Here is a 244,210-nt window from a genome sequence, read left to right as displayed (position 1 = left end):
TAAGAAAGTCCATCCCCCTCAACCTGAGTGTGTAAGGAGACTTAAGGTAGTACAGAACTGATCATGGGCTAGAATAAGGGAAGAATAAGTAAGGCATATCTAGAAACCAGCAGTATCACTGAATTGCTTGCTTGAAGTTTCATTCTGAAATCTCTGATGTGTTTTGATAGGCTGCCTGCAATAGCTAAGTCTATGTCCTTGTTACTGTGGTCTTGCTGTCTACTCAATTCTTTCATAACAGAGCCTCAGGAAAAGAACAGGAACATTCAAATGAAAACAAAAAATAAAGATGGTACAATGTACGCTGCCATCTCATTGTTCCCTCTGCCCCTATTGCTTCCTTCCAGCTTTTTGTCCATTGAAGCTGCTAGGCAGAGACTTGCTTTCCTTTTAGAGACTGTATTGGTTCATTTGGGGCCTTCCCAGCTGATCCTGTATGCGGTTCTGTTATAAACATTATTAACAGATGGTGTTAAGAAGATATCATGGGAAATTGTGTCTTGAAAGGCAGTAAGTACAGAACAGCTGTATTAAAATCTGGCGAATCCAAAACTGATTCAAATGTGTTCATCCTCTGACTCAAGTTTCTCTTTTTAATGCAGCATTATGGTTTAGAAGGGTTCAAAGTGAAATCAGGCATTTATATGGTTTGCAGCAATTATCCAGAATTGCCATTTAAGTAAGAATTTATTCTGGAAGATATGTAAAACCTTATGGTTAATGAGGATGGCAGCATGCACAATCCTAAATTGTAGCCCAGTAGTTACAAATACTCTATCCTTATCTTTATTTTGTACAAAACATTGAATGGATAATCTGTAGGCTCAAACTATGCCATGAGAATCATATTCTTTTAAATAAGATAAACAGATATGAAACTTATAATTTTGGTAAGAGTATTGAGATTTTTTTCAGGTTAGCCTAACATATGGTTAGTAATTATGAAGTAAGTAAGGATATTGAATTTCTGGCAACTGACACTCTCACAGTTGAAAACAACCATTTACACAAATAGCTTGGAAATATTAGCTATTAGGACCCAAATGACATATTTACTCATTAATAATTAACAATTATGACAGACACAATATGAGTCATGTTCAAAGTTCCTACTAGCAACATTTAAATAATATTGTCCTGATGCAAATGACTAATACAAATTCATTATGATGTGCGTGCTTGAAAAAACATTGTAATTCCTCTTTCTGTTGGAGGTTAAATCCTAGAAAGTGCTGAGTAATACCACTTTTCACAGACCTTACAGGAATTGTGGCTATTTAGTATATCTCAAGAATTGACCCTTTAAGGTAAAATACAAAGTCTGCAGCTTTTAATTTACTTCCTGTCTCCAGAAAGATCTTTGGCAGCCTGGCAATTCATTCTCTACATTTAAAGAACTAAGACTTCTGAGAGAGATAAGCTTAAAAATGTTTCGTGAAAAATAGACTTCAAACCAAACTCCATCTCATAGTGATCTGTCATATAAAGCACATAAAAACTAACGTACATTTCAGTGCTTGTTAGGGCCAGACAGAGCTCTGAAATTTTTCTAAAGAGGTGGAAATTTGTGTATTATCTGCCCATTTCTGATTTATTTGTGTATCCATCTTGGAATACTGATTTCTGCCATCTTCTACTCCAGAGACTGGCAGCTTATTGAATGTTGTGCCCTTTGTACCGCTTTATTTATATCTATTATTGATTCACAATCCATTTACTGAAGGAAGCCATTTCTGAATAACGTGCTGGACTATACTGATAAAAAAATTGATTAAAATTACTTTTTCCAAGCCAAATGCTTATTCCCTTCAACCATGAATATATGCTTTAAACAGATGATCGGACTCTGCTTTAAATAGTTTCTGTAATATGACTAGACAAAAACTCAGATAATTATCCTGTTCTATACTTAGAGAATATCTATTAGAAGATGCTTAATATTCCCTACTTCCTTGAAATAACCTATAAAGTGAAGGGTTGTCCTTATGCTATTATGTCTCCAATTCAGCTGCCAAGCAGGAATTTGCAATATCAGGTTCTTGTGACCTTGTTTGCAGCACACACACCCAGTGTGTTGAAGCTGAGCATGTGTGGACTATGAACTGGGCTCATAAACACTCACTGATGAGTTCAGGAGCAATAGCCTGTTTTCTAGTCAGCAGTATTCCTGCTTCCTTCCCATGCCCTTCCTTCCCATGCCCTCTGCTGCAATATTGAGTATGCAACATATGAATTTACAACATACAAATATTAATCCAGAAGTGGAAGTTAATAAACAGCCCGGTAATACTTGCAGCTGTATTGCTGCTGCTAGTGACAGTCCACAGGCCTTGTCCCAAGTGTTCCAAGAGCTCAGGATGGAGACTTATCACAGGAACATGCCCCAGGCTTCTCAGAGCTTTGGTTTTATTTGATTTGGCTCTAACAAATTTTTTCCAAGGACAGGAGACTATGGTTAATTTGTTTTATGTGTAACCACAGTTGTTATATAGATATTAATGATTAGTATTTATTCTGTGTAGAATTATATGTTTAAGACTCTAACACTGTGTTACAGGGTACAAAAATACAGGCCCATTAAAACAGCAGGAACTTTGAGAAGTGAAGACACCAAATGCAGTGTGAAGTAGAGGCACAGGATAATAAGAGATGGGACACAGGCTGGCACTGGAGACTCCAAGGCTATAAACAACTTGCCAATGGTCAGTTGAAGAAATACAAACCTGGAGCTGGGCAAAACTATTCTTAGTGATGAAAAAGAGAAGAAAGAATGAGTATATGAGATAAACAAAAAGAAAAATACTTAAGATGAACAAAAAATATATATATAGTTGCAGGCCAGTGAAGAAAAAGCAAGGAGTAAAACTTTATTATAAAATGTATAAAAAGAATCCCAAGTGAGAGATATTTCCAAAACAAAAGCAGGGAAAGAACAAATCATAAACATCAACATTATACTCCTTCAGGCACAGGACTCCAGATGCTGATGATCCACTGTGCTCCCTCTACCAGGTGGAAGGCACAAGAGGGTGAGAGGGCAAGCATGACACCAGGAAGAGGGGTCAGGATAGGTACTAAATAGTGAATGCTTAACAGTTTTTACTGTACTGTTATTATTGAGACCTTCTATACAATTTCTTTATTTCCTTTGTTTTTCTGCAATAATTAGATTTGGACTAATAATAATTATTTGATTAAATTGCTAAGGTTGCAATTAAAATAAATTTGGTGTGACTCTAAACATACGGTGGATTTCTTTTTGCCCATAACAAGATTTTGCACATAACAGTTTCTGCAGACAGTTGTTTCCCCACATTGAAATGGCAGCCACTTGATGGGCTGCTGGATATCAGCCAGCCTTTGTGGTGCTTTTCACCAGGTCTTTTAATGCATCTGTGATGTCTGATCTCACTTACCACAAAAGCTCCACAAAAATTCTTCACTGTGACTCAATGCAACAAATGCTCTTTAGCTCCTCTTTAAGAACAAAGTTCCACATCTACTTGGATTTAAAAGTATGATCTGCTGAACCTCAGTCTCACCTCTGGTATAAAAACAGCTTCTTTGGACAAGGAGGGATGAATCTTTTAAGCTTCTGTTATTTTTTGCTTTTAGTTTTTATTAATGTCTTCTATATGGACTCCTTCACACACATTGTTTCTCTTTGGAAACTGGAGTAGCAGTATGCCACAGAGGGTTAGAGTGGTGTCCACAAATGCACAGGCATTCATTACCTGAGGTCTGCCACCAAACTCTGTTGTGACTAACTTAATTTCTTAAATTTTTGAGTCTCAATTCTCATCTAATAAATGGCTATCTATTCTTGTTTTCAGTGTCTCGATCCTTAAGACCATACATTGAACAAAACAATGACCATCACTGTTTAATGTATTGCACAGCACAGCGGGACAAGCCTGGATTGTCTGGGAGATCCACCAGCTGCTTTATTCTAGACACCCAGAGTCACAATTGCTGGACAAGACAGAAAGCAGACCTTCCTCCTTAATATTTTTCTTGGGGAAACAGCACCCTAAATCTAAGACACTCTCAAGAATTTGATGGATTTGGTACTTCCTATTTATTCCTTCTTCATTTCTTGAAGCTTCTTGAAAGCAACTCACAACTTGGGTATCCCTTTGAGCTTCCCAAAAGATTCTGTTACCAGAAGTGCCACACAATTACAGCTGACAAGTAAATGGTGTATGTGGACAAGAGAAAGAAACAGCAGTTAGAATAGCCCAAATACTATGAATGTATTACACGTTTTCTATTTAAACCAATGCTATCTTCTAGTTCAATTACTGCCAGTGCATGGCTTTGGGCAAGGCAATTTTCTGCTCCACTTTTTCCATCTGTGATCTAAAAGAAAGAGTGAAAATGAGGGAAAAAGAGGTTTAAAACCACTGGGGTTTTCCCCTTTCTCTAAAAGCAAAAAATCACCTCTGATCCTCTTTTTCCATTAGAAGGCAGTACGCTTTCACATCTCTTCACCTTTGTTGGAGCTACAGAAAGTTGCCTTTCCCTTCCTCCTACTTCAGCCTCTGCCTCACAAATATAACTTAAGCTGATGTTCACAGAGCACTTCGAGTACCTCAGTGCATAATGTGGTATCAGTACAAATAACTCCTTATAGTATTTCTAAAGTAGGAGTGAGCCAGACAGCACGGGAAAGTAAATAAATGGCATTCCTCTCTTACTGTTCTAGTTCATATGTATCTCATCAATCTGAATTTAAAATTGTTTTCTATTCACCTTAATTATATTTACTGGTGTAAGTGCCAAAATAGATGCCCTATTACATCAGTATGTATTAAAAATGTGCAAGAAAGGAGTTTAATGCTATTTAGATGTGCTCCATTAGAAAAGAGACTGGCAATGAAAGTTTTGGATTAACATTGAATGTATTGAATGAATTGGGAGGCCTTAGTATTTAGCTGGCAATCCATCTCTCGATCTAACTTTCTTATTTCTCCCTTCCATTTTGGTAGCTGTATCTAACATTATCTAGGTCTGCATAATACTTTTATTTGCATTTTAGTATTTAAAATAACAGTAGGACTGTGTAATTGCTTGGCAGAAATTCAGGCCTTGAATTTTGAGACAGTATAAAAAGAAACTGTGTTTGGAATAAAAAGAAGCCTAGCAGTATTGTAGCATAAAACTATACATTATTTTTGATATTCAATGTGTAAAAAAAGCAAGATTGGTACCTAAAATATTGCAAAAGCCAGGTCAGGCCAATAGGTATTGGGTTCTACATGCCTTCAGAAAGTAAAACTAAATGGTTAATCTTATAATTAATTTAAAGACATCCCTTCTTAATGATTTTAAAATATAATGAAATTTGGGTTTGTTTGCTATGTAATTATTTGGTGATGTAACATTTGATTCAAATCAGGCCCCTAGTCCTGTGATTCTTAGTCATGCATGGACAGTCCCACTGAATTCAAAGGCACACATTCTTTTTTCTTCCTCTAGAGTCACTGAGGATTATAAAGCTGAAAGAATGAAAATATTTAGCTCAGAGGCATATGTGACTGTATAGATATTCTACTATGTCTGGAATTTGTATGGCAGAACTGACTCATGCTCTAAATCAGTCAACCCACTTTACCAAAATAGACTAATGAGAAGACTGATCAGTAGGTTTCAGCATTTCAATTATTTGCCAGTTGCTTATTTTATTAAGTTAACAAATTATAATTTGTTATTGAAGCACAGTCAGGACTAATGGAGAAAGGGAAAATTGAATTAATACATGGTGAATGCATCTAATTGTCCTATTTTTTCTGTTTTAGAACAAATTGCTATAAATCTGCACAATATATTTTTTAAAATTTCAAATTGAAAAGGGGAAAATAAAAATGGCATGCATAACTGCTAAAGTAGATGCTAGTCAGTGCATGGTTAACAGTCTGTTGACCAATTTAGGGAAAAATAAAGTAAAAATCCAAGTTAGCTATAAATCATGAAGACAGATTATTACCCTTATGTAAGCACTGCTGGCACAAAAAACCCCTAAAGCTGATATACCCAGAGATGGAAGGAGCATCCTACATCAATATGCCTTGTTATTCCAATTGATTCATATCAGTTTAACATTAACAAAGCATTACTTAGATCTGATATCATGTGTCCTGGGGGGCTGGGAAAGATAATTCTTGGGAAAAACTGAGCCTTTACTTCTTAATGAATGATGTTTTGTCTTGCCCTGTGTTCATGTAACACTCAGCATTATGAGAGACTAATTTTGAGTGGGTCTCTGCCTCCTACTGTAACAGACTGAATAATAGGTAATGATAATAACAGCAATAATCTTCCAAAAATTATTCTAGATTTGAGGTTGTTTATTTGTTTCTTTGAGTTAAACAGGATCAATCCTTCACACATATTTACAGGAGTTTCTGGTACCCCAGAACTGTCAGAGAGCCATTGTTTTCTGGAATTCCTTATGGAAAAAGTCATAAGTCTTTGAATACAAATTGTTCAGCTAACCTTTCTCACAAGTGAATTGCAAATCACTGTATTAGTAGCAGCAATTCAGCTCCGGATCAAAATGAGGTTAACTTAGCAAATAATTCTTTCCTGGGAATGTATGTGATGTTTGAAAACAGGTTAACACCTTTACATCAGTACAAGTTTGTGGAGTTGATTTCTGTGAAATGTAACATGTAAATAATTTCCTTCTTCAGGTGTGAGGCATATTCTTCATACCACATCCATTGCCAGAATTTTTTTTAAAAGGTCATTGCATCAGTGCTCATGTTTTTTATCACAGTCAGTTCAGTAAAAATGAAACCAGTGTCCATATATGGTAACGCAGACTGATGCTCGTGGCATCTACAGTACAATGCAATCAGGCAGCCCTGCATGTGCTCTTTGAAATATTTCTCAGCAGTATCATCTGCATAACTGAGTACAGATGTTCACAGAGGATCCCCTGCTTGTAAACTTTATATATTGAACCTATGTGAAGTCGAATGTACAAGCTTATGCAAGGTTTAGACACAATTTCTGCTCCTATGGTTTTGTGTCCCGGGCATTATTCCCTCTCTACAACTGCCTGGAGGGAGGTCGGAGCCAGGTGGGGGTCGGCCTCTTCTCCTAGGCCACCACTGATAGCACAAGAGGACACAGCCTCAAGCTATGCTAGGGGAGGTTCAGGGTGGACACCAAGAAGAATTTCTTTACGGAAAGAGTCATTAAACATTGGAATGGACTGTGCAGGGAGGAAGTGGGTCACCATCACTGGAGGTGTTCAAGAAATGTCTGGACATGATACTTAGTGCTATGGTTTAGTCAACATTGTGGTGATCAGTCAAAGGTTGGACTCAATCTCACAGGTCTTTTCCAATCTTAATGATTCCGAGATTCTGTTTGCAGAAGTTAAAAGAAGATAGTACCAGAAAACACAGGCTTGTGGAGAGAATTCTGGGTGCTGGATTCCAAACATGGCTGGGCATCAGCTGGAAAACTACAATAAGATTATAGTTTGTTTATTTTAAAACTAAAAAATGATTGAGAGACATATACTGTCCTCTTATTACAATAGAACTTAAACTGAACACAGAATACATTAAAGAAAATTCCTCCAATGGGTATTTTCTCATGACCAGTGAGTTTGCTAATGAAAATTTGGAAGGATGGAAGTAATTCCCAGTGACAAAGCAAGGTCCACCAGCTGGACCACCCACGCAGTAAGAGAAACGAGGTGAAATTCCTGGAGGAGTTTCAGTTTATCTTGTCTGTAAGATACAGAATTATTCCTTGGCTTGGGATTCTATATGGATTTGGGATCACAGTTTACACTGATGAAACCAAGGAGTAACAACTTTTGCAAACGTTGGCTTTCACGAACGCTTAATATAAAGGGCGTGTTCCTGTTACTGCGTTGTGCAGTGCCCAGGGGCCTTCCCAGGGAAGTACGGACGTGGATGCCTCAGGGGTGGGTGGAAATCTGAAGCCATGGCAGACGCTGATCACAGCCAGGTACAAATCCCATCCGTGCCAGATGAGCTCCCTTCACAAAGCATCACCAAGAGGGATCTTTTGTTGCTGTTTTTGCTGGGGCAGCGCTGAGCGCGAGCCCCCGGCTGTGCCCCCTAACGCGGAGCCGCTCGTGGCTCCGGAGCCTGCGGAGCCTCGGAGCGCCCCGGGGCCGTGGCTCTGTCCCCTCCGGCACGGCCGCACTCGCCCCCGGCTGCGCGCTCCCCGGGCCGCTGCCGCCCTCCTCCCGGCCGCCGCGGGCGCTCGATGGCTCCGGGCCCGATTGCACAGTCCTGAGCACCGGAGTGGCCCTCGTACTCCTCCTCCTCCCCTTCCTCCCCCCTCCCCGCCGGCGGGCGGCGGCAGCTCGGGCGCAGGACCCGCCGCCCCCCCGCGCTGGAGGAGGGCGGGCGGACGGACGGGGCCGAGCCCGCGGAGCGGCGCGGGAGCGCTGCGGCCGGCAGGTACCGCGGGCTGAGAGGGGCCAGGGGCAGCAGGGCCGAGCAGAGCTGCGAGTCTTGCGGGGCTGTGCTTGCCCGAGGCCTGAGCCCGAAAAGTGCTGGATCACCCCCGGAGCCACCAGGTGGGTCGGTAGGTGACACACACACAGCCAGCTCTAAAGCCGGCGGCCGGGCGCCTCCCGGGCTCCCGCAGCCCAGCCCAGCCCAGCCCAGCCCAGCCCGTGCCATCGCGTCCCGTTCCCCGGGAATGCGCGGAGCTCTCAGCCCCGTGAGGAGAGGAAGGGAAGGGAAGGGGAGGGGGCGGCGAGGCGGGCGCCGCCCGGGTGTGACGGGGAGCGGCCGTGCCGCCGGGCTCGGGGCGGGCGAGCGTGGCTGTTTGCCTGGTGCCGGGCGATGCGGGTCCTGAGGCTGCGGGCAGCGCTTCGGCATTCACTCGCACCGAGGTTCCATGATTTTGGGGTTTGGTTTTGTATTTCCGTATAAACCTTGGTAGTTAAGAATATTTGGGGGGGGGGGGGGTAGCAATATTGGACATTCTGGTATCAGGAAATGTTATCGTAAGCTTTTGCAGTTTGAATTCCTGGTAGTCTGGATAGGACAGTGACTAAGTTTACACCATATAACTGGTAAAAACCTTGCAAAGGGGCGTAAAACCTGTAAAGTTGCATTAGTGTTGACATTTTCGAATGTGGGAAAGAGTGATAGGTATTATAAGTTTAGTTAAGAGTAAAGTTTATTGAGATATGGGTTGAAGGATAATAGAAGATGAGGAAGGCAGATAAAAGTTGAGTCCAGCTCTGTGTTTCTGTAAGTGAAATTTGATATCTTTTGAATTTTGGATTCAATAATTGTAGTGATTCTTGGAGTTTGGGGTCTGATTTAGTAGGATTAGGTGTTTGCAGTTGTAACCATGACCTGTACATTTATTTTAGTCTCACATGCCAGAAATGTTTTCCCTGTCTTCAGAAATAGTCAATCTATATTGTATGCTTTAGTGTTTTGCTACAGGATATGTAATAGTCTCAGTTAATGTATGAAATAACAGTTGAGACATAGATTACTTCTGGTTGGGTGATGAATGGACCTTGGATTTCTTTTTCTGATGGTTTGACACAATGAAAAGGAGGTGGGGTAGGAAGGCAGTTTACTATTACACTAAGTCTAGCCATGCATTGAAAACTTGTGCTTGATTATTGAACATAGGATTGTTTTTGTAGTCAGTAAAATATCCGACTTACTGACTAGTTCATGATGTTGTATGCCAACACATAAAAAACTATTAATCAGTGCAGGATGATCTTCTGTTTTAAGATTCAGAACACCCTAATGAGGCAGGACATTAGAAACACCTTCTCACAAAAACATTTTCAGATTACGGGATGTTTGTTCTGTTCAGCTTTTACCTGTCTGTTTTTTACTGGGTTCAGGTAGCAGAACCTTTAAAAAGACACACAAGTGTATCTATATTTAAATTGCAGACCAAAAAGGCTTGAAACCTCAGTTTCAAGGCAGTTACATTTTTTGAGCTGTTTTGGAGTTTTCTTTGGGGAACAGCCACATAAAATACCTAGAGAATGAACCATTGCAGTGAGATATGTCAGTGAGTTTTGCCCGGATAGTGATCTCTGATCTGCCAAACAAGTCTCCTGCAGAGTTTGCATCTGTGAGGGCTTCTGCTGTTGCTGCTAAATTTGTGTGTCGGTATTCCAGTGCAGTTGAAGTCTAATCATAGTAAAAGCTATAGTGATTTTCAAGAAGAATATATGTCCTTTTCTGGCATTTCAGTATATATGCAACAAAAATTCCCTGTGGCTTAATTTAATGCTAAGCTAGACTGAATTCAGCATTTACCGTAGCGGAAAATTGGTAGCTAAAATCAACCTGCTTTTTGGATAATCTATATACACATATATCACCTACTGCTCACATATATATTAGTGTAAGTCAATTTAACATTTTAACAAATAATTTCATTTCCTGAAACTTCTGTCATTGCAACAAAAAAAACCCAAACAAACAACAAACCCCACCCTGTCAGCATACTTAGTTTAGTATATTTTGTCTATGTTAGATAAATAATATTGTCTACAACATTCTCAGGACTAAAGCTGTGTTCAGACATGCACTGAAATTATTATATATTATTGTTAGTAGGTGGATGTTTATACTTCTGTGGTTTTCATGCACTTGCCTTGCTATCACATCAGGTTTCAAATCTGCAAAGAAATAAACTCAAAGTATTCTCTGCATTTTTATTCGGACTGAAGCTACTTATTGCTTTTTGAAGTTTGCTTAATCCAGTTTTGGGGAAAAAGAAAATGTTTTAAACTCACTTTGTCAGTATCAGATATGATACTGTTTTTCTGACTATTTGAAGCATTGGTTAATTATTTATATGCAATTTGCCCGGTTGACTGTAAACAAAATAATGTTCTGAGATCCCTATAATGGAATCAAGTTTTATCTTTTGACAAACTTTCAGGAATGAACCTAAATTATATTCAAGAGTTGTGAGGGGCAGAGGGGTATGCCAGTAGTGCCCACTATGGAGCTCAGGAAATGACTGTTTATACTTCTCAGTAACTGAATGTTGCTGTTTCTTGGTTTCCTGGCATAATTCTTCTCATGTGGAGATAAAAATTAAAGTGATAATAAGAAATGTGAAAGCAAAGTGTATGTACTTTTAATAGGAAGAATAAATCTCTTCCAGGTTGTTTTTTTTTTTTAATAAGTCTTTAAAATTTTGCATTTTCAGGCACTTTGTTCAGGGTATTTTTCTCTAATTGTGTCAAGCTTTGTCCTCCAAACTTCACAGAAATCATTCCGCATTCCTAGAAGTCATTGTCTTGCTGTTTCTTTCACACTTCAGCAAATATATATTGTGTGGTAGTTCTTGTCAATGTCACTGTTATATGTGAGGATTGTGGGTGGTCACATTCTTTGAATGAATATTTTTAAAACCAGGAAGCCCAGAGCAAGAATTCTAATAGATTTCACATAGATCTTTGTAGCCTTTAAGCTTTAGTGCACTTTCAGATACAGGGTAATTCCTCCAAAACTTGGAAATCAATAACATTTGATAAGCATTTTGGTAGGAAAACCAGTCATTTGGAACTGTTCCTGTGGGAGTAAACAAGTACTTTGTGTGAGCATCATTGTTCACAAAACATCAAAATACAACCCCTTTGTTTTGCAACACAAATGGAAGTAGCTGAGAAGTTAACAAGGGTTCTGTTTGGGCTGCATATTTGTTCTTTAGTACAGCCTGAAACACTGTGGGAACACTGCAAGACCTACATATGTGAAACGTGCAATATATGGAAATGCGCTTGAATTGCATCTTTAACAAGTCCCTGGATAAATGCTACCAAATTTTCAGTAAGAGAATAGACACCTAGCATTCCTGTGGCCACTTTCTTCATCCAGAGCACTAGTGAGAGGAAGGACTGAAAGAAAAATGTCTTGTTTCAACATCTATGATTTCAGAGTTGTGTTTCTAAGCAGAATAATTGCATACAAAAATATGGTGTAAGCGGAAGTTGTCCTAGTCTGAAATCTTCAGCAGTAACTAGAGGAAGTGGTTTTGCAATCATCTGTTATTTTGTATTGCTCGTAGTCAGACAGATTCTTCATTGCTTTTTGCTGTTTGGGATAAACGTGTAATGCAAATGTGTACATATTTTTATTTAAAAAGGAAGCATTGTGAGGGAAACTGAGTCTCACTATAGCATAAAATAAAACAATAAAACATGAGTACTCAACCATGAGATTTATTTGCTGTGTTTTTCACATGCTAATGCACTCCAAATTTGATATTAAGAGTTATAGTTCTGCTTGATTTAAAGGTCTTAAAATTTTGGACCTTCTCTGTGGCCTGATATTCTTATCCATGTGCTCTGACTTGTGGTCTTGTGATGACTTTCTCTTGTGGCTTGTTCTTGTGAACTGCTGTAAAACATCACTGTTGGTCCCATTTTCTCTGTGCTTGGCTTCAAATTTCTCTACTGCTGACCAATGTGACATAGCTGCAAAATACCTGGCATTTTTATGGCTGTATATTAATTTTGGATGAAAAGCACTTGTTAGTTTGATGACGAGGGTAATTTGGCTCAAATTGATGAAACCAATCAGTGACAAATTCAGGTATGTGTGTGTATGCATTGAAAGACTGGGCTCTGGTTTTGTAAGTTGTTCTTCAACTTCTTAATGAAGTATTTAGTCAGTCAAACATACCAATGTTTCTGCTAAAGTCTTCAGGAGAGTTAACTTTGTCTCTTCCTCTCCTCTCTTCTTGTTGTCTTGGTGCTGGAATTTCCTACATTTGCTTGTATGTTTCTTCGAAAGTACATACAAGAAAACAGTCATAAAATATGTACAGAGGGGTCACTGTTACGTTGGGACCTGCAGCTACCTGCTCTTGCTTTGTGTAGCTCTGTGGAGCACAAATTTAAAGTTTGTGCATATATTAAAAAGGTATAAGTTGGCTGAATGATGGGGATCCTGCCACACAAAGGATGTGGAAATACTGATTCACTTACACTGATGCTTATATTTAGCTTTGCCTTCTCTAACTGAAGACTTTGAGGCAGACTTTGCTTCTGTAAGTTAGTTGGTAATAGTTTGTAGAAGTCAGTAAGTAAACAAAGGCTGCTCTGTCTTTTCAGTAATTATAAACATATTTATCTGTTGAATATTCCCACTCCAATATATTTCCAGTGTCTAAACTCCAAACTCATTTAAGCTGAAATTTTAGTTCTTTTTTATTCTTTATTAAATTACTGAGATTCTGTAATTGTTGTTTATTTAAATCAGATTATTTCTGTCTATAAATTATGTCTGTGCTATAAATTTCCTGGGCAGTCATATCTCCCATTTGAAATTGCTGGAGTTTGAACCTGTGCTTTTTTGCCTTCTCCAGACCTGGGGGGACTCTCTATTTTTTCCTACTAGCATAAACAGTACACTATTGGATTTTGGCCTATGTTTCATTCATTAGTGGCTGCGTTTGGCTGGTGCTTTAAGGTTTTTCTGTCCAGCTGACGAAGACCGTCATACTCAGTTTCTCTGGTCAGAAGTAAGTCCAAGAGACCTAGGCAGGAGTTTTGTTTATGTTTGGAAGACACCACACAGGGATGTGCAAGGATGTAACAAAGGTTTGAGCATCGCTGTGTCTCTGTGCAGTCAGCTCAGATGCACTGTTAACGATCGTCCCATTAAACTTTTAAACAGTGCTGCAGGAGCAACATTGATCTCAACTGTTAATGGCTGGAATTAAACGTGTCAGGCTGGAAGGCTTTCTCTTAAACGTATTGGCTCACTTGTTAGGCAGATGATAATAAATCTTGCTTTCTGAAGAAAAGGTGGATTTGAAGTCGGTTAAAAAATAACTGTAGTGCAGTGAGGGTCGTCTTGAAGCTAGCAAATGTACTTCAGCTCTGTTTTCAGCAGTGGGATGGTTATGGCATTGATATGTAGTCAGCCCAATGGCATCTGTTATAAAAACACTGGTCATTATTACTGGTCATTTTTCATCTTAATCATTACTATTATTCATTATTCCTTTTTTACTGTTACTCATTACTGTCAATGAGTAACAGCAGTAGTTTCTTAGAGGAATAATATGCCCTTGTGTCTCTGCTAGATTAATCATTGGTACAAAATTGAATCCACAGGTTTATTATCTTGTATCAGATTTAGTGCAGAATTATGTTAATACTTATGAAATTAGAAAAATAGAAATAATTGTTATTAAGGTAAGTCAAATGCACTTTATTTTCTTCACTACACAGTAGGTATAAAAAACTTAGACCCTCATCTAGATTGTGTGCAGCTTGTCCCCAAGTTCTGTGCTTGTGTTCAGCTTTGCACTGTGAGCACTGTGCCTTTTGCTCTGTTCTCTGAAAAACCAGTATGCTGCAGGAGAACTTAATGCCCTACATTCTCACCCTGCTTCTCCCAAGTTTGTATGCATGTGCCCTGCTTTTATCATTATTTTTGAAACTTCGTAAGTATCCCTGGTGTGCAGGCTTACAGCTTATTGAAGGGAACCTCAGTAAGTGTTTGGAATAAGTTTTTTGCATAAGATAGGGAGGATGCTGCTTTCTGTACAGGTTTGTGGAATCAAGGTTCGTTTGTTGATCAGCAATGTTGATCAGGTCTGGGATTTATTTAATTTTTTTTTCCCTGCATGGACAGTTCTGTTTCTACAAAATTAATTCTTGCATAATACGCAGTCAGCCTTTTAAATTCAGTCCTAATAGTATTTTCTTTGAGAAATGCTAGTGTTTCTGGCCATGTTAGCAGGCGTTCATTATAAAGATAGCTTCACCAGAATATTTTTCTCTCTTTAATTTAGGCTAAAATTAAATAAATAAATTCATATTTGTTTTGCAAGTGTGTGGTTATATAATTGAAGTGTTTCATTTAGAAACAAGTGACAATAATAACTTGAGATGGTGTTTCTTAGGGCTTTGTCCAGTCAAGTACTAGAAACCTCTGAGGGTGCAGGTTCTGCAGTTTCTCAACACCAGTCCCAATGGCTGATAATCCTTATAGTAAAAACCTTTATTTTCTATCAAGAGGGAAGCTTTCTTGTTTTAATTACGAAGTCAAGAATCTGTCTTCATCCTCTTGGTGACCTTCCCTTTTGAAGGCTGTGAGGTCATCTTGAACCTTTTCTTCAGCAGGTTGAACACTGGTTCATCAAGCAAAAAGAAGTTTGGATTACTCTGATATCTACATGTACTTTTTAGTTTTTTTCAGCACCAGTCTTTTGAGGAGTGATTGAAAAGTCTATGCTTTTAAAATAACATGCAATCTGTATTTCTTGTCCTACCAGAATAAGTTCAAGTTGAATGAGTTTTGAAAGGAAATGTTTTTGCCTGTGAATTCTAATATTAAAACTGTATCTGGAGGCTAGGAGAATGGATTGATAATCTTCATTCTTGTATTGATAGTATTGTACAGGAATTTTTCAGAACAGTTGAATCACCTTTGCCAGTTCTGCTGGTTGTTGGTAATTTTTCTAGAAAATTATTATGGTTATGATGCTGCTTGAACTTACTTTTTATTGTTTTAGAATTAAACTGAATTAACAAAACAGAAATGAGAAAGGTGATTTCAGTAGTTAAATGAACCCAGTTGTATGGTGTATATGGTGAGTCTACCAAATTTAAATGGTAGCATATAAAGAACTAATAATATTAATGGAGGTCCAGTCTTTTTTGGTGAGCTATTACTTAATAAGCATTGTTGGTATTGCAAGACTTTGTAATTCTTGTTTTCTGTAGAAACACTTGTATCTTATGTGCTTTCATTCCTAACATTGATCTTTGTATTAATTTTATTTTCCTAGAAAATTGAGTTCTTAACATCCTTTATCCAAAAGCCTGGAGCAGTAGAGAGACTGTTTTTACAATGAGGAGAAATTATCTGCTAGGTAAGTGAAGTGCCAGTATCTGGCACTGCAATGTTTTCAGTTAGGGAAAACAGCTGTGAGTTGTAATCCTGAGATGGATATGTAAATTGAATAAGTTTCTGTGGTAGTAGGTGTTTTAGAGATGGTAGACATTAGAACAGACCTTGAGTGAGGAGAAAAAAGGAGCATTTGTGACCTATACATGCAATTTTCGTGCTGAACAATGATGAAATTCTACACTTAATCCTACTTTTTTTGGTTTGTTTCAAAAAATGTGAGGATAGAGCTAAATTCTGTGAGTGTTCTAGGAGTGATATAACTGATGAACTGTGAACTTCTACATACCTAGACAGACAAAATATGTAGTGGTATAATGTGCTATGTGTATTTAGATCTGCCTGCCATTTTATAGTGTGTTGCCTTGTCAAGCTGCTTGGTATTTCAGATTTGAAGTGACAGTTCACCATAATAAATTAAATGTGACTAATTTTTTTGGTGAGTAAATTTTACATAAACGTATAGATACTGGTAAAGGTAACCTTCTGCTCTGTGTTTGATGACAACCTGAGTACTGAATTATTTATCAATGCTTTATATTGCACATCTACATTTGAGGGATCAGTTTACAGTATAATATTGTTACTGGACAGGAAAAGCTGTGTTCAGCAGTCTTAGTCACCTCTGAAAAGGATAACTTAGTTGGGAGTTTAAAATATCGTTAACATTTTATCAGAAGCTCCCTGACAGTTTTTATTTGTGAAGGATGCAGAATATTGTATTTAGTATTTTGAGGCTATATGGCATTTGATATTTGGGGGTTAAGAGATCATTAGAAGTATTTTCCATCTTTGTTTGCTTATCAACAATGAGGAAATTCCCAAAACAGTCTGAGAGACATAAGTAAAACATAACTTCTTTTGAACTTTGAGTTTGAAACAATCTTTTCAGGTTTGGGTTTGGGGTTTTTTTCCCAAAAGAGATTATTAGAGAGTTGCTCAGCAATGAAGTTCTGGGGGTTTTTTATACCTTACTTGGCACTGAGAATTCCTAAAGTGTTTGAATAATATGTCAGTATTTATATTTGTGAATATAATTAACAGGAGTTTTTTAATTGTTGGTTGCAGCTTTTGCTGTACTCTGTTCTTGGTAACAAAATCATTATGTTTGAGATCAGTTGGTCATTACTTTCAGGAATATGATTAAGGACTAGAAAAACCTCACTTCATACAAAACAAGGTGAAGGAAAATCAATCCTGATTTATTCAGAAGTATATTTAACTTCAACTGGCGTATTACATTGATACCATTATATCATTTTCAAAAACATTTGGTATTGTTAAGGGCATCTAAATAAAATAGCTATAATTTCTTTTTTATATTAGGCTTTCCTTTCAAATTTTCATTTTAGTAAGTCAAGCATGAATATTATATATGATATGATTGTTGACTTTTTATTAACTTTTTTCTTTCTTCTGTTTAGGTGTTCAAACTTTTGATTTGCCAGATATTAATAAGGAAGAAAACTGATTAATGCAGTTTTGGTAGTTCATTGAATTTTTTTTACTCTGCACTGTTGGGAGATTTGAGGAAGATTTCAAGGAATGGAGTTAGCTCACAGCTTACTACTTAATGAAGAAGCATATAACCAGCTTGGTGAATTTCAAAAAGCAGAGTTCATTTTTGAATGGTTACAGTTTTTGGAAAAACTTTTACCAGCGACTAGCAGAGTAAGTGTAATGACACTTGAGAAGAAAAGCCTTTTTATTATTTTGTTTAAAATCAAAGAGCAGTATGCAATGTTATTTGCCTCATGTCTTGTATATACAAGGAGTAAAAGTATATTCAGTATTAGCAGTAGCTTTCTAAATGTTTTAAGTTCTCATTAATAGCCCTTCGAGTGACAGAGCCACTTGTCCAATTAAAGAAATTTTAATTATTTTTAAACTCCTATTAATACTGCAAGATTTTGCAGCCCCATTGTGAAGACTGTCAGTAATGCTCCCATCTAGTGTTGCACAATTATTTGATGTTTCTCTACCAAGCAGGAATGTAACATCCTTCTCTTTGTTGTTTTGTAAAAATTTTCCTAGTCAGATGATAAAAGATCTGGTTCCAGCCAAGTCTCCAGTTGTTTGATTCACTGTTTAGTGTATATTAAGTAGGTTATGTAGACATGTAAGAGTAAACTGACCAAAATAATGCTATTTAAGGGTTGTTATTTGTGATGAAAATACGTAAATGAAAAACAGTGCCAGGTTCTTTTTTATAAAGTATTAAAAATTATATAAGACTGGATAATTGTTTTAAGGGAAGTTCTTTCTTTTCTAATGCTCAAGTTTTTGAAACTGAGCTGCTTCTTTAAAGTTGTTCTTTGCTACTAAACTTACTATATATATATATGTGATTTTTTTTATTTTAAAGCAGGCATTAAAAAAAGAAAGAAAAAGCAGCTTTGTTTGATAAATATTTAAGTATAGACATGCCACAGAGAAAATAAACTTGAAATGCTACTAGCAATAATTGTGCTCTGAAAAGTGTTGGGTTTTTTAAGAAGAATAAAATAGTCACAAACTTGAAATGTCTTTAAGTATAAAAATGCAATAACATGCTCATTTGTATTTCAGGATGTCATTATCAGAATGGTAATAACGAAAAGTAAAGATAATTTATATTAATTATCTGTAACTGGCTTTTGAATTTAACTGAACTTTAACTGGCTACTGATTTTATTTCCAGACTGATATAAGGGAAAACCAGAAGAAACTGGTTGAACAACTGACTTCTTTATTAAACAATTCACCAGGACCTCCTACCAGACGGCTTCTTGCTAAGAATTTAGCTGTACTTTATAGCACTGGAGACACTTTCTCTGTTTACCAAACAATTGATAAATGCAATGAACTCATTCGGAGTAAAGATGACTCACCAAGTTATCTGCCTACAAAACTGTAAGTGTGTTTTTACCCTTAAGGTTCAAATCCAATAATAATGAGACAAGTTTAAGTGGTGAGATGCATCTGAGTCCACTGCCACAAAATACATAATAAAACAAGGATTGTGCTGGCAGTCTATGTTGTATATATACATCAGGAATCAAGAGAGCTAATGGTCTCCAGCCAGACAATTGAAAATCAGGCCAGGGAGAATACCAGCAACGGATGGCAGAGTTATGAAGAGGGCAGGTGCTTCGAGAACAAGAAAAAGGTAATAACAGTGCTGAGAAGAGCAGTAAAACAGACAAGTACTACTCCAGATATAAAAGACAGTTGCTGAGTACATTTCTTAATTCAGCTGGGAAACTGGATATAGTTAAAAACATCTGAAATGCTTGTAACTAAATACCAAAAGCCTAACCAACAGAGCAGAGAAACATGAACTGTTAATTCAGAAAGTGCAGCCAAATCTTTATGTGCAGAAATGTTATGAATGACCTTAATTCCTGAAATTATGCACATCTCTCACTATAGTGAAACAAATTAAAGATGAAGGTAGTAAGGATGAGATAGTAAAACATCCTTACTTTATCTTTATTTATCTTAATTTATTTTTAATTATCCCGTGCATTAATGATATGGTATTGAAAGCAGAGCAGGATCTCTCTTCCTCCCTTACTTCGCATGCTAAACCTGTTTCTGAAAACACAAGTAAAGGTTCTTGAAAATAGATTTTGCAAGGAATCAGTTGTATTTTCTACTACCATATTTTTATTCCCTTCTTTTTCCAGCTGACCTCTTGTGCAGTTTTTTGAGTTATGAATAAGTTTGCTATAAAGGGTCTTAGTCTTGCAAAATGAATTACTGCTATATTACATTCTTAATGATATGCTTTAACGTTAGAGTTGAGTTGTAGTGTGGGACAGAGCTCTGCAGGTCTTCCTGCTTCAGCTGCGATGTGCCACACTGGAGGAAGTGGGATGATGTCAGCACAGCAAGGAGAGATGGGGGAGGCTGTTAGCAGTAAAGCAGAAATGGGAGATAAGCAAAGCCAGAATGCAGAGTAGTAGCTGGTAGAGAGAGAGAGGTGGCAGTGTACAGAATGTATTTAAGCAGTGGTAAGGAGAGGAAGAAAGAGATGGAGTAAAAGGTAATTGTAAAATATTTTCTTCAATAAAGTTGTGGTTTAAGGGATTTCTGGTAGAACTGACACGGAGACAACAGGCTACAGAAAATAATTGGAACTACAGAACTGTGTATTAAGTAAATTCTGTCCTCCTAGGCTGCAAATACATGAAATATTTGGTGTTCAGTGTAGAAAAACTGCTTTTTTTTGTTTTGTTTTGACCTTGATTAAAGTGTTGTCTTTGCCATCTGTTCATATTTAGCATGCATGCCCATGTTGTCTCATAGCAACACTTCATCATCAGTGTTCACAATATGTTGATACACCTGGGAACTCTTTTAAATACCGATTCCAGTGAATTGGTCCCTTATCTCATAGATGATCACTTTTCTTCTTTCATGTAGGTGGAAGATGAAAATATTTTAGGCAAGCATTTTAAACACAACCTTAGTTAGGTGCTCACCTGCTACTAAAACTCAGCATGATGTGAATGCTCTACCAAATCAGATAAACAGGTCATGCAGCATGAATGCAGCTTATTACTTTATTAAAGAGAGTACCTGTGACCATCAGAAGTTCAATTTAGAAGGGAAGTTGGAAAATTGTAATTTTATGCCCAGGCACACCATAAACAAAATTTAAATCCAAACTGTTGGTGCGTATTGAGTTGGATAAAAGCAATAACAAAAATTGGGCTTTTAATAAAGTAATATTGTTGTATGATAAGAGATAAAGGATACTAGGTTTGCTTTTCTTACTGTGCATTTAGAGAATTACTGTAAATATTAAATGTATTTTTAAATTAAGAATATATTCAGTATGACAATGTAAAATAATATATGTGGAACTTGAATTCAGTTGCAGAATAAGCAAAATGTTGTTTTGTTGAAGGGGATGCTGAGCAATATCTGCATATTTAAGTAGTCTGGAAAAGAGCTGAAAGCTGATTAAACATAGTATTCTTTTTCTCCCTGTATTAAGAAATTAATTGGTTTAGTTATAGATCTGTCAACACAAAACCAAATTCATTAATTTCATTAGGCACCTCTTTCTAAAGGCCAATGAGCACACAGAGTCCACGTGTCAGGTATTTCCCCTGAAAGTTAAATTCAGAATCTGTCTACAGTGAAAAGGATATGGGTTTATAGTTTTTTTCCTTCAAGGTATTTATTATGTACTGTGATATGTACAATGACACAATTGTAATTACTGGTCCATTTACAGTCTACTGCTGTCAACCATCAAGTTGTAAATAAACCTGTCACAGATTGCTTCTGGCATCATCTGCTGCAGCATGACACAGAGCATGCTTAGTAAGAATTTAATGTTAAGGTTTAAAGGTGGATATGAAAACTGTGTTCCTCTTGTAAAATGTACTGGAAGATTTTATAACCCAGATTCCTGTATTATCCAAATTACTTTACCACCCCTTGTATCTGCATTTCTTGTAGAGGGTATGTGTCACATACAGACCATTTTTTTTCCCTTTTGACGATCCACTTACATTTTCGGTTGTTAGTTATTTTGCTCTTTGCACATTGATTACTTCAGTCGTCTTAATCCCTTTCATGTCTTAGTGCATCCATTTTCACGCGTCTTTGGATTTGCTTTTGTTTTAGTGCTGCGGTGGTATGCTTGGGCTATTTATACAAAAAATTGGGAAGAATTTTGGGAAACAGTTTTACTGACACCGTTGGGAATGTGCTTAAAGCAATGAAGAATGCAGAGGTATTGGAACAGCATGTTTAAAAAATGGTTGGAAAAATAAAAGGACTTTTTCTGTTGGTAGCTGGACCAATGAATAAGAGAAAATGCATGATACCAAAATACAAAAACACCCCGTGAAAAGTCAGATAAAGATCAGTGTCTAAATTCTAAAGAAATATTAATGGATTATGACTATATAAGGATGGATTACAGCTTCATCTGGTTTCATGAAAGTACTTGATAAATTAGAAAATTTAATTGCATTATTAATGAGAACATTTTTTCTATAGCTCATATTTTATGTTTTGGGTTTTGTACTTGTAATTATTGCTTTTCAATAGAACATAGAATTACTGTTTTCATTTGCTTGTAGAGTTTTGGGATGAGTTACCTGTCTTAACGTATTTCAGAATAAATAGATCTCTAAAAGACTCAGCTATTTTTTACCTATTTCAATAGTTGGCGTTTTATATTTCCAAAGAACTTAGGGTTACAAAACTTTAACATTTCTCTTTTCATTTTTCAGTCTCAAGGTCGTTATGAAATCATGCTTAGTTTGCAAAATATATTAAATGGTTTAGGAGCTGCTGCTGTCCCCTGTCATAGAGATATTTACAAAGCTGCTCGATCATGTTTGACAGATCGATCCATGGCTGTCCGCTGTGCTGCTGCAAAGGTAAACTGCTCCAAAAGCTGTTTTAAGTAGCTCCTTAAAACATAAAATTCTGTTTTGATGATTAATGAACACGGAAATAAAAACATTGTTTGCTTATCTGTGTTTCTCTGATATTAACTTCGCAGAAAAAAATGAAGTAATTTTAGTACGAAGCAAGGTGCTTCTTTTGTTAGGGAGAACTTAGTGTATTATGTAGCAAACTAAAATTTTTGCTGAGTGCTTTTCCATGTCAAAACATTTTTATTTCCCTTTTTTTGTGTAGTGTCTTCTTGAACTTCAGAATGAAGCAGTATTTATGTGGAGTACAGACCTGGATAGTGTTGTTACCTTATGTTTTAAATCCTTTGAAGGTTCCAATTATGATGTACGATTAGCAGTTTCAAAACTTTTAGGCACAATACTGGCTAGAGCTCTAACCTCTAAGCAGATAACAGGTAAAGTATGTTCTTTCTTTGCTGATTCCTCATCTGTAAAAACCTGTCAGATGATAAGAAACTCTCAAACTCTGTTGAAGCCAGAAGTAAAATTACATTGTAAGCTTCTTCTGACTGTTCATATCTCTGGTTTAATCTTTTTTCTTACTTTTTTCTTGCGAAGTGCTGTAGTTTTGGTTGTGTATATCTATCTGTCTGTCTGTCTATCTGTCTAACAATCTATCGTTATAAAATAATGAACAATGGAAAGTAGTCAAATTTTTACTCCACTATGAGATTGTTGTTGTATGGAGAGAAATTAGTAACTTCAGGAATTTAAAAGCAAGATTAATTTAAGCAGTTTAAAAATAGCTAAGGTTTGAGGTAGTTGCTCTGTCAAACTAAAAAGTTAAGGATACCTCCAAGCTGTTTTTCTGCAGTAATCAATACAACATCTGGATTGTCAGCAGGTAGCAGTATAAATATGATCAGAAGTAGAAATTAGCAGACAGTTTTGTTCACACAACAGCTATGTAACAGTTTTTTCTGACAGACAGTATTTGAATTAACTGAAGCATCCTGCCACAAAGTTATCATCTCAATACTGTGTGTGATTCAGACTGAGCGGTTTTAGTCTTAGAAGCCCCAAGCTAAATATCTAACTGTAATCTAAGCAAAATATAACAGGACGCAGGGTAAGTGTGATTCAGACTGATTGTTCTGCTTTTAATGGCAACAGAGAAGACCTTTACTGCAACAACCAGCAAATGACAAAATGACATGCCTTTAAGCCCACCTTACTGTCTTTCAAAATACTTGAGGCTGTGTATTTGCATTGTAGACTCTGAAGCCTTGGTTTACAAAGTATTTCCCCCAGAAATTTTTGAAGATAATTACTGTGTTACAGAAAAAAAATCACTTATCTTTTCTCAATAAAATAAAAATAATACTTTGACCTCTTTATAGACTCATTAATTTCCTTAATCTATGTAAGCAATGTACTTGTTATTTCTAAGGCTCTAAGATAAGGTTATATAAGAAGCTTATAAATTATTTAGTTGGCTATTTCAAGGAGTTTTGTCCTTATTTCAGTTATTTTTAGTTAAAAAGAAGTTAGAGCTAATTGGGACAGAAGCTAGCTAGAAGGGGATGGGGAGCAGTACATGAAGAAATTTGTAGTCCTGAAACTTGTGCATTGTGTCTGATAACCTGCAGATATTGAGGGGGTTTTGTTTAATTTTTTTTCTGGACATCTTTATCTCAAATCCTCTCACTCCTTTTCTTATTTGAATCCCTGAAAGAGATTGAAAAATGCAGTGAAAATTTTAGGTCAGTTTGCACAGTGTGCTATCATCATGCTAAGTTACACGTACATGTCCCAGTATGTATTTTAAATGAACTTTCTATCAAGAAATAAAACATTGGAATAGGAATTGGGGATGGATAATTTTCCTAAACAATTGCAGGCGTATTTTATTTTTGTCACTCTTTTAGAAAAGTCTCTTAATGCTAAGGTGATGTGATATTTTTTCTAAGAGAACCAGCCTTTACCTGGCTAAGTGTATCAGAGAGGGATCTGCCCTGTCTGAGGTTTGGAATGGAGGTTGTCTTTGTTGGTAAGGTGGAATATGTAAGAAGCAGGGCTTTCATTAAGCTGTGGGTGGTAGGAGTAGACCTTACAGACCTTTTTGCAGAGGGAGCATAGATGGTAAATACTGAGGGTGGGTAAATGTAAGTATGCATATTAAGTAATGGCTTATATTATTTAAAGGTAGTTAAAACAGAAAAACTCGAGAAATATTGTGCTTTGCTGGAGCAAGAGTTAAAATGTCCTACTTTCTTTTGTGAAGTTATGCTCAAACAGTATTTGGGTTTGATTGTGCTGCTGAGTTTGTCCAAACTATTTTTACTAAAATTAAGAGAGTTGAAACTCTACTGCTAATGTGTAGCAAAATTTTGGAACTATTCCACTAAAGATGTACCTCTATTCTTAGCGTCCACCAAGCAGAACTTCCGCAGGATCTCTTTGGAAGATGTGATGGAGCTATTGGGAACTGGATTTCTGCGTGGAAGTTGTGGATTTCTACGAGCCAGTGGTGATATGTTGAAAGGGACCAGTTCAGTCAGCAGAGATGTTAGAGTTGGAGTCACCCAGGTTTGGATTACATCAGCTATGATTTTTTGAGATTGCTAAATATTTGTGTAATTGCTTTACTCTGTATATATCTCTTTATTTCATCCATTTTTTTGTATTTGTAATGAAATATATATATTTGAAAATAAGGATTTAGGTCTTGAGTCATGCTGGAAAGAAGAAAAGAATTTCTGATGTTGCTTATTGTTTATCTGAGAGTTTGACATTTTAAAAATGTATGTGCTACTTGTGAAAGCTTCACATTATATTAATTTCAAATGAGTGATATAAATAAATCCTTCAATTTTTAAACTTCTTTCTTTACGTTTGAAAATTAAAGGGAGAAGTTACAAAAATGTTTGAACTTGAAATAGTTTTCTTCTATGTAGGGAATTCCAAGTCTAATTCTGAAAGGATGGTTCTGCTTTGAGTAAGTGCCTGAAAAGTAAGGAAAACAGAATTTAGTGGAAAAAGCATGGCATCTGTTTTACTGTGTTCCAGGGTGCTCAAAGCATAGAATCTTGTAAACTGAACAGGACTGAAGCCAGGCCATGTAGTGCCTGCTGGTAAGGACAGTATAAATTTTTTCAGATAATGTCAGGTTGGCTTCATCCTGTAAATATTATCTTAAATGTAAACATGCTGAATTGTAGGTACTCAAATGGGAAACCTGTGAATCATGACTAAAGGTCATGATGAACATTTATGTATCAGATAGCTGTGATTATTTTAGTATGTTACAATCCCAAAGCTATATGATAACCACCTTTGCCAGTAAGGCAGTTTGTCAGTACATTTCAACTTCTGTGCAAAAGATCTTTAAATTAGCTTGAATTACTGATACAAGCTGCCAGTATTGCAGTGAAACAGCTAGAAGGTGCTGCAGACTGTCTTCTGTGCTCAGGTTGTGCTGAGTGGAAGCATCAACTTTTGGCAGAGAGAGCAGAAAAGGTGGGGAACAATAATACCTTGACAGCTATTTGCCTAGAAAATGCGTGCCAGAGTTTTCTAGGGTGTTCTGTATACAAGATAGTTTTATTAGTTTTCCAGGAATATATCATATCTCAGTTCAATGTTTTGATTATTTGTACTGGTTTTAGGAAATTGTCTCCATTTTCATGTATATCTATGTTAACACAGTAGTACCTGTGCTAGATGGTACACTCTAACTGTACCAGAACAGTTTAAATGTTGCAATGTTTCTCCAAAAAAAGCTTGAAATACCGTGAATTTATCAGTGCTTGTGAATAGAAAACGCAGTTATAAAATGTATTAATTAGTGAGTTCCCACTTATTATGAATTTAAAAATAAGGAAGGCTCTGAAGATGACTTCTTACATATGGAAGATTTTATATTTGTTCAAGCCAGTTTCAAGACAGAGTTTAAAATGAAGCCATGGCAGAGAAAGACTTTACAAGTCTTTATCCTGTTAAATTCTTCAAGTTTCAAATCTGTAAAACAAGGATAATGTACTGATGCATTATAAAGCCTAAGTAGTATTTGTCAAGAACAATAAGCTGCTAACAGGATCTAATAGTATAATTGCTTTGTCTATAATAGTTCCCTGTCTTTTACATGAGTAATTTTGTTGTTAATGTTAGGCACAAGACAAAGTATGTATGAGGCAAATACAGAAATTGCTTAATATAAGCAGTAGTTGTGAACTTATGAGGAATTTTGTGTGTTTATTTGCATATTCTTATTTTTTGTGTTCCGTTTCTTGATCTATTCATTAAAAAATCCAAGATATACGCATAAAAGGCAATTGTAGGGGAGCTGATTATGTGGCAAAATAAATGGTCTTGTGGTGATTAGATTTGTAAAGTGATTCTGCATTCTTTCTCTTTGTGATGACAAACTTAGTCTTTTTATGGTACCCCCATTGCAAGGCGAACTATTAAAATTCATTGGGTTGAAGAACAGTACTCGGGGGCTGCAAATATTCCCTGATTCAGACCCTTTAATAACCAAATTTTCTCTGGGTTATGGGTTATAGTTTTGTAACATAATAGTTCTTAAAATGCATTCATACATTAAATTTGAGTTTCATGTGCAGAATGTTAAATAGCTAGAAGCTGTTGTTCAGTGAGACCAAACACAATGTTTTACATAACAAGTGCCTGTGCAGGGTAAACTGCCATTTCTCACACTCTGGAATGAGATTAAATGGGCAAGCAGCTTGAAAAAACTTATAGTCAAAGAAGACTGCAATATTACTAGTACAGAATCACAGAATATGCTGAGTTGCAAGGGACCCATAATAGTTTTGATAGTAATTTTAATTATTTTTAAAAATTAAAGTAATATTTAGATATTAAGAAGTTGCAGATACCTAAAAGTGAGAACATATGTGATTTATGGATGCATAAATGTATAAATAATTTCTGTAGTGTTCTAGTTGTCACAATATGAAGATTTAAAAAATAAGTATGTAGGATAGTTAGCAGTGAATTTTCAGATATTTTGCTCTAAAATACTTTTTTTTTAAAATCTCTTTCAGGCATATGTGGTATTTGTCTCTACATTAGGAGCACAATGGCTTGAAAGGAACTTCTCTGCCTTCCTATCACATATTCTAGATCTTGTGTCTCAGTCTCACCCCAAGGCTGTTCAGAGTGCCATGGATGCTGTCGGCTCTCGCCGCTGTGTTTCATTCATCCTTCGGGCTACAGTAGGAGGCCTGCTTGGGGAAAAGGCTCAGATTGCAGCTGCCAAGGAGATTTGTCAGGCCATCTGGAAACTGAAGAAAGTTGTAGGTATGGGTCTAACAAGATTATCGATTCAGGCCTTTGTTTTTCCTTTTTTAAGTGATTGTCCAAATACCTAATCCAGAGTCTGCAGAAATAGAATATAGAGTGCTGATTTATTACCATGATAATGCAGACGGCTTTTGATGGACTGCTTTGTTTTTAGCTTGAGCTGGTTATTTGCCTGTGTGTGTCAGTGTTTTTGTACATGTACCCATGCAATTATATACAGATTCTTTAACACTCCATTCCTGACAGATGTAATTTTAACCATTAACAAATGAAATAGTTGCAGTAATAGTATACAGACAGTATTGTAAAGTAAGTTAGGTTGGCAGATAATGCATGTCTAGTCAGATCCTGCCTGTCTGTTCAGAGCAGTTGACACTACTGAAGGTTCAAAAAAGAAGCATTTGTTCCTAGATGACAAATGAGCATTTCTCCTGGAGAAAGCAGATCTCTTGCATGATAAGGTCATGTAGACTGATTCTAGAAAAAGCCTCTGATCTTCCACCATCATCCTTCTGAAGGTTAAGAAGGAGAATCCTGGACATAACTCGTTGTCCTCTGGTGTACAGCTGCCTATTGTATCTGATTTAAATATCTAAATGTTTTATGTTTAAACAGACATAATGATTTGGGTCTGAAAAGATAAACTTTCAAAAATCATCATATTTTTCCCTCCCTCTTCATTCTGTGTCTCTGCCTTCTCGCTTGCTCTTGCAAAATTTCATTATTTTCTTCCCTTTCTTTTTTCCTATGATGCAGTAAAATCTGGCAAGCTAAATCGAAATGTGTTTTCTTCAAGTTACTTTTGGTGGGGAAGGTGATAGCACTTTTCTTGCTAGCTACTGTTGTAAAGATAAGCATTTATCCATTTATCCACACTCTTGTCCTCACAGATGTTACTACACCATCCTTTTGGTAAAAGAAATGTATTTGTCAGAGTGAAGGCAACCCTTTATGAAAACAATAATAAAAATGGTAATGGTAAAAGCTCATTTAGTAATATAAACAACTTATCTTGGCAAAAACCTTTCTCCCATCTGATTGTTTGATTTTGGGAATAATTTCATGGTGATTTTCTTGTATTGTGTTATCAGATGCTGCAATGAGTGATGGTAACTTGGAAACAAAAATTAATACAGCAGATGCAACAGCGAGTCAGCATGTGCTTGTGTGTGCACTTCAGGAACTTGGAAGTCTCATCCATGGCTTAGGAACTACAGCAGCACCATTACTGCAAGACTCCAGTTCAGGTACAAGCCCTGAAGTATTTTGTGAACCAGAGTACAAATCAAATTTATATTCGTTTGTTCACTGTGATCTTCTTTCATTTCTTATGGCTGTTCTTCTGATGCTCAGTCTCCTAACCAGGATCTTCCATATTTCTTGTATTAGTTTCTGTTTTCTTCCAATAAACTTAAAAATAAAAAGGGGGGAGGAGGGAAAGTTGACTGCCTTGCATGCTGTAGGAAAATTTCACACGTTGCTCGAAGTTCTCTGTCTTTCCTAACCTGTACAAATATGTTAATTTAAATAAAAACAAAACATCTTTATCAAATTTTACTCCTTTAAGGGTTGTATTTAAGGTCCAGCACTTCATAATGTTTATAATAAAACAGTTATATTGAGCTGGGTAACTTTATTGTTCTCATTTAGCAGCATCTATGGCATGGATTTCTGCTTCCTTAGAGAAGCTTAGAGATATTCTCTGGGCATGTTGGGGGATAACTGTTCAATATGTTAGGTTTTGTCCATAATGTTACTTTTCATCCAGGATAAGTTTTTCTAAAAAGAGCTTAATTATTTAAATTTGTTACAATTACTTAAAAATAAAAACCAGGAGAAGTATAGAAATTGGATTGTGTTATGTTTGCCAGTCCTGTGTATACATTTTTGCTTGTTTGACAATCTGCTTGCCTCTTTCTTGAGTGTGTTTATGTGTTTTACTTTTCAGGCGTCCTGGAAGCAGTAATTTCTGTCATTCTTCATCCCAGCATTTCAGTCAGACTGACAGCAGCTTGGTGTTTGCGTTGTGTTGCAGTAGCTCTGCCCTCTTATGTGTCCCTGCTGTTGGATCGCTGTGTTGAACGTCTCAGTGCACTGAAATCCTGCCCAGAAGCAGTAACTGGCTATAGTTTTGCTGTTGCCGCTTTGCTGGGTGCAGTAAAACATTGTCCTTTAGGAGTTCCACATGGAAAAGGGAAGGTATGGTCTGAATACCTCACATATAGGCTGTTCTTATATTTTTTTGCAATGGTATTTGCATGTTTTCTTTGTGACATGATCACAATACCCAGTGATACTGATGAGACACTTTGGTTCCTCAAGACTTTGAAGCATACTGTGACCCAAATAAGCATGTGTTTTTTCACATGTATCAGAAGTAGAAATTCCTGTTTCTTGGGAATGACTCTCAAGTGTACAGGTTAGTCAGTGCTCACAGCAATAACTGCAATTATGTATTATCTTGAAAATCTTTTGTCAAGTCCAGCAGATACACACTTTCATTTTGTTTTACAGAATATAACACAAATCAGCTTCTTGCATTAACTCAGTCTAATCTCACTAGTGCAGCTGGAAGATGCTGTGGTCTGAAGTTTTAAGGATATGCAGCTGTAGAAATAAAGACTGGGGGAAGGAGCTGTTTCCATCTTAATGGGAACTTCATCCACTGAGTTACTCATTTTCAGAAAACTGTGGTGGATCACAAATGTCAGCAGTACATGCTAATTTTTTGCATAATGTAGAAACTTACATTCCTTCTTCTGAAAATAACTGTTTCAGTGTTGGTGGACATTAAGAATATTCTGGACATTCAGAGTCCTGACTGATGAACTTTTCCTTGTGATTGTTGAAAGATCATGCAGAGAGAACAAAATGAATGTAGTTTGCCCACTTATATAGATAAGAAGTGCCATTCAAATACAATGCATCTAAGCAGAGCTGAAATTTCTGTTTAAACAGAGAAACCTAATTCTTAACAAAGAATTCTTTTAGAATTCCTTTTAGAGGAATATAATAGCATGAAATAAGGCTAGGGAGGAGGTATGGGAGGCCACAAAAAATATGGGAGGAACACTGTATTCTGTACTAAGCTGGCAGGGGGAAGAGCAGAACAGCTGACAAAAGCCCTTTTCTGCTCTCTCCTAGGAACACTGCCAGATTCCAGATTAGCTCCTCTTCTGAGGAGTGGAAAGAGACCAGTGTTAAATAGAGAAGTTTTGAGAAGGAAATATCAAACATAGGCAATAGTGATCTGTAGAGAAGCTGCTTTATATTAATGGATTATCTTTTCAGAGGGCAGTTAGAGTTGCAGGTGGAACCTAAAGAAAATTTTAAAATTAGTGAGTTTATATATATTTAACATTCAGTCCTATTGCTTATAATTCAGTTTTTAAAAATCCTTCAAATATAAGGCATTCCTCCTAGTACACTGAGAAAAATTGTCAGAAATGATTAAATTACATGCTTTCTAGCATGTATGCTTTACAGGTAGTTTAAATGTACTAAATTCTTAGTAATTTTTAATAGTATAACTTTAAAAGGGTACTGTTTTATTTTAGAATCAAATGTATTAACTCTATCAAGAATCTACACAAATACTTTTCTTCTTTTACAACCACCTGGTAGCATTATGGAATTAGGGAAACGAGTACTTTCAGATTGGAAGAACACTTCAAATGAAATTTATGAAGTGTAAAATTCTCAAACATTCATGAAACAAACTTTCATGTGCAACCTTTCATGACATTTTAAGTGTGAAAAAAATGATATAAGGATGTTTTCTATATGAAGCTTTTTAATGATACTTTTGATAATGACACTTCTTACTTGGAATACTGACTTTGAGCAGTTTGTTGGGAGACTGGACACAATGCAAGCTGTAAAATATTTTTTAGCGTGTGTGAAACATAATTGCAGCAAAGTGTATGCAGAGTACTTATACTATTTGTAGCCACACTGTGGTAATTGTGTGTGGACACAAGGGTGTTCCTCCATATTAGTTTTAGGTACCTTTTGGTAACAAGCAGAATCTCTCTGCATTTAGCACGTAGTGGGTACATGCAATTATTCTGGAGCAGCTAAAATAGGATTAATTCTAACTATTCTATTTTAATTTATTTATCAGTCATATCGTTTGTTGATTTGAAAAATTACCAGAGAGAATGATAGACTTTTTTCTGAAACAAGGATAAAAAGGTAATTACCACTCTCAGCCCTTCTTCCGAGCTGTAATTTATAGATGTCATGCATACCTTGTGACATAAATAGAATATCAGAACACTTCTATCCTTCTAATTCGTGCTCCTGCAGAAATTATCAGTTGTCATTTTACTGCTGATAAAAGAAAGGGTACAAAGCAGCAAAGTAACTTACCTAATACTCCAGAGAACTGCTGAAGCCATCCCAGACTAGTACTGAAGTCAGGAATTGCAACTTCATGAGCCTGAGTTTATTGCCATAGTGTAAGAGGAAGATGGCATTTTTCCTCTGGGAGCAAGAGAATAGGATAAAGCCTTACACCAAATAGTATTTAAAAAAAACAACTGGTAGTAACCAACATTTGATGGTCTGTTTTTCTCTTTTACTTTGAAGGTAATCATGACAGTAGCGGAGGATTTGTTGTGTTCTGCTTCTCAGAACAGTCGCATTTCACTGCAGAGAATGCAGGCTGGATGGCTCTTGATAGCTGCTCTCATGACATTAGGTAGTAGCTTTCTACATTTTTTCTTAACCTACATTAAGGTATATATAAGTTTGAAGTTTTGTCTAATTTTTTGCTGCAGAATAATTTTTAAAAATCCCAAAAAAAAAGAAAAACTTCGTGAGACAAAAAGTGCTATTTCTTTCAAATTTGCTCTTGATTCATTGGGAGCAATGTCTGAAAAATAGTGATTGGAGTGAGCACTTAATTAAATGTAAATAATGAATTTCAAAGTTAATCTAACCAAATGTCCTAGTGGTCATGAATAATTTTAAGATATTTGTCACAGAAAAAAAATGAGCTAATCATTTGTATTTCCCTCTTGTCACGCATTTGAAATCTTATAGAACTTCCTAAGATGTATTAATGGTCAGATTATTGACTGTGATCAGTAAATTACTAATGAAGAATATATTTTATTGGTTTTGATCATATTTTTGATGTTTTCAGGTATTACTTCTGCCCAACATCTCCAATTTTTTCTCACATTGTTATACTCAATTAACCTAAAACAAATGTTTGTTTTTCTGAACATCACTGTTTATCCTTACATCTTCTTTATGCTGGTGATCCAGCATAAAGACATATAGACAGGGTCTATACTTTGTAAAACAGAGATTGTAGTTGATTTGGTAACATACTAATAGATGTGTCAATGGGTATGTAGTTATATATGAAAATGAAGTACCAAAACAGTAAATATTTGAGAAATTACATATGAGAAGCCTGGGAAAGTGGCATATGATTTTGTTCACTCCTGTAAAGATTTCATGAACACAATAAGAAAAAAGAAGGAAAGAAAATTTAGTTTTATTAATCCTTGCATTGTCCTGACAACTGCCAACATTTACAGGTCCTGCAGTTGTCCAACATCATCTGCCACGAATGCTGTTACTGTGGAAGTGCATCTTTCCACCATCTCCTAAAGACCTAGAAATAGAGAAGACACGAGGAGATGCATTTACCTGGCAGGTAACACTGGAAGGTCGTGCTGGTGCCCTCTGTGGTAAGCAGGATTTACTGTCTTTCTCTGCATATTTGTAAATGGGCTCTTAGTTAATTTTCCTTCTGAAAGAACAAAGACATTTCATTTTGATTTTTTTCACTAGATGGTAAAGGCTATATTCACTCCCCAACATACATGCTTGTATATCAATATTTACATATAAATATATGTTTCATTTTTGTGGAAAAAACTCAACAAAATAACAACAAAAACAAACAAACAAAACTCCTCCAAAAAAACTATCCCAAGAGAGTTTTTCCTCTTCTTCTTCTAATCAGTTGATTTTCAAGCAATAAATGATAAGCAGGGAAGTTGCTTCTCTTGTTTAGCAAGCAAATTACAATAATGACTGAAGATCCAAAGCAGGGTATGTTCTGTTGTTTATACAGTCTATTGTATCTGGAAAAAACAGTGGTTCTGTTTCCTACCAGGTAACTTACTATAAGTAAAATAGAATTGGTGGGTGATTCAAACGTGTTTGTGAAAGTGGTAGGTTGCAGGTTTTTATCAAGAAATACTGTGAACTTGAGTTTCCAAGAGATTGCCACAGTGATCTTCAAATATTTAATGTATTGCAATGTTGTATTCTAGAGTACTAAAGGGTACTTTGCTTTCCAGAAATGGGTATCCTGGTATAGTAAGCACCCCTTAATAGTGAAAAGCTTTCATTATTAAGATACATCACAAAGTGTGGAATTCAATAGTAATTTCGTTTCAGAACTACCTAAACAATTAGCCTTTAAATATTTTTTCTTTAGAAAATAAGTATTTAATACAGTATATTCTCTAGGTTCTTTTGGAAATTAAACTCAAGTTTAGTTTTCTGTAAATTATATACATTTTCATTGGCTCTTAGAGTACAGTAATTGAACTAAAATTTAATGGAAAACTAGTAAAGTAAGCCATAGGTTACTTGATCATCTCCTATTTTCTTTTTATTATTATTATGGAATTATCATGAAGTTAAGTTACATACCATCACTTAGTTCATAAGAAAATGCAAAAATAAATTGCATTTATGTATGCAATTAGAAGTCAGGATATAAATGTCCAAGCTGAGACACTAAGTGCATCAGACTTTTTTTCATCTCTACTTTTATACATTATTAGTGAATTAGTGATTAGTAGTAATGTAATTACTTTGTTAATGTGATTTCTTTTTTCTTCAACGTATCTCACACTAAGTACTTTGAAATCCAATTCTTCTTGTAGCTATTAAAAGCTTTGTTTCCCACTGTGCTGGTCTTCTTACGGATGAAGTTGTTCAGAGACTTCTACCTCCTCTCCCAAGCGCTGTTGATTTATTGACACAGTAAGTCTGTGTGTAAAACTGTTATTTGAAAAAGCAAGAGTAATCTGTATTCGATTAGTGCACTTTATAAGTAACTTTCTTTTCAAGGAACAAAAATCAGAGTTCATGTGGTTGCAGATTCCAGTGTCGTGTGGAAAATCTAAGGAGGACTTTCTTGCAAGGGTTTTTTTTAAGTTAGTTTTTATATATTGCTTTTTTAATTAAACATACACATTTGGATTTATATGCCATTATTTTTTATTAAATAAGAAACGAAGTTCAAGGAAAAACATCTTTTAGACATGGATTTTCTTTTGTATTTAATTTCAGATCTAAGTTGGAAAGGGTTTTATTAAACATTTGCCTTTTGAATACAGAAGAACTTTTAATGGATTTAGTTTCTAAGCTCTAACTTAGAGAAATATATCCACAGAAGTTTGTTGTCATAAATATAGATACAATCAATGGAAATAGAAAGCTTGTTTATTTCTCTAGTATTAAATGAAAATAACGCTTGGAAATGGACAGCAGGTACTCTGTCAGAACATGTGAAATAAATTGGTTTGTTTTTACTATTACATGCTTCTAGTACTTCTTATGTACTTCTAGTATGAAGTATGATTTTAAAAGTATTCATTAGTGTGGTACAACTGGGGTATTACATAAAACTTGAAGTCCTTACTAACTCTGATGTGCTTTTTATATTTTAAGGCTTTCTTCAATATATAAATCATATGGAAATTCCTTAAAAACACCATCAACAGTTTACAGACAGAAACTTTATGAATTACTAGCAGTATTACCTCCAAAGGCCTACGAAGGTATGTATTTCCATACAAGGAGAAATCCATTAAAAATACTATGGGCTCATTTTTAAGTTTTTGTCCAACTCTTATTCAGCCAGCAATAATTAGTTCCACCTTTTCTAAAGACAAATTGCATTCCCTCTATATAAGTTTGATGAATTGTAGCAAAGTCACTGTGGTTTTGAAAAGCTAATGTTCATGGTATTTTTTCCCTTCTAATACCAGTACAGACCTCTGTTACAAATAGACACTTTTCCTCTATTTTTGGTTGAAACTTGAAGTTAGACAATGTTTCAATTTCCAACTAGCTGAAAAATTTATTTTCTTTAATGCCTGTTTTACTTTTCCACTAAATCCTAATTTCCAAAGGTGTATTTTCAGCTTAAACTAATTGCATATAGACCATTGAAAGAATTCAAATTAATTGATTTAACTAAGCGTATGTTACAGATATATTAATCTGATCCTGTGCAGATTGTGGATAAAAGGTTTGTATTTAAAGAACAATTTCAAAAAATCTGGGGATTGACTTACTTTTTACAGGAGAACATAGCAAAAACAATCTAGGCTTTTGATCCATTAGCTATGCACAGTTGTTGGATGGGTCTAACTTTCAGCTAAAATATTTAATATCTTCATTGTCTTTAAACCATTTGCTGTGTACAGTAGCTTATGGACTGCACTAAGAAACCATAGTGTTTTTGTCAGCTGTAAGGAGAAGTACAGAGTATCCTTCAGGACAGAGACAATATGGAGCAGCCATGCTCTGAATTAGCTGTGTCCTCTGTATCTTGGAGGGAATCCTTACTCAAAAATCTGCTCCATCTAGTGGTAACTGCTAAGAGAATCGGGACAAATCCCTGACCTGTGCCTTAAAGCTGTTGTCACATTAGAAGTATGTATATCATGAAGCATTGTGTATAATACTTATTTCTGACTGAAAATGACACCTCCACCCCTGAGAACAAGTCATTCCTTTTGTTCTTGTATTACAGGAGCGACATGTTACAGAATACAAATGTTTTGATATGGTTGGGTTTGGCTGTTTCTTGATGTTTTGGGGATTTTTGCATATGTTCTAACTTCATTGAAAATAGAGGGTTTTACAGTGTGACCTGCAAAATGTACCTCTTATGAGAGAGCAGCCTAGCTGAGGATGCTGCATTCTAGTACAAGAAATAAATAAAAGGCTTGAAAAATTTGTTATATATTAGTGGGCACCCTGCTGAAATCTTTGAAAATAGCCTTAGAATCGAAACAGTAATTTGATAGGTGTAGTCTCAGGATGTCCACTTATATGTAATACAGCAGTATGAGAGTAGGGAGGGAATGGCAATGCATACATTGCCAGAACTTATTTTTATATACCTTTACAAATAGGTATGCATCATTTAAAAATGCAATGAAAAGTTTCTAAGGTAAAACTTGAAACAAATACCATTCTTTCCCTATTATTTCCAGTATGATAGCTTCATGCAGAAACTGTATGTCTTTCCAGATACTGGGAATTTTAAAAATAAATCGTTTGGGGAAACAATATCACTATGAAACTCAGGATGTTTTTTTCAATTTCTAAATTTAGTCATTACGAATAGGAATGATATTAGGAGTACTCTTGTGTTGCACAGCAGGGCTCATTTTACATGGCTCAGAGTGACACACTGATGGAGAAGCTTTCACTACTTCATGGCTTTATTTCTTCTGTATTTGTTTTCTTCAGTCCAGGTAGTTAGCCACATGATAGAAATCAAGTAAGTTGTTTCTTTTTGAGAAAATTGATGATGGAAACATTTACCAGGAGTTGTAACTCAAGCTTTTAGTATTTGTAAATAATGTGCAAAACTTCCTTTCTTTAGGACAAGAGGAACAAAAGAAAATATCCAAGAAAATAAACAGTTGAAAACAGACTATTCATATACCCAAGCTTCTTTGTCAATGCATGCCTTTAGATTTCTGAGGCCTGGGATACTATGGCTTGTTTAGGTTCTGCTTGGTCCTTTACTGCTTACTTTCTGCCTCATTGATGGTTTTTTTGCTGCTTTCTGTCATCATTAAAAATCATATCTACTCAAACAGCAAAATTTTACAGTTTTACCATGAGTGTGCATGAATCATAATTGATTTTTTTCATTATTTCAGCAGTGACAGATATGAGAAGAACATATTAGGTAAACTTGAACATCGGTGAAATACATTTAACATGTTTTAGTTGCTGTCTTCCATTGGTATGAATGGATAAGACTTGTAATTTATCTAATCCAAAGTATGAACTTTTTAAGCTGAGGAAAGCTGGTTGTAAGATGAAAAATCATATTTATGATCATATTCATGTGTCATTAGTTTTGGATTATAATGTGCTCGTGTTTTCAAGGATCAACATTTATTTCTTGTGAGTTAATATAAAAGGTTTTGTATTGTCCAAATTGAAAACTTCACAAAAATAATTTCAGTAGCTTGAATTCTGTTAGATATCTTGATGTTTTCTGTTGTCTGAAATTAATATGTTTTGTCAGACAACTCATTAGGATTCTTTTCGTTCCTCAGCTTTTTGTGTTTGTTATGCTCCACTGTTTAAACCATAAAATTGAATACAGGCATTCACTTCTCTTTCTTAATAGGATGAGATGAATAGCTAGAATGCTGAAGCAGTATTCTGGCTTAAAATTTTGAGCTGCTTTACATTGAGGTAATATTGTTTGAAGTGTTGAGGATTGCCAGCTGTCTGGGACTAAAATGAACCTTTATTTGGTTAAAAAATGCTGGGCATTTCCATGAAATTTTATTTCAAAAGCTGGTATTTTTCATAGGAAGGGGATTTTGAAAAGAAATTTCGTCATGATGAGTAATAATGAAAGAACAGTTTCTAGTTGTTAACTATTGTAGGTTTTTTAAAGGCTCAATTTCTAATTCCTTTCACACGTTATCTATGCACCTTGCAATATATTTGATAGTGCAAACATTTTGTAATTAGATTTGAGTAAAGAATTTCGGAAAAATTACATACTTGCTTAATTAATTAGGGAGGGAGGCAAAGCAAAAGATGCTTGCAGGGGAGACAGGCTGGTAGGGTCAGGAGTTTGATGGGGAGGGGTAAGTCAGCTTCTCAGAATAGATTCTGTTTCCAGGAAGGGTTAAGTAGCTGGTTGCAGCTACCAGCTCTAACTATGCTAATAACTCTGCTTGTGGTCATGAGGTGCTGAAAACTGTGTTGTCCCACTTTTTGAAACTTCCACGTGTTGAAAAATTATAAGCAACTTCAGTGCAAACATGTAATTGTGTTATCAGCTAACAACAAAACTGAATGCAAGGAATTGGACGTGTGGTGTTGAGCGCCCATCTCTCCCCCTCTCCACTTCTTAGTGCTGATAATTTCCAATTCATGAGGACTTGACTTTTCAGTCTTAATGCTCTGGAGCTAGATTCTTACATAACATTTGTATAAGGACTGAGTACTTTGTTAAGATCCGTTCTGCAGTGTTTTTCAACACAATTACAAGCCAGTCGTTTCTCATTACATACTGGAAATGTTCTCTCACTACAAAAACTATTTTAATGACCTGAAAAATCTGACTCAAAATGCCTAGTGTTGTTTTTTTTTTAATTATGTACAACCTTGACAGAAATCTTATGTGCAAAAATATGTGGAAGTTTCAACTACCAGTGAAATTTATCATAATGTAGCTTACAATAAACTCCTCCTGCTTTGTTTTTTGCATGCAAACGCATAAAATGGGGACTGCATTCATCAGCTTTTGCTTGTTTATCGAAGCTATGGATGTTTTAAATTACTTCTGCTTGCCAAGTTCAAGTATCCCTTTGTGATTACATAATACATTCCACAGCATTAATTTTCAGGAAATAGAAGAAAATTTCGCTGTGTTCATAAGTACTATTTCCCCTCTACTTTATTTGGAAATGCAACTAATTTACTGGCTTACCAGTTGTATGGCATTATGCCTTCTGTAAAGAAAAAAGTCTCTGTTTTTCAGCTTCTAGATTGCTGTGGGTGCTTAGCTTGCTTATGTCAGGTACTGCTCTGTGCCCCTCTAACAGAGTCTTCTCCAATTAACTATTTGAAAACTAAAGAGAAATGTTATATGAATGTTACTTTTTCAGTATAAATATACTGCTCCCAAAGTTGCTTGTGGCAAGTAACTAACAATAGGTTTGAATATTTTTTTCTTTAATTTAAAGGAAACATCAGTGCTGTTCTGAAAGAGTTAGTGACTGACTTGACTGTCGCAGATAGCCAGATTGATGCTTCTGCATTCTTGCTTCCATCCCTCTGTCATGAGAATGATCTCCTTTTACTTGGTCCCTTACTGCAGGAGACTGACCACCGATTTATTGAAGAGCAGGTACTTTTTGTTCTCTTATAAAGGTATTACTGTATTCTCATACAGTTGTAGTTATTTAGGTCAGTGATCATTTAGATTTGGTAAAAAATATGCATATCACTCTTTTCCTTCTTACAGCTCCTTTTAGGTAACAGCATAGCTGGTGGCAGCCTGGAGTATGACCCTTACTCAATTTATGAGAAATTTGCAAAAGGGGATTCAGTACCTAAACCACTACCTCCTGCATTATCTGTTGTCAATGCAGCAACTCGACTTTTTGGAGTTATGTTTTCCCACATAGCAGAATCTCACAGGTAAAGTAGTAACTGTAACTGCTGGGGAATTTAGGAGATCTTGTAACATGGTGACAGTGTTTTAATTGAATGCTGAAGAAAACAGTTCTGAAAAACTAATGAATTGCGTAAGTGGAATCTTTATCTGAATAGCAGAATTCAGACCACCAAATTATTGGACTTTTCTCTTTAAAGTTACTGACAATAACAAGGCACATCCAGCAAGATGTTACTATTCTATCAAATCTGTGGACCAAGAAAAATAATGTTCTGTTTTGATAGCCAGATCAAAATGAAAGCTATTTTTAGAGGTATTACATAATTTTTGTGGTGCTTAATACATAATACATTCTTTATAAAAAGTGGATGGGGAGAAGCAAGAGTTCGTGTCTGAACACAGTTCTGTCAAGGTACAAGTATGCTTGAAAGAGATCAAGCACTTCTCTTGGGTTTTTTTTTCCTATGTATTTTCTCACTGCATACCTGGCATTTTGGTTTGTTTCACATTTATAAGCACATTGATTGCTAAAGCATAAAACTCCTGAAGATTTTTGCATGTGGTTGTAATATTTTTGAATGCAGCTTTAGAGCAGATGAATTATTTTAAAAGTAAATAGCTTTATATTTTCAAAGCCTGCTGTAGTTAGTCATCGATCATTAGATCATGATCAGTGTAGCTGGTGATGGTTTTATAGCTTCCTGTGTGGGATAAAATGTTTAGTCTTCATGAGTCCTGAGTCTTGATGTCTTCACAATGTTGAATGCTTGGGGTTTAGTCTAAGTTCTAGGCGGCTGTTTATATATGAGAATACCTGCCAATAAAACTGCCTCATGATTTATTTGTTCTTCTGACCTGCCTATACTTCTTTATTCTGTCTTCATTGACTGCTTTTATCGTGGATTTTTTTTGTCTTTGTTTTTTTTTACTCCATCTGTCACCAGCTTGCTGGTTGGTTTTCTTCACTTGTTTCTCAAGACTTGAATTAATTGCTGCAGACAAATGCATTTTCATTTCTTTTCCCTTTGCTTCCCCCTTTCTCAATTGGAAGTCAAAATGCATTATTCCCATACATAGTTCCTTTTAATAATATCTGTTCAATGTTACATAGCTGTAAGTGATTATCTCTGAATACATATAAGGAAACAAATGTTTAAAAGTTCATGTTCATATATGGAGGTTCATATTCTAATGTGGAATACACTTTTTTTTGTGGTAGTAGACAAGGATGCCAGTTGAAGGAAAATGTTCAAGTATTGGTTTGTTCCACTTCTGGTTTTATATGTAGATTTTGTTACAGATTTTAAAATTTAAAAAAAGCTTGATTAATTTCCTTAATTTTCAATCATGTGGTTTCTTTTCGGTTTTTGTTTAAGGCTCCAGGTGTTAGAACAGTTGTTGAATTCCATAAAGCAAACAAAAGGATCTCGACAACAAATAGTGCAACTACATGTTGTGTCAGCCTTTTCTACTTCCTTAAAGGTAAATCTGCTCTCTCTCTCCTTTGTTTCCTCTCCTTTGTTTCTCTTTCTCTCTCTGTTACTGAATCATGGCATCTCTTGGTTCAAATAGATAATTGCTGTGGTTTAAACCCATCCATACAGCCACTTACTTACTCCCCCCCACAGTGGTATGGGGGAAAGAATTGCAAGAGTAAAAGTGAAAAAACTCCTGGGTTAAGATAAAGACAGTTTAATAGGGAAAGCAAAAGCCATGCACACAAGCAAATCTAAACAAGGAATTCATTTCCTGCTTCCCATCAGCAGGCAGGTGCTCAGCTGTTTCCAGGAAAGCAGGGCTCTGCCGTGCCTGGCAGTCACTTGGGAAGACAAAAACTATCACTCCAAACATTCCCTTGCCTCCTCCCAGCTTTACATGCTGAGCATGATTCCATGTTAAAGGAAAAGCTGCTGCTGGAGCATTCTCACTCTGTTTGAGGAGTCACACACAGACCACCCAAGACTTTTAACCTCTGGGACAGGAGCCCTTTGCAGCTGGCAGCCCCAGTGAGCAGAGACGTGTCCCCTTTGTCTCTTCATTGTCACATACAGTCACTCTCTGGTGTGCTTTCTCCTTCTTACAGCTTGACTCTGGATTTCCTGTAGCAGAGTATCAGGCATCAAATTTATAAAACTCTGTTGTTTAGAAGAGTTATACAGCAGCAGGTCAGCTCAAACTGGGTCCTTCTGGAGGGGTACTCAGAGCAAAAATCCCTAGGCAATTATACCCTTATGATTTATGCATCTACCCTTCATATGCTCTTTACATGCCTTGCATATGTCTCTGGGTCCAGTGGTGATTTTTGGTAAGGGGTCTTCTAATACATTATTGAGTTCTTTCCCTCTGTCTGTGCATGTAGGCGGTTCTTGAGGAATTGCAGCTTCTGCTGTCCTGATCTTCTGGTTTCCATTTCTGATGCATCTGCTCTCTGGCAGAGCACAGAAAACTAAAAAAGCCCTACACTTCGGATAACCATTACATAGCAACAATTAAAATATCAGTGTGTTATCAATGTTCTTGTGCTAAAGACAAAACAAAGTATTGAACTACCTACTAGGAAAATTACTCAAAAAATTAACTCCATTCCAGATGAAAACATCTCTAGACCTGAGTTCAGATCTATGGGCCCAAGGCTTTATTTAAACCAGCTACTTATGCTGAACCAGTAAAGCTGGGCAAACAACATCCTAAGTCACTGAGTATTTTACCTCTATGTAACTCATTTTACTTAAAACTTATTTATGCTAGACAGCTATCTCTTGACAGCCATGTGGTATGGAATCTCCCTCTGGTCCATTGGGGTCATCTATCTCAGCTGTGTTTCCTCCGAGTTCCTTGTGTACCCCCACTCTGCTCACTGGTGGGGTGGCACAAGAAGCAGAAAAGGCCTTGGCTCTGTGTAAGCACTGCTCAGCAATAATGAAACATCTCAGTATTGTCAACCCTATGTTCAGCACAAACCCAAAACATGGCACCATGCAAGCTAATGTGAAGAAAATTAACTCTACCCCAGTCCAAACCAGTACAGTACACAGAAGTTTTTGTTTTGATTAATAATCAAGGTGATCAGTAATATTTTCTGTGGTAATATATTGTTTTGTGATGTTGTAGCTTTCTTGAGTGCAAATGAATCACTGTTTAATTTTTTCCCCTTTTCTAATATTAGTTTTAGGGAAACCTGTTCTAATACACTCTGGTGTACTAGCATCCGTACTAGTGTCATTCAAATATGAGAGATATGGAAAAATTCTCTTAGTATAATTTCTGTCTTTGTCACTGTCTTTTGTATTTCTTACTGTATAAATAGAAAAGTAACAATTGGTAAAATTAAGTGATCTCATCATTATCTGGTATTGTTCATTTTCCCTGATGCTTTATTTTTATTTTCCTCTGTTGATGTGCAGTTTTCATTCTTCTCATCTTAAGCAAATGTTTTGGAATGCAATTTTTTTTTGTGTTATTCTCTTCTCACTGGTTTTCTTCTTGATATTATTTCCTGAATTTTGTGCTAATATGTTGGTTTATCTGGTTCTACTGCAATTTATCCAGTATTTCCTAAAATCATAATGTTGATGCTATAATGTTGTGCTGTGAGGTACAGTTATGTAGTGTTAAACATCTAACTCTCATAACAGCAAATTGAAAGAGAGGAATTTCTCTGACAAAGAGGAAGAAAATCAAAATCCTTCTGCAGGTCTTGTATTTTTTGCATGACTGACAGAAAAGCACACTCTGATACTGTCTAACTGTTCAATATATGTAATGTCTATTTTTAGCACTTGGCTAACTGCAAGGGAAGTTTAGGTTCAGAAGAAGTTAGAAGATCTGGCCTGATGTTGATAATGGGTGCCTTGGAAAGCAATAATCCACTCCTAAGATGTGCTGCTGCAGAGTGTTTGGCCAGGCTGGCCCAGGTGGTTTCTGATGGTGCCTTCACTGCTGGATTAGCGCAAGTCAGTTTTGACAAGTAAGTTCACAATAAGCATGAAAAGATTCTGCTCGAGTTTATAAAATCTTTGAGAAATCTACGTGACACCTATTATGATAATTTTTGAAAGCTGGTTTCCTTCATGAATTTGATGTCACTTCAGAAATTAACAGAAAAAAGCACTGCCTGAATTCTGCATGTATTTCTTAGTGTAAGACTAATTAAACAAGAATGTAGACTTTCAAATGAATTAAATTGGCTGCTGTTCTAGCAACATCATTTAAGTGTATCTAAAATATTTTTGGTGCTTTCTTCAGATAAGAGACAATATATGAACTTAGAATTTTGGGAATAAAACAGTGTAATAAATTTGTTTGCTGATTATATACAAAAAATTTCATTTGTAGGTGTGCTTATTGCATAGTAAAAGTCTTGGTGATTAAACTAACAGCTTTCTTTCAATTAATAGGCTAAAATCTGCTAGGGATGTGGTATCAAGAACAGGTCATTCTTTGGCTCTGGGATGTCTGTATAGGTACCTAGGAGGAATAGGTTCTACTCAGCACCTGAATGCATGTGTTGGAATCCTTTATACTTTGTCTCAGGACAGTACTTCTCCTGATGTACAGGTACTTGTCACTTATATAAAATATTATGTTACAAATTAACTGCATTCTATTCTGGAGTCTAAGGTTCTTTTTCTTGCAAGAAGAGCTCGTAGGCTTACCTCACAGGTAATGGCTGTGGCAGCAAAGGCCGTGTAGAAGACTGCTGCTCAAAATCCACCTTCAGCAGCTTCCATAGCAAGAGCTATGATGAGATGTGGGAGGTTCTTATTCAGTGATCTGTAAGACTGATAAGACTCACTTGAAAAACAGTATCTGATGTTTTAGGGATTGATTTGTTTCATATTCACCTATATCTTGACTTTGACTAGATAGTACTTTGGGTTTTCTGTTTATGAGGGAATTTTTTTTGTTTGTGTCAGTTGTTGTCTCTTTTATGGTGTTTATCTCACAGCATATTTTGTTGAAAGGTCATACAGTAAATAGAAGGGATTTATGGCCTGAATGCTGTAGAACTTGGTGGATATACATCCTTGAGTAAGACAAAAAATTTTGAAGAATAATTAATGTTATTTCTGTTGCTAAAACTGTTATCTATCAGAATAGCTTTGAGACGTTTAGTGTATTTAATGTATTTGTTTAAATATCAGTTAAAGAATTTTTAAAGGTTTTTCCACAATATCTTTGCACAAAGAGGAACTGCTTATTGACATGAAACAAATGTGGCTATTGGTGCAAAGGATCTGTGACTACAAACAATAGGTTATTTCAGAAACTCTAGTATTTTTTCACAATTCTGTTCTTGCAAAAGCAACTGTAAGAAATGTTTGAAATAATAGAATATAATAAAGGAATAATAAACACTGTTAAACTAATTTACTATTACATTCACTTTTTTATTAACAATGACAAATTTTAAATAATTGTTTTATTGCATAACATGCAGTTCCTTGTAAAATATTCAAAATGGCTTGCTCAACATCTGATCCATAAAGTTTCTTTATATAACCTCTCTTTAGGTTCCTTTGGAACCTAAAAGTGCAACTTCTATTACACTTCATCACTGAATTTCACTTTTAACTATAAAATTTTTAAAAGGCCTTATGTATATCATATAGAGATTACATTCCTGCTTCTCTTATTTTACAGGCATGGGCACTACACTCTCTGTCCCTAGTAGTAGATCTGGCTGGGCCCTTGTATCACGTGCATGTGGAACCTACCTTATCTCTTGTTCTCATGTTGTTGTTGAGTGTGCCTCCGGCTTACTCTGAAGTTCATCAAAGCCTTGGTCGCTGTTTAAATGCACTTATTACCTCTCTGGGCCCTGAGCTGCAAGGTATAGAACATAGAAACGTGTCAGCTTGCTTTGCTGTAGCAACCAAATTGCTAAACACTGAATGTGTGTGATTGCAGTTGTAACAAGTAAGCAGATCTAAGTTTCTTTGCCTAGTTGTAAGACAATATTTCATAGGCCATGACTTTATGCATTCAAGATGACATGAGTGCTAGTTTTCCAGAAATAGTGCCTCTTGGCATAATTTCCTTTGTTTGAACTGGTTCTCTGACCCTTGACTTGGGCTGAAATTTAAATTAATTTTACATTTTACATTTCTTATACTCTTACACCTTATAATTCCAGCATGAGAATGGAAGGTGTTCATATTTTAAGGGTTAGAAGCCTGCCTATGTCTTAGTTATGATGCAGACATTTAAAATTTGCATCTAAATCACCAGAGGGCAATGTGATCACTAGTCATTGATATCAAAGTATAGCACAGATACAAGGATCAGCCTTTAGGAGGATGAACGTTCTGACCGTCTTGGGAAAAAGACAGGTTATCATGTTAATTAAAAATAAATATATGTTTTAAAAACAACAAAAAACCCACCTTCTTTATTCTCAATATAGGCAGCAGTACAGCAGTGTCAGCCTTAAGGACGTCCTGCCTTTTGGGCTGTGCAGTGATGCAGGATAATCCTGACTGCCTTGTTCAAGCTCAGGCCATCTCTTGCCTTCAGCAGCTTCACATGTTTGCTCCTCGACACGTCAACTTGTCTAACCTTGTTAGCTGCCTCTGTGTGAGTATATATTTACTAGTTTATATCCTATTATTTTAAAATCTGTTCATATTTTTCATAAACACTTAAAAAATGCAGATGTTTCTTTAAGCAGAGAAACTGATCATTTTGTAGGCGTGAGGTGTTTCATGTTCTCCTACAGGCAAGTATTCTGTATTTCTTTTTTCCCCCTCAGTTTCTGCTTCTCCTTTACAAGATGAGCACATTCTGTAGAAATCTTGGCCTTCTGAACTGCTTGCAAATGCATTCTGCTGTTCTTATTAAGGCCAGTTGTCTGGCAAGATACACCATTCATTTTTTGTTTTGCTGGATTTTTATCAGCTGCTTTATGTTGGCCAGTTTTTTTCCCTCTGCTACTTTTTATAGGAGGACTGATTTTTTAAAATTGTGTGTACTAATTACTAAAAAATGTTTTGTTTCATTTTGTTTTTTCATTATGCTGAAAAACCGTAGATTTCTCTGTTTTGTAATTTCTGTAGCCTTAATAGTTCAGTGTACTGACATCTTAGTAGTCACTATAAAAATTTCTAGCAAATAAGTTATAGTCAAATCAGGTCTTTGGAAGAAATAAACAACTTTTTCAGCCCTATTTGACAAGAGGTGGGGTAGTTTGTTTGTTGGGTGGGTTTGGTTTTGTTCTGTTTTGTTTTGTTTTTACCCAGTTTATGTCTCTGTCTTTGAATAGCTGCTGAAGTACTTAGTTCTATTTAAAAAAACCCTAAATAATTTTCTGGTAGCTTTTAGCCTTGTTGGATTTGGGGGGCTAGCTGGGGGGAGGGATTGGTTGGAGGTACTTGAGGGGTTTGTTTTGTTTTGTTTTTTTAATACTGTCTTGTCTTGCTGTCAGTCAGAGAGAAAAAAAAATCTACAGACAGTAAAGTGTGGCTGGATTTTGTTTTAATCTCATCTATTTCAACACAGTTCTTATTTACATCTTCCTTTGGGGTAGCACTTGTGTATCAATAGTAAACATATATTAATTTTGTTTAAGGTTTAGATTTCTTACATTTTCTTTATTTAGTTTGACTACAAACATGATTGTGGGAGCTAGGAAAAACTGAAGAAGGTATTTCTGCCCCACTCTGTGACACACATGGATATGCTGGTTGCAGAAGAGCTGGAACTAATCTGAAGTGTTGTTCTAGCATACACTAACAATTATTTTCTGTTTGTTGGGCAAAACATAGTTTTTCTTATATTGATAAAATCACAGCAAACCATGTCAGTCAGTCTCTTGCTTGGAGAGTGTGGCAGCATTTGGGAGCATTTGTAATTCCATGTACAGTCTGCTTCTATCTCTACTAATATCAATAAAGAGGATGTCATGACAAAGTTGTCTTGTCTATATAATATTACTGACTTTTTGTTTTTGCAAGTTTTCTCAAAGTACTTCATACAGTAGTTTATGAACTTCACAATACTAAATTAGTCAATTAAGAACCAGGGGTCATAGCTTGAGTGTGTGTGTTCTTGCACGTGAGTGTGTTTCCCCCTATCCCAGGAATGGCTGTAGGCTTCCTGAGAGAGGAGTCCACTGAAGTCAGTGGCCTCACATGGATGACCTTTTCTCTCTCTCAAGAAGTTGTACAACTAAGGCCAGTGTTGCTGGTACTGACAATTCAGTAATGTCAGTGTGTCTCTGAAAAGTGTCATAAACAAGGGGTTTTTGAGTGTGTGCTTTGCAGATCTGTGAGAAGATAATTGAACAAGCAGAATTCTCTATTTGTAAAACTCACCATCTGTCCCTGTAGTTTCCACCTACTAAATCACCATCTCATTAGGGAAGCAGAATAAGTTATTGGAACTGAAATCTGCACTTCACTGTGCTATTTACTTGCAAGGTGACCATCGCGAGTTATTCTTCACGAGTTTAAATGTCTGCAATTTGGACAACAAGGTGTGACAGTCCTCCTTTTGCATTGCATTTTGAAGTCTTAAAGGGAAGTAGCGTGCAGAAGCTAGGCCCTAGATAATGTGAATATTCACCATTGCATTCTTTATTTAGGGAAGAAAAAAAGGAGAGGCAAAGAATCTGTGTTCAGATGAGTGATTGTTTTCCCCTTCCAGCCATAGAAACATGAATTTTCATTCATAAAATCTTGAAAACAAATGTGCAAGCAATTTTTTTTTTACGTTTTTAGTAGCATTTGAGCCAACAACCCTCTCTACCCTCTTTGCCCAAGGATTCTGTTAAATGTCTGTGCCTTCAAACTTGCCTTTTTAAAATTCTCATTCTCCTGCCATTCTGCCCCACTTCCTCTTCACCTTCTCTTTTACCTCCTTCATAACCCTCCCTTTCCTCCCTCTCCTCCCTCTTAATTTCTTTTTCCCATCATTAGGCATGCTAGCACAATTTCTTGTGCAGGCAGCTGCAAGCTACCTCCTCCACCCATCTTCCCAGCCCCTACAGCGTGCGATGGTTCAGGTCTCCAGTGTATTTAAACAGTTCAGGTTGTAACTGTGCTAGCACTAGTAAAACATGACTTAGGCAATGGGCACACTGCTTCACTGGCTCATGGTTTGTGGGTTTGTTTGTTTGTTTATATTGTGTACATATGCTTGTCATTATCTAGCTTCCCTTCTTCAGCTTCTGAGAGTGTTCCTGTTTGTCAGTGGGATCTTTCACAGGGCTTCTAACAATAATGCATACTTGTCCTGCTATTTGAATTCTTGGCTCCAGCAGAATACAAATTGTATGCTTTTAATCATGTCTAAAATTAGCTCTAAAACTAACTTAGGTGAGCATAGACTTCGAGAGAGCTTATCTGTGTAAGCTTGTGGTGTAGTATTTGTGGACACAGTGAATTCAAGCTTTTAGCTCCAAGATACTAACAGTAAGATCAATTTTGAAACACAATAAGTTACAATGTTAATAACGATGCTGTGCTGTTGTCTTGGTACTGTTTGTGTATTAATTTTAGGGACAGTTGGATTAGAATTTAAGTGTGTTCAACATGAAAAATACGAGAAATGTTCTAAGCAAATTAGACTTTTGGTATGTTTGAGATAAGATTCTGAATTTTATTATATACTGAACATACACGTTACAGTCTCCATGTGTGGTTGATATCACTGTGATATCTATTTTGGTTTTGTCATGACTGGTTGTTGTTTGTTTTTGTGCAGGAAATCTTGTTGGATAATTCTATGTTGGTAGGTCCCTGTGCCTTGTTAATCCTAAACTTTTGCAGTTTGCAGTGGTGTTTTTATTTCATCTTTTATCTTTCTTTTTAACCATTTTAATTTCTTTTAGCATGTCAAGTGATATTTTATTGTCATCCTAATCAGAGCCTTCCTAACTTTCTGCAGATGGCAGGAATACATTTCATTTATGTGCTTAGTGAGGGATGATTTTGTTTTTAATGTGTTAAGTACAGAAAGGGAACTGTTTGTACATTTAAGTTTTAATGTGATGCTTGCGTTTTGTGTCTGTCATTTAGTCCTGTCCCCTGCTTAGAATGTGAGAGAATGAGAGAGATGGAAAATGTGCATCTTGCATTATTTTGGGAGCCTCAATTGGGCCCTCTGTTTTTTCCCTATTAAAAATGAGCACGGAATTTATGCATGTCCTACTTGAAGTAGAATGTGTAGCCTGCTTGCATAAATGTTGCATTAAGTCTCACATATTTCTGAAGTTGCAGTTAAAGTACCTTGCAGACACACCTATTGATTCAGGTTCCTTTCCTTGTAGAAGAATTATGCAGAGTGTATCTTTTTGTGTATAATTATGTAGTTCTGGATATTATAGATTCATGTGCTTGCATAGAAATTCTGAAGAGGAAGCTTAGTTTTGTTAATCTAACAAAGCTAAAATTCTTTATTGCTTATTCTTTTTGTCCTTATGTTGCTTTCTTTAAGCATATGTTAACTAATATATATTAGTCATTTTGACTAACATATATTGGCCTGTTGCTGACAAATGAGGAGCACAGCCTAACACAAGGTTTTCCTACAACAGACACACAGCTCTATTTATTTTAAAGATGGTAACAGCTAAGGGTACACAGCTGCTTAGCTGTAGAGAATAATTTTTTTATTATAACCTAAGTTAAATTTAGAAGATGCATAAATATTGGTGAAGCCTTCTTGCCTGACCACACAGCTAGTTTATCACATCTTTAGGATTCCCTTCAGGATTGTCTTAAAATTGAAAGAAGCAAATAAAAATCAGAAAGCTCCACTCTAACGAAAAACCCTTGAGGCTATGTCTTGGGTTTTTTTTAAGTGTTTTTCCTTGTTCCAGTAATAGTGAATCTATGATCGTGTATTTTCCAGTAAAACAACCCACACACTGGCCTGTTGGTGTTAAAATATGATGGTGCTATGAACTATTTTGCTGGAGACTGCTCAGGAGAGCTGACCTGTCTCAGAGCTGTACATTCACCAGTAACTCTCACCCTTTCTCTCATCTTCTCTGAAACATAATTTAATGTAAACTGAGTATATTTTTTTCCAATGAAACTGCAGCAGTGTTCTCTTTACCCTTTCTTATGAACTTCCTTTCATGCATGGAATTCTGTTTTACTAAATCCTGATTGATTCCCTCACCCTTGGTTTCACTGACATTACTCTGGTTACATCTGATGATGACTTGTACTGAGTTTTCAAGCCCATTGTATGCATATACCTAGTAATCAAAGAGTTAGTTTTCACTGAGACCACGATTCACCTGGCATTGAAGTTAATGGTGTTTTTTGTACAATATTGGTTGAGAGGTGGATTCAGCCCCAAACCAATATTGTAACTTGCCTCTGGAGAGAAAATGCTAAAAGTGCTGATAACGTTTTGTAAAATGATTACAGGACTTGGAAAACATTTCATTTGAGGGTTAAAAAAACCCAAAAGCTGAGCAAAAAGAGCATCAATTGTGGGTTTACTGACTTAACAGATTTGCCATAGCTGCAAGTGTTCAGAAAAGAGCAGCCTTACTGAGGTATTGCCCCAGAGGCTTGTTAGCCATCTTACTGTGTCTTCTTGCATGTTTCAGATGAATCTCTGTAGCTCATACTTGTTACTGAGACGTGCAGTGGTAGCTTGCTTACGTCAGCTTGTGCAACGAGAAGCTGCTGAAGTGTCAGAATATGCTGTTGCCCTAGTGAAAGAGAGCAAAGAAGATTTTACTCCAGGTAATGTATTGGAATTTTGGGTTCAAAGAGCTTGACGGATTGACAGTTATTTTAAACACACTTTGCTATGAGTGTGAAAACTGCTACACTCTTGAAATCTTCAACCCGAAACATTTTCTACCTCAGTTGTCTTTATAATACCAAATTATGATAAAATGAGGAAATACAAGGGGAGTTACAAGGAAATCTAAGCCTACCCGCCAGTAGCTGTTGTATTCACTTTTTGCTAAAAGGCCTGAGAGTGATCACTAGTTCATCCTCATGTACCTGTGTTAAAAATTTCTTTAACTTGAGCTTTCGATTCAAGCTCATACGGAAATTTTCAGAAAACGATAGCCATTTTTTAAAACTGCTGATATTTAAAATTTGTAATATTGATCAAATAAAAATTGGTCATATTAATTTAACAAATTATTTCCATATGTTTGGTTTTATGCTTTTTTGGAGAATAGTTTTAACTTCCATTTCAAGTTAAAACATTGTTTTAGAATTACCTTATGAAGTAAGGTAAGTGAAGTATTTTTTTTCAGGAGCTAGATGCTGTGATGATGGTAATGCTGTGAAATCCATAGCAGGATTCTTATTTTTTACTGGAGTAACTTTCTTCCTGTTGTTACTATGTTTCTGCAAAAGCTCAGCATTTGTTTTGTATTCATAAGTTAGCTGTAGTGTTAAAGTGAAAAATACAATTGTTTCAAAAATATTTCAGGGCTAGAGTACTTTTCCACAAGATACACTATGTGCAACCTTCAGTGGGGTTTCTGTTGTCATTAATGCAGTTTTGTGATGTACAGTACTCAGTTCACAGACTTTGTTCTTAGCAGATGTGAACATCAGAGAAATAGGCCTGGAGGGGGCATTGCTGGGCTTGCTGGACAAAGAATTGGATCCAAGATTGTGCCAAGATATCAAAGAGACTCTGACTCACATGCTTACTTCAATGGCAGTTGAGAAGCTCTCCTTTTGGCTGAAGCTTTGTAAAGATGTACTTGCTGCCTCTGCTGGTGAGTCTTAACACACTGTAGTTGAGAACACGATCAAAATAAGGCCTGCAGGAGTGCACTCTGTCACTGAGGGAAAGTGTTCCATGACTGTTTGCCGTTTCTGAAGTGTATAATCGTCATTCATGTTGAAAGATTGCATCCTTTAACTTAGTTCCTTCAGAGGAATATGCCTTTCTCTCTTCTGATTGCCCTTTCCCCACTGAACAAGTTCTTGTAAACATCTTAGGATGTGATGCCTGTTCATATTCTTGTTAGTTTATACTCCTAATGTTAATTCATTTCCATATCAGAAATGGAAATACAGAATAGGTTTGAGCATGTGAGTCCTGTGCAATTGCCTGCAAGTAAAGTATTCTGACTGGCTCTTCTATCAGTAATAGAACTGATGCAGGCCTATTACATCATAATGGAACTCTTGAGCACAAAATATAAATTACTGTGCTGAATATTGGCAGTGATGAAGGAAATTCTTTTACCTACAGTGCAGGAGGAAAACTTACTGCATTTAGATTTTTTTGATTTGGAACAGTACTAGCTTCTAATGAGTCACACTTATTTTAAAAAGGTTTTTTTCTTTTGGTTCTTTCACTGCAGTTCTTAATTTACTTTCGTGTTATCGATCTTGTCTACCAGCAACTAATATCAAACCAAATGTTGACTTCATATTTGAATTCAATTATATTTGAATTCTAGAATTTACTCTAAGATACCAAGATTGAAAGGAGTCACCATGAATTTGAGGCTAAAGATAGACTCCGAAGAGATTTCTTTCCATAGGTTTCACTTATGGTAAGAAATAATACTATGTTTGTTTTTTTTCCCCTCTGTGTCCTAAACATAGATTTCAATACAGTAGCATCAATAGATACCACTCAAGAAGAGGAAACTGCCAAAGGGGATGATGTATCTGTATTAACATCTGACAGTGATGACGGGTTCCATCCTTTCCGAAATCCACGATGGTCCACCAGAGTTTTTGCTGCAGAGTGTGTTTGTAAAATTATAAGCCAGTGTGAAAATGCAGGCAGTGCACATTTTGACATAACTTTGGCTCAGGAAAGAAAACAACGTGATTCAAGAGGTACGTGTTAAGCACTATAAGAATTTCATAGAATGCAAAGTATACTTAAAATAAGGGTTTTTTTTAAAAAGTATTTTAAAATAAGTATAAGCTCTTCGCATCTTAATGAAATTAATCATAAATTTGTCGTTTGTAATCAGTGAAGCCTCTAATTACTCTTATTGGAAGCCTATATTACTTAAAGTGTAGAGAAACTTTTATTTGCTGAAAGAATGGCATCTTACTGCAGCATTTACACTCAGTTCCTGGTTATAGTGCCATGGCGTATGCGTAGGAAGGCGTTGTTTCTGTATAAGCACTGGCAGTCACAAGTGATAGCTGCCACCAGCCTACAATATCACAGTTTGGTGTCTGGGAGTATGACTTAAAAAGTGCCACTTCTTTTCTTTCCATAATTTGCATAATCACCACTACAGTGCCATTTTTCAGTACCTCTCTGTGTTTATCTGGAGGTGTTTTCCTCAACACTCTTTTTTAGAAAATCTGTCTCATACATGAAGATATTTATATTTTCTTCTAAGTACTTCTTTTCTACATTTAAATGGAAAGCAGACTAGATAAACTAACATAAGGTAGCCAAGTAAAATTGATCTATGGGTAAGCTGTCCAAAGTGAATCCTTGATATGTATTAAAGTAAAATGTAAAATATGCATTTTGAAAATGGTTGGAACAGTCTTATAAAACACATCATGTCTGAATTTAAATTTATTAGAACTATTTTCTTTTTCAAATTTCTGTTTTCAGATGACTTTTTGGTATTGCATTTAGCTGACTTGGTCCGTATGGCTTTCATGGCTGCCACAGATCACAGTGATCAACTTCGTCTTTCTGGGCTTCAAATGTTGCAAATGATTGTTCGGAAGTTTGCAGCTGTTCCAGAGCCAGAGTTTCCAGGTCATGTAATCCTGGAGCAATATCAAGCCAATGTAAGCACCATTGATAATAACTTAGAATAGTTTAGAGATACAGTCAATTACTAAAAGAAATTTGCGTTTGCAGTGTGTAGGTACAGAGCTAGGTTTCAGTTACTTTGTTACTGAAGTATTGTTAATTTATTCAGACTTCCTTAAAAATCACCTTTTCAGTTGGCATATAATATTTTAGCTCCAAAGTTTTTCAAGTTTCAGCATTTTTCCCTCTTGAATACAACAAAACCAAAATAGATCATTGGTGAGGTTTTTTGGCAAAGCATTGGTTTCAGAGTCTGAAGGTATTGCAAAAAGTATTAGGAATAATTATAATTTTAAAATCTGCTTAAAAATAAGTAGCCTTTCCCCAGCAGCCATCACATTTTGAGATTTTGGCCAACAAACAAGCTAGAGGAGTGTGGACTGTTCCCATAAGGTCCATTTCAGTTAAGTCTTGGTTTAGATTTAGAGAAAATGTGCCATTTAGCATTTAGCATTCCAGAGCACAGTAATTTAGCATTCCAGACCACACTTGTGTTAAATATGACAGACAGCTGTGTTAAGCTCATATAGCTTCAATTTCTAGCAGGCACTGAATAGGTCAGATCACTTTCTCTCATAGAATTGGAGAGACACTGAAGACATCCTGACCTAATTTGATACTGCTTTTGCCATTATAATTCTATATTTTTGGCATACCTTTGTGGGAATGAAGTACCTTGGACTAGTCTGAAGCTATCAAGGGAAAAATCTAAACCATCTGTCCTTGCTGTCCAAAACCATCAAGTAAAGCTAATAATTTTTCTTTTAAGCTTCAGTACCTTTAAATTGTTTCTGTTAATACTGTGCACAGCATCAGCTGTTTCATATAAGTTTAAGAGATGTAAAACTGTTAAAAATCAAGTCTACATTGTCTGATTTTTTTCCTTAAAAATATCATAATAATTCAGAAAAAGATGGATATAAATTTTCTGAACTTAGGTAATGACTTCCTAAAATCTTGTTAAGAAGTTCCATAAATGAAGTCTCAGCTTTAGAGGGTCTTAAGAAATGGTCATTAATTGCCATTAAAAACAAATCCTTTTCACTTATTTCACAAACATTTATTATAGTACTTGCTCTTTGGGATGAAAATATAATACATCAAACTTAAATATGAGTTTTCAAATACATGCTAAAGCAGCTAGGGAATCTTTTATTAGCCTTTAGTGAAGTGGTTTTCAGCTGTGAGAGTAGGTGAAATCTCTGCAGCCTGGTAACTTTCTGTTTGTGTATTCTTTATTAGGTAAATGGGGTTTGTGCTCTCCCCTTTTTTCACTTTCCAGAGTTAACCAGCTTCAGTCGGTTGTTTTCTTAAATCTGTATTCTTTCTGAGTAAGGAAATGTCACTCACTAGGTGTCTTGCAAGTCTTTCATGGTTCAGAACATTGCTTTTTCTTTTGTGGGCTCTTCATCAAGTCAAGCATTCAAGCAGGAAGACATTACTATTTCTGTTTTAGACTGTGTGAAAAATAGAGTCAAGCCTGAAGACCCCTCTCAAAGAGAACGATATCTTCAGTGTAGGCAAAACAGTAAAAGTATGACTGAAACTCTTTCTCTGCTCTTTAATCTTACTGAATCAGTCTGTGAAAAGATGACAAAGGAACTATGCTTTATAAAGGAGTACTGTAACAAAGTCTGATTATGAAAAGTAAGTCTTTAGTCAATTGTTCACCATGTATTAAATGTATAATTTCTCTTTAGGTTGGAGCAGCACTTAGGCCTGCCTTTGCTCCTGAAACTCCTCCTGATGTCACAGCAAAAGCATGTCAGGCAAGTGTTGAAAGTCAGAAGTCTCTTAGGTAATAGACCCTCTGAAACTTTTTTTTTACTTAATGTGCAACACAAGAAAAAGGAAATAAATCCTCTAACTTTAAATTCTTCATTCACAAAACAATAATGTCACCTATTTACCTTTATATTGTGACAACTCAAAGATTTTTATCACTTTAAAGTCTTTTGAGAAACTTTGTTGAAGTTGATATATTTTGGCCATTATTTGTGACACCCCTCTAATGTTTTGGTTTTCACTACTTAAGTATATTAAACTGGGATGTCTGGTATTGTGTGAGAGTAACTGTAACTGTACCTTGGTAGAAATTAAATCTGGCTTTCATAATTTTACAGATAGAAAAAAGAGTGTCCAGTGATGTTTTTTTCTTGCTCCTCATTGTTTCTGTTTCACAACACTAGGTATGCAGTGCCTGGATATCAAGTGGTGTAGTAAGTGATCTTAATGACCTTCGAAGAGTTCACCAGTTGCTTGTGTCCTCTTTGCTCAAAGTGCAGGCTGGAAAAGAAGCACAAAATCATCAATATAATGAAAGCACCTCAACTATGGAAGTACTAGCTGTCCTTAAGGCTTGGGCAGAGGTTAGTATAACAGTTCTGCAGTGTTAGTCTTGATATTGGGTAGGTGAGTTAGAACCTTTCAGACAGAATTTTCAGGAATTTCTGACATGCTTGTTTAAACAGAAGGTGCTGACCCTTTGCTTTGCTACCTATAAAAGTGCATGAACTTTGTAAACTTGACAAAAGCACTGCTAACTAAACTGATTTTATTATAATAGACATTAAGAATAATATGTCATACTTAAAACTATGAATTCCTTAATACATTTGAATAGTTCAATATTGATTTGAAATTGTGTGCTATAAATGATTATGGTGATGGTTCACTCAATGTACTATTTTAAATAGATGTCATTTTTCTCATTGCCTATTGGCATTTCATATCTTGGAAATAGATCTTTGAAATTAATACTGTCAGTTCAGTACTGCTTTAGTTAAATTAAAGTCAGCTCATGTTTTAATATGTGTAAATGCAAGGTTAAATATTTAAAAGTCAAAAATGTGAACCATGTACACCACCTCCAAAAGATGTGTATTAGAATGGAGTGATAACGGCCTTGGATGCTGATGGTTGATAACCAGCTAAAGATGAACATGCTATGAAGGTGGATGATATTTCAGTGTATAACCAGGAAGGTACTTTGGAGGAGAAAGTAGGCAATAGATAGTTTTAATGTAGCATTTGTAGAAAAATACACCAATGTTTCATGTGCATATTTGAGGACAGATATTGACAAAATAACGAAGCTGTTGGAGACAAGCTAGCAAGTAGGAATAAAAATCTTGAAAACACGCTTACATTGAAAGACTTAAATAGATTGGTCTATTTAATCTATTCAGGAAAAGATAAAGTACTGTGATCAATTTAAAATCATTACACGAAGAAAAGGTTTTTAATAGCATATAACAACCTTTCACTGGTCAGAAGCCAGGACAAAATTCAGACTAGATGTGAGGCTGAACTCTCAGAAGTGAAGGTTTGTAGATTGTTCCAGCCTATAATTAAGATCATTAGAATTCTTCAGAGGAAACTCTGTAGAGCTTCCTATAAGGTTTTGTGACCTGTAATTTACAAATATTTCACTTAAGCCTTAGGCAGTTCCTTCTCATTAGAATCTTACCGATTTCTTGTTCACAGAAATTGAAGGAATTCCCCCATCCTGTTGCTGCAGGGAGACATGAGACAAGGGCTTTTGGTGTGTGCTCAGTTGTTGGTCTGGGACAACCCACTACAACTAGCAAGCATGAAAAAGATGCAGAAATCATAATTGTAGGAGACTAGTATTCAACAAAGCTGACTTGAGATTCATTGAATCCAAATGTGTCCTTTATAGTTGAGAAGAGTTTTCCTCCAGAGGCATTTTGGAGAGACTACAGAAAGCTGTTTGTCTGAAACATTCTCAGTTCTTTCTTTTTGATAACCAGAGAGGTGTCTAGGGAAATTAACACTGAAATTAACCTATAGATGGTAACACTCAATGTTTGCAAAGTATGCAAGATTGTACTTTTCATTCTTTAATGCTAACATGAAATAACATGTAATTTTTAGAAGTCAGTTTCACGTGCCATATAGCATTTCAGTTAAAAAAATATTTAGGAATGGGTTAAGTGTTGTTTCTGAATCATGATTATGGGTATATTATTTGATAGTTCTTCAGTCTTCATACCTAACAGGGTTTGATGGTTGGAAGGAGAAACTGGACAAATAATATATTAATTTTTAAGAGCAGGGTATTTAATTGCAGGTAGGAATTATAGTAGTTTTCCCCTTTTGGGGGATTCTTGCATCGTGATTAGCTGGGGAAAGGATTCAGAATGTTCAGAGAATAAGTGCTTGTTCACCCATGCTTACTGGACTTGAAGCAGAAATAAATTGTAGGAAATCTCATGCCTGTTCAACAGGCAGTCATGCTAGTGATCAGAGTAGCTTTCCAAGTGTTAATATTTGTAACTCTCTATCCAACTATATCAACAGGTTTACATAGTTGCAGTTGAAAAGCAGAAAAATCAAAGTGATACACACAAGCACTGTTTAAAAATTGCAAACTCCTCTGAAGAAAGCTACAGAGATGTAACGTTTTCGGCCAGTGGTCTTCTGGACTTGGTACAGGCAGATCTTGGAACACTAAGCAAGCTCTGGCTTGCTGCACTTCAGGATTTTGCTCTCTTAACTTTGCCTCCAGAGTATGCATCACAACTACCTGCTGAAGGTAAAAAGGCAAATGAGTTGTATTTTCCTAAGTCACTTGTAAGCAAACCGACTTGTGTTAAGATCATAGTAAGATTAAATTGTATAGAGAATAAGCCTACTTATGGACCTGTTTGAAGATCAGGACTGCTTTTGAGAACAGAGGTTTCATGGATGTGAAGAGTAGTTTGCTATTCTTATTTGTTGGCTATTTTTGTGGTTGAAAGAAGAAATAGGTCATCTATTGCATTCTGTCCAAATAAATCCAAATGAAGTGCCCTCATTGGCCTGAATTTTAACACTGAACATTAAAAAAAAAAAAGTCATACATAACGGGAATATAATCCCGTTTTAAGAATGAAAAAATACAGTAGTTGAAAATAAATTACACCCTTAAAACTAATTTCTTTTCTTGTAGGTGGTACATTTTATACAGCAGAGACAATTGAAAATGCCAGACCTCATTACTACAACTCCTGGGCACTGATACTTTATGCTACAGCTTTATGGCTCACTAGCACAGGTTTCATTGTTGTTGATCCAGATGAAGGAGTTACAAATCTCTCCAGACCTGTCACCCCAACTACCATGTGTCAAGATTCTTCTACTAGGCCCTTGGTGAAATCTCCTGAGGATGTGAATACTGAGAGATTTCATCTTATCTTGGGTTAGTGAGTGAGTTCATATTCTGCCTCGATGTAACTCAAAATGTAGATAAAACTGTTACCAAATAAATTTTCAATTATTCAAATTTTACTGTATAGAAGGTGAAGTTTCTTTTATTGTTTTGATGGAAATAGAGGTCTTGCCCCAAGATATTAGCAATAGGAGATAAATTCACTTTAAATGCTGTTTCTTTGGTTGCTCAGCCTTCTGTGAGGTTACTTAGTAGTGGAAAAAATTTCTTCTTAAATTTTCAAGTACACATGGGGTTTTTTTCTGATGCTTACAGGAATTAGTGTGGAGTTCCTGTGCTCTCCTCGATCAGATGCAGCAAAAGAGAACATTATTGCCTGCTTACATGCCCTACAGGCACTCTTCGATGTTCCATGGCCAAGGTCTAAAATAGGTGGTGATCAGGTAATGCATAATGACCAAATGTCCCCCAGAATTAAGGCATAGTTTTAATCTGAACATTGCCTCTGCAATCTCTTGTATTTCCGGGAATCTTCAACATACAAGTAGTAGGTAAATTGTATGCTTTACTCAAATCCAAAGCTGTAGGGGGAGGAGATAAAAAAGAATACAACATGGAACTTTTAAGATGAGGGGCAGAGAATTTGAGGACATTTCGTCAGGAAGGAGTAATTAGATGAGTAGGCTGACAGCCAGGTAAAGACAAAATTCTGGAAAAGAGAGTTCTCTTACTCTCTCTATCAAAGCATAGTTGAATTAATTCTGTTGTAAGAATCAAAGTTGATAAAAGAAGACTGGAAAAAAGCGGTGTTACTAAAAAAAAAAAAGTAAAACCAAAAAAAACCCCACACCACAGCAGTGATCCTAAAAAGAAGTTGTAATCTGAAATTTCTTCTTTTTTTTTTCCCTCTAAATTAAGGTTTATGCCATCCTATGTGCTATGAAATTTTCTAACTCAGTGAAAGTTATAAAGCCTATGAACGTGGCTAAGTTCTGCTGATTCTTTTGATGCTCTGTCCAAGGAAATGCATGTAGTGTAGGAGGGATACAATGTAGTGTACTCACCTTCAAGAGTCAAGGAGATAAAAATTACTTCTGCTTCTTTTGTTGTGTTAAATGGCCTATATCTTAAATAACTGTGATAACTATTCTGTTGGGAGAATTGATAGGGACAGTTGTTACTGGGACCTAGGAGCTGGATGGTGAAGAAAATGCCAACTCCTATGATGGTATCAATTACATCATGTTCCTTAGTGAGATCAGTCAGAGTAATAATGTTGGCTCTAACAAATATTAACAAGTTCCTAAATCTCCTGCATTAAAATTAAAATATATTAGATGTTTTTCTTACTGTAGGAATTGGGTGTAGAGCTGCTGAATGTTTTGCATCGACTGATACTGACCAGAGAGTCACCTGATATTCAGCTTGCTGCCCTTGAGGTGGTTCGCTTGATCCTTTTTGCAGCTCAGGAACATGTGAAGGAAAAGCGGAGAAGTGCAGAAGGTACAGTACTGTATGAGATTTTTTAATATTTATTACCAGGGTTAAAGCAATTCTTTCTTGGAAAAATGGATTCCGAGATGTGTCCTAAGTGAAGTGTTTCATAGTTGGATTCTAATTCTAGTTTACTTAAGACAGTCCGGGTTCCTGACATAAGAAATTCAGGTGGTATGATAGATAGCAGGTAGTTTAGGTGTTGAACAGAGGGTAGAAAGTGAGGAGAAGAATTGCAGAAACTGCAGCTGGGTGGCATCAGGGAGGGAGGAGTCCTAGTGAAAAGCTGGGGTCAGCTGCCATTGAGCAATGGACATACTCGGTACACACAGCTATTGCAAGCCAGCTTCCAATAGTTACTCTGATTGTAACTTCCTAACATTCGTTTTCTAAAAGGAAGAAACTGGGAGAAGAATCAAAATGCCTGATATCAGGTGACATCATATTGGCTTGGTGCCCCAGGATTTTGTATGTCAGTCTATGGCACACCCTTTTGCCTTTTGGCAACCACTGCAATAGTTTGGTTATTCAGAAGGATAGGTGTTTGCTAGGTAGAGTTTTGAATACGTACCCATGTACATATATATGTGTCAAGATTATAATTTGATGCTGAAAGAGTCTTAAGAAGTAAACTTTTTGGAAACAAGTCACAGCCTCCTTCTTGTTTTTCTTTCAGTTGATGATGGTGCTGCAGAAAAGGAAACATTACCAGAATTTGGAGAAGGCAAAGACACAGGGGGACTGGTGCCTGGGAAATCATTAGTCTTTGCAACACTGGAGCTGTGTGTTTGTATTCTTGTCAGACAGCTTCCCCAACTCAACCCTAAATTAACTTGTAGCCCTGCAGTTCCACCTGGAAAACATCTGTTACTGTCAGAAGATGGAAGTAGACTGGTAGCAGCAGCATTAGTTATTCTCTCTGATGTTCCTGCAGTCTGCTCTCCTGAAGGTATGCTATTTCATCACAAGAAAAGATAAATGAAAGAATATTAGGCCCTTCTCTCCCTTTGTTATTACCTAGTTTTCTTAGCTGGCTAGGTCTGGCAGCAAGTTTTGATTTGCTTATGACAATTTCCTTTTCTAATTATTTTTTTACTGTTAAATTGCAAAACAAGTTGCAAAACTGAAGCAATTAAATGAGTAGTTTCTCTTTTCCTCCCACCTTATAGCAGTGCAATTAATAGACTCCTTTTGTACTGGGAAGTGTAGAACAGCTACATGATTATATGCTACTTGAATTGTCTATTCTGGGCTTTATAATGCAGGCATAAATTAAATTTAAAAGGGAAATGTGTGATGTTACGTTTCCATCATTTGAACATTAACAAACGGCTGCAAGGAGTTAGGGTTGAATTGTCAGATTAGTTGATTTACCCGTGATTCATTTTGGATTCACTCTAAATTTCAGGATGGCTCCCCACCACCAAGCCTCAGTATCACATTCGTACATATAATCTGTCAGTACTGTTACAGCCACACATACAAGCCATTTCTGCCCTACTCCTCAGTTCCCACCTTAAGTATTGTTGGTACACCTTATGCAAATTTTTGGCAGTTACCACCCCTAAAAATGTCTTCTTTTAAAAAAAAAAATTGTTCTCTGTTAAATGATTCTTCTATAGGGAATATGTTACTCCAGATGGAATAGCTGGCAGCCCTTGCAGTCCTTGTTAGTCCTTGTATGCCTCCTCATTTTCATCTGCAGCCCGTTACCAATTCAAAGTGGAAGGAAATAAATATAACATTGCCTATATCTGGGTACAACTATCTTATATGAAAAATAATATGTTTTTTTCTCACTGTAGTTGTCTTTGTCTTTAGCTGTCCATGTTATTCCACAAATAAACAGCTTGCAGGATCAGAGAACAGGGAATGTTTTAAACTAGAGAAGTTAAAAATTTTGTTCAGGTGACTAAAAAGAGGAACTTAAGCTTGCTTATACAGTCTGTTGGATAAGGAAGCAGCTCCAGAAGTTGGCTCACATAATCAAAGAGATGAGAATTTGTCTGTGGAATTGCATAATTTTTTTTTCCCCTTTAGTAGGTAACTGAAGTTACAGTGACTGCCATGTCTCTTACTTCAGACACCTGTCATGATATGTTTGCATTAAAAAAATTGCAACTAATGATGTTCATGACCTACATTTCCTACTGAATTCCAACAGTAAATTTTCAAAGACTTGGCTGTCCAAAAAAAGATGTCCTCAGCTTCAGAAAATACTTAGGCATAAGTCAGAGACTCTCATTATTTAACAGATGTGTCATGAACATTGGTGCATTAAAATCTGCAAAACATAAGCATTTTGCTTTTAAAGGAATAAAGGAGATAAGGATATTAAGCCATATGCTTAACTCTGTGCTTTGCTGAGTCATAACTTAGGACAGGAGCAACATGTAAGTATGCAGAATTTCTAAATTGCCTCCAATATATGCAGAATTCTGCATTACTATTAGATTCCAAAATATGAAAATAAGTGAAACTTCTATGCCACGTTATTCCTCTGAATTTTAAAGCATTTTTAGTGGTCTCTTATTATGACTAGTCAGCTATCAGATTCTCAGACATAAAAATCTCTTTAGTAGTCTGTGGAACAATCTGTTTCTCTCCTTAGTCTTCTCTTTTCCAAGATATTTTTAGGGACTTCTATTTAAATTCTAGGGGGTTTTATACATATATTTATTCTGAAGTCCTTATTACTTTTACTAAATTCTTGACTTCAGTGATTTCCTGGAGCAATGGCATCCTTAGCTAACCACACATCATGTGGTAGAAATATTTCCTCTTGCAAGTATGGAAATTACCCCCTGTTAATTTCCTTCACTGTATTGTCTTCACGTGCAAAATGTACTTAAATGCTTTTACTTTGTTTTCTAGTCTTCTTTCTATATAGTAGTATATACAAAGAATATACTATGTACCAGTATATATATCAGTGTTTACTGTAAACACTACTATATTTTGTACACTTCCGTGGATTCTCTTCTATGAGAACCATCTTCTCAGTGGTTCTGATCTCTCTGTTCTTACTTTTCTCTGAATATTGCATAAATCTACACTTTATGTAGTGAAATCATCAAGGAAAAGATATACAATGCTTATTTTAAAGTGGAAGAAGTTTAAGTTTACTTAAGCAGTTTGACTCCCTGTTTGCTCTAGCAGGCCATATGATATTTCAAATCTTTTCTTCAAATTACCAGTGCCTCTATTCATTGAAATACTTAAAAATGGTAAATTAAAAATAGAAAAGAGAATCCAAGAAAACTGCCTCATGTTTTTTTTTATATAAAAGGTACCTTCATTTTGATTTCTGTGAAATTAATTTGTATTGTTTTACAGGAAGTGTTTCAGTTCTTCCTACTATTCTGTACCTAATTATTGGAGTACTTAAAGAAACTGCTGTGAAATTGAGAGATGGCCAGTTACCTCTGGCAGTTGCTGCATCTCTACAAGCTCTTAAAGTACTCTTGTCTTCTCCAATGGCTCGAGCAGAGAAGAGTCAGAATGCTTGGACTGATCTTCTACGTAGTGCTTTGGTCACAGTACTTGACTGTTGGGATCAAGGTAAGCACAAATACTGGGTTTATGAGTTAAAAATGAGAAGTGTTTGTGTGAAACGTTCTTTGGTTTTATTTGAATTGAATTCATACAGATCTCAAAAAACCCTTCTCTCTTAGTCACAAGAGAATTAGCTGGTTACCAAGTCCTGTTGAAACTACAGTGTGATCTTATCTCTACAGTCTGTATGAGAAGTCATCATCTATAAAAGTATAAAAGTGCGTGTTGTGATTTAAGCCCAGCTGGAAATCAAGCAACCATGCAGCCACTTACTCAACCTCCATTCCCTCTTCCCTCCACCCTAGTGGAGTGGGAAGAAGTATCAAAGTAAAACTTGTATGTTGAGATAAGAACAGTTTAATAATAGAGGCTAAAATAAAATAAAGTAATAATGGTAAATGATAATAATAACGATAACAAAAAGAGAAAAAACAGGTGATGCACTATTCAACTGTTCAGTTGCTTACCACCCTTTGACCAATGCCAGATCCCCCCTTCCTCAACCCAGATGATCTGCTTTTCCAAGTAATTCCCCCCAGTTTATTTACTGGGTATGATGTTCTATGGTGTGGAATTATCCCTTTGGTCTGTTCAGGTTACCCATCCCAGCCATGCTCCCTCCCAGCTTCGTTTGCTTATCTTCTCACTGGCACAGCACGACACTAGGGGGAAAGTCCTTGACTTAGGATAAACACACCTTAGCAAAGACCAAAACATCAGTGTGTTATCAACACCATTCTCATTCTGAATCCAAAACACAGCACTGCAACAGGTACTGAGAAGAAATTAGCTGTACCCCAGCTGAAACCAGGACAGTGGGTTTGCAGGCTTACTCCTGTGTTGTGTAGTGCCAATGTAGTTCCATGGTATGAAGGCATAAACAGGAGCTGTGGCTTCAGTGTACAGCTGTACAGTGAGTGCAGGTTCTCCACTAAGAGTTAGTGTCTCTAGTGAAGCAAAGGATATTAAAACAGTAGTGCAAGGAAAGAATTTTTGTCTTAACCAGTTTACTGTGTGCTGCTGCTTTTTCCTGAGTTTGTAGTATTTTCATTGTTCCTTACATTTAATCTCTTACATTGTAATTTATTGTTAGAACTTGTTTACAAAATTGTTCAAAACTTAATGCAAATTTAATATTATTCTCAAGTAGATTGTACTCTAATATGTCATACCAGATCTTCAAAGATATTTATTGTACTTTATACAAAGAAACAATGAAATAGGAGTATGCTATAATTTCTAAATAGGTTTATGATCACCCCTGAATTCCCGTTTTGGCCTTGGTTTTTATTGCAGTAAAAGTCCATCTCTTTGTATCAGAGGATGTCATGTATTTGAAAGCAGAGGTTCCTAAGGAAATGTAGACATTGGTATTTCTGTTCCACCTCTTTGTACCACTTAAACTCATAGAATTTTTAATGCAAATCTAACAATTTCCTTACTTTGTTGATAGTAGATGGCCTTCTACAAGAACTTGATGAAGTCAGCCTTCTCACTGCTATTACAGTATTTGTTATGTCTACCAGCCCAGAAGTTACTACTGTAGAGTGCCTTCAGAAGCGTTGTATTGAGAAGTTTAAAGCAATACTTGACTCTAAAGATCCTCTTGTAAGTACTGGTGAAGTTATTAGGCTGACACTACCATACAGAATGAATATTAGCTTGTGTGTTGATGGAAGTTCCTCTCCTGTTGTATTTTAAAATGCAGTTTGAACAAGTGAGCAAGACCATGTCCAGCAGTGTATTTAATCATTGTTCTATATGCAATTCTGCATTCCTTTTTTTTTTCTGCATCAGACTCAGTGCTTTATACACTGCTAAGTACACAATACAGCTGTATAGTGTTTCAAGCACCTGTCAAATTTTATTTGTTCATCTTACCTTCAACACACAGATACTTGTCTTTTGCACAGCTGTGAGTCTTTGGGAGCTGGAGCAAGCACCACTGCAAAACCATACTGTCCCATAAGCATCAGCTCCTGGCCACTGCTAGATGCAGCTTACTGAACTAAATTAATGCTTTGTTCTGACCTTGCATAAATATTTTCATGTAGTGGCATTAGATTATAGTGCCACAGTTCATATATTACTGTCCTTCACCTGAAAAATACCCTATCAGGAAAAAAAGTATTCATACAAATGTGGGTTTTAGGTGTTGGAACTACTTCACTTTCAATGTTCAGCTCTGAAAATAGCATGCATTAGATTTCATATTTGTTAGAGTTCACTGTAAGCTGCTTTTCTTACATCTCCCCTATATATATTTGTGTAATAATAAAGAATTAAAGCTTCATTTACTTGAGAAGTAACTGTAAGGCAGTACTCTTTTATATATCAGTACATTCTTCATATCGTAAACTTTGGTTTTCACTATTAGGGAGCTGAAAATGCTAAATATGACTGAAAGGAAATATTAGCATGCATTTGCAAATTTCATCCAAATATTTAGGCATCAGAGCTGTTCAGAAATTATGTAGGAACTTGGCAGTTTCAGTCCTATTGATTTCCAAAGAGATGCAAACTACTGCACCATTTAAGACATTTTAAAATTGTGCTTACAGTTTGACAGGGAAATGGGTTACTTTTTAAGTACCATTTTTTTGGTATTACTGCACTTTTGCTAAGAAGAGAGCATTTTCAAAATACTGCTAATCTTCAAACAAAAATAGGGTCTTTTTCCTTAACTAAAAAATGTCAGAAGACATAAGACTTGATGTCTTATATCTGACATCAGATATAAGATGGAAAGCATGATCTGGTTTCTATTAATAATTTATTACAAGTTATAATGGTCCTGTAAAGTATTATACATGAGCAGCCTACAACCTGAGGAATTTTCAAATTGTGAGGCACGTTTTTCCTCCTCCCAAAAACTTTATCTGACAAGATGATAGATTTAGAATACCCAGAGATGTATTTTGAACTGTAACACTTTGTAACTTTGCAATTTTCATTTTCCCTTTAGGTACAGTGTAAATGCTACCAGCTGCTGCACTCCATCTTTCAGCATCCAAACAAAACTGTGTCATACCCTTATATCCATTCTTTAGCACCATCCATTGTGGGGAAACTGCAGGAAACAGAAAAAGCAAAACCTGAAAATGCTGCTGAACTTCAAGTCATTCAGGAGGGAATAAAGGTGGTTACAGCTCTGACAGCTGCTGCTGAGGAACAGCACCGTAAGTTGCTTCCATTTCTTGTACCTGAAGCATTAAAGATGCTCAAAGTTGCCATAAATAACAAACTGAAACCAAAACTACCACTAGGAATTCAAACCTGAACACTAATTTTCAACAGAATTGCTAGCAGGAATGTTGGGTTTTTTACCCTGCAGTTCAGCTAACATTGGCAGCTTTACAGTTTGAATTAAATGTTAACTTAGACAAATACTTCCAGTTAGAATTTGACACTATTTTTAAAAATTGTGTATTTAAGTTCTGTTTTCAATATTTGTAGGTGCTCACTTGGTGGCCTGCTTTCTTCCCATCCTCATTTCCTTTCTTTTGGATGAAAATGCTCTGGTTTCTGCTACAATCTCGGCAAAAAATCTACATGAGTTTGCTTTGCAAACTCTGATGCAGATTGGTCCACAGTACTCATCAGTTTTTAAAAAACTAATGGCCTCCTCTCCAACTATGAAAGCCAGGCTTGAGTCAGCTGTTAAAGGCAATCAAGAAAGCATCAAAGTGAAGACTACTAAACATGCAAAAAATCCTGGGAAAAGTTCAAGCATTCAGCTAAAAACCAACTTTCTGTAAAGCCCCATATTGTCATTTTATGTACTTTGATATCAACAGCAAAAAAGTCCCTTTTAATTTCTAATCACGAAGGATTGTCATGAGTTGATCTCATGTATTTCAGTTTGTGGTGAAGTATTACAGAAAGTTTTTAAGAGAAAGCAAGTCTCTAGATAACTTTCTCGTAGTGTAAAACTTCTTAAATATCTCTGAACACTATGAGTAAATCAGAGGTCATCAAATCTGTATTTTTTTTTGTTACTTTGGACTAAAATATCAAAAATGCACATGCCTATATTTTAAAAAATACAGTGAATTTTACTATAGATGTATTTAGGAGCATCCCACACTTAGCCATGAAGTAAAGTTAACTTTTTCTTTTTTTTTAATCCACATTAGTCAAAAATAAGTTACTGTAATTGGTTTTTGGATTTAACAGGGACATAAATTTACTTACAGGTTGTAATCTATGCTAATTACTAATTTAACACACTGCATCATTCATTAAACAGATTAAATATCCTTGTAAGCCTTATAATAGTTTATTGTTGATCTCAGAAAATTCAACTCAATAAAGGTAATACGGATAGCTTTAATCCTAATAGCATCTTGAGCTGGCCAAGATGTAACAAATGCTGTGAAATACTGCTCTGCAATGCCTCTCTGGGGACTGTGGTTCTTTCCAGAGTGGGACTGGCGTGCATTTGTAAGCATTGACAGGCTTGGTGCCTTGCTGCTTGACACAGTCTCCCTTTCCAGGATGTGTACTTTGCTAAGTTTGTATTAGGGGAGCCAGGCAATAGATTACATATCCTATCCAGGACTAGACAGCAATTTTAACGCACTGTGCCTCAATTCAGACCTCTGCTCTATCTGGATGGATGTTCCCTGATCTTTGAATGATCGCTGATATGTACATGTAATTTAATTTCTGTATCTCTGCAGAGATGGAAATATTTGAAGTCACCTTGTCTTGTGTCTATAAATAGAGTGCAACAAACTCAAAGTAAGAAGTATGTAATTAACATTTTTAGCAAGGAACATATTTTAATATAGAAAAATAACTATCAAAACTGCAATGGCTATGAAGTATTTTCTAAGTACAATGTATTGACTTTTTTCTTAATAGCAGTATTACCTAAACCAAACACTGTCAAACTGAGGATACTATTTTCCTTCTTGAATCTAATTGCTTTAAAAGGAAGAAGAAAAAACTATTTACAGAACTGAGAAACACACTGTGACTCAGGAAGAGTGTGATGTACTGTATTTTATTAGAAGTTTTGTATATAAATATAATTGTAAATTGTACAGAATTAACAATTTGACCAAAGTTCTAACAATTCTTTTTTCTAATTTACATAAATAAAGCTAATTTTCTTCACTTACTATTGTCTTAGTTATTTTGTCCAATAGCAGAGGAACTCTTAGGACGTGTGTATCAGAAAAAAATTGTTGTATGCTGCCTCAGGGAAACAAATAATAAATGTTTGGGTTGGATGCATCAAGGTCTGTGACTTGTCATTGCAGATCTTCCTCTGTTGTGAGTAGCACAATGAGTAAATAAATAGGACCAGGGAGATTTTTTTTGGTGTAAATCCCTGTTTTGTGCCAAATGCTGCAATGTGTGAATTGTGGGAAGATGGTTGAGATGCCTTCCATCTTTCCCTGGAGAATCAGAAGTCCCGTGTTCTATCTCTTCATTGAAGTCAAATCTGTAGTTGCTGGCTGTGTTAAAAGGGACTTGTATTAGATTTGGCAGTTACTCATCTTTGTCATATTAGTAATTTTTTGTCATGTTGCTTTACCCTTCTAGGTTTACTGGTGGGGTTTTTTGTTTTGTTTTCTTTCCCAAGGCTGCTTCTGGACAATCATAGATTCTTATGAAACTTAAAACATTTAAATGAAACTCAGAACATTTAAGTGAAACTCAAGTCATGTTTGTTATCAAAATGGTCAAATATTTTTGCTGAGGAAGTTAGTTGTTACAAACGATATTTGTGGCTACTTTTCTGTTTTTTGTCATGTATAGCAATGTACCAACTTTTTTTTTTGATGTTGAGAAGACAATCTATTGAAAACCTACTTTGCTCAAAAACTATTAAGAAGCATATTCAAATTGCAAGGGCACCAAGGAAAGCTGTTAAAAGCCAAAAGTTACAGTTTAGTGCAGCTTAGTCCTAGATTTCTTAGAATGTTGTGTTGCAGTAGCTCAAAACTGAGCCACTGAGAAGTGCCATAATTATGTGATTTTAACAGTTCTTGATCAAGTCTTGTGGCCACGTGTGGAAAGCACCATTTTCAACATATCTGTGTATTGCAGAAGCAAAAAGGATTCCAGTAAAGAGAACTGCTGCTAATTCTTAATGTCAGTTTTAAATTAGGACAAATGTGTCAGCTTTATTTATCCAGGTAATTAATTTATTCACATAGTAAAAATACCTGTGCCCTGAGTTCTACTTTCTTACGTACACCTGAACAATGAGTTTGATCCCGTGAATGATACTACTCATTTAAAATTTTATAAAAGAATCTTACAGATATTACCTTGTCTCAGTTATAGAAAAATGTTGACCTTTAGATACCAAGTGTTTTTGATGCAGTCTTACAAGGAACTCGCATAATTCTCTTTTTTCCTGAAGAAATAAGCAAGACCACAGAGCAGTTTTGGTTTTTTAGGCATTGCCTGACATGCAAGTTACCATGTTTAGCCAAGCAAAAAGAGCCAAACATATGTTTAGACGTAAACCAGAGCCCCACTTTCAGCACTCTTGGTTCCTGTGTCCCTGTGTCCCTTGCCTTGTTTCTGAATGTTTTTTGTGCCGTTCCTCAACAAGAACCAATACATTTCTTCCAGTAAATTGTCTTCACAATGAAGCATGTGGCCTGCATGCATGTTTACTTTGTATGTTTCCACTGTTTATACAAGAACTTTAATGGGTTTGTGTGACAAAAGATCCTGTCTATGTCCAACCTCAAGTGCATATATACACATGTGAGTACATTATGGAATGTGCTATTTAAGTGCTATGTAAAAATTATTTGCAGACAACTTTTGTTGACTGCAACAAACCAGAATTGGTCAAAACTATACAAAAGAGTCACTCTATCTACTCTGTCTTGAAAGTAGCATTGCTTGGCCAGCCCTGATCCTGTGGGTGTTCCTAGATACTGCTTTTTGCACATGAGAACTTCTAATCCTAAAAACTGGCTAATAAACTGACTTTTCTGCAGCCAAGTGTTAAAAACAGTGCTCAGATTTGTCCATAGCACTTGAGCAGGAGCAACCTTAGAACCGTTGCTGTAGGTGGCATTTCACAAAGGACTCCCATTCAATTAGCTGAAGTATGTAGCAAGCAGTTCAAGCTGTTTAATGACAGTGGGCTATAGATTCAAAGACATAAAATGCATATTTGGCCACACATGACATGCTCTACCTGCCTATAACATATTTAAAGTAATGAACACTGGAAGTTGATTATGCAAAATGAAATAAGCCAGCTGCATTTGATACTTGGTGTTATCTGCACAAGGGAACTGCAAAGACGTCAGTGCTGCACCACCAGCTTAGCCAAAATGTGTGGTTCTTACTTTGATTTTGATGTGCAGTTGCGGATTTTTTAAGCTTTTCTTTTTCTTCTTCCTAAAATATTCTCTGGATTCTCTGGAGAATTAGTGATTTATTCCATATAACAATGAAAGGGGAAGTTACATCTAAATATAGCAAAAGCAGGGCTGAAGATATTGTCTGAGAAACAGGTCAGTGCAAAAGCAGGCTTTTAAAACCTCCTGCAGTAACTTGTGGTACATTAACCCAAATTCACTCACTCTGCAGCCAAATATCTGTTGTGGTCTATGGTCCTTATGTCACTTCCTTACTCCCATTTATCTGAAATGCAAAATCTGATTCTGAAAGGAAGAATGTGGCATCAAATCCCTTTCCTCTGTGCTTGCATTCCAGCTGCTTAGTGGTGGCACATGCAGGAGGAAACAAGTTGTGAGGATGAGGAGCAGCCAGAGCAGAGCTGGCTCTGTGTGTGCATATGAGTGCCTGTGCCAGTTTGCCTACTTAGTGCATAGAAAAACTTATGCATATAAAGAGGTTTGCAGATGAAGAAAATCTGTTTCTAATAGTTGCTGATGAGCTAAATTTATTAATGATGAAGATTGATAAAGTCCCATTCTAAGCTACAGCCTTATAATTTGCAATTGTGTAGCCTGAGAAAATGTTGGGTTTTTTTAAACCAGTGTTAATATTAATGTATTAAAATTTATGTGAACTATCTCATGGCCAATACAGAATTACTGAGAATCCCTGTTGCTATTTGTGGGAATTTTTTTCTTATTATAACCTTCTTTGGGGATGGTTTTGTTCATGGTATTTTTGTAAGCATTTTTTTCTTCCCACTGCATCAGTTCTCTGTGTCCTTTTCCACAAAAAACAAATAAGGTTTTGTAAGAGACACATTTTCTGTGTAATTATGAAGTACAGGCCTCAGGGATTCTGGAAACAATTTTGATTTATATCTAAGAATAGAAATATTATGCAATTTGAAAATACAACCTATCATTATGAAGGCAAATTCTCTTAACCTCATCTTCCCTCATGTAAAATTCATGTCAAGCACCAAGACAAAATTGTCACAGATGTATGCATGTTTTATGGGAAACACAAGGATAACTGGTTCAAGCTGCTGCCACCAAATTAACCTGAAATTCAGTTAAGGGAATAAAATAATTTGCTTATAAGAAAAAATCAGGTACTTCTTCAAGCGCATTTGTTAAATAATCGAGGATGGGATGAAGAGGGGAAATAGAAGAGGCAATACAAGTATTTACCCCTCCAATATGAGGCACAAGGCAAGCTGGTATTCAGCTGCCAGGCCACATAGTAATGTGGCCAGGGGGAGGGTGGGAGGGTAGATGGGTTTATTTTTAGTCCATTCCTCCCAGTTGCTTTTTGAAACCAACAAATCTGGGTATAATTTACTTTTGTGGGTTGAGAATTCTTAAGCTGGTTGGAGAGAGAGTCTCCAGAATGAGTGGTCTTGAGTTGGTCTTGAGCCACAACCAGTGGAGTCTAGGCACCCTCTAAACCAATAAGATACATGCAGACACTTGGGCTTAAAGACTTGCAGTCTTCTATCCTGATTTTCCCACAAAATTTCGGAGATGTGTCCCTGTGTTCCTAGGTACAGGAAGGAAAGAGAGTGGGCATGGTGTGAACCACCAAAGCAGTTTTCTCTGTGTGAGGGCAGCTGCACCTGGGGAAGCTATGAGTCAATCTTTCCTGAGCAGGCAGTTCCCTACCTCTCCAGCAGGTCTCTGTAGCTACCTGCTCACACAGGCACCTGTTCTGGGATGCCTTTGGTCTGTGCAGCTACCACTGCTCAGGAGCACTGAGATGTGTCTCTGTGTGTGTGTGTCTGTCTGTGTGTGTGTCTGTGTGTGTCTGTGTGTGTGTCTGTGTGTGTCTGTGTCTGTGTCTGTGTCTGTGTCTGTGTGTGTGTCTGTGTGTCTGTGTGTGTCTGTGTGTGTCTGTGTGTCTGTGTGTGTGTCTGTGTGTCTGTGTGTGTGTCTGTGTGTGTGTCTGTGTGTGCCTGTGTCTGTGTCTGTGTGTGTCTGTGTGTGTGTCTGTGTGTCTGTGTGTGTCTGTGTGTGTGTCTGTGTGTGTCTGTGTCTGTGTCTGTGTGTGTGTCTGTGTGTGTGTCTGTGTGTCTGTGTGTGTCTGTGTGTGTCTGTGTGTCTGTGTGTGTGTCTGTGTGTGTGTCTGTGTGTGTGTCTGTGTGTGCCTGTGTCTGTGTCTGTGTGTGTCTGTGTGTGTGTCTGTGTGTCTGTGTGTGTCTGTGTGTGTGTCTGTGTGTCTGTGTCTGTGTGTCTGTGTCTGTGTGTGTGTCTGTGTGTGTGTCTGTGTGTGCCTGTGTGTCTGTGTGTGTGTCTGTGTGTGCCTGTGTGTCTGTGTGTCTGTATCTGTGTGTGTTGCAGTCACTGACAGTGGCCCAGATCTGTGCTGAAACTGTTGCTGGTGAAGTGCTACCAGTCTTTGTGGATAAATTCAGATGATACATGGCAGTGGGCTGCTCTTCACTTTGGTCCAGGCCATAATGTAAGCATGTCTGTCCCTGGGATCCTTCAGAGCAGCAGCTGCTGAAGCCTGTCAACACACGGGTATTTATCCACACAATGTCCTGCTCATTCTCTGCACTTAAAACAACATTCAGAGCCACGAACTGCAATGATTTAGGATAAGCAGCAGTCGTTACTAAAGGCTTCTGGAGATTTTCCTGGCTAAAACAGAAAAATAGCTGTTGAATGTACTGGCTATAGAGCAGAGGGACTACACAAGCAGCTAGTGCCTATGGAAAACAGCTCTTCCAGGCTGTGGTACACCTTGGCTGGATCAGCTTTACATTTGGTGGTCAGGATTTGAAACTATATTCTTCACTCTCTTGTTCTGGACTTTACCTTAAAAAAAGGCTTCCAATGCCGTGATTTTCTCCTTCAGGTGGTAATGAATGTATTAACTGCCAGGGGTTCTCTCCCAGCCCTCTAGGTTTGTGAAGCTCTACCTAGACTACATGGAATTCCCCCAAAACAACTGATTTTTTTCCTATCTGTTTATTTCTAGTAAGTGGAAGGACTTAGGCAGACATGCAAGTATCTAAAATTCAGTTCCTCTTCTTGCCAAAATCCCAGAAGTAGAACTATGTGCAACTTGCTGTTAGAGATCTTTTCTGGTTGTGTTCCTTATGTTCAGGTAGGCAACACCCAGCCATGACTTGCTGAGTGACTTCTGCTGGGTACAAATGCTACAGGGTAATGTGCTCCAGTGAGCCAGGACAGATGGCTGTGGAGACGGGACAGCTCTGAGGAAAAAACAGCAGGAAAGGAGCAAATACAAAGGCTTCTGAGGAAGCAACAACATTCGAGAGATTTTTCAAATCAAACAAATGCTGAAGGATTAAGACAGGACAGAAAGGAAGGAACGGGGAAGCAGAACAAGAGACACACGTCTGGGTAGTAAAAGAAGGTAAAGAAAATAATAATTAAATCAGTCATCTTGTTGATTCATTGCTTCAAAAGAGCCTGTGTGAAATATCATAACTTAATAGTTCACTGGAATCCTAAAAAATATTTTAAAAATTAAACTGCTCTGATTTGTAAAGTTCACACAATTTTCTGTTACATGAGCTTTTCCTGTTCTATTTTGTATGCCTATTACTTAGGAAGAGACTGCTAACCAGCCATGTAAATCAAAGCAAAATGCTTAGTAGTAGCAGCACAGGATGAGACAAGTTAACAACATTACTATAAAAAGTAACACAGTTACTTGCGAACAATACTGGGAGTCTCTACCTGTTACTAAAATTTGCAAAGCTGCCGCAACAGGATCGCATTCTGTACAGTCTCCAAGTAAAGCATGAAAACAGCCACTGCCATGATGGAAATTTCATCAGAAAGCACTACTTGTTATACACACACACAAAAGGAAAATGTTATATATTATGCAAAGTAGGAGGACAAGTTAGCAATGATGTAACTCAGCAGCTGCAAGAGCAGCCACACGCCCTGGTTTCCATTGCCTTTTCAGTACTGGTTACACCACCCGTGCCCACGAGCTTTGGATATTTACAGCTACAGATTTTGAAATTGCTTATAAGGAGTGAATTGAATGGCAAAATTTTCACCACTCTTCTTAGATTAGCATTTTGACCTAAATGGGTGTGTAGCCTTTGGAAGTGAGGACCATTGCTTGGTGGGTGTTCAGAGGGCAGAGCAGAGGCAGAGTTGGGAAGTGCCTCTGTTCTCTGGCAGAGGAGTTTTTCTAGGGCAGGTAGACGGGACCAGAGTGCACTTACTGGTTCCTGGTTCCTGTGATCCCAGGGAACTGCCAGCTGCCTGTAATTGCTGGCAACAGGTCAGTCCCTTCAGGGCAGGGAAGAAAGAATAAATACCTTCAACCTTTAATTATAGCTTATTCTTACACCCCAGTTAAGAAGAAATGGAAGCTGCTGATAACACAGTCTGCACAAAGTAGGCCTGAGATGGAAACTGTTTTTTAAAAATACTAATAAATAGGCTTGGAGGTGCCAGAGTAAATACTGCTGTGTCCGTGTTTGTGCCTCCCCTTCCCAACCCCACAAAACAAAAGTCTGGTTACTTGCAAAGTGCCAGCCTTGTCGACCTTGGCAGACAAGCACTGAGGCCACATGGATCACTGTCATGCAAATAAGATTCTTGCTGTACAGGTTGTCTGGTTAAGAAGTACTAATAGTAGCTGGTAGCAAATGCTGTCTAGAAATCAGAGCTTCTGAATTTGTTCACAGCTACAGCAAGGCCAATGAACTAGTATTTATAACAGAGTTGTTCCATGGCAAAATAATGTTTGTGGAGTGGTCAAGGTTTTAAACTTTTCTCATCTCAAAATCCAAGATTATCCTGTGTCTTAGCTGAACTGTCAGTGTTGGCTCCTATTCTACTAACTAGACCACTAGAACTGGTGAATAAATTCTCAGTAACTAACATTGTACCAAGGTAAGCATTGCACCAAGTAAGACAGAATCCTGAAAATAAAATAAACCCAGGAAACGTCAAAAAATTTAATAAAAATTTGATATTATTTTAAACTTGAGAAAACTGACTATTTATCACTTCATGGTAAAATGTTTATATAAGGTAAGTGTAGGGAAGCTTTTTTTTCCTGGTTTGTTTCTGGTCTAAAATCACATTACTCCATTTCTTCAAAGTAGATTAGACTCAAAACCAGATGGGATACATCCATCAAAGGGTGGTCATGAGATGAACTTCATCTTTTTCACTTTGGTAGCTGATCAGTCACTGTAATTTTTTGGTTTTCAAGCTGGAGTTTGTGAAACTGTTTAAGTATTGAAACACAGAAAAATGTGTTAGCCTTTTTTTTTTCCCCTGTAGGTCCACCATTTACTGCTTTCTTCAGACATCTTCTGGTGTGATCTGAACTTTGATGTAAGGCTGAGCTTAAGGTTATCCTACAAAGAGCATTCTGATTTCATGGCTCTGAAAGCTGAAAGCAGCACTTAAGCACAATTTAAATAAAATCAAAATGTTTTTGGTAGCCAAACCTTGATTTTAAATACTGGAATTTCAAGTAATTTTGCATGTAAATCTTAGTCAGGAGTGAAAATGGGAGAAAGAGGAAAAAAGACACATTGTCAAGGAAAATTTTGAATTTACTGCAAATCTGATTTAGACATGACATAATTTCTGGGGAGAAAAAAATAGTACAGGAGACCATTTTTCATAAATACTGTATCAGTGTTATTGAACTGGTTTAGAGGTTTTTTTTTTGAGAAGTGTTTATACTGCCCTTTCACACAGACACAGCCTTGCTAACCCCATGACCAGACCTGAATGAAGCATTCCAAGGGGTTCCTACTGGGCCAGGAGGGAAAGCAGGAGCTTGTGGGTTGGGTGGCAGAGTGTATTTAGCAGTGGGGTCCTGTGGGTACCCAGCTCCCTCCTGTCCATTCTGCTTCATCTTAATAGAAGTTTATGGGTACAATATGTCTGCCATCTGAAGGATGAGATGGGAGAGGTCTGTTTGAAATATGGAAAACCCAATGAACCACTTTTTCCATGTAAGCTGTAACTTTGGAAATTTATTTAAGGCACTCTGGAGACCAAAATGTGTTTCCTTAAAAATCCTTTAACTTTCTGTGAAAACTGAACCAGAGAGCTGATATTAGTGGTATAGGAAAGGGGATGGTGAATGGGAAGCTCTTTCAAAGGAATGCTGGGGCAGATATTGCTTCAGTATCAGGAATGCTCTACATCTGACATGAAAGGCCTTGAGGAACTTAAATTGAGTGTGCCAGATAGTTTTACCAATAGAAGCTACTTGAAAGGAAACCCAACAGCATCACCATGAAGTGATACTGAAATAATAATTTCTATTTACATAATTTTTACTAATAAAATTAATTCTAATATTTGAATTGTCAATCTTATGTATAACTAAGGCCATCAGAAAGAGAATCCTTCTCTAATGTATTTGCATATTTCAGATCAGTAGTACAAGATAGATTAGTTTTGGATGATTTTTTCTTCTGCTATTCTATGTTTTTATAAACCACAGCTTGTACTGGCAGGACTGCCCTTTAATATGAATTATTAAGCTTGCTTTTAGTTCTCATCTGTGATTTGTGCTTACTCTTGACAGCATAAAGCATCACTGAGCTAAGCCAAGAAGTGTCAGCATACACTAGAACTGTTTGACTCCTGCCAGTGCAAAAAAACTGATTAATTTAGCTACAGAAGCACAGTGAGGAGGGAAACAAGCCTGGATTTAATGCAGAATCAGCACCACCAAATTAATGACATACTGACCAAAAGGGCCATTTTCTCTTTTTATAAGCTAAATATGTAATGTACCTCATGGTACAATTTGAATGAGCTACCTTTTCATTAAAAATAATGAATGCAGATGTGTGGTAATGGTGATGGTGTTGTCAAATCCTCTTATTTTGGGTTGTCCCTACTGTGTCTCTGGTCAACTGTGATTTACAGAATACAGTTGATAATGACACAAACTCTCTCTACCTTTCAAATTCTGCACAACTAAAGCAGCCATGTGGAGTGTCTAAAACTGCTGTGTCAGAGCACAATATCACCTTAGGTGCAGTTAAGTACAGGTTAATAGTGGAGGGCAGTAAGGAGTCAGATATTTAGCTTGTAGGAGACACAAAACTGTATCATTTTGCAGCTGTTTCTAAACGTTTTAGGACACACCAGGGTATCAGTATCTACCACAACTCTTTATCAAGAAGAAAAGCAGACAGGGCTACAATCTTGAAGTCTTCATTATCCTTGCTATCTTTATTATTTAAAACAGGATATTCTATTGCTACAGCATAGTTCTATTAAAGTATATGAGGCACCAGACACTGAAATCTTATCTTTCTTGGCTAACACCACAGGAGGAAGTCGCTCAAATGTGCTTTGGGTGTATTTCTGCCCACATTTACATGCACAAGCACCTACTGATTGAATTTCATACATTGGTGGGGTATGATATTGTTATGGAGGGCACAACTCACCTCCAAATGTCAGTGTTAAGCCTGTTTCCTAAGGTTACCTGCTTGAGATAACTTGCAAGTTTATTTGCATATAACTTCTGTGGCCAGTAATGAATTCTTTTTCTCAAAACATTGCTTACTGCTTTCCTACTGAATTACAAATACTGCTAAACACTGGGCAACCTTAGCAGCCCTGCCTGTGAGAGGGGCTGGATTCTGGCTTTGATTTGTTGTCTAAGTTTCCCGATAAGGAAAGAAGCCCTGAGTTGGTGTGACATTGGGAAAGCCAGCTCTCTTCCACCTATGCTCCCTTTCTTTCCAGTGCTGAGACAGAATCCCTTCCTCCAAGTCCATGTTCCTCATCCATGGGTCACTCTATGGCCAGGAAGTGCCGGCTGGCTTGCAGCCATGATCCATATGGAAGTGCAAATGCAGAGCAACTTCTGTTTTCCTCTTGGCTTCCTTTGCACAACCAGAAGAGTTAGCTCAATAGAGTTGGGAGACCACTAATATGTAGACTTTGGAGTTAAACTACCGATTATGTTACTCTGATCTGCTTTGTAGCCTTTGTCTCAATTTTCTGTATATGGTTAATTCTGAGGTGGAGATGTCTTTTATCTCATGTGTACAGTGATGCCTGAGTTTTCACTGGGGCCTTTCAATATTTAAAATATCTATCAATGACACCGGTCCTCCACTGTGAAATACTTGGGAATCATTAGCATAAGATTCAGCAGCCCCAGGCTATTCCTTCTCTCATCAGGGTCAGAGTAGGGACTGGAACATAGACTAATTTTTGTATGTGAAATGCTACTGCAAAAATGACATAGACAAATGTTTCTTCCCCAAAATAACTGCTGACACTGTCAGTGCAGAACATCACTTACTTTGAGAACATGTTGTAAGCAGATAACATTTGTCTATCAAAATAACTGTCCAACGCTCCCTATAAATTAGCTGGTAAGAGGCAATCTCAATGGTGCTTCTCACTGAAACACAAGCAAAAATTCTATCAGTTCTTTGTACTCTTTTGATCTGCAGCTTGCTGCTTCCTAAATGAACAGAATAGAACTGCCACTAGATCTGGGTCTGGGTCCCAACTTAAAATGTCAAGCCAGCTAAGAATCTTGTACAAAACTTTAAATTTCTGTAGACTCACTTTAGCTAAACTCCTATAATCAGGATGAGTATTTGAACCCAATTCCATGCTGGCACAAACTGGTGAGGCCTTACTGACATCTGTAGAATGGCAATTCTTTACAAAGATAATTTGGCCTGCTGGTCTAAAGGCTGGGAGAAAATGGGTAGAGTACATTCTTGCTTTGATGCAGACTGACATACAATACTTAATCACTTTAATAAGTTATCTCTGTCCACTGAGACCAGTGTTTACACAGAAGTTTTACAGACAGCAAAGCCCCAAAGAGTTAATGTTTTACAGTACAAAAATATAACCTTATAACACAGAACCAATAGGAAAAGCTCATGCAATATGCTTGGATAATAAAACAATGCTTGTGTGTTACTGTATATAACTAAGAGTCAATGCAATCAGAACACTGATATTAAAAGTTAGCTGCAGCAATTTGGGCTGGAATGGAACTGGAACTACTTTACAGCTGACTTCATTTTTTGAGGTATTGGTGCCAGGGGCACAGGAATTGAAATATAAAATCCTGTGCACTAGTGGCAGTAATCTGTAACCTGTTCATGGATATTCAATTTTACCAGCATAAGTCAGTGGGTCCAAAATGGGTAAAATGTAGGGTACAACAAGAAAAATGGATATGAATCATTTTTCCTCTTCTACTCGCTTACTCATCTGGTGGGTCTCTGAAGTCCTAAGGAGTTAAAACATAGCTGATGAAACTTTAAAAAAGTGTGCCAATAACCATGACTTAAAAAAAGAAACAGCCTGTAGTTTTCCTTATGTTTGTGTTAGTTAACTGAAAGCTCTTAGGCAAATGATCTGATAATTATACCAATTTTCTTCCATGACCACTTATTCTCCTACAAAAATGCAGCTCCACCACAAAGCTATCTACTATGAGATCAAAAAGATCTCTTTACTTGGCCTGGGTCACAGTTTGAAATGTAGTGAGCAAAGATAGTGTTTGAAGATCCTTTCTCCCACCAGAGTGCTGTTTAATCCAGCACAGCCTAGTGTAAGGACATTTGAGACATATGAATTTCTCATTCACAACCTGCTTCTTCTAAGGTCTTTCCTAAACAGAATGTTTCAATTTATTTTTAATGTCCTTGTCGTGTTTCTCATCCTTTTCTTTACATTCAACATAACAGAAAAAATTCTGGGGCTTTGATCTTTAGAGGTTATTTCTGGTCTTTAAAAAAATATTTCTCTTAAGGAAGTTAAAAAAATTTAAAAAAAGAGATAAAAGGAAAACAAAAGCTAAGAAAATAGGAGAAATCCCCACAGCATCATTTTCTGCATTCACTAGCAATGGCTAGAAAATGAAAATCAATCCTGTTGATACGAAAAGTCCTTCTTCTGTCTTTGCAGAATCAGTTCCCCATTTTCAGCCAGTTCTATTTAATACAGTTTGTAGCCTGGGAGTAAGTTCAAAGGTTACAGTAGAGGGCAAATCCCAATATATGCACAATGTGATCTTCATTTATTAATAAAAATTAATGAGGAGGAAACTTGGTACGTAGTTTATTGCCTATAATATTTTCCTCAAGGAATGTGTATTCTATCCTTGCAGAAGTATAGACTTGAGGATCCGCAGAAACCTGGTTTCACATCTGTAGAACAATTCTAAACAGAGTATAGATTTAACTTGTTTGAATGGCACCTTTCATAAAAACCTAAAAGTCCAAGCTCAACTGAGATTTCAGAGTGTTAACTTTCTGATCAAACAAACCATCAGTGAATGTATACCACTTCCCCATTTTTCCTAAATATCATCACTGGGGCAAGAAAGTTTTCCTATTTACAGTAGTATATGATAGAATTTTCTTCTTTTCTGACTCATGTGCCCTAGGACAGTGCAATTATTGAATTTTGCCATGCTCCACCACACTATTCTGATTATTTTTCCCGGTTTGAGTGAACAATGTAGCTCTTTTCAGTTAGCAACTAATCTAGAAATTCAGATTTTAGAAACTTGAGACTGTTTCTTTTTTGCATGTCAAGATATTCAACGGTGGTGAACAGGGCATAATTTCATGACAAGAATAGTAAAAGGCATTAGTACGCTTTTAATTATGTAAAATTTAGAATATTTTCAATAAAACTCTAGATGGATTTTTTAATCTCAGGATATAGAAGAATAATTTTGCGATAAATACACTTTCTTCTTATTTTAAGTCTTCACATCAACAAAGATAATTCAAATTAATTCATAATACTTCATCAGAGTTTTGGGAGACACATCAAATGCTTGATAGGATTACATGTGTTTTACTCCTGTAACAACAGAGCAGAACTATGAGGAACAAATACCAAATCTTAATTAACCTTCTGATTCAGAAAGTCATAACATAGTCTGTGCCATTAAAACAGTAAGAAGTCTTGTGATCTGAGTCACTCACTGATCTTTCCTTGCACTTGTCTTGGATCAAGATTTATTGCTGTTGCCTATGGTACCAGTGGACAGGGTAGAGCTAGCAGCCTGAAATAGAGAACTCTTGCCTATGGTCTGTCTCACTTTCTCCTTGGCAGTTGGAGGTAGAAGGGACATGAGTAAGAACAGCTTAATTTCTATTTTCTGTCCAAAGCAGTGATATAAGTGAAACTAAACTGAGGTAGAAAGTAGTTAACTGATATAAAGTTTACTTACTTCTCACTCTTCAGCCTGGAACAACAAAAAAGTACATTTTAAATAAAAAGCTTTCCACAAACAAAAAACCTACATAAGTGAGTTTACTTAGGAAAAACACTTCAATGCATATGATTGTGAGCAGTAATTTCAGAAAGAAGAAAAGATAATATCAGAGTATTTGCAGATTTCTGAAAAAAACTCGCCCTTCTGTAGCCAGCTCTGAGGGTAGCTGGCTGAGGAGGAGTCCTCCCAGCTGAGCAATGACTCAGCCCGTACCTCAGTAAACACCAGCGTGTCACTCGCATATTTATCGCGTCAGCGCCGCTCGTGTGCTCAGCACATGGACCTGTAATTGCAAGAGTTGGCCTCCCAAAGAGGAAACCTCTCACTCGGCTCCTGCTGCAGGGTTGCGTCAGAGCCGCATCGTAAACACACCTCGCAGTGCAGCAGCCCGGGATTGTTTGCTGATTGCCGGGGCTCCAAAGGCTGCCACGTACTTTTGGAAAGGCAAGACGCTGACACTATGTTTGTGCTCCCCAGGCTTGTGCAACACTGGAGTGGCTGAGAAGAAGCTGTGGTAACGTAGGAGGATTTAAATCCAAAAAGCTTTTCACAACTGTGTTTTATTTATGAAAGAAATATGTTTTCCATAAGAAAGTCTTAACAATATGGTTAAATAGCCACATTCTGTAAAACGAAATCTTACTCGATATAGCAAGAAACTTCTGTAATACGAACTCATTGCTTTGAAATGTGTAGTAAATAAACATTTAGTAACTTTTTCTTTAGAAGTATAATATTAATCCAAAAAATTAAATGTATGGAATTATTAATCTTTTGGATTTGGAGGAGTAGGTACTTTTAGTGTTTTCAGCTATGTTATTGGGTGGGTGGCAGAGAAAAGAGTGTTAAAGCAAAAGAATAAATAATCCATAAAGAACCTAACACTTTTATTTAACTGGGCACAGCCCTGGTCTTCAGCACAAACTACTCCCTTAAATTTATGGAGGTGTTCAGGGTCTGCTTATATCACCCTCTGATCTGTTTACTACAGAGGAGTAATATTTTTGAAAACATCAACTTGGCATGTACACCGAAGTAGGCAGATAGCTAACAAAAACATCAGTTATTCTTCAGGCTTCTAGTTGCTGTATCAATTTAAAAAATATGAAGGAATCTGAGTCTTCCTGTGTTGTTTGAATTGTAGGTGTATTTCAGCTTGCTTATTGGTCAGTTTTGTATTTTCTGTAACAAAAGCCCAATGATTCCAGTATGAAGCTTTCAAACCTTACTATCACACAGTGACGTTAAGAGTGACCATGACATTCCTCCTGCTATCAGCTAAAACCATACAGAAAACACCAGCCTGAATATAATATAAAAGCAGCAATAAATGTTATTCTTCTTGGAGCTATTAGTGAAAAAACACATAGGTTTTTCTTTCCCATTGTGAGAAGATTTTGCTGAATCCTAGTCAAAAGTGATTTCTTTTCAAAGAGAATTAAATGCTTTTGAGAACACCTGCAATGTCTTCTTGTTGAGAAGCTGTCTCAAATGGGGTGTCCTTTACAGCATGTCTCAGAATCTCTCTGTGTCTGCAACCCAATCCCTGATCCTTGCTACCCTCGTGGCATATTTTACTGTTGCTCATGTGTCCCTGACATTATTCTAGTAACTGTGCTGACATTTTCTCTTTTATAGCCAGGTTTTAATTTTCAGGTAAATACTCAGCAAAAAAGATGGTCATTGCTCAATATGACACTTCAAAAGATCAATCTATGTTGACCCTATATGGCCTAATTTCCAAATGCATTGTCAGTCACTTACACGTGTGGTTTCCTCAAGTGTAGTCATAAATATATGGCATTATTTAAGACTGAATATAGCAACATGCCTCGGCAACTCACAGTTCCATAAGTGCTAATACATTTCTGACTCCAGCATTACTATATCTTTATTTTGTAAAGGGGGAAACAGAAACACACAGTGATTATGGGATTAGGCCAAGGTCATACATGAAGTGTGTGCCAGATAGTGTTAGCATTTGGGTAATTTTCCTACTGAATGAAAAATATGTACCTTGCACAAGCACGGGGAACAGGAGTTGTTTTTGCAAGTTTCACACAATGCTCAGTGTGGTTTTCTTCAAAGTAGCTAAGACAGTCAAGCTCCATTACTACAAGTGCTATTCTGATGTTTTTCTTATCTGCTAAGTTGCACGCCTACTTGCTAATGATTTCCTTCTTAGTAAGTATTAAGGAACAGCCACTTTTGAAGAGGCAGTTCTAGTCTGGATCAGTGCTGTACACAGAGGGAGTCTGAACCAGTAACTTCCGGGCTATCACTTGCTGTGTTGTCTTTCAATGGAGTATTCTGACAAAGAGAGTGTTGAAAATAATTTGAATGCCCATTAGCACAGGAAGTGAAAAAAGTATTAATCAATTAGTCGATGAATATACAAATATTGTAAGAAGTATATAATCAATGAAGCAGAAATTATCTAGTCAGCATTATTTTTCAGATATGTTCTGGTGAGAAGAAATCGCATAACGAGGAACAAAAATCACTAACAAACTCTTAAATACTGTATCAGAATGAAAGAGGATCCTGACTCCTGATTGAAGCTGTAATGCATTACTCAATGTACTTCTTTCAGTAAAAAAAAAAATTGATATATGAAATTGGGCAATTCATGCAACAGGACATAGAAGTATTTATGTTTCTCCTTTTAGAAATAGCTATGTAATTGAAAGATATTTCCAGTATTTAAGTTCAGTACTCCTGTTTAATAGTACTTTAAATCCATGAATCATTATTTTAAACGACAATATTTTTTTGATTTTGTTCCTAAATTGATCTGTATTTTTATATCCTCATATTGTACACAAATAACCATCTATCTGTCTAGAGACCTGAACCAGAAACTGCATTCTATGAGAAAAGAATGAAATGTTTGATTTCAAAATTTTGGTCTTCAGAAGAAAATAAGAATATTTATCTATTTGAAATTTTTCTTCACAAAAAAAGCAAAGGCAACTTTTCTAGCATCATGCAACAGGAGCAAGGTCACTTGGCAGATGCAGGTCTCACAAGCCTGGCCTAATTCTGCTGCTTCTGCACTGGTGAAAAGTTAAAGAAGACGAAGTTTCTACATTAAAAATCAGTAGACTCAGCCCTCCTACTGCCTTGTGTCTTTAAGCACATCAGAAGTCTTCCTGACCTCTGAAGGACAAACACAGGCAAAGGATACATACGTAAATCTCGGCTAGGCTGGAACAAGTCACAGTTAACTGAGATGTAATATGGTAAGACAGAAAGGTTAAGCTGCCTTAGAAATCAGAAACAGAGACAAAAGAACTACTGTCCTTGTGTTCTGAATAAAACCTGCACCAATAAAGATAACACTTTCTAGAGGTGTTATTACAACACTGACCAATAAAAATGTTGGCATTTGGGAAGTTTTAACGAAGCATGACTGCTATTGCCTTTTTGTTCAGTGTGTAGTTTTAGCCTCCTAATTACAGGAAATGTCTATGATGTAGGTAGGAGTGACATTCAAATGTACAGTAATCTTATTTACTGTACTTATATTAATAAGCTTAAATTCCTTTGCAAAACATGTCATACTACAGAGAATGAAATTATTTTGAAAATCCTCCATTTTAAATTTCTAGCGGTTTGCTTCCTTCGTCTTTTAATCATTTGCAAGGTAATTGCATAGCATTTTGCAGCACGTATGCAGCAGACCATTCTACTGCAAAAGGTGTCTCAACCTACACGCTGTAGTTGCAGCGCTTCAAACTCACTGCTCGGTAAGAGCAACCTAAAACCTCGCCTCTGTAAGACCCAGCACTGCGACGCTTAAATCCGTTCACCAAATCCCTTTTAACGGAGGTGCTAGAGGGGGATCAAAGTGTTTTCAAGAGTGGCCCCTGAAAAGTATAAGCCCCACCGCAAAGGTAAAGAACACGATATTGAAGTCAATAACTACAATAGGGCAAGAAATAAAATGACCTGTAAATCATGAAAAAATAAACCCCCAGGAAGCCAGGGAAAAGCCACCCGGGCTCGGGAGGGCCCCTCGCCGAGCAGGCCGCAACCGGGACCGGGCCCGCAGCTCCGCAGCGGCGGCGCGGGGCGGAGCGGGCCCCCGGGAGCGGCCCCTTCTCCGCGGAGGCTCCGGCAGCGCCCCCAGCGGCCGCTCCGCCACCTCAGCTCCGCCCCGAGCGCGACTCCTGCCGCGCCCGCCCACCCCGCACCGGGCGGAGCGCCATGGATGCCGCTGGCCGCCGCCTGCCGCGGGGCTCGGGCTGCCGCCGCCGCCGCCGCGCCGCTGCCCCGGTCTTGGAGTGGCGCTGAGGAGGGCTCTGCTCCGGCGAGGAGACTGCGGGAGGCTGAGGTGAGCGGCGGAGGTGGTGCGGGGCCTCTCCGGCCCGCGCTGGGAGACGGCGCCTTTCCCGAGCAGCCAGGCCGGGTCACCATGCGCGGCCTGCGGCTGGCCGGGAACTCGAGCGTCGCTGCCCGGGCCTGTCGGGCCGGGAGGGAGCGGGCCGGAGCCGCGGGCGGTCGGGAGGCGGCGGGTGCCGGAAAGTCTGTGCGAGGGGCCGGGGGCAGAGCGGGGCGGCGCTGCCGGGGAGCCCCTCACGCCACCGGGTGCCCCGTGCGGGGGCGGCGAGGGGGGGGAGGCGGTGCCTCCCCTGCTCCGGGCGGCGCCGTGTGGGGAAGGGGCCCAAAGCGCCGCGCGGGCCCGGGGCCCGCCTGCTGTGTGCGAGCAGGCCCGGGCGGCGCGGGATGAGCTGCGCTGCGGCCTGGCCTCTGCTCTGGGGCGGCTCTCCCCGGAGTCCCGGCCGCTCGCCACGCTCCGTGTTCTGCGCGGTGGTTCCTGTACTGCCTGTCTGGACGTGAAAACAGCAGGTGCCTGGGGAACTTACCCCACTTTCGCTGTCTCTTGATTTTCTTGTTTCTCTCGCTATCACCCCTCTCCCCGCTCCCGGAAATAACGATTTAGTCGTGTTAAGTTAAGAGAGGTAGAATACATATAATACGATCCCACTTTTACTGTCTGAAAGTAGTTTTCTATAGGATTAGAGCAGGAAATGCAGTCTGTAACCATCTTGGAGAACCATAGGCATTGTTTAAAACACAGAAAATGGAATTACTAACATTAAATTACTTTTTAGAGTAAGATAATATCAAATATATAACTGCCAAGCAGTAGTTGAGTGATGTGTAACATTATGGTCTTAAATTATATAAAAATCCTATCTGTTGTACTTCTGTCACATCTTTGAGTTTGAAACTATTGTGAAAGAGCTGATTCAGTGTGTGTTTCTTCATATAGTACTAATTTCTGATTCCCTTTTGTAGACATGCCCTTGATGGAGTTATTTTTTAACTATTAACTCATTAGCGGCAAGTAAACAAGTAGGCAGACTTTGTCCAGATCGAGCTTCTTCCTTCCAAATCACCTCCCCCTTTTGTGGGTACACTGTCCAGCATTTCATATTTACTTATGAGTTTGATAAACTAATTCTTCTTCTCTAAGCTGTATTTTAAAATAGCATTATTTTTGTTGTGTGTCTAGTTTGGAGGGATTGGTTTGTAACCCATTAGTTTGTATATGAAAATAGTCATGTTTCCTGTGTTTTTAGGCAAAGCAGGTGATTTTGACTGTTTGTTAATCATGAAGTAAACAGCAAGCACATATGTCAAAAATATGTTAACGTTTTAAAGGGACTTTTTTTGTCTTCATCTTGCATGTACACCAAGTAATTACAACAAGTAATGTTGTTTTCCTTATATGTATGTGAATTATTTGAATTATTCACCCCTTTTTTTGGAAAGCTACAAATTACATGTTTTTTTTTTCCAGAAAGTCCCTAAATAACTCAACAAACTCCTAACTCTTGAAAATGGAAGTGATTTCTTAAGTTGTCTTTTTTTTATCCTTTGACATAAAAAGCCTATTTTCCTTACTTTTGAATGCTGTTTTAAAAGGTGAAGGATTCATAAAAGGTCTCCAAAGATTCAAAGATCTCCTTTTTTTATTTTATGGATTTCTATTTAAAATGTGAAATTCATTATCTTTCTTTATTTGAATATTTTCATGAGGAAGAAATCCATCTCTCATAAAACTGAACACTTTATAATAAAGTGGTATTAAAGGAGGGGGATGGGCAAGACATCACTTTCTCTTAGTTTAAAGAGTACATAAAAGGGTTAAGCACAATTTTTCTAGCTTTGATTTTGAGTTATCCTCAAAACAGAACAAAACCCATTACTCTTTACTTGCTTACAAACCTTGGAAAAAAACCCATTTGCTGATAAAATATGTGAAAATTTCCTTAATTTCAGCCCAAAGATATGGTATACATTTTAGAGAGGAGCAAATACAGAAAGTTCGATGACAAGATTGTGATGATGATTACTTTTTTACTTTTTCTTGCCAGGTGAAAACTGTAAAAGTGTGAGGCTGACTGAAGAGAGAAATTAATTGTGCTGTAGTCCGGCTTCAACAATTAAAGGATATTTTTGGTACTTTTTAATTGAAGTGGAGGCGACTTTTTTTTTTTATAAATAACCATGGCAGATGTGGATCCAGACACGTTGCTGGAATGGCTGCAGATGGGGCAGGGGGATGAAAGGGATATGCAGCTAATAGCACTGGAACAGCTCTGCATGCTGCTTCTGATGTCAGACAACGTGGATCGCTGTTTTGAAACGTAAGTAATTCTGGCTTTCATTTGTGGAATGTTATTTTCCCCTTTCTGCAGCCGAATGTAATATTTAACATTCCTAGAAACTTTTAGCCTCAAAAATGTTTTTACAAACTGAACTTCAGTTTAGATCACTGAAATCAAGTGTTTCTGTTAATGTCACGTGCAGGACCCTTGTCTGATGAAAAGTGTGGTGTTGTTTGGGTGATACACAGTGCCTGTTCTGACATAGGAGTTGATTGCAACTCTTAATACATTTATTTAAATTAAATGATGTGGATTTGTGTGTGTGAAGGGTTGTTGGTTTTGGGTTTTTTTTCAATTTGTTTCTTTTTTCTTTTGGGGGTGATTTTTTTTGGCTTTTTTTTTGTGGGTGTTTTGTTTTGTTTTGGTTTTTTTTGGGTAGAGAAAAACTTTTTTTGAACTAGGATTATAGTAATCACCTTGATATATTTAAGCATCCATATTCTCACAGTACTTTTGTCAAGGGATGTAGTAGCTTTTTTTGAGTTCTGTAAATCCAAGCAAAAATCACAAACAATAACCACTGTTCACACAAATATTTTGCCCCTTCTTTGGAGCATGTTGCTGTTCATGCCACTCTCCTTCTCAACTGCATTTGTACATGTCATATAGCACAGACCCTGCACTCAATCCTTTTTATATTTCTCACAGCACAAAATGCTGATGTAATCACTTCTGTTACTTGAGTGTTGCTGTGCTTGTGTTATACTACTTCCTGTGAGAGTCCACCACTAGTCTGGCAGAGGTAGTGAAAGTGTAAGCTATCACAACTTTTACTTTTGTAGTTGTTTTCTTCAGTCCTGATTTTCATGCTCTTGCCTCTCTTCCTTTCCATGATTTTTTTCATTGCACTCACTTTGCATAATAAAATATGGCTCGTGTTTTTCAGATACATTCTGCTTTTTAGGATTTTAGAGCCGTTTGAGAAAGTAGCTGTCTGTTACACTGTTTAGTTTTGTAGCTCTGAAGGAAACAGTTTTCGGACTTATGTCTTAGAAGCTGTTCTTGTGACTACATTTATTACAGGAAATGTAAAATTCATACATCTCAAAAATTTGGATTTGTAGTAATTGCAGAGCATTGAGCACAATTTTATACAGTGCTTTAGAAGTTGAAGCTTCCTGTTCTTTGCCTTGATGAGCTTACAGGTAAAATTTTGACTTGAAGACCCTTGCTGTAGTGAGATCCATTCAACTTCCCTGTCTATCCTCATAGAACTGATACTGGGGGAGCTGCAGAATTCACCATTGTAGAAAAAGACTTGGTATTTAAGAATTAAGTTTTCTGATAAATCTGGGTGAACTGCCTGCTTCTACACCAGGCATAAGCACTTTTAAGGTTATCTTCTGTGTATTTGAATCAGGAATGAAATGTCAACTTTAAAAAATACAAACCAGTTGTGAGTTTTATGCATCTTATTTATTTCAATATAAATGAAATTACTTATATTTCAATATAAATGAATTAAATAGCCCAAGTTCTTTTTTCTTCTGAAATTGTATATAAATGAATGTTCTGTTATTGCACTGTTGTGGTTTTAAAATTATTTATGTCTGAAAGAAGAAATATTTAAAATGCCATTTGGCATTTTAATTTTTCTTTTGATTGTTGTTGTAGTTTAGTTTTACTGGTCTTCCAGGTTCTCTGTTTCTTTTGCTCTTGTAAGTTGTCCTCAAAAAGAAGAGAATGAAATGTAAATAGGGGAAGAAGTTAACAAAGTTCTCTGCCTGTTGAAGTGATTTTGCAATAATGTTGAAACTGCTACTTAATATTGGCTCTGAATATACTGAAGTACATGGTCTGATACCATGGTACTGGGGGAGCTGACGTGGTAGCTCATTACCATCCTCCCATTTATCACCCACCCTTTTTATTCCTCCCAACCGTACTCTTGTTCCTGCCACTGTCAGGGCTTACTGGACTCCTCTAATTCTCTGCAAGTGCAAGCTGCTCTTTAAACCTGCTGAAGAAGGTTGTTACTTTCTGCTGTTACAGTAAGTTACAGCATGTAGAGAGGTGTTTGCTGAAATAGGAGATTTACCGTGTGACAGAAGGGCTGCTAAACCCCCATTTTTCAGGAACTAATTTTGAAAGTGTTTTCAGTGCATGCCTGATCTAGAATATGGATATATTTTTCTGTTGGTAAGAAATCTAGCCTCTACAGTTTACAAATTTTTTCTTCTACTAAGTAAGAACAGCATTTCCAGGTTTTTGTATTCTGTGCACATGTTTTTTGAAGATCTTGGAATTGTTTATTGCTATTAGTTATACGTTGATAAAACTTTAAAGAAAATTTTTCATCTATGAAACTCAACAACTTTGAGCTGGACTTGTAAAACAGTTTCTTGGAGAAGGAAATGGGGTGTTTTTCACAGCTTAGTTAGTTAGAGTAACTTTAAATATTAAGTATTAGTCCATTTCTACATAAGAAATTATTTGCTTTTGTGATGTAAGCTAAGAAAAAGGTCCATCATTTCAGTGAAGTACATCTGGTGATTAAAAGCTGCATATGGTGAGGACTGTCAAAGCTGTGAAACAAGACCACATTAAGAATATTGCCATGAATGGTATGCACCATCTCTAAAACCACAACACAGTTTCCATCGTGCTTTCTTAAGGAGTTAAGGGCAGTACACAATCTTACTTAGCAAAGAAAGCACACAGTTGAATGGAAAAAAGAAGTATTGAAATGTTGGATTCAGAATCTTGCTCTTCATTTTTGCACTAAAGTAACAGGGTTGCTTTGCAGACATGTTCTGAAGGAAATGGTACAGCTAATGATAAAGGTAATAATTTGCTTTTGTACAAGAGTAATGGATATAGAAATAGTGTTTCAGGTCACCTCCAAACCGGAAGCAGGAACACATGCAGGGTGGTGTATTTCATAATATTCTTGCAGAGTTCTGGCAGCATCACAGCAGATTTCGGGTTATGCAGCTGATGTGCTGCCAAATAATTCATGTTTCTTTACTTCTTCCCAGATTTACATACTACATCCAATTAAATTATTTTGAAGTTACTCATATGTCAACATTACAAAAATCAGTGGCATATTCATCTTCTGGTGATAATGAGTCACAGACACTGCTAGTCACTTGGCATCGAAGAATGCTAACGTTTTACCAGCAGCAAAAGCCACTAGTTTGAACAACAGAAACTTAATGAATGAGGAGAAATAGTTTTGTTAAGTAGTTAAGTTGGAGTAAAACAGCAAAACTATTGTGATTGTGTTTGTCCCAAATTGTAGTTAAACTGTGCTCTATTAAATCCACTTGAACAGGAGTTTAAAGAATGCATTTAATACAAACTTAACGGAAATTATGGGCTTTTTTTTTGTCTTCTAAATTCCCTGTAGCAGTTTAAATGTATGTTGAGGCCCCTAGTAGCAATCTCAAGTTATAAATGTAGCCCTTTTCAGCATAGGTGTTTCAATTTATTCTTTTTTCACCTAGTGTGATTGTTTCACTTTTTTGGAGAAATAAAATTAGAGCTCTTAAAAAGCTCTGCTGGTCGGGCTTTCTGTTGCTGTCTGTCAGAGTAAAAGTACTTTACAGCAACTAATTACAATGAAAATTTGTAGATTAAGGCACTAGTATAACAAAGTAAGACCTGCTTAAAACCTTTTTTACACAGTGGATGAAATAGGCTTTATTAATGCTCAGAAGGAGGAAACATCTTCCTCTTTGGCTGTTCTGTTAAGTTTGGCTGTTCTGTATATTTGGCATTAACAGATTTGATAAGCAAAAAATGATCAGGAGTTATCAGCTCATTTGACAAATAAAAACAAATTGCACAAAGGGTCATACGTTAACGTTCTAATGTGTAAAATAGAGATCCTTTGAGTTTGTTTTTTAGATCAAACATGTTTACTTTAATTTACACTAAACCTTTTTCTTTCCAAAGTATCTATTCACTAGGGGAAAAATATGTATCTTTATCTTGTATTTGCTAACAAATATAAGAAGAAATTCTAGTGAATCAAAGACTATTGATGTGAGCTAGTGAGACTGTTAAGAGTAATGTGGAACGGTTTAGTTTTACCTCCAGCTGCTTAAAACTATATTTCCCTGTCTTTATCAGATTGTGACACTCCAGTAAATCAAAATTAGATGTATAGAGAAAAACAATTTTTCTTTTAGAGATAGGAATAGGAATCCACAGTGCTGATTTCTCAGGAATATATTTATAATCTGGGCTGCCTTTACAAAGCATCTTTGTAATTCAGTCAGTAAAGTGCCCTTTAACAGGTCTGACGATTGTGGAAAAACTAACAGGCTGAGGGAGCAGCTCTGTTGGTATCAAGGTGGTTTCACGTTTTATGTCCTAGAGATTTGCTAGTTTTGTTACTTTAAGGAAAAAATAAAGTCAGATCATTGTTACACTTTTGTGCTGGAGTGCAGCAGTGAGTAAATTAGAGTAAGTGTTACTGTCAATAATAGACTACAGTTTTCATTATTTTAAGCCCTGAAAAGCACATATTCTTAGTAAATTACTGGTTTGCACTAATGCAGACATCTCTCCCAAATGAAATTTTGTAAGCTTTTAAGTGGCAAGTCCCGTGTGATTGATTCCTAATAAGCTTTTTTTCTTTCTTTTAATGAAGGCAGAGGGTATGGCAGTGGTGAAATACCTGCACTGGAGTAATTTACTCTGTGGCCTCCAATATAGTGGGATCTTCAGCATCCTATAGAGTGATTTGCTGAGATGAAAGTAGAGGTGGGCTCTGTAGTTTTCAGGGAGCAATCTTGTTACAACATACTGTTTAGAATTATCCCTGATTTTTAGTTTGTTTTTTTTTTTTTCCCAGCCATAAGAATTTTAAAATACTAATGTCTTTCTGGTTGCTCTTTATAAAATGGGAATTGTGGCCTCATTGTCACTGGTAGTATGGAGATTAATTAACCTTGTCTAGTTATTTTGAGAATCTTAATGGTTGCAAAGGTCAGAGGGAAAGATTAAGTCTAAATTGACATCCACTCTCCTGTCCTGGCCCTTATATTTTATATGGTTATTACTGGATTGAGCATCTTGTTTGATGCAAGCATAATGTGTAGCTAATGCTTCTGAGAGGGCATCCTACTTAATTTTACCCTCTCTTTTGCTATTAAATCTGCAGCCTAAGTTGTCTTTGTTGAAATTTGCTTGTTCTTTTCCATAGGAGTTTTCCAGTCTGATGAATTTTAGACAGCGGTCAGTTCACCTTTTCCTATTTAGATTAAAAGGCATTACTGTTCTTACTGTGAATGTAGCTTTGCACACAAAGATTTCATCAGCTCTTGGTCTTTCTCCCCTTCTCTAGTTCTGCAGTTTACGAGTTCTTCAGAAATATTTTCCAGTGTTGCCTTCATCCATGCTGTTTGTAGTAGTGCCTTTGACTTACTGTTAAACGTGCCAGGTTGAGTTAGATGTTTCCAAAACTTTTTACAGTAAGTGTAGTTTTAGTTATCTATCTTCAGAGTTGCTTTCAAGGATATGAGTGCTTGCTGCTTAGGTATGGCTTGATGTATTACCTAGGCTAAGATCTGTAACTTGGCATTTGTGTGTGTTAAAACACATTTTTTTAAAATGAGCCTGTGCCTCTGGGTATTCCAGACAACTCATCACACTGTCACTATTTACTAGTCTGGCATTTAATTTTTTTTTCTAGTGGTATTGTCAAGTATCCTTTATTTTGTTCAGAATATTAAGTGTGAGATAAAACTGAAGTGATTCTTGCAAGTACTGTGCAAAAGATGAGTGGAGAATGTTAAAGCATCAAGTTAATGAACTTTTGAAAGTGTTAACCTCCTAACACATTGGATGAGACCAATAAAAAATGTTACAGGAATTTCAAATTGCGAGCTTCCTTTGACTACTGGTCAAGTGATTTTTAATATTGGCCTCTTAAGAAGATGTATAGATAGCACAGATGTTAAGTAGATTGCTAATAGGGAAGTGGAAGTTTTCTTGTGCAAGTCAGTTCTTTTTTTGAGCACCTGGGAATGCAGTAGAAACTAGTGGGGAGAAGTGCATATTTAGTCATACATACAAAATCCTACGTTTTGTTTAAATGGCTTATTTCCTTTTGAAATGTTGACAAATGTAATATGTACTCAAAGCATTATCTGTTTGCACAACTGAGGTTGCTGCTAGTGGAAATCACAGGCAGAAAGACCTGTAGTTTCACATCCTTTAATTTATTGAGCTATTATGTGCTAAGTGTCTGTAAAATATTTACAAATTCTGGAGTTTAGAGAACAAACATATGGAATTATTACTCTGAGGTATGGCATAGCTTTTTATAAGATGTTGAAAAATGCAAAAGGCAGCCTAACACATCCCTTACAAATTCAGGAATAATGCCAATGATAATTTATTTAGAAATACAGGGATTACCTATTCTGTGGAAGCTGTTTCCTCATATGGATTTTCCTTATTTTTCATTTTGCACAGCTAATACTTATTGAATGTGTAATTGAACACTAAATGTCCAATACTAATTGTCTTCCTGCCTAATCATGAGCTCTCAGAAGAGGGTTGAGCTCTGTCATTTATTTAGCTCGAGGAAAGTTTGAAAGTATTTTTAAATGTCAAGTTCGAATTCTAAATTAATTTATTTTAATTTCTAATAAAGTGGAGTTTCTACGGGAATGAATACAGGGTGGAATGTTAATTCTCCAGCTTAATTTTATTGGCCCGGGCTGTGATTACAATTAAGAGTAGAGATTCAGAGTTATGCAAATTTTAATGTTTTGTAAGTCTGGTAAAAGTTCCTAAATTGCCAGTTAATTTTTAGTTGCTTTTCCCTTGTACCTTTAAAATACAGTATGGTGTGTCTAAAGTCTTACCCATGAGTGATGTTTTTTGGGCTTCATTTATATTGTAACAGTGTTATATGAAAACAGTGCAAAATGTGTTTTGGTGATGAATCCAGAAGAATACATACAGGCAGTGCAGGTGTCTGGGTTCTCTTGTAGATGGTCTTGATTACTGTGCTGTTGCTTTTGGTACGTATGTGGAAACAAAACAGTCTTCCAGCAAAAGAAACCATGAGGGAAAGTCTGAGATCTCTTCCCATAGAAAGAACTACAGAAAGGAAAAAAATAATCAGAAATTAGTTGAAACTACTTTTGCTTTAAGAAAAATCAGTTGTGCAGGGTGTTCTTAAAAGTTTCCAAGTTGTGTGATGTATTGTTGTATCTATTTATCTGGTATATTTTTCCTCAAAAACTGTTACTAATGAGAGTTAGCTTCAGTATTTTAGTTTTTATTTTAAATTATTATATATTAAGTAGTGTAACACATATAATTCCTTATTTTTCTCACTTTTAACTGGTCTCAGCAGATGGTATGCATTAAAGATCCAGCTATTGCTAGCAGGCAGCTGAGCTTGGTTTTCTGCCACAAGTCACATGTCTTGGACCAGGCAGCTTCACTGAAGGCTTTGTCACATGCCACGGGCTCCACATCAACTGAATCCAGCGGTTACTTTGGAATTGAGTAACACACCCTAATGCTAGCAGTAGTTCTTAACTGTTTTGGGAATTAACTGAACTGGTCTTTTTTCCTGCTTTAACTTTTTTTTTAAAGCAGGGCAGTAGTGTAGTCTTCACTATTACTGTTACTGTTTTAGGTAAGGATTTTAAGTGCATTAAAATATGAAATGTAATTACAGAAATGAGTTTACAGTGCCTATTTTTACTTCCTTCGTATCTTTTTACATTGGCAAGCTGTAAAATCAGCTGAGTCACTTCATTAGAGTTTAAGGGATTAGCACTGGCAGGAGATTACTGCTGTAGCTATTTAAAGAATTTTGTATCCTTATGGATATTTCTGTTCCTAAAGAGGTGGGTGTGTGTGTGTGTAAAGGTTCAGAAGTGTGTCAGCATATGGAGTTATGCTGATTATAGTGCTGTAAATTCTGTAGTAATATAACTATACTGACATATTTTCTTAGCTTTTTTTTTGACATCAAGATGATTATGATATTTAGAAAATGTTTTTAGATCAAGTATATTTTTTGCAGAGAAAGAATGCATATTAAATAATTTGTGTATTATGAGCTTTACTACCTAATAACTCATTTTAACACTGAAAGTATGAATATGTTTATTTAAATAGAAATCCTACAGAATCAGCACCTTTTTAATATAGTTGACTTCTTGATGTCAGTACAGGAAACAGACAATGCTCTAGTACCCTAATCTTCATCGATTATAATATATATGGGAAATATTGATACGGAATATTACCTCTTTTGGGCAAACCTATCTGTCAGCAAGATCTTTGAAACATGGTGGGTGGAAAACTTGGAAGATAGTAATAGCAGCAGCTCTTCTCCTGGAAGTACAGGAATGAAGTTGGGTGGCCAGTGAGAGCTACAAGACTTAAAGCAATTAGCAAGAGCTCTAGTGTGGGTTGTAGAGTAACCTTATTAACTTGAAATCGGTCTTTCACTAAGGAGTAACACAGAGTGACCTCATTAATTCACTAAGTAGTCCCTAATCTTCTAAAGTACACATTTGAAGTACTTTAGGAAGTGCCCGATATGATATTAATACAGCTGCCTAGAATAAAAATCTGAAAATATTTTCCTTTCATTTTCATGTTTATTAGAAGAAGGACCTAAATAGAAACCTGAACTTCTATTTGCCATTATTTTCTGATTTGAAAGAATAAACACTATTAAAGAAAACTCACCACTATCTTTTTGCTTGTTTCACTGCATATAGGTCATGGTAAACAGTGATTCCTCACCTACAACTTCAGGAATTTTTATGTCATATTTTCTTTTTTTTATGAGTTATATTATTTTTAGTTAATATATGATCTGGATTAAAGCAACATGTGGACCCGGTTTTAATACTGGGATGACTTAGATATTGTGCACTTAGCTTTTTTTTTTCCTTGGTAAGTGTTGATGCTAGCAGTAATGGCAGGATTACTGGTGTGTTTTTCTCTTGGAAATCAAAAGCATCATTTGTCAGTAGATGGAAGTGTGCTGAAAGCTGACCATTGGTTGCTATCCTGTCACATCGATTCATTCAGTGCTGTAGCTCTGACCTCAGTTTCTCTTCTATCCCAGGAAGTTTTGACAGCCTTGTTTTTCCCATGTTTTCTAAGGATGAGTCCAATGTTCAATTTTTGTCTGTTTTATGGACACTCCTGGAATGCTTTGATTTACTACCTGTCAAAATACATTTTAGTTCTGAGCATTGCTGGAACAGCAGGAAGGTCTATATTATTAAAGCACCCTAATCTTCCTCAGCCAATATTTGAAGCATTTTTAGGTCCTTTTGATCTGTTGGCCTGCCTAAGAAAGCCAGTAAGGATTTACCTTGGAATTATGTTGTAATAGTGATGCATACATAACATGATGTGTCTGATTCACTCTTTGGTTCCTGCTGGTGTTAACTGTGTTTGCTTATTTGGTGCTTCAATAAAAAGAGGGGCTGGTCCTGAGAAGGTGCTGTGCTTGGCCTGTTTGCTAGAATTGCTTCTAGGTAAACAGTGGGTTTCTCTTCCCTCTGCTGCCTTTGCTTATGCTTTAGTGCCTTTACTTGGGATTGGATTGAATGAAGACTCAAGGGCTACTCTGAAAACCCATTTTCACAATTTTGAGGCATAAAGACCATCCACTGAATAAGGACAACACTTTACCTCTCTTTTTATTGGTGAAATACCTGCCCAGAGAAATCCTCAGTGGAGCTACCTGAACAGAAGGGAGAGCTGTACTTTGGGCATTTGCTGTATGGCTCCGATGGTGTTGCACCCCATCCCGTTGTGGGGCTGGTGTTCCCACCTACCCCTGTTCTTTCTCTGGCATTACTCATACAGGCACATTCTTCTCCATGAGACAATGCAGAGCTGATGCTCATAGTTTCAAGCACAGGAGACTCATGTCATCGCTTAGTGCAAATTTGGGGATTAAAGGCGATCACTATAAAGCTGACCAGTGTCCTTTTGTTTGTATGCAGTTACTGATAGAAAAGTTAGCTACAGTATAAAGACTGAAGTCCTTCAAAATGACAGCTAGACAATTCTATTCTGTAATTGATTAGCCTGTTTGAGAAGATCATGGCTGGAGCATCAGAGATGTTCATATATCCTTCTTGCCTGCTATCGCAGGCTGAACTATTGATTTAGACTGTGTATGAATGACAGAACTGGTAGTTCTGATTGTTGTTTTCAGGGAACTTTACACGCTGATAAGGTCTGAGGGAACTTCAACAAGGCAAAAAAATCTGAATTTATCTATATGGTCTGTGTGTGCCTGTGGGTGTAATCTGTATATCTCCAGAGGAGACTCCACAGCCATTCTGCTTGTAATTGCCAAGTCACTCTCCATGACTCCATAAAAAGTCATTGCAATCCGAAGTTACTGGAAAAGGAAACATTGAACCCGTCTATAAAGGTAGAAAGGAGAACCCTGGAAACTACCGCCCAGTCGGCCTCACCTCTGTGCCTGGGAAGGTCCTGGAACACATCCTCCTAGAAGCTGTGCTAAGGCACACGGTGAACAGAGGGAGGCAGTTTGAGAGAGTCAGCATGGCTTCACCCAGGGCAAGCCCTGCCTGACTAACCCTGTGGCCTTCTTTGATGGGGTGACTCTGTCAGTGCACAAGGGGAAGGGCCACCGTTGTCATTTATCTGGACTTGTGTAAAGCCTTTGACAGGCTTCATCCTAATATCATTCTCTCTAAATTGGAGAGAGAAGGATTTGCTGGGTGAACTGTTAGATGGATTAGAAATCAGTTGAATGGTCACATGCAGAGGGTAGTGGTCAATAGCTCAGAGTCCTGATGGACATCAGTGACAAGTGGTATCCCTCAGCGATCTGTTTTGGGACCAGTGTTATTTAATATCTTTATTAATGTCATAGACAGAGATCGAGTGCGCCCTCAGTAAATTTGCAGATGACACCAAGCTGAGTAGTGTGGCTGACACAGTGGAAGGGTGGGGTACCTTCCAGGGGGATGAACAAGGTTAAGAAGTGGGCACATGGAATTCTCATGAATTTTAACAAGGTCAAGTGCTGGTGCTGCACTTGGGTTGGGTCAAGCCTTGGTATCAGCACAGGCTGGGGATGGACAGATGAGAGCAGCCCTGCCCAGAAGGACCTGGGGGTGCTGCTGGAGGAGAGGCTGGACATGACCCAGCCATGGGCACTCCCAGCCCAGAGAGCCAAGGGTGTCCTGGGCTGCATCCAAAGCAGCATGGGCAGCAGGGCCAGGGAGGGGATTCTGCCCCTCTGCTCTGCTCTGTCAGACCCCACCTGCAGGGCTGCACCAGCTCTGGGGTGCCAGCACAGCAAGGACAGGTACCTCCTGGTATGACTTCAGATTAGGGCCATGAAGATGAGAGGGATGGATCACCTCTCCTATGAGGAAAGGCTGAGAAAATTGAGATTGTTCAGCCTGAGGAAGAGAAGACTTTGGGCTGACCTAATGATGGGCTTCCAATAGCTGAAGGGAACCTAGAAGAAAGCTGGAGAGGGACTTTTTACAAGAGCATGTGGTCACAGGACAAGGTTACTGTAGTGGGTTGGCCTTGGCTGGATGCTAGGCACCCACCAAAGCCACTCTGTTGTTCCCCCTCTGCAATTGGACAGGAGAGCAAGAATATAATGAAGAGTTCATGACTGAGATAAGGTGTGTGAGAAAGATCACTCACTAAATACTGTCATAGGAGAACCAAATTGATTTGGGAATATTAACTATTTATTATTAACAGTGTCAAAGCAGAATAATGAGAAAGAAAATAAGTCTTAAAAACACCTTTTCCCCTACCCTTTTTTCCTTCCCAATCTCTACTTCCTCCCCCACCAGTAGTGCAGGGAGATGAGGAGTGGTGGTTACAGTCAGTTCATCACTCCTTGTTCCTGCTGCTGCTCAGGAAGAAGTCCTTCCCCTGCTCCCGTGTGGGGTTCCTCTCATGGGTGATGGTCCTCCAGAAACTTCTCCAATGTGCGTCCATCCCATGGGCAACAATTCTCCACAAACTGCTGCAGTGTGGGTCACTCTTCCATGGGGTGCTGTCCTTCAGGCACAGCCTGCTCCAGCATGGGTTTCCCCTGGGTTTGCAACCTTCTCTTGGGCATCCATCTGCTCCAGTTTGGGTCTCCTCCATGGACTGCAGGTGGATCTCTGCATCCCCGTGGTTCTCCGTGGGCTGCAGGGGAATCTCAACTCCAGCACTTCCTGCCCTTTTTCCTCCTTGGTGTCTCCAGAGCTGTTCCTCTCACATATTCTCACTCTGCTCTTCTCTGGCCATATCTATGCAATGACTTTTTTTCTTTTCCTTCTTAAATATGTTATCACGGAAGTGTTACCACCATTCCTGATTGACTCACCCTTGGTGAGCAGCAGGGCCATCCTGAAGCCACCTGGCATTGGCTCTGCAGGACATGGGGGAAGCTTCTGGCAACTTCTCACAGAAGCCACCCTTGTAGCTTCCCTCTGCTACTAAAACCTGGTCACACAAACCCAGTGTAGTTCCCCAGAGAAGCTTTGGATGCCCTGTCCTTGGAAGTGTTCAAGGGAAGGTTGGGTGGAGCTGTGAGCAACCTGATCTAGTAAAAGGTGTCCCTGCACAGGGTGGGAGAGGTGGAATTGAATGATCTTTAAAGTCCCTTTCAACTCAGGCATTCTGTGATTCTGTGATGAAGTCTGGTTTTCTTATGGGAAGACTGGAAATCATTGCTGTAAGTCAGAAAACAAATACACTGACATCAAGTGGAGATGGTTCTGTACCTGCTGATTGAAAAGGTGGTCTCTGATTAGTGTAGATCGAGGTTCTGGCAGAAGGGTTAAAAAACCCTCAACCCTGAAGTTTGTGCTAGAGAGCTGTGCTTTTGTAAGGACAGCATTGCTGATACAGTGCACTGGTATTTGTGTGCTGACAAAGAATTCAATATAAATTATATGCTCTTAGTAACTTAGTATTTTACTGTGTCTTCTGGGTGATTGGCTCTGGTGGATAGGTGTTTTAAGGACAGGAATTTAAATTTTTTTAATTTCCTTTTTAAATTTCCTTTAAAAAAAACCAAAACACGGCTGAGTTCCTTTTCTGCTATGTTTCTTTATAAGCTTTTAATTCATAGAAAATATGTACGTTTTAGATTTGCTGAGTATGGCTTTTAACTGCAGCTGTGTGGCCATCTAAGAAAAATGGTGTACTACTCTTGCTAGTATTAAAATAGACAGTGGAACTCCTTACCTTCCACTTGGTAATACGTGTGTTGGTCTGGTTGGTTTGGGGCTTTTTAAGATTTGTGTTTATTGGATTTTTTTTCTTGCAATATAATTTGAAGAACATTGTTCATAAGTGTTTTAGTGATCTGCCTGGTGTTGCATAAAATTCAATATAAAAGATCAAACACCAAAATCCTTGAATACATTGTCTGCTTTAAATTTTATGTACAGAAATGTTTCTTGTGTCAGTATATGGTGGTCATCTAATAATGAGTACAAATTTCAGATCTTTTTTTGTCCCCCAGAGGATAATGTCTAAAATGCAAAGTTACTGTATAAACCCTTCTTAAAGATGTAGAGTTAAATAACAAATTTCTTAAGAACAACAGACAGTAGAGGCTGGATAGGCTAGTATAAATTTTACATATGTGATTGAGCTTTATTGAAGCTTCACTTATTAATTTGTCATTAAGTATTGTTGGGTAATGTATTTATTTTTCATGCAGCGTTATTAGTTACTTCATAAAGCATGGTAAGATCTTGAAGGAAACTATTAGCATTTTGCTGTGCCAGGATTTGGTGTCTTTGTGTTAGTCATTGCATACCAGATGGGATACTGAATAACCTCTGAGTCTTCAGAATGATTCATCAGCAAGTACTTCACCTGTCTTCCAGACTAAAAAACATGTTGTTATTCTTTCTTTTTTAGATTTAGAAAAGTTTTAGGCTATCTTTTGAAAACCAAAGCCCTACTTGAAGGAAAAGTTGCAATATTTGCTTCCTGTAGATTTAGTCTGGTCTCCTACATCTTGGGTTGAGGTATCCAGTATTTTGACTACTGTCACAGCATATATCCCCTTCACTTAATTCCCCACCAACACCTTGGAAGTCTTTTACCACTGTGGTGAGCCATCATAATCCTAAATTATGCTAAATATGCTGTTGGAAGATAAATTGACTTAAAAATATAGCTCCATGTCTTAGAACTTTTGATCCAAATCAGTCTTATCCACAACTGTTCTAATAATGAGAAGTATTATTTCAGTTTATATTCTGTAATGTCAGAGGAGTAGAAGGTGGACCATTGCAGCTTGCTTTTTTTGTTTTGAAATTTTGGGGATGTTCTTCACCATTCTTGCATATGGAAATGAGGCTAACAATAAAGAGGAGAGCCAGAGGCTAACTGAGAAATGGATGTGGAGAGAAAATGCAATAGATGCAAGCAACGTTAATTAAATACATTCTCAGTGTGATTAAGAGGAAAAAATCAGGCAGGGGATAGGCGAGGAGACTGAAATAGGACAAAAACACAAGGGAAATAACATAGGGGAAAAGGACCACTCAAAATCAAATTGTGTATTAAACCCAGAATCTTTAGTCTTTGTATATAAAATTTCATGATTAAGTAGCTAGTAATCATCATGAACCTTGAAGCACTGTTAAGAAAACAAATGCATTTGTTTGGTGATATGAGGTTAATTCCTTGAAAAAACCCCAAAAGATAATTTTTTTGCCTGTATATTGGTAAAATTTAAAGGGTATCTTTTTCTGCTGGCTTCTTAATGCAACATCTTTTCAGATTACTTATTTGAATTTTCATGTGTGTATGAGATTGTTTTAAGTGAATGTTCTGAAACAACTATGAACAAGTTGAGCAAATGATGTGTGCATGGAAAGCGTTAACATGGAATTGCTTAACGTAGAGAAGTGTGCACAGCATAGTAGTAATGTGTTGTGATTTTTTTCCTGCAGATGCCCTCCTCGAACTTTTTTGCCAGCACTGTGCAAAATTTTTCTTGATGAAAGTGCTCCAGACAATGTACTGGAAGTAACAGCTCGTGCCATAACGTATTACCTGGATGTATCGGCTGAATGCACCCGTAGGATTGTGGGAGTGGATGGAGCTATCAAAGCACTTTGTAATCGTTTAGTAGTTGTTGAACTTAACAACAGAACGAGCAGAGATTTAGCTGAGCAATGTGTGAAGGTAAGTATACTTAAAAACCTCTTGTTTTTAAGAAGGAATTGGATAATTTGCTATTTCCAAAGAGCATACTCATATTCCAATCCTATTTTTTAAATTAAAATGTGGTTCAAAAACATAGCTGACACTACTGCTTATCCTTACTGTCAGTCTGGTGCTCTTCACAGCTCAGTCTTTAAGAAAATGTATAGAAATGGAAACAAAAATATTAGAAGAAATTTTATGTTTATTTTGTATGACTAGAATGCTAATAGAATGCTAAGGGCTTTTTTTATGCTACCAAAGAAATTAAGAATTCATCCAGATACAGATAAATTACCTGGTGCAAAAAAATTGTCTGCTGCCTCTTCAATAGCACTAGATATAGCTCCCCTGCACCCTTGTGGAGTTTTTAGAGAAATTTAGAAGACCCTTATGATCTCTTATTTAAGGCATAACTCATGGCCATGTGGTAACATATAGTTGGACTTCTTGATTTCCATGGCATCAGAATTTAAGCATGTATTTCCTATTTACTATTTCCAATTGACTCAGAAGTGCTTCACTGGGGTAATGGTGCTCTTAACAAGTTTCAAAACTCTGAGTTGTGTATTTCTCCCAGGAGGAGAGATTATTGCCTGTCTTCATGAACACCTATTATGACCATGCCTTTGGGAGATGTTCTTGTATTGGCTTCCATATTTTTGAAGAAAGCTGTAACTACTAACTAGTAGAGTACTGGAGGCTTTGGCCCCTTCTGGGTGTTAAGAAAGAGTGGGCTTTTCTTTTTTCCTGTTATTTCATTTTCTTGAGCAGTTCTGTACATGGATATAAGTATCAGACTGTAGATATCAATAACTGACTTTTTGTGTGTACTTCATTCAAATTAAATTTCTTTTTGGCATAGGTGTTAGAATTAATCTGTACCCGTGAGTCAGGAGCTGTGTTTGAAGCTGGAGGGTTGAACTGTGTTCTGACATTCATTCGTGACAGTGGACACCTTGTTCATAAAGATACTTTGCATTCAGCTATGGCTGTAGTATCCAGACTGTGTGGCAAAATGGAACCTCAGGATTCTTCATTAGAGATCTGTGTGGAATCACTGTCTAGTTTATTAAAACACGAAGACCATCAGGTAATGTAACAGTTGGCTCAATATGCTGTGAATTTAACTTTCAGTATGTTTAATAAAGGAATGACTAGGTAACTTTATATGGCCTCCCCAACTGTCCCTTTACATAGAAGTTGTTATATTTGGGTATTACGATGGTTTCCTTTATAGTTGAAATGCTAAGAGGATAAAAACCTTGCTTAGTGTTTGGCTCCAAGTGCTCGTGTTTGAATGTAGTCTTATTTGACCTCTGAAAACTGTTTTGAAAAATATCCTGTAACTTTTTTCAGTGTGTTTTGAGGCAGTTTCTGAAGTATTTATTGTTCTGTGACTGTGCCTCAATCACTATAAAATTGAGCATAAGTAAGAGGTAAAAATGAATTTGGCTTATGTTTTTTTTGCCAGTCTGAGAGAAGCAATGAAACCGTGCTTAGTCAATGGTAAAATATTGCACTGTTTAAATGATGCTGGTAGAAATGCTGCTCCACTTCTTTACTGCAGTTTTACTAATTTGAGATGAAGTAGTCCTTGTCAAATCTAGAAAATTAATCCCAGAGAATTGTCTTTCTACTAGTAGAATCTTGTTGTATATGTAATACTAATGCTCTGGAATAGCCATTTAGCCAAACAGTTGCTGTAGCTTGGTCAGACTTCTTGTCCATACTCAGAACTGAGTCCCCATTTCACTCTAACGTCTGTCCTCATTCCTTTCTCTACATGCACAGATCCAGCCTCCAGTGTGGTTTATTAAGCACAGTATATTTGGGAAACTAAATCTTTCTGCCTGTGAGATAATTTTTTTAAAATGTATTTTTAGAGCTTAAAATTTTTCAGGGGGCTGACATACATTAGCCATTTCAGAACAAGCTATCATGTTTTTTAGCCATTAAATAATTTTATTAGTACACTAATCATCTCAGGCAAGGTACTCTTGAAGTTCAAGCCATTAAGTCTTTAGTATTTTAACTATTTCCTAATTTATAAGGTGTTAGAGCAAAGCAGTTGCTGGGGCTGTTGGAGATGCGAATGAGAGTTCAAATTAAGAGTTCAAATCAAGTTAATTTTAATTGTTCAGAAGTTAAGCTTAAAGATAAGCATGCTTAAGATGGGACCCCGATGATAGAAAATAAATCTGTACTGGTATCCTTGAGAAATGGGTTATGCATGAAACAAGCCTCAGGATTACAGTGGATGTTAGACATGTATTATGGACGTGTATTATATTTGTCCAGTAATGTCCCTTTTCAAGTTTGTTGCTCCCTACCTTGTCCTTTTACACTATTGGGGTTAATCATTTGTTGTGTAGGCTGCCAGTTAGTAACACCACTTGATGGCAGACCAGATGAATGTGGTCCCAAGAGCAGCCTATCTATAATTTTGGGGCTTTAACCTTTGTATTACACTTGCAGTTTGGAAGAAGAAGTGTAAATACTTTCCAAGTACTCTTTTGCTTTGTAAACTCATGCCATTAATGCAGTGTGTTAAACAAGTGAACTTTCTTGTGTATTTCTGACAGCTGTTAAGGTAGAGATCTATGGAGCGTTTGTAAATTACATAAAGATTGGCAGAGCTGTTTATCTGTGTTGTCAGAGAACTGGAGCAAGATGCCACGAACAATGACCACTACACATTTAAGAAAAAAATCCAGTGCAAAAGAGCAGAATGTTTGTCATGTACAGACCATGTCAGAAGTCTACAAACTTAATGAAGATTTTTGTCTTCATGAAGTCTGACTAATACTGCAGTCTTGTTCTGTTGATGACTAACTGTCTTGAAGTACTTGGTCTGTGATAGCAGACAGTTGTTTTGAAAATGGACTGCTGAGTTGACATTTTAGGGAGTAAGAACTGTAGTGATTCAGAGTTTGGTTAGGGAATAGGTATTGTGGGGGTTTTTCTACTATTTCTTGACATCTGTCTGATTTGCTACTGCATGTCTTTAAAGGCAAATGTGCCTCAAGGAAGTTATCTCCATAGGCTGGTGCAAACCTCCTGATCTGAAAGATTTAGACACTTCTAATGTATAGGTACAGAAACGTTAAAGGCAGAACCTTCCTTTATATTCAGTATTGACATGAAAAGATGTTGGATCCTTTCCTGGACAGTTGGCCAGCAGTATTTTTTTGCTGGATTGTTAAGAGGATCACCAATAAACCTTGTTTCTACAGTGTCACTGGGGTTTTTTGTGTGCGATTCACTGGTTGGATTTTTTTCTTCCCTTTAGTGACAAACTTAAATTTAGAAGTTTGTATTTTATTGTCATAAAAATTTTTGCATGTCTCTGTGTCAGGTGGTCAGTGGATAATCTGAAGTTATTCAAGAGTAAAATTTAGTTTTCCCAGTTTGTCCTATTTTTAGGCTTGGTCCAATTAAAAACTTTCTTGTGCTTAAGAGAAATATGTAGACCTTTAAATATAACTTGAACCATCAAGCTTCATGGGAAAAAAGTTCTTGTATGTGTCCTGTATTCTTGTGGATATCCCCTTAGCATCTTCTCATCTTAAGTAAAATATAGTTAATTGGTTTTTCTTGTACATCTTTCTTAGGTTTCAGATGGAGCTTTGAGATGCTTTGCTTCATTAGCTGACAGATTCACACGGCGTGGAGTTGACCCAGCCCCATTAGCTAAACATGGATTAACTGAGGAGTTGTTATCTCGCATGGCAGCTGCTGGTGGGGCAGCCTCAGGACCATCTTCAGCTTGCAAACCTGGACGGAGTAGCACTGGAGCACCCTCTACCGCTGCAGACTCTAAATTAAGTAATCAGGTGTCAACTATTGTAAGCCTGTTGTCAACCCTGTGTAGAGGCTCTCCAGTAGTAACACATGTAAGAAATCCTTTTATATTACAGCTTTTTGTTTTTATGTGGCTCTTCCCTTTGTATGCTTCAATATATGCAAGATTTATTTTGCTATTTTATAGATGGATATACATATTTATAGATCTTATTTTTATATATATATGTATACACATATATGTGCACACACATGTACATGTAAGTCATTTTTAAAGAGGGGAAAAAGGAAACATTTCATATGGAAATGAAACCCAATTCTGATAGTATTTTCTAAAGCCCTGTATATTTTTTATTGTTCAGACTTTTAATTATTTCCAGGATCTCCTAAGATCTGAACTTCCAGATTCTATAGAAAGTGCGTTGCAGGGTGACGAGAGATGTGTACTGGATACCATGCGGTTAGTAGATCTTCTTTTGGTGCTACTGTTCGAAGGCAGAAAAGCCCTGCCAAAATCTAGTGCTGGATCCACAGGCAGAATCCCAGGATTGCGAAGACTGGATAGTTCTGGGGAACGTTCTCATCGGCAGCTGATAGATTGCATCCGCAGTAAGGACACTGATGCACTAATAGATGCAATCGACACAGGAGGTAAGCACTCCGAGAAAGAAAACGAGATGCTGGCTTTATCTTAGATTTTTATAATCTGAGGTGTCATAAGAAATGCTTAGATAGTTCATTGAAAACCATCATATACAAATTTGCTTCTTTCGTTAAATACTCAATAGGTCTTGTTAGTAATCATACCTATGCCACCTTTTTTTATTGCACTTCAGAGCATAAATGCTTCTCTAGAGTTATTGAGGACGCTTAATTTTTTTAAGACCTGCTTTTTATTTAAAGAATACTATTGAACTTTAGTTTATAGTTGTGGGAACTCTAACTATTTTATTTAATTTTATCTTTCAGCTTTTGAAGTAAATTTTATGGATGATGTAGGACAAACTCTTTTAAACTGGGCCTCAGCTTTTGGAACTCAGGAAATGGTAAATTGATTTATAGACCCTTAAGAAGTTGCATTATTTATGTAAAGGAAGATTAGAAAAACTATTTTCCTTTTTCTTGTCTAACAGGTAGAATTCCTCTGTGAAAGGGGTGCTGATGTTAACAGAGGTCAGAGGTCATCTTCATTACATTATGCAGCATGTTTTGGAAGACCTCAGGTAGCAAAGGTATGATTGAAAACTGACCCTTAAAAAGCATTAGCTGCTGACTTGTCGTCTTGTTCTGTTCAAAATTTCTTCAATGCAGTATGCTGGACACATGTGCTGTCAAATATTTACATATTCTTTACAGTATTTATCAAAACACAGATTTTTCATTATATGGCAGTAGGACAGTAATGAATAAAAGTAGTCTATATTAGCTCTACAGCTATAAAAAGCTCAGAGTACTTACAAGCATGAGAAAACTGTAGGAGTGATATATGAAAACCACATTTGCTACTTTGGAAGAAGAAATCCTAATTTTTTAATTCATAAAAATATTTGTTCTCAGACTCTCTTACGACATGGTGCAAATCCTGATTTGAGAGATGAAGATGGGAAAACTCCTCTAGACAAAGCTCGGGAAAGGGGGCACAGTGAAGTAGTAGCTATTCTTCAGTCTCCAGGTGAGTGCAATATTTAAGTCCGTAACACTTTGTATAGTAGAAATGCTGATATATGTTAAGTGTTTTTTAGAATTTTACTCTATTAAGGTTATGAAAAAAAAATGGTGACCTATCTACCTTAACCCATAAAGTATGCATAAAAACCTTAGTATTTTAAGATGTTGTTAAGTGAAGGGAATTGCCATACGAGTAACTGAGTGAACAGGCATGATCAAATCCATTTGTCCTGCTCTTCAGCTGTGGGATCAGGCTAGACTGGGATTTTGTTGTAGATTCAGAGTGTGTCAGCCTTGGTAGCTTCTCTGGCATCCTTTCTTTCTGAATGGGAACTGCACTTTCCCTGTTCCTGAGAATTCTGGTGTCACAGGTGATACTTGCTATTAAATACATTTATTCAAGAAGTCATGCATGTGTAAATTCTATATTTGTAGGAATACATGTTCAAGTTCAGATACTTGGATATTGATAAAGAAAACTTGGATGTTTTGAAGGGGTTTTTGTTTGGTTTGTTGATTTTTGCAATTGAATGTATTGAGGTAAAAAATTTTCTAGGGGATTGGATGTGTCCTGTCAACAAAGGGGATGAGAAGAAAAAGAAGGATGCAAACAAGGATGAGGAGGAATGTAATGAACCCAAAGGAGATCCAGAAATGGCACCTATATACTTGAAAAGACTATTACCCGTGTTTGCACAAACATTTCAACAAACTATGTTGCCTTCAATAAGGTAATATTATCATGAGAGAGGATTTCTTAATACATGCTTAAAAAAGCCAAAGTAAATCTAAAAGTTTTAAGTAATGCTAGTGACAATATATGTTTGAATGGAAATGGTTGTTTGGAAAGTGTTGCAAGAGTGATTTTTACTTAGCATTTTAAGCAGCACTTTTTTTCTTTTCTGGTGATATGTTGGAAAAAGCCTGGTTAGTCATGGGAGAGCAAAGCATACTCTTGACTGTAGGAGCATGATGAAAGAATGCTGTATGTTCAAATAGTATGTTTTGTACACTATTCATCAGGATTTGGTTACAGCTGTTTGTAGCCTCTGTAATGAAAGTTGTAATTTAATGAGGAAAACTAATAAAATGATATCAAAATACATTCATTGGAAAATCATCAAGACTAGAAAAAGTTATTTTAGAAGGTTTTAGAAGACGTACTTAACAGCATATTAACTGGAGAGGATGCTGCTTGTAATTCTGTTGAATTGCAAAAATGTAGTCTAATTTATTACTTCAAAGGGAATACTGTGCAGCTCATAATGGTTGTGATGAATTGCATCTGATCATAACCTCTTAGCCTTTTATACTACAAATATGACATTTATTCCTGTCTCTTATTTATGTTCCCAGGGTTTACGGGTACTTTGGGTGAAAATGCAAGATAAGAAAGGCCTCTAGTGAAGACAAGCTCCATATGAGCTAATGATAGAAAGCTTAAACTGGGTCATTTTAACTAAAAGAAATAAGGAGCTATGTTAACAGTCTATGCATGATTAATTGTTGTTACAGATTGTGCAAAGATGTAGTTGGCTCACTACTTGAAAGTTATCTTTATGAATCAGAAAAATTGTGTTTTTTGGAAGTTAGTAAAAAAATTTATCTATAACCCTACAGGAGTGATTTGCTTTCAGATTAATTATGGTTCTTAGTGTGGAAAGTGGCATGATCTAATAATATGTTTAGAGTTAAAAGTTATAGGGATCTCAAAACATGGGAAATACTTGACTAAAATGAAAGGCTGAATACCTCTGAGGGTGACAAAGTGTACAGAAGTGAATTGCCAGGGTTAAAAGTGGATAAAGAAAAGATATAGAATAGGTTTACCTAGGAAAGGGTTGAGGAGAAAGGTGTCTGTTAGACTGATAGTGCTGTAGAATCAAAAAAGAGGTGCATTATTCTTAAAGATAATCTAGGACTTAGTAACAAGAACTAATTTTGGTACCAGTAACAAGAATTGAAACAGATTGAATTTCTTGTGTTTTGAAAACATGCATAAATAGTGTACAAAAGAAGTCTTATCTTGAACCTTTTTTTTCCTTTGATTATCGCTTGCTTTATCACTGTAAGAACCTTTTTTTTTCTACAATCTTTTAAAGGAAAGCAAGTCTTGCGCTCATTAGAAAAATGATACATTTTTGTTCTGAGGCACTGCTGAAAGAGGTTTGTGACTCTGATGCTGGCCACAACTTGCCCACAATACTGGTTGAGATAACAGCTACCGTGCTTGATCAAGAGGTAGGAAGAATGAAAATGTTACCCTTTATGAAACCAGTACAAAAAAGGGAGTTATACTCATTGATTCCATGTATTTGTTAATAAATAACCCTAAAACATTTACAGTGTCCATCTGTGACCACGTGTGGCAGTTCAGTGTGTAAAGTAACATGATCTCCTTTGCTTTTTTCTTTTCATCCCAATGTATTACAGGATGATGATGATGGCCATTTGTTAGCCTTGCAAATCATAAGGGATTTAGTGGATAAAGGTGGTGATCTTTTTCTAGACCAACTGGCTAGACTTGGTGTAATTAGTAAAGTGTCAACTTTGGCGGGGCCATCATCTGATGATGAAAATGAAGAGGAGTCTAAACCTGAGAAGGTAAGTGTATGGAATTGATTTTTTAGCTTTATTTATTACTGTAAAACTGACACTTCTAGTAAAATGTTCATTGTTACAAAAATTGCCAGGGCAAGGCAGATAGGATATTAAATTAATTATTATTTTATACCACTTGTTTTAATAATTGTCTTCTCTACCTGCATTTTCTGTTAACATATTATTATCTGCTGAGTTTTCATACTTCCTTGTGGTCAAGTTGTTTGGTGCTGGATTTTGTCTAGTGTTTGGAAAATGACTGGTAAACAGAATGAATCCTTCCTAAAATATTTGTGTCAAAAATGTGTATCTTTTGTTGTTCATGCATTAAATAATTACAGATGTTTTAAATGTTGTTATTAAATATATAAAAAAGAAATAATTTTCTGCTTAATGAAAGCCGTAAGTGCATATTGAAGTTATTTATCAGTTTCTAACTCTTATTGCCAGTCAGATGAACTGAATGGATAACAGACTTCTTCTGTTACCAATTTAATTAAATTTATAGCTAATTCTTAAGCATGCAGTTAAACTATTTGACTGTGGAGTTTGGTTTTTCTGGGGTTTCTTGGGAGGGGCACTTGTTTTTGTTTTTTAGTGGTTAGATATTAAAAGTCATATGGACATGGTCCTAGATAACCAGTCATACGTGGCCCTGCCTGAGCAGGGGTTTGGACTAGATGGCCTCTAGGCGTTTCTTCCAACCTCAATAATTCTGTGATTCTTTTCTCACAATTCAGGTTTTGAACAGAGGTGGATGTTGCAACCAGTAGGCTGTTGTTATTGTTGAGTAGATAAAGCTGTATGTGAAAGGAAACTCCTAAGAAGTATGTTATTCTATTAAAGAATACTTTTAAGGATACATTTTACAGTCAGAAGTAGTATGGTTCCTACACTTCTGGTTTGAATAATTTTTCTCTCCTAAAGAGAGTGTCCTTTTAAGAATGTCTGGGTTTTTTTCTGTTGGGGATTTTTGGTTGTTTGGAGTTCCTTTTTTTTTTTTTTTAATGCATTGGAAATTTTTTGGGGGTTCTTGTTATTGCTTACTACAATGTTATTACAGGAGGATGAACCACAGGAGGATGCTAAAGAACTACAGCAGGGTAAACCGTACCATTGGAGAGACTGGTCAATCATTAGGGGAAGGGACTGCCTGTATATCTGGAGTGATGCTGCAGCCCTGGAGCTATCTAATGGTAGCAATGGATGGTTCAGATTTATCTTGGATGGAAAGCTGGCCACAATGTATTCCAGTGGGAGCCCTGAAGGAGGATCTGATAGCTCAGGTAGACTTTTTGCAATTCAAGTCCAGTTTAAGTTTTGAGACTGTTACATTTGTTTATATAATTTGATTTGGGCTATTTTGTTTTGCAGGAATTGGCTTACTAAATAGTAAAGGATGTAAACAGGTGGAAGGTGGTCAGTTAATTGTGATGCATTTTATCAGATAGCATGTGGCCATAACTTGACTTTCTTGGTGAATTGTGTTAAGTAAACATCTTGCCAGTAAAAGCATATTAACTTTTCGTTTTGATTCTTCTCCATGCATACTTAATTTTTTCACCCCAGTCATTAAAAGCACTTTGTAGTGGCCATCCCAGGAAAAGCAGGTTGAAATGGTGATTTGCTGTTTGCTTCTAGCTAGCAGAATGAATTTGCATGTGTTTGAAGACAAAGTAATGGAAAGTTTCTCATTGAGATTGGGAAACAAATTACAGTGTCTTAATTGTTTGTTGGAGAGAGGATAAGGGAACAGACCTTATGCACTGGCAACACACAGCTGGTTCTGGTTTTCTGTACAGAATACAGAACTTGTTCTGGATGCAGAAACAGCCCTCCTTTTATTGTTTCATCTTTTTTGCAGCAGTTCATGCATTTATGAACCTGCAGACATAAAATGCTTTGCAATATTATTATGTTTTCAATGAGCTATTGAGTGAAATAACAGAACATATTATGATTCAGGATGGAAATGAAGTGCTAATGACTTCATGCATCAAGTTTGGGGCAAGAAGACAAAATATATTGTTTCTGATTATAATGTAGCTGGAAACCACTTATAGATTTATTGCTTTTTTTGGGTCAGAAAACGTGTCTTTGCATTCTTTTTAATAAGGTTAATGCCTTAAAAGGTAAACAAGACCTGTGTTGAGATACTTTTTTATCATACAATTTTAAGAAGATTCATGAAATAATATTTTAGATTCTCATAGCCCCTGGATGCCAAATTTTTTACTTTTTACTTCTGAATGGTATGGGCAAGGAGATGAGACTATGTCTGTATGAGTGGAATGGTGACAGCTCAGATGAATTTGAAGTGAAGAGGACTTAAAAGAGAAGTCAGATTGAGCATTTAAGATGTTACTTCAAATCAGTCTTCTGGAAAAGATTGAGTAAATCCCAAGTTTTTTAACACGATACCTAGTCTGAATGTCATGAGGGAAAGGAGCTAAATGTAGGATTAAATGAGGCTTCTTGCAATATGTAGTCAAATAGACATCTACTAAGATTGCTGATGTTGCAGTGTAATTTGCCTGAACTTTAACCATGCGTTCTAAGCATGTGCAGCAGCCTTTTTTACTGAAAAAAATTAATATTTGTTAACTAAAATGACTACAGTTCAGTGTAGATTCAGAACAGTATCTTTAAATCCTGAACTGTACTATATGTTCTGCTGTCCTAAATCATTACTGATTAATCTCGTGGTATACTTTTTAGTAACTTCACAACTGGCAAGAATATAGAGGGTTGAGTAGTGAAATCTGTTAGTGTGTATTGCATGATGAAAGTTGGGGTGGATGGTCAAGTATATACACTGTGAACATTTTGGAAGGTCTGTACTCACCCCTCTCCACATTAACTCTATACTTGTTTTGTTTGAATTTTTAGAAAAAAAAAATTCAATGCAAAAATTGAAATTCAATGATAATTCTGAAGCTTTAAATAAGTCTCAAAATTCTGTCCAAGGGAACCTGAAATTATTTCCAAACATGTAGAAATGTAGTACTTTCAGCGCAACATGCTATATAAAAGATTTATTAAAATGTAATTTTGGAAATCTGAAAACCTTTAATTAACAGAATTTTCATCTTGCATATCAAATCTCAGTTATCTTTTAAGCCTTCTCTGTGTATGCTATGAAATTTAAGCAATAGAAAATGTTATGCCTCGAGTGCATATTTATTTTTGCATTATTTTGTATTATAAAAAAGGGCAGATTTAAAAAGCCTAGAGCTTGTCATTACAGCAAAAGGAAACAGCAGTCTTTAATCAAGTGTTTCCATGTTTGCTGTAAATGGAATTTTTGAAAAGTTATATACTCAGACTTTTAATGATTAAAATACAAATATATAATTCAATAAAAGCTGATATTTTTTTGAATAATTTGAAAAATTTCTTATTTCTGAAAACCCACTTTTGAGAATAGTTCATGCTGGCCGTTCTGAGACCTCTCTTTCAAAGACTAAAAATTTATACTGAATTTCTTTGATCTTCCTATTTTAGTTGTAATGATGAATTAATACATCTGAATTGCATCTTTCAGAAAGAGTTACATTGCTGCATTGCAGCTTTCATGCGACTATACAATAATCACTGTTGAAGTACAGAAATATTCTACACGGAAATTTAGGACACTTTAATAAAGACCCTTAATTTTGCATTGAATGTACTCAGTTGTTTTGCTCTTGAAAAAAAAAATAAGCTACGTAATGATGGAAGCAGTTGTTGGAAAAAAACAAATTTGTTTCTTTTTAAATAGAAAGTAGGAGTGAGTTCCTTGAGAAGTTGCAGAGGGCTCGAAGCCAAGTAAAACCATCTACCACAAGCCAGCCAATTTTATCAACACCAGGGCCAACTAAACTTACTGTAGGAAACTGGTCACTGACCTGTTTAAAAGAAGGAGAAATTGCTATTCACAATTCTGATGGTCAGCAAGCTACAATACTGAAAGAAGACCTGCCAGGCTTTGTGTTTGAATCCAACAGAGGAACAAAGCATTCATTTACAGCTGAAACTTCCTTGGGTAAGTATGTAGGTATGTGTTATGTGCAGGTAGGAACAAGTGTATGTGAGATAGTTTTATTTGTTGCTTTTCATGGCTATGAGAAAATGTGACTTTTCTAAAATGTACATTGCAGGGTCAGAGTTTGTGACTGGCTGGACAGGCAAAAGAGGAAGAAAACTGAAATCTAAACTGGAGAAGACAAAGCAAAAGGTTGGTGAGCATCTGTAAATTTTACATTTAGAATTTAATTGAGTTTGGTTAATATTAGAATATTCTTACGGAGGTGTAGTTTCTTGTTAGAGGATTAAAATCTCTGATTTCAACTAGATAGAATTTTATGTGAGGCTTGAAGGGGAAAACAACAATCAGAAGAAAGCACTTCTTTGGATGATTTTTTCCAACAGTCTTAGTAAACTCTCTGTGTTCCTTTAGAGGAAAACAAATTTAAAAAGTATGAAAATCCAGTCTTCCTGATTTGCATTTATGTAATTCTTTAGGTTTTGTGGTTTCTTTTTTGTCTTTATGCTACAAGAAAAGGTATTACAATCGATAGTACAGTTGTTTCAGAGGCATATAAGACTTCTGTTCATCTAGGTAGTAATTTCAGTCTAAATATTGTGATGGGGTGCTGGAAATGAAGAGTCTGCATTGTTAAAAGTTCTGGTAGTGACACAAAATGAGTAAACATCCTCATTTTAGATATATTTAAAATTCTTCTTTCTCCTCAAAATGAAGGGGAAGAAAGAGGAACTAGGAAGTCAAGTATCAAGCTCTTTACAAAAAAACTACAAAATAACAGTACATTTTGTGATCCACGTATGCCAATCTTTAGGCTAATCTTTAGTCTTGAACTGTCTTGCAGTTTCTAACAGTGGAGCCGATATATTCTGTACCTTATACATTCTTAAATGCTGTAAATATAACTTAGGAAATGTGACACTAAATTGAAAGTTGAAATACTGTGTGTGAGTAATAATAGGTAGGATGATAAAAGAAAGGCAGTGCTCTCTTACACCTAAGATTGCACTGTGTAGTTCTGAAGCTTCTGTAATGTATTATTGTAGCGCATAGAATGATAGTGGAAAGGAAAGATTTTTGGGGAAATTTCTAACAGAAGAAATATGTTGTTTAATAAGAACTTATTTAATCTGTATGTTGTGTGAACCATACTTTGTAGAAAGGGTAATTCCTACTATAAAAGGTTGTATAGGTGATGCCTGTGAGAGGTTACCTGGAACAGAGAGCCTAGACAATAAAAGTAGGTATTTATTAAAAGGCCTTCAAAGGATACACCTTGGACAGTACAAGAGTTTGTCTGTGGCTCTAGCCAAGAGGGACCCAAGATGGATGCCCAGTCACGAGTTTTCACACTTTTATAAGTTTTAGTCCATTTACATATTGGGGTTAATTGTCCAATTACAGTTTCAGGTTATGAAGTCCCATTCTCCTAGATTGATTCACCATTGTTTATGCTTTTTGGCCCAAAGCTGCAACACTGTCCTTGTTTGTCAGGCTGGAAAAGGATTGTTTTGTCCAGCTAAACTTTGAAGAGAACTTGCCTACACTCAATATGAAGTTCAGAGTTACACACTAAAGCAGTACAGAATCTGAAAAATATGACAGCTAAAACTTGAGGCATCATAGGGATTTTGTGTAAATTTGTTTAAGGAATGTTGATAGAGCATTCAGAAGCCGTATTAAACCTGCTTAAGTTTACATTTAAAAAGATTACCTGTTCCATGATACACTTCTAAATAAAGATTGGTGGATTGAGAATCACACCTGTTCCTACTGCTCTTTATGCTGTAACTTAATTAATGATGGTAAATTTCATTTCTGTGAGTAAGATCTTGTGTATTTCCGTTTATTTCTCCTGTACCTTTTTTTCCTTTCACAACCTTTGCCATTTCATGATGCACATGGGTTTTTATTCTTCCCTTTTTGTCTGCCTGTTGTGGGCTTACTTTAAAAAAAAACAAGATTGCGGTATCTGGGTGTATTGTAACAGCCTCATTACAGTAAGGTCTGACTTAGGATTTTCAAAATCCATTTGTAGGTACGCACTATGGCAAGAGATTTATATGATGATCATTTTAAAGCAGTTGAAAGTATGCCTCGAGGAGTAGTTGTTACACTGAGGAACATAGCAACACAGTTAGAGTCTGCATGGGAGCTTCATGCAAACAGGCAGGTAAGTGTATTTCCTTTATTTTTAATGTGTGACATGAGTGGAAATCAGATAATGTTCAGACTAGTCTGTCATGATGTGAAGAAGAGTATAGCATGCCTGCAATGTGGGGAGTTTTAGTACATGTATTACTTAGGTACTTTCCTAGGACATTGTTTTTCAACTGAAGCAAGTGGACAGATTGTTTCATGATAATCATATTTTTGTCTTTCAGTGCATTGAGGGAGAAAATACTTGGAGAGATTTAATGAAGACTGCTCTGGAAAACTTAATTGTACTGTTGAAGGATGAGAATACCATTTCTCCATACGAAATGTGCAGTAGTGGCTTAGTTCAATCGCTGCTGACAGTTTTAAACAATGTGAGTTTATTGACATAAGTGTTTAAATAAAAGCTTCCTAAAAACTGAAGTTAAGGCATGTGCCGTAATTTAAAAGATCCTTTATAAATCTTTTTCCTGTCTTCGTGAAAATTGGGCAGACTTGCTCCAGTTACTTGTCTACCTATTGAAGATAAGCTATCACAAGAGATGACTTTAGTGTGAATGAGCCTTGAAAAATCTCTAAATCAGCTCTGTTCAGTTCTAGTGGCTGATGATAAGCTTTTCGCATACAGACTTTAAATAGGGATTTCACTGAGACTACACAGATGTTTTTGCTTGTATAAAAATTAAATAAATTATATTAAGTATAGCTTGTTTTTTTTCCTCTTAGAATGTTGATTTGGATGTGAAACAAGACTGTAGTCAACTGGTAGAGAGGATAAACGTTTTCAAAACAGCATTCAGTGAAAATGAGGATGATGAAAGGTAAAAATAATACCAAACCAAGACAATCCCCTTTGAAACTGTGAAGCACTATGGTATGTTTAAAATAATTTAAAGATAAAGTACCTGTTCTTTCCGTTTCAATGGAATAGAAAATTAATCTTAAAAGACAGCATCTAATATTGAAGTAGCAATTGAAAATTTATATATCTTAAGAGTCAACCTATAGAACATGCATGGATAAAATAAAGGTAACTTGTTCATCACTGTGCAGATTTGTATCTTTCTTACTGTGCTGTCTATATGTGAGTAGAATAGATACCATCAGTATATATAGCGTGCTGAGATGGTTTCCTGTTTTCTGAGATACTTGTGGAAGTTTTTTGTTTTGTGGTAACTTAGTAACTGTTCTCTTTCACAGCCGTCCAGCAGTTGCATTAATTCGGAAGTTGATAGCAGTGTTAGAATCTATTGAACGTCTACCTCTCCACTTGTATGATACACCAGGATCTACGTACAATCTTCAGGTAAATGCACAGTGACAACAGTGTATCACGCTGAGTGGTGCACAGCTGAAGGTGATATACTGCACTCCTTGTCTGCAAGAGTCACATTCTTGTAGATGTGGAATTAAGTAAAGAACAAGCAAATTTTGGTATCTATTTCCTCTAGCACTTAAATGCATGGCTGTTCCTCTGCTGTCTCTTTAACACTGTGAGGTAGAAGTAAATTTTGATTGAAGAGATAATGTGTTTGTTCTTTTTGTCTTCATTTATTGTTGTCTTTGTATAGGAACATGCCCCCTAGTTAAAGGGCATGTTACTATGATTACAAGACAATTACTAGTAAGAACACAGGGGATAGACTTTAAAGGGTCCTGTCTATGGCTCTGTGTTCAATTGGTAATGCGAGATGCCTCCAGGCTCAGCAGCTTCTTATACAGGAAACTTGGCAGTTTGGCAGAAAATATTACTTGTTTTTTCCCGGTTTGTGTCAAGTCTCCTTTCTTGTATTTGAACGTACAATTCAGGATTTTGCAACATTGGTAGGGAAGTATAAATATTTCTGTTTTCATGTTAAGTGTCTAGGAAATAGTTGCAAAAAGTTGCAAAACCACTGTTGCTATTCAATATTTTTGAAAATAGTTTTCAGTTTCTATATTATTGTATTTGCTAGTCAAAAATAAAAGCTATGAAGACATAGGAAAAGTGAGAAAATGGTAGCTGAGCATGTAATTGATTTATACATTGTCATAGTAAAGAATTGTTTGGTTAATTGAAAAAAGGTAGTAGGAAATTACTTTTTAAAGCATTTCATTAGAATATAGTGCTTAAGTTAGAGCAAAAAGGATACTTGATAGGCCACTAAAAGTTGTAGTGAAACACACTGTTTTTATTAAAATTCCAAAACCTAAACAGGAAAGCCTATATTAATGTTTAGCTGTTCTTTCAGATACTGACAAGGCGCTTGAGGTTTCGTTTGGAACGTGCCTCAGGGGAGACGTCTTTAATAGATCGAACTGGTAGGATGCTAAAGATGGAGCCACTGGCAACTGTTGAATCTCTAGAACAGTATCTCCTGAAAATGGTGAGCTGCATACCACACACAGAGCTTACAGGAATAGTTATATTCTGTTTCTTTAATATTTGATTTCTTTTCTTTCATATGTAGGTAGCAAAGCAATGGTACGACTTTGATAGGGCTTCATTTGTTTTTGTACGGAAACTACGAGAAGGCCAGACATTTGTGTTCAGGCATCAACATGATTTTGATGAAAATGGAATTATTTACTGGATTGGAACAAACGCAAAGTGAGTTTTTCAAAGCTAGATATTTTAAAGTCGGACACAATAAACTATAATCCATGAGCTAGGATGGGGACAAAGAATTCATAATGAAATGAAATCTATTATTTTCTTAAAAGTGGGAGCTATCTTTTACTTAATAGAATTACCTTTCTTTTGGATCTTCTGAAATAATAGAAAAGTACGAATCACTTGTGTTGAGAATTTGTTTGTATGCTTCCCTAAGAAGATGGAGTGGGGAAGTTTGGGTCTTTGTTTTTACTTGCCATGGTTCTGTTTGATTTTGTTGGTTTGGGTTTGTTTTTTTTTTCCTTTGCTACAGTGTTTTAAAAAGCCCAAACAAACAAAGTAATGTTTGGAACATATCTAAAGTTATCTAGTTGTCTAAAATTGGTAATTTTGCTGTGTGATAAACTCAGCTGTTATACAATTTACAGTAAATGTCAAATGTTGCTGAAAGCAGTTTTTTAACGTAAGTAATAATTGAACAGTGTATTTCTCTTTTTAAATACAGAACTGCATATGAGTGGGTAAATCCAGCAGCCTATGGATTAGTAGTGGTTACATCCTCAGAAGGAAGAAATCTGCCTTATGGTCGTTTGGAAGACATCCTGAGCCGTGACAGTTCAGCTCTCAATTGTCACACTAATGATGATAAGAATGCTTGGTTTGCCATAGATCTTGGCCTTTGGGTTGTACCATCAGCCTACACATTACGCCATGCTCGAGGTTATGGGCGATCTGCTCTCAGAAATTGGGTTTTCCAGGTATCTAAGGATGGACAGAACTGGACTACTTTGTATACTCATGTTGATGACTGTAGTCTCAATGAACCAGGGTATGTCAGTGTATTTTATCACTTTTCATAAAACTGAGTGCAGTTAAAAATGTACTTGACTGTTGACTAATTTAATGTGTACTGGGGTTGTAATAATGTCTCTATCTAATGAAGTGGTAAGTGATAGAAATTGTCAAGGATGGGCTGGTGAATAAGGGATTCATAGGTTCTCTGTGTGGTTCACATAATGGTATTGGTGCTTTTCCATCACTGGAAACGTTGCATTTTGGTTTTTTGACAAAATCATAACACCAACACTCATCCAAAGTTTGCCCTGATGTTAATAGGTTTATCTATCTTGTAATATGCATACATGATCAGCATTACGGTTTTGTTTGCTTTGGTACTAAGGTTTTTTGGTTTTGCCTTTTTTTTCTCCTGTTATCTACCAACACACCTTTCTAATGAACGTAAAGGTCTACAGCAACATGGCCTTTAGATCCACCAAAAGATGAGAAACAAGGCTGGAGACATGTTAGAATAAAACAGATGGGAAAGAATGCCAGTGGGCAAACTCACTACCTCTCCCTGTCTGGATTTGAACTTTATGGCACTGTGAATGGAGTATGTGAAGATCAGCTAGGTAAGAAAAATAACATGTATATCCTATTTGCTCCTTTTAAATGCTAATGAGCATACAATATAAAAATCAGTGTGAAAAAGGGGGTTAACTTTTGTAGTTGAACTTGCTTAGAAATAAACTCAAAATTATTCCCCATTCAATACTTTTAAGTCTTTTCAATTTACGTTTCTTGTAGGAAAAGCTGCTAAAGAAGCTGAAGCAAATCTAAGAAGGCAGCGACGTCTCGTCCGTTCTCAGGTGTTAAAATACATGGTTCCAGGAGCTCGTGTAATCAGAGGAATTGATTGGAAATGGAGAGATCAAGATGGTAGCCCTCAGGGTGAAGGCACTGTTACAGGAGAACTGCATAATGGTGAGCATGAGCTGCCTGAATTTATGAATGTCTGTTGCATGATTACATCATGCAGAATGGGTAGCATTAAAGTACTTCCTTTGTAATAACTTGATAAAGTTGATAAAATTTTAGATACTTTGGAGGGAGGAAATTTGTTGGAGTCCATTTGTGAAATTCCATTTGAGCACATGAAAAAAATCCCTACTGTTAATGAAACTTTTATACAGCTTTGGTTAATTAAAATATTAAACTGTTATTCAGATATGAATCTGTTACTTAGACATCTGTTACAAACTGTAGGAAGGTGAGTGATGCAAACTGATAAATTAAGCTTTGGGCCTGTAAAATCTGTAAATATCTTCCTCATTTCTTCTAGCTGAGCATTTGCAATATATTTCTTGACTTTTGTTATATCTATACCTTTCCTACCTTGCAAGCTTCTTTGGGATCAAGTTTTTGTTTTTTATTTAAAGCATGAAAATTTGTTAACTTAAGGAGCAAAATAAAAACCTGCAACAGCCAGGGAAGTCAGTACTCAGGGAGTTAAGATATTGAAGAGACTCCAGGAGAGGTGATGATCTTGTCAGCTGAACATGCTTTCCACCATTTCCCTTCTCTTCCTCCTATTTTGAAGTATAAGGCTTGCCTTGTTTCTGAAGCACCTTCAGCCACTTTTAGGTTCATTTTTTAGCTTTAGACTTGAAAGTTTCTTCTAGTTTGTTGTCAGCTCTCAAACATGGAGAAATCTCCAAAGTACAATCCATTAAAATGATTTTAAACTGAACTTTATTTAAGCTGTTCAGTACAGCTTGTGGAGAAGTCTTCCATCATCCATATGGTTTTCTTATCAGATGCAACAGTATTTATAGTTACATTATAACTTGGAAAGCTTTAGGTATTCTTGGTGAGTAGTATTCTACCAAATCAGTGGTTTTGTTCCTATGTTCCAGTAAAACTTTCCCATTTAACCATAGGTGAAATTGAGGTTCGTTTATCAAATGGTGATGCCAAACCATTTCATTCCTGTCAGAGCTTTTTTTCATACAGAATTTTGAAAATAATACCTAATTTACTTTTTTGGTTGTTCATAAATGTAGACAAATGTTGACTTGATTTGGGCCTGTAATGATGGAGCAGTACAACTTTGAGTACATAATATGTACTTAAAACTTTTTCAGATTTATAACTGCTTGAAATTAATACTTTAGGGGAAGGAACTATACAAAATAAAACCAGTTATTTTGTTATGCTTTGAAAAAAATACCTTGTTGAGATATTCATAAAAGGGAAAAATTATACTGTTGAGCTACAATATGGAGCTTTCTTTTTTATATTTGATAAAAAAGGCAAATAAGTAATAGAAAAAAAATCAGATTTACTTCACAACTTTACCCTTCAAAGGTTTAGTGTCATGAAGATACTCAACTATAGCCTGTGAAGAAGGAATAAAATCATAGAAGAATAACATGATCTAAACTTGCTCATTTGGGGATGGGATGTCCGCTTAACATATCCAAAAACTTCATCCATTTTAACTACTTTTCCTCCAGAGTGGTATTTGTAAATAGCAAATTGCCTGTCATCATCTGTTTTGGTCTAGAAATGTTGACTTTGGGATAATTAGAAGCTGAAGGTGCGCATGACAGTCATAAAAAGAATATTTTACTTAATATTAGCTCTTTTCTGTTTTAATAAAGAAAAATATGTGTATCTGGACCTGATACTTGTTTTGACTTTGAGATTGCAGAAGCTGACTAAGATTTAGAGAGTTCATTTTTGGATTAAATGTATTTAAATTAAAGTAGTTACACCCATATTTGTGGCAGTTAAGATACAGGGAGAAATACTAGAAGGAATTTTTTAGGTGACTCTTAGATTGTGGTACATATTTAGACAAGTAAAAATAAACCATTTTGCCCCCATTTCTGTCCTAGTTAGCTAAATTTTGTATGTTACCCTCATTATTGCAAATTCATTATATTTAGCTGTTAAAAAATTTTGCTACTCTAAATAATCATTTAATAAAGGAACTGAAGAGTGGCATCTCCTTGGAATTTTGTTCTGCTCCCAGGATAGTTTTTTTCTATTAAACATATTCTCTTTGCAACCCTGAAATTTTACTTGATGTAGCCCTTACCTGATTACCATAATATTTTTATTTTTTAATGAATAAGGACTGTTCGAATATGTGTAACGTACTGAACTAAAAAATTGTCTATCACTAAATTAGTTCTTTCAATATAAGAATTAGAAATCTCAAACCAAGCCGTTTCATGACATGTCTTCTGTTGGGTAAATATGCTTATCCACACACATCCAACAAAGAAAAATGCTATTGAATGTCCTTTTAATTACAGCTTCTTGAGAGATGCTGGTGAAGTTATCATATGTTTTAATATATATTTTTGTTATTAGAAAATCCAGTTTTGATAGATGCAAATCAAATTTTAAGATATTCTAGTAGTCAGGTCCCTTCCTGAAGGAAACTTTTTTGCTGGATTCTGTGACCCTGAAGATTAAGGTGGCAAGAATGAGCAGCCTCTCAATTGACAACATTACTAAATACTAAATTGTTTAGATTTAAACACTTCCTTTTTAATTGGCCTTAAGGGTTATTTAGTGATTGATTCAGACGTATGGCCCTTATGAGAAGCTGATCCCACATTGTGGAGCTACTGTCTGACACGCCTCCTGTCTGCTTTCTGCTGGATCTCACAAACTCCTGTCCCTTTCCAGGCTGGATTGATGTCACCTGGGATGCTGGTGGCTCTAACTCTTACCGTATGGGCGCAGAAGGAAAGTTTGACCTCAAGCTTGCACCAGGGTACGACCCTGATTCAGCGGCATCACCCAAACCTGTTTCATCCACTGTTTCAGGCACAACGCAGTCATGGAGCAGCTTGGTGAAAAACAACTGTCCAGACAAGACGACTGCTGCTGCAGGCTCCTCAAGTAGAAAAGGAAGCAGCAGTTCTGTGTGTAGCGTGGCAAGTAGCAGCGACATCAGCTTGGGTTCGACCAAAATGGAGCGGAGATCAGAAAGTGTATTGGAACAAAATATAGTTTCAGGCACTGACGTCCATGAACCAATTGTTGTTCTGTCTTCTGCTGATAGTGTGCCTCAGGCTGACATAGGGTCATCTTCCAGTGCGAGCACCAGCACCTTAACAGCGGACATGGCAAACGAAAATGCAGAGAGGAAGTTAGGTCCTGATAACTCAATACGTACTCCTGGGGAGTCCAGTGCTATATCCATGGGGATTGTTAGCGTAAGCTCTCCTGATGTGAGTTCAGTCTCTGAACTGACTAATAAAGAAGCAGCTTCCCAACGACCCCTAAGCTCTTCAGCGAGTAACAGACTCTCAGTCAGTTCTTTGTTGGCTGCTGGGGCACCCATGAGCTCCAGTGCAAGTGTTCCGAACTTATCATCTCGAGAAACTTCTAGTCTGGAGTCCTTTGTACGAAGAGTGGCAAACATAGCACGTACCAATGCCACAAACAACATGAATTTAAGCCGGAGTAGCAGTGATAACAATACTAATACTTTGGGAAGAAATGTTGTGAGTACTGCAAGTAAGTAAGCTATTTTTATTTTTAGTTGAGAATTTTGTTATTTCTTTGGCTCTCCTTACACTTGAGTTTGGATTGTGTTGGCCTAATAATGTACTTAGAGCAGCCTTGACCTTGTGTGTACCTGTAAAACTCATGAAGGACTCAGAGTTCCTGTCAGCTGAAGTGTTACATTGCCCTTTGATCTCAGATCACAGGTACCCATCAAATAGAAAGAAATTCGAATTTGATGATTGAAATGGATGTTGATTATATGTTTAAGGAGAGAGTATGGTTTAAACCAAAAGGATGGAAGTCTAGCAACAGTAGCTAATGTCAGGCACTTAGGCTTTCTGATCGGTATAGACTTTGCGTATTTCTGTTAATTCTCCATTTGTCTCAGGAAGGGCAGTTTGTGCATATTGTGAAGTGTCTCAGCATAGGATCTAAGAACACAACACAAAGGAAAAAGAACTACAGTATAATTAAATGTTAGCAGATTCCTGATTCAGTCAACCTCCATAACATAATGTAGTCTAATACTGAGTGTGTTTTCTAGAGATAGTATGGTCATCAAGGCTTAGATTCAGTGAGCTGTTCAGACATATTAAATACAAGGAAGTTCGTAGTTAACAGTGTTTTAAATGATATTATGTACATGCTTTAATGTTTGCATGTCCTCAGATTATATGTAGGAGCAAGGTATTAGCAAGGTAAGTTGTAAATCTGCTTATTGTGAGTTCAGTCTCTTTTGAGCATGCTCTCATCAAAGTTGTTACTTGTTAGGTATTTTGTTCTCTGATGGTAATAGTATTTTAAACAGAGAACTGCATTTCATGGGGTAGGCAAGTTAGAAAAAGTGAAATTACCCAAGCTAGAAAAAAGCATGCATTTCTTGTTAAGCTTTCATGCTTGTCATGATTGTCCATGAAGCTGGTGAAGGGTCTGGAACAGCTGAGGATTGTTTAGCCTGAAGAAAAGGAGGCTCAGGAGAGATGATTTTGCTCTCTACACTACCTGAAAGGAAGTCGTAGTGAGGTGAGGGGCAGTCTCTCTTTGCAGGTAGGAAGTGGCAGGGGAGGTTTAGATTAGATTCTAGAAAAATTCCTTCATTGGAAGGGTGATCAAGCACTGCAGTGGGTGGCTCTGGGAAGTGGAATCACCATCCCTGAAAGTGTTCAGAAGTTGTATAGAGGTGGCACCTGGGAGCATGGTTTAGCAGTGAACATGGCAGTGCTGGGCTAACATCTGGACTCAGTGTTTGAGGTCTCTTCCAACCTTAACAATTCTATGACTCTCTGCTTCCTTACTTAGAAACGTGGTATTTGCTTTTAGCATTTTTAAATACTGAATGTTTTCTTTCTTTGATGGGGAGATTTTTTTTAATGTATCCTTACATTCATGTTTTGATACTGGGGATGGGGGCGAAGTATTTGCATCTTGCAATAAAAATATAAATAAGATTCTCATAGAAACCTTTCCAGGAATTGATCCTCTTTTAGATGGTGGCTCTGGTTCTGAAGTAGTGCTGTATTGAGGGGAGAGAAAAGAGACCACCTTTGAAAAAACATGGTAAAATATTTCAGCAGCATAGTTAAAATTTCCTGGATTTTTGATACTATGCACTGCAAAAGTTAGAAATAAGAATGGGGCAACTTAAAAATTTAATTCTGTGATAAAAATAGTCATACTTTATATTATTCTTCATGTAAGACTTATTTTGGTTTATACTTTTTATATGAAGAGAAACTGAAAATGTAACTCATGTTCCTAGACGAGATCAGAGGCTAAATTTGAGCAATCTCACCAGAGTTCAATTAGAGCATTGTAAAAACCTTGATTTTAAAAAAAAACCTCTTTTTTTTTTTTTTTTTTTGGTTTTTTAGCCTGTTGAGGTTAAAAAAACCCAACCAACCAAACTAAAGACCAACCAAACCAATCAAAAACACCCCACCATCAAATAAACCACCCAAAACAACTGAACACCCCAAAAATCAAGACTGAAATTATCGTTAGTGAGAAGTCTTTCTGGACTTTGTGTACTGGTTGCACTAAAACCATCAGGATATGCCAGAAGCTAATTGGTGCCTAGAGTAGCCAATTGCCATTTGCTCTTCAATTTAGAGCAAATGAAATGCTGATGCTTAATGGCTTTTTCTGTTTACTGTAACAGCAAAGAGTTTGCTGTTATTAATTAGCAGAGGGTGAAAGATGTGAATACTGAACATATTATTTTCAAGCTCTTGAACAACAAAATAAACTTTGGTTTTTCATTTCCATGCTTTCATAGAGAAAAACATAAGGTTATTAACAACCTGAAATTTAAAAATTGCATTTTTCTTTATTGTTATACTATTATTTCACACCCCCCTGCATTGTTATATTTTTATATGAAAAATGTTAACCATGTTTTTAAGGGGCAGAGATGTATGTAAGTAACTGTGTGTAACAGAGAAGGAAAACAGAGACAGTAATATTTGTTTTTCACAAAAAGCTACCAAATGCACTTAGGGGAAGAAGCTTTGTTATATCCTTCTTCCAGGGTGGTAACCTTTGCAAGCTTTAGTAATAATACAAAATTCAGAAATGTTTGGGGATTTTTTTTTTTGTTTTGTTTTGTTTTGTTTTGTTTTTTTTAAGAAAGCAATTTCTCAGTTTACATATATGGTGATAATGAAAATTTTTCTTTTAAAACTGAAGAATTTGCATTTCATAAAATTCAGAAAAAGTAGATTGAAAAACCTAAGGCTTAAGTTCTTAAGTTTTGCACACTGGGATATAAATGTTTAGTTGCACAGAACTTATACGCAGTTATGTACACTATCTGAAGTTGTTTCTGGTGAGTGTACAGTGAATTCAGTTTTGTTTCAGTTGTTCACTAAAATGCATTTACTGTTTTATTTGAATGTAGTGCAAGGTAACATTTTAGTTGTTGTTTGCTTATTCTGAAAATTATAAATCATCCAACATAAGTCATATGTTTCACAGTACTGTCAGTTCAGACTTGTTGACTGTGATGAACATATATTTTAGTAGTTGTGTGAAAAATAACAAGTCAGAGGTGGTTTAAAAACCTTAGAAAAATGCACAACAATTACAGATTTCGCATTTGTTTTAGTATGTTCTGTTCCCAATTCACTTATATATAATTAACTTGTTTGCACTATATAATATCGTAATTTAGATGTTAAACTTCATTTTAGGCTTAAAGACAGATCACAGTGTTGGAATAGCAGATTTCAGAAATTCTCTATATATGTTGAAAATGAAATTAAGTAATTTCAGATTTATAGTGGGATTTTGGGGATTTATTTGATAAAATTATTTTATTTTAAATGTTTGCAAGGGAATAAGCTCAAAAGTGGGCATCTATGTTGTAAGGTGCATTTTTGCATTGGGAAACCCTTCCCCTTTATAATCTGTTGTTCTTTATTATAAAATAACACACTGATAATTTTTCAACCCCAAATATATTTTTCAAAGCAGGAGTCATGCATGTAAGTTGTACTCTTCAAGTCATCAAATCATTTATTTTATCTTACCATATCTTTATAGCTTCTCCTCTTATGGGTGCCCAAAGTTTTCCTAATCTGACTACAACTGGTACCACATCAACAGTGACCATGTCTACATCCAGTGTTACTAGCAGCAGCAATGTAGCTACAGCAACTACAGTTTTATCTGTTGGTCAGTCGCTTAGTAATACTCTAACTACTAGCCTAACATCAACATCTAGTGAGAGCGATACAGGGCAGGAGGCAGAATATTCTTTATATGGTAAGTTTCATTTTTAAATGAACATAAGCCTTAGACTTCCCATTAATGACTTTCCCTTTTATCCCATTGTTATGACTTTCTCAAATAGTAGTTTATTTACTGAAAAGTATTTGAAAGTTGAGCTGTTCATATGTTACTAATTCTGTAAGGCAGTAAATAATGTTAACGTAGTAGTATTTCCTTATATTTTCAAATCTTTATTTTCAACAGTTTCTATCCCATATTACTATTATTTATGGTATATTTTAGCTAAGCACTTGAATGTTGTTCCTCATCAAGTTTAGTTCCTAATGTAGTTTGCATATGTACTTCTAATTACAATCAAAATGTTATTTTTTGTTGTGTTGTACAGGCATGCATAGGCTGATACCTTGTATTACTTTGATTGAAAAGCATCCACCATTAGGCACATTGTATCCTTAAAATAGTTTCCAGGTATCTCAATACCATAATAGTAATTGCAAAAAATTGGAAAAAATCCACAAAAATTGACAGAAAGAATGAAATTACATTTGACAAGCAGGTCCAGAGTTGTGTGGACGCTGTACCCTAGAAACAGACTTTAGGACAAAAGTTACTTGAGGCATATGAATACAGTGAGAAAAGATTTAGATAATTCAATCAGTAGTACATAGGAATTGAGCTGATAAAATGAAGTCAAGAAAAAACTGGGTTGGATATGGGAAAATAGTTCCTAATGTAAGGTTTATTGAATTGTGAGATATTCTTGAAAGACAGATAAGATTTATTTAAAATGTTGTCAGATTAAGATTGTGTTCTATTTTGTTGCCTATTGAAGTTCCTTGAAAAAAATCTGGTCATTTCAATGGGTATTGGAATTGAGCTGCTTGGAGGCAGTTGATTAATATATCTGCATATACCATTTCCCTTTACTTGTCTAATTAAGTCTAATTTGATACTTTGATTTGATACTTTGATTAAGTGACATGTCTTAAAATATATCCCAAACAACTGAGCAAATAGAGTGCATTCACCTATCAGTAGGGGTGGTAGCAACAATAGGGTGATATAGATGGTTTCTGTGTGCACAGAAAAATGTAAAAGTTCAAAGCTTCATCCCAGTCCTCTTGGATTGCTGTGAACTTCTTTTCTGGTTTTGGGAGGTTGTTTTTTAAATCTGAACTAAGTGAGTAAAACGAAACTTTGCCTTCGACTTCTTGTTACAGTAATTTATTAGCAATTGAATCTTGAAAATCGGACTCTTAAACGTTCATCTTATATGTCCTTTACGTTGTATGTTCAGGTCTAAACCACAGATTTTTAGTGGAAATTACATCACTCACCTGTTTTTAAATTACTGAGACAGAAGCAGACAATATGCATTTGTGCACAATTTTCTGGTGATCTTCTGTAATCTAAAATAAATGTAATTATAAAATGGTTAATCAAATGAGAAACTGATCACTATTAATTACACAAATAGTAAGTGCTTTTATAGTTATTCCATTGGCTAGATGCATGGACTTTTTAACAAGTTTATGCTTTCAGCACAGCTTTTATTCCTGTTATGCAATAAGCAATATTTTAGTTTTCTTTTTCTGGTTTAAGTGAGATTTGTTTTTTCACTCTTCCCAATGCTTCTGTTCCTTATTTTAAAAATTCTGCTTTAAAAGTTACTCTTGTCTTTTGTCCTGTATGTAAATATATGTATGTGTTATAGATTTTCTTGATAGCTGCCGAGCTAGTACTCTGTTGGCAGAGTTAGATGATGATGAGGATCTACCTGAACCAGATGAAGAAGATGATGAAAATGAAGATGACAACCAAGAAGATCAAGAATATGAAGAAGTCATGGTACGGTATAGTTAGCATTGATGGTACCTTAATTGACTAACTGTGCTTTAAAAAGCCACATATTTTTTTTGCAATAGGAAGTCCTAGCTACAGTATCTCCATTAGTTAAAACAAATGTATTTAGATTTATTTAGGTTGTTGCATATAGCCAAAAACAACAGAAAAGTGTCTTTAAACACCAGCATACTCAAGACCTTACAGGTCAGAATTAATGTCTTAAAACCAGGCTGGGAACAAGCTGACAGACAGTAGAAATGATGGATCACTAGTTTACAGGCTGATGAAATGGTATAACTGTGATATGCTGCTGCATTTTGTAGTGATTCAGTTCTGGGATGTGTTTAACTATAGGCCTGTATGAAGCAAGAGTTTGCCAGAGGAAATCTCTCTCTTCTCAAAAATACCCCCAAAACCCCAACACAAAAACCAGTGGGGTGGGGGCTAAACCCAGCGTGGTAGTTCACATGGTTCTTGCCTACACTGTCAGGGGTTCTGGCTTTTCATTTACTTGTTCTTTACTGATATAAATAGTGCTTGGTCTTCTACCATTACTGAAGTGGTCAGAATGAATATTGCAAGATCTAAGAGGAAAAATAGAAGGCTTCACTAATGCTCCTTTTACATTTTACAGAATAAATATAAATATTGTTTTATGGGATTAAAGAAGCTTCATCTCGTGATTAATATGCAAATATTTATTTCATTTGAACCAAAATATTTAGCATTTTAACTTAGTGTGTTTATGGTTTTAACAGAAACTCAGGTACATGACTAAACATCTTATTGTTTCACCTTCTACAGAAAGATACAAAGGGAAAAAAACAAGCCTCCAGTCTACAATGCAAATAGTAACTTTCGTTTGTAGAATGTTGACTAGTTTATATAAATTATTAAATGGAGTTGGTATTGTTGTTCATGGGAAGTGTCAGAAATAGCTAAAATAGACTTTGCTGTAGATTACACAGCAAGAAGCAGGTCTGGAAAAGAAAATTTTCCTTTCTTGGGTTCCAGTACTATTCCCTCTATAACATGCAGTTCTTCTCAATGAGAAGCTGAACAGATTAAAAGCTTTCTGTAGAAAATTCATAACCAATTAATACTTGTTAAAGCTTATTGAAAATTAGAGTTTTTTTCCCACCAAAATAGTTCTAGTATTTTGATACTTGATTTAGTCTCTAGATAAAATGTATATACATTATATATCAATATATCTATACACTTTGGAAAAAAGTGCTTCTTGTTTTCAAAGAAAAAATAAAGTTTATTTTGATGTCATTGGATATATTTGAACCTCTGGTATTGTAAAGTTAGTGGAATACACAAAACATCTACACCAAGTTTGCTGGTCTACAGTACATTTTCCTATGTTCTGGTGCTTCATGGAAAGTTTAATTCTTTCCAGAAACTGTAAATACACCTGTGCCAGCTTTGATTTATTTTATGTTGATTTTATAGAGAAAATTAACATAATGAAGACATTAATGAAAGGATGGAATGGGTAAGGTTGACAAGAACCACGGTGGGTCATCTGGTCCAACCTCCCTGCTCAGTCAGGGTCATCCTAGAGCACATGGCACAGAATTGTGTCCAGATGGTTCTTGAATATCTCCAGGCTGACACACAACCTGTCTCAGTGTGTGTTCACTCACACAGTAAAATTCTTCCTCTTGTTCAAGTGGAACTTCTTGTGCATCAGTTTCTGTTGCTTGGCACCACTGAGAAGAGCATGGATCCATCTTTTTGACACTGTCTCATCAGATACTGACAGACATTGATGAGGTCCTCTGTCATTTGCCTCTTCTTGAGGCTGAATAGGCCCAGCTTCCCCAGGCTTTCCCCATAAGAGAGGTGCTCCAGTTCTTTAATCATATTTGTAGCCTCTGTGTGGCCTCTCCAGGAGCTGACTCTCAGCCTGTCCTGACTGAGAAGGCCAGAACTGGATACAGCACTCCAGATGCAGCCTTGCCAGAGCTGAGTAGAGTTGTGGTTTAGTTTGTGACAGCTATATTCACGAACTCTCAATTTTTTAATCAAATTATTCTCTTTAGCAGAATCACAAAACAACTAGGGTTTTTTGTGTTTGTTTATTTGTTTGTTTTTTTAGGAAGAAGAGGAGTATGAAACCAAAGGAGGCCGTAGAAGAACATGGGATGACGATTATGTGCTGAAACGGCAGTTTTCTGCTTTGGTTCCTGCTTTTGACCCAAGACCTGGTCGTACTAATGTGCAACAGACAACTGACCTAGAAATCCCTCCACCAGGTATGCTGACAAAATATGTGATGCTTAATCTGGCTTTAGGATGGAGATTCAGTGTTAAGGGCCCACTGGATCTGGGATGCTACCACTATTAATCAGTACATGCTCTTGTGGCTGTGTGGCTTTTCTCTGTTTGAATGAGTTTCATCTGCCTCTGCAGATCGAAGCATTATTGAGGGAAAAGTAAATTAAGTACTGTGTAAAATAAGCAAATTTAGGAATTTAACTAGGATCATCTCTAACCATGATAAATAATAAAATATCTTAATAAGTTAAAGATGTGATAAAGATGCCTGGTTCAACCTGCAGGGACTTAACTCTGTTAAAGCTACCCAGAATAGATTTGATTGGAGAGGATTTGCTGAAACAGTGCAAAGCTGAGGCTGAGGCAGGGGCAGGGTAAGGCAGTGATGGAGCAGTGTGTATGGTCATCAGCACAGCACCTGATCTCAAGGTGCTCCTTGGCTCCTTAGTTCATTCTTGCTTAGCACTGTGGATGTACTCAATGTTCATTACAGAGAGGAATTAGTAGGATTTAGCATATGTGGAAATAAGCTGCTGCTTATTTTGAAGAACTGAAAGGAAGGTACGGTGTAGGAAAACAAGCATGCATGTGCTGTGATAATATCTAAGATGCTACCAAGATATAGAGATCAGTAGGGATTTCAGAAATTCATGTTAATTTTACTCCCATGAAGAAATGGTTCAGTCATAGTTTGGTTCATTGTTAGAACTCTGTCTCGTCTCTTTGGCATGTGTACAGTAAGTCATTACACTTCCTTATGGAACCATGTTATTGATGTTTAAGCCACCTTGTCATGCATTACCTATTTTGTGTTAAGGATTCTCAAATGATTTTTGCAGGTACACCTCATTCAGAACTCTTGGAAGAGGTTGAGTGCATGCCTTCACCACGTTTAGCACTTACCCTGAAAGTTTCGGGTCTTGGAACAACTCGAGAAGTAGAACTGCCCCTAACAAACTTTCGATCTACCATCTTCTACTATGTACAGAAATTGTTACAGCTTTCCTGTAATGGCAGTGTGAAATCTGACAAACTCAGACGTATTTGGGAGCCAACATACACGTAAGCTCACCAGTTCATTATTCTGTGTAGAGAACACTGTGACTGATCAGGAAATGAATGTTAAGTTTTTAACACCTCCTCTGTAATAAGCAATTCTAGAATTAGATTTTTTTTTGTGTTTATGTCAGGATGTTATTACTGGTTTTAAAACTACAGCTGTGCCTGCAAAACCGAGGAAAAAACCATAGCCTTTAGGGATCTGCTTGGAAAAATCACATGGGGTTATAGTCCTAGCAAAAAAAGAAGTCTATGAGAATTCATTGATTTTTTTCCCCAAGGATCACTTCCTCCAGACTCAAGAGTAGTCCATCCCAATACAGAGTCAGTAGGAGACTTGCATGGATGAACAAAAAAGTATTAAATGGAAGTATGCAAGGAATGAAAGGGTCAAGTGATCTAGGAGGAATCCTAGTTGTCCCAACTTGAAGGTAGAGCATTAGGCAAGCCAGAGCATACCTGGAGTTCAGCCTGGTGATATGTGAATGGCAAAAAGTTAGTGAACACTTACTCAACTTACAAGTCCATGGGACCCAATGGAATGTACCCACAGGAGCTGGCCATTCTCTGTTATCTTTGGAAGGTCATGAGGGTTGGGACCTGAGGATCGCAGAAAAGGAAGTGTCATTCCTGCCTCTCACAAAGTCAGCAAAGATCTAGGGGACTACAAACTGGTCGCTCTTTCATCCCTGGAAAGGATGGAGATAGTCCTGGAAACCATTTTCAAACAATGAAGGATAAGGTGGTTGGAAGTAGGTGGCATGGATAGGTGGCATGGACTTAAGAAGAGAAAATCCTGCTTGACCAGCCTTATAGCCTTCTATTAAATGCCTAGCTCAGTGGATGAGAAGAGAGCAGCAGATGTTATTTTCCTCAACTTTAGGAAGGCTTTCAGCACTTTCTTTCTTACTGACAAACTTCAAAAGCATGGACTAGATAGTGTCTGAAAAATGCCTGAACTGCTGGGCTCTGGTGGTTGTGACCCTTGGTGTAAAGGCCAGCTGGTGTGATATGAATCCAGATGTTTAAGCATCTACATTAGTGGACTGTATGATGGGACAGAGCAGGCCCTCAGCTTCCAGGCAAAACAAAACTGGGGAGGCATCACTGTTGTGCTGCCATTCTAAGAGACCTCATCATGCTGGAGAAATGGGGAGACAGGAGCTTTGTGACATTTCACAAAAGGAGATGTAAAGTCTATCAGCTGGGGAAAAGAAACTCTCCATGTGCTGGTTCAGGCTAGGGGCCAGCTGGCTGGAAAAGAGGTTGGTGAAAAAGGTCCTGAGGGTTCGGGTGGACATAAAGCATTAAACATGGCCCAGCTATGGACCCCAGTAGCAAAGAAGATCAGCAGCACGCTGGGCTGCATTAGGAAAGCTGAGTGAGGTGATCATCCCCATCCTCAGCACTGGCGAGACACACCTGCAGTGCTGTGTCCCAGTTCAGGGTTTCTCAGTACCAGAGAGACATGGACACTGGAGTGAGTCTAGCAAGGGGCTGCTAGGATGATTAAAATGCTGATCACTTTTGTCATACAAAGAAGAGTCTGAGAGATCTGGATCTGTCTAGCATGGAGGAAAAAAAAAACGTGTGGGCTCTTACCAATGTGTATGAATACCTGATGAAGGACACCAGGAAGCCAGACTGTGGACTTTTCTTTGTTGTGACATGTGAAAGGATAAGAAGAAAAAGGGCTCAAACTGAAGTACAGGAAATTCTATTTAAACGAGATATTTGAGGGCCCTTCCTACCTCAACTATTCTCTTGATCTTAATTTGACTTTATTAACTTTATAGTAATAGACAGAAATTGTAAGACTATGTGATGGGGAGTGTTTTCCGTTTACTACCCTGATCAATGTAACTTGTCATACTAGAAGAATAATGTATATGAAAGCAACAGCTGCAGTAAGGAGGGCTGCAGTATTTTTAACTGTAGTTCAGATTTCATCAGTGCTTGTGTGTTGCACCTATTTTTTGAGTTGCCTTCCGTCAAAAATTGTGTGCTGTTACAAACTGTTTTCCAGTTAGAAAACATAAGAAATAGTTGTAAATGTGCATGTCTTCTAAGTTAATGCACAGCAAGCTTCCCTAGGACTTGAAAATTTTAAGGAGTTGGTGCACGTGTACTGAAAAATCTCAAGTTGATTTGGGAAATTGGCACAATGAAGGTTGTTTGATGACTCAAGTCTCACTTAAGGAAACATAAATTAAATACTTTGCAAGATAAATACCAACATCATGAAAACAGAGCTTAAGAGGCTTGCTCCTCAGGGCATCTCAGATGTTCTGGGCAGCAAAGAGCATCAGTTTTACATCACGTTATCTAAATGTGCCTTATACCTAACAAGTCAATGTATAACCTCAGAATTTAGAGGATGTGCTATGAGTATGAAATATTAATTGATTGTTTTGATGTCTAGAATCATGTACAGAGAAATGAAGGATTCTGATAAGGAGAAAGAAAGTGGAAAAATGGTAAGACCTACTTCTATGCCTTTGTGTTTTATGGCTGCTTTAATAAAAGCAAAAGAAATATTATTGCAGTTTTTGAAATGCTACATTAAAAAAAACTAACAGTTTTCAATTACTTAAAGAATGTTAGTGAGTATATTTTTAAATGCATGCTCCTTTCAAAAAGACATTATATATTGCATGTGAAATCTTAAAGACTTTACAATCAGGAAAAACCAACATTTGGTGGTTCCTGTTGTAGGGTTGCTGGTCAGTAGAGCATGTGGAGCAGTACCTTGGCACTGATGAATTACCAAAGAATGACTTGATAACCTACCTGCAGAAGAATGCAGACTCAGCTTTCCTGCGCCACTGGAAATTAACCGGCACTAATAAAAGTATTAGGAAAAACAGAAATTGTTCCCAGCTCATAGCTGCATACAAGGTATATGTCTGCATCCAAACTTTTTTTTATTATGAATGGCTGTGTGCTTTGTTTTGCAGCTTTAAAGATCCTTGTGGAGAGAGAGCCATGGTATTTATAGGGAAGTTGAATGTTCAAAAGCCAGTTTCAAGTTTAGGTTTTGCTGCTCTTGCCTTTTAATGTCTTCTGTTAAACGTAGTTGTGTCAAAATGCATTTGAATCATTATTTGCTCCCTGCACAATTTGATTAAAAGTTTGAACACAGTAACCGTTTTGATTTTTTCAAGTCAACTTGGAATACAATCCTAAAGACAGCAACACACAGAGTTTTCATTCTTAACCATTCTGTTTTTACAGGATTTTTGTGAACATGGATCAAAATCTGGATTGAGTCAAGGGGCTATTTCTACTCTTCAAAATTCTGATATCCTTAGTTTGGCCAAGGAACAACCACAGGCCAAAGCTGGCAGTGGACAGAACTCCTGTGGAGTAGAAGATGTTCTGCAATTACTTAGAATTTTGTATATAGTTGCCAGTGACCCTTACACAGCACGGACTTCTCAAGAAGGTAACTTAGTTATTTTGCAGAGCTTTTGGAATACTTTAATGAAAAAAAAAATAAAAACTTTTCTCTTGGTTATTTTCAGAAGGAGATGAACATCCTCAGTTTAACTTTCCACCAGATGAATTCACAAGTAAAAAAATTACTACAAAGATTCTGCAACAGATTGAGGTATTACACTAATATATTATATGCAGTATATATATGTAGTATTGTTTTTAGAACTCTTACTCTCTTCTGTACCTTGACTTTTTGAAATTATTGTTTTTTTGCCATTTTTGATTTTTGAATGGTTTCATACATATTTTTTTCCTTATATTTTGAATGAGTAAATTCCGTAAGTGCAGACTAGTCTGAGTAAAACCATGCAGTTTGTTTTTGTACAAAGCATACAAAACTTTTTTTACTTGAATAATAATCTTTTTTCTGTACCAGACATCAATGTTACGATGTAGTGTGTATGGTTGATGATAATGTCTAAAAGATAATTGATTATGTTATGGTTCACAGATATTTTATTATTCGTACATTCTACATAAAGCTTTCAAAAATAGCATTTAGAAAGCATCTTATTGGTACCATGTTAGTTAGATACATTAAAAGGAAAACTTTGGGATGAAGTTCTTCAGTAGAAGTAGATTTTCTTCAACAAAGATTAAAGAAAATTCTCAGCTTAATTAGCTCTTGTGTGCTTTTTGAGGTTTGGGTATTTTTTTTTTACAGTTACATTGTCCTAATTATTTGTTTAAAATTGTTTTTCAATTTTTCATGTTCTTTCGAAGTCTGTTCTGGCATTGTGAACATCCTTTTAATAATAATTTCTGTAGTATAGTTTATTATAATTGTATTTCTGAAGGGACTGTAATAATATTTCAAGGGGATCATTTCCTACCATCAGGTTTCTTCCATGTCTGTTATAGACTGCAATGAGGTCTCCCCTCAGTCTCCTCCAGGCTGAACGGACCAAGTGAGCTCAGCTGCTCATCATACAGCTATGATAGCATTTAAAAGGGGGGAAAAATCTCAGTTACTGAGAAGAAAGGAACTTACTCAAGCACAGATAAAAACTCTGAACTTGGGTGTGTTTGTGTGTTTGTGGTTGTGTATGTACTTAGTTACAAACTTGTTGGGACCACCTAAGTCAAACGTTACTAACACTGGTGGTTTTTTTATTCCCTGCATCAAACTACAGGAACCCTTGGCACTAGCAAGTGGAGCTTTGCCAGACTGGTGTGAGCAACTAACAAGCAAGTGTCCTTTCTTAATTCCGTTTGAAACAAGACAGTTGTACTTCACATGTACAGCATTTGGAGCATCAAGGTAAAAAAAAAAAAAAAAAAAGTTGACTGCTTCCTTTTAATTTTTACAGATAATAGGTTCTGAATTGCTTATTTCCAGAAGGACCTTAATCCTAATGAGACAAATTTTTCCTACCAAATCCGAATAATTTTGGACAATATAAGGAAGAAGATGGAAAAACTCAGAATGACAAGGAATTTAATTTTAACTTCAGCTGAAGACTCGCTTGTGTAGTTATAGCTAGGTTATCCTATTGGCCAATTTGTCTGGGTTGCAGTTCATTGCATGAAGGACTACAAAATAGTACTCTAATGGTGACCACTTTCAAGTTTTCATGCTGGAAGACATACAAGTTTTATACAACTGGTGTTTTGGTTTTTTCCAGAGCAATTGTATGGCTGCAGAACAGACGTGAAGCCACTGTTGAACGGACAAGGACCACGAGCACCGTGCGACGTGATGATCCAGGAGAATTCAGAGTTGGACGCCTCAAACATGAAAGAGTGAAAGTTCCGCGAGGTGAATCCTTGATGGAATGGGCAGAAAATGTCATGCAGATTCATGCAGACAGAAAATCTGTTCTAGAGGTAAAGCATATCTGCCTAGCAGAGCGAGGTTAGATAGCTATTTCTAATGTACTGGACAGGATATTGAATATCCTGTTCCATAACCAATGGTGAACATTGCACTAGAATTTTCTTTTACTATTAACTTTCCTTATGCTTTTCTAGGTTGAGTTTTTAGGGGAGGAAGGAACAGGCCTGGGTCCTACCTTGGAATTTTATGCGTTGGTGGCAGCAGAATTTCAGAGGACAGATTTGGGAGCTTGGCTTTGTGATGATGATTTTCCAGATGATGAGTCCCGTCAGGTACATTTTAATTTGTATTTTAAACTGAGTGCTTGTGTAAAAAAAATGAAAAGCAAGCTAGACATTCAGGAAGGGAGAACACATATTCATACAGCAGCTAGTCATCATGGTCAAGAATGACTGCTCTGGTCCACAGCTTGTATTTCTAATTCTTCTCTTTTTGAGAGAGGAGTGGAATATAAGAATTTAGACAGTGCAGATACCTAATTAAATCCACCTTTAACCACATCTGGTTTTTTTTTTGTCTGTCTCTTAAATCAGGTTGATATTGGTGGTGGATTGAAACCGCCTGGCTACTATGTACAGAGATCATGTGGACTGTTTACAGCACCATTCCCACAAGATAGTGATGAACTTGAAAGAATAACCAAACTCTTTCATTTCCTTGGAATTTTCTTGGCTAAATGCATTCAGGACAATAGACTTGTGGATTTACCCATTTCTAAGCCTTTTTTTAAACTAATGTGTATGGGGGACATTAAAAGTAACATGAGTAAGTTAATATATGAATCACGGGGTGACAGAGACTTGCACTGTACTGAAAGTCAGTCAGAGGCTTCTACAGAAGAAGGACATGATTCCTTGTCAGTAGGAAGTCTGGAAGAAGACTCCAAATCTGAATTTATTCTTGATCCACCAAAACCTAAGCCTCCTGCCTGGTTTAATGGAATTCTGACGTGGGAAGACTTTGAATTAGTAAACCCACATAGAGCAAGGTTTCTAAAAGAAATTAAGGACCTTGCAATTAAAAGACGTCAAATTTTAAGCAACAAAAATCTGTCAGAAGATGAAAAGAACACAAAACTGCAGGAATTAATGCTGAAGAATCCATCAGGTTCAGGACCTCCTCTTAGCATAGAGGATCTGGGGTAAGTTTTCATATTTATTCATAGATAGGCAAAGACTGTTGTGTTAGTGACAGAAGCCAACACATAATTACAAATGAAAATTTCTTAGTTTTAAATAGCATCATTGCAAGGGGAAATCCATAGAGATGCAGCCATATTATTTTTCCTTGGTTTGAGGATTTTCTCTTCTCACTTGGTCAGTTTCCTAATTTAAATGTGGCTATGCTGCGGTAGTGGATGAGTCTGGAAACACATACACTTGTAAACACAAATACTTGTAAAATCACAGCTTCCAAAAAGGGTGATTCAGTAATTTGTTTGCTATGATAAGTTGAAATGTATCAAATTTTTTGGAGAGCTTTTAAAGAGGACAGATTGACATTTCAGATTGTGTTCCTAGTACAGTGTTTGAATCCAAGAGAATGTGTTGAATTTTAGTAACTGTAAAAGACAAAGTACTCATACCTATGTAAACCCATGAGAGGATGTCATCCTCCCTAGTTTTAAATATTTCCTTTGAAACAACAGTTTTTCTACCATTAATATTATGGGTTATTTGTTATAATCATAGTGTGCCACAAAAATTGTGTAGTGTCAGAGTTTGGTAATTACTTACAGCCTTGGAATCATAGACTGTCCTGAGCTGAAAGGAACCCCCAAGGAACAACCTGCACAGTGCCATCCCCAAGAGTCACACCCTGTGCCTGGGAGTATTTTCCAAACACCTCTTGAGCTCTGCCACGCTGGTGCTGTGACCACTGCCCTGGGGAGCCTTTTCCAGTGCCCAAGCACCCTCTGGGTGAAAAAGCTTTTCCTAATATCCAACCTAACCCTCCCCTGACAGAGCTTCAGGCCATTCCCTCATGTCCTGTCACTGTCACCACAGAGCAGAGATCAGTGCCTGCTCCTCCTCTTCCTCTCATGAGGAAGCTGTAACTGCAGTGAGGTCTCCCCTCAGTCGTCTCCACTCCAGACTGAACTTGTATGGCTTCCTCTCTAGGCCCTTCCCCATCTTCGTAGTCCTTCTGTCAGTAATGTGTAATAGCTTTATATCCTCAAAGGGCTTGTGGAATTTAGCCTGGGTTGTTATGGAGAGAAAGCAAGTAGCACTATTGAAAGGCCTAAATGCCTAATAGGTTGAGTGACTCTGTAATTGTTATTGTTGGAATTTAATGGAAATTATTTTTCTGAATTTGTGAACTAAATTAAATGGTTTGAGTAGCTTTGAAGCTGATAGCTTAAAGATATCAAATTTCTAAAATTTTCAGTGGTTATCAAATCCAAATAAATAGAGTGAGAATATGTATTTGCATACTATATGTTTGAAACACATTATATGTGTAGTCCATTACTGTTTGTAGTTCTGTGCTTTTGTATGTACATGAACAGTGGTTCAAAGTGATGCACTCGCAATGGTTTGAAATCCAGTAAGGTTCCTTTGGGTGTAACAGGTTGTAAATCTGATGTGTTTACAAAAGCAGTAGCAGACTTGTTTTCAATTATTAACTATTTGTTTTCAATTATTAATTATTCACCTATTAACTATCAATTATTAACTTTGTGTTTTGAAGTTTAAATTTTCAGTTTTGCCCTTCATCCAAAGTATATGGGTTTACAGCTGTGGATCTCAAACCAGGTGGTGAAGATGAGGTAAGGAAATAACCTACCTTACAATTTAACCAGCAGTTAAATTTTTATTGTCTCAACAATAACTTTAAGAATTACAGTATCAAAGTTATTGTTGAGACACGTCATTAGAGTATTTATCTACTGTCTTTGCAGACTGTAACAATGGATAATGCAGAGGAGTACGTAGATCTCATGTTTGACTTCTGCATGCATACTGGTATACAGAAACAAATGGAGGCCTTCAGAGGTAATTGTACATATAACAACATATATGAAGTTAGGTGGAATAATGGGTATTTAGGGCATGCTGGTTTTAAGTGGTGGCATAGAATGGCTTTCAACTATAAACTTTTTACTTAAGAATGCAATAGGTAAGATCCTAATTTCAGAATACCTTTGCATTAGTTACACTGTTTTTAGTTGTGAAGATGTTCCATTTAATTTAATTAAGAAACTATTGATTGATTGGTTTGACTAAAATACGACTTAAATGCTGACATTATTTTATAAACATTATTTGGATTCATGTTTATAACTGTATCTTGTATAAATTAAAGATGGCTTCAATAGAGTCTTTCCAATGGAGAAGCTGAGTTCCTTCAGCCATGAAGAGGTTCAGATGATTCTTTGTGGAAATCAATCACCTTCTTGGGCAGCTGAGGATATCATCAATTACACTGAACCCAAACTGGGATATACAAGAGATAGGTACTTTTATTCTGAGTGATTTTAAAATAGTAGCTAAAAGAAAATGTGATGTGATAGAATGTCTAGAATGTTCATTAGATAAAGATGCCAAATTGATGAAGTTGATGGTAACTGAAGAGCAGGTGATTGTCTAAAATTGGATGAGACTAACCATGTGTTACAACAGATACGTTAGAAGGTACTTGGTAGTTTTGTGATGAGAGAAGATAAAAAAAACTACTCAAATGCAAGTAACTAGTGAAAACGTAATGGCAGCTAATACAGATTACTAAAAATAGATTTTAGAGTTTTTATTCTCATGTTTGATAGTAGTTATAATTTCTTTCTGTCTGTGTACAGTTGTTACTTTACCCACATTTCTTACTCCTTTCTCTTGAGGTGTAGTTAAAAAAGAAAGTGTGCTATGCAAGGGACAAATATACTTACTGGTGGTTGGCTGTCAGCAGGTAGTCTTGATGTTTTCAGGTCTGTTGGGTTTGGGATTTGTTTTTGCTGCTTGTCATGTTTGGTAGCAATAATATACAAATTACTTCTGGAACTGAATTAGAATAAGCCTGCTGAAATGTTTGAGCTCTACTTCTCTACTCAGTCACATGCATTCAAATGCAAGATACCCAAATAACACCCCAAGATTAAGTATGTACCTACATCTTTTTGTGTAATACTCTGCAAGGAGAATAAAGACTATTGTTTTGGATTTAAGGATGTTTTATTCTTAATACTCAACAGGTTCTAGAATCTTAAAATGTCTGCTGAACCCTGACTAAAGATTGTAATTCTACTGTGTTAAATTAAGAGAAATTTTAAAAACCTCCACCCTCTTGTGGTGTTATCAGAACTAATTCTTTTACTTTATTTTAAGCCCTGGATTCCTTCGATTTGTGAGAGTCTTGTGTGGTATGTCTTCGGATGAGAGGAAGGCTTTTCTGCAGTTCACCACTGGTTGTTCGACACTCCCCCCAGGAGGGCTGGCAAACCTCCACCCCCGGCTCACTGTCGTGCGCAAGGTACCCCAGGCACCCTTTGATCCAGTGCTTTGGCTTGGCAATGCAAGAGTTTCTACATCAACAACAATGGGTTTTATTTTTGTTAGTTAGCTTATGGCACTACACTAAGGTTTCGATGCTAACCTCTGGTTTCAGTTCTGCTCTCTGATACCATACATATATATCTATCTCATATATTTTCATATATAATTCTTATATTTAAATATTAAAGTTTTAATGTACATATAAAGCAAGTATATTTATAAATTGGCCTGTAGTTTTGCTGATGCTGTTGTTTCTTGACAACTGATGTTGGGTATGCAGCAAGTGCCATGAATGAGAGGACTTCACAAGTTGTAACTTCCATACTGAATGCTGTGAACAACTGCAGTAAAATTCTTGTTTTTCCTCAGGTTGATGCTACAGATGCAAGTTATCCATCTGTGAATACGTGTGTGCATTACCTAAAGTTGCCTGAGTATTCTTCCGAGGAGATTATGAGGGAGCGTCTGCTAGCTGCTACCATGGAGAAAGGCTTCCACCTCAACTGAGCCGCTGAGCGCAGCCTGGGACATGGAAGTGTTTTTGATACTAGCGAAGCCTCTTGTGTTTGTGTGCAAAAAATACGATCTCCACGCTGTGCTCTGATGAGACTTGCCTTTTTTTCACCTGTGAGGCTTTAGGAAAATGTGGAATGTTTGTTAGCTGCTAATGACAAAATAAATCCTTGTAACTACACAGCCAGCAAGAAATTGGCACAGAACACTGTGTGATGCTTCAAGGGCTTGCACAACTGGAAATTAAGGTGTTTCTGTTTGACTGTTCCAAAGAACAGATCATCAGATTTTCAGTGTTCACTGATACAAATTTCTAACAGTGTATTGTGTAAAGTTTGTCTTTTAATACCCTGTACACTACGGTTGCCATCACTGATCCCTGTTTTGCTGGCTTTAAGCTAACTGGTCAGAAACTTGCTTCCTTTAAAATTTAGACTTAATGGGCATCTCCAGCCTTTTCTTTTTTAATGGTGCCTGCACTATTGGAGTATTTTAGTGGGTTTTTGCATATAATCATGCACAACCATTTTTTTTCTTCTTTTTCTTTCAAGTGGGAATATATTTTGATTTCTCAAATGCCCTGCTATAAAGATCAAATCCTTAAGTGTGTTTGTGCAGCTCAACAATAAAGCTATTAAAAAACACTGGTTCCTAGTGCAAGGCACACTTAAAGCAAGTTTTACTTTCAGTTGTATTTTCTTTGTATATTATAAACATTTATTTAACTTGTTGCAGTTTGAAGTTTAAAAAAAAAGCACCCAATGTGTAAGCTCAAAAGTAATCATTAAAATGTTTGCAACATATAAAAATGTCTCTTCTGAATACTTCATTAGTACTTACTAAATCTCTGTACACGTTCTGAACAATGTGCCATGCTTTTCTAAATGTTTCGAAGAACTACATAAGAGAACTACTGATCTCACAAATTCATCTCTTGTGTTCAAATCTTTTCAGAGTAAATGGAACTTCTTAAGAATGCACCTGGCAGTGATAACCTGCATGTGGCAGGTTTTGGTGCTCTTCAGTGCGCCCATGTGACCTGAGACTATAGTTCTTCATTACACTGGAATAAAATCTGGGTCAGATGATACAGCTGATTCAGCTTTAGTTGAGGTGGACTGGCTGTCTTGGTGTTAGCACGTGATATTTATTGAAAAACAGGGGCTTACAGTAAGATAAAGCAAGATGACACTATGGTTTTAAAGATTTTAAAGTAGTTGATACCAGAAAAAAAAAAGACTATTGTATGTAGTAAGTTTTGCTTTGTGCCAGTTTTGTTTGGTAACAACCTTTTCTCAGACCACTGCTGAGAGGGGCTTGCCAAAAGACTCTGCCTTGCACATACACATCAGGTTGGTGCCAGATTTCTTTTCATGGCATTGTTTGTAGGACTTTATAGCATTGTTTTTTAGATTTTCCCTAATGCAGAATTGGAGGGCAATATCCACCATCCTGCCCATTCCTGTGCCTGTCATTCTTCAGACAAACACCTCTGTCCAGGTTTATGCAACTCTGCTCTGGTCTGAACATCATGTTGTTTTGATAAATGCGTTACTGTGTCAAAGCCCTGTGGATTATTCTCACACACAACACTCTTTGCTCCTTAGACCCTGGTTTCTGCGTGGTATTTATGTGACCAGTATGTGTTTTCACACAGAATATGTTTATTCAGTATCAGGTTATATGAAGGGTTGGGCTGGAGGTTAAGAAGAACGAGGCAGTAAGATAACAGAAGATAACAGTTCTAGAAAGGTAAGTGGAAGTAAGCTGAGATTGCCAACTGTCCCTTGACTTGCAGAGTAGTGTGCAGTGTGAATCGACATGCTGGATGCTTGGGATTGCAACTTAGCATAGCTACTGCTTCCTGCTCAAAAAGGGAGATTTCATTTGGTACATACCTGATCCTGAGAACTTGCATATCTTTTATTACATATCTTCTGTAAGAGTTTTAATCTTGATCCATAGATAGCATATATAAGAGAAAAAAAAATACACTGGTGTGCCAACATGGGAAAGATTTTGTCTAATTTATGAAGCCAATATGACAAAAGAGCATTAAACTTCTGATTTTAATTATCTTTTATTAATATAGTATTTAAGTGCTAAATAATTCCAGTTACAACTTGCAAAGTATGCAAAAATATTTAATACATCAGTACTTTCCGTGTCCGTGACTTGCATGTCAAAGGGAGGGAAGCCAGCTTTTTGATGAAGGATGAATATAGCTTAGAAATGGGCATAGAAATCACAGAACCATTATTAACAGTAAATTTACGTGAAAATAAATCAAGGGAAGGACTGAAACTCAGTTTGAGTTTGTATTTTTTCGGTTTTTGTCTTCTAGGTCTGGCATGATACTACATAATTCAAAGTGATACCTAGTCAGTCATGGTAAGTTTCCATTTCTTCATCCTCAAATGTTTTAAAATTATTGACCATTCTGGGGCGATTTCTGCTGGGTCAGTGAAGCAGCATCTGAATGCATCCACATGTTTAGCTGTATGTTTCCCATTGGGTACACAGTGTAAGAGAAATGGAAAATATTTTCCAGCTAATTTGAGTGTTGTATGAGTCAGTCTTGCAACAGCAGAAAACTGCTATAGGCACATTCCTGATGCTTTTGCCATCTTTTGTAAAACACCTTAGTCATGCTTGCATCTTCCTAGCCTTCTGCCACTTTGTCAAGCACAAACAGAGGGGCAAGAATTCTGTTCCGGTTTGTTTCCACGATGCAACCATTTAGCAGCATTTCATCCAAAATGATGTGCACTCTGTCCAAATTGAACATGATCTAGAAATGTCTCAAGTTAAGTATATTTTGAATAATATGAAGATAATTCAGAAAAAAAATCTTAGGCATCTAAGTCTTTAATAAAAATTTACAGAAATAGGTATTTCTTAATTTATTCTAGTTTATTTACCATTATGTTAATAAAGCTAAGGAAGCAGTTCAACTGACATTTTTCCCTGATCACAGAGTGGTCAGAAGTAGAGAAGTTGAAGCCCCAGCAGTATCCTGTCCTGGAATATAGTAGTAGTACATAGTGGCAAAAGCCAGGTAAACTTATGCTTAGATATGGGTGGTTAATTTTACTGTCTGCCTGAGTACCATGTATTGTCTGGGTATGAAATGTTATCAAGGGATCACAACCTTCTATGTGAAGATGCAAAAATTCTGCATTCTTCAAAGAAAAGTAATTACCAAGTTCTTAAACTCTAGATTCTCAGAATTTCCTTGCCCTGAATTACTAACAATATTTGATCTGCTTGGAAATAGTTTAAGAGGAGTGTGCTGGTACATGAAGTTGAGTCATTGATCTAGCAGTAAATCTCATAAAGAAGAGCAAAAATAAAGAAATGGTTCATATTTTAAATACTTTCTAAAATATATTTATAATCTCTAATATTCACCCAAAGGAAAATAAACTGGAACAATACTAATTTGTACAGTTGTGATACATGAAATTTGTCCATAAGCACATCTGTTTTTCCTTAACTTTATCTAACAGTATCTGTCTCAAAAAAACTGATGACAGACCCTCCAGGGGTATGAAGTCGTGGGCATTCATGACACGAGTGGACACATGCAGACATGAGTGTCCAGCACATCCACTGAACAACTGCCAAGGGTTATGCTGGGAAAAGAGACTCAGATGTTGCCATGTATCACCAGAACCTGAAATGGAAACGGGCACAGCAAAGCAGCCTGCTGGGTGCATCTGTTATGCCTCACTGACATACATACACAGAGCATGAATAACCCTTTATCTGCCTTACTCTCCACCTGTTGCTGCCCTTTACATGTGCTCTATGCTGAGCACAACAGATCTGCATTGCCTTCATTCTGTACCTTCTAAATCTTGCCCATGTATTGAGGACTGCTGCAGTGGAGCTAGCAGGACTTTGTACAGTAACTACTAAATACATTTCTCAATACTTTTCCCCCAGTTTGATGAGTCTCTTGAGTGCCTTCTCTCCCACTATTCTATTTATGACACTATGTATTGAACTCAGGAAGACAGCCTGGCTTTGTTCTAGTCTTTGTATGTACGTTAGTGGACTTCCCTGCTAATCAGTGGAGTTGCAATAATCAGATTTTTAAGGCATCAAGAGTTTCCTCTGCTCAGTGTGATAAATACCAGTCTTATTTTTTTTGAACGACTCAGGCATTGAAGACTGTTCTGTCTCCTGACTGCCACTGGATTTGACTTTGGCAGTCAGCCATACTGCTTTGCCAAAGAGCTGGAGCAGTGTGAGTACTGAACTGCAAATGGCAACAGCTCAGGAGTCAGGTATCTATGTATTTGTTCCTCCTTGCTGTAAATGTTCTGGGCGAATTTGGTGCTACTGTGTATTTGTGCAGAAGGGGAAGCAATTGTAACACTGTTTCAGCAGAAGTGTTCTGCCTGACCAAGAGCACAGCATGTCTAGGTATGTGCAGTAGCACAATTCAAGGCCCCAGATAACTTTTCTACTAGTTACTGCTAGGTGAGAAACTATAGATGTCGACAGGGTCTTGAGGATGGCCGTGGTTCATCATACAATTTGCTGACCTAAACTTAACTACCTAATTTAATTCAGAATTATTTTTTAAATACCAGGCTTCTTCCTGAATCTGACCATAGGCCTGCATTGTTTCTAAAAAACTGGACTTGTGCCTTTTGATACTGAGGAGTAGTGCTGTCCTTACAACTTCAGTCACCATTGCTGTGCTACCAGGGACAAAGGTGGTAGCTTTACTTGGCTTGGCAGTTTAAAGATGGAAGACAAATTTCTTGCTGTGATAAACTTATTGAGTAAATCAGCCTTTATAGAAATACTTTAATCTAAGAAGTTAGGATTTCTTTATTACAGTAATGTGAGAATTTTTAGAAAGCTGTTTTGCTGCTTAGTTCACCTCTGGCACTGCTCTGCACTGGGCTACAGGATCTGTTAAGGAAATCAGATAACATTCCATTCAGGTTTCAACAAGTGAGAAAGCCAACTCCTCCTGGTTTTTAATTTTTACACTCTACTACTGATTTACACTGCCCCAGTTCCCATGGCAGAATCCAGACCTTCCTCTTCCTCTAACAGTTCCAAAAATCTAAAACCCAGACGACTTAATCAACCAGGACCAGTGACAATGCAGCAACCTGCCACTTATTTTTCTGCATCATCCTGTTTAAGAAAACTTTTAAATCACATCTAGCACTGTTTTTTGCCCTGCTGTATTTCCAGAAGAGCCAATACCATGTAAAAGGAAAACTGTACCCATGTCAGTAAGAATCTTGGAGCTATTCCACTCAGACCCAGTGTAGTTCAGTGAGATGTCAATTTCCCTGCAGGCCATTCTAGGTTATTTCCAAATGGGCTTAGTCCACTGCAGAGAAGTGGTATGACTTCTGCCCATCTCTAATGTGGTAATCTCACAGTCATCATTCCAGAAGCAGTAATTTAATCTGCAGTTTGAATGGGGCTACTAATACCATTTCGGAAAGATCTTTCAACTTGATTTTGGAAGGTCCCAAAGCATTCTTTAACCTCTACCCTCAACCTAACATCCCACCTCCCTTTACCACACTGTTCTTGGCAAACAATTGGATTGTACAGGGAGCAACCCTGGCTCTTTTCCCCTTCCTGTATGTTTCACCTATGCTTTATGGTTACATCTTGCCCAACACAGCTCAGTCATTCATGTCTGAATGCCCTGCCCAGGGAGGGATATTTATTTGATCCTTAGCAAGGCTCATCCTCCCCACCTGTTACTTGTTTGGCAAGTGACCCCATCTTTCAGGGTTTAAAGCCCTGAAGTCATAGATCCACACCCAACTGAAAGGAGCAAAGCAAACCAGTTTGAGCAGCTGGCAACAGGAAGAAGCTGTATTTGGTGTTTGCACTGCCATGTGCTCCACCCAGAGCTGTCATTTAAAGTCCTGCTTCCAGTAAGAATCCTGGCTGCCCATAAAAAGAACATTAAGGGTCTTTCACCAGATCCATGCAGAGGATAGGGGCTTTTAAAAACAAGAATGCAGAGGAAAATGTGTTAATCCCTGCATGCCAGCCTGGGCAAAGGTGAGGCTCTCCCCTGGCTTTGGCTTTCCAATTTCTGGCAATGCTGCAGCAGCTGCATACCAAGCAGCAGAAGTAAATGTACCTGCACAGTTGGCATTTTAAATGTTACACTGGCCTTTGGGACCTTAAAGAGCTCTCCTTCTTAAAGACATTAATGGTACTTTCTACTATCCCAGAGTTTTTACGGCAATGCGGACTAAGAGGAAGTACATGTGCCACAATACTTGTCCTTTCCCAAAACATTATAGAGACAGTTGGGCAGAGAGGAGGGGAAGGAAAGAAGGGGAAAAGTCACAATTAGAACTTGCATGTAATAAATAAATTCTTCAGATGGAGGCATTTTAAGAGATCTCAGGGCTTTCCAGGCAAGTAAGTAATTGAAGGGTGCGTCCAGGCTTAAGAGATGATGAAGTGCACCTTGTGATCACAGAACACACCCAGGAGCACACACAAAGGCTTTGTGGATTACAGTACAGGTACATATGAGGCAGATGTTTTGCTACTGAATATACAGCACTACAAACCCTTCATTTCCATAGTGTACATTCATCTTCAACTAGAGATCAGTTGGAGTTGCTTCTTTATTTAGTCTAGACTCATACATTCTGACTTATCTTTGCCAGTGTTCACTTTCTATAACTTTTAGCCTATCTAGTTGCAGGCACGTTTAAGGCACTGAAACCCATGAAATGCTTTCTTGACCATTTCTTCCACAAATCACTATGCTGATATTAAATAGGAGACAAATGTACCTTCAAGTTCTGTGAAATTCTGGAACAACTAAGCTAGTTTTAAGCTAGTCTTTATAGGTTTCCATTTCACCAACTGATGTTACAGTGCAAACTGAAGTATATCCTTACAAATTCTCAGAATAAATTCATCATTCAATTTTCTCACCCCTTAAATGCATTGTATGCTCAGTGTTATCCCACGGGGAACTGAAGGATAGCTGATTCACATGAAGTATTCTCTGTATCAAAGCTTCTTATCTATCCTAGGAGGAGCAGCCAGCAGCTAGCTGCAATGGAATGTAAGAACTTTTTTGGATCAAGAAAACATTCTTCAGATGCTTAGTCCTAGAGCACTCTGTCACCTCCTCCCTTCCCACAAAGGAAGCGTGTCTGTTTCTCTAGAAGTTAATAATGTGTCTTCAAGTAAGCTTTGCTTCACCAGTTCAAGCAATAAAACGTTACCTTTAGTAATTTTAGAAACTGTCATACTTACCAGCGTTTTGTTTCCTATAAAGCTGCTGTCCTAAAACTTGTGTTTTTATAGTCTTTTTTGTCCTCATCATAGCAAGAAAGTAGTTCCTATACCACCCAAGCTGGAGTTTTAGTACTACAGAAAACCCTTCCCACTTATTTTATAGACGAAGTGAGGCTTATCCAGTGCTATTAACATTAGGGCATAAGAGCCCGAGGACAATTTCTGTACTTGTTCATTTAGCTGGCCCAATAACACTACTTAGTGATATTTTAAAAACAGTCCAAACACCTTTAGGCATGTTATGTCATTCCAGCCTAGGTACTCTCTAAGTGTGCAACTGATTCTCAAAATGGAAATGGACATCATATGATGGGTAAATGGTTCACAATTCACACATGAAAGCTTCTGTAAAAAGCTGGCTATTCTCAAGTACTTAGCCAACAGGTAATCTGTATTCATTTTTGCAGAATACATGAGAGAAATGTGCAATTATTCGTGCATTGTTTAGCATCATACCTGCCTATGCCATACATACCAACATGATGTATAAATCCTGTTGGGAAAGATTAAGATTGGACCCAGTGGCTGCCTTGTGCCCAAGGCACTGTTCCTGACATCTGACTCCAGACAGACCGTGACAAAAGCTACAGTGTGGATGCGCTGCATGAATTCAGCTGTGGATCTAAACGAAAGCTGGAGTTCTGCCTCTGCTGGAGCTGCACTGCCAGGAATACTAGGATAATGCACTATGTCTGGGAGCTGCAAGAACCACTGCACGTGCTGCAGGCTTGGTGTGGGCTCCAGGGGCATCTCAATTTTGTGATAGGCTCAGCCTTTGGATTTAACTGGGCTTTGCTCTGTGCATGGCTGAATAGCCTTGGTAATTATGGTCTATTTTAAATGGGTTTTGAGTTCATGTCATTTCCTGCTATTTTTTCAAGTTAGTAAACACTACTGTCTATATAGAATAGTCACTATCATATTTAAAATAAACTTCCTATGGATCTGTACACAAAAATAATAGCAGAGACTCAGGAAATTATGAGTCTCCTGCAAGATACTCTGTAAACTAAGATTCTGTAAATACTACTTGGTGTTCATTGTTGCAGATCTTCAGACGATACCTTCTCCAGCAGATATTTTGCATCCAAGCTAACTGCACTGAGCACAAGACTTAGTGTGAGACCATTTAGCAAAGGCAATTGTTTAATCGCAGGGCAGGATATTTTCTTTCACATTTTGAAAGGCAGGTTGATGTTTTATTTCTTGCACTGCAATAATAGCTAAAGGCACTTGTCCAGATTGTTCTTCTGGATCAGCTATTCAAGCTGTTGTCAAAAATAAATACAGTCTTGAACAATCCACTTCCTCTTAGTTATACCTCTGCTTTACATTTCAATAAGGGAGGGTATCTCATTTCATTTTCACTATTTTAGGTAGCCTTTCAAGTTAAGAATTAAGCTCTCTAAATGGGAGAATTATTTTGTACATATATAGAAGTAAAATGTTTTATTGTGAATTTGTTCCTGAAATGTCTGTCATAAAAAAGTGCACTTCTGAATGCTAAAGCTACATACTTCATGCATACGTCATATGTGTTAAGGAGAGACGTATCAGATATGAGCTTTTCCAGTATTTTTTCCACTATGACAAAGTAAGTTAGTAAATGCACACTCCTATTTTCTAAATATTTATATTCATGCCATCATGCAGATGAGACCCCATGTAGATGAATTTCTTCAGGAATCATTCAGACATGGTATTGCACCTGTTGCCAACATTAGTGTTGGCCTGTAATGCAACAACTTCTCCAAACAGTGCAGACTAAGAACAGGATACTATCCACAGGGATCTCAACAAGCTCAAGAATTGTGCCCATGGGATTCTCATGGGGTTTAACACAGCCAAGTGCTGGTGCTGCACCTGGGTCAGAGCAACCCCAGGTATCAGCCCAGGCTGGGGATGGACAGATGAGAGCAGCCCTGCCCAGAAGGACCTGGGGGTGCTGCTGGAGGAGAGGCTGGACATGACCCAGCCATGGGCACTCCCAGCCCAGAGAGCCAAGGGTGTCCTGGGCTGCATCCAAAGCAGCGTGGGCAGCAGGGCCAGGGAGGGGATTCTGCCCCTCTGCTCTGCTCTGTCAGACCCCACCTGCAGGGCTGCACCAGCTCTGGGGTGCCAGCACAGCAAGGACAGCGACCTGCTGGAGAGACTCCAGAGGAGCCAACCAAGATAATCAGAGGAATGGAGCACCTCTTCTATGAGGAAAGGCTGAGAGAATTGGGATTATTCAACCTGGAAAAGTGATGATTTAGAAGTCACTTAATTGGGGCCTTCCAGTACCTAAGGGGAGCCTTACATGAAAGCTGGAGAGGGATGTTTTACCAGGGCATGTAGTGACAAGGGGAAATGGCTTCAAACTGAAAGAGAACAGATGTAAATAAGATATTAGGAAAAAATTCTTTACTATTAAGGTGGTAAGGGACTACCCCGGTTTTCCCAGAGAAGTCGTAGATGTCTCATCCCTGAAGGTATTCAAGACCCAGAGAGTGGATGGAGCTCTGGGCAACCTGGTCTAGTGGAAGGTGTCCCTTCCCATAGCAAGGGGTTTGGAACTAGAAGACCTTTAAAGTCTCTTCCAGCCCAAACCATTCTATGATATGCAGCAGCCTTTCTCAGCTATTAAACAGGGTAGTGGAAGTAGCTCAAGGTGTAGAGCTCTTGGCAGGAAATTGCTGAACAGAGGCAGAAGGATTTAGAATTGTCAATATCCCAAATGACTCTGATAATCAGGCAATTGCATGCTCAAAGTACACTATATGGAAACATAGGGATTCTTTTTATATGTAATTACTAAATAGGTCAGGTTAGTCTCTAATTTGGTAAAGCTCATATACATGAGCACATAGTTCAGGATTAGAACTAACTGAATACAGAAAAGATGTATTTCTATAATTGCTCACACACCTTAAGTATCCCTTCACACTGGAATGTCATTATTGCTCTTTCATAGTATCAGTGAATTTAAAGGTTTTACTAACAGCGCAGCATTTTCTAAATTTCAGGAAGGAAACAGACATAATCTGTGAGTGTGTATATATATATAGTCAGCAAATGAGACAGTTACAGCATGTAGCAAGCTTTAAAATATTTTCAAAAGTGAAATTAATTATTTCCTGTTTTTTTCTTTTTTTCCTTCTTCAGTAAAAAAGTAATTACAAGAAAAATTACAGACTTTTTCTATGTTCTTCATAAGTGGTAATTCATAAAGTAAATAAACTAAATTACTTGACAGTACTTGATTGCAAGATGGCAACTGTATTTCTGTTGTGTAACTGAAACTCTTTGTACCAGCAGATCTGCATTTAACCAACAACAAATATAAGCATAAGAACAGCAGGAGTAGAGTCAACATGCAGTGGAACTGGAAGAACTGAGAAGGAAGACTGTGCTACATTCTCCTGGTTTAATTTTTCTAGTATTGTGTTTTATTTACTTGCTATTTGTGTTTAATTGTTCAGGACTGTATTTTAGTATTTGTATTTGGGTGAGTTTTAAATCATATTTTGATTAATACCCTGTAAAACATACCCATGAAAATACATCAGTGTAAGGGGAGGAGTAGGAAAAGAAGTTAACACCTCGTTTCCTAAATATTCTCATCCCAGGTTTTTTCCCTCCTTCCAAAGATAGAGAAAGTAAAATTCACTTCTTGCTTTCATGAAGCAAGATCAAACTGCAAACATAATCTTACAAATAGTGCTGCTACTTGGCTCGACACAGATATACCATTCAGTTGTTATTACAGTAATTTCAATATCTATTTTATTGTAAACTCAAAGTGAAACCTTAAACTAGTTAAGCCTGAAAGTTCCCCATAAATTTAACTTTACATGTACTTAGTTCTCTCAAAGCAAGCTCGCTGTGTCTTACTTTAAATGGAAGCAGGTTTATCTTAATGATGGAGGATTTAAATAGGTGACCCATTTGAACATCAGCTATGCTTTCAGAAAGGTGCCAAAATGGTGCTACTTACTCCATGTGCAAAACCGGTGAACATCTGCATTGACTTGAATGACAGTCAGTGCTATGAAGACAGCATGAACTGGAACATATACCAAAAAGCGATAACAAATTGATTTCTGATACTGAAAAGGATACATCTAATTCACTCTGCAAGGAAAAGAGATAGACAGCTATTAGTTACAATTTGATCTCTTATCTCAGATGATCTCATCTCATAATCATTAAACATTACACATCCCTTCAAAGGATAAAGAAAATCTTCAAAATAATGATAGAAAATTTTAGAGTGATTCAGATATGTGTTCTGGACTGAAAAATTACATGCTCTTTCCTGCAACACTGCTTTGCTTTACATGTCTTCCCAGTCTCTGTAATCAAAGCTAATGTTTTACTTTAAAAGCCCACTGAGGTTACCTACAAGTAATGATTTGAATATAGTCAGTGCCATCAGAGTGAGTGGGTGGAAAACCAGCAGCTCTAATCATGGCAGTTCCAGCCCTATATTCTCTTTTCTTCCTTCTACAAAACCAGGACATTTATGCCAAGTTTATACAGTTGAAGTTGTTGCTGCAGATCATTTCAACAACAAAATCTAGACACTGTATATACCCATGGCTGTGGTAGTGTCTGCATATATTAGGAAAGGCAAGGCAACTCCAAGCTTTGGACCCTTAGCACTGCTAAGTATTCTCCAGCCCCAGCAACACAATGCTTCATCTAGTCATCATTTCCCTTCTATTTTTGGATTTTCCCTAAGCACTATTACTCATTTAACCAAAATGTCTGATTTAGAAGCCCTCATGGTGTCTCTGCAGTCAGCAGAAGAGATGGGGATCTTCACCAGTTGACTCAGCACACTTGAGGCATGACTCACTTTCTTGAGATACTCTTCAGTCTCCACTGCCAGTAATGGGAGCTTAGGATGACCAAATTTCTAACTTAAGTGCCTCAGTTAAATAGCTAAACTTAGAAAGAATTAATCACAGCCTTAGCACTTAAGATCAGGTACAGTTGGGTGGAGATTCCCCAGTCTCTACTAAAAGAGGGAATCTTTACTTGCTACCTAGAGAATTTAGTTTGATAATATGGTTTTCCTCCATGGTCTAAACCTGGTTTTAAGGCAGAGTAAAGCTGGTAAGTTTTACTGGTAAAATTGCTACTATTTCTGTGGTCTAAAGATGATCTAAACTGGACTGGTTCTAGTCTACAGGCCTCTTCTGAGTGACTCTGCCAGTCTTCAATTAGAAGTTTTTAATGCATCACAAAAATTACATTTTAAGGGCCTGGTCAGTTTACGTTTTCTCAGCATTAAAAAGTTGTTGGAGACATTGAAATTATTCTGAAAACTATGCAGATTTTTTCCTAGGCAGCCATATAAAAGTGAAGGAGACTCAGAATTACATCTCACAAGCAACTTTGAAAGCTTTCCCCCTAATTCCATTAATGTTTGTTCTCATATCTGAATTCAAGCTCTGTAAACTCCATTAGATAAAAATAGAGTACGTGAGAATGTCTAAAGCCCTCAAGTCTAAAAATAATAGATGACAAAATGTCCTTCTAGAATGGGACACGTTCTCTTTTCCCAGAGTTCTGTCTCCATTTCTATCATCATAATTTGGGATTCTGCTAAAATTCTGCAAATCCTAAACAGTAATCTGTAAAAGTACAGATTTATACTTTCTTGCTCTGTGGTTACTGCCAGAAACCCCAGCTAGAATTACAGACCTTGTCTTAGTGCTCTGCCATTTACCATAGTATATGATATTAAAACCAGAACCATCAAATGGCATGAGATTTCTTTTAGCACCCCCCTTTTAGGTTCCTCTAGTCTCAAACCCAAAATGCTATGAAAAATTAAAAAAATACCCTCTGGTGTGATGAGCTCAGCAAATTTCTAACAGCTATCAGTGGTTGGGTTATATGTGTGGTCAAAGGATTATATGTATACTATATTTATACATATAAAAATTACATTTATTTTTGCTCCACTTTAATTGAATAAAATTTGAGAGGTAGTTGGCAACTATTAGCTCAGTCAGACAAACAAGGTATGACTAAATTTCATTGTGCATTCCTGTGCTGCCGAGATCTAATTCCATTCCTGGCTATCATTGCTTAGGTTGGGACTACAATCAGGAATTTTAAGAGAATCTGAACTCAGTGCAGTCAGAAAGTGATATACTTAGTACCAACAGTTTCAATGGGCTGGAGCAACGTCAGTTGAGATAAGAGCCTAAAAGATTTGCCAAGCATCTAAGCAGTGAAGGATACAGATGACTTTTTCAAGCATGTCCTTGAATTCACAGAGGGAGCTCTGCCATGCCTGCTATGGTACTAGAACTGAGAAAGCAGTTACAGACCCTGCATACTGATATCTTGTATGTACAGTTACCAGTCTAATACCCTCAAGTACATGGACTACAGAGGAAACTATCCAGTCCTCTTTTCCGAGAGATATCCAACACATTTCAGCAAAGGTTAACTGAAACGCTGCCAAAGTATGACTTCAGTCAATTTTTTTTTTTAACCAGATTATTACAAACCCTATATAAAATAACAAATGTTCTAACCAGAATTACAATGCTGCATTTTCGAACTTTGTAAAAACAAGCAAGCAAAAAAAATCTCCCACCAAAAGGAACAGTGTCATTTTAAGTGGAGCCATGTCTGATGCTGAATCCTTAACAATCTCTATAATAGCTGTTTTATCAGATATCCACTGTTGCCTGACAACAATATGGGGAGTACAAGTACAGACTCGTTTCATAGGTTTCTTTTGCTCCATTCCTCTGATGTTGTTCAGTGAGAGTGATGTCAGTTCTCTGCTTCATGCTTACACCATCTTAATCATGAATAAAGTTCATTTGGGGAATGTAATGCTATAAAACGCCTAAGAACTGCAAAGTAAAACCTCTTTATTTCTTTAAAACATATAAAATGACCACTGCTAATTTAAGAGTATATGACCCAAAGAAACCCCATAAAACCATGCTTTTCTAACAGAAATATTTCTGGTATTCCTTGTCTGATAATTTATAACCCATGTATACTTTTACTTCTGAAAAAATCAGCTCATACTGCCTTTCCCCATAGTGATAATATTTATCAAAATTCTAAAATACTACATATTTTTCTCCTTTGATTTATTCTCTGAAATGACACTTTCGCCAAAGTTTTGAAAGAGAAAAAATATTTCATAACAGATTCAGTGTCTCACTCACCACTCTGCTGAAGTATTTGTCCAAAACTTCCACAAAATTATGAATTAGTTCATATACTGCCATCTCATTCTGAAATTAAACCAACTGAATATTAAATCAATATCTAGAAAATGTAATAGTGTTCTTTGTGTTAATTCAGTTTGTGGTGAATGAAAAGCCAATAGAGTACTCTAGACAACAGAGGAAGCCCTCTGCTCAGGCCATGTAGTTACCCAGCTGAGATGCTGAGAGCTGGGCAGTGCTCAGGGCAGAGGCTCCAGGCCGGCCACACAGAGCAGCTCTGTGACAGCCAATGGATTCCCTGACTGGGCTGCTGCCATCCCACTGCAGCCTTTGATCCACCCCTCCCAGCTCAGCCCTATGGACACACACAGATAACCAGGTTAAGCTTGCCCATGCTGAAGTCACACCAGCCAGTTGTAGCACAGAGCCAGCCTCTGCTGGGCGATTTCTGTAGCAAAGCCAAAATAATTTGTCCCAAATTGTCTGTCATGATAGCCCTGACCTGAAGATACTGTGTGTGGTAGGCAACAGCTACCTTCCACACCACCCTGTTAAAGTCTCAACATAAAGAGCTGAATTAATTTCTGAGAACCAGTTATCAATGCAAACACTAAGGCCTCCCAGGTGCAACCTGAACAAATGAAGTAACAGTACTTGTCAGCTTTCAAATACCTTTCTTTTTTTTCCCTTTTTGAAAAGCAAAATAAATTGGCATCTTTACAGCTGACAATATAGGAATTTTTCCTTTGGCCAAAGACATTAAAGGCAGTGAGAAGTCTTCCCAGATGAGACAGCTGACCTGGCTGTAATGCTAACATTTGTTGAGAAATGCCACCTCACAAAAATTAGTGCAGAATCAGTACAAGGGTCAGGAAGACTATCTCATTGTAACAGTTTATTCTACTGCTAAAGACCAAAGTCAAATATAGCACGCTTCCTTTAATACCTCTCTTGCTCCAAAGAAATGAAACTGGATGAAGACTTGAGCTCTAGCCTGTGATAATGACTATAAATGTTCATTGCAAGAGGGTATATAATTTCTTACCTCTGTCTGGTCGATGCCAACAACTATGAAAAGGGCTGCATACTGTCTGTACACCAGCTTGAAGTCCTTATACTCAATGAAAGAGCACTAGGCAGAAGCAAAATGAGTCAAATATAGCAGCTGCCAGTTAAGCATACCACAGTGTAAAGCACATTGTTCAAAGGGTCTGAGCTTTCAGGTTTGAAAGACCCACAGAGAACACGGATTTCCCAAGATTCATCAAACTTGAAAGAAATTTAGTACAGTAACTGTTACACCACACTTTTCATCTGCTGGCAGAAAACATGCGACTGCTTTTTAAATGGAAAAACTGAAACATGCAGAACAGAAGTGACTTGTTTGGGGTTATAAAGGCACCCAATACTTTCCCATAATTTTCATTTGCAAGCCCTTTCAAAAAGAGACCTAAAGGTAATTTTCCTATTTAAAAAATTATCAGTATTTTAATACAAAAATTAAGAATATTACACTTCCAGACCGAGTGGGGAATGAACATCTTTCCCAACAGGAGGGAGCCAGGAGATGGCGCCGTTTCACGCCGCTAGAGGAGACGTCGCCGCCTTTTCTCGCCGCGTCATTTCGCCCGGTGCCCGAAATGGCAGCGGCAGCGCCGGCAGCTCCTCCGCTGGAAGCTGCGCTCGAAATGCCCTCGCAGGAGCAGCACGAAAATGTTATTTCTTTAGCTGCTGTCAAAGCTGCGAACTAAGGGACTTATAAGAACTGCTATTTTATTGAGCTTTCCTAGAATGAAGTATGTGAGGAGTGCTGTGCAAGAACACACATCATTAATGAAAAGTAAAGCAGCTGACTTCAGAACAAACAGATAATTTAATTCATTGTCCAAGTCACATATTTCTCCTCTAATTCAAGTCAATGTTCCAAAGTTTGGTGCTTTTCCTAAAGAACAAATGATTTTATTAAGAGAGCAATGAAAATCTCAACTTTCATCCAAAAATTTTTCCAAATACTGTGTTTGCTGATTGTCTTGCAGAACACGTGACCACTTTTTTTAATAAAGAAGTCTAATACAGAGGTCTAAAAATTTGTTTCCAAAGCCCCCTGTGCTTTAGATAAAGTTTTCATAATTTGGAATCCTCTACCCTAAGTTTAAACTCAGAGCTGTCAGTACTCTGCCTTCTACCCTCTGGCAAAACAGTAATATCCCTTCATCCATCTCTTTCAGACAAGCAATACAAGGATAAAATGAGTTTTTCCTAGACTTCTGAGCTTTTTCAAACAAAAAAGAGAAATCTTCATGACAGTGATATACACAACTCCAAAATCTCTGTAAGCCTCAGAAAAACATATTTATTGAATACAGAATAACAGTTCAACTCGATCTTTATTATCATGGACACAGATGGAATAATGAGCTGTGATAGACACATAGGTTTCAGAATTATCAGTAGGAGTACTGTGAGATGGGGGGAAAAGTACATATATATATAGGAAAGTTATAAGATGCAGATAAAATAAAACCTACAAAACCTACCTCATCCTTTGAACGGGAGAGACAGTTTTTGATTACTTCAGCTTCCAGCATTGTCCGTTTATTAATTTCTACATGCTCATAATATCTGGACAGTCTTGTTTGACCTTGTTTGTTAACCATAAGAAAAAATTTTATCATTTCTTTTTTGTTGATTTCAGTGGTGGATTTCAATTTTGTGTGCAGGAATCAAGAAGAATATTTCTGGGGGCAGGGGGAAAAAAAAAAAAGAAGATAATACATAGGAATAAAGACTTCCTAAAAGCTATCCAACCCAGGTATGCATATATTTATGACTGAGTTTATTGCCAAAATATAGAACATTAAAAAAAAAATCTCAACTATTTTGCACACATTCCTTGGAAAACTCCCATTTTCCCCCACACAACTATTCACAAACTATCTAATAAATAACGGCTTTCAAATTTAAAATTTTCACATTCCTTGATAGGATTTGGGAAATTAGAGGAGTAAACAATTACTTCTTCATAACCATAAATCTACTCACCATTTTCTTCCTGCATGCTAACTGGTTTGTGAACATCAGAAATTTGCCCCATACCAAACCACACTAATACAGCTCCTAAGAGCAAAATTTGTCTATAAGCACTTTTATCCTCCCCCAACCTGTATTTAACAATGACATGCATACAATTGTCTTATCAAATTGAATGGAGAGATGACAAAGGGAAATGCATGGGCCCCAACACGTGATAATTTCTTTAATCCCAAATGAGAGACTCCTAAATATTTGGGTATCTGCAGTATCAACACATATCTTCAGCTGCACCAGGAACTAATGAAATCTGTCTTCTCCTGTCTGATTCCCCACACTGATGCAAAAGGTAAATTCTGCACTTAATGAAAACTAAGTGTGGGTCTTCAATAGCTAAAGAGAAATCGGTTCACATTAATTACTCAAAAGAGCTTTATTTCAGTATAAATAAATCTTAATCCACCCAACACCACTGAAATATAGCTGTATAATGGAAATAACCCACATGCAATGTACAGTGAAAAAGGGCATTAAAAAGGGCACAGCGTATGTTAGAATCTGCTTGCTAAACAATTGACATCTCTGATGTTTTGAAAAGCATGAAAATAGAATAAGCTGCAGATGTAATTTTTTGAAATAGAAGTTCTGGGTTATTTTCTTTAATGCCTGAGAACAATCACTAATGTTTTCCATCTGACTCTCTATTTGCATCCCAGATTTATTGGCCCAAATAATCTTGAGGTTTGTGCACTGGAAATACAGCAATTACTGCAAAAGTTATTCCTTTTTTTCCAGTTCTGAAGAATTGGTCCTTACCTGATGCATCTTAGGTCTCACAGCTTCTATGACAAAGTCTAAACAGAAAAAACCTATCAGGAATCCACGAAACAATACAGTGTAGCTCTTTGAGTAAAAACAGAGTATCTTAATGCAGAAATTCAAAAGGTGAAAAAATACAAGGCAAGCTCCATAGGCACTTCATATTATTAGCAACTTGAATAAGCTGGCTATATACCATGCATGGGTGACAAATCTTTCATGATAGTGATGCAACTAGTCCCAATATATTTTGCCGACCTTATTTATTGCTTACTTCTGATTCACCGTGGTCATTGTTTTCTGAAAGAAAAGCCACCTCTTTTACCATCACTTGGATCTCATGAAAGTGACTCTCTCTGTACTGTGGTTTACTCTATCTACAAAGAAGTTTAGATTTCCATATGTAATTTCAAATGTATTTTTACTAATTTGACTTGATACTGAGAATTCACTCTTAGTTGACTGACACATAATTAGTTCAGGATCAGTCCTCAAGATAACAGAATCTATTTGGAATCATGACAATCTCAGAGCTTTCTCACCTCCTCCAGGCACATGAAGCCTCTTCAGGAATGCACGTCTGTTGCGTCACTCCCACAGCAGTCGTGGATGCTGGTCAGTGCTGCTGCCGTGGTGCACGAGGCTTGTGCACTGCACCCAGGGCTTCTGAATCAGCACAGCTTGTCTCTGAGAAAGAATGAACCAGGTCATTAAGATAAAAAAATGCCCAGATAGAAATGTATGATGAGATTTTCACTGTTGGATGGCAAGTAAACTGACATTGATGACTAAATGGGAGACTACCATCTATACAACCTTTGCTGTGTTGAGTATATGGCTTCTTCCCCCCCCCATTCTATTTTGAATTCCTGCCTGAAGTTAGAGTTGCAATAAGATGTCTTACTATTTTTAAGCATAAAGTTGAAACACTAAGATGACATAATCAGTTTTTGATAAAAACTTTCCAAGAAGGACAAGAATGAACAACTCCTTCCAGCTCAGAATGAGGCCCCCTAGCAAGAGCCAACCGCATGACAGAAGGAACCTGAAACTCTAAAGCTACTTAAGAAGGAGCTGTGGCATGAAAGACAAAGAATCTAAGAAATGCTGCCCATTGTTTTAAGCAAGCTCAGACACAGGAGACCAACTGAAAAACAGTGGCATAGATGACTTCTTTATTCATCCGAGTTTTACACTTCATCTTTGGCTCTGCTGAAACAAGAATTAATGGTTCTCTGCTTTGATCCAAGCTATTTTAATAATTTAGTCATAAATGGTACCAAGGGCTTGAGGAGGACAGGAAGAACAGTACAACTACCCCAGGAGTACTGACAGAGCTGTTGCACTTTGAGTTAACTGTTAAGCAATATGTAACAGAAAACACGCAACAAATTCAGACGTATGATCCTATTGCAGGATTGGCCCCTAATCCTAATTATTCCTTTATTAACCTAATCTTTGTACATGGTTAATCCCTTTCTGATGTTATGACTATTTTATCTGCATGTATCCTTATGAATGGCCTGAATTGTTTTACAAATGAAAATGTTTAGACCAGATTGTTTTTTTTTTAAATCTGCACAAATGCTCTTATCCCGAATAAATTAAAAAAAGAAAAAACTAATAAAGTTGCAACAGAGGTAGAACCACAGTAGCACTCAAAAGTGTTATGTGTAATTTATAAGACAATTATTATTATTCATAGGATTGGAAAACATAATCAACAGGTTTTGAATCTGTAGGAAAGAGGTCCACTTTCTGTAGCCATTTCTGTATTTTCCCACCTGCCCCAAAGATAGCTTTCAAGATTTTAACCAGAAATTTTGTTCATATAAATGGCAGCACAAGCACACAGTTTTGTGCAGAAAAAGTGGACTAAATTAACAAGTTCAAATTATAATTTTGTAAAAAATAACAAAAACTATGCAAGCATAGCTGATTTTGAGAATAATGCTAGTGTTAAAAATATCTTAAGGGGTTTCTTTACTTCCTTTAGAACTAATTCTGAAAAAAAATCACTTGCAGTAGTAAAAGCATTTGCTTGCACAATTTAGGCAAAAAAGGGAAATGACTGAGTATTGTTTCTAACAAACAAAATTTATTTTGTCTCTTTTCATCTTGGCTTTCAGTTACAGAAAACACGTTGAAATGAGTTTTGCATATACAGATGTAAAGAAATCTGTGGAGTATAACAAACAAAAAGCATATTTCTGCGTGTTGATGGGTAAAGAAACCCCATTCCTTCAATTTTTTTGTATTTGAGAAGCTACCTTTTATGATTAATAATCAGTACTCTACTTAAAAAGCCAGCTACCTTTCTTCTGATACAATTCTCACGTGCTTTTCTGAGCATTCTCACGCACGTCTGCATGTATCCATGCACACACACACACACAGATGATGATGCTTTTATGCATGCAGAATCAAATGGTTCAAGGGAATTGGTGACAAGATGCAAGCCTTTCATATCTCTGCCATTATTTTGCTCATTTTAGTAATGAAAAGACATTACTATCTGAAGGCTGTTTGTCAGAAATGAATAGGCTCTCTCATTCCAGGTCACTGGACAACTATCTGCATCACAAATGTGCTTAGGAACCGAAGACTGGAAGAGACTATCGAGATCCTGATGGACTGTCAAGTCCAACTCTCTCCATCCCAGTCAACCATGCATTAGAAATGTTGTCCAGAATAGCCTATGGTATAGACTTCCTGCATGTCCTGCCTGTCCAATCTACAAAACACGGATGAAACTTTATCACCGAATGAAGGCTCCCTATAAACAATAACCTCTTGGAGAAGATGTAAAAAAGTAAAAAAAAAGAAGATGTAAAAAGTCTGGAAACTGCAAACTTTTCTTCAAAAGAAAATTACCTTCTGGAGTGACTTAGTAGCACTCTCCTTTATTTTCCTTACATCTTCTATATGGAAAATTTGGCATGCAGTTAAGATGACATACAGTTTATCTACTGCGATTTAAATATGAGCTGTTACAGTGTGTTAGATTTCACCCTCATTAAAGTATCTCTTGCAGATAAGTATCTATGAGAAAATTCACATAGTGATTGGCCTGTGTGACTCACACTGCCAGGCTGACATGGTTTAGGAGCTGCTTCCAAGACATGTCAGCTCTTCAGGCTGCATAACCACATGAGACACCTCAAAGTAACTTGTCCCTGTTTGAGTGACACTCCTTTTCAGGTAACAGCTGAGACCTCTCAAAGAGGCAAAGCCTGTAATACCTGTTCTGAAGATCTGAAGATCTTAAGTCTCCCACGAGGCCAGCCCAGCTGATTCTACATGCAGTAATATAAAGCATATTTAAAATATAATTTTAATTATTCCTCTGGTATAGATACAAGCACTGAATTTAGTGTGGCACAGATTTCACCAACATAATCTGATGCATAAATTATAAAAAAAGAAACACAACCTAAGTTTGAATTGTACTTGCAGTACAGCTGATTAGACACGTGTCTCTCAAACTAAAACCACTCCAGTCAATGTCTACAGATTTAGAAGTATTTTAGTTATTTCAGTCTAAGAAAGGTTTACAGCATTCTAGGGCTCTTAGCTAGAATGTAAGGGATAAAACTTCGCAAAGAAGAAATGGCATGACTACATATTTACAGAACTGCTTCAGCAAGAATTAAAAATATATGTTAGATAAAACTATAGGCAAATAATGTACTGCACTGTCCAACTTTAAACAAGTTGATTTTCTGGATGCAGATATTTAATGGCACTTAATGTGTGTATGAAATGTAGAATCATAGAACATTCTGAGTTAGAAGAGACCCACAAAGGCACTGATTCCAGCTCCTGGTCCTGCACAGGAAATCCCAAGTCACCCCCTGTGCCTGAGAATATTGTCCAAAAGGTTCCTGAACTCTGTCACTCGCTCAGTGCTGTGACCACTGCCCTGGGGAGCCTGTTCTGGTGCCCAACCACCCTCTGGATGAAGAACCTTTTCCTGATAGCCCACCTAAGCCTCCCCTGGCACAGCTTCAGGCCATTCCCTTGAGTCCTGTCACTGGGCACCACAGAGAAGAGATCAGTGTCTGCCCCTCCTCATCCCCTCAAGAGGAAATTGTTGACTGCAATGAGGTCTCCCCTCAGTCTCCTCCAGGCTGAACGGACCAAGGGACCCCAGCTGCTCCCCTCCACGTCCTTCACCAAATATAGAACAAAATGGGTTAAACTGGAATTAAAACATTAATGAAAATTTTAAAATAGCTGAATGATAGAGGCATGAAGCACCAGCAGGTGTAGCATAGGAACAAGATTTTTTAATATTTTTTGTTTATTGAACTTCCTATAGATTTATTGCACAAAACCATGCAACAAATGAAGACTACACACATAATCAGAACCCTTGGTCTTCCTACTTTTGTTCTGTCAGTGGACAAGGACTTAATAAAATCACATACTATTTCAAATTTACCAGTAAAAGTAATTTTTGCATTCTAGTTTATTACTGTGCCCATAACAATTCATCAAAAAGATGAAACAAGTATGTCCCTGTGGCTTTAAAATAAAACACTGTTCAATTTCAGGACAGGGATTTTTTTAAAAAGCAACCTTAATTATCTAGGGAAGTCAAGGGAGGAAGGAAAGAATAAAAACGTTTTCCTTTGCTGTTGTCAAAATGCTGTGTGAATATAGTAACAGAATTAAACTGCAATAACTCCCATATACTCAGGAATGAGTAACGTCCTGGACAATTGGAGGTAAACAAAAGGTTAAACCAGTAATGAGCTAAGTCTCAGTTTTTAATAATGATTAGGTAACTGTCATGTTAGGAGCTGGTGGAAAGGAGCTGGATTTAGATTGCCTAATCGGTATGGAATCAGGAAGAATGGACAATGACATTTTAGTAGGAAATGATTTAATGGAAAGGAAGGACTGGATGAACTAACTGAAGCATCAATACATACCTAAGAGAGATTGGTGAAGAAAGGAAATACCAGTACTGAGACAAACAGTATTTTTTTCCAGTAATTAACAGAATTCCAGGTCTGTCAAGAACAGACCTTATTTAGGAAACTACCCAAGCAGTGAATGAACACAACATTAAATTTTGAAGAGAGATAAAGCCAAAGACCTACCTTACTTAAAATGGATGACCTATGGATCATTTGAAACAGTGACAATAATTTTTAAGTATTACGTTTCAGAGTAGTATTTTGCAACAGAGGCAATTTCACCATACTCAAACTCCAGCCTCAAACACCGCATTGCTATCACTGTAAAACTGAGCCAGATAAAATAGACCAGTAATTTCTTGCAAAACCGTCCTCACGTGGAAGTTTTGAATAGCGAACATGGTGCACTCTTCCTCTAGGGGGGAATACATTACATACATCACAACCGAGGTATCATGAACAGAGATTAGCCAACTTCTAGAAACATATAATAAATTGAATACATCTATTCTAAACCACCTCCTTGTAGGGCAAACTCAGCGCACATTAAACCGCGCAGAGTCTCAAAAACCGAAGTGTCAGACCCGCGCTGCGCCGACTGCGCGCCGCTTTAGGACGCAGGCCTCGGCCTGGCAGCATTCCCGCCGACTTTCCCAGGGCGCTCGGCACTCTCGAGTCGCGGGGCGAACCGAGCCTCGCCGCCACTTCCGACGGTCGCTCGGGGCAGACGGGAACCGCCCGGCCCCAAGCCGCCAGCCCCGACACCGACCGACCCGGGGCCGGCCCAGGCGGGGCGAGGCCCCCCGCTGCAGGAAGCCGCGACCAGCCCCGGGCCCGTCCCGCTCCCCCCGGGCGCGGCGCTCACCTCGCTCCCGCGCAGGCGCGTGGGGCCGCAGGAGGCGGCGGCGGCGGCCAGGCCGCGGTTTCCCGGCAGGCGCCGCTCGCTCCCCGCCCGGCCGGGTGGGAGGGTGGGAGGGCCGCGGGGCTGTAATGGCGGCTGGCGGCGGCTCCGCGCTGCGCTGACACCCGGACCCGCTCAGCGCAGCCCCCCCGCCCGGCCCGCCCCCTCCTCCCCGCCCCAGCCAGCGCCGCTCGCCCCCTCCCCGGCCCCTGCTCCCGGCCCCCGCCGCGGGACGAGGAGGAGGGCTCCCCGCAGACAATGGACGAGCACCCTGGAGCCGGAGGAGGCGGTGGGATGGCGGCCGCCCCGAGACCGCAACAGCCGCCGCCGCAGGCGGGTGGGAACATGAACCTGCAGTCGGGTGGGGGCTGCGTGGGGGCTGGAGCCGGCGGAGGAGGAGGGCAACAGCCACAGCCCCAGGGCCCCGCGGCCCCGGCCGGTCAGGAGGCGGCGGGCCCCGCCGAGCTGTCCCGGCCCCAGCACTACACCATCCCGGGGATCCTGCACTACATCCAGCACGAGTGGGCTCGCTTCGAGATGGAGAGGGCGCACTGGGAGGTGGAGCGGGCCGAGCTCCAGGTACGGGGGGCGAGGGCGATCTGGGACTGGCCCGGCTGGCTCCGGGGGCCGGGCCGCGCGCGGAGTGCGGGGGCAGCGCTGCCCGGGCGAGCAGGGTCCGCGGGGCCCCCGAGGCCGAGCCGGTCGCCGAGGCCCGGGGACGGTACCTGGGCGAGGTCCGGCGGGCGGAGCGGCGGTACCGGCGGAGGCCCGAGCCGGGCTCCCTCCCCGGGGCAGCCATTTTGGTTTGTAGCATGGCGCCCGCCCGGCTCCGGAGCGGCCCCGGCCCCGCAGGCCGCTCGCCCGGAGCCGCGGTGCGTGGCCCGGAGCGCGGCCGGGGAAGGGCGGGCGGGCGCTGCCGCGGCGCGGGGCTGTGACCCTCCTGTGACCGTCCTCTCCCTCCTCCCCGCCGGCGGGGCGAGCTGCGCTGCGCCTTGACAGCTGCGATCGGGTCCCGCAGCACAATGACTCCGGGGCTCCTCGGTCCCGTGCGGGCTACCGATAGCGAGAGCCTCCGGGCCTGGATGGGAGGACTGACGCCTCCCTGCAGCTCAGCGAGCTCTAGCTTTGGAGGGAAAAGAGGGAGTTAGGAGGCGGCTGGAGTACCTGCCTCCCGAGCAAGGCCAGGACGAGGAAAAGGAGTTCAGGTAAATCCTAAGTAAAAGACTTAGCCAGGCATGCAATTTGAGACAGGTCAAATCTATTCTCTTTCTTTCGGAGTCGCTTCTTAGGAGATTTAATATCAGAGAAGAGTGAGGAATCGATAAGTCTGCGGCGTGGTCATTTCAGTATGCAAAAAAATAGCAGCTTCGTCTCAGGAACGGAAATTGAATAACTTTTCAGGATAGAGAGCAAATGTTGGAGTTGGGATATACATTTCTTGCCACTAATGTTTGCTTTTAGTTATAAGATAATTTTACTAATATTTTTGCAAGTAAAAAGATTGTGCATTGACTATTACCAGTTTACGAACAGATTGTGAAATCCACTGAATGTGAGGTATCCACACAGGAGCCATTATCTTTTTATAGGACAGAAGTGTACATAATAAAAATGTGAAAAATGTTAGCAGACTTTATCATTTCCAAAGAATTTTTTGTGATTTTTGTACTGAGTGAATGTTTGTAGAAGTATACCTGAGCCTGGGCAATTCTTTAGGAACTTTTTGGTTCTATAATAAGCATGTAATTTGTACTATTTTTATTACAACTATAATTAAGAAAGAATTTTAAAAGCCCAAAACCACCAAGGGAAACAATTGAAGAGGTTTTACTATTTCTTTCACTTATAGCTAGTCTTACCATTTTAAACTTCGTGAAATGGCTGGATTTAAAATCTGTGGTGGACATGGGTGGGTGTTTTTAGCGGAGAGAATTGGCTGTTTCTCCTGTTTTCTCTAGCATCTCAGTGATACAGCATTATGTTTATAAATAAGTTGCTTAGTGCTATTCCTTACCAGACAAAACCACCTTTGAAGTATTTGTTTTAGGTATGGGCTTGTTACTTGAAAACGAGGTGCTCCTGTACCCTAACATGAGGAGTAGTCCAGAGACTTGGAAAGTTGTGTGTGACTGATAAAGTGCTTCTCTGAACTCACATGGCCTCTAGACTCCCTGATGCACTCCAGCCAACTGCTGCTTTTCGTTTGTGGTTGCTGTTTGTTGTCCAGGGCTATACCATTTCTTTTGTGTGTCTCTGGAGGTATGGCAGCAGTTCTGACCCTGATTATGTGTGTGTTGATTCACATACGTGTGCAAATGTCATGGGACTGAGACAGCAGAGTTGCTGCACAGTGCCTATGCAGGAGGGGGTTTTTGGTTGGTTTTTTTATAACTTTGGAAGCCCGGGGGAGGACATTACCCTTGTATAGGTCTCAGCCTATACAGTGGTGAAGACTGATACAGGAATGTATTGTGAATGTTTTTTGAAGATAGATGTGGGGTTTTTTGTTGATTCTGCAACTTAAGTTGTGAAGTCACAGCATATTTTGTGGCCAGTAAAATTGTAATAGTTTGGACCCAGACAGTTTTGTCCGTTGAAGCTGTTGAGAATATTAATCAGGATGTTAGGTACAAGTGTGAGTTTTTTGATGATTGAGGCCTCCTGGGTTGAAAGGAAAACAGTAATTCCATAGCATGACAGTAGATAATTTATATGGAAGTGGATGTTGGATGATTTAGCTGCAGCTCTCCTGGTGCAGGTAATTTCATTCTTAATTCTTCATTCTTTCAAAATGACAGTAAACTCTATAAACACTGCTTCTCAGTGCTGGCTATTGCAAGTTCTTCATAACTTTGCTAATGATGCTTTATAAAAAGTATGTGCAAAACCGAATGACTTAACAATTTGGGTGGTTTTACTTATGAGTTCTGAATTGAAAAAAATTATTATTCCGAAGAAGAAGATGCTTTCTTATCTGTGATATGAATTAATGGGGCTACTGTGTGGTTTATCCACCCACCCCCCTTTCTTTACCTGTGTAGATGTAGATTTAGAACTACATTTACATCAGACTTTGAATCTAAAATGTTAATAGTTTTACACTGTCTTTCCAACTTCTCAGATGCATGCTGTTCTGCTTGTGTGCAGAAGTGAAGCAGCATAATCATTAGACAAATCTGTGTGTGCAAACCAGTATCAAGTACAGAAATGTCAAATATCAGGAGTACAGTACTTGAAACATAGTATACTTCTTTCCTTTCACCTGTAATACAGGCTGCTGCCGTGACTGCTTAACAGTTCTCTGGCTGCTGTGTTGAAAATAAACTGGCCTTGCAGTGTCTTGCTCACTGCAAGTAATGGACACGACCTGTTCACTGTTTAGTGAACGGAAGGATTTTCACTGTAGCAATGTAACTTTGATCTGCCAATCTAATGACCTTGATGTTGGTCAATAATGACCAGCTGTTATGCTGAGATAAATGGTCTTTTCTAACTTCAGAGGAGTTACAGCAAGATCATATTGAATGTTATGTACTTGTTAGAAATAACTGTTTCTTCAAGGTGCTAAATGACTCTACAGTATCCTAAAGGAAAAAGACATTTGGATGGGAAGACACTGTAGGGATGCACAGAAACTCTTAACGAAGACAAAGTTGTGTCGAAAAAGGAGTATCTTAGGAAAGCTTGTAACTTTGGGGGGAAAATCAGGAGATCCGCTTTCTTATGGGGTTTGCAGGCTGATAATTCTTGTCTAGAATAGAAGTCTCAATTGTGCAGTTTATTCAGGTTTTCTGAACTAGATGAAATCAGATTGAATATTCTCTGATACTTCAGAATCACACAAGAATGTGTTCGGAGAGAATTGCCAGTAGATGCTACTTCCAAACGCTTTAATGAATAGGAAGTGTAATTAAGAAACATAAATGCTCAAAATATGTTGAGTTTTGGTTTAAGCATACATCCTCTCAAGTAACTGAGGTGTGCATAAAGAGTACTATGACTGTTAATGTGTTTTCTGTCCTATAAAATGACATCTTTGGTGGTGCACAACTAAAGTTCCTAGTTTATCTTATTTTGCAAATGCTTTTTTTACCCAAATACTCAGAGATATTACAGAAGTGTATTTTTAAATATTCTTTATTTAGGTGTTTAAAAATCCCAAACCCCTAAAACCCATAGATTTCAGATTTTACTTGCATGCCTCCCAATTTTCATTTCTTCTGGGGACGATGGAGCAGACCCATTGAAAGAATGTTATACATTCTTTAAAATAGAACTATATCTTCAGATAATGTATGTAAAAGTGGTGATATCGTGAACAAAATGTGACCATGTTCAGAGTGTGTATATACAGTCATGCTGTGCTTCACTTCCAAAGTGTAGCTAAAGTATGTTCCTTGTTTTAGTTTGTTGCAGGTTGAAAGGGGGATGGGGATAATGTTGGAAATGTTTCTCTCTTAAACTTGGGAGGAACAATTAATTCTTTTCATAAGAGACTGTGCCTTGCTTTTGGCTTGCAGATAATTTGTTTTGATGATAGATTGCAAGTGGAAGTGGTTACGGGGGTTGTGGAATGGTTGTTAGTTTGTTGGCCACAATCTGTGTCTCAGCAACTAGGGAGCATACAGTAAAAATAAGTATTTTTAAAAAGCCCTGGTTTTTCAGGAATTAGTGACATTTTGTGCAGGGGACTATTGTAAATGCTAACATTTTCTTGTGTCAGAAAGTGTTTGGATAAATTAATGGAAGATTTCCTGTGGGTGTCTAAATTCAAAGATACTGTCTTTTTGATTTACAAGCTTTCTGAGATTTGAAATGTTTTGTGAGGTTTATTCTTTTGTTTTTATGCTAGTCCTGTGGAACTGCCTGTTAGCCCGTGGTTACAAGTGGCTTACTGAGGTTAGTGGTCCGTTGGTCCGACCAGGCAAGCTGTTCTTATATTTTCTTGACCATTGAGGTAGCTTTGAAATGGAGTCACATAACAGTTTGAGCTTGAAGGAACCTTAAAGATCATGTAGTTCTTCTAACCTCTCTTCCATGGGCCAGAAAATGCTTCGCTTTGATTGTCTGACAATATATTCAGTGCTGTTTTGGTGCAGTTTCAATACTGTTTTTCTTAAAAAGCAAACCCTGATTGATATCAGGGGCATTAATTGTGATATAATATGGAAAGTTAAGGCAGGAAATGCAGATGCTGCTGTTGTGAAATGGACAGTGTATTTTAATCACATAATTGTTTATCAATTGAATTCTAGATAACTGAAGTTGGAAATACGATTAATTGATAAACGGCAGTTTCATTGGATCTTACAGGTGAATCTCCGTATTTGTTATGAAATTAGCTTAACTAAATCTAAGTCAATCCTTTAAAAACCTCAAGGGATACTTGATCAACACTGACTGAAAATAAGATGAAGTAGGTTGTTAAAAGTTGGTCAGCATTCTTATTTGTGATAGTTGTAAATGCCACGAGATGTGTGGGTAATGCATGCATTTGAACTGTCTAACTTCTGTTTGTGCAAACTGTTCTGGCACTTGCTGTAGTGAAGGTGCAGAAGTATCATGGTCCAAGTAACTAATGTTTATTCACATGATAAAATATTTGAATATTTAATACCTTTTTTTATAATGACAACTTTTTCTGTATAAAATAGCATACATATAAGAAGTTAAAAGCCAGAAGCTTCTGTTCTTTAATAATTTTTCTGAGGTAATGGTGAAAACAGCTACGTATTTTATAGAGTTAAGTCCCTTTTAAGTTTAAGCACTGAATTGAGAGTTTTGTATATTTTGGGTAGAGAGCAATTAGACATAACAAGGGTTTCCCTACTGTGGCTTCCATAGCTATTTAGTCAACTGCATTAACAGGCACATCAGTTTTGGTAAAACTTCAGGTGCCTGTTCCCTGAAGGTTGGAAGTCTGTTCTTCTGTCTGTCTGGGTAAATCTTGCCTTTCTTCACAGGCTTCTTGGCAAGATTTCTAAATTAAAGTGTGCAGAGATGCTTCCTTTTTGTGTATGGATAACCTCATTGTTCTTATTTTATTTTTGATTTAGATCTTTAACATTTCTGTAAAATTTTCTTGCAGCATTCACTTCATGGAGGCAGAACAATAAAAGAGTGCAGGACATGGAGTTACATTAAGCTCCATGTAAAAACAGGAACAGGAAATACCTGGATAGCTGTGAAGTTTATGTATGGGATACTGGTCAGTGTAGAAATTGTGTAACTTTTTCTGGTATATTGTTACTAAATAATTCCCTTCTAGCAACACTTGGTATAAAAGTGTTTTTTACTGTGTAATAATTGTCTTTTCATAACGGATTATTTACAATAATAATACTCTTACTTAGAATCAGTGCACAGAACTGTCATTTTATAACAGTTACTCTGGTAAGGTTTTCTTTTAGGCACAGTGTAGAAGTATGTGGCAGATAAGTTATATAACACTTCCTGGTGAAAAATTACTTCTTTTTTTAAACACTGGGTTTGCATTTTACTTCTTAGTTTCATTGCAATTATACCTATACATATTTAATACCTCTTTGGGAAATCTCATTTCGGAGAATTTTTTGTGAGAGTTGAAATATCTATGGGTATAATTATTTATTTCATGCTGAAAGTAGGCTTTGAGGTAGTGGTGGATGTTCTTGATCCTTCTTGTCAGTAAGAAATTAGGAGGAAGTGATAATGGATTTACTTCTCCTAGCTGATGAAGAGAGTGGCTAGGGAAGTTGGATCCTCTAGTGATTTGATGTATTTTCAGGACGAATGTATGACTTGCAAGAGCTTTGCCTATCTGGTGGTTACTTTTTGTCACTCAGACTGTTCTTGAATTATCCTAAGCCATACTCAGCCAGGTACTTGTTTAATGATATCTTCTGCCTTCATCAGTGCAACTCCAACAGGTATTAAGAGCCAATTATGAAGTTGGCTATTCTTCAGGACCAGTCCTGATGGTACAGCATAAATTTAAGCAGTGTGTAGGTATTTCTACAGTGTCTTCTGCAGTATCCACTGTAGTATCTTTATAAATATGTCTGATTAGAGGTAGCCTGCTGTTGGCAATTAGAGGTAAAAATACATTTTTATGATTGCAGAACAAATTCCACTTACGAGAGATGAAGTATCTTCCCTATTTCCTAGGTTTATTTGAAGTTATTGTGTATGCAAAAATCCTGCATGTGTTGGCTGTAACATTCTGAAAAAATGTGCTTCTCTGAATGTTGATTGAAATGATCCTGAAATAGAGAATGAACTTCAGTAAGTCCAGATGCCTGAAGGTCTTTCTGATTTTATACATATATTTTTAAATGGGTTGATGGCTCTAACATTTCTTCCAGTTGTTCACCTTGTCTTCTTTTCACCCAAAATACAATCACTCCTTAAGTGCTACTAGAAGGAAAAAAACCCAAAGCAAGTCCCTTGACTTTATGCCAGTGACCACTATAAAAAGCTGGATAATGCTTGACGCCAATACTTAACTTGAAACTGTGGTGGTTTGCATTCTTTGAGGATGAGACCCCAGGATGCTGTACAGAATCTGGCACCTTGAGACCCTGGGAAAAGAAAAGATCCAGCTTTGGCAAACAGAAGTCTCAGAAGAAAGTCTAAGCTGAGCATTTAAACAGGTTTACACATTTTATAACACCTATTCTGTTTCACATCTTCAGCAAGGTTAATACAGTTGCGTTGGTAGAAGGCAGGACTACTGTCTCTGTTAACTTGCTGGGAAGTGGTGTTAATTAGGCAGTGCTGGTGATGTTTTGTGCCAGGAAGCCAGATTAACATTTAGGAGGTGCAAAATACCGGCTCCTTGTGAACTTTCTGTCACACCTCACTGAAAATTCTGCATTATACACTTTTATTTTGACTGTCTTACTCTTCCATAACTTTAGTTCCATTAACTTGATTATATTCAATTTTGTTATTATTGGTGTTGCCATTGTCTTAATACAAAGCTCTGTACACTATTTAAGATTGTATTCTTTATTTTTATATGTTTCCTGGTTTAGGGAGTCACCCCAGGACAGTATGGCTTCTTACATTCAAACACTTTTTTAGTTCCTGCTTTCTATGGTCCCTTAGGAATGTGTGCTACTGACCTGCAGCTGATGAACACTGACATGAGTGTTCATCACTAGAACAGCCTAGGTCAGTTCAGATTGCTGTGTTCACAGTCTGCTGTGGATTATGCTTTTGTCTTTATTCCTAAATAAAAAATAGGTGTTCCTCATTTTGGAGAGGAAGGGTACATTCTTGAGGATGTTTGCCACACTGCAATTCCTCCCTTCCCTTTCAACTCTGCTGTGTGGCAGGTTCTTACGATCACTACAAAGTGTACAACTTCATTCTTATTTATGTGCTCTTGTACAACAAATACTAATAATAGTAAATAGAATGAGCTTAGTATTCTATTTAGTATTAAGTATCTAACGAAGCTCCAAATGTGGCACTTTCTCCAAAGTAGCTTCATGTTAATGCAATAATGTGCCAATATAGTGGTGCTGACAGGAAATATATTTTTAATTTTAGTAAATTCAAATGCTGTCTTTTGATGTATATATAAAATTAATCTTATTGGTTGTAGTTGTGACTTTATTGGAAGGAAATTTATTTTACTAGCAAAATGTATTCCCAAAAATGGCAAGCGGTTTAGATGACTATGTGTGAATCTTTTTAGATAGTGATGGTCCAAGGTGTGTAGCCACTTTTGGGTTTTGTTTCAAAGATATTATTTGCAAGATTCATGTATTTAGAAATGCAGAAAATAGAGATGATAATGACAGAATGAGCAACTGCAACTGAGGATGAACTTGTGCTGAAATAGTCATGCTGAGTTGTGTTCCATGACTTACGTGAATTTCCTGCCAAAAGAATAAAACCCTTGAATGATCCTTGGCTTTATAAGTGCTATAAGGGAGTTAGAAATACAGAAATTGGGAAGTGATTTCTGTCTTGTGATCTGTGCAGAACTGGCAGAATCAACATTGCAATATAATGTCCCATTGTTTAGTAACAATTTTGAAAAGAATGCTGAAAATTTGACATAAAACCAGTTTGAGGTCTGGAAATAACATCTTGAAGACTGATCCATTTAGAATTCAGTATTCTTGCTAAATCAAAAAGCAGTCTGAGATGTAGCCTTATTAGATGCCTCACTAGGTTTTAGACTTATTCAGAAGTGTTGTAATTTACAGTACAGAATTGTTTTGTTGAAGAGGCATGACACAGCAGACTGGAACTTCACCTTAAAAATCCCAGTGAGAGTGTGCAAATAGTGTGCTCGTTATGTGTGTACTGTTTGTTGTTGTTTCTTGTTTTCTTTGTGTGGATATTTTTGGGGTGTTTTTCTTTTGTTTTGATCTTTTGTTTTTTGGAGTTCTCGTTTTTTATTGCAGCCAGATAAATAATCAGGCAACAAGTGTAAAACATACTGAAATAGTTTTTATACAATGAAAATGTATCAATCTTTTCTGCATGGAGACACAGAGGAAATTGAAATGGATTCACAAGAAGCTATCTATTACTCTGTAGTCTAATGCTATTAAGTTTGTATGTTCTTCCCGTGTTTTTTCTTAAGGCATCAGACTAATATGAAGAACTGGACCCCTGGAACTGAGGGAACTAAGGGATTTCCTGGTTCTCAGTAAGGGATTCTTAAGAACGGCTGTGTTAAATGAGAAGGAAGCCAGTGCTATCTCTGCTGTAATAGGTGGAATGTAGTCAGCCTAGCTAGTGTCTGTTAAGACAGGCAATGACCCTTTTGTTTAATAACTAAAGCAGAGAGCTCAACAGGTTATTGATAACAAGTATCAAAGTACAAGTAGTTTGGTAGTTTGTTGCTGGGTTGTTGAATATGCCTGTCCAGGGCTGGAGGCTATTCTTGAAAAATTAAAGGTAGAAGAAAATGTGTAAGAACCCTTGCAGTGTAAATTCTAAGACTCAACAATTGCAAAGTAATCCTGACCTTTCTTGAAGAATTTTCATTACAGTTGTTTTGGTTCCATTGCACTTCAATCTGTTTTTTGCAATCAGTTTGTGCTGTAAGTTGGGACCATTCCATAGCACAATGTAAAATTGCAGACCCATCTCGAGCACCCTTATTATCTGTATTTCAGTAATACAGAGAAAAGATAAAAGCATATTCAACAGTTTCTTTTGAATCTCTGATTATTATTGCATGGTTAAATATGAGAGTTTGGATCTGGACAGACAGCTACTTTGGAGACTTCAAAGTTAAATTTGAAATTTCTTTAGGCATTATTTTAACATTATTTTAAGTAGAACATGCTATTAATAAATGATATCAGTGATGATGCTAAATGTTTTCAGAATACATGCTGCACTGTGGTGTCATGGCCTGTGACAGCCAAAAGTATTTCTCAAGTGTTTGAAACACTATGTAATCTGTGGTTACAGACTATTTTGCCATTGGTTGTCAAACCTGATGACTTGACTCATACTTGTCCACAAGCTTGTTTTTGTCTGTTTTCATTAGTTTTTCTGCAGAGAAGGTACTGCTCACAAGCTTTGCATTTCTTAAGCGCTTCATACTGGAATAATGTACAAAATGTTTAAAAATAGAAAATGTACATAGGAAGTGCTGTATACAGTCTTGTTAATTGACGGAGGGAATACTTAGAGTTGATAGCTGTTATTTTTGTCAAGAATCAGCTTTTGTCATTGGTGTTGAAGCTGTGTTGTGGGTTTTTTTCCATCACAGACATTTGGAAAATACCATGACTTAATGGATTTTAAAAGTACAAACCTGCAAAAATTTCTTACCAAATAATAGTCCAGTAAGAATTTCTTATCATCTGTGAAAAAAATACTAATTTTTGGCTGACATCTGAAGATATGCCGATTGACTGGAAGCTGACTAACGTCCCAGTTTTCAAGGAGGATGACCCTGGTCACAAGAGGCCTGTCAGTCTCTCTTCAGTGACTGATAAAACCATGGAGAAGATTGTTCTGGGAGCCATTGAAAAATACCTGAAAGACAACACAGTCACTGGTCACAGCCAGCATTACTTCATGAGAGGGAAGTCCTGCTTATCAAACCTAATTTCCTTCTGATGACCAGGTTGATCAACCCACGTTGTTGATCAAGGGCAACCAGTTGATATAATAATTTCAGTAAAGCTTTCAATACTGTCTCTCACAGGATCTTTCTGGACAAAGTATCCAGCACACAGCTGGATAAACACATCATATGATGGGTGATCACCAAACATCTTGTAGAAACTTTCCTGTAAAAGGCATATGAACACTTTAATTTGTTTCACATCAGTTTTACCAATGAATAAAATAACAACATAAGTTCCATAGTCTGTTAAGAAAATAGATTTAGGATTATTAGTTTTGCTTTGTGACTCGAGCTTCAGGAAGTTCTTTGAGGAAGGATACTTATATTGTCAGTCTGAGTTGTAAAGAGAATTAGTTTAATTTGTGTTTGTTTGCAGAGCTTTCTTAAGTTATTATTGGGAATGTGACTACCTTTGGAGCTTACTTTTAAACATGTTTCATGGATTGCTCAACCTGCTTAAGAAATGCAGTGTTCATGCACTTCGTAGAATAGTAAGTGTTTATAACCAGTAAGAATTATGTTTGCTGTTTATGTTTTATTTGGCTGTTTGCTTATCTTACGTAATGACATTTGATATTTGAATGGAAAGATTGTAATTCCACAACAGAATTATATTGATACTGGTGAAGAAAATTTGGAGATAAAAATGAGTGAGAATTTTTTAAGTCAGAATCAGCATTTGTGTCTACGTAGGTAATGTAGTGATTCCAAGCATTCCTGTTAACTGTCAGTTAAATAAATAAATAAATGATGCCTGTTTAATGCGCTTCAGATAAAATTTGCTGTATCTTGGGTCTGATGTCTGATTGTGGGGAGAAGGAGAGCTGGTATATAGAGACAGTGACTGATACTCTGATATTGTGGCATGGAGTATTTTGGTTGTTCTTTTACAGTCTGTTGATGATAATAAGCAGATTATTTTCACTTTTCCTGAAGTTAATGTTATAATGGAGTGTTATAGAGTAAAATGTGCTTTCAGGAAGATGAAAATTCTTTTACACATTCCTTGGCAGGAGCTTACTTTTCTGAAATTGAAAAGGATGACTGATTTATAAATTAAACTTTGCTCATTGTTTGGTAAATTTTTAACTGAAACAGAATTTTACAAGCTTGTTCTTGCATGAAGAGCACTACTACAGGAGTGGTCAATGAATGATAAATGCCCAAGGCACTTGCATTTGTTATTCAAAGAAAAGGTTTTATAGTTTCCAGCTTTTAGACTTGTCCATTTTAGTCCTTGAGGAGAATGCTACCAGAATGTGACTCCATTGTTTTTAGTGCCTTCAACTTCTTTTGGACATGTAGTCTCTATTTTTTTCCTCCCTCACATCCACTGGCTTCTCTGTACTGGATACAAGTTTATGGACAGAGAGTTGGTTTACTTTGTTTACAAACCATTATTTTTAGAGGGTTGTTAGACTTTAAAAGCACAGTTATGAATTGTATGAGTTTTGTTACTGTACTGTTCTGAATACCATTTTGGTTAAGAGAATGGCTGTAAAACTCCTAATTAAAAAATGATTCAGTGAAAAATTTCAAAGGAAGAGTGACAGAATGAAGGCAGTCATATGCTGAATGTAAGTTGTAACTTAGAAGTTTGACCCTAACACAGAAGAGGATGGAACTGACGGCTGGATTTTCTCTAAGTTGGTCAAAGAAGCTGATTAAACTTGACAGTACTTGGCTCTGTAATGAAGAGGCAAACCTTTGAATGTGACTGATATGGGAGTTGGAAAGAGGAAGGACAGGTTAAGGAAAGGAGAAAGTTTTGCAAGCCTGGTGTTTCCCATTCCCACTACAGGACTGATTGGGGCTTATGGATGAGTAAATCCTCTTATATGTCAGCTGAGTCATTAATCTCCTTAGAGCTAGCTGGGGTTCTTGTTTCTCCTACTCTTGTCCAAAAGTTGTTCCTATATGTCACTTTTCTAGTGGTTAGGATTTGCTTTTAACAAGCTACCAGAAACTGATCACTTGAGTCTTTGAAAAAAGTATAAATTGGGGAACAAGAAATGGAAAAGATCTGTAAAAACGTTACCTTAAGGAAATATCTTAGCTTTGCTGCTCTAAGAGTAGTAGTTAACTATACCCATATTTAATTGACTGTTCATAAGGTTGTGCAGAAAATTACCTTCTTTGTTTGCAAGTGTTGTTCAACTGGTATAAACTAGTTGTTAAAATCTGTTTTTTCCCCCCACATCTTTAACCTGAGCTTATTTTATGTAACGAAGATCTTCTGTTGATATATGAGACGTTGGTTCTGTTTTTTTTTTCTGTCTTCCAGTTAATTTTTATTCTACAAGGTCTTTAAAATTAATGTGTCTTTGGAACACAGTTAATCCTGATGTTACCAGTGACATCTATCATACTGTGCAACTTAATAGAGGATCACGAGATTTTAATTTACAAAATAAAGGTTTATTTTTATTTATGTATATATTTATTTATGGTATTCCAGATGTCTTCTTCTAGTCCTCCATTGACAGTTTAAGGATTAATCGCATTCACAATAAGTACATAAACATAATCAGATCTGTAAGAATGCACTAAAACTCATGCTTTTAGTTGTTCTGAAGGAGTTGAAGTTTCAAACTGTATTTATTGAAAACTGAAGGTGAAAGTTTCTCTTATGTTCAGTTTCCCTTTTGTGACTGGGAACTGGAACACTGAGCTGCACAGGTATGTTCATTTTTAAATGACTGTTAGGAGTTAAATTTTTAGTATTTTTTAGTTTTTGGAAACCGTTCTTCACCTTCAGCATAATAAACATCTAAAAATCAAGATTAGAATTATTTTGTGATAAAATGTTCCTGTTATTTTGAGGTTTGTGACATGCTCTACTGGGATAAGCATACACTTAATATGTGCACTGAGTAGTTTCAGTGTATTGCACTTCTTTCAAAATTCCTGCATGCCTTTCCTGCCTTCCTTCTAGAAGTCTGAATGGACTTTAGAAAAACAAAACACAAGCAGTGCATAGCTGGCATTACTTTACATATAGTTGAGTGTTTTCAAAATAAATTTATAGAGACTAAGGGTTAACAGTATTTAAAACTGAAATGGAAAGAAAGTATTTTCTGAGTGTGGTCCTGTATTGGTAAACTCATTAGAATTTGACTGTTTGAATTGTACAGGAAAGTGTTAATGTTTCAGTGGTGGAAGAGAAGGCTTTTAATCAGTCTTCCATGCTTTACCATCCAGGTCTCTTTCATTGCTCTTTTTCCCTTTAATGCATTTCACTAGGTTTGAAATGCTGAAGAAGTATTTTAAATACTGCATGTCAGAATTTATTAATAAAATAAGACTATCAAATCCTATTTGGATATCCAAACTATTATATATATAACCTTTAGGTTACATATGTAATTTTACCTTCCGAAAATGCTGTAATAACATCCTTGTTTTTTCCTCAGTGGCTGAGAGAAATACATTTGATCAGTGTGAAGTTTGTTAGGCTTTTCTGGGCAGTTAAAGCAATAAAGTGCAATTTTAATGTGAATGTGACCATGATTTGTGCTGTATGAAGTATAGGGAATAATTCTGAAGTTGTAGGAGTTTCTTTCAAATTAAGGCAGGGGAGAAAGCCCTCATTTTTTTCCCAGGAAACCTTTTCTTTAAATGTTAATATATGAGTTTCCAAATGATATACAGTATTTTTAGTAATTTCAAGTTCTATGAAAGTAGTTTAGTAAACTGCTTTAAGTCTTCCAATGCACTTTCATCAAACAGTATAATTGCATACTAGGGATGTGGAGTATCAGTGAAATAAGTGATTTTAATTCCTACAATTTAAGGTAAAGTTTCTTGATTGAGATCTTAGAGTTTTGTTGAAAGACTGACTGCCTTAAATATGGTCAGACTTCCTGTCTAAAAGATAAAACCCCTTTCAACTACAAAATGCACGTATGTCTGAAATGCAACATGCTATTAAAACAATACTAAGTTTACCAAGTGTAGGATATTACATGTTAGAATTTTTATTTGTTCCTTTCTTTATGTGCATTCTGTAGTTTTTTAACCCCAGACAATTCTTCGTCCTGGGATCCATATTGTTCAAGTAGCTATTCAGTAATTCTTTTTATCCTTGAATTCTATCTTGCCTAGTTTCAGGCATTATTTAATGCATCCTTGCACAAATACAAAGTATGTGTCACTCTAACTACTTCTCAAAGCTCCCTGAATTCACTTTCATAATAAAGCTGAGCAAGTTGGTGTGGTGGTACCCTTACTTGCAGCTGAGGGCTAAGGTGTAGAGGGAGCCCAGAGTTATTTAAGTGTCAATTTTGTAGAAACATAGTGGATCTTAGAGCTTTGTGAAAATACTGAAATATAAAAATTTACAGGCTGATAGAAGAGAAGGAACGTGCTCTGAAAATGAAAGCCTTGGCTGGGTTTTGAAGAATGGGAAATATAGTCCTTACCCGTGTCAAAAACTGTTCTAACAGAATCTGTGCACAACTAAATCCAGCTGGATTTTTTTTTAAGTCACGAGTGGCCATATTTTTGCTTACTGAATTATTACATGCTTTATTAAAGAATGTGTTTTTCCTTCCCTTAAGAAATGTTCTTGCTAATACATTTTTTAAAAGGCATTTTTATTGAATTTTCAATTTAAAAAATTAAGACTCATATTGTATTTGACCTTCTTACTCTCTCTGCTCATTTTTTAAACTCTTGAGTGCTAGACATGCAGGTTTATGATATCACGGTCGGTTTAGGCTGATGTAAGACAATATTGTCACTGAAAAGGGTTGTTACTTCAGTATCCTGTTTGCATCCCTTGTGCCAGCCTGAGTTACTCCCGTGGCTTTATAGACAGAGCAGGATCAGGAAACTGATGTAATTCAGATCCAAGTGAAAAATAAATAGAATGATTTTCTCGGTAGACTTGATGTGTGTCAGCACAGTAGAAGGAACAGAAATAGGAGGAGGAGGAGGATTGCTCCTCTTGGTGTCAGCCTGGGGACTTAAAAATAAGTTTAAGGCAGTGGAAAGAATTCTGTTGTAATTGGGGAGGGTGGAGTGTGGGGTGGAAAGGTGAGTATGAAATTGTTGTGTGCCATTTTGTTTCCCAGTTTTTGTGTTGCACAGGCTTAAGCTATCAGTATATGTACAAATTGTATCAAATCTCTCCTGAGAACTGTTTCAAAGGAATGAGTATGTAAGGATGGTGAAAACTGTATGCCTGTATGTATGTAGAGATAATTTTTTGAACGTTTGTCTTTGTGTATGGAACCTAAGTTCAGCACTCCTGAGGGCAATTTGTTTACTTTGTGTTTTTATTGACCTTGAGATTTACTGCTTTTCAAAAAATGAGGTGTGTTAATTCATAGAGCTCATGGTAATGACAATGTATCAGGGGATAGTTTTCACACTTGTACTTACTCAGTTCAAGACTGAAGGAAGCAAGCTGATGAATTTATAGAGCATATTTTTGGTGATCTGATTCTTTGTTTTTGTTTTTTGTTTTGGTTTTTTTTTCTTCTGTATTGAGGGTCTTGATGACTAAATATTCCTCAAGTCTAAATTGATTTTCTGTGTTTCTAAAGATTGAGCTCATAACTTCTGTTATGTTTTAGCCATGTGATGGTTACAATAAGAAAAAGCAATAAATCCTGAAATCAGTCAAACATGTATACAAACAATTACAGAAAGCAATTATAAAAGAAGTCTGATAATGTTGACAAATGTTGGACTCTCAACTGCAAAGTGTGTTCTTGTGTGGTAACCTTTCTGTTCAACCTATTGGACCTTGTAAAGATAGTTATAAATACTATTGTATATAAAAGTGGTTTTAGGCTCTTGTTGTAAAGCAAGTTTTTGGGGTTTTTTAATATTTTTTTTAAATTTCATTTTTATACCATTATTCTGTAGTATATTATTTCTCAAGATCACGTAGCTCATTAAATTGTCTGTTTGAAAAGTATGAGATCGAGGCAATGCCTTTTAATTACGGAGACTTGATTCTGTGTGGCCAAATACTCCAGAAGTATTTCCATAAGGAAAATGTTTGTCTGTAAGCATTTAGGAAGCAGATGCTTCCCTCTGTGTAGGTTACAATTACGTTGTTTTCCTCTCTGAGGTTGAAATTTGGCTCAACAGTTGCAGCTGAGATTTGTCAAACAGTAACAGAAGGGTGCTGGTCAATGGAAGAGAAGTAAAGGGGAGAAGCCCATCACTTACAGAGGACCTTAATTTTGCTAAGAGTTGAGAGCTGCATTCAAGTCAAAGGACATAGGAGCTTTCATAAGCCTCATTAGATAACTACCAAAATAGTTCTGAGTTTATTTTTGTAGATGGAGTCTGTGGGCAGCCAGTAACTTTCAAATGTTTGTAGTATGCTGTTGTGTCTATGTGTGGGTAACATTGTTTTTAAAAAGCCACATTTGTAACTCTTTCATGTGTGCTGTGGAACAACTGTGCATTGACTAGTGAAAGTCGGAATAGTATGTTAGGCTTGTGAAATTGGTCAGTTGCTGCCCTAGGTACTAGAGGAGTGGAAATTCTGTGCAATTGTAATTTTCTGCGGAAGGCTGTTAACTTTCTCCTTGATTAGAGTAATATTTGGAGTGTTTTTTAGAATCTAGCATAGTTGCAGTTGAGTATAGTTGGGTTTGTTGGGCTTGCTGGGTTTGCTGATTCTGGATCTTGTTCTCTACCTTTTATCTTTAAGTATCTTTGCAATCACTACAGTCTGGGTGTGTTTGGGGTGTTTTAGTGTCGAGTTGGTGTTGTTTCCTCCCCAGCCCCTCCTCTCTTACCATACACTTTGGTTCCTTACTGTTTCTCGCCAAGTGACAGTGCTAAGTTGAATGCTTTCATGACAGACTTTTAGCTGAAATACTCATAACTGCCTTGTTCTCACTAGGATTTTAATTTATTAAATCAGTAGTTAGCTTCTGCAAGATAAGGAACATACTTCAATTCGGTTCACCATTGAGCACAAGGCCAGAGTGGCTAAAATCAGGGCTGATGTGTGAAGTCTTACACGGTGATATCACTGGGGCTCAAGAAAGGAGCGATGTCAGAATGCTATCACCGTGGTTAGACTGTTTCAGGCTGTAACCACTGAGTAATGAAAATGTGCAACCACGCCCTTTACAAAAATCTTCAAGGATAGATTCAGTGCCCCTTATAGCGCTTCCTCCCTGCCTCCCCCCATGCCTCCTGTAGTGATGAAATGGTGGTGGTGTTTTTGAGATCAGTAGAGCAATGTGGTCTCTCCTTATTCTAAATCCCTCTTCCAAGATATTTTATATTGGATCTAGTACTGAATTAGCTATTCAATGACTTCAGTCAATTTAAAGTCACAGAGATGACAAAGGAGTTCGTGTAGTAATGTTCCTGTAATGACGGCCAATCCACTAATGTAATTAACTGTTTAAATTCTGTATTTCCTTCTGCTAATTCACTTTTCTTACATAGGATTTTGGCTTGCAAAAGTCAAAACACAAGTCCCTTCACTTTGTAGTGAAGAGACTACTTTTTTCCTCAACAAATTTACTATCTTTATTTTTCAACTGTAGTTTTTTTGTGCTAGTTGACATGGCTTACATGTTCTGCTGAATTTATTATCATCTGCTAGCTTAGCAGGCAACTAGAAATCTTCCTTGTTTCCTTTTAAATTAGGTGGGTAGTATGACTGATGCTTTGGAAAAAAAAATCATTTTTCTCCATATAGAGCAGCACAGTAAACCCAATTGTCCCTTGATGTTCTAACATTCAGCTGTTTTCAGTAGTAACTAAAATTTGAATCTGTAAAACAGTTGTTTCCTGTATAATGGATTTGCAAATTCTGTATTTGAATTTATATAGTCAATTCCTAATTTGTTCAATATGGTGGCATTAAAAGCTGAATTGCTAATTGCAGTGTACGTAATTTAATATGGCTTTTGGTTTGGAAGAAAATATATAATAGAATTTATGCTAACAATGCTGTAAGGACAAAAGTGCATATATCAAAATGTTTCATAAGATTGCTGTTTGTGCCTTCTCGTAGAGTTATTATAAAGGCTTTAATGCCTGCTCATCTTGAACAGAAAGTAATACTTAATGTCTAGGGTAGAAATTTATTTTGTTGTTATTGATTTGCTGAAATAGTTAATGCAAAATAGTTTTTTCTTTCTTCCTTTTTTTCTTCCTTCTGTGACAGATCTTGTTGCTTTATTTTGGGTACAGAAGGGAATAAAATATGTTTTTGCTTTTTTTTGTGTGTTTTCAGGCTCGGATAGCATTTCTACAAGGGGAAAGAAAGGGCCAAGAAAATTTGAAGAAAGATTTAGTGAGAAGAATAAAAATGTTAGAATATGCATTAAAACAAGAAAGGTAGGTATACAAATTGTTTCATTTTTTTCTGACCTGAAAAACTTATTCAACTAAGATGAATTCCCTCACATTAAGTGAACTGTCTTAATTAGATGATTCTGGTTTACTTTATATAAACTGTCTTCAAGGTTGTACTCTTCACCTTGTGTTTTCTAACAAACATTAGTGATTTTTATAATAAAAAGCTGCATAATTTTCAAAATGTTTGGACTTGTGTCTTAAATAGACAAACAGGACAGTTACCCTTTTCTGGGTTCAAGTTATGGTATACCAAGTAAGAATGAACTTACCCAAAGGGTTGATACCTTATTACTATACCTTTATCTGTGCTTCAGTTGTATTTGACTGGAAAGGATGAAAAATCCTGCTCTCATGATCTCTTTCAACTGTGTTGTATGTGTTGCATGATGAAAACGGTATTTTGTAAAGGAACAAAATCCTTTAATAATTTTTTTATTTTCAAGTTTCTTTTCATGTGGCAGATGCTTGCATATTTAGCCTCGCTAGATGTTTTCTGTGGCATTAATTTCCTTGTTAAAAAAGTTAAAATTCCATTCAGTCTATACAGGCTAATGTCTTTTAAACCTAGGTGTTCTTTTGTTGTCCAGTTCTTTCATGTAACCAAAATTGGTAGTGAATTTTATAAAGTCACTTGGGAAATAATCTTGCCATGTGCCTATACTTTGAATCCAGTACTTTTTAATCTGTCTCCTAAAAAGCAATTGAGTCCAATGGTGAAACATCTTGACAATCAGGCAACAAAATATGTAGTCTTTATTTGTGTATTTTGATTTTGGGGGAACATTCCTGCCAGAGTAATCTTAAAATTTTGTAGCAAAACGTAGTGAGGTTTCACCTGGATATTTTTAAGTTAGTTGTCCAGGTGTAAGTATGTCTAAATATATTTTACATTATGGATCACTATTATGAGTAAGGGACTAGCACAGAAATAAGTTTCAGTTGTTTTCATATTAAAACCTAATGTTTTGGCAAGATGGCTTCAATCTTCTGTGTGAACTGTCCAGTATAGAGGTACTTCAGAAAAGTGTGTATTCATACAGAAAGCCATATTGGCACATCATATATTTTCTGGTGAAGTAATAGGCAGAAAGGATCTATTACTTCATTCAGCCCTGTCCTTTTAATGGAAAGTAACTCAAGGTTTCCAGCCAGTGTGTGACTAAAAGTTGCATTGTCATATCCTACAGATAACGTATAAGTCACTGTGGGTTCAAGGCAGATGAAAGGTATGCAGGGTCTTAGGGTATAAAGAACACTGAGCATATCAAAGAAATAATATGCTATTATGGCAGATGCAGGTGTCTTGCATGTAAGTAACTTTTTGAAGTTGAAGGAAAAGGTTTTGCTTATTTTGGCAGTAATGAACTGTGCTGCACAAGGACTTTTTGCAAATGTACACCATAAAGCAGTGAGAACTGCCTGCTTATTGAGATAAATCAGAGGCACTTAATTTCAGCTGGAGCGTGAAGGCATCCTATAACAAGATGCACAATTTGTATTGCATTAGTAAAACCTCATTCCTTTCTTGAAATTTATTGTCTTTATAGTCTTCCCATGAAATTCTAAAATTCATTCGATGGCTAAGACACTTGTAAACATGTACACCAAAAGAATAACAGGAGGAACATACTGTTTGCCTTAGTTCTTGTGGGTGCAATCCAACACTGCAATAGTTTTCAAGAGGAAGATCCTGGCTGAAGTTCCAGCTGTAATTCTCTTGAAGATTACTAGAAATGGGAATTGGAACTTGAGTTGATTGGCGAATGTATAGGAGGCAACGAGGAAGCTACAAATGCCCAGAAGTTTGAGGAGATCTAACTGTGAAAGTATGATAGATTGAGTAATTGAAAGCAAGCAGGTACTGACTTGCCAGTAAATCATCCGAGAATGATGTTGTGTTGGTTTCTTGCTTGTTGCACTCGGTGTTCAGGATAATAAACATTGTTTTTTGTCATTGTTCCCCTGAGTGAAGAATCACAATTAATGAAAGTACACCAGCTCCAAAGCAAAAGAAATTCTGAAAAATTCTGACCTGAAGAATGTTGACTGCAAATTTCAGTGTTGCATCCGATTCCCCTCACCCTCCTTTTTCTTTTCTTGTTGCTAAGTCCTGGATGCCATCAAAAAGTTTTATGCAGTGAAATACCAATCAGAAGGAGTCAGGCACAAACTCATCTAGACAACTGTTTTGATTTCTCAGGAAACGTTTATGAAGCAGAACATCAGTGTGTAAGATTAAATAAAATGCAGTAGTTGTTACAAAGTAGTTTGAAATTTTTGGTATTTATTTCTAAGTATGTGCAATACTGTTTTAGACAAGTAAAACATTATTATTTTAGTGTCCTTAAATGGTTTGATAGTTGATTAATTTTTTGGTAATAAAATTAGGTCCTGTGCAGATCCTATTAGGTCTACACAGTTATATGCATGGGATTTCTTTGGTTGTATCTAGTGTGTTTTCTTTTATGGTGCTTTGCAGACCCAGCCACTCTACTCCAAGCTTTGTTACTACAGTGTTGTGCTTAAATTAATGAGACTTGCTGTAATCAATAAAACTGTGGCTGTATTTTGGCTTCATGGGCTTTGGACTGGAGCTCTCTTACACTCTTGCAGCTGAGTGGTGTGATTCAACAGTTAAATAGCAGGAAGCAGTTAAATCAAGTTAGGGTGTTGTTTCTTCTACTCTTTTTTTACTCACGGAAATCTAGCCTTAGATAAGTCAATACTCCAAAGATGGAAACATTGCCCCTTGTAGAATTCAATTACTCTGGGGTGTACAGGAGTGTTGTCACTGACTTGTCAATGACATTGTAGTTTGTTAGTGTTTTTTTTAAGATATATAGTGATGGCCCCTACAGGGAAAGGAATAGATGTGTGAATATATAGTTGATTGGAATTTAATAAGATTAATTTTTACTGTGAAATGGAAGTTTTCACAGCATGCAGCAGTATTTTGTCTTATTTATAGTGGCTAGTCAGTGGTATAATCCAAATCAGATACATTATTATCTGTGCTAATGAACAACTAAAGTAAAATTTTAATTAATGTTTTGAAATTTTAACTCCGAAATGGAACAATTGCTCCTAAATAGGATGTCACAGCTCTAAATTAAACAAATTTAGGTTGGCTTTTCAATTATAGTGCTTTATTTGCTTCACTTATGAATTGAGCAAAAAATATTTTGTGAACTTTATTTAACTTGAATTATTTTCATTTTGGTTGTTTAGGGTTGCTTGGGTTTTTTTACTGCCCAAATGGACAGTATTTTGTAGGGCTTATAAATCATATTATGTATTCGTAAAGTCCCAGACTAGCTTGACAAGTTTTTTAAAGGGGTGTAGGCTTTTTTTATATCCTGAGGTGGGTGCATGGGAAAACATGACCAAGTTCTCAGGAGATTAAATAACAAATTTTTACTGGCAAAATTTAGAAATAAGGGCAAATTTTAAACCAAACATTCAATCAAAAGAAAGCATTCCACAAGGCACTGACTTAGCAAACTCTAACCCATCCTACTTTGAGTTAACCAGACAGACTTCAATTGTCTTGATCCAATAATAATTTTCTCCAGTCTCTCACTGTACTTCTCATATTTGGAAAGCTAGGTGGAACATTGCCCTGTTGCAATGTGGCACAAAGTTTTGTGTCTCAGTTTAAAGAGAGGACCTGAGGTAGACAGTCTAACTAGTGCAGGGATGAGCTATAAACATATTCATAAATAGTTAAAAAACATGCTTCTGTTTATTTGGCAGACGGATTCAGGTCACAAAAACTCTTCTGGAGCCTTACAATTTTTCAGTTACTATGTGGTTGCAATGAAATGAGGGATTTTATCTTACTTAAAAGGGTCAATAGTGCCATCTACTGTCAGTTTGTTAATGAGACTTCCAAATTGCAATTTTAGCAGAAATTTGTGTAATCTAGAAGAAAATTCTTCCCATCAAATATATAAGGCACCACTTGAGATGTTCCTGTACTTTCAGTTTGAAAACACTTTCAATAGTGGCTCAGGCATTGGAGAAGTTTTTTTGGAAATCCTTGATTTTTGTCTAACATGTGTTCCATTATGTGTCTTTACTTGAGAAGTTTCATATTCAAGAATAGCGTTTATAATTGATGGGAGCTAAGTGCTGTTCAGTTATTCTTAAATCTTTGGTCAAATGTTTCATTTAGAGTGATAGACAACTGTATTGCTTACAGGGTTCTTTAAAATACGGCTGCTAATGTTTTTATGGAGATTCTTCACTTTGGCTCTACTGCAGAACACCTAGAGCTCTTTACCTTGAGATTTTGAGTATTTTTGCAAAGGGTCTGTGAGGTAGAAGTCAAACGGTGAAAGATCAGTGATAAAGTTTGAGAATTCCAGGATATAGACATAGGTAGTTCAGATGAGATTCCTGGTTGTGAAGGGAGCTGAAGACATTTTGATAGGTTTTGAAGCCTCATGCATACTTTCATGGAAATAGTGTCACCAAGATCAGTATTTTAGAAAGTAATGGTGTTTTGCTGATTGATGAGGGCGGTGGAATGAGCACAGACAGCAGTGGAAAGAATAGTCTCGTTTTACTATTAATGTTGGAGGCAACACAGATGTAAGAGGATGCATTTGATAAAACAGTAAGCATATTACTCATTCGACTTCAGCAACAAGCAAAAATAAGCAAGATAGTACATCTAATCATTACTATATGAGAGAGAAAATAGTGATTATCACTATAGAATAGTGATAGATACATCACCAGTTGCCTAAATACTTCACCATCATCCAGAGTTGCTATCCTTTTGCAGTGAGGACCTGGAGAAGCCTTCCGGGAAATTGGGAAAATCTTATGCAGTGTGTGTCTGCTCATAGGTGAGATCTCAGTTTTGCCCAGAAAGGGGTCCAGCTTTTGCAGGCCCAAATCAGCAAGTCCAAATGACTTGATGTCCTTTTGTGCAGAAAACATCTGGTTCTGATGACATGCTTCCCAACTGGCCAGGGCCAGAGCCCAGCCATGGCTGAGAGGCTTTTTGCCTAAAATATTCCACTAACAAGTCTCTAGGGATATAGATTGAGAGGATTTCTCCTACTAACAAGCCTTTAGGGTCATTAGTTGGGAGAATCTCTTAATATATCTTACACAAGGTTATACAGATGTCTCTACAACAGCTGGTTTGGCATTAAGAATAACATATAAATATTTTCATAATCTATTTTTAACTAAAGAACCTTGATGGTATTGATCTCACCATACTCAAGATTCATCTTGTAAATCAACTCAGACCTAGAGGCCTGCTGTTCAGACCTTAGCATATCAGATGGAGAAGGAGAGATCAGAGTTAGAGAATCTGAGATCAGAAGATGGGAAGGACTGAGGTTCATTTGCATGGGTGAACTAAGTAGAAATTGGAAGCTAAACCTCCAGTCAACAAGGAGACAAAAATCCGGCAGAGAATACAGGTGATGAGAGAAACAGCCACTCTAACATGGTTCTTCAGAGGGATATATGTCATAAGCTAACACAGAGCAGAAGACAAATTGAAGTTGAAATCGAAAGTGACAGATAGGCAGGAGCCCCAGATAAGAGGTTCATTCGTTGTAGTGTGATTGGCTACCTATGACAGTGGTACAACTGGCAAAATTATTTCTGGTAAGTTCTTGAACCTACTGATTTTTGAAAGATTCTCTTATTAGCTGATATACAGGAAAAACTCCATGTTGTTGGAGAACACACTAAACTCTTGTCTGTAAGTTACTTGATAATTGTGAATAAATGTCAAAATACTATCTCAAAACTGTGTTCTTGAAAGACTAGAAATAATTGCATGATGCAGGAATTATCACAACAGTTCTAGCTGGATGCATTGTACTATGTTGGTATGGTTGCTTTAAATGGGAACAGTAGAATGTTTTGAGGTGATCAAAGTCTTGCCTACTAATTTGATAACAATTTCTGCATACTTTTTCAGGGCAAAATATCATAAATTAAAATATGGCACAGAATTAAACCAAGGTGACTTGAAAATGCCAACTTTTGAATCAGGTAACTTCTTTACAGTAAATTTTTGTCTGTTTAATTTATTGCAGCTTTCTTCTTTGCACCTCCCTCTTAGTTCTGTTATAAGGAATATATCTAGGAAAGTTGGAGCATGGGGTAAATATTTTTAAATATGAAAATCAAAATTAATTTACTTTTTTTTTTTTTTTGAGCTCTAAATGTTTTTATCTTAAATCAAAGAAAAGACCCCAAGGAAGAAAAAAATACATCCTTACTGCTTTTCTGGAGTGCATCTGATTTTGGAGTTGTAAATATCAAGTTGATAATACCAGTTTTGCTCTTCAAAGTATTGCAGATGGAAGAAATTATTATTCTCCTAATAATTATAATAATAATATTAAAATATATTAAAATCATTATAATCATTATTCTCCTAATAATGCTAGCATCTTTAATAAGTAGAATTGCATTTGACATCTTTTGAAATGTTGGCCTTTGGGAAGTCTTTGGGCCTGTATTTGCATAGTGTGCCTTAAAATTATGGTCTGCAGATATATATGCCACCCCCTCTCTTTTTTCCCTCCCTTCTGTTTAACAAGTACCATATTTTGGGTACATTTTTACCCAGTTGAAACTAGAGATCATGATGTATATTTCTGACTTGATGGGAATTTTTGTTTGTGTCTAAAAGCAGTATAAGTTAGATGTTAACTATGACATCGTGTCTTTCAGAAGATACCAAAGATACAGAGGTTCCTGCAGTACCTCAGAATAGCCAATTGACCTGGAAGCAAGGCAGACAGTTACTGCGACAGTAAGTAGCATTGTTGGATATTGGTGTAATCATGCTTTTCCTTGCAGTTTGAAGAGCTCTGTGAAACAGAGTAACTGAGGTGGGCAAATAGTGATTTGTTCTTCAGGACCTCAGAGTCCTGGGCTTCAAGCAGTACGGAATAAGGTTTTCCATGTGAAATGGATAGCAAGGCTTATTTTTCCTTAAATGTTACAAGAGTGGCATTTATTTTTAACAGTGAATACTGTTTCCTTTTAATCAAATTTCCTTTCCTCTTTCTTTTTTCTCTTAACTTACCTAGGTATCTTCAGGAAGTAGGTTATACCGATACAATATTGGATGTACGCTCCCAGCGGGTAAGGTCTTTGCTTGGGCTCTCCAATTCAGAACCAAATGGTTCAGTAGAGACAAAGAACTTAGAACAGATCCTGAATGGGGGTGAATCTCCTTCGTCAAAACAAAAGGGACAGGAAATCAAAAGGTAAGTGAAGAGATAAGAAATGCATAAAGTTTGTTTTGCTTAGTCATTGATATGTACTGGGCAGTTCACATTGAACTTTTGGCTGGAGAGTCTGTAAACACCTGTGAGTGTAGCTGACCACAAATGATTATAAACTTAACTGAAATTGATTATATATAAATACATATACACCTATTACATACATACATGTATGTCATACTAACATGATATATAGGAAAACTATGTGTTGATATTGAATTATGTAATATAATCACTTTGGAGTTATTTAAAGGAAAGTTGTTATTTTAAGCACTACTGTTCAGTAGTACTTTTGTAATAAGGACTTAAGCAGATGTAGAAACTTCTTCGTTCAGTGATTTCTTGTTTTGTTTAATCTGGTTAATCTTCTAAATCTCTTCAGCAAGTAAAATGGATTTTCTTAATGTTTTTATTTATATAGGAATTCTGGTGATGTTCTTGAAACATTCAATTTCTTAGAAAACGCGGATGATAGCGATGAAGAAGAGGAGAATGACATGATAGAAGATATTGCAGAAGGAAAAGAAAAGCATCGGATAAATAAGAAACACAAAGTAAAAGAGATTTTAATTTTTTTTAATACATCTGAAATTCCCTTTAAAAATTATTCCTTTTAAAAAAGGAATTTTTTCTCTGGAGATGACATAAATATGTAATGTCAAAGTGCTTGTTGCACTTTTGTTATCTGAATGGATTATATGCAGATACATTACTAATAAATTTGGTGATTTACTTAATACATTACATTGCAAACTTCAAAACAACTAACGAAGCTGTTTGCAAGTATGAATTAATTGATGAATTGGCCATTTCATCTTCTCTGCATACTTTAAAACCCTTTATGAGGCAAATTTAGCACAATACAATGTGCATCCATTCTGAATTTTGAACAAGGTAGAAGCGATTCCTTAGAGGAAATGAGGTTACGTAATGTGGAAAAAAAATGTTTCCGTATCAAATACATGTATAATTCTTCCTTGTAGGCATTTTTTTACTAAATATATTAAGAACCTAGCACAGACTTGTCTCAAATAACCTTTTGTTTAAGGTTCTACTGGTTGTGTTCTGTTTGTGTCTAGTTTTCCGTTCTGTGGGCAACTTTGTAGGTAGGATAGATGGTGTTTACCTGTCCCATTTGAATTCTTTCTCTGGTAATGAATCCCCATCATTGTGGTTTCTTTATTTAGCGATAGTGATTTATGAATATTGTACAAACAGTTTTGTTACTTTTTGCTGAGAACAGTATTCTATAGCATGATGACCCTCTTGCACTGGATTTTCTTAAATAGTGGGCAGTATGAGCTTGGCTTGATGCAATTCTTAAATCTCTCAAACTGATTTGTCAGGAAGGGGTTTTCACTGTACCTTGGACTTCTGGTAAAGAGACTAGTCAAGCATTGAGTTGAATCCCATTTTTCTATAAAATGTCTGATAAAAAGATTATCAAGTAAATCTGAGCATATATGAAGATCGTACACTCACTTTTTGACTTTTGACAAGGCTTGGTTTTTTTTTTATAGAGATCAAAAGGATCATTTTTTGTTACCTTTATAAAAATTGTGTCTGCAAAAGTAAGAGCACTGTGCAAACAACCTCACATGGAAAATTTCTTCACCTGAAGAATGAAATAAAACTTTTCATTGATGCCTTAGTATAGGGTTTGTTTGTTTAAGGTGAAGATATAGTTAGAAATAGTAAAAAGACAATTTTCTTAAAATGCAGTATATTCCAAGCTTATGCTTAACACTGAAATAGAAATGGCAAGCAAAAAGAAAGGCATCTGGACCCGTAGAAAGCATAGTTCATAAGCTTTCTCTGCCGAGCTCTTGACAGGACAAGAAAATCAACAGTTTTCTAATTGTTATATGTTAAATAATAAAACTGGAGACTGGGGTGTATGAGATTTTTGTTCCTAAAGCTAGTGTCAGTGTTCTTTTTATTTCCTATTGTTCACTAGGCTGTGCTGGTCTCTTTTTTGTTTTGATAAGCCAACTGAGATCTAAGTTTCATTTTTTGCATTTTAAATTGAAAAATGTTTTTTCCTGCAACAAATTACCCAGTGAGAATAGCCTATGTATCTGCTAATTTTGACTAGAAAATCTATTTATGATTCAAACGCAGGAAAATATTTATCTTCTTGCAGATTGGTAATGAAGGTTTAGCTGCTGACCTTACAGATGACCCCGATACTGAAGAAGCTTTGAAAGAATTTGACTTTTTAGTGACAGCTGAAGATGGTGAGGGAGCTGGAGAAGCTCGAAGTTCAGGAGATGGAACAGAGTGGGGTAAGACACTAATAAAAGCATTTAAAAATAAGGGAATACTTGTTCATGATAGTTCCTAAGAGTTTTGTAACCTACTAAAATGGTGTGGATGAGTGGATGAATGTGATCAAATGTTGATGCTTAGAAAATCATATATTGTATGGTGAAACTTTCATATATATGTATATATATTGTTGTAGGTGCTGCAAGTACAATTGTTGTTACATTTGTTTCAGATTTTGTTTTTGATTGCAAAACTAAGGAGACTATTTTCTTTCTTAGATAAGAAAGGCTGGGATTCTGAATGTTTTTATACCTGCATTAAATTTGCTTTCAAGTGCAGTTTTCTTTTTTTTTCCTGTTTGTTTCTTTCCAGGACCTTCAAACATTTTGTACCTAAGTTAAATTAATTGCTTCGGTGTACTTGAAAAATGGACAATTAGTTCTTTCATTTTTCTGGCTGAGATTTTTAGATGTTGTTGCTAATATGGCTTGTATTAGTAAAATTTAAAAAAACCCCAAACCATTTCTAATAGCCTAACTTTTTATTAGTAATTTGATGTGGAAAAAATATGTTAAGTCAGTAACTTCTGCAGTCTACCATGTTTCAAAAGAGGGCATTCAAAGGAGAAAATTAGTATAGGAAAAAGAGTAGTGACCCAAGTAATCAATATCTGCCTCTAAATGGTAAATTGACTATTTTATTTTCTGAACTGGGATACAAGCAATTTTGTAGGTACATACTCTAAGTCTTAAATTGTAAGCCCCAAAATTGGATCATGTTGTTTGAGCATTTTGTCACTGTGACCATTAGTGAAGTCATACTTCAATAAACAACCTAGTGAGCAAAGAAGATGCAAAGATTTACAAAAAATAAAATAATGGCACATCTTCCAGGAAAATAATCCAGTCTTGATTTTGACGGTACCAAGGATTAAAAAGCATTCTTCCCTAGAAGAAACTAATAACAAAGGATTAGTCACTTTTATTTTTAAAACTCGGTCTTATTCCTAGTTGGAAGATGAAGCTGAACAAGCTGTTAGTTTTGGTAATAACTGTCTATTTTTAGTAGCATTTTATTTGCTTGCTGTTGTTCCCTTTTGAAGTTGATGTTATTTGAACAGTTTCTTGATGATCTTTTCATTTAGGCGCACACAGGCAAATCTCTTGGTGTAAGATATCTCACAGAAGCTGAAGCAACAGTTTTTGACTTTGCTTGCAACACCCCTTCAAATATAGTGATGTAGAAAGTTGTGGTTCTAGCATCAGTCTTACTATTGTATATTAAAGGAAAGATAGTTTGATGCTGTAATTCATGCAGTCAAAGATTTATCTATGGCAGACTGCTGAAACCTACTGTGTTGAACTAGCTTGTCCATTGAAATTCCGAGTCAATGTTTTCAAAGATTACTTTCCAGTGTGTTCTATGTCTGGCATTTTCTCAAGTAGTTACCCAATTTTAAGGTCTGTTTTAAAAATCGAGTTGACCCTCCACACTTTTCATAGAGCTGTTTGAATGTTTTTTTATTACAGTTTAAATGAACCCATAGCAAAGTGAGTTTAGGAGTTTGTACTCACTTGTGACATCTGATTTAACTGCAGTAATCCCATTGCTACCAAAAAACTCATATCTGAGACAAGAAAGTGGGAAGTTTTGCCATATGAAGACAATTTTCATAAGTTTTTTGTATATTTTGTAACTTACTATTTAAATCATGACAAAGACATGCCTATAACTGTAGTAGCAATATTTTTTTCACAGTATGTCACTGATTTTAGTACAGATGTTCTTTCCTTAAATGGACATTTAAAAGATACAGTCCATCAGATCTTGGGGGTGTTACTTTTTAAAGATGAGTGTAAATACGACAAGACTTTTGTTAACTATCACAAATAACATTTTTAATACTGTTCCACTTAAATGTGTTCTAAAATAAAACAATACACTGCCTAAACCAATTTATTTTAGCCTGTCATGTTATTTTGAACTCTATGAAACTTGTTACTTCATATATCCAGGTCCATCCAGTTAGTTATTTATTTTGAGGAAAAACTTAATTTAAATGAATATGTACTATTACTTCCTAAACTATTTCATCAATAATGAACTTAAATATTTCAGTTAAAATTCAAATTTTTCTTCATAATGTAGTAGTTGCTCTGTTCTGTTTTCATAGGTTTTTTTTTTCCTGTTTTAGTTTTCCTGTCATTAGCCTCATGCTATCACTTCTTACTTTTGCAAACATTTAAGCATTCTGGAAAATAAAAGTAAATATTTACATTTCTAATTAGTTATAATGCTTTTATTTAATATCTGGAAGGCATCTGATGTTTAGGCTCTAAATATATTGTCCAGTCTTACTCCTAAAATATTTGAGCACCAAATTTGATAGTTACATTTTTGCTGTTGAAGATTTCTTCAAACTTGTCACTGAGGGTTGTGAAGTTTGGATTGCTTTTCTTTTCTTCTATGTGCTTTTAATGCTTTTAATGAACACATTCTTTTTAATTTAAGTGCCTTGGTTAGCATATTTTGAGTGTTAAATTAGTTCCAAACATTGTGATTTAAACTGTCCTGTCATGCAATATGTTTTACTTAGGAACAGCTTATCTTCATCATAGTGGAAGATGAGCAAGCTCAAGCAGCATTAAATGAAGAGTCAAAGTGATGTGACATACTAAAGAAGAATGTACAGTTTTAGATTAAAAATATATAAATTTCTTGTGGTGATTTAGTATCAAGAAAAAAACGCATATATAACTTCAGTTTACTTAAGCAAACAGCAGTGTATGCATATTGTTACATATTGTGCTGCATATTATGTAGTCTCTTTATTCTGCTTATGGTTTCCTGTGTTCATCACTGGATTTCACTTCCCCATGAAACACAAAAGTTCTCTTTACAGATGGACCATGAGTCAGAGAATGGCTGACTGTGGCCAGAATTGTGGTTGGCAGAGTGTGACTGAAATTCGGTCTTTTAGGTCATTTCCAAAACACTTTTAAAATAGAGAAATATTTAGAGCCAGCCTTTCTCCACTCAGTTATACTGGTGAGTGGACATCCTGGGTCCTCTGTGCTGTCCTGTATCACTTGAGTGCAGAGGTTGTCACTGTTGCAGGCAATTGCAGAGGTCTTCCAGTTACATGGCTCCGTTCTGAAGTAGCCTAATGTATCTAGGCATGCTGGAGAGGAACACTGCTGGGTTTTCTAAAAATCTTGTTTGAAATTCATTTCACAGTCTACCTAGATAATCTGAGTTTGTATTTTATCTAGTTTTCTATTTACAGCCTACATTCTTGCAGCCAACAGTATTGGTTTTGAATATTTATGTTTGCAGGCTCGTGCTTTTCCTGTTTTCTGTTGACTGAATGAGCCCAGTTCCTTTAAATTCTTTGTCTAGATATTTAATGCCCTATTTGTTTTGCACTCTACAGACACTTTCCGACATTTTTACAGACATTTTTCAGAACACAGACTGAACATGTTGCTTCAATGTTGCCATTACCTGCACTGTCTTGGTTTAATTTGTCCTGTACCTTTTAAAAGGTACGGAAATGACATTTTTTAGAATAGCATTACATTGATGTTACATGTGATCATCTGGTTCAGTTTAATTCTCTAATCCTTCCCTGCAATGCTTCAACCTAGCTGATTACTTTCATTTTATTAATGGTGCTTTGGAATTTTATTAATTAATTTTTATTAGTTTTTAATGGAATTTTCTTTTAATTGAATTTTAGCGGTTTTGATATTTTTCTCTTTGATTTGGCATGTTCTCTGACTTTTCTTTCTGTGCTTCTTGTGTTTCCTGGGTAATCACTATTCCTCTCTGTCAATGCTTAGGCCCAGTAAGAAAGATTAGAAAGATTGAGGTCTTTGTGTTTGCAGTTTGGTTATATGTAGCTGTAGTTTGGTGTAGGATGTTATTGTTCCCTGCTCATTGCCAGAGTTCTTTGTGAACAGCTCAGGGGATGCTGCCATTATGCTCCCATTTCATGTTTCACCACCCTTGCCATCTCTGTGTTCCACGTCTTTGATCAAGATTGTCACTGAGTGATAGTAGATGCATCAGTGTCCTAGGGTATCTGTCTGCTCATTCGTTGTCATGTTTTTGTCATGAAACATGTACTAGGAATGACTCCTATTGTTTTTATTCTAAATGCATGTTACTTTGTTTCTGCTGTGTATGACTGCTCTTGTGTGCTTTCATGATTATAATGGTTATAACTTCAAAAATGCGTACAATCATATTGTAAGTATGATTGGAAGCTGGGAATTGAGGAACTAAGTCTTGTGATTCTGTGCCTAAAGAATTTGTGAGTATAAAGCTGAACTGGCACACAAACCAAGTTTGGTTGCTGCCTGGTTGTCTACTAGCAAAAGTACTTCTGCAAATGTTGTGTTTGCCTTGTCTTAGAAACAGGTTTATCTTTTTACTAATTCTAAGTTTCCAGAAATTATTGAGATGGATAGTTTAGAAAAGTGGAGACCTGACTTTTCATAAAGAATAATTAACTATTTGTCTAACAGGAAAAGACATGTCTTCTGAAACTACTGTTGAATGTTGTATTTCTGCTAAATATGATTTATTTTCTGAAATGCAGAGGGATGTCCACCTGTGCAAATTACTTTTATTCATCTTTATGTGAAAAACTGTATTTAAAGACTTGTTTCTCTGGTTATATGTAGGACCAAGATTTCCTTCTTGTGCATGTAGAATGAATGCGAAAGGATGCATGGTGGTCTTCATGAATAAACTGGCACTGATTTACTCAGCTTGCATTTTCATGAGAGATATAGCATGAATGCTTATATTTGCTTATTCAACACTGGCTGAATAATTTCTTAACACTGTCTTTCTAAAGATGCAGTAATTGTTTCTGAACACCAATGAATTTTTGTGTATTTTGAAGTATCTAACATAAACTGTTGCTTACGAAGCTTAATTTGTTTGCTCCTTGGTAACAAATTAACATACAATTTTCAAATATGTAACTGATAATATACAGTGCCTTGCAAAACTGTAAGAAATGAAACTTGTTCTTTTTTAAATTTAAAACTGAGACTGCACCTTTAAAATAAAGATTTAATAATAACTTTTATTAATGCTCTTATACAGCTATGACAGTAAATCACCAACAGCTTGCATTGCCAATTGCTGATTTTTTTTCTTTTAATAATATGCTGCATGTAGACAAAGATGACCTGTCCCCAACTGCTGAGGTTTGGGATGTAGACCAGGGACTAATAAGTAAACTGAAGGAACAGTACAAGAAGGAACGAAAGGGGAAGAAAGGGGTAAAGAGTAAGTGCAGATTCTGAATCTTGTAATGCAACACTTTTTTGCCTATCTATATAGAAGACATTTTTTCTCATGAGTTCTGTTTGTTTTTGTTTTTTTTTCATTAAGCATCATTTTCTGTAATGGGGGCAACCAACTTTAACTTTCTGTCTGCTGAATGTGGATATGTCAAAACCTTTGACAGCCATTCCATAAATGACAAATGTTGAAAAGACAAAAATTCAAAGTTAGAGGTGAAGAGAACTAAATGCATAGGAATGTTAGTGTAAAAATAATGAACAACTTGCATTTTGAGGACATTCCTACTCTGAGAAGTTTACTGAAAGATTTAAGCTTCATCTGCTTCTTAAAGTATACTGTGATACTGTTGTGGGACAAGTGCCTGTTGGGCTTTTTCTTAGAGTGGTAGGCTGGGTTTTAAAATTTATTTTTGTTTGGTTTTGGTTTGGTTTTTTTTTTAATATGAACTTGACTCAGTCTGTAACTGCTATTTATGGGCTTGTAATTATTTTTACAGCTCCAGGCTTAGAGAACTAGGAAATGGCAGTAATGTAAACTTGAACTTTTGGGTGGCTTTATTTAGGAAATAATATTTATAGTGCCCTTCACTTTCCTGTGCATTTACCAACATTTTATTCGATATCCCTTTACTCTCTGAGTTTTCTGATCAGTTGACCTATTTTAAATATGTAGTTTAAACCAAACTTCTGGTTGAACTACCTGATAAAAATGCTTTTGGAAACCATGTTAGCAACTATGCAAAGTGCATAAAGTGGTATTAAATCTGCCATCATAGAATGGTTTGGCTTGGAAGGAACATTAAAGATCATCTAGTTCCAACCCACCTGCCATGGATGGGGGCAACCACCAGACCAGGTTGCTCAGAGCCCCATCCAACCTGTCCTTGAACACTTCAGGGATGGAGCACCCACAACCACAACTTCTCTGGACTTCTGTTCCAGTGCTTCACCACTCTTACAGTAAAGAATTTCTTCCTAATATCCAATCCAACCCTACCCTTTTAGTTTAAATCTTTTCCATACTTCTGGAGTCTCTCCAGCAGGTCGCTGTCCTTGCTGTGCTGGCACCCCAGAGCTGGTGCAGCCCTGCAGGTGGGGTCTGACAGAGCAGAGCAGAGGGGCAGAATCCCCTCCCTGGCCCTGCTGCCCATGCTGCTTTGGATGCAGCCCAGGACACCCTTGGCTCTCTGGGCTGGGAGTGCCCATGGCTGGGTCATGTCCAGCCTCTCCTCCAGCAGCAGCCCCAGGTCCTTCTGGGCAGGGCTGCTCTCATCTGTCCATCCCCAGCCTGGGCTGATACCTGGGGTTGCTCTGACCCAGGTGCAGCCCCAGCACTTGGCTGTGTTAAACCCCATGAGATTCCCATGGAGCTGCTCCTGGAGCTTGTCCAGGTCCCTCTGGATGGCATCCATGTCACTTTGGAGAAGCTACCATGATTGCTATGCTTTTGTTTTGGAAGTATTTTTAAGCAATTTCTGGAGATAACTAGTAAAAAAAAATTTTCCTCAGTTTGAAAAATTGGATGGATATGCACTAAATTACATGATAATTAAAATACAACACTTCCTGATTAATTCTGTAATTATTAAAATTTGAATTGCTTTGTAACACCTAACAATTACTGGTCAGTTAGTGCATGTTGGTTGTTTTTTCAGCATTTTTGCATGACTTGTACACACACAAACATAAAAGCCTTGACAAAGCAAGGATTTTCACCTAGTCTTTGCTTTAATGAGAGCCTAGAGTAGTTATCTGCATGCTAATGTGTATCAGCATCTAGCATGTAAATCAGCAGTTGACATCAAATTCACATGAAATATTTGGTAGGATTAGAAATTTATTTTTAATACCATAATGGACTTCTTTAATTTGAAATGTTTTTTACTAAATTATTTACATTTTAGACATTTTGAACCATAGTGACTGCAACGTAACAAAGTTTTCTTAATCCAGAGGAATTTTGAAATCTTTGATCCACAGAAGACAGTATTTAGGGGACAACTATGTGTGACAGTGCTGAGAAGTGACATAAGTCATTATTCAGCGTTTTAAGTTTGAATTCTCCCTTGGGAAACCCCAAACACATATAGTCTTACAAGGTGGTTTGTGAGATTCTTTGCTCATCACATTAATGATAGCTCAGTAATTTAGAGGCTAATTTTTAATCAGAAACTAATTGGATGAGAGAACTTCACACACAGAGTAAAAGTTTCATTCAAGGTTAGGCAAATTTATTTGTATACAATTTTGTAGAGTATTTTTTTTTCTCAGCTTTTTAACATTCTGAAACTGAAAATAATGTTGAAGGGCTTTTTTATTCCTGCTGCTCATGTCTGATCATTTGGGAACTTCATTCTGTATGCATACCTCTGCAGATTTTTGACTTCTATGAGAATTTGTTTTGAGTACCATCAAAACTTATCTCTATGGTAGTATATATCATCATAAACATCAAACAAATGTGCATTAAATGTCATCTCTTGCAATACTTTGAAGACAGCATAATAGGACACCCATTCTGATGGGTTCTTTTGTTGGATATGCATCTGGCAACTGCCATAATCTATATTTACACTGTAACATACCCAGGCAGCCACAGCCCTGGCCCCTGGTCGGGAAACTTTCATTACACATATACACATAAATAAGTGAACAGAAGTAGATCTGATTCTATATTGATACTCCCCTAGTCTGTATCCCTATGTTTTCTTTTGGGTGGAACTCCTTAATTAAGGTACTCTATTAGCACAGATGTTTTCATTAAGTGATACTCTTGTTTGCTGGGGAGAAAGAGGGTGTCTGTCCAGGTAGTCACCATGTTAGGTGGAAATACTACCTCTTTATGAAAGGATCTTTAAAAATACCCCACCAAAACAATAATAAATATCCACCACCCCACACAGCTGTAAAATAATGCAAAATCTGTTTATTAAAGAGTTCTTGTGTTGAAAAACCCCAGAAGCAAAGAAACAATCTACACCTATCCTGGACTTACTGTGATATATAGATAAGGAGTTAGGTTTGATTTCTACAAAAACAGGCTTTTCTTTTCAGTAATATGCTGAACTTAATGCCTATTTCTTGCCCAATTTTGATAAGATCAATTTTGGCAGGTAAGTCAGGGGATGACTGTTTTTCAGGTATAGCCTGTCACCTCTGCAGGGTATAATAGTGGAGGTGTTGTGTACTCATTTCATTCTATCAGGTCAGCATAACGTGTTCTCCATTTGAAAGTTTTCACATCTTGTATATACATGTCTATATCACTATTGAAATGAAGAAACTTTTAGTGCTTTTCCTTAGCTTTTTGTGCTTTTTTCACTTTCCTGTTCTTTTCCTTCAGTTTAATTGTTCTGTACTTACAAAACAGTATCCATCCCATTCACTTTCCTACCCTTGATTTCTGGAAATAGTATAATAGTTGATAGGAGTGAAAACAGATCTGAATTTTACCATCTTCATTACCATCACCTGTTCTTGATGTATAAGAATCTCTGTGTTCTATTCACACTTGGGCTAATACATCTTGGACCTAACAGAATTCTGCTTAAGGCTTGTCAGACTAAAACTTTGCATCACTAAATATTCAGTTATTTTTTTCACTTTTGGTCTCTGAAGGACAGTACACTGAGATGGTACTTGAACTTTTGCTTCTGTTCAAACCAGGTCTATGAATTCTTTTTGTCCTTGGCTTTTTTTGAGGGCAAAATGGTCATCCCATTTTATGCCTTGAACATAGTTGGTTATGCAGAGATGACACATTCTTTTCTTTAAAATCTCCTTGTAACATTTACAATACTTGAACAGTTACTTATGAAAGAACACTTGCACTTACTTGAAAGAAGGAACTTGTGCAGTCTTCTGTAGTGGTGGTACAGTCTTGAATATTTGCACATTTTTCAGCATGAAATGCACAGAAGTTGTTCGGAACAGCAGCTGCTCCTCTGTAAACTTCTCTTTGTATTGTGTGATGATTGAGGATTGTTCTGAGGTTATGCCTGAAGGACAAGAAGTGCCCAGACATATTGAAAAACACTAAATGAGTGGCTGCATACAGGTAGCAGAGCAGAGGGGCTACTTTTAGTTTCTTTTGAATATGCCTCAAGACAAACTTCTCATGCTCATATGTTTGGTGTGAAAGCCCCTTGAGAAGATGCTTTCAGTTCAGGTAGAGTAAGAGTTTATGAGACATTTTTGGCATTTTGCATCAATGTATTGAACAGTTCATGCATATCAGCATGGAGAAGACAAATGGTATTTTCTTCTGGAAAGCAAAAGGTTTGTTAAAATAAACCATCTTGGGTCCCAGTCATGACTTTTATCCAGTCATTTTCTTGATTGCTCTATAATATCTTCAAGAATATATCTACTGCTGGTCACAGGTGCCTGGCTGATGGCCAACTAGAATAAAGACAAAGACAAGCTTTGTAGTGTGTATGGTGTAGAGATCTGGCCATTTTAAGAGTGACTTTTCTTATGTGTAATCTCACCTGTTGGCTGCAATATTAAGGACTGTACTTTAGAAATTAAATCATTTCAGTATAATGCCTGTTAGAAAAAAAGAACATTGGTTCAAAAGAGCTTTCTTGTTATTATTTTACATTCACTTCATTAGCTGGGATCACAGGTTTCTAGACATACTTCTACAGGAGAGTGAAACTAAACTGATCAAGTGATCTGTTGTATGAGAACTTTTGGAAGCCAGTTTTATTCTCAAATTGCTTCTGGGTAGCAATTGTATATTTTAATATTTAACTAGAATGCTAAGTGTTCCATAAAGGAAAGAAAAAAATACCAAAAGCAGGAAAAGCATAAATATAGGCAGTTTTATTTCATGGCAAAATGAGAATGTTTTGCAAATATTAATGAGAATAGTTATATAGCATCCTAATAGGGGTATGTGAGATATGCTTGTTATAATTCTTCTTAAAGAATTATTTTTTATTGTCATCCCTCTCTGCAAGGATTTCTGTTATCTTTAGAGAATTCTGTTATTCATGGACACTTAATTTGAACGCATTGATTTAAACCAGTAATATCTGAAATGGTCAGATATTTTTTGAAAGAGAATATTTTAGTGTTTAACTGTTTCAATGAACATTTCTGTTTTTGATAAGTCATCTGTAAACATAAGATTTATGTTCTACTTTTTTGACAATAAAGGCTTTGGTTTAGTTTCAATTTCTTCTTTAATAAATTTGAGACGTCACCTCAGTATGAGAAGTTGTTCACCAATGCTTCCTTTACTAAATGGTCTACAATATCTCTGCTTGCAGTCCCAGGAAGGGCTGTTCTATTGGTTAAAATTTGGTTATGTCTTTCATCATTATGGATTGTTTTCTTCAAAGAAATTCTCTCACTGAAATACACTTTATGATTGAAGCTTGACTTTTTGATGTGGAAGCTATAAAGGTGAAAGCAGGAATGGATTTAGTAATTTAAAGATATTTTAAATTACACTGGTTTTGTTTGCTAATGTCTACATATTAATTAAATATACGTTTAATTCAGAATGCTTAGTTTCTAGCAGCTTACTTTTATAATGATTGTAATATAATATGCATCTGCAGTTTCATACAGTGGTGGAAGCATTCTTGCTCCTGTGTTAACAAACACTTCATACAATTTAAATACCATTCAAAGCAGGGAAAGTTAATTGTTTGTTGCACCCCCATTATAAGTTGTCTGTACTTTTGTTCTCATTTTAAAGCTTATTTTTAATTTGCACTCTGTTTTTTAATGTTAAATTGTTTAGTATAGTTAAAGTTGTGTAATATTATTAGAAAATGTTTAATACATACGTTTTTTTGTTTAATAGTGAATGTTCTTTTAGTATTTGGCTTGACTTTGCAGTAGGGCTGTAAGATGATTTTTTTTCTCTTTCCTACAGGAAATTGTAGAATAGGTCTGCAGAACACAAAGGACTTATTCTTTGATTTAGGGAATTAAAATTGTTTGCATGTAGTTTTCAGATTTGATGTATTAACTCCTGCTTTTGATTTCCAAAATATTACTAAACAAAAGCAAAGCACTATTTATTTTAAGGAGGTCCCATCAGTAATTATTCTTATTTAATGGAATTTTAGACTTCAGTCAAATCAAGCGGTAGCAATCAAATGAATTTTTGCTGCTGACATTAATTTACAGGAGTCAACAGGACAAAACTTCACGACATGATAGCTGATCTGGGCGATGATGAGATACCCCACATCCCTTCAGGAATCATTAATCAATCTAGGTCACCCTCTTCTAGAATGACTGATCATGAAGGTGCAAGAGCAGAGGAAGGTACAAACAATTCAGCTACTTACTATATTTCAGGAGATTTCTTTTAGAAAGAACACGCTGTAATTTATTATCCCCTCTGTAAAGCTTAATGCAGTTGCAGATTGCCATATCATTATTTTACTTGCAATTCTCCCCAAATGGTTTTATGAGAATATGGCTTGAGTTTCTGTGGCTTATCATAACTCACCATTATTTCATAAGTTTTTTTAAATAAATTCATGTACAGCAGTGTGTTCTGACACTACTCTCTCTCAAATCCGTGTTGGGAGACACCCCCCCCCCCCCATTAGCAAAACCTTTCACAAATAGGTTGTTATTTATTGAGGGGAAAAAAGGTGAGTATTAACATTTGATGCACAGTTTGGATTTTAAAATTAAAAGAGGTGATTTAAGTTATGGCACTAAATAGTCTCCTTTCCTCAAATTTCGTGTTCTCTTTTAGAAAATTCCCTTGGTCTAAATACACAAGTTTACAAAGACACTATTTATTTCTTTACAAAGTATTTATTTAAGTTTCAGGATTATCTTTGGCAATGAAAATTAGTGGCAAGCTATTACATATGAGGTCAAAAATCTTGTACTTTGCTTTTAAGTTTTTTGTTTTAAAGAAATGATTTTCCTGTATTAGCTTGAAATTAGAATACCATTATGTAAATCGTCCTCTACTTAGAACATATTCATTGAAAATAGTCAGATGTATTCAGATTTGGCTCTTTTAGGATGATCTTTCACCCATAAGCCATGGCATGGTATCAGCTATAGCAGAAATGGAATTTGCATTACTACTCATGCCAGGAATTTGTTCTTTTTCACCCTTGGCCTCACAAATGCCTGTCACCAGGCAAGCAGAAAAAAACCCCAAACCACATATCAAGGAAGTTTTTTCATTGTTCTCCCAAACTGTCATTTTACAGTAGTCTTCTTTTTTACTGCCTTCCCTTTCATCTTTGTTTTTATTTCCATCTTCAAGATGAAGCAATATCAAATTTACTTGTGGAGTGCAATTGAAAAATCTACAGGTGAAAATCGACTTGCTAAAACTTGTAGGCATATAAAGAGGTTGTTTTTAGGTTTAGTGTTTACACTAGGCTTTAGACTGCCTTTTAGGTGTGTTAAGGTATTAAAGCCATGTGACCCTCCAGTTACAATTTTCTAGGTCTGTCTTAGGCTGTTTTTCTTTGGCCGTACATGGTGTGCAAAGGAGCACAGACACAGACCTTGTTACGGACTTGGATGTTATCTCAGGTAGAGGCCTTACATATAAATAATACCAGACAAAACAATATTTTTGAAGAAATAGATGCTAGATTTGAATTTGATAGGGACTGACTTTTATTGCCTAGTTCTTGTAGCACAAACACTCTGCTAACCTTCAAGTAAAGACTGTTCACACTATTCAAATAAACTGCTTTCATGTTTACATTTTCATGCTGTTTAATGTGTCCATATGTTTTTAATTTGTTGGTGTAGTTTGCTCTTTATTTATTAAGAGTAATAATATTGAGATCTCTGTCATCTTACCTGTTCATTGTGGTTTCTGCATAATTTTAAAGCTTGAATATTAGAGTGTAAATTCTGCTATTTCTATCCTCAATGCTATGTGGCTTTTTGAGTTTTTGTCTGTACCGTATGGTGCAAAGCTGCAAACAAACAGGCAGTGTTGTATTTGAATTCCTTCTAGGTGTGTTACAAGGCCAAATACTTCATTATCATAAAATACAGGTTTTGCACCCTGCAGTACAAATAGAGATTTTACTCAGTTATTTGTTCAGCTTTGTTCTAAAAGCTCCGATTTTGCAGATAACTTTAGGCTTTCTTCCTGGAATACACTAGCCTATGCTGATGAATTTTATCCAACCATAAGGTTCTTGAGACTGTATGGAAGTTTTATGCTACACTTTGAAATATTACAGTTCTGAGTGTGGTAGTGGTTGATAATTTTTTCTTGGAGGAGGTTCAGGGAGGAACTGACTTTAACTGGCTTGGAATATCTCTTTCATACCTCTAAAGGTGTGAGAGTTTGGTTTTTGGGTTGGGTTTTGTTTTTTTTCTCACTCCGAACTGCCTGGGTAAATACAATGTTATGCCATAATCATACTTGATCATTTTGGCCATGAGAAATTGGAGTTTGCATTTCAACATACTCTGTTACTTTCAGAAATGGTATCAACGTGATTTTCCAGTGAAGAGAGAATTACTTTCTTCACAGGTTGTTTTTCACTTTTAATGTCTATAGATTGCAGAGGTGTCAATCTACAGATTGACAGAAAAAGAGCAGTAACAACTAATTGAGTATGAACAGCTGCTTTTGGTGACCACATATTAACTTTGTGGGAAACAAGGTCAAGATGTCCCTATTGTATGGAACACAGCAACACCCTATATGAACATACATATCTGATCAGAGATTAAAGCAGTTTCAGTTTGTACACGTATTACTGCTTGACTTTGACTTAAATATGTATGATGTCAAGAACTTGAAGGTAAGAAGCACTGGTTCAGATTGACTAAACAAGTATTTAATTACACAGTTTTATATTTAGATATTTATTTCACCTAGTTTCACCTACAAAGGAACTTGAACTATCACATTTTTACTTTATATTTATTGATTGTAAACTCAGTTAAGCATTTCTATTATGCTATAAGAATAATACTGTACTGTGTGTTAGAAAAATATTTGGATTTTTTTTTTCCTAGATAAAAGCATTGAAAAGTTATTTAACTATCATTTGCATATATCTATTGATGCATTGTTTTGGTATGTGAAGATGTGGGTCTTTATTTTTAGTAGCTGTAACATCAGTCATTTTTCATTGTGTTACTATTCTGCCTTTTTGTTTTTACAAAAGCAGTTTGCAACCGTTTTTTAAACTTCTGAAATATGCTTCACTTTAAAATATAAAATTCAGAAATAAATTATAGAACACACCGTACATACATATGGGCAACTTTAGTATTGAGAAATAGGCTTCTGAATTTTGAGTAGTATTAATTTTGAAGCTTTAAATAAAGAGACAGTCACTCATGCAAACAAAACTTGATGGATTTTTAGTATTGGTTCTTGATGTGGTGGTTCTTAATTTTTATTATAAAGCATAGGAAAGCTGATCCTTTAAGGTCAGGTGATACTAATTTCACAAAGAATTAGTATGACAAGTTACGGGGCTTACTTAAACCTTCTGGGCCTGTCCTAAAGATCAAATAGGAGTAACAGGAAAGTAAATAGGTGTTTTGTAGGAATATGTCTTTTTTGAAATACAAGTGGTTTTTAGTGGACTGTCAGATGTAGAGTTTTAATAAATTACTAATGGAAATTAAAAGCTTAATTCATGTAAGGGCATGATAAGCCATTTTGGGTTGTTAATGTAATGCAGCATTCTTATCAGTCAAACCTCTGTATGGACAAGACAGGAGATGATTGTGCATAGTTAGAATATTGTTTGCTCTTTTTATGCAATTGTAGGAACAGCAGTCTGTATTCTTACATAAATTATGTTCTTAGATCCTCACAAGTGTTGTGTTAACTGTGCTAATGAGGTTACATTTCTTAATAGTACAGTAGTTCTGAAGCATCAGAACCTGTTCTATCCTTGAGAGGTGATGTATTTTGATCTAGCTGGACTGGCTCCTCTTTGCCTGGCCCTAGCAGTGGTGCCAGACATCTACAACTTTATTGGTGGTGTCAGTCACTTTCCTTCAGCAGGAGTGCATTGGAGCTAGGTTACCATTCACATAGGGGCCACAGGGATTGATGGGGATGTGTGTTCTAAACAGGAATGTGTTAATTATTAGTCCTCTTGTTTGGAACTACTTTTAGAAGACAAAAACCCCAGGAATCTGGAAACTATTTTCTCTGAGACTGAAGGGTTTTCTAGGAGGATTAAAAATAAGGAGTGGCATTAAAGTGAGGCCATAACTCTGTCTGCCAGATCAGTGAAATTCAAAAGTCAGTCAAGTTTAATTTTGCAAGATGTAAAATATCATTTAACATATTTTGCTGGTGCTTATACTTAGCTAAAGTTCACACATACCTTAATTTTATGTACTCTACTTAACAAGTGTTGCTATTTTAAAGTGGAGAAGAAAACGGAGAAATAAAAGTAGCTTCTAGTATGTGCTGAAGCATCACAATGTTTAAGCCTTCATTCCTATTCCTTACTGGTGAATTGATATTTGTGGGTTGAGGGAGATTTACAGAATTGTTGAAGAGGGTAAAAAATATGGATGAATATTCTAAACTTTGTAATTCAGATGTGAATTCATAGTGACTGGCTATATATAACTTTTATTCATTCTAAATGATAATTAACAGAAATGTTAAATTTTAATTTGGGGAAGGCATAGCTAGGCAGCATATATATCAGTTGAGTGTACTTTAAAATTAGAATCCAAAATCGTGCCAAGAAACTAAGAGAGGAAATGAATAAATAATAGGTGTTTTCATTTTCTCAGTTGTCTGAAAAAGTGGAAGAGATGTTTTGCAGGAGTCTTTTGCTTGAGTGATTAAAAAATACATCAGTATACAAGCCGAATTATTTGACTAGTATAAAACACAAAGACTTATTTGCAAGTGGACAGAAAGCAGGAAGCATGGTGTAATGAATAAAAACTCAGCTGAGAATTTGGAGACCTGGGATACACATTTGATACTGCAGTGTAAAGTAATGTCAGTCAAGTCACTTGTCAATATCAAAACTTTTGTAAAGTAAGTTGATATCAAATGATAAAGCATGGTACAAGAATTGTGTATATATAATGTGTGTGTGTTTGCACATGTGTGTGTGTCCTCATGCTCTTGTTTTGGTTTTTTTTGGTTGGGGCTGTATGTAGTACATACAAGCTCAGTTTTAAGCTCTGCTTTGCTGTTAAGTGATGAATAATGCAGCTTTTCATCAGTTTGAATTACTCTATTGAGACTTAAAGAAACTGTTTTGTTCTTTGTAGCTGAGCCAATAACGTTTCCACCTGGAGGAGGCAAGTCATTTATTATGGGTTCTGATGATGTGTTGTTAAGTGTACTGGGCCTTGGAGACCTTGCAGACTTGACAGTAACAAATGATGCAGACTATAGTTATGATGTAAGTGCAATTTTATTTTAAAATTCTTTATACACTTTAACCAATAATAGTTGGGTCCCCTCTCCTCCTCTCCTCAACCCTTAACATTACTGATGCACTTCTTTAGTAAAGCTGTTACTTGGAAGGAAAGAGTGCTTTGTGAATAAGCTAAGTAATCTGGGTAACCAGAACTTAGTGAGATGACTTGGGATTTTTCTACATTAATAATTTAATTCAGATTTTGTCACTGAGGGGGAATGTGTTATGACATAAAATGCATATTAATGTCTTAACATGACCAAGATGACAGCTATACATTGAAATGGAGTGTTGAGTAGACATGGCATGAAACACAAATACTGATATTAACTTATTTATTTGCTATCCTTTTGATGAGTAAGTAGTGTTAACAGCATAGACTGTTACTGTTTACTATATAGTAAATATAGTAGTATATTTCAGATGTAAGCTTTTAGGGGGTATTTTTATTACGATCCAGTGTTCTGACATTCCTTTGACCATATTCATTAAGCTTCTGCCAATAGTGTTAAATGAATTTTTCGTTGTCTAGTAACATTGGATGGCTGATTAGGGAAGTGTTCAGGTAAGTTTTTGCATGCAGTATTGTATTTAAAATGTCTTGTATTGGCTTGACTGCAGATTGCAACTTTGTAGTGTATTGCTGTCTTGTGAACTACGAATTCTTTATAAAACAGTGTGTAGCTATTTTGCTTATTCTGAGATGGAGGGATATTTAGAGGCAAACCAGAACTAAACCCAGAAGGCATTACAATGACTGTAATTGATACCAACTGATAAAACTCTTACATGAGAATCTGTGCTTCTTGTGACAAACCTGACAAAACAATTTTTGTGGTGTAAAAAGTGATGTGGAATAGAGGTTTACCTTTGCTCTTGGGAAACTTAAAGCAGAGAGTAGCTGATAAATACACAAATATGAAGTGCTATCTGAGCTTATAAATAAATAAATCTGCAGTAGAAACACACATTTGTTGAAGATTGGAAGGTGTTAATCTTCCTGTAGATGAAGTTGATCTTACTTTTCCAATGTAGTTGAATTTTCAAAATATTCTCTCTGAAACCCTTTACTAGAGGCTCTTTAATTTCAGCTTGGTTTGGGAGGTGAGTGGGAAAGAGGTTATTTCATGCTCTAATATCTGGAGTATACAGGAGACGAAAGATAGAAGTAGAGTTTTGTTTCCTTATTAGACCATTCACTGAAAATGAGTTGTGATTGACCATAATTGTCACTTGGTTTCACTGCTTCTTGTCCAGTCTTCCTTTCCCGGTAGTCTTAGGATATTTTCTTACTTTTAAAGCGTAGCTGAAAAATGCACAGTGGCTTCTGACTTTGTATGTCAGAAAAAACAAAGTATAAAATAACACAGATTGCAACAGGTTTTTAATATTATATTTATATTTAAGATGACACTGTCCTATCAGGACTCTGAATAGACTGAAATTCAGATGCATCACAATGTTTCTTTAGGTTAAAAATTCGTGATAGTTTTCTTAATTTCTGAAGTTGTTCCCTCATAGCTATGGATTTGCAGCACAGTAAGACCGTGTCTTACCTTGTACTCGTAATGCAGTACTTGCAGAGCATTGTAGTCTAATGCCCTTCTAAGCTGAGCTGAAATCACCTCCTTTTCCAGTGTTAGCTCCAGACAAGGAGGTGTTTCCCTAAGTTAATGTGTAAGTAAAACACGAACAAGGAAAAAACCCCAAACCAGAACACTTAATCCGTTTGCTTCCAATAGGTCCATGCTCTTTAAATAGCTTCTGTGAGCCATTAGAGTGCATGAATGAATAAAGCCACAACAGGCTTCTACCAGCTTTCATGTATCACTCCTTCATGAGTGCTGTATTTTGAAAAGGAGAGGATATGAATACAGGATGGAAGTTAAGTATAAATCCTTGGAATTTCAACTATAACTCAAAACATTTCTGTATGTTTGATTAAATTCACAGATTGTCTCCAAGACTAGTCATCTGTTAAACAGTATCATCTCAAGTCATGTCTTTCTTATTATCTAGTTACTTACATTGACCTCAGTGCTTGTAGCTGTTTGTATGCTGAGGGAATAATGTTGCCAAATCAAATGCTTCCATTTGTATATTTTTATATTCCTTAGCAGCAGAGAATGGTGTTTTTCTGCAGTAGGACTGACAGAAAAATGGAATGCTTTCCTTTATCAGAGCATGTAAACTTGAAAATCTCCAATAAGTTGCAACATTATCAAGAAAAAAGTGACATTAAAACATAAAAATACACTGACTGCAGTTATTAATTATTGTTTTCTAAAATTTTTATTTACTGTTGGGGAATATTTGAGATAGGGAAAAGGATGTCTCCTTGTAATATATTAGGATTGTGTTGACTGCAGGGGCAAGGAAGATCTTCATTCCCTGGTACCTTTTTTTTTTTTTTTTTTGGTGGGAGGGAGCTGTTTTTTGTTTGCGTTTGGTTAGCTCAGGTGTAGTTTCTGTCTGGTTTGCCTGTGCTTTACAAGGCAGAAGGAATGGGTTGTTTCATCCTTCTTGGCCCATGGTAAAAGGGAGGAGCAGCTAGTGAAGTTATATGGTTCCATAGACTGTCTTCTCATGACTGATTATCTTGTGTGTGTGTATAAATGCACATGTACAGTAGAGCATCCAGACTCAGTGGGACAGTGTCCATCTATGCCTTATGTTTTGAGAGGCTTTGGAGATGTCACAGTATATAGCAATGTTCAAAAGTGTGACGTTGCACTGCTTTTCCATTATTCCTCTGGCCCATTATATGAAATAATCTCACATTTATCCTTTGTAATCCTCAAATCTCTTTTCCAAGTCCTTGACTGTGTTTTTGTGAGGTGAGGTTGGGTTTTTTGGTTGTTTGTTTTTTGGAAACACGTTGTTAGTTAGCTTTATTTCTTAGAGATTGTGAGGACCTCTTTAAAGCTCTATCAGTTGTTCTCTTACTCTTGCAGTAAGGATGTTAAGATCCATTAAAACATGGATAGGGAAAGGAATTTTTAAAAATTGGTATATATATAATTAGACATCTAGTAAAGTGTATGTGATCTTCTAAAAGAGCCAAGATATTCCCATCCTTTTAAAAAAAACAAAACTTCAAAGCTGTACTTAAAATATGAAATGTATGTACCTTACTTTTCATAACTTGTGTAAATTCTATACTTTGCATTTTAGTAGATTTCTGTGTACTGCCAAAACCAAAATTACCCTTGTAACAATCCTTTAAAGAAAAAAAGAGATCAGCTCTTTTCATGTTTTGAAAAATAAGGATCACTGTATCCAGTTCTGATTTTCTTGAATTACTTTTCATCACAGCTGTAATAGATCTTATTGTTGTTTGGATGTACATTGCACCCAAAAAATTGAAAGCCTTCTGCATAATCTGGGACGTATCATGCTAAAATTAAGGATTGCTATTTCAAGTTTTTGGCTTTAATTTCTTTAAGTCCCAGATCACCACAAACACATGAACCAATATAAGTTAGCTGGGTGGATGAATACATTACGTAATGAGAATTTAAAATATCAAGGGACTCTATTTGCTAGGAAAATACCTTTTCCTTACTTTTTCCCCACTTCTGTTTTCCATTTGGGGCAGGAAATAAATCAACAATTTCGTCCAAATTGTGTTTAATGCAGAACTTCACAGTTCCACTCTGCTCTGTTTCCTGATGCAAAAGATTTTTGAAGCTTGTATATAATATGCAGTGTAGTGCTAAATAACTTAAATCTCAGTAAAAATACTGCAGTATTAAGTGTACTCTGAAGTAGGAAGATTGCAAACAAAATGCTTTGTTATTATATGTATTTCTTGGTTGGTATTTTAAAAACCCTAAAAATTCAGGTTACATGTCTGGTATAACAAGTTTCTGTGACTTGATTGGAATTAGGTAGTTTGCACTTAGAAATTTACAGTAATATAATGGAAAAGCAAATGTCTGCACATCTGTAACTCGGAACAGTAAATTTCATTGTCTGAACTTCTTTGTTTTGTTGGATAGAATTGAATTTGGTTTTAGTGAGTAGTGATAATTCAATCCAGGTTATAGACTTGGTCTGAAAATACTTATTACAGTACATGTTAAACTATTATCTGATTATTTTCAGTCCTGACAGATAAAAGATAGTAAGATTTGATTAGTTATGGGAGATTTTAATTTCTTACTAGTGTTGCTGAAATTAATTTGAGATGTCAAGCTGTTCTGGCCTACAGTCGAGAAGCATTCTGTAACAATTACATGCTGAATAGATAGTGTGTAAGACAAGGATACAATTAGTTTCCATTTATCTAAGACAAAGGATACAATTAATTTCCATTCCTTCTTAGTTTGCTTATTGCATTCATCTAATTCAAGTCAGTTTTCTAAAATGCCTTTAGGGGAAGAGAGAAGTACCCAGACATGCTACTTCTTTATGATGAAGGCTTAGGATGGGATGTAGCCCTTTAAGGGTCTGCCTACTGTATAAATATAAATTGTATTCAAAGCAGTAAATTAGTCTCTTGCAATCGCTAGAAGAGCTTGAATTTTTCTGGTAACTCTTCTGCGTTACCTATAATTAATATTAAGCAGCTGTAATTATTGTATTTTAGTATAACAGTCTATAGGTTAAGACTCTGAATTGGATAATAAATGTATAAACATATAGTTCGCATATATTATTTCACAAAGCAGCTAAGTTATTGTCTCACAAATATATTTGAAACTCATTAAAGACTTAAATAATATTTGTGTAACGTTATGTTTAAAATCCTGACAAATGTGTATTGAAATTTTTATCAGCTATTTCTATGCACATAACTTCACCTGTAGAAGTATTCAAGAACTATGTATGTTTCTTGTCAATCTCAGTCAAGTTACTCACCTGAAGAAGATGACTCACCAAGCACCTCAAGTTCACTTTTATTGTGTTTAAGTGATAAATGAGCTTTTGATGGCTCTAATCTCTTTCTGGGGTGCAGACAATATGATGCACAATGAAACATTTCTTTTTCTGCAAGAAGAATTAGTGTCATTGCACAAAAGGATTAAAATCGGTTCTGAAAATCAAGTCTTCTTTTCTGTGCTTTCAACATTGATATATCAATCATTCCAGCCTGGGTCAAAGGAAACTGTTAAAAAGAAAAGTTTGCAGACTGTCTAGCTGGCCAGATGGGGTTGTAGGTATATATAAATAAATCAATAGATAAATGCAAACTGAAGGTTGAATGTATATTATCTTAATCAAGCATAAGCTGTTTTCCAAAAATATGATGGGATAGATATAAAATATGTGTTTTTAAATCCAAGATAAAATGACTCCTTTCCTTTTCTCTTTTAAGTTGCCAGCTAATAAAGATGCCTTCCGAAAGACATGGAACCCTAAGTATACGCTACGCAGTCATTTTGATGGAGTGCGAGCATTAGCTTTTCATCCTGTAGAGCCTGTGCTGGTTACAGCCTCTGAGGACCATACTCTAAAACTTTGGAATTTGCAGAAAACGGTTCCTGCCAAAAAGCAAGTATATGGGTTTTTATAAAACATCAGCTGTGTTTTAAATGCCTTTGAAAATTATTAAACTCTTATATTTTCAGAGTTTTTCGGTAGAGGTTTCATGTGATGTAATAACTCTTCTTTTTCTTTCAGGAGTGCCTCTTTAGATGTAGAACCCATCTACACATTTAGGGCCCACATGTGAGTGTTTGACATCATTCATGACTGATAAATATATTGTTGTTACCTCATGTGTTCATAAAAAACTGTAAAATTACACATTTCAGTGTAAAAGCCACAAATTATACTATTTTTACCTTGTTTAGACAAGGTCCATTATACTTTGTAAAGCAGCTTAATACCAAGTCCCTGTCATGAATTGCAGAGTCTGTGATAACAGAAGAACAAGAAAGTGGCAAATTTGATTAGCTGCAGTGGAAAGGAGAGATTATAGATAATGATAATTATATCACATAAGACATGTCTCAGACCATGGATTGTATATGTAATACATGGAAAAGTTGAGAAAGGTAGAGGCTGGTCTTGGCTAGTAGCTTCAGCTTGTGTTAACTGCATTGTTACTGCCTGAGTTTCACTTGGTACTTTTGAATTTTGTTTTCTTTCAATAAGAAGGTAAGATATAAACACATAGTTGATAGCCAGAGTAGTACTCTGCATATATAAAGATCCACTCTCCAACCCAGTTAGCAGGTAAACTTCAAGAGAGTTCTTTGATAAGCATGGAAGTGGGTGGCACTTCTTGTGCTGGCTCAAAAACAGCAAAAAAGAAAATAAATTCGTAGTTTATATTAGGAAATTTACACATGCTCTTATCATCCTCTCCTTCCTTTTTACCACATGATAGAACATAATGTCTTACTTTCTCATATTTATTTCCTAAAGCATAAAACACTCTCCCCCATGATTGCGTGACCAACTTGTCCTCATGTAATACAAGTTCTTGTGAGTGATATAGAGGGTCACTGACCAGTTGAATTCTTCAGATCTCTGTCCAGTTTTAAGCTGTTACTTATGTGTTTGTTAGAATACCAAAAGGTAAGGTTTGGGGAAATTCTGATAGATAACTAATCCCCACCCTGTGACTTCTAGTGTGATGAAACAAAATAATTTTACTATTTTTCCCCTCAGGCAGTTATTAAGACACAGTGCCTTTCTGCCCATCCTTATTCTTCACTTTACCAAATGCATAGGTAGATTCAGCTAGTAGTCTTCCTTTTCAACATCTTCAAATATGTAGTTCTAGTTTATCTGCACTCATTTGTAAAGTGAGCATGGCCATCAAATGACCCAGACACCTAATTTTGGGGATGTGGTTTTACAGTACATTTAAACCTGTGGTAATAGTGTGTCCAACGTAGTAGACCTGTTTATTCCTTTGGGCTGCAACTTGTGCTTGTCTGGTATCACAGCAAGCAGGTTGAAGAAGTTCAATCAGGAGGAGTCTAACTTTGGCCAAAAGGTAGAGTTTTTAGAATCATTTCTTTGAACCAGTTTCCTGGGGCATAGGTTCCATCTGTTCCTAAAAGTAGGGTGGGGAAGTGGTTGCCAGGGAGGAGGGCTACAGCCACCTCCCTCTGCCCAGCTAGCTGTTAGGTTCACATAGACACACTGTAAAAACTCACCATTTGTAGGTTTTAGTTACTGTTGCTTCTGAGAAATACAGTGGTGCTCTTTGCATTGCTTCAGTTTGCATTGTTTTAGTTACTTATGATTATTTTAATAGAGGTTGATATCACTTGTTGAGACTTTTAAAATGGTTTAATAGAATTTTTCTATGGAGTTTAACGGGTTCTTATCTGCTTAAGCCAATCCTGTTTTTTTTTTTAATGGCCAGATTTTCACTTCTAACCTGTAGGCAGTTACCAATCAGCTTTTTTCTCTGTCTCTCAATAGTGGACCTGTATTGTCATTGGCAATTAGTTCCAATGGAGAACAGTGTTTCAGTGGTGGTATTGATGCAACCATCCAGTGGTGGAACATGCCTAGCCCTAATGTGGATCCATATGATACCTATGGTGAGTACCTTCTAAAAGATAAGCAACTTCTGATCATTGTCTTGAGCATTGTTTTTCCACTTGATGTTAATCTGTTTTCTAGAGCTTTTATGAAATACTACTGCCATTTCTCAGCTATGCTGTGTTTTCAACTACTTCCACGTGGCAAATATTAGTTATTTATTCCCACTTGCACTGGTGATGTACTTTGACTAGACCAGTAATAGGGAGACTTAGCAATTCCTGAGATTTATGCAGAAAAGAAAAAAATAATCGTAACTTACATTTTTAAGCAAAAAATTTTGAACCAGAATTACAACTTCTTAATGATTATTTATTTCTTCTGATGGAAATTTGCCAGAAAACTAAGATAAGTGTGCTCAGATTCTATGTCTCATGTTTCTGACTTGCATCTCAGGTCCCTAATTTTAGTTATCTTTAAATTTTGATGTCTCTAAAATAAAATAGCTGATAACTGCTTGGAAAACTCTGTATAGATTTAAAAATCCTCTATAAAAGGCAACGATGAAGTATCAGGGAGATGAAAATAAGATTCCCAGTTCCACAGGAGAAAATTAGTCCTGTTTTTATTATTAATGTGCTTAAGAGCTTTAGACCGTACCTATGTGTCAGCAGAGTATCCTGAATAAAAACTGCATCAAGTAAGCATCCAGTGTTTAAGTGGAAAGCTGATTTTCTGCACCTTGTACAAAGGAAGGGCTGTGATTAAGCATCTTTAAGGTGTTGAATTTAGAGGGAAGAAATAAGAGAGGAAGTGGTAACAAGAGTGTATAATTCTGGAAAAAGGGATGTAGTTGTTTGAGTTGTTTGTAGGGGTGTTTTCCTTGGCTGGTTTGGTAGGGTTTTTTGGTTTGAGTTTGTTTGTTTTTCTGTTTGGTTGGTTAGTTTTTTTGAGAAAGATGGTAGTGGTTGTGCAAAATGACTTGTGTAATATTCTAGCTGTTGCTTAAACAGGAAGGGCAAGGGGGACATACAACTGGCTTATGTGGAGTTTAATTTATGTTGAGGAACAAAAAATACTTCATGCTTCTTCACTTAAAAGGTTTCCTTTCTAAACTTTTTTTTCAGAGCCAAACGTTCTAGCTGGCACATTAATTGCTCACACAGATGCAGTCTGGGGTCTTGCTTACAGTGGTGTAAAGAATCACTTGCTCTCTTGTTCAGCAGATGGCACTATTAGGTTATGGAACCCACCGGAAAAAATTCCCTGTATTTGCACTTACAATGGAGAGAAAGGTAACTTTTTGCAGTGGTTTTGAAAATCTGTTATGAGGCAGCTGATGATGCATCCAGGCTCATTATGTCCATTTATCCAAACTAGGTAACATAGCTAAAAGAATAACTTGTAATAAAATAATCATGGTGCTATAGCATTACTTTAAAAGAAAAGAGGAAATAACTTCTTTAAGTATGACCTTAAAGAAAGTGACTGTAAGGAATTTTTAAAGTGTTTTGTTATTTCTAAAGATGTTTTTCACTCATTTTAGAGCATGGAATACCTACATCAGTGGACTTTATAGGTTGCGACCCTGCTCATATGGTGGCATCTTTTAACACTGGCAGCACAGTCATCTATGATTTAGAAACATCCCAGTCAGTGGTAATGTTTTCATCACAAGTAGAATCTGGTAAGTAGTGCTCTTCCATAATAAATACCCATCTTGGATGAGGTACCTTTCATACTATTATGGTAACTCATTGTATGGTGTAGTAAATAAAAGTTTTGCTCCTCTACTGCATCATTCAGTTTGAAAACTGTTAGATGCTTGGAGCAAACACTAAGGAAAGGTGTTTCAACCCTTCTATTCTGCTCTTGTGAGACCCTGGCTGGAGTGCTGCATCTGTCTCTGGGGCCCCAGCATAAAAAGGACATAGAACTGTTGGACTGAGTCCAGAGCAAGGCCGTTAAGATAATCCCAGAGATGGAGCACCTCTCCTGTGAAGGCAGGCTAAAAGGGTTGGGGTTCAGTCTGGAGAAGGTTCTTGGGAGATATTATTGTGATCTTCCAACCCAGACACTCTGTGCTTCTGGTTTGCCCCCCCAACCTAAATATTTTTTGATGTGGAGGTATAAGAGCTGTGTGCTAAACATACATTACTCATGCTGCAGTTTGTTTCTACTTGGCTAATGCTGCCCTACAGTACTTGCTGGCTTTTATCTCACAAGAATCTTTCATGGGTGTAAACTACTTGGAAGCTTTAGCCTTACAGTACTTTGGCTAGAGTCTACCTCACTTTGCCCCATCTTGTAAAAGCAAGAAGTTTTATTTCTTAGGAGATCCATTGGTCCTAAAATATTACTTAAATAATATTAAATAATATGGTAATCTAAAGTGTAATGCTAAAATGCTGTCATTTTAACTTTAACATTTTCTTTAAGGCAGATGAATATTCTTTTATTTTATTTTCAGGTGTACAATCAAATAATCATATTAACAAGGTAGTAAGTCATCCCACACTTCCTGTAACAATTACAGCACATGAAGATAGACACATCAAATTTTTTGACAACAAAACGGGTAAGGATAAAGAAAACCTAATTTGTACATATGAATATGTTTAAGAAATCTAAATGACATAGGAAGAATCCGTTTGTAGAAAACTTACTAGTGATGTAGTCTTACAGAAAACAGAACTTTTGGTATTTTTAAGATTAAACCTTTCCAGTACCTTCTCTGTGAAATAGTGATACCTGTTACAATTGTGACATCAGAACTCAGAAAACACTCTCAAAACAGGCAGAAATAGTTGTGAGGGACAAGAAAGTGGTCTTTAATATAGAGCTTTCCTAATTCATAGAGTATGTCTGCTTTGTTCCTTCTTTCATTGTTTCCATGCTTTTAAACTCTAAGCATGTGTCAGTTATGTTTTTCAACTCTCAGTAGTAAAAAGATCACTTAGTACCTATTAGGGCAAGAAATAATCCTAAATTCATCGTGGTGATGAAATCTTGTGTTATACTTATGTTGTTGATAAGGTTTATAAAACAGAAAAGGATCTGGAAGAAAGAGAATAAAGAATGCTATAGGAGAAAACAGCACTCACTGTCTGTCATGACAAAAACGTTAAAATAATTGTAAGAACAAGCTGAAACTTCCTATTTGTGAAATTACCTGTCACTTCCTACATGTTACCTATCCAAGTTGGAAGGAAAAAAATCAAGCTGACTTTAAATAAGCACATGCTAAACCCCTGTTTCAAGTGTGTTTGGTGTGGGCCTAGTAGGAGATAGTGTTCTGGGGTTTTTGTTTTCTAAAGCAAAAGAGCTGGACTTTTTTTCTACCTTGCACCTGCCATAAATGTATGTATTTGAATTGTGGTCATTAAATGCATTGTGTTGATGTTGCCAAAATTAAGATTTATTACTTCAAAGAAACAAAGAATGAAAAAAACATCTGCATGAAAAAATAATCAGCTCAAAGACAGGAAACAGAGGGTAGAAGTAAATGGTCTTTTTGTGGAAGAAGATATCAGTGGGTCTGGAGGGATTAGCAATAGTTCAGCATAGTGAGTCATCTGAACAGGGAACTGTATATTAACTGACATTCATTAATTCAGGTTATTAAGCATGAAGGCTGATGAGGAAGAACTGGAGATCTTAAAAGACATAAAAGCAGGCAAATTAAATTCCATGTGGATAAATGTGAAATGATACATGTAAGGAAAAATAAACATTGTAATATAAAATAATAATCACTAGGCTGCCTGTTCTTATTCAAAGTAAAACTTTGGAGTTATCATAAGAGGTTGGATAAAAATACTAGTTTGTTGCTTAGCAGTCAGAATAGCAAAATCCATATTAGAAGGAGGGAAAGGAATAAAAAGAAAAAGGGAACCTTTTTAATACCTTTGCATGAATACTTTGAATGAACTCTCCCTTATCTCTAAAGGTATATTGCCAAATATGTTTCAGAGAATGGTTAGAAAGATTATTGAAGATCTTCTGTAACTTTTAGCTTCTTCAGGAAGAATCTTAGAAACTGAGTAGGCTGAGATTCTTCAGGAAGACGAACAACTGAACAAAGCTGATATACTTTCTTCATGTTGGTCATGGTGTTATAGGAAATTATTTGCTCTCTTTTTCAACACATGAACTGAGGTTCAGTTGCTAATCCCCAAAGGTGACAGGCTCAAAACAGGAGAGGGGCAGTGGTTCTTCTGTGCAGTTAAACATTCCAGAACTCCTTCCAAAAAGCATCATGAGGTGCTAAAAGATGTTATTAAGAGTCCAGGAACAGAGGTCAACGTAAAGAAATGCATTAAAAGTAGTTGAATGCAGAATTAACTGTTCTGGTTTGTGACATAACCAGTTAATTGTTAGAAGCCGGAGAGTATTTCAGGCAAGGATCACCTATAGTTGCCTTATTTTTCCCTCCTAGAAATGACAGAGATAGATGGACCATTGATATGGCTCAGTAAGTCTCGTTTTACAAAGCTTCATCAACACTGTCCTACTACGACAGTTATTAGGATATTTAAGAGACAGTGGTTCTCACCCATTCATTTTAGGTGTTCATCGTTGTTGCTGCCAATAAAGATGCCAAGTGAATAAAAAGATTGCTTACAATGGGAATACCTTTTTGAGAGTTGTGTCATTTGCCCATATGTTTATACAAGAGTCTGCAGTTGAAACTTCATAATTTCTCATGGAATAGAGCCATTCCAATATTACTGAAATCTAAATAATAAGCATGTTATCTTTGTCTTTTTAAAAATAAACACTACTTCACAGGAAATTCACTGGTTTTGTGTTTTTTTGTTTTTTTAGGTAAAATGATCCATTCTATGGTTGCTCACTTGGATGCTGTCACAAGTCTAGCTGTAGATCCTAATGGAATCTATTTAATGTCTGGAAGTAAGAGTTTTTTTCATATTCTAGATGTTCTATATAAATTATGTATTTATGATGCACTGAATTTCTGACAAATATAACCTTGTCTATTTGTCTTTTTCCTTTCTTTCTTTCCTAAACAGGCCATGATTGTTCCATTAGGTTGTGGAATTTGGACAGCAAGACATGTGTGCAAGAAATAACAGCTCATAGGAAAAAGCTGGATGAATCAATTTATGATGTAGCATTTCATCCATCAAAAGCATATATTGCCAGTGCAGGAGCTGATGCCCTTGCCAAAGTATTCGTGTGACATAGCAGAACAAACCTGCATCATAACAGCAGGTCTGTTTGGACAAAAAAGAGGGAATGCGTCACTGCCATCTATTATAAGGTTACCAATAAGACACTACATCTGATCTGCCTGGGTGAAGGCTTTTAAGTGGGGCAGGTAGAAGTTGGTGAAAAAGTCACCACATCCTGAACAATGTCAGGCTCATTCATTTAACTGTAATTACTGTATTTGGGGGGGTGGGGACAAATACAAAAATGAACCAGTATTTGTAGCCTTGACTGGATATGAACTGAGCGTATGTCTGTTCTTTAGGTGTCTTTAAGCAAACGTGGAGTCTGATCTTACAAAAGACTTTTATTTTGGACTCTGTGTGCTGCCTTAGGGTTAGGAATGTGGTGCTCTTGTGGGGGGAAGTGAGCTCCAAGAGTAGCTTTCTTTTCATCTCTTAGTAATCTTCTGTTTATCAGTTGAATGCCACAGATTCCCCTTTTAAACTTTTATTTTGCTTTAAAGAAAAGGAAATTTAACTTAAAATATTTTAGCATTAGTTGCACAAAATGTTTGGATAAAATTCTAGTTTTTATAAGTCTTTTTATATATTTAGCCTGTCACAACAGTGCTCAAGATTGTATTGATAATGTTTTTCTGCATTATAGAACCCTAAAACACAGAGATCTCACTGACCCGCTGCTGTGTAACCACAATCTTCCCTTCTTTTGCCTAATACAGCTCAGCTAAGTCCTTGCTTAAGGATGCTAATTCATCATCATCGCATAACTGTCTTCATAAATAAAGGACTGTAAAAAGTGTTCAAATGAAACACAGAGGGGTTAACACCCCTGAATGAACTCTTAAAAAAAAAAATTAATCTTGGCATCCTATCACTATGTGATATTTTGTACATCTTACTGTATTTACGAGTTTATTTATCAAGGATTACCCATCTTGCTAATGGCCTATTGTTATTTATTTCACTTTTTGTTGGTCTTTATATCCTTTTATGTAGTGTGTTAAAGGGCCCTGTATATCTGTTATGGCACTCTTTGAACAGTCTAAAATAGATGAGAAAATGGGACATTTGATAATTCTAAAGTTGCAAACCAAGAAATTTTTTCCTCTGGTTAAGTACCTGGAGTGGAATTGATTCCAAAAAAAAAAAAAATTGTTTCAGAACCTTTGGAGTGAAAATTATTTTTATTTGCATTTCAAATAGAATACAAAAGTAGTTAATTCAAGATTCATAAATCTGCTGTGTTTTGACTAGTTATTCCCTGCTTTTATTTTATTTTTCAGATGTGCTTCAGTTTATGGTGTAACTAAAAATTTTGTTTGTGTAATGCATGATTAATACAAAAAAGTATTTTTTCTAGTCTTCCACAAAACTTTTCTGATCAGTTTGCGAGTTTTGATGAGTTTTGTAAGGTTTCTGTTTTACAAACTATGAATCAGCAAATTTTTAAGATTGTACCACATAGCAAAAGTACAGCTGTTGAAAAATAATGTATATAAAATGCATATAATAAATATTAAATGGTGTACCTGTATGTTACTGTTGGCTACATTATTTTGTGTTGCACAGTTTGAAAGAGTCATTCTACAAATTACTAAATTAGGTCTTAATTTTAGCAAAATGACCATTTGTTTATTACGCTTATAAGATGCTTTGCTCTTGCAAGATTGTAAAAGTTGTCTGGATGTTGAGCAACTGTTCAGTTTCAAGCAGCAGTACCCACATATAAGAACATGTTTCCACAATGGTTTAAAAGATTTTTACAAGAAAAATTGCTGGTATATTCTTACAGCCCTTCTAAGATGATAATTAGTGTTTTTCATTATCTTTGCATAAGAAGTGATTCTGAAGTGATTTAGGAGCCAGAAAGGTACCCTGTTTTTATTTCAAACTGCCAATGAATAGTGGTGTTGAATTAAAAAAAGAAAAGATGTCTGAATGCCTAAAATTTGCCCATATATCTTACCTTTGTCCATTTCTTTCAGAGTCCTTTCATAAAGTTGATGCACAAAAAACTAAACTGAAGGTCAACCTATTCTTGATGAGTCACTTTGTTCAAAGTGTATCAGCAGAAACAGAGTACCACGATATGAATATTTTCATGTAAAGTACTATGTTTAGGTATAAGTTAACTGAAGCTAGAACATGTTCCTATAAGTGGTTTGACTGCATGGTTCCATGTAAGTTTCCAGTTTTTCAGTAAGAATGTATTTCATGCCATCTCATGTCAAGCAAATTAGAACTAAAATAAATTTTAAAAAAAGGAGAGAGGTGCTCATAGTAGACAGAATACTGCAGTTATATCTTGGAACTATTTTTGTTTTGGTAATAATGTTGCATTGCTTGAAATGTTACAGTAAATTATAATTGTGTAGGAATTGGAGAATTTTGTCCTTTATCATGAAGATTGAGGTGAGGCCTCCCAGTAATTGCTAGTAGGACACTAAGACTTTACTTTTGAAAGTAACATTCAGCTGATTTGCACTTTTTGTTCTTTCCAGTCTAAAGCATTCAACTAATCAACAGACAAGAGAGTATTTGAATTTTATTGGAAGTAATTTCATAATCGCCTTTTCTGAAGCCAAACATTGTTTCTGGCAGCTTTTCCAGACTGCTGCATTTTAATGCTTAAATAAAATGTGATTGTTTAATAAACATTACCATGCATAACATTTACCTTTTTTTTAATTGTATTAAAATTGAAATGATAAAACCAAAAGTATTTGCTTATTTTCCTTAATTGAAATCTTAATGATCATCTTATTTCACTAATGCATAGTGGATCAAATGCTGTTGTGAGGCATCAGTTATTGAATATTAGCAATTATTTCTAATACGTCTTAGTTTATTTGTTGTGGGATATACCATGCTGAAACCTTTATTTGTTGGTTTTGAGTTTTTTAGAATGGAAGAGCTGTAGTACTGGTGATGGGGAAGATAGTGCTGAAAGAAATTGTTTTATTTAGCAAAAACACCTCGGCTTATGAAAAGATTTACTTCTCTTTTGTGAGACTCAAAGGACTGGTCAGAACCTGAATGGAAAGATATCTGAATGTGTTTGATAATACCTTTAGCGTTTAGGGTGTGATTGATGTTAACAGACTTGGTCTCCATCTTTATTGTAGGAAGTTTTAAGCAGATCACTGGTGACTGTAGTCCACTATAGCTTAAGTAGCTATTCCACATAAATAGCAAATACACTTGAAAAAAGAGTGTAACAAGCCCTGGTTAAGAACCTTCCCTAATTTAGAAATAATAAGGAAAAATTTATTTGCCAGGAGAAAATTGGTAGATTTTCCAAGTGGAAAAACTGTGGGCTTGAAGTTACACTATCATTGGCCATCCGTTTCACATACTGGATGCTAATTTATTTTGAAACTGCTAGCACACACTGCCCAGACATGCTCTTATTATTATGTGCTTCAATTTGCTTTAAAACTGATAGCACTGCTCCAGCACTTCCCCTCGCACATCAGTGGAAAGCCCCTTGCTCACACAGTGCTGACTCCTTGCAGTTTTGTTCTGTTTAGTTTCATAGATTCACAGAAAGGCCTGAGATGGAAGGGACATTGAAAATCATCTAGTTCCAAGCCTGCACTCCCACCATGGACAGGGGCAGCTTCCACTAAACAAGTGTTTTATTGCCTCATCCAGCCTGGCTTTGAACACTTCCAGGGATAAGCATCCATAGCTTCTCTGGGTCACCTGTGTGCCAGTCACTTACCACAGTAAAGAAATTTTTTTTGTTATCCAATTTAACCTGTTCTCTTTCAGTTTGGAGCAGTTTCCCCTTGTCTTCTCACCACATGCTCGTGTAGAAACTCCCTCTCCACCTTTCTTACAGGCTCCCTTCAGGCACTGGAAGGCCATCATTAGGTTAGCCCAAAGCCTTCTCTTCTCCAGGTTGGCCAGCCCTGACATAAAGATGTGCTCCATCCCTCTGATCATCTTGGTGGGCTCCTCTGGAGTGTCTCCAGCAGGTCCCTGTCCTTGCTGTGCTGGCACCCCAGAGCTGGTGCAGCCCTGCAGGTGGGGTCTGACAGAGCAGAGCAGAGGGGCAGAATCCCCTCCCTGGCCCTGCTGCCCACGCTGCTTTGGATGCAGCCCAGGACACCCTTGGCTCTCTGGGCTGGGAGTGCCCATGGCTGGGTCATGTCCAGCCTCTCCTCCAGCAGCACCCCCAGGTCCTTCTGGGCAGGGCTGCTCTCATCTGTCCATCCCCAGCCTGGGCTGATACCTGGGGTTGCTCTGACCCAGGTGCAGCCCCAGCACTTGGCTGTGTTAAACCTCATGAGATTTCCATGGAGCTGCTCCTGGAGCTTGTCCAGGTCCCTCTAGATGGCATCTCATGCCTCAGGTATATCAACCACACCACTCAGTTTGTCACTGCAGTGCCTCTGTGTGTGTGTATCTGTCTGTGTATATATCTATCTGTACACACACACGTATTTATCTTCTGCCCTTAAGAACTTTTTCAAAAAAGGAATAACAAAAGCAGAAGGCTTCAGAATTGTTTTGAAATGCTACTTCTGAGACGAGCGAGAAAGGGTGTTTAAGAATGTTTCATTTTCATACTTGTTGTGTTGATAGTTTCAAAGCATACACCCTTGAGCCTTAAGCACCTTTTTTTCTATTTTTTCAGGTATCTTTCCTCTCTAGTTGCTCTTTTGTAGCTTGAAGTGGGTGGGTATCTGTTTTTTCATTTGAATCTTATTACGTGGGGCTTTTCTTTTTAAAGAAAGAGCTGCTTAATTAGGGGCATCTTGCATCTAAGCTGTTGTGAGACTTAAAATGCAGAAGTAGTATCTTCCTTCTCTGAAATCTCAGCAGTGGCTGGGAGGAAAACAATCAGACCCTGTAGCTCTGTTGGGGAAATAGCCTGTGTGCAGCAGGCAGGGAGAGTGCTGGGTGTGCAGACCAGGCTGCTGCAGCTCAGCTCTTGGGAAGTATCAGGCCTCTGGGAAAAGGGCAGTGGGCAGCTGGGGGGAAAGAGCTCAACTGCTCTGCATGCACTGGTGCTGTGTTGGAGTCTGAATCGTGGCTCTGTCTTACATGCCCATTGCTTTTTGGTGGACTGGCTGGTAGCCAGCAGTTTCCCCTGGATTCTCTCTGCTGGAGTGTTCTAGTGTTAGAAATACTATTGCACCTTAACAACAGCAAGTCTTTTTAAAATAGTGATACATCCTCATTACCAGGGTAGATGTTTGCAAAAACAGAAGCTCTATGTTGGCTTCTGAATTACTGATGCGTCTCCCTTACCTGAGATAACCCAGGTGACTGACTCTGCTAATCTTAATGAACATTATTTTCTGTAAAGATTTAGCTGAGAGCTGGTGTACAGGAGAATTTCTTAGAGACTGGAAATATTTTCCTCAGTTTGACTAACCTAACACCCAACAGTTTCTGTGGTGCACATGCATAATATTCTGTCAGAAACCGTTTTTTAGCAGATATTTGGGCTTAACAGAAGCAACTGATCATGGTCACTTTCTCCTAATGGTTTGTGTTCGTCTAGTCTTTCTTTAGCTTTGAGCAAATCTGACCATTCCTTGTTGATATATTTGCTGCAAATATGCTGTGCCAGACAGATTCAGAGTTTTGGGTTTTTTTCTAAACTGGCTCCTAGTCCTCACCAGAATTAGTTCAACAAATTTGTGTATCTCACCTAATTTAGAGTGTTTAGATGAGAGAAAGCTGTTTTCCCATCTACCTTTTCTGAACAAGTAATATATTCTTAAAATACTCAAGGGTGTCAAGAGAATTTCAGAAACTACATACTTGTGAATTTGCTTTTCATTTGAAAAAATCACTGTTTTAATTATATAGTTTGTTTGATTTAGAATTTACCAAAAATTTGAAAGTAGTGCTAAGTTAGTAGTTTTTGTGATTTTCCCATCTAATTTAAAGCCTTTTCCTAAATCTTGCCAGTCTTTTTCTCAATCTTTTGACTTCTTGTTGTCTCTAACTTGTATTCTTTGGCAGATAACTGTTTATCATACTTGTAATTTGATCACATCCACCAGGGCAGAAAAATAGTTTTATATCCCTTTGCTTACATTCTGCCATGCTCCAATTGCTGTTAAGTAGTAAAGGCCATATCTGACCTCAGCAAAGGTTGGAAAAGTTTAGTTAACATTTGCTAGGAAAAACAGCAGAGCAGGATTCCCATGCTGGTGTCTTAGGAGCTGGTCCAGTGTGAAGTTGAGCTGTAGGTTCGGTTCTGCCCCGGGGCTGAGGGTCTATCCAAGCTGCCCAGGAGAGCGCCTGCAGTGTGAGCCTCAGCTGCTTGGCAGAGGGGAGTGATGCTACCTGCTCCTTCTGGCTGGGGCAAACCCTGACCCTTCTCTTCTCCGTCCTGGGATGGCTAAAGATCACCTGACCCTGCTGCTGTTTACAGGCAACTGCTCTGCGTTTGGAACACAGAAACAAATAGGACACAATATTTGTTTGTGTATAGATGTAGATGAATGTAAACAAATTAGAAAGTAACAAAACAATAAATATCCTTCTTTTCATGAAAGCAGCTTACCATCAAGGACACTTCACTAACTGGACTTGATTGTTTGAAAGGAAAGGAAATTTTGATCGTAATGAGATTAAATTTAAAGTGGTCATTTGCTTCAAAGCAGAGATTAAAACCTGGAATTTAATCATAGACAGCAAATATTCAGAACGTATTCTTCCTTCAGCTGAAGTGAGAGGCAACATTTTTGAGGTCAATGAGAGCAAAAGAATGTGTGCTCCAGTTAGTAGACATATATGACTGAAAAGCGGCTCATAGTTCAGTTTAAACTGTTCACTGGAAGTTTCCATGTGTTTGGTGTCTCATTTGGATGACAGGTGATGACAAGATACTCAGCCACGTTCTGGTTCCACTTCCCAAAAATACCATTTATGTTTACTGGCTCAGGACCAACTACTGATTTTATTAGGCTGGGGATTTAAGTCTCCAGTTTCCAGGCAGTTTGTTTAAGAATAAAGTTGATCATCTTTGACAGTGTGCTCAGGCCTTTTGTGACACTTGCGTGGAACAGAGAAATTTTTTGTCATTTTTGTGGCTTTGACACTTTCTGGAGCTGATTTACCCTTCAGGCTAATGAAAGGAAGGAAAGTGCTGACAGAATTGGTGGAGCTAGGTAGCAATATTGAGAGTTCCCCCATAAGGATAAAGGCTTAAAAGCAAGGCATAAGCAGTTGTCCCCGCTTTTCTTCTTCAGAACAGGGAAGGTAAAAATACTGTATTTTATGGGGCCATGCCTCATAGAAGGGAAAGCTTCTGTGACAACACAAATATGAAATGCAAATGGAAGTAATTAAAATATTTATACGAGAATCTACTGTTCTGATGAGATTATACTAATGTGCCAAAAAATCCAACCCTGTTCTTCATTCTCTCATCCCACTTCAAAATTGCTTTAGAAGTTGTAGAGAATTATAATTGTTGACTTTTGATGCATATTATTTTGGCTCGTTTCTGCATAGCTCTTTATTGGCATTGATTTTAAAAGGCAGAGTAGTACTTTTTAATAGTACTTTTAAAGTGACTATTTTAAGAACGTTAGGATGGTTTTTCTTTTGGGTATTTCTTGTTCCCTGCCAATTCAATATTAGTAGTTATAATGATAATATAGGTTGGTCAACTTCTGAGACGTATTTTACATTCTGCTTGAGGATAGTATGTAGAAAGCTTTTGCTACCATGTTGCAGGTCTGGCTGTATGAAGATTTCTCTGCAGTTCACTGACCTTCAGTCCTAGACTGTATACTTGCTTTTCATATATACTACACTTGTCAGAGCCATGCTAGAAATAGCAATGCTATCAAGAGATATATAATACAAGGTGATTCATGGTAAAGTGAGGACCTAAATACCTAAGATTTGTGCAAGGTGCAGAAAATTTGTAAGCAGAATCAGAGACACTGGCCTGAGTTTCTTTCTAAGAATGAGAAAGACATACTGCCAATGACAAAGGAAGTCATGCTCCTTTTTGTTATAAAATAGCCTGTGACTGGGGAATTTACCCACGAAAGGTCTTGTGGTAAGGAATGCTTCCACTGCTCAGGTATGTGTCTTAACCAAAGCATGGCTGTAGGTTGTGGCTCTTCCTGGAAGTTATCATAGTACAAAAAGGGATTTGAATTTATTTAGCTCAGCATACTAATAAAACTTTGTAAATTTAGATTGCTCTAAGTGGGAAGGACGAGTTTTGAACTGTGTTAACTACTATTTCATCTAAAATTCTAAACAGCTTAATGGGAGTTACAGTTAAGTACCTAAACCCCTAACCTCAGAATTTTCTGCTTTTTTCTAAATGAAGGAATCCTAACTTTTTTTTTTATGTTGATGTGATATGTCATCAGGACTGGGATTGAAAATCTGAGGTTCCCTGAGACTAAGTAATGTTCAGGGAAATATGGCACAGAAAATCACAAAGTGGTTTCAGTTGGAAGGGACCTTTTAAAGATCATGTAGTCCAGGTCCTTTATAATGGTTTTCATTGGTCTCACAAGAGACTAGAATTGATCCCCTGCAGACCAAATTCTTGACTGACAGCCTTAAATCTGCAGCAGTTTTTCCCACTGGAGTTTGCATAAATGATGGTAGCTGCAGCTCTTTTCATGTTCTTTGTACTGTTTGGTCCAGCAGCGTAAAACTGAAGGCTTTTCTGGCTTTACTTACCTTGTTTAACAAACCAGAGCTTCAGCCCATGTCTATTATCCTCTACCATGCTGTTCCTCTTCCAAATTTGCCTTCTACTTACAGCCCAGTCCACATCCTTTCCACCCTGCCTCTGTAATCTCACCAGCTCTCAATCCTTTTGTCTGTATCCCAATGTTCTTCTCAGATCAAAGCTGCTCACAAATGCTTGCAAGTAACCTGGCATCACCATTCCTGTGAAATACAAATATGTGGACACTTGGCTCTGCAGCTTTCAGTGTCCCAGGGCTGCAAACCCTTTTTGTCTGATGAATGAATGATGTAAGAGAAAGCTGCCTATTTCTCTACAATAGTAAACGCAAAGTAGGAGGGAAAATGTGATTCTGTCAGCCAGCACAAAATTTATATTCAGATGATTTAACTAGCATCATACCTAATATGAACAATGACTAAAATTTTGATATTGATATAGACTCATTCAAATTAAAATATTTGTAAAAGTAATACCCTTATTATTATTTGGAATTTAAGATAATACAGTTAGGAAGCATCACGTACAACTTACTCAAGCTATTCTATATGAGGCTCATCATAAAAAGACTTCTGTGTTATGAGATATTAAAACAGATAGCAGCAGTCCCAGTTTTCTTGCAATATGTATTTCTATAAAAAGTTTATAAACTAAATTAATTAAATTTTTGCACAAAGTTGATACAGCCTATGAATTTATACAGCAAAAGCGTAATACTCTTATCTATAAACACGTAACAAAATTAGAGATAACAATTACTAGAAAAATACAAGGCATCTTTGCCATTTATGTTTAGAGTAATATATAGCCAGTTATAAGTTATTAAAAAGTGCACAGCAAAAGCCCAATGAATACAATCCCTTCTGTGCCCCTCCAAAACTACTGGAAATTTTACAATCAATAGTGGGAGAGAGGAAAAAGGGAAGCCCGAGATTGATAGGGAAAGTGCTGTTTTGTTTTCTACTATACATTTTATTTGCAAACCCCCTTCATTTTTTAAAGAATATTTGGAGTATGTTATTCACACCAGTACTCTGGAATAACTTGGTGAATATCACATCCTTTAAACCACGTGTGTGCATATAAATATATCAACATTACTAGGTATGTAGTCAAATGAAAGCCTTTTTCAAGAAAACTATTCTTTCATCTTCAGAAAACCTTACACATCTTTATAGATGTTTTTACTACCATTATGAAGTTGTTATTCTGTGAACTACTAAATCCCACTTCATGTGTCTGCCAACTCTCTTCTGACCACGTAATCTGATATAAATCCATTGGGTTTAATGGTTTGAGATACCTCTGGACTTAAATTTGAATGCTTTCAGTTCCCAGTGTGTGGTCTAATTTAATCTTTTGGCCCAAGATTCATGTCTCTATAACTGTCTGGCCAATAACAACTTTGTCATATCAAGACAGTACAAAGCAGCAGACGGGAAATATCCGGTTGTCAGTTATATTTGGAATATAACTGTTGACTTCAGTGGTGCAGAAAGCAGTAGTAGTAGCTAATATGTTAGGATCCAGATCTTCAAAGAACTACTGTGCCTTAAATACCTTTAAAATTCTGTGCCAAAAGAACGAACCAAATAGATGCACAGAAATCCGTGGGTAGAAGTTAAATCACTTTTGATGTAAAATTTGCCAACCAGATCCAGCAAAACCCCAACTAGTAAAAATAGACTCTTTCAGCTACAATCTGTCATATCTTTTCTTAAGCTGCCTGGAAATAATGGATGTTGCACAACAGGAGCGCTGAAAGCACTTTGTGTTATCAGCAGAACTCTTTGAAAAGATACAGAACTGTAAGCTGCAGAAAGCTTATAGAAGATAGTACCTTATATTTAAAGTAGTATTATTTTTAACTTATAAAAAGGTATCTAACAAATGGCAGAAAAAATGTCAGAGCTGTATTATTTCCTCTGACTATCTGCTCTTCTTAAGTGCATGATAAGGAAAGCTTTTAAACTTTGGGATGCTATATGCTTGTTGAAAATATTAACTGTTGGCCAAATTCAGTATCAGGTACAACTTCTAACAAGCTCACAAGAATCTTTGACTGATTACAGAAACAAAAAGTAGCCTTTCTTCTTCCTCTGTATTATGATAGCATATATAAGAATAAAACATCTGTACTTTAGAGGGACAATTCCAATTTCATGATTTTTAGCTGCAAATCGGAATAGTGAACAGCAGATTTTTTACTGTTTAGAGTCCAAAAAATCTCTACAGATGCCTCTAATAATATCAGGAACCATCTGCTCCAATCCTGTGAACTCCCTGGTGAAAAAGGTATGAGATTCTCTTGGTTCAGAAGCCATGTCTTTCAGATCATCCAGAGGTGCCCAGGCAACGCCAACAGAGAAGACTGTTATTCCTACAAAAACGAAATAAAAGAGAGACCATTTTGTCTGTAGATACAAGAGAACTAGCCATTTCTACATTAATGAATCAATGTGGATTTGAAAAGCATGTTTCAATACCTTCAGTCTGTCAAAGAGAAATTAGATTTTGCCACTAAATACCAGGAATTAGATTTGTCCCAGGAAAAATCCTGAAGGAAATATGAAGTATCATAAGAGTTAATGTCCGAGTTATTCTTGTAGTGACACATAGGATTGTAGCAATTGCAATGTCAGTCTTGAAACACAAGTAACACTGTGTAAAATGATTTTGAAAGTTTGGTTCCTATGTGTATACTTAGTGCCTTTATATACTTATACTTCAAGCATTATCAGCCCAATGAGCTTTTTGGCCACAACTGCTTATTCTCTTCCTAGATGATGATGGAGCTACTTCCTCTACTGTTTAGGGAAATGAGACTGGGTATATGTTGAGCCCTAAGCTGCCATAAGTGAGTCTAGTCATACCTGGCTCTGTAAAACTGGTTGCTGGGGTTTTTTTCACCTTAATGGAAAACAGTTCCTAGAGGCTTATGTTTTGCTGAATTCAAAGCAAATATGATACTTTGCAAATGTTAAAATCTTGACATTTGCACTGCAGCAGAAATAGGATGGATCAACTTCCACTGCTTTTCAAAGTACACAATTTACCTGCTTTTTGTGCAGCTGCAGCAGGTCCTCTAACATCATCGTAAGACTGACCATCAGTCAGAACAACGAGGAAATTCTTGTTAGGTCCCTCTTTCACTGGCCCAAACACATTCCTGGTTGTGAAGGAAATGGCATCTCCAGTGGCAGTGCCCCCGCTCATGTAGCGGATGTTCCGGATGGCCGAGAGCACCTTGTCCTTGCTGACGTGGTCTGTGAAGCTGAACTCGGTTCTCTGGTCGTAGGTGAACTGCACAGCTGCCACCTTGGAGCCAATGTCAGAGATCTCAAAAGCCTTGGCCACGTTGCTCACGAACTCGAGCACAAGGCGGAAGTTGCTCTCCCCAACGCTGCTGGAGCCGTCTATCAGGAAACCGATGTTGACAGAGTTGTAGCAAGTCTTGCTACACAGCATCTGCTCGTGTGAGCACAGTTTTTGGACGAGAGGTTTTACATATTTGGTAGTACCAAACCAGGTGGGCATTTGGTAAGAGAAGAAGCCATTGTTTCGACAGACAGCCTGTTTGAAAACATAAATGGAATGGGTGACTGCCAACAGAGCAGTTGAATGGCTAATACTCAGACACCTATGATTTTTCTTTTAGAAGCAGGTTAGAAATGAAGCCTCATGGTAGGAGCTTAGGATGGTTTTTTGTGTGCTTGTCTTTAAAGAAATTGAAACATCTGCCCTCAAAGTCAGTGAAAGCTGTAGTACATGTTATTTTATCCAGTAATAAAGCCAACTCTGCTCCCCAGGCTCTGAAAGTTTTCAAATAATTTGGCTTTATTTACATGAAGGGCAACAACTGAAAATTGTAATTTTATTTTGTGTATGTGAACTAAGTCATGATCCTAAGTAGCCAAAGGATTGAAATTTCTGTATTTTTGCTTACACACTGAAAATTAGCCTTTGTGTTTTCCCTTTGAACTTGGTAAGACCTTTGGATTTTTAATCTATATTGTGTCACAAACACAGACAGAGTTGGGAAGAAATATAGCTCTAGGTCATTCAGAGTAAAATTTCTTTTTCTCTAGCTTCTATCAGATGCATGTAAAGTACAAGGCAACTGAGAAAGGAGTTAAATTCAAAATCGGCTCTCCAACTAACCTGGCTAAGATCAAAATGCAGAATGGGACTTAATGTCATGTCTTTCTGTGTCTCTACAGGGACAGACAGTGATAGTAACAAGGAAAAGAAATCTAGATTAGATAGTGGGAGGAAATTCTTTACTGTGAGGAAGGTGAGGCACTGGGAAAGTTTACTCAGATTAGTGGATGCCTCATCCCCAAAAGTGTTCAAGGCCAAGCCTGAGCTACCTGGTCTATCAGGAGCTAGGTGATCTTTAAGGTCCTTTCCAACACGAACCACTCTGTGCTGCTGCTCTAAGTGTGTAAGGGTTGGACCTGCCTGCAATACCTTTGGGGTTGGCAGCTAGACAGCTCAACCCTAGAAGAAGCAGAGCTTCATTCTGTTCATGCCATTTCTGCTGAAATTAGACATCTACAACCTCCCTGTGGAAAGTGACCAGTTTTCTCACTGCAGAGTAAGTAAAGACCTCTTGATCAGAAAGCTCATGTGAGAGTAGGTGATCAGTGTTTGAATTCCTGCTCTAACTCAAAAGGAACAAGATCCAAAACTCTGCATACAAGATCAAAGTCTTGCACACAGACTTGTTAGGATATGTTTTTCCATATTTTCTGTCCTCTTAGTAGTGGAAGTAAGTAAATAATTTTCCACAGAGCAGGTAAGAAATAAGCACTTCCCTGTCTGCCCTTTCAGGAGAGAGAACATATCATATCAGCATTTCATTGCTTTGGCATATTCAACTATACCTGAGATAGGGGAATTTCCTGCACTGAGAGTCTTCATGCAATTACAAATTCCAGGAGCTACAACCCAGCCAAGCTTCTGAACTGGGAGGACATTGGTACCTTTGTGTGACCCCTTTAGCAGGGAAAAATCTACAGTGTTTCTTTAAACTTCTTTCTGCTAGTCTTTTAAATCACTTATGAGCAAGGATAATTTAATCAGCTAGTTTGAGAGAATATTTTTATGTCTATACATCTATATGAGTTATTATATATACATATATTAGTTCATTGGAATTTTACTGCAAAGTAAATTCTCGAGTATTATATTCATGACTGAAAACCAAATAAGGACATTCTTTCTTACTTTGTCAACAAAACCAATGTCTTGTACCATTCCCAGCTCCTCTGTTGTGGGTTTTGCTACAGACACAATGAACACATTGACTCCAAATTCTCTGGCCACTATGCCAGCTTCTTCAAGATCATCTGAGGGCCAGCCATCCAGAAACACTACAATGATCTTGGGAATTCCCTTCCGTGCTCCATTTTCCAAAGAGAAGAATTTCTGAGCCGTGTACTTCAAAGCTTTTCCTTGTTTTGAACAGAAAAAAGAATATGAATAAATAATGCATACAGTGAAGGTACATTCTGGGATCAGCTTCCCATTTGACATTGTGCAGGATTTATGTTGCAACTACAGGACTAAGCCAGTGTTGCATTGAATTGGTGCCCCAGAAAATTTGATAATAATGAAGCTTGGGCAACCTCTAAGTTAAAAACTAATCATCCCAAATCAATACCCCTTCTCCCCCCAAAAAATCCCTAGAGATAAAGCTGAGGTAGAATTCGCTGAGATGTTTTTTTGCTCATGGGTCTAGTTTTCTACTAGGAAGTAGGTATATTAGTACCTGCCAAATGGATTAGAAGGAAGAAAGTTCAGGAGCTACCTAAATTTAAATTCCTTGTTTTGCTGTGCTTGTGTGAGGGACCTTTGGTTTCCCTAATAAATTGTCTCTCTCCTCAATCTACAGATTTTCTTATTTTCCTCTTCCCAATTCTCCCCCCATCCCACCAGGGAAAAGTGAGCCAGCAGCTGCACAGGGCTTGGTCGATGGCTGGGGCTAAACAATGTCTTCTCACAACCACTTACTACTTACTCCTAGTCTAACTCTTTAATTAGCCACCCAACAAGAAAGATACACAAAGCCTTTTATCAATTTGTCTCAAGATATCATTCTGT

General features: G+C 36.9%; 5 protein-coding genes across 44 annotated transcripts in view; 3 read left to right on the top strand and 2 right to left on the bottom strand.

Annotated features, from left to right (window-relative positions):
* The first annotated feature begins 7,898 nt into the window (after positions 1-7,898).
* HEATR5A (HEAT repeat containing 5A) lies at positions 7,899-70,129 on the top strand. 6 transcript variants are annotated; one of them, XM_088167227.1, is made up of 38 exons: positions 7,899-7,989; positions 15,802-15,885; positions 17,345-17,591; positions 18,601-18,812; positions 21,543-21,651; positions 22,157-22,306; positions 22,569-22,740; positions 24,714-24,874; positions 27,355-27,610; positions 28,705-28,860; positions 29,562-29,812; positions 32,204-32,315; positions 33,166-33,318; positions 34,531-34,630; positions 35,321-35,430; positions 39,610-39,773; positions 39,891-40,066; positions 41,420-41,525; positions 43,820-44,010; positions 44,441-44,600; positions 45,687-45,876; positions 46,450-46,619; positions 49,746-49,772; positions 51,607-51,745; positions 52,570-52,749; positions 53,591-53,830; positions 54,576-54,757; positions 56,483-56,551; positions 56,972-57,151; positions 59,106-59,340; positions 59,737-59,985; positions 60,271-60,398; positions 61,311-61,458; positions 62,126-62,398; positions 64,786-65,010; positions 66,458-66,612; positions 67,970-68,183; positions 68,461-70,129. In XM_088167227.1, the coding sequence occupies exons 3-38, from the start codon at positions 17,466-17,468 to the stop codon at positions 68,760-68,762; spliced, it is 6,171 nt and encodes a 2,056-aa protein (XP_088023353.1). In that variant the 5' UTR covers positions 7,899-7,989; positions 15,802-15,885; positions 17,345-17,465; the 3' UTR covers positions 68,763-70,129. The 6 variants fall into 6 exon arrangements, with proteins under 6 accessions (XP_088023353.1, XP_088023356.1, XP_088023352.1 ...); XM_088167230.1 differs by lacking the exon at positions 7,899-7,989 and adding an exon at positions 8,424-8,569 and having other exon boundaries at positions 66,461-66,612; XM_088167226.1 differs by lacking the exon at positions 7,899-7,989 and adding an exon at positions 8,424-8,569.
* A 17,708-nt stretch (positions 70,130-87,837) lies between these two features.
* HECTD1 (HECT domain E3 ubiquitin protein ligase 1) lies at positions 87,838-147,714 on the top strand. Of its 7 annotated transcripts, none has more exons than XM_014891320.2 (42): positions 87,838-87,976; positions 90,027-90,299; positions 105,242-105,476; positions 106,360-106,587; positions 109,109-109,390; positions 109,679-109,949; positions 110,268-110,344; positions 110,432-110,530; positions 110,856-110,970; positions 111,523-111,697; positions 113,069-113,207; positions 113,400-113,570; positions 114,631-114,853; positions 117,328-117,591; positions 117,707-117,783; positions 119,630-119,764; positions 119,976-120,122; positions 120,475-120,569; positions 120,949-121,054; positions 121,980-122,114; positions 122,199-122,338; positions 122,847-123,170; positions 123,587-123,753; positions 123,929-124,105; positions 126,965-127,660; positions 131,192-131,413; positions 133,095-133,228; positions 135,333-135,489; positions 136,351-136,573; positions 138,993-139,047; positions 139,286-139,468; positions 139,805-140,015; positions 140,095-140,180; positions 141,202-141,329; positions 141,694-141,895; positions 142,040-142,177; positions 142,439-143,046; positions 144,597-144,675; positions 144,808-144,901; positions 145,212-145,362; positions 146,225-146,369; positions 146,762-147,714. In XM_014891320.2, exons 2-42 carry the CDS (start codon positions 90,160-90,162, stop codon positions 146,897-146,899), a joined length of 7,572 nt encoding a protein of 2,523 aa, XP_014746806.1. In that variant the 5' UTR covers positions 87,838-87,976; positions 90,027-90,159; the 3' UTR covers positions 146,900-147,714. The 7 variants fall into 7 exon arrangements, with proteins under 7 accessions (XP_014746806.1, XP_014746775.1, XP_014746767.1 ...); XM_014891289.2 differs by having other exon boundaries at positions 126,824-127,660; XM_014891281.2 differs by having other exon boundaries at positions 117,328-117,603; positions 126,824-127,660.
* A 1,252-nt stretch (positions 147,715-148,966) lies between these two features.
* On the bottom strand, positions 148,967-171,895 carry AP4S1 (adaptor related protein complex 4 subunit sigma 1). Of its 24 annotated transcripts, XM_088167256.1 has the most exons (10): positions 170,709-170,837; positions 169,250-169,434; positions 168,507-168,560; positions 165,807-165,951; positions 165,262-165,299; positions 163,953-164,056; positions 162,461-162,547; positions 161,413-161,481; positions 158,315-158,338; positions 148,967-149,696 (listed from the first exon to the last, which is right to left on the bottom strand). In XM_088167256.1, exons 6-10 carry the CDS (start codon positions 164,001-164,003, stop codon positions 149,568-149,570), a joined length of 360 nt encoding a protein of 119 aa, XP_088023382.1. In that variant the 5' UTR covers positions 164,004-164,056; positions 165,262-165,299; positions 165,807-165,951; positions 168,507-168,560; positions 169,250-169,434; positions 170,709-170,837; the 3' UTR covers positions 148,967-149,567. The 24 variants fall into 24 exon arrangements, with proteins under 24 accessions (XP_088023382.1, XP_088023366.1, XP_088023374.1 ...); XM_088167240.1 differs by lacking the exon at positions 165,262-165,299 and adding an exon at positions 170,202-170,282 and having other exon boundaries at positions 163,953-164,153; positions 168,507-169,434; positions 170,373-170,820; XM_088167248.1 differs by lacking the exons at positions 168,507-168,560; positions 169,250-169,434; positions 170,709-170,837 and adding an exon at positions 171,055-171,156 and having other exon boundaries at positions 163,953-164,153; positions 165,262-165,314.
* On the top strand, positions 171,334-232,088 carry STRN3 (striatin 3). 5 transcript variants are annotated; one of them, XM_088167232.1, is made up of 18 exons: positions 171,334-171,669; positions 190,401-190,504; positions 196,476-196,549; positions 197,240-197,318; positions 197,599-197,778; positions 198,218-198,350; positions 199,940-200,081; positions 205,258-205,368; positions 211,533-211,673; positions 216,621-216,754; positions 222,093-222,268; positions 222,398-222,445; positions 224,159-224,280; positions 225,349-225,516; positions 225,768-225,908; positions 226,692-226,799; positions 229,049-229,135; positions 229,255-232,088. In XM_088167232.1, exons 1-18 carry the CDS (start codon positions 171,349-171,351, stop codon positions 229,422-229,424), a joined length of 2,439 nt encoding a protein of 812 aa, XP_088023358.1. In that variant the 5' UTR covers positions 171,334-171,348; the 3' UTR covers positions 229,425-232,088. The 5 variants fall into 5 exon arrangements, with proteins under 5 accessions (XP_088023358.1, XP_014746816.1, XP_014746832.2 ...); XM_014891330.2 differs by having other exon boundaries at positions 197,237-197,318; XM_014891346.2 differs by lacking the exon at positions 205,258-205,368 and having other exon boundaries at positions 197,237-197,318.
* Positions 232,089-238,711: 6,623 nt separating this feature from the next.
* The window catches only part of COCH (cochlin), a 21,521-nt gene continuing 16,022 nt past the window's right edge, over positions 238,712-244,210 (bottom strand). For both annotated transcript variants that reach the window (XM_014891386.2, XM_088167225.1), the window contains exons 9-11: positions 243,335-243,561; positions 241,162-241,678; positions 238,712-240,485 (exon numbers count right to left, since the gene is read on the bottom strand). In XM_014891386.2, the coding sequence (XP_014746872.2) occupies positions 240,310-240,485; positions 241,162-241,678; positions 243,335-243,561 (920 nt within the window). In that variant the 3' untranslated portion in view covers positions 238,712-240,309. The remainder of the gene's footprint in view (positions 240,486-241,161; positions 241,679-243,334; positions 243,562-244,210) is intronic.

The sequence above is a fragment of the Sturnus vulgaris genome, chromosome 6 (genome assembly GCF_052056855.1).
Source record: "Sturnus vulgaris isolate bStuVul1 chromosome 6, bStuVul1.hap1, whole genome shotgun sequence".
In the NCBI taxonomy this organism is placed as follows: Eukaryota; Metazoa; Chordata; class Aves; order Passeriformes; family Sturnidae; genus Sturnus; species Sturnus vulgaris.
Note: the sequence above shows the minus strand (reverse complement) of the source record. Positions and strands in the feature narration are given on the sequence as shown.

What these genes read in the sequence shown, in the direction of transcription:
- STRN3 (XM_014891330.2), top strand. Translation starts at nt 171,349, where the DNA reads ATGGACGAGCACCCTGGAGCCGGAGGAGGCGGTGGGATGGCGGCCGCC. An exon ending in TATGCATTAAAACAAGAAAG is followed by an intron (nt 190,505 to 196,475) that starts GTAGGTATACAA and finishes ATACTTTTTCAG; the next exon opens with GGCAAAATATCATAAATTAA. An exon ending in AAAACGGTTCCTGCCAAAAA is followed by an intron (nt 222,269 to 222,397) that starts GCAAGTATATGG and finishes TTTTTCTTTCAG; the next exon opens with GAGTGCCTCTTTAGATGTAG.
- AP4S1 (XM_088167252.1), bottom strand. Translation starts at nt 164,090, where the DNA reads ATGATAAAATTTTTTCTTATGGTTAACAAACAAGGTCAAACAAGACTG. An exon ending in ACAAATACTTCAGCAGAGTG is followed by an intron (nt 158,339 to 161,412) that starts GTGAGTGAGACA and finishes TTTTCCTTGCAG; the next exon opens with AGTGAATTAGATGTATCCTT. An exon ending in AATTAGATGTATCCTTTTCA is followed by an intron (nt 149,697 to 158,314) that starts GTATCAGAAATC and finishes AGACATTTCTAG; the next exon opens with ATCATGTTCAATTTGGACAG.
- HEATR5A (XM_088167227.1), top strand. Translation starts at nt 17,466, where the DNA reads ATGGAGTTAGCTCACAGCTTACTACTTAATGAAGAAGCATATAACCAG. An exon ending in GCTGTTGATTTATTGACACA is followed by an intron (nt 34,631 to 35,320) that starts GTAAGTCTGTGT and finishes TTATATTTTAAG; the next exon opens with GCTTTCTTCAATATATAAAT. An exon ending in TGGAGCAATATCAAGCCAAT is followed by an intron (nt 54,758 to 56,482) that starts GTAAGCACCATT and finishes ATTTCTCTTTAG; the next exon opens with GTTGGAGCAGCACTTAGGCC.
- HECTD1 (XM_014891258.2), top strand. Translation starts at nt 90,160, where the DNA reads ATGGCAGATGTGGATCCAGACACGTTGCTGGAATGGCTGCAGATGGGG. An exon ending in ACTATGTTGCCTTCAATAAG is followed by an intron (nt 111,698 to 113,068) that starts GTAATATTATCA and finishes AATCTTTTAAAG; the next exon opens with GAAAGCAAGTCTTGCGCTCA. An exon ending in GGCAGAATATTCTTTATATG is followed by an intron (nt 131,414 to 133,094) that starts GTAAGTTTCATT and finishes TATGTGTTATAG; the next exon opens with ATTTTCTTGATAGCTGCCGA.